Raw genomic sequence first — 288,358 nt, forward strand, 5'->3', positions numbered from 1 at the left:
TGAGGGTCCCTAAGGACCAACCAGAACCCAGCCTTTCTTCCTCTGCCTGGTCAGCACAGTTATACAGACAAAAGTTCCTATGGCAACAGTACACAGTTCCTCTCCTCCCCCTTCTGCTCAGATAAGCTATTATTTTGTGGGCCTCCATGCTGCACTGCTGCCTAAGCGCTACTTTTTTATGAGATAGATCCAGCGAATAGGCTAGAAAAAGCATGTTAGTGGTATGTTCTACTGACGTCAAACACAGCCTAAGCACTATTATTTCAGCCTTGATCAAATGCATCCAGCCAACAGGTATGTTAGAGTTAATGGTACAAGATATGGGATGAGTATTAGATAAGAATGGCTTTTCTGCAAGTATGCTTATTTTGATTGTCATAACCAGGGGTTCAGTTGGGGTTTGCTTGTGTAAAGGACAAAAAGAGCTTTACTCCTGTACTATTATTTGATGTAAGTTGTAGCAGGGCATCATGGTCAAACTGGGAACAAGCCATAATCTGAACTGTAGGTGCACAGTTCCCTGCTGTCGGTTCTTTATAGGGAACAGAATAAAATAAAAGTTCTCTGCTGTGTCTGTTTTCCCAAAACATTATAGAAGTGGAGTGTTTGTCTTTGATTCTTCATAAAAGAATACATTTTCTTTATTTCAGTGGATGTAAGTATAATAGAGGGCAACATGGGGCGGCTCTGTCCCATCAGAGAGATGCACATAACCAACTGGCAGTGCAGAAAATGTGCAAAGATACATTATGTGGCCAAACATTTGTGGATATCTGACCACCACACCCATATATGAGTGTTGCCACACAAGTTGGAAGCCCACAACTGTAAGAAATCTTTGAATGCTTTATTATAATTTCCCTTCCCTGGAATTAAGCAGCATAGCCCAAACCTGTTCCAGGGTGACAGTGTCCCTGTGTACAAAGGCAGTTCCATGAAGACATGCTCCAAAATTTAGTGGAAAGCCTTTGCAGAGGAATAGCAGTTATTAGAACAGTAAAGGGACTAAATCTGGAATGGGCTGTTCAAAAAGCACATATGGGTGTGATGGTCAGGTTTTCACAAACATTTGTCCATATAGTGTATAGCCTATGTATCCTATTTATCTTTTTATAGCCTGTATATCTAACTCAGGAATGTGTAAGTTATACAAAGGAAAACAAACCAATTTGAAGTACTGACATCACTGTTGCTAGGCAGGAGTCTGTCTGTAGGAATGATTATTAAAGAGTTATTTTCTCCACCATTTTACTCATTTGTTACTCATGCTTTGTTATAGATCCACTACCAAACTGCCACTCCCATTCAGTTCCCTTTTCATTATTCTTTTTACACTTTACATCTCAGATATTACATTATGAAGCTCTAATGTATCTCACACAATGTTTACACCAGTGAATAAAGACAGTGAATGGAGACGGGAAAATGCAACTCGGCTCCCGGTTAAGACCCACCCGGCGGTGACGTCACCGCACACATCTCTTTCCGGTGGATGCTCGCTGGTGGTCCTGCATCGCCCGGTGGTGTGCATCTTTCCACCACACCGTTCATCAGTAATGGACAAAACGGGATGCTGAAACGGTAAGGGATATCTTCTGAAGCTATGAGTAAGGATGGAGGATGCAGCTCTATTTACAAAATTTGCAACAGTTAAAGTTGATCATATCTATTATTCTTGTTTTAGACAGTCACCTTGTAAAGGTTATAAATAATTTGGCTCACTTTACACTGGCCTAATTGGCTTAAAGGTTAGCATAAAACCATTTGAATGCAAACACCACTTGCTTGTTTACCAAAACTACTTGACAATAGGTTGTTTTACTTTAGAAAGAGTATTAATATCGCCTATATTATCATCAGTGAAGCCTGCGTCGCTGCGCTCTTAGTATTTCGAAAGAAAAATAGACATAACCAGTGTGTGTTAGGTCAGGCTATTTTTAAAACCATTATTTAATCTGAGTCTTGGTTACTAGATGGGAGGGACGATTCGAAGCCGATCGAGAGGCTACACATGACTGCTGAATAGACCATTGTTTACGAAACCGAATAAAGCTTATTATTAAGTTTATAACCGAATAAGACACTAAATTATTTCATGTATTTAGGGATATGCCATGCGTAAAAACCTGGCCCGTGATTCAGTAATAACCAGCTGTCAAATTAAACGACAAGGTCTGGCATGCGTGCTATTCTCAGCATTTTTTTCTCTCTCCGATGTCCCATTAAATATGATTGTAATTTGCAAAATGTTCAATGAAAGTCTCATTGAGAGGGCTTATGCCTAGTTAGTTGGCTTCATATAGGCTAGTAGGCGAGACAAGGTGATATTAGCGGTCAGTGCACATAGCAGCTTTTCAGTCGCGGCGGATGAAAGCTAAAGATGATTTTCTATTCGTTCTTCACTCTTTGGGCAGCTGAGGGTAATGGGCGATGGGCGACGTCTGATCACTAGCACACGACGCCATGAATTCCGCCACTGGCGGCGCTGCCGATCCGCGCCAGGGAGACAATAGTATCGTGAAGCAGCAGCAACGGGCGCCCTCACCGGCCAGATTTAAAGACGCGACATCGAAAACGCCCTCGAAAAGCGCCTCAGCTAAACCTGCTTCAGCAAAACAAGGTGGTAAAAACAGTCGAAGCAGTTCTCCAGTGGCCGCCAGCGCGGGGAAAGACAAACAGACGGCGAAAGGCTCGGGCGCTGTCCACCCAAGCGGTGCTGAAAGTCCCACCACCAGGCGCGCGGAGAAGGCCAAGAAGATAGAGGAGCGCCATAGCTCTACGGAAGACGCAGACGATCCTCCTTTAAAGGGCGATCGTGTGGTGTCCGATCAGCCGAGCTCTTCGAAATCCTCCCAGAGCAAAGCGAAGAATCAGAGAACAAAAGACGGGGCCGCGAGCTGCGCTAAACAAACGGCTAACAACACCGTGGGATGCGGGCCTGGCTTCTGGAGGGAAGGGTGCTTACAGTCTGAGTTAATACAGTTCCACATGAATAAGAGTTTGAAGAAAGAAGGGGCCATGCACGCAAAGGCGGCCAGTTCGCCCGGAAACGGTATGGAGCTCTCACCCGAGGCGCCCCTCAGGCCTATCGAGTCTCATGTCGAGCGAGATTTACGAGAGGAAATCGAGAGACTGAATGATGAAAACGATAATCTTAAGGTGGGTTTGGATTATCGCACATAACAAACAATGATGTCACACAAATAATCATTTCGAAACGCAGCATTGCTTTTGATGCGAAGGTTGTGATTGATTGATGTGATTGTTGTGCTAGCATGAAATCGAAGAAATGCGGGCGGAGATGGAGGAGATGAGAGACACGTTTTACGAGGAAGACGCGTGCCAGCTGCAGGACATGCGGCGCGAGCTCGTTAGAGCCAATAAGAACTGCAGAATCCTCCAGTACCGCGTGCGGAAGGCGGAACGGAAGCGACTGCGGTACGCAGAGACTGGGGAGATCGACGGGGAGTTAGTGCGGAGTCTGGAACAAGATTTAAAGGTACAGTGGTAATGGTACGAGAGAATTATGCATGCGCTGGAATGGTTATGAAAATAATGTATACAACAAATTAGATTTTTTCCTTGTGGGTTGTTGATAACAATCAAGGCTATAGGCTATCTTCGTACCTTTAGAATCTGTCTTTCACCTTTAATGTGCATGATTTGACCAGGGATGCACCGTTAAAGCTTTAGTCTAGCCTACAAATTAATTATAGGTATCTTTAAAGTAAAACTCAATTACCTTCACAGGTAAAATATACATGCTAAAGGTACTAAATGGACATAGAATGGTACCGTTGAGTATGTTTATTTCTGAGAGTGTAAGAAATATAAAGATGTATGATGATAGACCTCTTGGTCATGTCTTATAATAAACAGATAACAGGTTGCACCTTTTCCGGTGTTCGAGTATTACAATTAAAAGTCAATTGACCTGGTGAGTAAATCTCACTATTGGAAGTAAAGTATTGGCAATGAGCACCTTAAGTGACATAAATTAATAGATATATAAAAAATAAATGAAAAGGGGGACGTCAGTTTTGCAAGAGGGATGATGTTTGTTTGATATTTCAAAATTTGGGGTATGGCATTCCTTTGTATCCATAATGAACTCTATTTCAGAAATTATGCTTGGAATTATCACATGCCATCTTTTTTTTTTAGGTCTTGAACTAAATCTAATGTCACATATTTTGAATTAAGTGTTAATGTGTTACTTAGGACTTATATAATGTATTATTTCAACTGATGGATTAGCTATAGCTATATGAATTTTAGCTGTAAAGTGGAACAGTCATAACAACAACAAAAAAACAACAACCTTGAACTACATATCTAAATATCTGACAGGACAGTTAAATGTGTCATCCAAATAACCTCATCCATTAAGACACTTAACCCCAAACCCCTCTTTTTTATATCCAGGTGGCAAAAGATGTGTCTGTGAGATTGCATAATGAACTGGAAAATGTGGAAGAGAAAAGAGCAAAAACAGAGGAGGAGAATGAAAGACTGAGGCAGCAGTTGATTGAAGTGGAGGTGACTAAGCAAGCTTTACAGAACGAGCTGGAGAAATCGGTGAGGACATTAGCAAACTAAACTCAAAATAATAATGATAATAACTTAATGCTAAGGCACAGCATTCAAAGTTCTTAAGAGTTACAGGAACTGTCTGTTTACCGCCATGTGATTTTGATTTATCTATAAAATACTTTAAGTCAATATTTTCATCAGGCATCTCTGAAACGAAGAGGTAAGGATGCACAGAAATCAGAAAAGAGGACTCCACAGACCCCAACAGAGGTAAAAACAAAAAAAAAATACTATTACTTTTGTGATTACATTGGTGTTTATAAGGATGCAGATTCCTGCTTTTGAGTGATGCTATAATTTGAAAATTTACAAAGAACATTAATTATATGATAAATATTATTCACACTCTAAAAATGCTGGGTTATTTTTTTCTATCCAAACGCTGGGTTGAGCCATTTGGGTCATTTAATTGGGTTATTTTCTCAGTCTTGGGTAGTTTTTGGGTAGTTTTGTGTAACCCAATCGCTGGGTTAGTGTCTGGTTCATTTTCACTGACAGTTGAATCAATGCACCCCTCCCCCATCCTGACGCCTCAGCCCAGCTCCTTGGGTCAAATCAACTCAGCGCGGACTATTAGAATTTGCCTCAGGTGGAGGTAGCGGTTTTCACACGGACAGACTAGATTAGATTTATTTGGAGAAACAAGGTTCATATCAATATATTTATCCATAAAACTATTACTGTACACTAGAAAAAGCAAAAATGTGTGATAACAGTCCAATTTACATGACATTAAATGCACCGCTATCTTCCTTAGCTTTGGCTTACTTGTTTGTTGTGCCCACTGGATCGTAAGTTGGTTACTCAGTTTTTTTTGGATGTTTTAAATGTCTCCTTTGATCAAAATCTGACGTTTTCATCTTAAATATATGACTTATTTGAGTAATTTACTTCAAAGTCTATATATAAACACCACTTTAGCAGCTCTAGCAATACATTTCTGAACACCTTCTTGTGTATAAATTAAGGAGATACCATGTTGACATATTTGTTTATAATGTGGTATATTTGACATTTTGAAAGGGTAAAAATAACCCTGAAAATAATAACCCATTTATGAAATAAAATTAACCCAGCGTTTTTATAAAAATTAAACCATCCTTTGGGTTGAAAAACAACCCAATTGCCCGGTTAAAATTAACCCAACTTGATTGGTTATTTTAGTCCAAAGTGTGTTCTGTCCTATATTTACCCAGCCATTGGGCTAAAAATAACCCAATTTGGGCTGTTTTTAACCCAGTGTTTTTAGAGTGCATGTGGCATTTTGGTTTAGGCATCATTTGCTCCTCACCATGGTCTTGAGCTCTACGATTATTTGGCAACTTCAGTTGCTATTTAACACTTCATTAAGAAGTTAATACTGAATATACACTATATGGCCAAAAGTCTGTGGACATGTGACTATCACATCCATATGAGCTTTTTGAACATCCCATTCCAGATTTCATCCCTTTGCTGTTATAATAACCTCCACTCTTTTCAGAAGGCTTTCCACTAAATTTTGAGCATGGCTACTAGGATTTGTGCTCATTCATCCACAAGAGAATTGGTGGCATCAGGCACTGATGTTGGGTGAGGAGGTCTGGTGCCCAATCGGCATTCTAATTCATTTCAAACGTGTTCAGTGGAGTTGAGGTCAGGGCTCTGTGCAGGTCACAAACCATGTCAACCTCGTTTTGTGTACAGGGGCATTGTCATGTTAGAAAATGTTTGGGCCTCTTAGTTCTATTGAAAGGAAATTGTCATATTACTGCATACTAAGACACCCTATACAATCATGAGCTTCCAACTTTGTGGCAACAGTTTGGGGAATGGCCGAATATGGGTGTGATGGTCAGGTGTCCACAAATGTTTGGCTATATAGTGTATATTACTGGGATAATATAAAGAAAATGTAAATGTAGCTGTTGAAGGTAATAACTAGATGTTAAATATAACCTTATCCAGGAGGAGGTGAGCTCCAAGCAGTGTGCAATGTGGATTTTTGAAGTTGCTCAGATCATTCTGCCTCTGGTTGTATTTAACTCGCCAACCAGTTAATAATTTACATTATTCCGGAAATATAGTGAAATGAACGGAATTTGTTCGTTTCAAAATCTTTATAGGAGGAAAATGATGACCTAAAATGCCAGTTGGCCCTCATTAAAGAAGAAGCTGTGCTGATGAGGAAGAAGATGGCAAAGATTGACAAAGAGAAGGACCGGCTGGAGCAGGAACTACAAAAGTACCGTTCCTTCTATGGTGATGTCGACAGTCCCCTCCCTAAGGGTGAGGCTGGTGGTCCCCCTACCACGCGTGAGTCTGAGCTGAAGCTGCGTCTCCGCCTGGTAGAGGAGGAGGCCAACATCTTGGGTCGCAAGATTGTGGAGTTGGAGGTGGAGAACCGTGGTCTGAAGGCAGAGCTTGATGACCTGCGAGGAGAGGAACTGGCAGGAGGCACAGCAGACCCCTCAACACGGGAACAAAGCAAGGTGTTTTCTGAGATGCGGCAGCAACTGCAGCTGGTGGAGGATGAGGCTGAGCTGCTGCGCCGCAACCTGGCCGACATGGAAGAACAGAACAAAAGGGTAACAGCAGAGCTTAACAAGCTGAAGTATAAGGCTGGCTCACATGAGGGTTCCCGTCATGGTAGTGCAGGGGGGGATGGGTCCAAGGCTGAGGCTCTGCAGGAAGAGCTAAAAGCTGCTAGGCTACAGATCAATGAGCTGAGCGGGAAAGTAATGCAGCTGCAGTACGAAAATCGCATACTGCTGTCCAACATGCAGCGCTACGACCTGGCCTCACACCTAGGCATCCGGCCCAGCCCTCGAGACAGCGATGCCGAAAGTGATGGAGGCCGCAGAGAAAGTGATGATGACTCTTCACGACTCCCACCACATCGCAAGCGCGAGGGCCCCATCGGCGGTGAGAGCGACCCTGAAGAAGTACGCAATATCCGATGCCTTACTCCCACTCGCTCTCTATACTCTCCCGAGAGCCGTTTTTTATCCCGAAGTCTCAAGGACCGGCAGCAGATGATTGATATTCGAATGGAGGCCGAACGTCTGAGCCGGACCATTGACAGACTGATCGCTGATACAAGCACCATAATTGCCGAAGCACGAGTCTATGTGACGAATGGTGAGCTGTTCGGCCGCTTGGATGAGGATGATGACGGAAGCCGAATACGTGAGCATGAGCTTCTGTACCGCATTAATGCGCAGATGAAATCCTTCAGGAAGGATCTCCAGAGTTTTATTGACCGTTTAGATGTTCCCAAACCAGAAGATCGTGAAACAGAAGAGCCTCTATCTGTAAGTCTACACAAACATTTTGTTTCAGAATAGCTCATGTCTCACAATTACTATTACTCTATATTTTAATTTAGTTTTCTCACAGTTTCAACCTTCATGCATCAAATATGAGTAGATACCAAAATATATTATTATTATTATTATTATTATTATTATGCAGAAATCACACATGCTGTTCTCTCATATCTTATGAGCTGATGCACAGAAGTACATTAGACTGATAAATATGTGTATTTGTGTCTGAATTTCTCACATTTACTCTGTGCCTTATTTCATTTACCTCTTTGCTTTTCATTTGTTTTCCTTTTCCATACCCACTCATCCAGATGTTTCAGCCTATCATTTTGCTTATCCTCATTCTTGTTTTATTCTCATCTCTGTCATATGCCACTATATTCAAATTGGTCTTTCTTTTCACCCTTTTCTTTGTTCTATAAACCCCTCTTCTTTTTCTTTGCAGCCATATTGTATTTTTATTTTATTTTTATTTTATTTTTATTTTCATTTTTGCTTGTTTTGTTGCCGTTTTCAATTGATTTTGGCCATGTCATTAAGTTTATACAAGGTACAGGAGGTTTTTCACCATTTTATGCATGGACTACAGTTACTCAGCCAAATACAACACAGTTTCAACCTACAGTGATACCACCTTTGCATCTTTACTTCACTCTATTCATGTGGTAAGTGAAAATATGTTTTATGAATTAATATAAAGACAGTGAGTAATAATAATATTTATATTTTTACTGTTATTTACATGTTGAAGACATTTATATAGGGAATTCATTTAGAAATATCAAATGGTTATTATTATATTTATATGAAAAATTTATTAATTTTTGCTTGCTGGTGTCACTGGTTGCCCAGCTCATGTTTTGAGTTCTGGGAGCAATCCATATGATCTGAAGATCAATTTTATAGGCCTACTACCTATGAAATAAATCACTTACTGACTGCAAGTCATGTTTGTGGGCATTAAGATGCACAGAATTACAGTGTTGACTACTAACACCCAGGTGAATTAAAAGTTTTTCATTTTGGTTCAGAAACTTTTAACACCCCAGTCCAGTTAGAATGAAATATAATTTTATATATAACTTAATTCTATGTTGTTTTTTTTTTGTTGTTTTTTTTTTAAAACAAAACAACAATATATCATCACTAGTTCTGGCAGGCAGTATATTGTGGTCAACTCCAGAAATATTGGCATCCTGTAAAAGCATGGGCAGAAATGATTATATAAAATGAAGGTTACAAACAAAAGTTAGAACTTTCTACACAAACAATTGGAGATTTAAAAAAACAGAAACCAACAAAAACACTGCATTTTCACTACTAAAGAATATGTATAAAATAATTTATCCTTTAAAAATGACATTTGTTAAATGCTGTATATTATGCTTCACATTTGTTTAAGTCTCCAGGAACTACTGTTGCCCATGAACTATTTCACGGGGGGAATAATGCAAAGCTGTAGGCCCTACATGTGAAATTTCATGTCATCCATTGCCATGTGATAAACAGACCTGCCAACACAAATGCTTTTTGACCTACACACATCAGATTAAAATGCATAACTACTTGCACAGTAGTACATTATGGGCCATAAGAAAAACTTTTCAAAGTTTATAACAGATGAAACTTAAAAACTAAAAAAAGATCCATGACCACAGTAAGGAGGATGGTGGAGAGACAAAGAAAATTGCACAATTTAAAAATTGATGCTTGAGGTTGTCTAGCTTCAAAATCAAAATCAACCACCTTCACAACAACAAACTACTTGGAATGGTCGCACAAAAAAAGCACAAACATGGTTCCTGAGAGAAACCCACAAACTGCAGCAGTCAAAACTACAATTACAAATGTGAGTTCTGGTCAGATAAGATGAAAATCTGACAGTTTGGCCTTGCACACCATCTTCAGGTTTGGCAAAGAAAAGGGAATTGCATATAGGGAAAGGCATCCAAACCCACGGTAAAATATGGTGGTAGATTATTGATGCTGAGTGTCTGTTTTGTGGTTGGTGGTCCAGGAAATTTTAATGGAGATTGATGGCATCAGGAGCTGTTAGGTTCTAGACCATTTTAACTCAAGGTCTGGCAGGAAATTAACACTATTCTGTAGAAGGATATTTAATCAAAATGAAGACTCTAAACATACACCAAAATCACATCCTATTGAGAACTTGTGAGCTGAAATGAAAAGGACAGTCCACATGTGCAAAACTAAGAATATAAAGGAACTTTAAAGTGTTCTGCATGTACGGCAGGGTTGTATTCTCTCACCTCTTTTATTCCTGATCACCATTGACTAGGTAATGCTTCTAACAACATCCAACCACACCTGTGGCATTCAATGGACTCTGTTCTCTCATTTGGAAGGCCTTGACTATGCTGATGATCTGAAAGTTATATTAGCCACACACATCCACATTCAGGAAAAGTTAGATAGACTGAGCAGATATGCTAAACAAACCGGCTTACATAAACAAGCAGAAAACACAGGCCATGACAGGCTCCTGTCTCTGACCCAATTACCATTGAGGGAGAGCCAAATGAGGATGTAAATGGTTTCAGGTATCTTGGCAGTGTCATTAGCATTGATAACGGAGCCCAGAAAGATATCAAGGCCCGAATAAATAAAGCAAGAGGAGCTTTTAGCAGACCATTTGGAAGAGGCTTTGCATTGGACACCACCTGGCAAGCACAAGCGAGGCAGGCCAAGAACAACATGGCGACAGACAGTGCTGACCGAGCTGGAAGAAATGGGGCTCTCAGGGAAAGTTATTCACAGCTCAGGACAGACCTAGATGGAGAGAGATAGTAGCGGCCGTACGTCTCACACGGGAAGAAGAGGATTAATTAAGTTAAGTGTTCTGCACTTATATGTTATTGTCATCAGGAGCAACTTGGGGTTCAGTGTCTTCGGCATGTGGAGTCATGTGGGTCAACAATCGAACCGCCAACCCTACGATTAGTGGACAACCTGCTCTACCACCTGAGCCACAGCTGCCCATAAAGTGAAGCTTCACCAAGTATGAATTGTGTGGGTTCTTTGCAGTTTTTTTCCAGAAAAAATAGCATTATTTAAGAATAAAATATGTTTGGGGGAAAAGATACTTTAAATAAAATGGTGCCATATATTAAGGCTATAATATCAACCTTTTCCACTGTTGCTCATTTTCATGAAGGGTGAAAATAATTCTGGAAGTGACTGCATATATTATATAAACGTTTGGGGGGGGGGGGGGGGGGGGGGGGGCGCGTAGACTTTGTAGTAAGTGAGAATGGCCATGTGTTGTATGAAGGAGGAGTGTGTGCTTCGAGACTCCCTCTGGAAACTGGCGTCACATGGGCCGTTATTACCCGCTATGTGGGAAAGAGATGCGCACAAACTCGCCAACTATTCACAGCGGAAAATAGGCTTTCCACAGATGCAGCTGTTATAATCATTCAACAGCGATTTCAAACTTTTAAACGAGTGCAGAACGCGTCAAGGTAAGACATCTTTACGCTTTGTTTTCGATGTGATTATGAGGACTAGACTTAAAGCTGCTACGCCACTAAGATACGGAGCCGTGAATAGAGTGTGTTTGTTGTGAAAAAGTCTGCAAGCTAGGGAAAAAAAAGGCATGCATGGAATTCTGATATTCCAATATTTCATGCTTTATTGGTATTTAACATTAGATCTAATACATTTTACTCGGTCCGGTCAGGGAGGTGAGCTGGATAGCTACAAGGAGTAAATATAAACACCAGACTCTTACATCAGCGTATGCTGTGCTTCTTCTAATCGGTATGTTAGAAGGAGCCGGTTGAAAACTAACACCAGAATGCGGGCTAAGTAAAGGCAGCGGGAAATGCGCGCTGGCTGAGCACTGGAGTAGTAAAAGGCTGTATGTGGGTGTGTCAGTGCAGTATGACAGGCTGACCTGTCGCTCCTACGCTGACATGGAACGAGCAAATGCGCCCGGCGCGCGCACAGAGAAACATGGCCGGGTTCGGCTCGTCTCTCAGAATCCAATGAGGACTGCATCCCCTTCAAAACACTCTTGTAGTCTCGTGTGCAAGCTGGAAGTGATCGAAAGACATGTGGAATGCGCTTGGAAACGGCTCAGGGTTTTACAGTGGAGGAGGCGGTGGCTACATGTGTAAAGCGCATGGCTGGGAATTTGTGCCTTGCCCCATGCTGGAGAGAGAAGGGGACAGGAAACTCAGTCGGAGTCCACTCCGAGGAGTGACCTCTGTAGGGAATTTTGCCGAGCACTCTGGCCTCGGACGTGAAGCGTCGCCATCCGCAGATCATTTACGACTCAGAAAGAGGTTCGAGGAGCTCAGGAAGCGTCACTGTCAGGAAAAAGACGCCTGGATGAAAGAGAAGGAAATGCTTTTGAGAGAAGTGGCAGACGTGCAAGTAATGCACCGCACGCTGAATCATTGATCGCGGCGCAAATTTAACATATTTAACGTAGTTGTCACTTTTTTTGCTTTTTTTTTTTGCAGGGCGGGGAGAACAGACGGATATTGTTGGATCTGAAGACGTTATTGGAGGAGGTGCAGTCTGAAGTGAAAAGGGAAGAGAATAAACGCGGCGAACTCCAGCTGCAGTACACCAAGGACCAGTGCACATGGGAGCTAGAAAAGGCAGAGCTGAAATGCAGAATTGCACAGGTACGTGCAGCTCGAGGAGTTTGTGGTTTAATGGAGGCCTGTAATGAGTTTCCTTCATGGCAGAGAAGTCAGAATGTCTGATTACAGGTGGCTGTGGTAGCCTGCACATTAAAAGCCTCACACAGGCATTTGGCCTGGACTAAACTCAGCCAAGAACCACCAGTATGTCAACAGTAGATTTCAGTATATCCCAGCATGATTTATTTTTTATCCTGGGATTTATGCACAATTACATTTAATATCCTGGTAGAGTGCACACTGGGAAGTCTTAGGGGATCGCACAGCCTGGGGTCATTATATGGCAGACACTTGAGGAACAATTTCCTTTTCTTTTTTTTTTTTAATTGACAATTCATCACGGACTCAAAAAAACATCTAAATTGCTTAGGTGAGTGCTTAGCTTATTGTCTACTGGGCCAAATGCACTCATAAGAAGCAAACAAAATTACTTTTTGAATGCAAGAAATGGAGATGTGTGCGCCCACATTTGGAAAAGCCATTTGTTACTTAGCCTGGGTTTTTACAAAATGAGTGATGAAGGCAGTGGTGCTTTTTAAAATGATTACATTGTCTCTTTGTCTATTATATTTTATGTAAAATATCATCCCTTAGTGACTGGTCCCTTTTTCACTGAACGCTCCCTTTTGTTTCTGACACCCTTATAAAGACACAGTCCAGACTGTCTAGTGTATTTATCATCTGGAGTCAGAGCAGTTATAATCCCCTCTGGTGGTTTATGCATTATCCCTACAGTGAGTCATTGCTATGCTCTCCTAATACAGTAGTGCACTGTACTCTTCAGGGCAGAGGAGATGGAGAGGAGTAGTGCTGTGGAATTCTGGAGGGGTGGATGCATCTCAGCTAGGATGTCTTGGGATACTGTATTAGATACATATTAGTCTGGGTTGTCATATGGAGCTTGGATCTTGATTTGAAACAGTTTCCCAAACTTGCAGCCAATATTCTTTAAAAGCTTATCTAAAAGCTTAGCTTTATCATTTGTGGGAATAATGTATACTAAATGTTGGTGTGATACCAAACTTGAGTCATAAATGCATCATCCAGCAAAGTGCGAATGAAGGGAAAGAAGGAAACATGATTAAACACTTTTCAAAAACCACCTTAATTAGCTGAGACCTCACAACTAAGAACTGTTCAAGTATGGTCTGAAATTCCATAACTCTGTCCAAAACTCTAAAAAATTTAGGTAAGTTGGTTTTCCTATCTATGGACCCAAAAGGTATCACAAGAATGCTATATTTATTAGTTGATGCAAACATTTACATAAAAAATGGAAGAATGTCAAAGTGCATGCAGTCCTTCAAATGTCACAGTTTATTCATAATTTGTCCATGCAGTTTCCCACCAGATGGACATTAACCTAATTAAATCCGTTCACAGTGTAAGGTTCCTGGGGCTTTTAAATAACGCTAAGTAAAAGAAATTAAGCTGTACCTTATTTACCAGTGTTTAACATTTCACTCACAATACCACTGCTGCCCGTGCCTTCCCTAAAAAATGTGAAAAACAGCAATTTGGTTGCACATACCAAACTAAAATATTAGCTGGCATTGAGGATAGATTTCAGGGAGGAGTCAAATGAAATGAAAGTATAAACACTGTTTTCACCATTTCCCACATCCTACCACAGCATAGACTGCGGCCACTGAGGAGCCCCAGGTTTACCAGGCATTCATGGTTATGTTTTTGCCAGTATATTTCCTTGCATATTTTTAAAATGGAGGTGGTGAACTCTCTGTGTCCCTGCAGCCCAACCCTTAGGAATGTGAGATGCTAAAGCATTGGTCTAGCTGCCTATTTATAGAGGACTGCCTCTGTGACACTCTTACCCAAAGACAGAGCTTCAGTCACACAGCCACAGCAATAATCATATTTTCAACTGAACTTTAAAGCAGCCGACTGTTTCCTTTGAGGCTGATTACATGGTAGAAAATGACCAGTGCACCGTTTCACATGCCCTTGGTTTGTAAATACTTAGAACAAAACCACCTAATGGAATGTACGCAGCTAACATCTATGTCCATATTTTAAACTGATCCAGTGGTTTGTTGTTTATACAGGCCATGTTTGAATCTAGTTTTATTGTTATGAAACACTGTCCTATTTTAGGCATTGTTTGTGTTTTTGGGCACATGGTGGATCGCTGAACTCGTGTTTACCGGGCAACTGCAAGACATAAAGAGGTCCATATGAAAAATTTGTTTAAAAAAATATTTATCTGATGAACTGCAGTGTTATTTTTGTCAGGAAGAATGAACTATTAAAAGGCTGTAAAGTCAAATGACAGTTTATTAAAAGCCGTTTGTTTAATGATGCTTAGGAAATTCCTTACACCAATATGTTAAAAAAAAACCCCAAAAACGAACTTTGACAATCACCACCTTTTCAAGACACAAGTATTGTGTAACTTTCAGGAGTTCTGGGTGAAAGAAGTGTTGGGGAAAGACAGAAGGGTTTCCATTTTAAGAACAGGTCAAACAGATATATAAACCACATCAAAGTACCATGCCCTCTAAACATCTGCCATGGCTACAGTCACATGCTTAGACATATAATACTACAGAGGTACAGCCCTATATCACCGTGACATTGCGAATATTTGAAAGAATTCAATTAGTTTTAGTTCAATATCTTATACCTTAAATGTGACATGCTCTATTGTTTTGACTCCGAAGTCAAAATGCCAATTTGTGAAAAGAACATTTTAGGTGTTGGAATTTTATTGGTTTTTACAATATATTGTTTCAGGCATTATGCTGTGTCAATATTATTGTAGAATACAATAAATATTTATTTGTAAGAGTTTAGCTAAGCTGGGTGTAGTTGTAAAATCCACTGATGCATGCGTTATGTGGCTTCAACCCCCCACCAAATTTATAATGAGAAGCTGTAGAAAAAAACTTTGTGTGTACAGAACGATTGACCAAAAAGTATATTCTAATCTCTGAAAATTATTATCTCTCTCTTAACAGTTAGCTTATGGCTGTTTAATTTAAATTGATCGCACGTTATGGCCCTTTTTCTCAAGAACCACGTATGACTACAATGAGCATTTTTCACTGAATGGTGTACATATTATACTTATGACAGGAAAAGTGAAACTGTTAATACAACCTAATACAGTTCCTTATACAAGTCTTTTTGACTTAATTGATGCTTTCTAATAAATCACAGAAATGTTTATGAGGGATCTGAAGTACATTCAAGGACAGAGCACAATTCTTCCATGTCACCCTGGTGCTGTGCCACCATTTATTTCCGTTGCCAGCTCAAGGACAGAGAATTGGGTGTAAATTTAAGCCTGTCCTTCTTCATAGCATGTGGAATGTTTCCTGGTATTAACAGCAGTGTTGTACTGAAAAGGAAAAGACTGTTTGGTATTTTGATACGTTGATTACTTACTTTCCCCTGGTCTTGAAAGTAAAAAAAAAACACATATGGATTGTGTCCATTTATGAGAAATGATAAAGCTAAAAGAAAACCACACTAAGGTAGTAAAGTCATAATCCAGATCTTTCTTCTAAAGTAAATTAAACTGCCTAAGATCCAGTCTAGATCATGTGTTAAGATACCTAACAGATCCTGGGAAATGAAAAGTAAGACATCAATAACAGTACTTTTCTTTAAATGCTGCATTCAGTGGGAAAAATGCCACAAATTTTAAACCTAATCTTTGCAAGTACATGTGTCTCAATTGTACACATCACTTTTAACAGGTTATGAGGTGGAAGTACATGCTGTGTCAGTACTAAAGTGTCATGGATGCCATCATGGCCTGGTGGCCTTGTCATGGCATATGGAATGTTTCAGCACCTACACCCTTGTGTATTGAAAAGGTTAAGGATAGATATACTATGGGATGAGAGTGAGGACAGATTTTACAGTATCATATCCAATGGGAATGCCAGCCACCCACCCATTAACTTCCTGTCCTTCTAACCCCTCTACTTCCACTTTCCCTCCAAACTGTGCTTGTAAATATCCTCTGCACGCCATCTTTTTCCTGTGGCACTCATCAAATGTGTTGACCCTCTTTCTCTCTCTCCAGTTGGAGGCCAAAGGAACAGTGAATAGTAAGACTGGAGACACAATAAGGAGGGAAAGAGAGGAAGAGCGGAGGCTGCTGGCAGACACCCATACTGCAGCAATGGACCTGCGTTGCCGGCTGGAACACAGCGAGAGGGACTGGGTGAGGGAGAAATCCGAGCTTTTGGAGCGCTTTGACTTGGAGAGGAAGGAGTGGGAGAGTCAGCTCAGGGACATGCAACACAAGATTGAGGAGGTGAGTCTGCAGACGGAAACCAAGCCCAGGAATCAAGCTGCCACAGCCCAAAGGTCTTCAAAATAGAACAAACTGTGCTGTGCTCCTATTGATTTTGAACACATTCCTAGATTGCTTATTACAGATCTTATTACAGATCTTAAAACAGGATGCTTAAAGTGAAAGTGGTTACATATTTTAAAGAATTTTGTGCATCAGTGCTTTTGTCAAATGACTTTGAGCTCTATAAACTTAATCACATGTTCCATTAAATACCACAGTGCAAAAGTGTTAGAGAGAACATGCCATTGTAGGCTGAATTTTATGTTAGCAAACAACCTTTAGATACATAAAACATGAGAAACTTTAGATATTACCAGTCTGCTGTTGTGTAATTAGCAACTTATTTTTATCCTGTTATTTCTCATACTTATCATACTTAGTAAACAACTCTGCTGCAGTCAGGAGCTTTTAGTGGTTGGTAATAATAATGAGGGGAAACAACAGGGGGATCCAGAATAATTCATTTAAATTTAATACACTTTGAAGAAGAGATCATTCATTTTAATGAAACAAAAGAACTGGGTTGGGAGCTAAACCAGCAGAACAGTCTGCTTTGAATAAAAACATGTGAGCCTTTTGGCCTCCCAAATGCAAAAGTAAAGCCAACTAAGGAACAAATGAATAGTAAAACAGTAATTCAATATTGTTTATGGAAGTGGCAATCCTGAGGTATTGCTAAACCTTCATTGAATTTATTGCATGTCATTTCAGTTGTACAATGAAGTGAAGTCTCATCGACAGAAAGGTGCTTTTGGACCAAACAGCGGTGTACAAACGACTGCCATAAGGCTCAGTACACATTCTGGCAGCACTGTATCCAGCGCTCTGACTGACTCCTCAGAGGCCCACAGCAGCAGTTACTCTGAGCCTCTCACCCAGCACAGGCATAGCAGCACTGACTCCAGTCGTAACAGTAATGAACCCAATGGCCAGCACTATAGTATTCAGAATGAGCAATCAAAGCAAAGCAGCTCCGGGAAGTATGAGCATAATGAACTTGAGGCCATTAACACTGCAGAGCTTGAAGATATTCTTCATGGGTGCCTTGTGAGCAAGCCCATCTCCGGTGGGCAAAAGGATCTGTTCAACCCCTACCGAGGGTTTCAGAACATGAACATCAACTGTGTGAGTGATAAAAAGAACACAGTGGCTCTTAATGCTGTGAGTTTTCTTGAATTTAAAAAATGAGGAATAATTAGATTATTTGGCAGAAATTATATAAAAAAATTTGCTGATTTGTTGTTGTGCCTTCTCACCCAGTTAAATATATTTTATTTTATAGGCTCTTAAAGAAATAGCTAGAGTTAGTGAAGAGCTGTGCAGCTACCAGGATGAGATCCGAAGCAAGTCTGATGTCAAGAGGTAATTGCTAATCATCCTAATCATTATCACCAGTAATTATACACACTTTATAAATATTCGAGACACATGCTTAATGGGTTAATGGTCTGTGTTTTCTTTGTTTATTATCACAGAAGCCAGACTGAGTCAATGTTCTTTCCAGGAGATGTTGTGATGGGTGAGAAAGATATGTCGGAACCAGGTGACACCGATTTTAACATGAATTTGTGGTGCAAAGATCTTCTTGCCCTGGACAAGCAGAAAGAGATTATCTGGGACGATGTTAAAAAGAATTCAACCAAGACGGAAAGTGACACTGAACTACCTGTGAAGAGAAGAGATGTCCCTCCTATTCCATTCAGGAGCACATCTTGGTACATTAACAGCCCTTCGGCTACAGATATACCATCCAGTGCCCCAGAGCCACTGACGCGCAAAACATGTAGAAGTCCTTGTCTTCACAGAAAGTGCAACAGCCCCTCTATTGTGCGAAGATTTGAGGCAATGCTGCAAGAGAACGAGGGAAAGATTCTGACAGACTCTGGGATTGTGCCTGGCCCAGTGCCTCGTGATTCAAAGTGCAATATAAGCTGCTGCCAGAGCCGGTGGTCCTGTGATGGAAGCAGGTTTGGCAGCAGCAAGTCATCCACATATGTGCCTATCCAAAAATGTCTCTCAGAAGTTAATATAATAGCTGCAGAGGCTAAGTGCAGTCAGAGCCAGATAGATGCAGACAGTAAAGAAAACTTGAAGGAAGAGCTTCATCTCATGGACTCGACACACAAGGGTGTGGCTGCTGACATCCTAACGCCTCCAGACCTAACCTCACCTTCCATTAACACCACCGTCCCACGGAGAAATGAGATGCTAGAAAGGAAAACAGCTGAGTTCAACCGCATCCTCTTTCAGGCAGGCATGGGTTTTCAGTTTGATGGGGACAGTAGCTCCACAGATGTGCACTATACATTTGATAATACCACTGAGGACAATCTGACAAACGTGGCACCAGATCTTACAACACAGTATCCCATAAGCAAGTATGAACAGACTGCTCCTCAGGTATCACCACAGTTAAAGAACCAAACAAAGGATTCCACTTCTGGCCCTTCAACTCTACAACAGGATATAACAGTGAAGACGGTAACTTCTGGTCTATCACAGTATCTAGCAGTGAAACATGAGGACTCAGAATGTACATGCCTGTTGTCGCATACAGAAGACAGGGAGCCTTCCATCACTCAGTTTGATAAAAGCTTGAGAACAATTAAATCAGATTTAGATTTGAGTCCCTCAGAGCTAAAACATCAGACTGAGAAGTTCAGTGAAATAAAGACTGTCACTTCAGGTCGGCATCCTGCTGAAACGAAACCTAAAAAGCCTAAACGTACAAAACAGGACATGCCTAACACAAGGTCCAGAGTTTTATATGAAAATCCTTGGAAACCTTCGACTCTGGCTGCCTACCCTCGACCACTGGAGTCTCGGTCCAACTATGGGGCAATAGAAAGGATTTTGAAGAGTTATGAAAATCTAGGACATTCCCAGCAAGACAAGCAATTGCAATCTAATCCAGGGAGGGAGGAGGACCTTACAGAGCTCTTGAATTTGCTGGAAATCCAGCATCAGTCTAGATCCAGTGAAAGAGTTACAAACACACCTCACTACCAAGCTGTAGCTCACAAAGAAGCACATGTAACAGTGAAGGTCAGTACACAAACTTAAATATAATAAACACTGTCAAACACTGTTAAAAGACACACTGGAATCATTGCTTATAAAAATGAACATCCATTTGCAAGTAGATAATTTGATGAAAGGGGTACACATGAGTGACATATTATAGGAAAATACAACAGAAATGTCTTAGGCCATCAGTATCCATCAGAACACGTTTAATGTACCTTGGTGTAGATTCAACAAGCCTTTGGAACTGTACTGGAGGAATGAACACTATTCATCCAAAAGAGATTTTCCCAGTTGGTGTTTTGATGATGGTGCTGGAGATTGTTATCTAACACATTAGTCCAAAATCTCCCATAGGCGTATAATTGGGTTGAGATCTGGTGAATCTTTAGGCCAGGGGTGTCCAATCTTATCCAGAAAGGGCTGGTGTGGGTGCAGGTTTTCATTCCAACCAAGCAGGAGCCACACCTGATTTCACCTGTTTAATCAGTTGATCTTGGCTTTCAATAGGACTCAGGTATGGCTTCTGCTTGGTTGGAATGAAAACCTGCACCCACACCGGCCCATTCTGGATTAGATTGGACACCCCTGGTTTAGGTTATAGCATATGCAGTGAGCCCTTATGCCTTGCGGACAGGGACATTGTCATGTTGGATAGAAATGCCCTAATTCTATCCTGATTGTCATCCAGTAGGATAAAGGTGATCAGTCAGAATAACTTTATATTGGTTGGTAGTGACTCTTCTCTCAGTGGAAACAAGTGGCTTCACACCACACCAGCAAAATGACCGAAAGCATAAAATGGCCTAAGGTTTTTCCTTTAAATTGTCACTCGTCTGTATCTGGCACAGTTGCTGTGGAAATCCATTGCTGCTTAGTCAAACTTGTTATTTGGTCACCAAGACTTTGTATTTTTCTGGAAACAAAGTAAAGAGAATGTATCTTCTGGTCTTTTGGTATTATTGTTTATTTTTAATGCTGCTAAAAGGGTTGTTTTATACATCTGGAAAAATTTAGAAGGTACCAGAAAAAAGAATACTCTGTCTCCCCAAAACCTTTAAAAGAGCACAATTAAAATTCCTGATGCTAAGTTCCATTAGAAAATATTTCCAGATTGCACAATGCTAAGCACACCACAGTTCATTTCTGATCTGTGCAGAAAATGAGTACACATCACTTTGTGACAAAGATGAGGCATTTTTAAGCCTCTAAAATTTAAAGACTAGTAGCACAACATTTGGCTCTACTGCCAAGTTTTAAATCCAAACCTTTCATCTTTGGCCCAGTTGGAAACTGCCTTTAGACAGAAGGAAAGACTTGTGGTGCAATTACTAAACTATCTACATATGGCCAGCAGAGCTCCCTGCACAGATGTCTGTTAAAGATTACTTTACAAACTATTGGAAAATTAACCATTATAAAGAGCACATCAGACAATAGGACTAGGATTAAATTTGTTTGTCTTATCTTGGCACCAAATGGAAAGCATTCACAACAAACATGGTTATATCTTCGTAATCGGCTCATTTTCTGTGAAAGTCAGGAATGCTTGAACATCAGTCTACTGGAGGTTGATAAAAACAAAAGACTTGAGATTGCTTACCATTTTAAACTTTATATACTTTGTGAAAACAAAGCGACCTTTTAAAATGTTTGTCTCTACAACAGAACAAAGAATCAACAGTAACCGTCAAGAAGAGTTTCTCTCGACCAGCTTGTCCTGCTAAAAGACGTCTACCCTCACGCTGGGCTAATCGCTCTTCTTCCACCTCATCTATATCCTCCCCATCTCCCTCACCAACAATACAGCCCACCGTCTCCAGCTCACAGAAAACGTTCACCTACTCTGCATTTCACACAGAGACAATCATCATGTAAACAAAATGTGACTAATCAGAGTCACGCACATACTGAGAACAATGTCTTCAAAGCTGAATGCTTCCTCATCTCTTCCTGATTACCTTTGTATATATCAATAATGACTGTTAATCCAACAAGGTTTTCAAAATACTGCTTCACTTACTGTTGCATTGTATTAATCATGTTCTGTATTATCAACATATGAAGCCTATACTATATGGTCAGAAGTATGTGTACACCTGACCATCACACCCATATGTGGTTGTTCCCCAAACTGTTGCCACAAAGTTGGAAAAACACAATTGTATAGAATGTCTTTGTATTCTGTAGCATTACAATTTCCCTTCACTGGAATTAAGCGGCCCAATCATGTCCCAGCATGACAATACCCCTGTGCACAAAGTTAGGTCCATGAAGACATGGTTTGGCATGGTTGGTGTGAAAGAGCTTAAGCGGTTTACACAGAGCCCTGAACTCAACCCCACTGAACACCTTTTGAAGAATTTGGAAGGCCTCCTCACCCTACATCAGTGCCTGACATAATGCTGTTGTGACTAAATGGGTAAATCCCCAGCCACAGTCCAAAATCTAGTGGAAAGGTTTCATAGAAGAGTGGAGATTATTATAAGAGCAAAGGGGGACTTAATCTGGAATGGGACCTTCAACAAACACATATGGGAGTGATGGTCAGGTGTCCACAAACCTTTGGATATATAGTGTATCTATGTATATTTTTCTCTCCATGCAGCCATGTTCTTGATCCATACCAAAGGCTGTGTTAAGAATCCAACAGAAGGATTTCTGTGTAACTGCCATGATATTTCTCTCTATGCGTTTAGGTGCCTCCAATTTCTGACCATATTTAAAAGCTCTAGTGCTGATTATTTCAAAGAAATCATTTGTTATACTTTAATTGACTCTCATCAAAATGATTGACTTGTATGAATAAGACATGTATTATAAACTCACTCTGTCTACTTACCTGATGTGAAACATATCATTAAAGTATAACCTTTATAACCTCTATGTCCTAGTAATTATTTAAAATGAAATGACCCTTTTTAAGTCAACACAAATCCAATACAACATCTCAACTTTGTTTTCCTGATTGGTGGTTGTATATCACATTTATGTATATGGAGCCTGAAGAAGACAGCTCTCACTGGATGGATGAAATATTTAATTCCACAAAATCCTGTTTTGTTGGCATTATAGTCTGAGTGTGATGGCTGATAGACCCAGGTTGTCACCTATTACTCCAAATGGGACCTGTATTTAGCATCCAGGCGACAACTTTAGTATATCGTCAGTATGTCTGGAGATTAATGGTGAAGTGTGCATGAGTTCCAAGCACAAGCAAAGAGACACCTGACCCTGGACAGTAATGTGGTCCCCGCTAACAAAAATAGCAGGTGTGACACTGTTTTGGTGCCAGAAATCCTATCCCAATGGAGATATAAATACTTTGTTCCTTTCCTGTAGTGGAGACAAACAATTTCCTCTTTTCCTCTTTACATGTCTGGAGATATGGAGGATCTCATGCCAACTCAGAATATATACTGAGAGACAAGAGAGGTTCATGAATAGTTTGTTAACTTATTGTACATAACATATGATATAGTGGATAAATATGGATATTCTATAACAAGTGTCCTTAGAGTGGAGACCGTAAAGCATTTTACATTGATGTAAATCACGATTTTGTAAAGTTTTGTACATATTTACACGCTACATGATTGCCATTTCTTTGTAAACACACACGTCGTCTCTCGTCTCTCCCACTTATGATGAACTCGTGTTAACACATCTGGTGTTATGCATGTAATTGAATGTCCATTGCAATATTGTGACAGCTTCCCGATCCAACCATGAGAATGATTTCAATACGTTCTACTTTTGTGAAAGGCATTCTTAAAGGCTATCTGAAAAGAAAAAAAACACACACAGAGAGACACACACACATGCACAAACACACAGCTCTGGAAATATTTAAGAGACCACTGCAAATTTTTCTTAAATCAGCATCTCTACATGTATGGGAGCCAGTCCATTCCAATGTCTGTTGAATTCCAACACAGGCACACCTCATTCTACTGAAAGAGTTACTGATTAGGTAACCATCTGAACCAAATCTTATTTAATGAGGAAAAGTATAAAAACGAATGCTGTGGTTATCACTACCCTCTTGCAATAGGACCAGCTGGATGGCAAAGACAGTGCTAGTAGTAGCTCAAAAGTAATTGGAATAAAAACATAACTATTGACCATGTGAAAAGAGTTGAATAGGAAAATTTTGAGTGAGGAAAAGAAGGGTTCAATTCTGGCTTTACTGGCCGAGGGATACAGTGAGCGTCGAGTCACTTCCATCCTTAAAATTTCAAAGACGGCGGTTCATAAGAACAAGGTCAAGTAGCAAACAATGGAGACAACAAAGCTACAGACTGACAGAGGGCAAAAATGAATCTCCACTGACTGGGATGACCGCCAAGTCATTCGAATGTCACTCAACAACCGTAGGATGACATCAAGTGACCTACAAAAAAGAATGTCAAACAGCAGCTGGGGTGAAGTGCATGGTGAGGACGGTTCGAAACAGGCTCCCAGGGGCAGGGCTGAAGTTGTGCAAAGCTAGAAAAAAGCCCTTCATCAATGAGAAGCAAATAAGAGCCAGGCTGAGGTTTGCAAAAGACCATAAGGATTGGACCGTAGAGGACTGGATCAAGGTCCTCTTCTCTGATGAGTCCAATTTTCAGCTTTGCCCAACACCTGGTCTTCTAATGGTTAGACAGAGAGCTGGAGAGGCCTACAAGTCACAGTGTCTTGCACCCACATTTGGTGCATTTGGTGCAAATGCATTTGCATTTGGTGGAGGATTGGTGATGATCTGGGGGGTGCTTCAGCAAGGCTGGAATTGGGCAGATTTGTCTTTGTGAAGGATGCATGAATCAAGCCACATACAAGGTTGTCCTGGCAGAAAACTTGCTTTCTTCTGCTCTGACAATGTTCCCCAACTCTGAGGATTGGTTTTTTGCAGCAGGGCAATGCTCCATGCCATACAGCCAGGCTTAATCAAGGTATGGATGGAGGACCACCAGCTCAAGACCCTGTCATGGCCAGCCCAATCTCCAGACCTTCCAAGAATCTTTCAAGAACCCCATTGAAAATCTCTGGAATGTGATCAAGAGGAAGATGGATGGTCACAAGCCATCAAACAAAGCTGAGTTGTTGAATTTTTGTGCCAGGAGTGGCATAAAGTCACCCAACAATAATGTGAAAGACTGGTGGAGAGCATGCAAAAACTCATGAAAGCTGTGATTGAAAATCAGGGTTATTCCACCAAATACTGATTTCTGAACTCTTTCTAAGTTAAAACATTAGTATTGTGTTGTTTATAAATGAATATGAACGTATTTTCTTTGCATTATTTGAGGTCTGACAACACTACATCTTTTTTGTTATTTTGACCAGTTTTCGGCAAATAAATGCTCTAAATTACATCATTTTTATTTGGAATTTGGGAGCAATGTTGTCAGTACTTTATAGAATATAACTAAAATGTTCATTTTACCAAAACACATACCTATAAATAGTAAAACCAGAGAAATTGATTTTTCAGTGGTCTCTATTTTTTCCAGAGCTATATATTTATATATAAACTAAGTATGAAAAATTATGATGACATTTTGCAAAAAAAAAAAGTGTTAATTTCCACTATGTATGGAGACTTTTGGGACACCCGCTATTTATTATTGACGTCTTAGTTGTTAGCTGCTTTGACTGGTCAAGTGAATTTAGTTGGTTTAATTCTACCTCAATAACTCAAAAACAAGCAGGCCTATAAATAATGTTAACTTGGACCTAATATGTGCCGATGGAGGAAAGTTCTGGAATAAAAATCTCCAGGGCTCCAATAAATAGACAGAGTAAACATGGCCTTTGCTGATGTACCCTTTACATTGTGAATATATTTCACAAATATGGTTATTTCAGCATACCAGTAAAATACAACTAGAAATTCACCAAAACTTCTTGACTTCTGTGGCCTGCTGTAAGTGAGCTTTAGGTAGCAGGCTGGAACAAAAGTTCTCCCCACATGTTCCTTCCCATCTCCTCTCACTCCTGATCCTGAACTATAGTCATTTCCTATGCAGAATAATACAAAATAAAGGCAACATTAAATAGTTACTGTACTGCCACCTAAAGTGACCTGGTTGATCTGTGTGTTCTGGACCATGAGGTCAGAGCGGTAACCTCAGAAAGTCAGACCAGAACTGGTGGGGGAAATGCAACCAGGAACTACCTGCATTTGGTGAGGTTCTTCTATGCGGAGTGAAAGAATCTTCTAGAAAACTGTTTACTTTAAAGTATTCTGTTACAACGTAGCTAATGAAATATACCCCAAAACTGGAGAATCCATCTTCTCCAACAGCACATCAGAGCGAGTAGTGTTAGTGCTTTGTTCATTTAGTCTAGATAATATTTAATGCCACGCATTAAAAAAAACCCACATTACAAATTATATAATATGAAAGCAGAAGTTACTGTAAAAATACAATGACCAAGAACGTAATTTAAGTCTGAGTTTAAGGAACTACAATTCGGCACTCAAGTTCCCGGCGAACTGCTTTAGAAGTGACACCTTAACTGGAGTCCAGCTGCAGGTTTGTGAACCAACAACAATGTATCAAACTCTTTTAGCGAACAGTTGTTAAAATAATTTTAGGTACCATTTTTCTAATATTGACAGTTTAATTGACATTTTATAACGCGCAATGATCAAATGATCAGAGAGGTTACTAAGTGTATTCCTTTTGTTCTTATCATTAAGTGTAACCTGCCACACAACTCGACCTTGCACCTTACCTGGACTGTAAATTTGGCAAATGTCTTTATATCAGAGTTTATCTTACTATATAAAGATTTTAAAAAAGTGTATATATGTGTGTGTATGTATATATATATATATATACACACCCGGTTTTGTGCTAGGGTTTCACTGTAAAGGATGTACAACAGTTTATTTTCTCAGGTAAAGCAAAAGTTCTCTAGGTCAGAAATTCTCAACTGCAGTCCAGGCCACTCACTGGTTTAGGGTTTCTTTATTCCCAACACACTGTCCTGTTTTATCAGCTCATTATTAAGCATTTCATGAATTGTGTACTTTTGTAAATTGGGATCAGGGAAAGCTTGAAAATGTCAAAGATCTTTGGGTGCCCAGGACTTGAGTAGAGAAACCCAAGTCCTATGTGTTCTTTATGGAAGTCCTTAGGAACAATTCATGCCCGCAAAGTGCCTGTTATTATAGTTAATTTCTTGTTAATTAAAGATGGTGCCTGTGGATTTAAAGTCAGAACACTTTCAGTAATGTGTGGCTGTCAGTGAAACATCACTACAGAGGAAAAACTACAGTCCCTGTGACAGATCAGGCTCTGTAAGCAAGATAATAAACAAATGATGTGAATCACCGCCAACCAGGTATTTAGAACAAGGAGACATCTCTATTCACTTATAAATCAATTTGCATGTCAATTTATAAAGCTCCTCCTCTTGCACTAGCAGGCACGCATTGTAGCTTGAATATAAGCTATGAAACATTAGTAGACTGTTATATTCTTCAGTGAAATTGTGTAAGTGACTTCATTTTCTGTCTCTTCTGCAGAGAAAGTAAAATGGCTTTGTGCAGTGTTGGCCGTCCTTTACTCCAGAACACACAACGTGCTTTGGGATGTTTTTTTAAGCACAAGCAGACATTTTGCTGTAAAGCCAATGTCGCCCAAGAGGAGGAGATTCGGTTGAAGCTGCGGTTGTTTCCGGGAGGATCCATAGATCTTCAGAAACAAGAGTCAGGCATTGCATTGATGACGGTCAATAATCCATCACGAATGAATGCCTTCTCAGGTGAATAATGTGGTATGATTTCAGTTTCCTACTCTGTGAGATTATTTAATGTTTTGAGACATGCTGTCTGTTTACCAGGCAGCATGATGATTGAACTGGAAGAACGGGTGTGTGAGCTAGAGAGCTGGACAGAAGGAAAAGGTCTCATTGTGCAAGGGGCTGCTGGAACATTCTGCTCTGGATCCGATCTGAATGCAGTCAGAGCAATATCAAACCCACAGGTCCTTACTATTCAATATCATTGTTTTCAGTATATCATGGTACATAGGATTAGTCATTCAGTGGTATTAAATTGTTTGATTTGAAAAATAGAATATTTGTTAAATCTGACTTGTTAAGGGGGCTGATTTTTATTTTTTATTTTTGCAGGATGGCATGAAGATGTGTATGTTCATGCAGAACACACTTACACGACTCCTCAGGTTGGCTTGTGACTTTTCTTTTACTATACATTGTAATATATCTAAGCTTACATGTAATATATCTAAGCTTACATATATCTCTTAGTATAGGTTGCCCCTTATCTCTGTGGCTCTGGTTGAAGGAAAAGCACTGGGTGGAGGTGCAGAACTTGCTACTGCCTGTGACTTCAGGTAAAATGATTTCAGTGTGAATTTCAGATGCAGTACCTTACCATATATGTTATTTGTTTGCAAACCTATGCTTCTGCCATCAGGCTGATGACATCTGATGCCGTGATCCAGTTTGTCCATAAACACATGGGCTTGGTGCCTGGATGGGGTGGAGCTGCGAGGCTGGTCAGAATCGTTGGCAGCCAGAATGCCTTAAAATTGCTCGCTGGTGCGAAGAAAGTTGATCCAGACTTTGGACAGCAGATTGGATTAGTTGATGGTGTGTTGACTGTCGGTGAAGGAAACTCTCTGGTGGAAACAGAGCGATGGCTGAGCCAGTTTACAAAGGGCTCAGCTCCTGTAATCGGGGCTGTGAAGAAGGTGGTGTTATCTGGCAGAGAGCTCTCTCTGGATGAAGCTCTCACAACTGAAAGACATGTTTTTGGGACCGTTTGGGGAGGACCAGCCAATCTCGAGGCTCTGGCACTTAAAACAAAACACAAGTGAGAGAAATGTGGTTAGGAAAATCGACATCTTGAACATAAACACTAAAGTCTGCACCTTTGGGAAAGAAAAGAACCAGTGACTTTGAGAAAACAAAAATCTAGCACCATAATTATAGAGATATGAACCATTAACAGTAACGTGTAAAGGATATCTATACATCAGCAGGTCTGAAATTGGCTCAGACATGTACTAATTGTCTGCCATGTTATCTGATTTCAACTATGATTATTCCAATCAATGTAGTTATGATTTTACCAGGTGACACAACTGTTTAGGAAATTTAGGAATGTTTACAGTGGTTATAACATTACACGTCTGAAATGTTTTTAAAATAAAGCTGTGTAAGAAACAGTGTTTCCTAATGCATCAAAAAACAAAACGATACCAAACTCCTTTTGTGCAAATGTATGGTTGTAATAATTGGATGGAGTAAACCTCTTAATGTGTTACAATAATGCAAATAAAGTTTGGAGATGTAAATGTTGAGCTCAAGCCCATTTTACTAAACCCTTCATAGGTCATTATTGTGAAAATGATGAACGAGTGCCTCCTACAGGCGAGACAGTGGCTCTACAGGATAAATTAAGGTAGAACCGCCATTTCCGGTAAATTAAGCTTTATGTCTACAAAAATACCAAATACAAATGGCTGTAAGAGAACAAGAAATCTGTGATGAATTTTAATTGAAACATATGGGCTAAAGAAAGACTTTAGAATATAAACGTTTTAAGAAAGAAGTACAAGGATATAGTATCCTTTATATAGGATAAAGTATCATGCCGTACCGTTACGGTGATTTCTGAGCTAACACAAATTACGTTGTGCGTTTCTTTAATTTAATAATAATTTTAAAAAAATTCGTAATGTTTCCAACAGCCTTAATTGGTTTGAAGGTCATTTAGTGTAGTACTGGCTACATTCTGTACGCGGGCCAGTGGCGCAATGGATAACGCGTCTGACTACGGATCAGAAGATTCTAGGTTCGACTCCTGGCTGGCTCGATTACTGTTTTTTTCCTTCTGGGTAACAATATATATTATTATGTTTGAAAATAAACAGTTTTCCCCAGTGTCTGTGAAGCAAAATATAATGAAAGTTAAAATTTATAGTATGTGACTGCAACGTAAAACAGTGTAATGTACTATATATGTACACACTATATGACACTATATGACCATCACACTTACTGTATATATATATATATATGTGTGCTTGTTGAACATCCCATTCAAGATTTAGCCCTCATCTGCTGTTATAATAATCCCCACTCTTCTGGGAAGGCTTTCAACTAGATTTTGGAGCATGTCCATGGGGATATGTCCATGCCCATTCAGCTACAAGAGCATTAGTGAGGTCAGACACTGATGTCATGTTAGAAGGTCTGGGGCACAGTCGCTGTTCCAGTTCATCTGAAAGATATTCAGTGGGGTTAGGGCTCTGTGCAGCCACTCGAGTTCCTCAACTTTAGCAAACTGTATCTTCTTGAAAGTTGCTTTGTGCACAGGGGCATTGTCATGTTGGAACAGGATTAGGCCCCTTAGTTCCAGTGAAGGGAAATTGTAATTCAACAGCAAACAAAGACATTCTATACAATTGTGTGGTTCCAACATTGCGGAAACAGTTCAGGGAAGAACTACATATGGGTGTGAGGGCCAGGTGTCCACAAACCTTTGGCCACATAGTATATATGTAGCTATGGAAATCTTAGAAGTAAGACCAGGGGTGCCAGACTACGTCACTGAAGGGCCACATTAATAATTTTCCATTTTGCTGTGGGCCAAGATGTCAAATAATAAGTTAACAAAAACCCTCAAATAAAACAGTATCAGTTATAAATTGCTTTAATACTCAACAATTGTTTCCAATCAAATTCACTTGCACTGATTAATGAAAATCACTTTTACACCTGCACAACTATGAGCAGATCAAGCACATGGGTTTATAAAAGGATTTGCTTATTTCAGTGATATATTATTAATTTGCCAAAATACATAGCTCCATTTCTCTTTACACAAAACCTGACACTTTTATAGTCTTTTCGTTTCTTACATGAATACACCATAAGATGAACATGAAGGTTAAATGACTGAGTTCGGTGCAGAGTGAAGTCCTTGTGTAGAGATGAAACCCAATAAAGAAACCTAGCAAGAACATGAGGTACTACATGTTGAATTCTCTACAGAAAATTACACTGGACTCCAGTATGCACACATTTATATACAACTGATATATACTGCTTTGATTCACTAGAATAAACTAATAATAAGGAAATATGTAGGATATTTTATTTATTATAAAATGGCACAACAAAACTCAAATAGCATGACAGAGCCACATTTTTTGAAATTATGTATTTGAATAAGAGGTAACACACATTTTGCATTCTCTTAAACATAAACATATATGACATTACTGTCATAGGATAATTTTGTGTTACAAGATTGTAAAGATAAATAACAGACATGTAGATGAATAAATCAATACACAATAATACATGGTCACTCTGTCATACTTTCATACCATAAGTTATTTTTCTCCTTTTTTATCTACTTAAAGGAGATTAAAAAATCCCTAACAATTGTCATTATTTTTTTATTATTCTTTTTTTTTGGTTTTTACAATTTGAGTTTGTAATTTGAAAGTAGTAAATGCAACCTTGAAGTTAATTACTATGGGGAATTGAATCTATGACACAGAGTGGTCAAATTTTAAGTTCTAAGACAATAAAATTTTTATCACGGTCATCATGACTAACCAGCCTGCATCACTCTGGGCTGAATTAAAATGAAAATATAAATAATTATACTGAGACGAATCTGACAATTTAGGTACAGCTCTTAAAAATAGTAAAATAAAAATAATTAGGTTATAACAATACTGACGCAGACAAACAGAGAGCTGTGACCTGGAAGTAACATGAGGTTTATTCTTTAATCCTACAACTGCAACTGATTTGAAGTGAAGCATGAGAGTTTGGCATCACTGTCTCCTTACAGCCACAGGGGGCAGCAGATATCCACAACTGATTCTTCTTCTCCTCAGACAGACGGGCAGCTTGACTCGATGTGTTTGAGGTGGCATGTGTGGCACAGCAAGTGGCCATCTAGTGGGTAACAGCGATGCCCTTCTTCATCATTCAGCTCCATCTTACAGTCCTGCAGAGAAAGGTTCAGCTGTTTTACTTACAACATTAAACACAATCCTGTAGATATTTTCCTAAACGTGTAGTGGCCTGGGAAAACCTTCACACTCTCAAATGAACATTTCTAATATATATAGTTCTAAAAACTACAGAACTGAAATATGTTCATCTCTTTTGCATGTATTTTAACCAGAAGTAAAGTAGTAGGATTTTAAATTCCGGTTACCTCCAAAAGCAAAAAGGGAGAAAATCGCATTTAAAGATTTCCTTCCAATTCCAATGAAAGACAGTTAATTCTGGTCAACTAATTTGATTGGTTGAGCAGCGTTCCAAGAGTGCTTATATTTAGTATAACCGCACTGGGAGGTTTCGCCGTGTCAATCACTCCGCTAGTCTGTGTTCACCACAAAAAATTCCACTTTCTAGTTCGAAACACTTACTACTGTAGTGTTAGCGACATCATCATCAGCAGACATGGCAGATGATACTTTCAGGAATATAACTTTTGACTTAAAATAGCATAGCGCTTCAGATGAAGATGAAAAGGAAGAAGGGAAGCCAATTTTAACACAAGCACCTTTAACAGGAAGATACTAATCAATGTGAGCTAGCCAGCCAGCTATAAAGTGAGTGTGGCTTCTTAGGGCTCTATTCTTAGGGATCTAACATTTGGCCACATCATATCTGAAATATCGCTTACTTGATATTAATTAATTGTTGATAGAAGTGTTGTATAATAGCAATACTCTACACTCATAACTCTTATAACGTTTTACATGGAAATCATGTGATTATTATTGAATTAGTAGGTTTGATTTTACAAATGAAAGAAAGGTTTATAGTCATTCTAGTTAACAAAACTGCTTTGATTAGTAGAACCTAAAAACAAATCCCCTCAGCAGCCTGGATTTAGCTGGTTTTCGTGTTATTACTACACTGTTTCTGGCAACTACAGATGTATAATTAGAGATTCCTAAAAGAGGGCCACTTTGTGTTAAATCCACAAATCAACAGGAAAAAAGGACTGATTGAGGAATAACTGAGGACTCTTAGAACACGTTTAATCCTGCCACTGCAGTGAAGGTGCTTGATGAGTACACGCCACTGCAAGCTCACTTTGATTGCGAGAGCTCCTTTGCTCATTAGCCATCTATCAGAATTTAGCACAGCTAGAGAGCGCTTCAGCTGAGCCGATCATGGCTGAATGTGACAGATCAAATGCTTCTCAAATGCACTGCCTGCATCAATGCTATAATGAGCTAAGCACTCAATTTAGTATGAGAGTTATGCATAAATATTTATTATATATTTATTATCTGACCTAAAATATCCTTGTAAATAAATTAATAACGTTACAAATATGTAGATGTTAATGAACAGGTGTCGCACTGGTGCTATTTCCTGGAGGTAATGCAATGTGCTACGATTTTCAGTGACGTTTAACTCACCTCACAGTGATAGCATTCTACATGATAGTCTTTATCCATAGATACCACTCGAATGGTTTCATCAGACCCCTGAAAGTACACACAGGTGGTGAAATGGATGTGATGAAACTCCGATTGGACAAACAGTTGTCTGGCCTTTAACAGAATGAGCTAATTAACATGACGTACACATGTACACAAATGAAAATGTAGATTCGTATCACGTATATAATACTTGTGAATAAGCACATACGTCATAGTTTCTTCTGTCTAGAGTACGTACCCTCTTACAACCATGATTTATAAGAAACATGATCTCCGCCTCTTTTTGTTCGCGTGTCAAAGAGTTTTCTATAGAGATCACTTTCATTTATAACCCTGCATCTGTCATTACACATGCACAGGCAGACAGTTTCTTATTTGCCTAGACAAACTCAAACTACAGGGTGTCCCAAAAGTCTCCATACATTAACACTTTTTTAGCAAAATGTCTTTCAAAAAAATTTTTTTTTCCAGACAGCCTTTAAGAATGCCTTAAAAGAAGAAAGTATTGAAATCGTTCTCATGGCTGGATCGGGAAACTGTCTCAAGGTTGCGATGACTTTAAGAGGAAACATGGCGAGCACATCACACAACACTGTTGCCAAACTGGGAGCCAAAGCTGGGAAAGACAACTCTGTGTGTGTTTACAAAGAAATGGCAATAATGTGAAGGATATTTTGTAAATAAAGTTACATTTTGCTAAAAAGTGTTAATTTCCCCTATGTATGGAGACTTTTGGGACACCCTGTATAATGGCTCTCAGCACTGGGGAGGTTAGAGTAAAATTCCATTCAAGTTGGCTCAACGCAGACAAACTGCCTCCTGCCCTCAGTTCTTAACCCTGGGCAACATTCCTCAGAGGCTATCACTAAATATGTCCCAAGTGGAGATCGGTGAGGGAGGCAGTAGACGGAAATGGCATCAAGCCTCTAAGCGTGAAGAACATAATTAAAAGACCTAATGTGTACCAAAACAACCTAATCTCAATCCAAATTAAGCTAGTTATGGATATTTTGGGAAACTGTACTAACGGTACATTTGATTTGAACTGATAAATATTATGGCACATAGCTGCAAGTATACTGCTTTTGGTTGGTTCCCTGCCAGCATTCCAGTGAGTTAAGTGTGAATGGCAGAGATGTTAACAGTCACTTTTTTGCAAGTTCAAGTCAAGTCTCAAGTCTTTAGTTAACGCTCGAATCATTAGTTGTAGATGTTTTATTGCACACAAGTAGAATGCTGCAGTATTATTTCTAAGGAAAAAACTGCAGTGTACATTGTACAAAGTACAGCTTTACACTGGTTAATTTAATGTTTAATTTTCCAGCATTAGAAACCATCACAACCTCAGAACCAATTTGTTTGGCACAAACCATGTGTTTCTAACCAAAATATTTTGATCAAACAGGTCCCCAGTAACAGCAGGGCTGCATTAACCATCAAAACAGTCATGTAAATAATGCATATTTTGGATAATGGTTCACTTTAAATATGTTCATTAGATTCAACCAGGATACAAAATGACTGTTCCTGTCAATAATTTCATGCTTTCAAGCAACATTACTAAACATTAGCTCCAGCAAAACTTTCCAGACACACCACAGTACATCAAAATCTGCTAGAGTCATACATGTACTGTATGTAGTGGAGGTTCTTCTATTGGCCCTGTTTAAAATAATAATAATAATAATAATAATAATAATAATAATAATAATAATTATCATGGTTCGAGATAATCCTACATCAATCTCAAGTTTGTGTCTAGTTGCAACTGGTGAATAGCAAAATGTGTAGGATTAATGTGCTGTAAAGACAGTTATACATTGGTCCTTGTGAAAGTATGGATCAAAAAGTGAACTGGCCACATCTCTTTAGCTTTTGACATTCTGGAGTATGACTTTGGAAAGGTTAAATGAGCAACTGTTAAGGTCAGGTTTATACTTGACATAGGTTTATATCTGACTATACAGTACGTGTGCATGCAGATGCATTGTTTACATATTATCCTGCATATTTTTTGTACATCTGTAGGATTAAAAGGAACATCCACTAGATGGCATGTCAGAGCCTAAACATCCCTGTCTGACTGGTTTCCATGTCGACCTGTAAAATGTTTAGCTATTTCATGCCAGCTATTGTGGGACACATATCTGTCACTGTGCAGTGGCATGAAGATGTTAAACACATGAATGAGCTCTCTTAGTTTCTCTTTAAAATTTTCCACTGTTGTCAATATTGTTGTCATGAAATTGAAAACTATCACCTTTGACCAATTTTAATGTATTTACTAGTCTAGATGATCCAGAGGATTGGTACAGAAAGCAGACTTGTAAGATTTGAAGGCTACACAAGTAAGTATTTTTAAAAGTATTTTTAAATTCAAACACGGCGCCTAACAGTGAAATCATTCTGTGTCAATACTCAAAAAACATTTTGCGAATCGCTACATAGATCTAGTTTATTCTGTTGTGGACATCACACCAAATACTGTCCCCATTGTTTACACTGGTAATGTGCTGCATGTCATTCATAACTGATGTGCAGAATGAACTCGGGATTTATGCATCAGCTATCTTGCATATGTGTATGCATTACAAGCATAAACCCAGCCTAAGGAACAACAAAATTTCTCACGTTTTAGCTCAGTTTGACTCCAGAACATCTATAGACATGAAGTGAACTTATGCCACTCCAATCTGGCACTAGTTTTTATCAGTAAGGTATAAAATCACACAGGCACTTAAATCACTCTAATGCTCTGGTGCTATAATATAGCACACCTGCAGGTCTTGTGAAATTAAATTTTTCTAAAGCAGCAGTAATATGTGGGTTGTGGAGGAAGGGCAGTGCAACACAGATCAATGATTAAACACACCAAAGTCCATTTTCTCTGAAGACAAACATTTACACCGTCTCAGAGCAGTGACAGCCCACTTTAGAACCACACTGTGCTGTGGAAAATTTTGTTTTTACAGCTAAGGGTAACTAGTCCACTATAGCTGTGCAAAAAAGGAAAATATTGACTGTTACACTGTTGTAAAGTCAGGAGGCTTACCTCAGAGGGCAGGATTGGCTGACTGCATGCGGCACATTTAGGAGCAAGGACCCTAAAAATCAGAGTGAAGTATTTCAGTAACAAAGGCAGACGAACAAAATGACTTTTTTTTAAAAAATGACACCAACTCTTTAATGTTCATCAAAATTCTTTTATGAAACTATTCAGAGGGAAGAAAGGATATGGTGGTCCAGGTCTGAGGACAGAGATGGAAAGTAAGATGGAGAGGGGGAGGAAAGAAAGGTGTTGGGCCAAGCTGCACACGTGTTCCTGTCTCTGCTGCCTTATAAATTACTTATAAAAAAAAGAAAGAGTTGAGAACAAATCCAGGTTTGTTCCATTTCTAGATTTTTCCTGTACGTGGCCACAATCTGACTGTCTGCAGTTTTAACATGACAAAAAGACATTGAAATCACACCATTCCAGTCATTTCTATGGAAATGCACACATGGAAACTGTCTTTTAGGCATAATAACTGACAGTTCACTTCTTTCCTCAGATCACAGACAGCTTTTTCTTTCTTCCGTCCTTGCTCAGATCTTACCCTACCAAACACTTTTCTTTTATTAGCTCACTATCCCAGCACCTGCATATATGACGGTGTATTTCATGCAAATGAAATGTTTATGAGGATAAATTGGGGCCTATCATATGCATACGACATGTAAACATGGGACTAGTGGATGGTTGATTCATGATGATTCATGATAATGATGATTCTTCATTTGCTGTCGTATTTTCATGTCCTTTCATGAAACAGCTGTTGGTTTGTTTGTACTTCATATGCGCACTCAAAACTCTCGTGTACTCGTTTCTACTCAATTTTGATAAATAGGGACCAGTGTGTCTTTTGTTCCTACACAAAACTCACTCCTTCACACTCATAAACACTGTAATATAATACCACTCTAATCACATTTAAGCAAATGTTCAGCTGATAGAAAGACATTGTTAAACATAGATAAGAATGTGAGACAGTTGAATAGACCCGATCTCAATCCTCACGCTGTACACTAATAAGCCCTGCTCGAATAAATGAATATTTGGACTGGCACTCAACAGAAAAGAGTTGTTCACACACCTCCTGCTGATAGGAACTTGTAGTCATAAAAGAGAATTCATGAGCTGCTGTTTTTATGTGGACAGCAAAGAAGCTAGTCAGAACAACTGAGAACACTGTGGCTGTTAAGCACAAAATGTGTCATTGTTGTCACAACTGAAATATACAATGCCTTCTTACACTTCATGCAGCTTTGATCTTTAACCATCTGCGTGCACACACACACACACACACACACACACACACACACACACACACACCTGTGGTAGTCTTTGACACAGTAGATCTTGTTCTCTGTGTCCACAGTAAAAGGCACGCCGTCCAGGCTCTCGTTACAGATGACACAGCGGAAGCAGCCTGGATGGTAGGACTTGCCCAGTGCCTGCAGGATCTGTGGACGAACTCTGTGTTACTCATCTATAAACATACGCATTAAGCAGGACTCGGGCATCCACAAAGTAGATATATCAAGGGAGTTTATCCTCAGTTACAGTATCTCACAAAAGTGAGTACACCCCTCACATTTTTGTAAATATTTGATTATATCTTTTAATGTGACAACACTGAAGAAATGACACTTTGCTACAATGTAAAGTAGTGAGTGTACAGCTTGTGTAACAGTGTAAATTTGCTGTCCCCTCAAAATAACTCAACACACAGCCATTAATGTCTAAACCGCTGGCAACAAAAGTGAGTACACCCCTAAGTGAGAATGCCCAAATTGGGCCAAAACTGTCAATATTTTTTGTGGCCACCATTATTTTCCAACACTGCCTTAACCCTCTTGGGCATGGAGTTCACCAGAGCTTCACAGGTTGCCACTGGAGTCCCTTTCCACCCCTCCACGATGACATCACGGAGCTGGTGGATGTTAGAGACCTTGTGCTCCTCCACCTTCCATTTGAGGATGCCCCACAGATGCTCAATAGGGTTTAGGTCTGGAGACATGCTTGGCCAGTCCATCACCTTCACCCTCAGCTTCTTTAGCAAGGCAGTGGTCATCCTGGAGGTGTGTTTGGGGTCGTTATCATGCTGGAATACTGCATACTGATCATGCTCTGCTTCAGTATGTCACACTACATGTTGGCATTCATGGTTCCCTCAATGAACTGTAGGGAATTAGGGAACTTTAGGGAACTGTAGGGAACTTCTTCTGGGACGACAGCCATACAGAGCAATTTGATGCAGTGTATGGCGTATGGTCTGAGCACTGACAGGCTGACCCCCCACCCCTTCAACCTCTGCAACAATGCTGGCAGCACTCATATGTCTATTTCCCAAAGACAACCTCTGGATATGACACTGAGCATGTGCACTCAACTTCTTTGGTCGACCATGGCGAGGCCTGTTCTGAGTGGAACCTGTCCTGTTAAACCGCTGTATGGTCTTGGCCACCATGCTGCAGCTCAGTGTCAGGGTCTTGGCAATCTTCTTATAGCCTAGGCCATCTTTATGTAGAGCAACAATTCTTTTTTTCAGATCCTCAGAGAGTTCTTTGCCATGAGGTGCCATGTTGAACTTCCAGTGACCAGTATGAGGGAGTGTGAGAGCGATGACACCAAATTTAACACACCTGCTCCCCATTCACAACTGAGATCTTGTAACACTAACAAGTCACATGACACCAGGGAGGGAAAATGGCTAATTGGGCCCAATTTGGACATTTTCACTTAGGGGTGTACTCACTTTTGTTGCCAGAGGTTTACACATTAATAGCTGTGTGTTGAGTTATTTTGAGGGGACAGCAAATTTACACTGTTATACAAGCTGTACACTCACGACTTTACATTGTAGCAAAGTGTCATTTCTTCAGTGTTGTCACATTAAAAGATATAATCAAATATTTACAAAAATGTGAGGGGTATACTCACTTTTGTGAGATACTGTAAATTGACTGCTATAGTACTGTTTTTTTTTGTGTTTTTTTTTTTTAACTACCAGAAAAGCAGATCCCTCCCTCCCATTTGAACTTATGTGCTGTTTTTATACACTAAAATACTAAACCACTGACCAGCAGTGCTGCACTCACCATGTCCATGATCAGGTGGCCACATACACTGCATTTGTCAGCTGACTGCTGAAAGCCAGAGTACTGTGTGTTCAGAGAAGAGAGAGCAGGGTTCAGAGAAATATATCTTTATACCAGAAAATATTCGATGAGGCATTGATAAAGAACACCACAATGTTAACAGTTTCAGCCATCTTGCTTAAACCATGAACACTAAACACCGTTTCAAATACAGAGGCTTTGCATATGTTTTGCTTGCTCATAAATTTTTTAAAAATGCAAACGTATTATTTTGCATAACTAAATTTCAAATTTCCTCAGCTCCTCACAATTTTCACACAAATTTCCTCACGTGGCCCGTTTCGCATAGCTGCCATATTTAAGTTCATAACTCATATCCGTCCACTGGAAAGCAAAGAGAATTCACATAACGAGAAGCAATATCTAAAAACATTTTAATAAAAAAAAAACATGCCGATCTGATCATTGGCATTGATCCGTACCAAGTCCCAGGAAAAATATGGCAAAAAATATTATATTGGCACATCTAACACTTGCAGACATTTACATATGCTTTATGGCCAAAAGTTTGTGGACACCTAGCAATTACACCCATATGCGCTTTTTGATTTGATTTCTTTATTGTCATTGTCCAAACATACAACAAAATTATGGACTTGCCAACATATACAGTTACAGAATAATTAAGTGCATATTACAAACAAAAGCCATATTCCACATAAAAGAAATTAAATTCTCATAATGTTATTGCACAAGAATGGTAAGTGGAATAATGTGCTCATAATGTTATTGCACAATAATGGTTCTTGCACATCAATGATGTGTTGTAGTTCGAGGATGTGTTTTCAGTTTCAGCTTTAGGATAAAAACAGTTCATGAATCTTGTGGTGTGTGTTTTGATAGACCTGTAGCGTTTTCCAGACGGCAACAATTCAAAGAAATGATGGGCAGGGTGATATAAGTCCTTCAGAACGTTATGTGTTTTCTGTAGGCAACGGGAGGTAAATATATTGTCTAGGGCAGATAACTGTTGGTTTGTGATGATGTTCTGTGCAGTCTTTATGAATCTCTGCAAAGCCTTTTTATCAACTGCAGAGCTGCCTCCATACCACATCAGCATACCAAGTGTGAGGACACTCTCAATGGAGCAGCAGTAGAATGACACCAAGAGCAATCTTAGGAAGTACAGCTGCTTTTGTGCCTTCTTGACTAGTGCCGTGATGTTTATCATCCATGAGAGGTCCTCTGAGATGTGTGTGCCCAGAAATTTAAAGCTGGACACTCTCCGCCATCTCCCCGTTGACATGCAGTGGTGTGTGAACACCCCACTTCTTCCCGTTCTTTTGTTTTCTTGACATTTAAAGTCAGATTATTCTCTGTGCACCACACCACCAGCCTCTGTACCTCCTCTCTGTAGGCAGACTCATCGCCTCTGTTGATCAACCCCACCACAGTCATGTCTTCCGCGAATTTGATAATGTTGTTAGTGTTATAAGATAGTATACAGTCATGGGTATATAGAAAATAGAGAAACGGGCTCAGCACACAGCCTTGTGGAACTCCTGTACTTAGTGTCAGAGTTGAAGAATGATGCAGTCGCGTCCTCACTGACCGTGGCCGCTTTGTTAAGAAGTCCTTAATCCACGGGCAGATGTTGTGCTGTATGCCTAGGTCAGACATCTTGGAGAACAATCTGCTGTGTAAGATAGTATTAAATGCAGAACTGTAGTCCATGAACAGCAGCCGTGCATACGTTCCTTGGTGTTCCAGGTTGCACAGTACAGTGTGGAGCACAGTGAAGATGGCATCATCTGTCAACCTGTTGGCCCTGTATGCATACTGGTGGGGGTCCAATGTGAGTGGCAGAGCAGCCTCGATGTGACGCAGAACCAGTCTCTCCAGACATTTCATGATTACAGTTGTCAGTGCAATGGGCCTATAATCATTAAGAGATATTATGGCAGCCTGCTTTACATTTACATTTATTCATTTAGTAGACACTTTTAGCCAAAGCGACCTACAAATGAGGAAATACAAGCAAAACGATACATCAAATGGAGAACAATACAAGTAGTGCTACCATACAAGATCTTTTAATTGAGTTCTAGAGAAGCAACGTGTGCAGAGTAGAGATGTAAGAGCCAGAGTAAGTTTGTTTTTTAAATAATGTGGGGTTGGCATTTTAGGGGTTAGTTAAGTGCTCACAGAAGAGGTGGGTCTTTAGCTGTTTTTTGAAAATAGTGACAGATTCTGTGGTCTGGATTGAGGTTGAAAGTTCATTCCACCACTGAGGGACAGTTAGTTTGAAGGTTCTAGAAAGGGCACTGGCACTATCGTGGACGTCACTGCTTTCCATATGTTGATTTTACGGAGAGTGCACATCACCTCAGCAGGCTGGATGATGAGTGTCTGGCTATCGGTTGTGGGAACTGGATTGATGGTAGTCCCAGTTCTTTCCACCTCAAAGCGGCAGAAGAACTGGTTGAGCTGCTCTGCCTCTGAAGCAATGCTGTTGGTCAGGCTGCTGGTGTTATTCTGCCCAGTGATGTGATGAATCCCCTGCCATGCCCGGTGGCGGTCTGAGTTGCTGAAGTGGTTCTCGATCCTCTGCCTATAGGCTACCTTAGTATCCCTGATGCCCTTCTTCAGGTTCATCCTGGCTGCACACTACTGCTGCACGTCACCGGACCGGAAAGCAGAATTGCTGGCCTTCAGTGGGAATTTTTACATTATTGGTCATCCACGGCTTCCTGTTAGGAAACATGTGAATCCATTTCGTGGTGGGGACAATATCAATGCAGCATTTTACATAAAATAGTACAGAGGATGTATAGATGTCGATATTGTCGTCCACAAATACAGTTCAGTCAGTGCAACTGAAACAGTCCCGCAGCTGCTCAGGTGCCCCCTCTGGCCATACTTGTACTGCTCTACCCTTTTGATAAGTGGTCTGTATGCCGGAGTCAGAAACAGTGAAATGTGGTCAGACAGTCCTAGATAGGAGAGGTGATGCTTTATATCCATGCTTGATGTTGCTATATACATGGTCAAGTGTGTTTTTTCCTCTAGTTGGACACTGGACATGCTGGTGAAATTTCGGGAGGACAGTCTTTAGACTGGGTCTGGTGAAATCGGCTGCTATTACAAAGACTTCATCTGGATGGGCCTGCTGTTGTTTACTAATGGCAGTTAGCAAGTAGCCCAAAGCTGTTGTGGTGTTAGCATCCAGGGGTATGTAAACAGCAGTGATTACAACAACTGCGAATTCTCGCTTCAGATAGAAGGGGTGACATCTTACTGATGAATAATCCAGGTCCGGCGAGCAGTGTCAGTTATTACAGAGTTTGTGCACCAGACGTTGTTAGTGTAAACACAAAGCCCTCCTCCTCTGTCATTTAATACATTTTCGTGTACTGATGCCTATAAATCATTTCTTTCTACATAAACCCACGTTATTCATCTGCTTTACTTCCAATTAGTACCATCTCATCAAAGGCAGTAGCGGATCTTAAATGTAGACTGTGCCTAAACCATTTATGTTTGCTATCATGGTTACATTACAACACTGGTACAAGGCATCAGGAATGTAGATTTAATACTGTAATTAAATATTTTGCTTGGAGCTCCAATATAAAAAAAAAAACCTGCAGGCTAATCAGAAAAGAACTGTAAACTTAAAGATCATACTGGAGATAATCATCATTTGGTTTATTGGACAGAACACCAAAGCATATATCTCACTATTTAAACACAGAAAAAGGAACAGATATCCTTGAAGAAACATAAAGAAAGGAATTTTTTTTCATAGTGTCTTCAACACCCACAAGCACCCATTTAATTGAGATTTAGTATGAAGACATAAACATAACAGCACTAAGTTTATTCTAGTCTAAATAAGCCACTAAGTCTATTTAGAACAGACAACCACATGACTTTTTCAAATCACTTAATCATTTTCCCACTCTGACTTCTAACAGTACTCAGAGCTCCCTGTTCCAGAACCAGCAAAATGCTTAATTATGCTAATAAGTGCTTGGTGGGTAAAGTTTTTAAAAATGTTTGAATGCTAACAGATGGGAATTAAAACATGCCACTAGGTTATTGTATATCTTTACACAACTAAAGAGATGTTTTATGCAGATAACTTACCAGAAAATCCTCTTCACAAAACACCTTCCCAGAAACATAGTAAAATGCTTTCCCCCTGAGCTTCCGACCTGCAGGCAGCACACAGAATTACAGGTCACACATTACATCACATACATGTCTCGCATTACAACTATGCCTGTCCTTGAGAAAAGAGCTTTGGCAAGCAGTCCCTTTAGGATTTCAGGATTCCCTTCAGCATAAAATCAAGCAAACTCCGCAATGTTCAGAGTAGCTTGCAATTTTTTTTAAATTAGAGCAGATTTTCAGCAGATTTAGGTTAAGATGCATCATGTGATGTAATCACACAAATCACACAAAGCCCTCTTCATGTAAAGCCGATTCATGTAAGTCGAACTTGAATACAGCTTAAAGGTCTCATTTACTTACAAACATCACTGTGAAAGGCTTTGGCAATTTAATTTTACACAAAAAAAAGCACAAAAAACTGCAAGTTGTATCACAATTTTTGAAAAAAACTGCAGCAAAACCAAGCATTTTTAGCTGCAACAACCACAAAAAAAACCCTCTACATAATCCTGTACAGACTGGACAAGAGAGTTGGTAAATGGTCTGCACTTATATAGTGCTTTTTTAACCTTAGCAGTTCCAAAGCGCTTTACACTGTGTCTCATTCACCCATTCACACACACACTCATGGTAGCAGAGCTACCATGCAAGGCGCTAGCTTGCCATTGGGAGCAACTTGGGGTTCAGTGTCTTTCCCAAGGACACTTCGGTATGTGGAGTCACATGGACCGGGAATGGAACCGCCAACCCTACGATTAGGGGACAACCCGCACTACCACCTGAGCCACAGAGTTGACAGGTAAAACTGATTGTTAATGTCAATACACAGCCTTTATTTAATTTAATTAACAAAAAAGCTTAATCAGTTTAATAATTTATTGTTATATATGAGTTATGAGCCTTGTTTTGAATTCTCTATCATTTCATATTGTGTAGTTCCTCCTATGAAAACACCAAAGTCTCTTAAAAAACTGCATCATACATTTACATAACCCACATATACAGAAATGCATATTTTAGCTTAAGATATGAATATATTCACGTGGAAACAGTGACACAGCATGAATGTGTGGGACAGTACAAGGCAGAAAGTAAGGACCACATGGAGCTCATGCAATCGTCATTCTTATTCATCAGTCCATAGGCGCGACCTGACTGGGTGAACTCCCAGTCTGAATTGTTTCTTTTTTGGTTCTCCTTCGTCCACAATCATGAGTACACATCCATGCACGCATGCACTCGAGCACACAAGTGTGCACGCACACACACACACACACCCCGCCCACTCACAAACCCCCTGTCCCACAGGAAAGGGGAACATTCCACACATTTTGTAAGGAGGGGTACCGGGTAATGTAGTTAACCCTTACAGGCCTGCAACACATCATCAATAGAAGCCTTTATCCATTTGCCTCGAACATACAGACAGTACATACTGGCGGTGTATATACGAAGCAGTTTTTCTGGGGTCTAGAGTTTGACTCACACCCTATAGAATGCCAACAAATACAGAAGAGTGCCAGTCAACTGCAACCACATCTTGAAAAAACGTAATGTAAAAAACTTCTCTACACAGTTACAACACTATTAAACAACACACTACAGCAGACTAGTCTGATCTCTAAAATCTACAGGAAATGTTTTAACTGTCTAACAGTTAGGTTCAGAGGTTAAAATATGCAGCATTATACATTGTGGGAAAAAAAAGAGGAAATGAAGCTGAGTTTGTCAGTAAAGTCGGGGTGTGGTGACTAAATCATATGGTCTCCTGGGAGATGACGGTTAAACGTCAAACTCAGCAGTCTTATGGGGTTTGTTCAACCTTACAGAGGTCATCCTCTCTTCTTTAACCATTCTTCTTCTCCCACCCGACCAATAAATTCACTTTAACATCATGAATCTGGATGGCAATTGCTAAGCAGTTAGAATGCAAGTGAATTGTGGTGAATACCGTCTTCACTGTTTTGATAATATACTTAGAAAGTATACTGTCAAAATATTTAATAACTGTCCTAAAGAATCATATTACTGAGAAGTTAAAAGCCCATAGGATTACAACCTTTTCATCCTCTACCAAAATCCTTTCATTTTCTGGCCTTAACAGTAATTTGGTCCCTATAATACAATGTTTGACACCTCTGTGTCATAGCACTCTTTAAAATGGTGCTGAAATGATAACAAAACCAGTCGATAATTTTACAGTGGCTCTTGGTCCTCTATGATTTCTTATCTACCTGTTTCATTATCTTTGTCCTTAAACACATCAACGGTGAATCAACAGCAGTTAATTACAGTCTTTCTCAGCCATTATTATCTCTTTCTTTTCTAAATCTCTAATCTTCTCTGGATTTCTTTAAGTCAAACATCCTAAAAGAAGAAATTCTACTCTGAACAGACTGTTCTCTCCCTTCACATTCTTTTCAGTCTGTCTTTATCCTGGCAAAAAGTGCCAGAGTTTCCAGGCAGACGAAGAGCATTCAAGACCGAGTTTTAATATAATATAAATTAAAGGTCAGTTTGTACTGGTACAGAATTCAGAGCAAATGAATAATTAATTCCTATGCATAAATACCGTGTATGATATTCTTATTATGTTGTATTAAGGGTTGCCATAGCTTAAATAATCATAATAGTCTGACACTATAAGGAAAATATCTCTTATAAAACTTATTGGGCTTGACATATCAGAGCTTAATGCACTGATTCATACAACACAACATTTTTTCATTGCTGATGAGTCCTGGAGACTGGGGCTGCTTTCTCAAAACACAAATTCCATACAACCCCGTTCCATATCCACCCCACCCCCGATTCATTTTCCCTCAAAAGCTGAAAAACAAAAACCTTCTGTGGAAATGTTAATACAAAAATAAAGACTGCTAAACCAAACCTTCCCAGTCCATATATACTAAGGGTGATAGATACAGATACTAAGATACTTTCTGTTTTTTTGCTTGCTTGTATTTTTCTTTTCTTTTTTTTCCATTTGTCACCTGCCTATAATGTTACATATTTTTTATTCATTTCTGTTTGGTGTGCTACGTATAAATACACAACAGCTATATCAATATAATCATTTACTATATATGAGAAGGAGTTCAAAGTGAAACTGCAGGCCATGTGTTACTTGGTGTTCAGGCCTGAATAACAAATATCTCACACTGAAGGGTTGAGCTTTAACTAGGATCAAGACAGCCCTCCTCTGAGTGTCCAAACAATCGCCACCCTGTTCTCTCCAACAAACTGCTGGTGAAACAGCTGCCACACTGAAAGTCTAACAGTCAAATCCATAAAAATAGCCAATAAAGCAAAGGAACATCAAATAAAGGAAATGGAAAATTGAGATGTGATAAGGCACCACAGGTGCGAGAACAGAAGCCCTTGACTTACTATCTCTCTCAGTGCCTGCTTTTTTACAAAGCTTCTCTGTGGAGGGGATGATCCAGAGCTCGAGGTAAAAACAGACATTAAAAGCATGCCTTGCTAACCCATGGCTAGTATCTAGCACACTTCCTGTGCCAGTCCCTTGTGTTTGGTATGTTTAGAAAAGGGAGGCCATAATCTGTCAGAAGGCCATCTCTGTTCACTGGTATTTATGGCTTTGTGAGAGATTTTCTATTGATTCTCTTTCTGCTTTCCTCTTTTAAGAGCCATTGTGTTGCCAATATACTATTTCTAGATCCTACATAAGGCCATAAAGCTAATCTTCATGTTACAGAAGAGTCACTGATGCAGTCTTTGCTGTAGCACTAATTGTGAGTTTATGGTGCTGTAGAAAATTGCTGAAAGGAGTATCAAGGCACTAGACATTTCATAAAGTAAGACATAACACGACTAACATAATCCATCTAGCATCACCAGCCCACTTTACATAAGACTTGACAGGATAAATAGTTGACAAATTTTCTCCTGTTCACAAAACACTGAAGTTGTTAATACTGTATACCACAAGACACACAAGTATTACAGCTTTGGTTCACAGTAATTTGTATCTTTGGCAACTTAACAATGTGACTCCATGTGTTACTCATCTCCAGAATTTTAATACACTCACCATTAAACCATATATTACTGATGTAGTGTAAACTACTAATCTGTGATATCTATAAATGTGGACACTTGAAACTCGATCTGAAATCAAAGTTTTTCCAGGTTTTTTTTTGTACTAGTAACAATGTGGATTGGCAAAAAAACAAACAAAAAAAATCCCAATAGATAGGTCTAATGGTTATTTTCTTATACCTGCTGACAGGTCTACGGTGTGTTCATTTATGGTGCATTCAGATATTATTCAGACCTCTGCACCTTTTCCTAATTTTATATCTTATAATACATTTTTTCATCAATCTGCAAAAATGCTCTGTAGTAAAAGGTATAAGGCAGGGTTCACACTGATTAAAATATAACACAGAAATATCACATTTACACAAGTATTGAGACTTCACTTTATAAGGCTGCAGGAAAAATAAAGTGGTCTGAATACTTTCTGAATGCACTGTCCAATGACTCCTAGGATAGGCATACACAACACTCCTAGGAGATTGTACACCCTTCTTTCCTCTGCCATCATTGTCCAGGCTTCACTCTTACAGCCTCCAGCTGACACAACACTGATATCCATCTGCTCATCCCACCCAAGGATCAGAGACCCTGCTTTCAGGCTGCACTCTTATCCAGCAAGGCCCCTTTGTTAATGGGATATCCACACAGCAACTAAACACAACCTCATAAACATTGGTAGACGTCAGGTTGATTCAAACACAGGTAGACCTCCAGAAGCACAAAGAGCTGATTCTCAGTTACACTGTGTGACAGATGAGGTAGAACAGGCTATCCAAGAAAGAATCCTAACTAAAAGGAGCCTGCAAGGGGTTAGGACAAAAATGTTTGCATTTTTAAAAACATGCAAAGTGGTTCAACAGAGGCTGCGTTTGCACAGGGCCCAGAAATGTGTGGAATGTTTTTGCTTATGGCATATGGTAATAGCTACCAGCACCCATTAACAGGCCCTTCCCCTTTGACTGCCCGAGTAATTAGGGAAGAAATTGTAAGTGGAGGATTCAGCCGTACCAGAGCACCAGTCATGCAGATGAGAAGCTTAGGAATGCCTCAGCAAGTTTTCCTTTCAGGAGTTGGGCACTGATGTGTATGTGTGAGTGCCAAGCCTAAATAGGAGGTGGGGGTTGATGAAACTGGTTTAATGGCACGTATGCTGCCTGAACACAAACATATGGCTCCTGTTTGGAATCATCAGCTCCAGCAGTACCTGGCCACATGCCACCTCACAGCATGAACTCTGAGCCCACACACAATGCAGCCAACACAGAGTTTAAGCCTGACACCCCTTCAATGCCTGCCAGTGATGTAGCCATTAGCAACAGCAGTAAATTTTAGGGAGTTTGGAGGGGGGAGGGGGTAAGAAATATAGTGAATAAGATCACAGCATGATCTATAACAAGTTATTGCCTTTTGGATGGATGCTGGAAAGTAGTAGGAGCAGTGATAGCATGAATATGCAATTTTGATTAAAGTACTGCCTATTCAATACAATTTTGTTTACATAGTGCTTTTAACAATGGACATTGGCAGTTTCTCAACTCTAAGAGTGTGAAGAATGGACTTGCGTCCTTGTTTAGACCGGTCTTGCCAGGCTACCTTTGAAGAACAAATTCGGAAGGATAGGAGGACATAAAACACATCTTGGCGAGAATTGAGATGTGCTGCGATCTACCTGTTGTAGTATGGACCGTCCCAGCACATTTCATGCATCCCTGGTACTTGCGTTCTTGAGTAACGGAATTGAACTCGACGGTGGATGATGACATAGAACGAGGACATAAGGACGCAAGCTTGCATAAGCACGCATATTGAGAAACAGCTAAAGTCACAAAGCAGCTTTATAGAAATCCATATTTAAATTTAAATTCATTCTACTGCCAACCAATCTTTCCATATTAATAGCATTACTCTAAAATACCTTTATAATGTTTCGTGTCAAAATGATTCAAATAACATGCTAGTAATTGAAGGGAAATTACATTTAACTGTATAAAACCACTAAACTACACTTCCTTTTCTCCTCCTGCAGTAAAAATTTCAAAATGATGCATTCAGCACACCCCCACAGGATATACGATGTGATCTTTCCGTTGCACAGTGTAACTCCATTCAGACTTTTCTTTACATCTTCTTGGCGTTACTTAAAAGGAGACACACCCTGAAACCAAATAAGCTAGCACAACCAGTTCACCACATTCACACAAGGCCAAGATAGGTAGCACCTGGTGAAAAAAATAGATGGGTGTTTTTTTTTTTTTTACAGAATACGACGAATAACATTACCTGGTTGAGTAATTAACCAATGGAAATGCATCAAAATACAAATACTGTTAACTCACTAAATGCAAAATGCACTTAACACGTATGCAGATTCAGAAAAATATACAAACCCAGGCACCTATTTTGCCAACTTGGCTGTCTTTCAGCCAGTGCCATGTGTTTGATGATCATTTTCACAGACAGCTGACTCTTCTTCTCTGCTCAGGTGTGTGAAAAATGGTGACTGATGAAATAATGTTTTGAATGTGTTTCGTATCCAAGTTACAGCTCTAGCAGCTACATGCACTAGTGTTGTTCCTTTGCTTCAATTTTAAATTGCTTCTCATAAATAAAGTGTCTCGAAAACAGTGCATTAGTGCACTTCACTTAGTATCTATCAATAGCACTTCACTACGCTTTCTATCGGTTGTACTATAGTGCTGGGGCTCAATAAATCTCTGTGCCTGTATGCCTACTCGTCCTATGATTGAGGACAAATGGATTTCAATACGCAGCAATAAATAAACATTTCCAAAATTAGACACTATGCTACTCCTCTAGATTGGACTATTTCAGTGTCTTGCTGGCTGATGTTCCTACCAGGAAAAGAACATCAGAGTACATTACACAAGTCATATTTAAAATACTTTGGCTGCATAGGCTATGATATTGCTTGTATTGCCTATAAATTCTAGAACAACCCTATTTGGTGGCTGTGGCTCAGGTGGTTGAGCAGGTTGTCCACTAATCATAGGGTTGGTGGTTCGATTCCTGGCCCACATGACTCCACATCCTTGGGTAAAACACTGAACCCCAAGTTGCTCCCAATGGCAAGCTAGTGCCTTGCATGGCAGCTCTGCTACCATTGGTGTGTGTGTGAATGGGTGGAAGAGACACAGTGTAGATGCTTTGTGGAACCACCAAGGTTAAAAAAGCACTATATAAGTGCAGACCATTTACCATTTATAACTCTATAAGGGTTTTTAAGTCCACATAATATTCTTTTCAGGATGTGTAGTAATTCTTTAGATCTAAAGTTAAGCATTAATGCATTCTATTAGGTAAACCATATTGATATTCTTGAATTTAAATGAACAATAGATGAGGAAGAGACCATAGGTAATATAAATATGAGAAAGCAAGAGAGAGTTTGAGAGATGTGAATGAGATGAGATACTTACTGCAGGCACTGCAGGTGAAGCAGCTGTCGTGGTAGAGGCTACCCATGGCCTGGCAAGCCTGACTGGCTCCATACACAGGCTTACTGCATTTCACACAACTGCCTGCAAAAAAAAAAGACCCACAACGCAACCATATCAATGCCACCATTATAATTACATGCAGTAACCAACACAGTGGTAAGTGTGTCAGAGTGGCACCACTGAGGGTTATGGGTTCGATCCCACATTGGCACCACAGCAAACAAACCTCGCTCGGCTGGTGCTGGATCTCTGTATGCTGATGATGTGTCATCGGGCGTTTTCACTTAACTCCAGGCTAATTCGGAGGTGCAGCCACATTCCCCTCCCCACCAGTGCAAAAAGTACTTTTCCCACTAATATTTGCAGTATATTTGCACAAAGAAATCGATTCATTTCATGACATGATGTATGACATTGGGCATGAAACTGCCTGTTGAATAAACAAATAAGATGAAAAACAACAATGAGAAGCACAGTCAGCTTTACTTGTTTGAGTTGGCACACACGCTGAGAATTCTACCACATGATCAGCGTAATCAGATGCTGAAGGGTACCCACAGAACACTGCCGAACATGATACACACACATACCCACACATGCTCTCTATATGAATGTGAGAAGAATTATTACAAAGGGTATAACAAAAAGAAAAGGATAGAATCACTGAGGAAGGGTAAAGGGAGAGAGGTGAAATCGCAGAGTCACTTTGAACCATAATAAATGAAATGAGGACAGTGTTAAAGACTTGTGTCATGTTTCCTATTATGTTGATTATTGCAAGAGCTGGCATACTGAGACATGGCCCTGATTACAGTTATTTCCCTGCCATCTCATTATTGCCCCTCTTTTACCAGTTCGGTCTTCAGTGTGGAGCAACAATACAATTATGGCCCTGTCACAATAATCGCTCTCATTTAGTGTGCGTGCCAAACCATGCTAAAGAGCAAAGAACCCTTGATAATGCGCTACTGTTAACCTCCTTTCATTTCACAGCCAACTGTTGACAGAAGAAGTGCATGATGCAGACAGCTTAAATACGACAATAATCTTGGTTACAAACCATCAGACAAAGAGAAAACTGCTGATGAATATGCTATTCCATACAATTTGGCTCCACCTTGGATACTTGATGATGCAAAAAAAAATAAAATAAAAATCTAGGTTGCCATAACATATTCATCTACCTCCCAGCTAAATTTCCCAACATTAAACAGTATTACCAAAATGTGTTTTTGAACACAAAGAAAGTTCAACTAAATGACAAGATCACAAGATCTACAGCACCGCTGATGAAATGCCGAAAAAAGAAAACCCCTACACAACAGTGGTCTTTGTTAAACATTCAGACATGGGCTAGGCCTCACAGTGTTTGAGAGCAGATGAGGAATGACATGATGGTCAGCATCACGCTGAGCTAACAGCATTACCCGGAGTGATTTCTCCTCCAAGGTAGGGAGGAACGTCAGGGACAGGCTGGTCGAAACACCCACAAAGAAGCCTCTGTTCTCTCGGGGTTCAAACATCACGCATTTAAGCTCTGCCTACACCCTCTCAGCCCACTCCAAACAAACCATCCCTGAAGTGTTAAGCTCTACAAGAGGACACTACCACACTCATATTACTCGCCTTAAACACAACATTTTCCATACAGAAATACCAGAGGCAAAAATAACTACGATGCTTTCTAATATTACACAGAAATACAGAACTGATACTGAAACATAGTGTAGTTCTGAATCTTTTAGCAATTGTGAGAATTTTTATCGTGTATGTTTTTTTTATACACTTTGTACCGAAGCATATTTCAATTAAATTTACTGACAAATAACTTAAGTTTCACCTTAAAATTAATTTTCTGGCTAATGGGGGAAAATATAAAGCATTTATAAATTCATCATGTGGGGTTAAAATCTTTTTATACATTTTATATGTTTTTAATCCAACAAGGATGATTTATATGGTGTTTAAATCAGATTCTTCAGAACTTGAATTTATGACGCTTGAAAACAAAATGTATTTTTCTCTGAACTTCCATAAAGTGAATAACAGTGTTAAAATACATACAAAACCTTGCTTTAATATTTTAATCCAACTTTTCAGTAGCTGAATTCCAAAGAAGTGAACTCAAGGCCAATATATTTAATTCTTTAGGATTCCCAGTGAAATTTCTCAATAATAATAATTTTTTTCAAGCATTAAGGACTGAGGTTCAGGTTAATTCAACATGGATTTTCATGCCACACCAAGTTATGTCAAAATACTCATTTTCGAGACTCAGAATGTGTAATACGGCATCAAATCCTGCACCAAGGGGAAGCGCTCAGTCCATGTCCTGCTCTACAGACGGGGACGTGATTAGACTCCATGCACATTCTCACTTTCCTGGGGCCTTCTGAAAACAGCTGTAGTAAGTGCACACACCATTTCCCATGTATGTACCATCAAGCATATCCTTGAGCATGCATGCGATTTGTGACTCCATTGTTAAGGAGTGCTTCAAACAAACAGGTAAAATTCCTTACCCGTATTTACACACAGAGGTCTTTGTGATAAAGTTGCAATAAATAAGGGTGCTTTGGTCTATAAATATTGCTGCAGAACAACTGAATGGACTCAATGATACTTTTAGGAAATGACAAGCTAAAGAAGGGGCACGTGTTTAAGGACTCAGAGGAATTTTTGACTCATGATGACTCAGTTATATGCCACCCTGTTCGAATTTCATTGAGAGCCATCCTCTTCAAATTTCTATTTTTGAGAGCCACCCTCTTCGAATTTCTTTTTCTGAGAGCCACCCTGAGAGAGTTGTGAAATGGAACCAGCACTGAAGAGATCACAGCAAAGAAATCGCATCGGCTGACTTAACACAGTCAATCTTCAATAAATATAATGTTAAGAACCATTTACAATTATTTATTGGAGGAGACAGGGTGGGATCTAAAGCTCATGTCTGTGTACATACATGATCCTGTAGCTACTGGCAACTGTTAAAGGAATTCTGCGTAATACACTGTTTTTTCCCTGCTTTTTGTGCCTAGGAAAAGTTTAGGATGTATCCTATGGAAAGTTTTCTAAACAGGGAACCCGGACGATGTGTCAATGTGTAAAACGACCAGTTATTGCACCTCTCTAGGTATCTGTAGGGGAATGGTGTTGTTTATGGAATCTAGTAATAATATATTAGTGTAAGAGTGAAGATATCAAGTAATATAGAAAATTAAGATAAAGTCTACTGGCATGTTTGCTCCTTTCTCTTCCTGCTCTGTCTCACATCATGTCTGATCATCTGTTTCTCCTGAAGCAAAAAAAAAAGTCTGATACACACAAGTTGTGCTTAAACGTCTAGACAGAGAAGGTCTAATCCATTTGGATCTCAACTATTGAGCCACTGACACTTGGACTACATTGTAGCGCTTCCCTATTTATCATCATCATCTCCTGGCTCCGGCCCAAACTCTCTTTTAAAAAATACTACAACTGCTTTTCCAGACATTCCTCAACATCCCCCCGGTGCAGTAGTTTGGCTGCAAGATCATTTTCCCAGAACCTTTACTCAATGCCTTGACTGTGAGCTCAATACTGCATGTATGGCAAAAAAATAATCTACAAGTAAGCTCTCATAGCCGAGAAAAGATGCAAAGATGATGTTTTTGGAGGCACCTCTAACGTTACACTAAACATTTTTTTTTGTGTGAAACTGGCATCCAATCTAGGCTGACTTCTCCCACCTTGAGCCCAGTGTTACTTGGACTGGCTTGGGATCCACTGTGACCCTGACCAGGATACACTGGTTATCGACAATGAACGAACGGATGAATGAATTTTTCTTACATCTGGATTTCTTGCTAGTTTGTAGAGCTGTACATTTTGTATTGTGTACATTGTTAAGACAATGTCAGACTTTATAATACTGAGGCTTTCAAAAGATTTATTGTGCACTAGTATTATTCTTAATATCTCTGAGTGTTCATATCATTTTCCTGTGAATGCAAATGAATCTTTAACTATGACACAGCACAGCCTCTAAATTAGTTTTCATTTTGTATTAATATTGTATGGGAATATGCTATTTTTGTCCATGTTCTTCCTGTAGTAGAGAGGAAATGAGATGGTTTCATGTGTTTCAAGACTGAAATACAAAGCAAATGACCTGTTGTCACTGACCACAGGAACAAAGACTGAAAATAGACACAGTGATGTCAACTCTCACCCACTCTTCACAGGAAAAAGACAGAGCCATGAAAAGCAGGACCGAGTTTTTAAATATGCTTAGGCATCAATAAGGCCAAGCTCTCCATTCATCACTCAGACCATTTTGTGGCCTGACAGAGTGAGTCAGAGAATGAGCCACAGTTTGGAGTGTAAGGATGAGACCTGAATGAGGACAAGCAGTCAGTCCCACGCAACACATCATCCTGAATGTACTGTTCTTTCACTTAGTCACACCAAAATCTGCTATCACTTAGTGGTTGCATGTATATGCGTAAACAATAGGCCATGCTGGTTGACAGTGTTGGCTGTTTTGCTGTGATACTGATTCAACCTGAAAACCACTCACAGAATTTAAGTTGGCGTATATGCTACTCTTGTACTTGATGAATTCTGACATTCAGGATTATGGACTAAAATCACATATCAGCCTTCAGATTTGCATATCCTCTTAAATAACCTCTAAATAATTATCCTGTAAGCTCTCATAGTCAAGAAAGCTTTATAAAAAGATTCAAAGATGATGTTTTGGCGGCACCTCTAACATTACACTAAACGTTTTTTCTGAAACTGGCATTCTATCTAGGCTGAACTCTCCCAACTTGTGCCCAGGATTGGCTCTGGATCCACTGCGACCCTGACCAGGATAAATTGGTTACTGATGAAGAACAAATGAATACATTTTTCTTACATCTGGATTTCTTGCTAGTTTGTAGGGCTGCCTCACCCTGAGAACTACTCAGAGAATTTAAAGTGCACCTATTATGGTTTTGAAACGTGCCTAATTTTGTTTTAAAGGTCTCATACAACAGATTTACATGCATCCAAGGTCAAAAAACAATTCAATGTGCTCATAATTTAAATTGCAGCATTATCTTTTCCTCCCAGTGTCACAAACGACTTGTTAAATGATCCGTTCTAAAGGATTAATTCTAAACTCCTCTTTTCAGAGAGCATACTCTGCTCTGATTGGTCAGATGTCCCAGTCTGTTGTAATTGGTCTACCGCTGTCAGTGCGTTTCAAAAAGGAAACGCCCACTACCATAACGAGTTTCAGCTCCGTCTGTCAGTGAGCAGTCGATGAAAACCAGAGGCGGGGTCTTTTGTTACAAACCTATGTAAGTTAGTACAGGAAGTAAGTCTAGAATTATTAACGATTCATTTAGCTGTTCAAAATTGGTTTCTTCTTAGGGAGTCAATAACTCATTTTGTCATGCACTTTGATTTTTGAAACTTTGCAGCAACCATAATAGGTGCACTTCAAGTCTTTAAGTCTGTTACTCTTGTACTTGATGACTCCTGATAATGAATTATGGACTAAATACACTTCAGCCTTCAAAGCTGTATATCCTCTTAAATTATCTCTAAATAATTCTCCTGTAAACTTCACATCATCGCTTTATGATGGTTCAAATAAAATCTTTATAAATAATACAAGGCCAAGGACAAAAAAAAAAAAAATGCTGTGCTAAGCAGCTAAATGCAGAAATGGGCAAAGTCTGAATTCCTGAAATACAGGAAAGATTTCATAACAGGAAGCACAGACATCAGGAGTGCATACTAAAAGGAAACAGTGATATTCACAAACCAGATTTTACTAACACTGATGTGCAGTTTCATGTAACTAAATTTGTCATCTAGTAGTCAGATCTGTGAAGTCATTTTGCCTTTAACTGCTTCACCACATTTCTGACCACTTCTGTGTACTTTGTAATAGCTCTGTAATGGTAGGTTTACTGGTGAAAATTGTGTTAACATCTTTATTAATGTCTATAATTCATGTTATGAAAAGGCAACATATATTGCCCAACATATATAAAGGCAACATATATTTCAGGTGCAACATATATGAAATGCAGACAAATGACCTAACTTGTTATGAAAATGTGTAGTTTTGAACTAGAATTATTCAAGTTGAGGCATTTTTCCCCAGTCTAAAGGTTTAGTCCAGAGACTTTAGGACAAGCAGAGGAGGTTAAGGGCTGATGAAATGGAAAAAAGCAAAGAAAGAAAGAAACCCAAATAATTAACAATAGAATGTAACTGAAATCCCTTGGGCTGGAGACATACAAGCAACAGGGAGCAACAATGCATCATTTAGACACATGCTTGACTATATCACACAACTTGGCCTCACTCCACCCTGCTTCACTCACACTCACTCTCTCTCATACACACTGTGAAGGTCAAGTGGAACAGACAGCTTGTTTTTCAATCAGTGGCCTGTTAAATACTGTTCAGCAAAATTACAGATGAGAAAAAGATTAGTAGGGGGGAAAAAAACACGACACTGGGAGTGATCACGTCTGCCTTACCGAAGTAGTCAGCCTTAGGCTGGGCATCCATCTCCTTTTCCAGTCGCTCAGTTAGAGCTTCTAATTTTATTTCAGCTGCAGACGGCCCAGGCTCGGGCTGTATATGGAGAGTGTGGCATGGCAGTTTGAGCGCCTGAGGGGGGCTGTGGGCATCACTCCGGGCTGGCTCTGCAGTAGAGTTCGCCAAGTTGTCTGAAACAGTAGGACCGCTATGTCCTCGAGTGTGGCACTGGACTTGACCTTTAGGCTGAGGTGTTTCTGGTTGGCTTTGTGCTATTAGGGACAGCTGGACAGCAGAGCACGTCCCAGTGCTTTGAGGAACCCCATTATGGCGTGGGTCTCCATAGGTTTTCCGAGACATGATGGGTTCAGAGTGATGAGTAGGGCTAACATAAGGAGAAGACTTGTGGTGAGAGTCTGGTTCTCCATGAGCATCTGTGTCTGATGGTGGGAAACAATCAGGCTTCCCAGTGGATGTTAAAGTTTGGCATGGTGAGCTCTGACGAAGAGGAGGAGTTGCTCCACGGTTCATGTTAGACCCAGGTGCGCTTGAACTCAGGCTAAACGTGGGTGATGACGCCTGGCATTGAGGATTGTTCTTAGATGCCCAAGTGCCAGATGGACTGGTAGGAAAAGGCATAGTTTGATGATAAGAGTTTCCAAGTTCCACTGATGGATTATGGCATGAGCGCAAGAGGTCATGATTGCTTCCATAGCTAAAAACCCTGGCATCATGTGGGCTGAGTGGATGATGCTTATGTCCTTCATAACATGTGCTCGGTCCTGAGAGAATGGGTGGCTTAGATGCAGCTTCATGTCTGGAGCTACTGATAGGTGGTCTGTCTTTGGTGTAAAACGTGCCATCTGCTACTTTGACGTGTCCACCGTTTAACCTTTCTGGAAGGGTGTTTCTCGCCATCTCTTCTTGATGCTTCTGCATGTGGATTTTGGTCATTTTGGAGGCGAACACCTTCCTGGTTTCCTCAAAGTCCGGGTTATTTCCTGCGTCCCTCTTCATGCGGAACAGTCCGTCCTTGGACGCCTCGTACATATTCAGGTCCTCGATGAATTTGCTCGCTTCGAGCCCCAAATCCTCGTATTTATCCATGTCCACTGCTTTCAAACGCTACAGCGAAAGTAAATAGAAAGTAAACTCAAAGTTTCCTTAAGTGTTGTGAGTGAAGAAGTCACTTCAAAATTCTCCTTTTGTCCATGGTGAAAAGTGAAAAAGGCACAAACGCGAACTCACCAAAGTCTGAGTACAAACTGTACTGTTTATATCTACTCACTGTATGAAAAGAGAGAGAAAAAGTCATCCGCGTGGGGGGAAAAAAGGCGAAAAGGTTCAAAGATAATCCTCGTGACAGACGTTTATATTAAGGAAAAGACGAACCCGAGCAGAGAGAGAGAGAGAGAAAGAGTTCAGTGTGAAAGGTGTGGAGCCGGAGTGAGTGTGTTCAGTCCTCCTCTTCATCTGAACTGAAGCACTCAGGCAGGATGCTGTCCGCTTTTAACCACAGTCAAGTGAGTGTGTGAGATCAGCTCGGACCTCTTTCGCACTCCGAGAGTCTGACTTGACTCCCGTGAGGTTTAAACCCGATTATATATCTCATTTAATTGTAATAGAGTACATTCAGTTTCTCACAAACGACAGTACGCAAGCAAATGCGAGCACTAAGCGCGAGCACGCGCTTTAGAACTTTTTATATTGAATGTAACCGAAAACTCTCGCGCGCTTTGTTTTTTTTATTATTTATTTTTTATTTATTTAAAGGCACAGTACATTAAAAACGTCAAGCGGCAGGCAGTTAACACTTGCGCGCTCACACACACAGACACACACACACACACACCTTACTGTTCTTGTGAGGACCTTCTGACATAATTATTAATGCAGCTAATTTCTGCTCTACTCCATTTAAACCTAATGCTACAGTTTTATAAAAACAAACAAACACACAATGTCAAAAGTGTTAGATGCACTACATGACCAAAAGTTTGTAGACACCAGACCATCCTCCCCAAACTGTTGCCACAAATTGCCACAAATGCTGTAACATTACAATTTCCCCTCACTGGAACGAAGAGGCCCATGCTTTTCCCTGTATGTCAATACACCTATGTGCACAAAGCAAGGTCCATAAAGACATGGTTTACCAAGGTTGGAGAGAAGAAGTACATGAGTCACCTGCACAGAACCCTGACCTCAACCCCACTGAACATCTTTGGGATGAATAGGATAGGACTACGCCCCAGGTCTCCTCACCCAACATCAGTGCCTTTTGGCCATATAGTATAATCTTATCATTGATAGAATATGTGATATGATATCTGGATATAATTCCTATTCTTCCTATTACTATCCAGGATATCATTTAGATCCTTGTGTAATGCATATATGCGTGTTGAGCATTTTTCTATGAGTATAGTGATGATTTGGTTCTAAACACACTACTGACATTATAAAACTAATTCCTTTTAAAGGAAAAAGGTGCTGTGAAGAACTTCATGAACCCACATACTTAAACTAAAACAACCAAATCAAACCAATCCACTGAAGTTGGGAATATGTTGTAATGCAATACTTAGATGTATACTTAAGACACAGTAAAGCATTTCACTTATTCAGTACCTGTTAGTGAGCCAGCAGACTGTTTTTTTTACTATGCTTTCTCAATGAGTAATAAAGTATCAGTGTAGGCGGCCTGCGACAGCCAAATTACCCAACATAGATGTGTCTCCACCATAATAATCCTTGTGTTTTCCCCCCACCCAGCTGTGGGAAAAGCTGTAAACTAGCCATGACATAGTCTTTTAATGTCTTTTATTGCAGTCGCCTGAAAAATTATAACTCTATTATAAAGACTTGAAGGTACTATAAAAAAAACAGCAACAACAACAACAAAAAAAAAACAGAGGCCTACACAGCTATGCTCATATTGTGCTTGAAATGTTTCAAAACTTCTGAGTCGACATAATGATATATTATAGCTATTGGTTGTATAACTCAGCAACTTTAAGCTTTTATAGAATTTGCTGCATGATCAGGCTAAATGAGGTAAATTATAAGAAAGGTTACATATCTCATTTCAAAGCCACCATACATGAGAAAAAGTCCAGGAAAAGGCAACATTTATGCTCTGTAAATGCAAAGAGTGGATAGAAATACAAACAAAACAGTGGAGGACTGCGTGAGTAGGAGAGGCAGGTGGCAAATAACAGATTCGGTCCATGTGTCCCTGGTTTCACCCCAGCCCTGTGTGCTGTGTGTGAGAAAACACACACCACTCCAGCTGCGAGCCACACATTCCACCACAGCTACACTATCTGCTGAGTGAAGGAGTGGAATGCTCATCCATGATAAAAACACTCTTGAGTGGCCCAACACACTAGTGGATACAGCAGACCAAAAGATCATAAACTCAGTGATCCCTTTCAGACTGAGCATATATGAGAGCATATATAATATAAGGCTATAATGCAGCCATTATTCGGTTAATTCATTTAGGTTTATCTATAAAATGTATTCACAATTACACACTCCAAGCTGTATACATGTTTTCTGTAGCTATTTTATGGCTATGTTCTTTATGGTTACATACAGTATATATACCTATAAATGTATATTTTCAGTATGTAAACATCTTAAATTGTATTAACTAATCGAGTGAAAATCCTTTACTTCGTGTATACACCTTTGTGTATGGGTAGATGATAGTTTGATGGAAATGTAAATTATAGCATAGCACGACAGTGATTATAATAATGATGTAATAGTTTTAAAGAGAAATATTTTTAGTTTAAAACCATGAAATGCATTTCTTCAAGGCAATTATTAACTGATAATTAAAGCAAAATGCTCAGAGTCTTTTCAGTATCATGTATATTTGACAGAAAAGCATCAGAAGATATTTTGTTACCGTTATCATGACATAACTGACAAACAAGCGACTGAAAAGGTCTGGTCACCCAACTGTTATCTAAATTAAATCCTTAACATGGAAACAGATACTGAAAATTGATTCATGCTTTATCCTGGTTAGGGTCATGGTGGAGCCAGGATTTGAACTCGCGACCTTCTGATCAGTAGTTTTAACCACATATACACCGATCAGCAATAACAATAAAACCACTGACAGGTGAAGTGAATAACATTGATTATCTTGTTACAATGGCACCTGTCACGGGGTGGGATATATTAGGCAGAAAGTGAACAATCAGTTCTTGAAGTTGATGTGTTAGAAGCCAGAAAAATGGGCAAGCGTGAGGATCTGAGCGAATTTGACCAGGGCCAAATTGTGATGGCAAGATGATGGGTCAGAGCATCTCCAAAACAGTAGGTCTTGGGGGTGTTCCTGGGATGCAGTGGCTAGTACCTACTAAAAGTGGTCCAAGGAAGGACAACCCGTGAACCGACAACCAAGTCATGGGTGCCCAAGGCTCACAATTTGCGTGGAGAGCAAAGGCTAGCTGTCTGGTCCGATCCACAGAGGAGCTACTGTAGCACAAATAGCTGAAAAAGGCTGGCTATGATAGAAAGGTGTCAGAACAGACAGTGCATCACAACTTGTTTTATGTATGGGGTTGCATCGCCACAGAGTGCTCAGAGTGTCCATGCTAACCGCTGTCCACTACCGTAAGTGCCTACAATGGGCACATGAGAATCATGTGGACGTCCAGGTGCATGTGCATTGCTTACCTGTGGAAGAGATGGCACCAGGATGCACTATGTGAAGCAGGCAAGCCAGATGAGGTGGTGTGGTGCTCTGGGCAATGTTCTGCTGGGAAACCTTGGGTCCTGGAATTCATGTGGATGATACTTTGACGCATACCACCTACCTAAACATTGTTGCAGACCCAATACACCCCTTCATGGCAGTGGACTCTTTCAGCAGGATATTGTGCCCTGTCACACTGCAAAAATTGTTCAGGAATGGTTTGAAGAACATGACAGAGTTCAAGTGTTGACTTGGCCTTTAAATTCCCCAGATCTCAATCCAATTTAGCATTTGTGAGATGTACTGGAAAAACAAGTCCGATCCACGGAGGCTCCACCTTGCTACTACAGGAGTCTGCTACTAACGTCTTGGTGTTAAATACCACAGCACACTTCGGTCTTGTGGAGTCCATACCTCGACAGGCCAGAGCTATTTTGGCAGCACAAGGGGGACCTACACAATATTAGGCAGGTGGTTTTAATGTTATGGCTGATACACACACACACACCCTATTTAGGTGTAACCAACTAATAAATGACAAATAAAAGTGTACTGTTACCACTTTGTGGGTTTCCATGAATGAAGCAGAGCTCCCTCAACTCCTAAATCCCAATTTGAAACAGATTTTTAAAGTTTTAGAGTTGCCCGATTAAAGTACTGAAATCAACTGCATGTAACATTAAGCAGTTAGTACATAACTGGAACTTGGAAAGAAATTGGAATCCTGCATCTAGTCTCAGAAAATATTGATAATTCTCTCAGTGTCAAAAGGCAAAACTGATCTAGAAACAGCAGTCACTAAGTTGAACACAGGATAAACAGAAACTAAAATAGGACCTTGAGATTCGGGGAACACCTGCCAAAGGTGAAAAGGGGAATGAAAATGCATCCTTTTCAAAAATGAATGTGATAACATTCATCATAGGGGAGCATAAATATACTAATATCTTAGAAGAGGATATAATAAGTAATTCTGGAAGAAGTGTTGGTTATTGTCTTGTTAGAGTATTCAAAGGCAAGAGTCAGCAGATATGAGGAATGGAAAAGTACCTGTTTTTTAAATTTAGTTTATTTATGTTATTCAGTAGTATTAAATCAGAGAGTCACTGTGATGTTCCCATGTGTCCATGGTAGACTTTACAGAGCATGTAGATCTCATTGTCAGACTAAATAATGTGCGGTTTGAGAATGACATCTGGCTGTGTTAAGGAATAAAAACCAAACAATAGACCTACTGTCTGATTCTGAAACACCTCCTGGACTCCAATACCCAGGAGGCCTAGCTCCTCTTGCAAGAAGGTGAAAGAGGTTCTTTATGGCTTTACTCAGATTTTGTTCTTCTTTTGTTGCTCAAAGGCCAAGTAAATCACTCTCTGATTCTGTGGATGAAGTTAGGAAACTCAAGAAAGACGGCTGTCCCCCATTCGACATGGTGGTAATGGCCACTGGAGCCAACAGGAAGGGGAAGACAGGGACACAGAGTTACATTGCCGTTGCAATGTGATGACTGTGCGCTCTCCAAAAAGAACTGCTGATGGAATTTCACAAAGTACACAAACAGGAACCTAGCTGACCTGCAAGCCAATGTCAGCGGTCTATTCAAATATCTGTTGTGCAAATGCAGCTCATGTATCGTGCTCAGTGCATGATATTAGAATAAAAAAAGAGTAATTTGACCCAGAAATTCAGACACAAATTGTCTAGCAAAGATGACAAGGGGGGATTTTTACACCATGGGTATAAAAAGTCTATACACCCCTGTCAAAATGGCAGGTTTTTGTGATATAAAAAATGAAACCAAGATAAATCATTAAATCATACCAGAACTTTTTACACCCTCAATGTGAAATTACAAAGTGTGACAATTAAGTGAAAAACAATCAAAAACATTTAAGGAAAAAATAGGAAAAATAAAACAATTACGATAGCCTTTTTGCATAAGTGTGCACACCCCTAAAGTAATACTTACTAAAACTAAACTAAACTAATATTGTTGAAGCACCTTTTGATTTTATTACACCACTCAGCCTTTTGGGTAAGTGTCTATCAATGTGGCACACCTTGACTTGGCAAAATTTTCCTCACTCTTTCTTGCAAAAACATTCTAGATCCATCAGTTTGTAAGGACATCCCAAGTGCACAGCCCACTTCAGGTCACCCCACAGATTTATACTTGGATTCAGGTCTGGGCTCTGGCTAGATCATTCAAAAGCATTGATCTTCTTTTGGTTAAGTCATTCCTTTGTTGATTTGGATGCATGCTTTTGGTCACTGTCATGTTGAAAGGTGAAATTATTTTTCATCTTCGGCTTACTAGCAGACACATGAAGGTTTTGCACAAAAATCGACTGGTATTTGTAATTATTCATGACTGCCTCCATCTTGATAAAAGCTCAAGTTCTGGCTGAAGAAAAGCAGCCCTAAAGCATGATGCTGCCGCCACCATGCTTCACAATGGATATGGTGTTCTTTTGTTGGTGTGCCTTTTTTTTTTGTACCAAAAATACCTTTTGGAATTATAGCATTATACCTTTTAGAATTGCTCACATCAGACCATAACACATTTTGCCACATGTATTTTTTGTAATTTAATTGAGCTTGGATTTTTTTTTGTGAGAAAGGGCTTCCGTCTAGCCCAGGGGTGGGCAATCTTATCCGGAAAGGGCTGGTGTGGGTGCAGCTTTTCATTCCAACCAAGCAGAAGCCACACCTGAATCTATTGAAAGCCAAGATCAACTGATTAAACAGGTGGAATCAGGTGTGCCTCCTGCTTGGTTAGAATTAAAACCTGCACCCACACCGGCCCTTTCCGGATAAGATTGCCCACCCCTGGTCTAGCCACTCTACCCCATAGCCCAGACATGTGAAGAATGCGAGAGATTGTTGTCACATGCAGAGAGCAAGCAGTACTTGTCAGAGATTCCTGAAGCTCCTTTTATGTTGCCGTAGGTCTTTTGGCAGCCTCCCTGGTAAGTTTTGGAGGGACATCCTGTTCTGGGTAATGTCACTGTGGTGCTCCATTTTCTTTATTCGTTGATGATGAACTGTGCAGTGTTCCATGGTAATGTTTTGGAAATTCTTTTATGCCCCTCTCCTGATCAACACCTTTCAACAAGTGAGATACCATGCCTGCTTTCTAAGCTCTTTGTGGACCATGGCTTCAGCAGTCACATGTCAAAAAGAAGAAATCAAGAAAATCCTACAGAAACAACTGATCTTTTTTTGGGGTTAATCTGAATCATTTAATTGATGACAGGTGTATGATAATTGCTTTTAAACATGAGCTTGAATGTGACTAGTTCATTATCAACACAGCCACACCCCCACTTATAAAAGGAGGTGCACACTTATGCAACCAGGTCATTGAAACTTTTTTTATTTTGTCTATTTTTCCATAAAATTGAAAAGGTTAAACAAAATTACAGACTGTGATGATTTCAAAAGTGACTCCATAACACAGGTTTCTAGGCCACAGTATAAGAACAACTGAATCAGCAGTTATTCCTTTCTGTCTGGTGAGTTTTCTCAAACAGATCAGTATCCATCTATCTGAAAGTGCATAAGGGAAAAGAACAAGTCTAGACATACCAAATATAACTCACTGATCCAAAGAGGACAGAATGAGTCACTTAGCCTAACCTCACTAGTTGTCACTTCCTCTAGTCACAAGTGTTTGCAGGATTCTAAGAGCACATAACTCCTTCATCTCTTCATCTCTCCATTATCGGGAAAGGATGGGATGATGGGAAGGTTGGGTATCTGAAGTTCTATTAGACATCCTTCATCATCAAATGGCGTGTGTAACTATATCCAGGAAAATGGCCACCAAAAACCTCTGGGTTACAGTTAAAAATAGAGGAGAACAAAGGTGGGAACAATGGGTGGAAATTTAATATCCATCATCAACCTTTTTTAATTCAACAGAAGATTATCAGGCTAAGAGGATATACTATTAAAAATTGTCTTTATTCATTGCTTTTATTTTAAAAACAGATAGCTGCATCATTCTTCTGTCAAAGTGCAAAGGCCTCATCTCCTCACTGTGTCTGGAGATCTTGAATGACAGCTCATTTGTTCATTTAGACACCAAAAAACCAAAATGGTCTCTCTCTTACAGTTCATTCTTCTACCAGGAAGTTGATGAGAGCAGTCCTGGGAGAGAGGATGGCTTTCTTAACAACACGGTCAGCTAGGAGCTTCATGCCCAATGGGCTGCCTAGTACTAGCTCTCGCACCTTCTCAGCATCCTGAGCCACCTGGCGAGGCACAGTAACACTCCCACAAGCCTTATTGTTAATCTGAAGAGGGAAGAAAAGAGAGCCCTGAGATTAGGAATAAAAACAAAACAAAAACAACATCAGAGACATAAGTGCTTATGAAGGACGGTACAATGTTATTAATGAGAATAAATAAATCCCAGCAAGCCAGAAACTATAAAAATAATTTGTAATGACAAATACAGCAGTAATATTGTGTCTAGTAGCAGTAAATAAATTTGGCTTGCATTATAATCTAAATGATGATTTGCTAATTATCCAAAAATCTTGACCCTACTTACAGTCGGTTCCTTATGTATTTGGACAGTGACACAATTTTTGTAATTTTGCCTCTGTACATCACCACAATGGATATTTTAGAACGTAAAAAATTTTTAATATCTCAAAATGCCAATTCTTATAATGTCAATTTATATTTCTTTAGATTAAGTCCTTAAAAAAAAGAAATTTCAGTAAAGTCCTGTGAAGTTGCACAGAAATGCAGAAACAATCAGCCTCTGTTCCTCATATGGTCCTGCATCTGCCAAGATCAAGTGAGCCTGCTTGAGTTTTGATAAAATCTTCCCGCGCGTGTGTGGGTATGATTCAGCCACAGAAGCTGCCCCGCTCTGTGGGGATAACCTAGGCCTGTCATTACAGGGCAAACAGTTAAACTTTAACTTCTTCAACTAGGCAGGGGATTCCCAAAATACTGCAGTATGCACACCCATAAGCCCACAAAGCCAGCTCACCTCACCAGTAAGTTTCAACAGGGCAGATCCAGGGGGTGGAGGACACCTCCGCATGCACACGCACACACAAGATTAGAAAATGCAGTGTGAGAAACTACAGTAGGCTTTTAATAAACTAGAGTCCAGGAAAGGTTTATATAAATGTGGGCCTGCTTATATAAATATGGAGCTAGAGAGAGAGAGAAAGCGAGAGAGAGAGAGCAAGAGAGTGACAGAAAGGGTGACAGGGAAAGAGATAGAAACTCAGTCTTTGTGCATATGAGAAAGAGAGTGAGAGTGTGTGTCTGTGTGCATGTGAGAGAGAATGAGAGAGAGCCAGAAGGGGCACTGATCTGCTTAATAGTGTGTGAAGATTAAAGACTAAAGATTAAAATTCTCTTTCAATATTTGTTATCCTTGCTGTCAAACATTTTTCAATCATTTAGAGCAGTTTGTTATAGAAGAGGTACATATTGAAATTTTTCTAGATTATCAAGTATTTGCTAGTTTCTGTGTGCATAAGTGCAGCTATGATGTCTAAATCGAACAGCTGACACAGGTTCACTGTATAAAGTCTGCGCCAAATCCCACACATCTGTTACTGTCCATTCATCATATTGAAAGCTACATGTGGGTGGTTATATGTACGTGTGTGTGTGTGTGTGTGTGTGTGTGTATACATACATACATACATATATACATACATATATATATATATATACACACACACACACACACACACACACACACACACATATATATATTATATATATACATATATATACATACATATATACATATACATACATATATACACATATACATACATACATACATACATACACACACACTCACTTTATTAGGAACACATACTCATTCATGCAATTATCTAAATCAGTCAATCATGTGGCAGCAGTGCAATGCATAAAATGAGGGCCAGCATGAGGGCCAGCAGCTTTGGGTAATGTTCCCAGCAACAATTAGAATGGGGGAAAATATGACCTCAGTGATTTTGACAATCGCATGACTGTTGCTGCCAGATGGGCTGGTTTGAGTACTGCTGATCTGGGATTTTCACACACAGTAGTCTCTAGAGTTTACTCAGAATGGTGCAGTAAAGAAAAAACATCCAGTGCGCGACAGTTCTGCGGACAGAAATGCCTTGTTGATGAGAGAGTTCAACAAAGAATGGCCAGACTGGCTTGAGCTGACAGAAAGGATACAGTACCCAAGTCTCCAGATCTGAATCCAACAGAACACATGTGGGATGTGGTAGAAAGGGAGATTCACAGCAAGAAAGTGCACCGGAAAAATCTGAAGGAATTGTGTGATGCAATCACGTCAACATGGACCAGAATCTCAAAGTTTTTAAACATCTTGTGGACTCCATGCCATGAAGAATTGAGGCTGTTTTGAGAGCAAAGGGAGACCCTACCCAGTATTAGTACAGTGTTCCTAATAAAGTGCTCAGTGTATATATAGTGAAGTTCTTTTCACATTCTGACAATTTTAATAGAATAAATTTTCAAACGGAAAAGTCCAGTCTCTGTGGAAAATGTGGAGCACCAACATTCAACCAATTAGGTCAATGAGGCATCTTTACTCACCTGTCAATCACCGACAGTCGAATAAAATCACTTGAAAATGTGAGCTGGTCAATTATGTCAAATCAATATTTGGCTGAGAAGGTTAAATATAACCACTGGCTGATACCATTGCTGAGAATTTATAGAGGAATTCTATATATCTAATATATACATCTATATCTATAATATATCTCTGACTCACAGCCTCCACAGTCCAATTTCATGTATGCACACAGCCATGTGACTTATAGGTTTAAATTGCAGCAGAGGAGTTTATATATCTGTCTCTGGAGTATTCAAAACAAGCTCTTGCTACTGTTCAACCATCAAAGTGAATCAAAGGCCAGGCCCTTCTAACCACGCTCCCACCCAGATTAATTACAGACATGCTATAAGAAGACACACTGGTCTCATTAGGGGGAGACAGTTTCACTTCCTGCATTCCAGCAGACTCTCTAGAGGATCACACACACTCATGTTCCTAAGATAACATGGAGAGATTCAGTAGGCTTTTGAAGATAGCAGATCATTCGCACTGAGCAACCTGGCAGTTGCGCCTGTCAGTTCTGCTTAACATATATTACAGAACAGTAGAGGAAACTTGATAAGAAGTAGCTCACTTTATTACAAGGTCTGTTACCGTAAACTAACATACTTCTAGTTAATAAGTATAGTAATGAACTTATAGTTAATAAGTATTCTGCAGTGTGGAAACGTTACAGACACTGGGAGTGTGATGCAAACTGATTAGTGTGTCTTACCCGTATAGACACCTCGACTGTGGCAGGGGTCTGCAGGTACTCCGGGTCCACAGTTGGCCAGCGCTGCTGCAGCACATCTCCACTACCAAAGAGTGCGGGGTTGAGAGGGTTTCTCACCCGAGACAATCCTGAGAGCAAGAGAAAGAGAAAGAGAGAGAGAGCGAGATTAGTCTATTATAAAGAGGCAGCAATAACAATAATAATAATAATAATAATAATAATAATAATAAGTTTATTCATATTTTCTTTATTTAGCTTTTACGAAGTATTTACATTGCATTTATATTATACTGTCATACTCACTAACTCAAAAAATACAAATGTACTATGGATTATTAAAGGTTACTATTGCTGCTTATTTTGGTCAATTCTAGGCTGTTGAGAAAGGCACTGTAAGGAAAAAGAATTCCATTGCTATTGAATTGGTTTGAAAGACAGTATTGATAGAATGTGAGTGAGAGCACTCAGTTCTCATGTATGTAGCCTGTGATTGAATTTACACTGAGAAACACAGGTGTCAGTTGGCAAGGCCCTCTCTCCTGGGACATGGTAAAATTAGCAGTCTCTCTATGACTTACACCATTCCTCCAGGAAGGATGTGTGTTTCCGCTAAACTTTGCCCTAGTGTGTTTGTGTGGGACTACATGTTAGGAGGAAAATGGTGCTCGCATCACATAATACTTCATTTTAAATGGAATAACAAGAAATGATGCTCTCACTACACAACTTGTCTTTCTGACTTTTCATACAAAACCCCATAACATTCTTAAACCTTGAGACACATGCACATCATCTTCCCCCACATACTTCCTGTCTCTTCCTTACAAGCATTCCTTGCAGTTATCAGCTAGAGAATGGGGATGTGTGCACACAGAGGCCGAGAAGCTCAGGCCTTCTGTCCAATATACATGTGTGACAATAGCTGGATGTGCTAGACAGTTGTTTCCCCTGTTTCTTCCGGTGTTTTCCACAGCTTATAACTCTTGAGCAGGTTGTCTCTTTGCCAAACATTCTACACATTTCTGCTTTTTGTGTAATGGTTTATTTGGGCCATTTGCTTAATTTGGGCTGACTCCAGAAATACTCCTTGAGATCTACATAATACTAATGTTGGGTAGACACACGCACATGCACGCATGCACGTGCACACACACACCCTTGCATAAGTATCACACCACTGAAGTTTTTCCACAGTTTTTGTTCCAACCTGTAAATGAAGTGGGAGGAAATCAATATAATTTGCAAAACTATTGTGAAATAAAAACGTACAAGTTGTAATTGCAAAAGTATTCAACCTGTTGCTGTGAAACCCCTAAAGTGATTCTCATGCAAGCAGTTGCTATAATAAATTGTTCAATGGAGTTCACCTGTGTGCAGTTAAAGCGTCAAATGTTCTCAAAATAAACACACCTGTTCCTTGAAAGGAGTTTGTTAGAGAACATACCTAAACAAATAGCAACATGAAGACCAAAGAGCTATCCATCAATGTTCTGGAAAAGTATCAGTCAGGGTTTGGTTATAACAAAACTCCCAAACTTTGAACATTAAGTACATTACTAAAAATGGAAAGAAAATGACATCCCTGAGGACATTTACCAAAAGTCCCTTACCAGGTAAGGAGGACATTAGTCAGAGAAGCAACCAATGGATACTTATGCAATCACAACTTTTACGTTTTTATTTGTAAATAATTTGGCAAACTATATTAAATCCTTCCACTTCTGTAGTGTGGGCTGTTAGCTTATGCATATAGTCTGTATACAATATAACATGCATATAGTCTGTATACAGTAGATATAAGCAATTAACAATTAGCCTGTAAGGAGTCACTCCTCCCTATTTTCATATTTATTTTGTTTTAAATTTGTTTTTAATTAGCTATTTATTAATTGTAATGCTCTAATGTTTCATTTAACTGATTTTTGTATACAAGGTGCTATATAAATAAAGAATCTTCTTTTTTCTTCTTCTTATTATTATAACATGCTACCATGTAGCATGTATAATAATGTTCAGCAGGTCCATTTGACCTCAATTCTGAATAATGATATCAAAACGAAAAGGTCTAACTGACTTTGAAACAGGGTTCATTATCATTGCAAGGGCGGCAATCTCACAGCCTACTTGACTGATTGATTTAGACCTATTGGTAAGGCATCAGGAAATTCAAATTCATCAAACATGCACATTCAATGACTGTGATGCTTGTGCAATATGTAATGAAAAACAACTGTTCTTCAGGTGACTGAGAATGTCAATACAGGGTGTGATGGACATTCAGCAAGAACAATCATAACCAGATAAATAGGGACATTATAGTAGGATTTAAAGGTTATGCCACCTTTAAAAGAACCACAGGCACTTCTCTACAGAAATGTAATTTAAAAAAAGTAATATAGTTAGATGAGTCATCCTTCACCATACTGTTGAAAAGTGGATGAATGCCTGTGCGGTGTATGACAAGAGAAGCGTACAGGGCTGAATGCTTGACCCATACAGTGATGGAATCTAGTGGCTCCGTTAGTTTGCTTGCATGGTTTAGGTCCACTTGTCCCCTTAGAAGGATCAGTCACTCCAAACCAACAAAATTATTCTGACTGATCACCTTTATTCTACGGTAAAACATTTCTGTTCTGATAGGAATGTCTTCCAGGACCACAATGTTCCCATAAAAATGCATAAAGGCTCACTGAATTGTTTGATGATTGTGAAAATGGTATAAATCACATGCTATGGCCTTCGTAGTTACCAGATCTCAACTGATGAACACCTATTGGAGGTTTTGGACTGATGTGTTTGACAGTGCTCTCTCCCAGTACTATCAAAACTTCAAAATGTGAAACAATACTGTTTATCCTCCCAGTACAGTTCCAGAGATCTGTAGAATTGATGCCGAGGCACATTGAAGCTTTACTAATGTACATGCTTGTTCAATAATTTGTCATATTAAACACACACACACACACACACACACACGTATTACCAACATAGCTGAGGTGTTAGAATGTTTTGGGATTAGATCTGCTGTCACATCTGCACACACCCAGGAGGATTAATTCTACCCACTTAATTTACCTGTTTAATCCTCTGCAAATCTGGTATTAAAATGAGCCACTGACCCATGTGGTATTCAGAATAACAAGGGCCGCATGCAAGTTCCATGTAAATTATACCTGAGATTAAAATGCATGCATATTTCTTAGATAAGCATAATAAATAAAATCTTTTTATAAAATGGAGATAAGTACTTTTTAAAATACTTTTTTTTTTAAAAATCAGCTCCCACGTACCTGCCCAAAGCTCAGAGGTCAGGTGAGGGGCCATGGGTGCAGCCATCACACACAGCGAGACAAGGGCCTGCTCAAATTCCACACTATGCAGAACCACACGAGGAGACATTTGCTATAGGACAGAATAAAGATTAAATGAAAAAAAGATCATTAAATCCTTTTGTGGCTGTGGATTATCAACATGCACCACATTCCTGTGCATTGTAAAGCCATCTAAGACACACAAAGGCATAAACATATAGATTCAAAAGACCATATGTGCAAACATAATATAATGTCCATCACATACATCAACACATGTGCACAGCCTATTCCTTATATAACCACAACCAGTCCTCTTCAGGACAGGTCTTTGTTAAGATGGAACAGCCATGCTTGATTAAAGGGGAGATGTGCAACTCACCATATACTTAGAAATGTCATCAGGGTATCTTTATATGCATATCATTCATCTACATAATGAGTTTTTGTCACGTATACATTTCAGCACAGTGAAATTCTTTTCTTCGCATTAGAAAGCTGGGGTCAGAGTGCAGGGTCAGCCATGATACAGTGCCCCTGGAGCAGAGAGGGTTAAGGGCCTTGCTCAAGGGCCCAACAGTGGCAGCTTGGCAGTGCTGGGGTGCTTGAACCGCCGACCTTCCGATCAGTAACCCAGAGCCTTAACTGCCAAGCCACCACTGCCCAATGATATATATACACAACTGACTGATTATATATATTACACACACACACACACACATATACACACACCACTGAGACACATAGATTATCTCACATAGATAAGTGACTCAGTTACCCTGACTTACTACCACCAAACAAGTAATATTATATTTATTATAATCATGTATCATATCATATTATAATTATAATGCGGCCAGTGATATCAGTTAATATATCATGTGCAATTTATGCTAGTGGAAACCCCTCAAGTCACTTAAAATCAGTTACACCTCCACCACCTGTCTACACTGAATAGCCGAATGTAATCTAAATGAAAATAACATTAGACATCTGTGAACCCTCAGTGGTAAACTAATATAATAACAGAAGATTTATTGCCTGCTTTTGCATTTTGAAACATGCTGGCTCTCATATTTTATATAAGGAATAAAACAAGGCAGGAAAAAAAATAATAATAAAAGAAACCACATGGTGGCATGATGTCCAAAGTTGATTCTTTTCCTACTGTACAACAGCACGGCACAAAGTGCTTTAATCCTCTTGAACCACAGTTACAGATATGTCTTTGATAATGAAAAAAAGTCATAGTTTGAACAGTTTACATACATTTAATCATGTGCAACATCCACGAGACAAATTAGTTGACACTTATGTCATAACTTCAAGAGAGTGGAAAAGACTCTCCCTTTTTTCCATTCTCTTGAAATTAATCAACCAAAAAAAACCCCCCTAAAAACACTCATTTTATAGAGAAACCATAAAGTACAAAGTGTTGTTGTAGAAAATTCTATAACAGCACAGTGGACTTTATATTCTGTAAACATATAACCATAAAACCCCTCATATTTTCAGGTTGTTTTTTTTTTTTTTTTAAACTTAGGCATGTCTTTGACAAAATTGACAAAACAGTGATTTATACATTGACTGATCTTGTCACTCAAAATAATTCCCCGGCAAGGATTTAATCATACAGAGCACAACCAGATGTGGTTATGCTTGTCTGTTGGTGTGCACAAACATCTGTCATAATTTATAAACCTATCATTTCCCTTATTATTCTGCTTGTGACAATTGCTATATCGCACTTCACCAACGCAGATTTAATAAAATTATTCTGTTTGATGACTTTAGTAAATGAGTTTAGTATGTGTGCAAAACTCTACAGAAATGATGAGTGTGCATGGAAGACTCACAGAGAGTGTGTTGGTCAGGCCCATCAACCGTGAGATCGCTGCATTCAACAGGAAGTCTTCTGTCAAGTGAGTGGTGACCTGACAACCAAACACTACACATAAGTATTCAACAAAATCTATTTTATTATCACTTCAACCCCATATATTTTGTCCTCATTCTTTTGTCTCATTTTTGTAGGAGTTATGACTTACAAGACAGATAATTTATACCTTCGTCAGCACATTTGTTAAAGTGCGGTTTTAAGCCAACAAAGCTCAGCAGGTTTAACCATCAAAATGACTTTTGGTTAAAAATTTATGCAAATGTGAATGTACCAAGAGTGAAACCCAGACTAGAAGAATAACATAATTCCTTTGTCCCAGTGATATTCCTTTGCTTGAGATATTTCAGCTAAGGAAAGGGCACAGAGAATGTGAACATTATTCCTCTAATCCAGCTGCAAATAATGGGGCCCTGAGGGTGAAAAATTTTTTTTCCACCAGAAGTTAGAAATTTTATGATGATCTTAGAGCAGTGTGGTGTCTTCTCTTATGCTGATTAAGGTTAAGGTTTGGGTTAGGGAAACTGGTCCTACATCAGCTGTAGAGAGCTGCAGGTGCTGACAGACGTCTTTCATGCTAAAAAGCACATGATTGATGGCAGAGGATTTTCAACAACAAGAATCAAAGGGAGAGCATGTGGGTTAGAAGCTCTGGGTGGATTGAGCACAGGCCAGACCTCTTAACCAACTGGGTCTCTGGAGGAATCAATAATGGCCTGGGCTATCAGAAGCTATTTATACTGCACTAAAGTACCATCTGCTCAATTTAATATCTTTTCTGTACACCCTTTCTGCTAATTTCTAAGGAATTAAAATGGGGATCAGGTTGCATTTTATAGATGAACAATAAACGTGTGGGTAATGGTGACAGCCTGCCTCTTCTGCTAAATTATTCTATTGTCTCTTTTTAATCATTCAACACACATATACACACATCAGCCCCACACTGGTGACATCAAGTGGTCAAAGAGTGCAAGCCAAATAAGAGTTGAATTATTATGTTACACATTAGGATATAGTAGAACTTACAATATTCATTGTAGTTATATAATCATAATCAGTGCAAGTACTTCCTCTGACCTGCACAATGGCTTGATTTTTATTCTCCCAGATCTTCCGAGCCTCTAAGCGCTCTTTCTTGTTGAGGATAGAAGGGTTGGGGGTGTCGCTGCCCTCACGAGCCTCTCTCAGCTTAGTGACGAGCCCCCAGAGACGAGACTGCCAACGCAGCACACCCGGGAGAGCGTCAGCTACACACACACACACACACACACACACACACACACACACACACACACACACACACACACACACATACACACACACACACACACTCAGTGCAACATGCCTCTCTTTGGATCAAAATCACATTACTACACCATGTGTTGTTATCTTTGTACTATAAGCTCTTTTGCCTGTATCTGTAGATGCACTGGGATTTATTTACAAGTGTAATGATATTCTTGTGTTTTGCTACAGTGCTATGAATGTAAGAAATGAAAGTCATAAATATGGTGTTCTTTCACCTTTTTCTTAAAAAAGTATTACAAAGTTACTAATTAACAAAATGAAAAAGCACTGAAGATTAATGAATGAATTCAAAACTGATGCTGAAAAGCAACTTTCAATTTGTACACCTGTAAAGAGCTTGGAAGCTAATGCACAAATAAAAAAAGTATATGAATAATTTCATACATTTGAATTATATATACCCATTGTATTACATAAAATTCATTTTGTTATGTAGTGCATTTAATACAGATTCAGAACAATATTTTGAATTTTAAAAATTCAGAACCGTAAATACAAATCCCAAAAATTTCAATGTCAAAAATACAGATAAAAAATGTTACCATTTAAACAAACGTTTATTAATATGCTGATATATTAACGTAACGTATGATTTATTTAAGTTATGTGTTAATGCAGGAAATAATGTTAGTTAAGGCAACCTTAATGTATTGTGGTGGTGGTGTTATTATTATTATTACTGAAGAAAACAAAACACTTGTGAATTTTCAAAAATATGCAATACATCTGAATGTCTGTAAAAGTGTTTCTGGACCCATAAGTATCAATTAATTTCAAAGATATCTTTAAAAAAAAAAAAAAACCAACAATATTGTCATGGATCTGGCTAATTTCTTGTTTTTGTTTATATTTTATATTGTATTTTTTCTGGACTAAAGCCTACTGGCAAAGAAATGGCATTATCTGCCCCTTTTCCTTAAAAGGCAACCGAAAGGTACTGTAAGCTTACAGTAGCTGTTCCAATAAATGGGACTGCTTTGCAGGAGGGAGAAAGCTTGTAAACATTTTGATTACAAATGCAATTCACCTGGCAGCCAGCAGAGAACTCTAAAAATAGAAACTACCTCTTTAAAGCATGATACTCAATCTAGAATTAGGGAAGCTTTTACACATGGATAACACAAAGAGTGAGGACCTGAAAGTATTTCAGCTGGAAATTCAGGACTGGCTGCTTCTGTATATCGCATTTTCACCCTATAATAAACAAAACAACTAAACTAATCTGGGAGAAGCTGGGTCTACCCATATCAAAACAGAGCCTTAGGATTTAGAGACATCTCACTCTTCACGTCCCACAGGATGTCCTGCTCGGGTGGAGCGGCGTAGAGGATGTAGAGGCGCACGGTGTCGATGCCATACTGTTGCACCACTTCCTCAGGGTCTATACCGTTGTGCTTGGATTTACTCATCTTCTCCCAGCTCACCTGCAGCTGCTTCCCGCTTTCTCGCTGGACAGGCTCGGAGGCTAGAAAATGGCAAAAACACATGTAAACCAGTCTGAACTGGACTAAGACACTGAGATGAGGCAAACTCTATTCGGTGTAGGATTTTAAAATCCCATCTCTAAAAACATGGGTGCAACCCAAAGGACCAAAAATGTGTAAACTATTACCTCTATTAAACAAAAGAACAAACCAGTCATCATCTCTGTCCTTAATGACACAGGAAGCCATTTAACAAAATCCCTTTGATACCAATAATACACACAGTCCAGACAGAAATTCCCTGTTTACCTGGTTGCCTGGCAACAGTTCAGCCATGTACGGTCCAATACTCACCAGAGACAGAGACAGGGAGAGAAATACAGAGAGACAGACAGGTGGAAAGATGGAGATTTATATAGCATTTGTCTCGAGTGGTTTCTATGACTAAACTGACTGCTGTTGAGTTGCAATGAGGCATAATCTATTTTTGTCCACAGCAACAAGCAACCATAACTGGCTCAGATAACAGCAGTTTGAGATACAATGATCACTGAGCCCCAGAGTAAAAGCTCTAAACACACACACCTGTGAAATCAATATGCTCCTTCTTCAGATACTGCCCGCTCTCAGCTACTCGAAAGGTCTGACCCTTAATCAGGCCCTGCACCAGCAGCTTCTTAAATGGTTCCCTTTAGAAGAAAATAATTGATTTTACGTGGCTCCAGTCCACCTCAACTTGTATTATACTACGTTCTATTGAGATATTGAGACTCTTACTCACTCAACAGTTTGGGCCTCATTTATCAATCTTTTCGTAAAGTTGTGTGTAAACATTTCATGTCAGATTTACAAAGTGCAAAAATGACCAAGCGCATTTACAGCAGAACTGATTCGCATTTAGTGACACCCAGCCACTAGCAGTAGCTCAGTCATTACAGTGTGTCGGCCACCACAGGCACAAATGAATTCTTACTCGTCATATGGTGGCATTTCATTTGTCCAAATGACTAGTCATATTTGTCTTCATTAATGAATTTCTTTTAGATTGCTTAGTTTCAGGTTATTAACATGAATCAATGAAAGTTTCACAAAACCTGTATTTGAATTTGTGTGTGCAATTCAAATAATTAAGCTATTTAAATTTGACAGCATAATCCATATATAAAATTGCAGTAACCCAAGGCAAATGAATGATTTGAAGCCTATCGATTGAGTTTCACATTACTGAGACTCTTATATGGAAATTTATACAAACTCAGAAGCTCTTGAAGGATAAGAATGTTCCTTTGAAAGAACTAGAGTGTTCTTTTGAACGAATATATTTTTTTGGTATAAATGCTTCTGTAAATGATTCATAAATAAATCCATTCCTATTGGGTTGGACAAATAAGGCCCAATTCTGTCATATCTAAAATGTAATCATTACCATCCATCAATTCTTTGTATGTATGACCAGTATTACCACAGTAAAATTCTTCATCAAAATTAATGTCAGAGTCCCACCTACTAGGCATTAACCAGAGGACATTTCTGACCCTTCTCTTATGTCATCTTCAGTGAGTTTTGTCCCCAGCCACTGTCTAGATTGACTAGATTAAGTTGTTTGTTGTCAAAAGTGCTATACATGATGTTAATTGGTGAAGCGCTATAATTCTGCCATCCCAGTGATGTGAAATCGCATCTCTAATTCGTATTATGTACTTGTGTGAGACCAAGCCCTGGTCCTTGCAGAAGTGACTGAGGAAACGGGCGTAGTACAGGTGCATGACTGCATGCTCTTTTCCTCCTATATACACATCCACAGGCATCCACTGGTCAGCCAGAGAGCGATCGAAAGGCCTGCAGCAGACAGGACATAGTTACACTGTGTGATCAGGATACGAACAAATTGTCTACAAATACTTTTTACACATTACACTGTAAAATCGTTTGTAAGAATGAATGCATATATGGGCCACCACCAGAGGACATCCTTGCATTGCCATCCAGCCACAGAATTCAGAAAGAAGAGAAGGTTATTACTGGATGAGCAGTTGTGTTTTGCGTGCGCGTGTGCGGCCTAGGCGTGCATCTAAACACTAGAGAAAGCTCAACTTTAGATGGATGATAATGTCAAACTGACACTGGTTTTCTGTGGATCTGTGTAAAGCAATACTTATCAAATCCATATATTTTGCAGTGAGACATTTTAAAATTGACAGAGCAGGAAATTATGTTCCACTACTAGCAAATTCTCCTCTTTTGTGAAGATATCACCAATGGGTAATGGTCAACAATTTATGATCACCAGAAAAAAAAAGAAAAAAAAAGAAGGAAAAAAACCTATATATATAATTTTTTATTTTTTTTATTTTCTGGTGATCATAAATTGTTGACCATTAATATTTATGTGTATGTGTGTGCATGTGTGGAAGAAACAGAAAAGACAGAGAGACAGACAGATTTAAAGAGGATTGTGTGCCTGAGTGGAGGATATTATATATTTATATAATATCTATTTTTCAGTCAAGCTGCCATATTGTTGATTCCACAGTTGGGGTGCCCTGATGCATCCCACTGATCTTACATGTAATGGCAAAAAATTGTAAAGTGTACTTCATATCCACCTATGTGCATATTAAACATTGAAACAGCATTTTTGCCCATAATGTGTGAATCCATTTAACATTTTATGCTTTAAACATCCTTTTGCATGAGTCATCCATTAAAGGTAATGAAATATTTCTATTTTATTTGTACCCTAGAACATTAACTCAGCTGTGTTACCTGAACACATTCAGCCCTATGAAATATTTGGAATGTTCAATAAGTCACATGTTCAGTATGAAGTTTCCTGAAGATCATGGGAAGAAGAAAAGTAAATTATTATAATGTCCTTAACGTCCTCGTGCCATTAGCACTGAGGTTAGATAACCACATACTATGTATTTGTTAGTTCTATGCTAAACTCAGCCCTGTTACTTAAATGTTATGAAATGTCATAACAGGTCGAAAGATAGTGAGAGACAGATGTGGATGAAAAGAAACCTCATGAACTTTTGTAATTACCTCTCCGAGTTGTGTGGGTCTGTGTATCTGAAATAGTACCAGGCAGAATCCACGAAAGTGTCCATAGTGTCCGTCTCTCTCTGAGCAGGACCTTTACACCTGACATGATAAAGAACTGAGTGTGAAAAGGCAGGGTTGCAATACAGAGAAACACAAAAGCATGACTTAACTAACACATCAGTACCTATCAGATATATCCATTTGTTTTACATGCAGATATTTTATTCCAAGTTAGAATTATTCAGGCCATTGGACAGGCTAGCAAATAGAGTTTCCAGCCTGAAGTTACTGTTAAAAATTAATAAATAGCAATAAGCCAGACATAAAAACAATCTGTCATCAGGAACCATAGAAATAAAAAACCATTATTAGCAGTCTCTTAGCATTTCAACCATCTTTTCTAGCGTTTCACTCGTCTTTTCCCGACAGTGTTGCAGACATAATAGAGCAGCAAAAAAAAAGTAAAAAATCAATGTATGTTCAGAGTATAATACTTAGAAACAAAACAAAAAAAAGTGGCACATTACTCTTATATTCAGTTTTATAAAATGTCTTCACAATAAAGATATGCTGCTCATTTGAGCCATGCTACATAAATCTGAAATTAAAAATAAATAATACATATAAAATAATATAGCAATTTTTTTTTCAAACAATAATTATACATTATACTTAATAATAATGAAACTACTGTAACTGCACTCTTACTTCATGGAAACTACACATCACAACAGGTATCAAATAACCATATTTAACCAGGCTTCATAGTCCTTGAACAACTTCCCCCAGTAGATTAAATTAAATTCCAGGCTTCCTCTAAGCAAGTCTCTCTGTTGGTTTGTACTGCCCAGCATGACACTATAACCAAAAACATAGCAAATGCAAAATACCATTAATTTATAATAATGCTTCTAATGAGCAGCAGTCCATGCATGATCACTAGAGTGGAAATGTCAGCTATTGGGCCACTCCATCTCTGTCATTATGCTCTGTGTGTTATTGAGGGACTGAGCGCTACTGGACACAGCACTGGGAATTTCAAGCCAAGCCCAGAGCAGCGCAGTGCTTATGTGGCTGTATGTTTGTGTTGCAGTACCACCATCCATCTCTTTTCTCCAAAGCAAACAAAATGTCACCCAAAGCTCTTTCACCACAAAAATCAGAAGTACAACTTGTCCACCAGGGGAGACACAACAAACAAGTACAGGACAAAAAGTGCCCACACGCACACAAACCTCCATTGGTCCACTGGACTATCAGTACCAATCATTACCATGCTCACCCTTAGACAATAAGTTGATATTGATATAATGATAAATTCCACTAATGTTTAGCTGGTGATCTGTTAGTAAACATAAATGTGGTGATATACACTCGCTGGCCACTTTAATAGGAACACCAGCACCCATGCTCATTCATGCAATTAGCCAATCAGCCAATCATGTGGCAGCAGCACAATGCATAATATCATACAGGTAAAGGTCAAGAAATTCAGTTAATGTTCACATTAAACATCAGAATTGGGGGGGGGAAATGTGGCATGGCTGTTGTTGCCAAATGGGCTGGTTTTAGTATTTCAGAAACTGCTGAATTCTTGGAATTTTCACACACACAACAGTCTCTAGAGTTTACACAGAAATGCCTTGTTGATGTGAGAGGGCAGAGGAGATAACCACTCTTTACATACATTGTGAGAAGTAATGCATCCCACAATGCACAATATTAAACCTTGAGAAACCTTGGAAAAATGTCACCCTGGTCTCTGTCTAATCATCTATGAACAATATGTCATTGTCAACTTTTTTGTTTTTTTAAACACACCACGTCATCACTTCAGTAATCACAACAGAGAGGGTAAATAAAATGAGAAATCTGTGAAAACGCTCTCCTTTCTGAGCTAATGTGTCTAGCCCTGTGACTAATCTAATCTGTGGTGTGATGCTGAACTATACTGAGTTTTTGACTCTGCTACAGTATTTTTTCCTCAGTTCAGTCTGCTGAAATACTTTGCTGGGTCTGCATCAGGACCATGCTCTGCCAGTTGACAACCGCTGCTCAACAATAACAAGTAGCTGACTTGCTGTTTGCCCATTTGCACATTTTTTTTCTTGCACATTTTTTCCCCAACATATTCTCTGAAGCTTTTGTAAAATAGTTTGTTTTATAATATTTTAAAATACAAAGATAATAGAAACGATACTTTACACAACATGTATAGTATACGTTCCAATATTTAGAATATTGTGATACATATTGTAAAAACTGTCAAGTATGATATATGATATGATATTTTTGCAACATTGACCTCCCCTATGTCTAATCTGATGCTTACAGTTTGAGCCTGAGTCCACCACATTGCTAAGCAACTACCTCAAGGTGTAGCAGGTTAATTCTTTAAAAGCCAGGTGCCATTTTAAAGAATGAAAATGTTCATGCAACCCATAATGAAGTGTCCTTTGGAGATTGAAGCTTGTGTGAGACAGAGGATCCATATGGGCAAAAGAGGCGATGTAATTTTCTGCATAATAAAAAATGTGGATTTTTGGAATCCCTAAGTCATTTTATCTCTGGCTAAGTGAGTCTGAATGTGTAAATGTGTAATTCAGGTCTGTCTCACATAGATTCATGGCTCAAAAGGGTCTATGGTGAAGTATTATATCTCTGTACCTGACTGAGATAATGGCAGCTATTTTTCCACTGAGGAGATGAGAGACCCCATTAGACAGACAGTAACAGCTGAGGCTTGTTGAAGAGGAGACTAACTGTGGGTGTATGTATTTTGTGTCTGCCCACACTACTGGCTCTTGGATAGAGTGGTGCTTAGCTGAAGTGAGCCAGACTCAGCTGCTTCGGGTTTGCTTGAATCATTTTCAAACTCATTATGCCAATCTGCTGTAATAAGATGCTCTTAGAGTGCTTTAACCGTGAACATCAAAGATGACTTCAAATTGGCTCGACATTCATTTGGAAGGAAGAAAGTTTACTTAACTGGAATTGTTGAAATGTTGGTGGCTACGACTCCACAGGAGTGGGTAGAAATTTCTGGCGTTGGGTTGTGTATTCATCACTCGAAAATGTAATAATTGTCATGAGCATCCTCAGCACCAGTTTGGCTGCAGGCAGACAACAGTTGGGTTTTTGTGAATGCTGGCCGGCAGCAGGCTTTCAATTAGTCCTCTGGCTGCTAACAGCAAGACCGCACAGAGACAATATCACTGCTCAGGAAATGACTTGCAGCTTTTTTTAGCTCTTTGCAGAGACTAGGCCGATAAGCCTTATCTCGCACTCCATCTTCACTTCGTAGCCTGTCTGATTGGATGTGGGAGGATCAGTTAAAAACTGAAGTCATTTTCCTCAAACTGTCACAACGACATTCTCAACAGATAAGAGGTCTTCTAGCCTCTCTATAATTATAAGAATCAATCAACCTCAATGGCTAAAGTTTTCACTGTGACAAAATCGTCTTACTTCAAAGATTGTAGTGTCTTATTCCAAAAACTAACAGGCAAGGCAGCAGTCATGTAAATTAAAACAGAAAAGGAACTTAGAAATGGTATAGGAATATTCTAATGAAAAAATATACAATGTAATTGATTAGTTAAATAACTTCAGAATATTTCATTTAAATAATTTTGGGCTGTTAAGTAATATCAAACAGACTCATGTAGTTACTGCCACTTTATGACATGTTTACCTATATAAATGGACAAAAGTACACATAGGTAAAAATAGAAGTAGGGGCCCTCTTAAGTACATTTCTTACTCAGCCTATAGGTTTCTAACAACAGTGTGGCATGCAGATTTTCAGAGCTCAGAAAGTCATCATTCATCTTCAGTAACCCTTTTATCTTGGTCAGGGTCATGGTAGATCCAGAGCTTATACCAAGACCACTGAGCACAAATCAGGAATGGATGGGATGAGATGCCAATCCATTGCAGGTCACCATGCACACATTCATTCACACTTCTGGGGGCAATTTAGTGTAGCCAATTCACCTACTGGCATGTTTTTGGGAGGTGGAAAGAAACCAAAGAACCAGGAGGAAACCCACATGGACACAGGGAGAACTTCACATAGACAGTAAATCGTGCACAGGATCAAGCTTGGAAACTTTGATGCTGTGAGGCATCAACACCACCCACTACCCTACACTTAAACAGACTTATTTTTACGTTGTATGGCATTATTTACGTAAGAATGATTATACTATTAAGCCAAACTATGTGTTTTAAAGAGATGTGGATAATTTGACAGTGCTAAGTTGGAGGCTACAAGCATCCCTTGCTTGTCAGCTAGACCAAATGAGGCAAACATCAGATACCGAGCATGGCTTGGCTTATCTGCATTTGTGTTGAGAGGACAATTGTGCTACATCCTTTTTTTCCTTTAACCTGTCAAACCATTGCGGAGGCGTGGAATGTGTCTCAGGTGAGTCAGAAAACATGCTCTGCACAGACTGCACATTTTGCTATGATTTCTTCCTTAGTGTGACTGGCATTTAGCCCAAAGAAGTCATTTCAGTGATTCTAGTACTTATTGCATAACCATGCTTTACGGTCTGAGACTCAACTCCAACTTAACCTCAAAACCATCTTAAACTCAGGAAGAATCATATCTCCAGTCATCCTTATAGACTTTGTGACTCAGTTCTGACAGCACAGATAGTCTCAAAGAGGAGGTCAGTGATGGTAAAGGAATACAACAACTTTTCATTTTCTCAGTCCAATGTTTTAATTTTGCTGAATGGCCAGACACTTTCTGCAATCGCCATATCTACAAGACCCTTCAGCAAACAGAAAGACCATGCAGTGTAATTTCTTGGCACTCATGGAGCTGGGTGTTAAAGTAGAGCTATAGTGAGAGTCAGAGGAATGGAGTTTTACCTAGGACATGAGCAGTTGACCCATTCCTGAGCAGACTGCAGGGGTGTTGCCCCTTTCCCAGTAAGGGAAGTCACTTTAGGCAGCATGACTGGCAGCTCCTCCACAGCAACTGACACCGGACCGCAGGAGCTGCAGTGCACTATGGGAATGGGCGTACCCCAGTACCTCTGCCGTGAGATCAACCAGTCCCTCAGCTTTGAACTTGTGAGGTAACCACCCACATTTCTTTCCCGGGCTTTCTGGGTAATTGAATTGAAGGCCTCCTCTCGGGACTGACCTGTGAACTACAATAATACTGGCAATGATTATGAATGATAAAATGATATAATTACAATTGTTTGCTCAATGTTGAAATCATGATTATTCACCATAAAATTATATCATTTGAAACCATCTGAAAACACTTTTCTTTTACACTGTATTTTTATTAGTTTATTATGGTATGTTCTTCAAAATCTTTGAATTAAATAGATTGTGAATTAGTCAGATTAACTGAGTGGTTCTCTTAAATGCAAAATAATACACAATCTATGAAACAAATGAACAACTCCATCAACCTATACAGTTAAAACACAAGAATGTGAAGCATGTGAATGCTCATAAATATCACAGTCATTTTTTTTTTTTAATTAATCAGGGACTCCAAAAATAGGATTAATTGTGCAGCTCTAATTAATAGACTCAATAACATATTTGACTTGAGGCTGTTAGACATAAATCTGGTGTTACAGCAGTGTTAAAAAGAAATTTAAGGCTTTGTCAAACACTTTATTTCTTCTCCATTGCAAGTGGAATCTGCCTCCAAATCTTTTATGTAAGTAACCAGAAAACATGACACTAACTTTGACAAGCATTTCACCACATGCCCATTGTAACTGACTAGCATGTGATTGTAGTAGTACATTATGAAGAATTAAATAGTCCATTTCTAACCACCCCACTTTCGTATCTCTCAAGAACCACATCTGCATTCATGACATGTAGTTACCAACTGTGTCATTTTCAAGAATATTTCAGGCTGGGAAGTAAAGGGAACCTGAAATGAATGTATGTCTGTAGTTGGTTTGTTTGAGACATGGTGCACTTGAGGAGTGTGTACCTCAGAAGAGTTGATTAGAGTGTAACTTCCATCTTCTTCACTCTTCACTACTGATTCCCAGCTCACACCCAGCTCCTGGGCCACACATGCATCCTCCTCACTGCTGTCGGGGATGCCTGTCCCCAACCCCCACATACACATGCACACACACAGATTTTAATGGGGTTATTTGAATGAGCATTACACCAAAGAACTATGATCCATATTATAATCCCTCACATTCACTCACTCACACACACACTCTCAGTCCCTCATTTATTCTCACTCACTCACTCACTCACTCACAGGCTCACTTCACTCCTTGAGCTGCTTACCCCCTCAATCCCCCACTCGCACTCCCAGCATCACACCCCCACTCGCACTCCCAGGCTCACTTCCCCCACTCGCACTCCCAGACTCACTCCCCCACTCACACTCACAGCCTCACTCCACCACTCACAGCCTCACTCCCCCACTGGCAAACAGATTCACTCAGTTACTCCTTCACACACAGACTCACTCATTTATGTTCACTCACCCACCCACTTATTCACTCTTTCACTTTCACACCCTGGAGATTTGACACAGAGGAGATTTCGCAAGAAGCGTCTGAGTAAGACCAGCAGGTTTAGGTGATGAAAATTACACAGAGCATGCTGGGAAAGGGTGGCATGTTTACCAGTGTATAGTGAATCACAAACAGCCAAAGCCGGTAACACTACAGACACTCTGTCAAAGAGGAAAATTCTAACACATATGAACACCAATGAACACATATGCTCACCTATCACAGTGTCGAGATGTCCAAGAAACTCAGTCTTAGCAGAGATGACAATTGGAACCTCACGCCCAGTGAACACGTTAAGTGCAGTGACCTCACTGAGTGAGTCTATGGGCCAGAAGTCAGCATATGAGAACTAATAGTGACTCGTTAACTGCGTGTGTGGGTGTGCTCGAGTGACTGCATATTAGCTATGAGCTCTCCACAGAGGGAGCAGTTCCACATAGATACAGTGAAGAAACATGTTTTAACAAACACCAAATCCAAATTCATTCATTTTCATTCCCAGGTGTGAGCTTTAGCTAGAGTGCTAATACTATCCAGTTTGTGCAGAGCACATTTAAAAGCAGGAGAACAAAATACCCAGATAAACAAATGGTAATAACCAGAAATTAATTTTGCTCTCCACCCTACATTTTAGCTAGCTAAATGCAACAGCTCAGGAGGTGCACAGGGCTTTGGAAAAAACTTTGATATTTAGTGCATGCTGTCCACTGTGAGATTACAGTCGAGGAACACTTTTTCCCTTCAAACTACATACTACTGTTCTAAATAGTATGCTACTAAACCATTGGTGAAAATTAATATTCAGGCGTACTAATTAGCATGCATTGCGTGGCTCAGGACAGAGCCTTGAAATTTGTCTAAATGTGCTTACTTGCAGCAGTGAGATTAATCTACACAGTAAAGGAAGATCTCAGTAAAACCCATGTTACAGCCCAAGACCCTCTAGAAGCCCTGCCTTTCTTAGTTAATCAAAATAATGTACATCAGAAAATATCTTCAAGTTTAATAACTACCATTAAAATACACTGGAATGTTGGTGATAATATGTATTTTATAGCAAAGGAAGTTATTTTACGCCTGCTTTTATTGTTTCAATACATTCGTACAAGAAACTGTTATCTTGTGTAAATAGTGTGTTTCTGACATTAAACAGGAAGAAAGCTGTACCCTTTATTATATGCTTACAGTTGAGGTCATAAGTTTCCATACACCATGCAAAATCTGCCAAATGTTAATAATAATAATAATAATAATAAAAAAAGAGGGATCATAAAAATTTCATTCCGTTTTTTATTTAGTTCTGCCCTGAATAAGCTACTTCACATAACAGATGTTTACATATAGTCCACAAGATACAATAATTGGGGAACTTACACAAATGAACCAGTTCAAAAGTTTACATATGCTTGATTATTAATACTGTGTGTCGTTACCTGGATGATCAACGACAAGATTGATCAGTGTAAATTGTTCTTATGTAGCTTCTGAAGGGCAGTACTAAATGAAAAAATATGATCTTTAACCAAAAATAATAATTTACACAGATCATCCTGTTTAAAAGTTTACACCCCCCGGTTCTTAATGTATTGTGTTGCGTTCTTGAGCATCAGTGAATGTTTGCACCTTTTGTAATAGCTGTGTACGAGTCCCTCAGTTGTCCTCAGAGGGAAAGATGGATCTCAACATCACATAGTCACTGATGGAAAGGGGTCAAATATGTAGAAAACGATGTAAAACCAAAGAATGTACAGGAGCTGGAGGATTTTTCTGAAGAACAGTGGGCAGTTTAACTGCTCATGACAAACAAGGGACTCATGAACAACTATCACAAAACATAAACACAGTCGTTGATCATCCAGGTAGCAGCACACAGTATTAATAATCAAGCATATGTGAACTTTTGGAACTATTTCATTTGTGTAAATTCAGTTATTATTATGTCTTGTGGACTATATGTAGACATCTGTTATGTGAAATAGCTTATTCAGGGCAGGAATAAATAAAAAACAACATGCAGTTTTTGATCCCTCTAATTTTTTTTGCAATGATTAACATTTTGCAGATTCTGCAAGGCGTATGTAAACTTATGACCTCAACTGTATATTACTTCAAATCTATAAATATCTGACTCCAATTATGCCTGCTTGTTAGGCATGAATGTTGAATGAATCATAATTGTGTGGTGGGATATTCTCAGCACAGCAGTAGCATGCTACACACACGGTAGAGTAGTGTGTGTAGTGCGGCACAACTGCACAATACAAGTACAGAACACAGTAATTCTATATGAACAAAATGCACCTTTATGGAAGGAAAATCTGATAAAATGTCCCTAGCACAGCAAAAAAGTAGACATAAACTAGCAGCTAAATTTATTTTGGTGTGTGTAAGTATGTTGTGTGTGTGTGTGTGTGTGTGTGTGTGTGTCTCACTTCTTCCAGGCTGAAGCGCTTTGTGCAGAGCAGGTCCTACAGGACTGGAGCCGTGCAAAAGCCGATGAGAAGGCAGGATCGAGACGAACGCAGCTCCAAACACAGCTTCAGGGGAAGATGTGTAAGCAGCCAGGACCTCACCTGTCTCTTTGTCATCCAACTAACAGAGAAAGAAGCACGAGAGAGAGAGAGAGAGAGAGACAGCAAGAAATATTATGGTCAGATGAGAATAAATTGTTTGCCTGGATTATGAGACAAAAAACTTAATTTAGAGTAACGTCAGTACAGTTTTCAAGAATTTAATTTCTCTTGTAAAGTACATAACTTGCACATAAAAGCTATTTGAGAGACGCAATGACAATCATGGCCATCTCATCTGTCTTTACCCACCTACACACTCCACTTGCTCAACCCTTTGGAAATGAAATTAATGATTTAATAAGCAAGGCCATTGCTAACTGAACATATTTCCTCTCATAACGAGATAGAGGAAGAGCAGCTCACATAGCCTTGAGCTCAAGCTGACACAAAGTGTAATAAAATGCACAAAATGCAATAAAATGTTCAGACGTCATGATGCAAATTCATGGGCACAAAGACTCTGGACAGTTAAATATGGTGAGGAAAAATAATGAAAATGAGAAGGGGTGCTAAGTTCTCTGTCCAATATCAGTCAGAACCAAAATTTGAACCCTGCTCTGGCTGATTTCCTCTCGTCTGGGCCCAGGAAGAAGTCACACCGACACCATCGTTCAGTGAAAGCTTCTTAGCTGAATGATACAGAAAGCATACTGTATACACACAGAAATATTGATAAAAAATGATAAATGCCAATTGGAACAAGTCACAGATAAAATCAAAACATCTCTTACGTATGTTCGAGTGACATAAGAACTACAAGACGTCTAGTCTACCACATAATAAGAGAAGAGGAAGAACCGAGAGAGAAAGAGAGAGAGAGAGAGAGAGAGAGAGAGAGAGAGAGAGAGAGAGAGAGGGCGAGAGAGAGAGTGAGGACGAAAGGCGGGGTGATTAGGAATGCTCAAAACAACACATACCGAGAACACAAAACAATTTGGTTTCGGTACATTGTGAAACAAACTAGAGACCTTCAGAATTGACACACAGAGATCATGCCTGAAACTCATCAAGGGGGAAAAAGTAAACGCTTTTCAAATCAGGAGAGAAAGAAGTGGCTCACCCTCAGCACATGGTCGAAATAGCAGCCTGAGCATTCCCCAATCCAGTTGGCCTGCATCGCTTTTACACCATACCACTCTGGGAGATCCGCCAAGGCGTCCAGGAGAGGCTGCAAGATAAGCCATGACAATATACATGCAGCTTTAGAGGGAAAATAAAAGGGCAGTGCTTAAATGGAATTTGCGGAGCTCAGTTAACCTCGGTAAACGTTCGTGGCTCTGGGTCAGAATGCATGATGAGCTCATGCTACCGTTCAAAGATAATAATCTTTAAATAACCATCTCAATATCATCACTCACCCTTATTAAAATGTGGTTATAATAACACTGACATTACTGAAATAATAACGTAGGAGAGGAAAAAGTTCTTCAAACCTCATGTTCCAGTCCACAGACATAAATGAATGTGCAAACACACAGTTTTAAAATAAGCACACACAGTCTTAAGACAAGCACACACACAATTTTAAAGTAAGACAAAGAGGCATGCACCCCAACCCACCCACCCACACACACCACACACCTCTGACCCAGCCGAGAGAAAAGACTCCCAGAAGAAGCAGAGGGAACGGTGAAGAACGGTTGAGAGGAAGTGAACGCTGGCACAGGTGAATAACAAAAAGGAAGCTATGCATAATAACGATCATGGGGGCCAAGTGGCTCAGCTGGGCTGAAAGGCAGTGAAGAGAGAGGATATGAGCAGTCGCTGCTGCCTGTTGTGATATCTCTCTCCTCTCTGTCACTCTCCATTAGCACAACGGGCCGTGAGGGGCTCGGCTCCCCAGAGGAAAGGCAAATACAAAATAATTGTTTGGACCCTACGGCTGCTTGCGGCTTCGCCTTTCTTTCATTAATGGAGACAGCGTACACTCTCACAGGAGGGAAAAGAGGGTCAGGTGTCTGGTCGCAGTGGGAAAGTGACTGTAGATTTGCTTATAATTTTTGCCATTTGGTACTTCAAAACACTTGTAGGGCACTAGAGACACACTTGTTGTGAACATTTTATACTGTTGATGCGCAAGTCTTAACTTTTCAGTATAATTAGTGATAGTGATTAGGGGTGGGTGATAAGGCAAAAATATCAATACTTGAAAATATCTGCACTATACACTAAATAGATCATATATTCATCTTCACTACGTAACTGCCTGGTCAGGGTCATGATGGATCTGAAGCCTTCCATGAGAATAATGAGCATGAGGCAGGGATACACAGGAACACACATTCATTAGCGAACAATATGGTCAGAGACTTTTGTCCAAAACAGATCAAAATGAAAGTACAGAGGGGAAATAAGTATTGAATGTGTCAACATTTTTTTCACTAAATATATTTCCAATGAGGCTATTCACATGAAATTTTCAACAGACATCAGTATTAACTCAAGAAATATGGAAATATAAAGAATTCACAACATTAAAGTCCAATAAATAAAGTGTGTAATAAAGTGGAATGACACAGGAAAAACTTATTGAACCTGCTAAGAAAAAGCAGTTCTCCAAGGCAAGGTAAGGCAAGGAACCAGCTGAAATCCGTAAGTAATTATTCCCATTATTCTTCCTATCTGTGCAAATGAATATCAGCTGGGTTAGTAAATTGGTGGCCTATATAAAGGCTTTTCGTTACCAAGGTGTCACACAAGAAACATTTCATGATGTAAAAAGCAAAGAGCTCTCCCAAGACCTTCACAACCTTATTGTTGCAAAACATATTGATGGAATCAGGTACAGACGTATTTCAAAACTTCTGAATCTTCCAGTAAGCACCATTGGGGCCATTATCCGCAAGTGGAAGTAGCATCACTCTGTCATCAACCGGCCATGCACAGGAGCGCCTCGCAAGATTTCTGACCAGGGAGTCAGAAGAATAGTCAGAAGAGTAGCCCAACATCCAAGGACCACTCAGAAAGAGCTCCAGAAACACTTGGAGGCAGCAGGTACCATCGTCACAGAGAAAACAATAGGCAATGCACTACACTGCTCACGCTCACCCCACAAGACTCCATTACTAAAGAAAAGGCATGCCAAAGCTAGTTTAAAGTTTGCTACAACTCATTTGGACAAGCCTATGAAATACTGGGAGAGTGCAGTCTGGTCAGACGCGAGCAAAATTGAACTTTTTGGCTGTCATACTACACACCATGTTTGGAGAAGAAATGGCACTGCACATCACCCTAAAAACACAATACCAACAGTGAAGTTTGGAGGTGGAACCATCATGGTGTGGGGCTGTTTTTCATCACATGGTACTGGCAGACTTCATATAATTGAAGGAACAATGAATGGAGCCCTTTACCAAAAGATTCTTGAGAAGAATCTGCTGCCATCCACTAGGATGATGAAGATGAGACGTGGGTGGATATTCCAGCAGTACAACGATCCAAAGCATACAACAAAAAAAATCTCAATTGGTGTCAGAGAAAAAAATCAAGGCATTAGAATGACCCAGTCTGACCCAGAATGACCCACCCTGACTTAAATCCAATTAAACAAGATTTAAAGACAATATGTTTAGAAGAATGGGCCAAAATCACACCTGAATACTGTGGCCAATTTTTTTCATACAGGAAGCATCTTGAAGCTGTCATTACAAACAAAGGCTTCTCCACTAAGTATTAAATCAATTTCAGCTAGTGTGTTCAATACGTTTTTCCTGTGTCATTCCGCTTTATTACACATAACTTCATTTATGGACTTTGATGTGTGGATTTCTTGAGTTAATACCAAAGTCTGGTGAAAATTTCATGTGAATAGCCTCATTGGAAATATATTTACTGAAAAAAAAATGTTGCTGCATTCAATACTTATCTCCCCCACTGAATTTCACAAAGCAAAGTTTGTCAAACGCATTTCACAAGAAACATTAAACGATGTCTAGTCAGGGGCACTGACACCTGACAATAAGCGGACTACTTCAAAGTGTATCATGATGGGTATTTTATTTTTTTTTTTTACCATTTTATAATATCGATATATCATTGTATTTCTCTTCACATTGCCAATAACCAAGAAAATCTAACGAAATATAACAAAACCTCAGTCCTCAAGTGAATAGTTTGGTCTCTTCATTTCCAACAATTTTAACAAAACACCCAGCTGTGCTTATCCATAAGTATAAATTATATACAGTGGATATAAACAGTCTACACACCCCTGTTGTAGAACAATGAAACAAAGTCAAACCATGTCAAATCATTTTGCTCCTTTAAAGTGATATAGCAACCAACAAAATTGAAGTGGCAAACAGATAAGCTTAAGAGGGGAAAAGAAAAACAATTACAATAACCTGGTTGCACAAGTGTGCAAACCCCTTACCTAATACATTGTTTGGGTAAAAGTCTACCAACCTAGCACATTTTGATTTGGCAATTTTATTCTACTCTTCCTTGCAAAAATGCTCCAAATCTCCCGTGCAGAGCCCTCTCGAAGTCATTCTACAGGTTTTCCTTTGTTGACTTGAATTTGTGCTTTGAGATATCATGCTGGAAGGTGAAATTTTTCTTCATCTTCAGCTATGTCACACTGGCCTGCAGGTTTTTTGTGTCAGAATAGATTTGTGTTTGGAGCTATCCATGATTCTGTCTACCTTGACTAGAGCCCCAGTCGCAGCTGACGAAAAGCATAGCATGATGCTGCCATCATCAAGCTTCACCATGGTTATGGTGTTCTTTGGGTGATATAATGTATTGTTTTCATGCCAAACATATCTTTTAGAATTATACCAAAAATGTTCTACCTTAGTCTCATCAGAACATAACACATTTTGCCACATAGTTTGGGATAATTTAGGATTGAGGGCTCCATTCAAAGCTGAAGAGAGGCATAGCATGAAGCTGCTACCATCATGCTTCACTGTGGTTATGGTGTTCTTTGGGTGATAAGCGGTCTTGTTTTCGTGCCAAACATTCTTTTAGAATTATGCCCAAAATGTTCTACATTAGTCTTATCAGACCTTAACACATTATGCCATACGGTTTGGGATGATTTAGTCTGGAGATGACTTCTGTCTAGCCACCCTACCCAATACCCCAGGCATGCAAACAATACTACAGATTGTTGTCACATACAAGAACCAGAACAGTTACTTGTCAGATGTTCCTCTAGCTTCTAACATGTTGCCTTGGATATTTTGGCAACCTCTCTGATAATTTTTTGTCTTGTTTTTTTGTTCAATTTTTGAGGGAAGTCCTGTTCTTGGTAATGACATTTTGGGGCCCCATTTTCTGCACTTGTTAATCATGACCCTCACGGCATTCCATTGTATTGTAATGTTTTGGAAATTCTTTTGTAACCCTCTCCTGATTAATACCTATTGATAATAAGATCCCTTACATGCTTTGTAAGTTCTTCGCAGCCCATGGATTCAGCGCTCGGATGAAACAGAGATGTCAAGAAAATCCTACAGAAACATCTGATCTTTATTTAGGGCTAATCAGAATCACTTCATAGATGGCAGCTGTATGATAATTACTTTTGAACACGAGTTTGAATGTGATTGATTAATTCTGAGCACATTCACATGCCCCATTATTAAAGGGTGTACACACTTGTGCAACCAGGTTATTCTTTTTTCTTTTCCCTAAAATGTTTCTATTTGTTGTTCACTTCAATTTTGTTGGCTGCTATATGACATGATGGAAAGGTACAGAAAGATCTGACTTGATTTATCTAGGCTTCATTTGCAATATTAACTGGGGTGTGTAGGCTTTTTATATTCACTGTATATAGAGTTTGACTAGCTGGATAAATACCGTATAATTGACTACTTGACTCACCAAAGGTAATGGTAAAATTGGTAACTCAGTAGACCTCTCACATCTTATTCAGTCAGAGCTGAATCTGGCCATGTGGCCACACAGGCACCTGAGCTGCACATCAGGTGTCAAAAACAAATTAAGCCAGCCTCAGAGGCCTTGAACCCGAAGCACAATGTATGATCTATGTCCTTTTCTAAATGAAAGACATCCACACTTTCTTATAAAGCGGTTTCAGTTGGGATTTTCAACAAACATCCGATAGCACAAACTGTCTGGAAACACAAAGCCATTAAGCACTATAGAAATATACTGAACGGAACCACAAAGTAGTGGGGCAAAAGAGTTCATCTAGGGATGTCAGATGGAGGAGAAGTGTACGTCTCCTAGTGGATTAGTGCACAATGGCTGGGGAAAATGTGCTCTATCGTACATGTGTGATTACCACAGACAATAATTTCTATACATTTTCCTGTACTGAGAAAACAACAGAAACGTCTCAAAATTCACTTACAGTGGATGTTTAATGGTAGGTCTTCGGTAATCAATTAATGTTTATGTGAAATGTATTTTTTTATAGAGCACTTTCAAAAATTCTTCAGTTAAAGTCATTTTTGAATCAAGATCTGTATAACTGTAGAACTTCTTTGAGAGATGGTACCACTCTTTCAGAAGAATGAATATGTAGTTATGTACTGCTGACATAGACATTCATGTGACTTTTATTCTACATGGATTCCACAAAACATTATTCAGACAGACATTTTTGCATGTCTGGCTCATTCTAAAACTTTAATTGTTACACTGTAATAATTCTGGCCTTGAAGTATTTTGCATATTTCTTTATCAACATAATTTAACAACTGCTCTTCTGTTATTGAGTACTGTCCACAAGCATAAGTCACTTTAGAAGTTCTTACTGATGCTTACACAGTTTACATCTCTGCGAATATTTACTGTACACAGAGCTTGTTGTATAGTGTTTATTGTACAGTTTATTGTCTGTATTTTTTTTTAAATGCACTGTCTGTTACTGCTAGAGTACCAATCCTCCTGTCTGTTACAGTTTTCTGTTAAATGTAGCCTACAGGGAGACATATTTCATTCCTAATCTGTCTGTGATGATGACAAACAATCATGACAAAGCAGACTTGACTTGATATGGGTCAACACGTTTTCTGTTCTCTCCACTCTGCTAGAGTATACTTTTAAATAAAACATATTTAAGGAGAAAACCATTTATAGTGTACTGTTGGGCTTGTGGGTCATGGAGAGCTGGTTTAATACATTGATTGATCAATCCATTCTGTGGAGTATAAAACTGACAAAATAGTATGTTTTCAGCCTCAGTTATCAACATACATGCCAGCAGTGTCTTCTACTACATCAAGGGCCAGTATTATTTTTTTAATCCATACTTTAAGATTGTACGCATGTGTCTACGTCTCTTTAATAGCACCCGCACACTCACACACAAATTAATGTGGTTGAATAGTGAGTGCTCAGACCATTAAGTGAGTAATGATACTTCCCTTATTTCTCCCTCACCCTGCAAACTATACTTACTGTGACACACACACACACACAGCACACACACACACAGCACACACACACACGCACACACTGTGCAAATGAGAAGATCTGTGAAATCACAGGAACAAACTGGCCCACCTTGACATGCCAAACATCTGACAAAGAGACAACAGAGAAAAACATCCACATAACACAGATATATAGTTCTAGTGTTTGGAAAATAAAAGCAGACACAGAAAACACCATATGTCTGACAAAAAAACAACATCAGTCTACTCTAATAAAACTGACTCTACCTGTCAGCATCATAATAAAGGCAGAGTTGTATTCTAATACCATTCCTACACAATGAGAAGGTTAACATTTGAGCACATGGAAGAGAATTCCAAAGAAAGCCTCAGTACAACGCTGAAAGAAAAGGACCTCCACGAGGTCAATTTACAGTTGCACTGATCCCATTTCCGCATTTTTAATAAGATAATAAATAATTAACAATACCCAACATTACTCAAATTCAGACTATTAAATTGATTGCAGAAGCTGTTTAAAGGGTAGATGTATGCAGATAACTTCTTTGTTGTTATTCTCTTTGATATAATAATTAGCATATGATTGAAATAATAAAAAATTGATCTAAATCTAAAAATCACATCCATTCACAGCACAAAAACATCAGTGGATCAGACTGGAAAATAAATCAAATCCAGTCAAAAAGTGATTCAGTTTTTCAGGCCCAAAATGATACTCAGTGTCAGGATGGGACATTAACGTAATTCAGACCCTGTTATTTGAAAGAACTGGCGCCACTCATTGACAAAGTATCCTAGCTGAGATTTATGGAATCCCAGCCTCATATCTATACGTTGAGGACATCCTGTTACACTCGCAATCAGCAAGACCCAGTCAAATCAGCAGGCTGCTGTGCGGGTTCTTTCAGACGGAAAGATCTGGAGCTGAGGAGGACAGGGTCGTTTTAACACAAAGCAACAAAAGGAGGCAAATGTATAGAACTCATAAGCAGAACAACTCGAACAGTGCTGCTTGAAAGAGAGATGACCTGTATGACTCACCGTTCTGTATGTGATTGCAGGAACAAGTACTGATTGGCAGTATAAAATCCACACTAATCCACTTATCCATTATTCAGCCAGAGCACGGTTATTTCAGTTCAGTGAAGAAGCCTAGCCTGTGCGAGTACTTCTGGGGAAATGCTGCTATTGATGAAACAGGAATGGATTTTACACATCCAACACACCAGAAAGCAACACGTCCCAAGGTAACATAGGTTATGGAAGGCTTTATCTTTCTAAGTCCTGGGACAGATTTAGATGGATGCCCAACAACAAATTCCCATCAACAAACATCACATGCAGAAGCAAGAAACATAAATAAGTAAATAAAACATCATTAAAACAAATATCTCAGCTGTAATGATTATGTTTTTAAAAAATGATGTGGATTTCATTCAAGCTGATTTTATTTACAATAAATGTAATTAATATTAATTAGAGATACACCGATGTATAGGCTGATAAAGGCTATATTTCATGCTATCGGCCGATAGTTTAAAAACATCCGATGATCAGGGCAGATTATATCCTGTCAATCACAAGAGGTCGGGAAAACACATCAATTTCGTGGTGTGTGTAAAGAAAATGACAACAAAACTGCAGTCTGTAAGCTCTGCACTGCTAAAATTTTACACTGGAAGTGAGCAGCAGTGAAGCGCAAGTTTCAGTGTCGAGTTAAATTTTTTTTGCCACGCTGCTTGCGCTGAATTAAAGCACCAGTACACTGATAAAAGATTTAAATGAAGATGAGTTAACAAAAAAAGTATATATTGCACAAAAAATACATTTGTAGAGTACTATATTTCATATCCAGCTAATGTTAATATAAAACAAAGTTTATGTTATATATTACCAATTGGATGTTCAATGATAAAGTAGAAATGCTTTTGTTTGTGGTGAGTGAATGTGAAGCCTAACAGGAGATTTTTTTTAGAATTCAGTCAATTATTTCTGTTAATATGAATGAATAACATTCAATAAGTTAAGAAATCTTACTTTAATCTTCAGAATTTAGTTCATGTGTTAGAGTAATGTGTTTTCTGTTTATGAGACCAGTTACTGTGAAACAACTTGTTGAAATAGAGAAAATAAAGTTTTGAAACCTTCTGTAGGTGTTCTATCTGTCAGTAGGTTGAAAAACCTTTTAGAATTTTAAAAAAGGCAGGATTTTGCCTGCTTGTGAAATCACCACACCTGATGCTTGAACAGCAACTCAAAACAGGATAGACAGGAACAGAACAGGCCTTTCAAGGTTTTAGAGTTACAATAGAGTTCTCAAACATTGCAACTAGGCCAAAAGAGGAATATGTCATATACCAAGTTTATATTTTTCTCTTCTAGCAAACCACACAGAGCTTATCTAGCTGTCTGCCCATCTTTTTTTCTAATATAACAGACAAAATGAAATCTAGTTTCTGTTTTTATGCCACAGAGAAAAATTACATCCAACAGCTCCAGCTTTAATGTTCATCAGAGGAACCACTTCATAAAAAGGTGACATTAGTAGCATGAAGCATAAGTCCACTTCCCAATTTAAAATTGGCAAAGGATAAATATGGTCAATTAAGATGTGTGAAACTGGCTGCTTGACCACTGAGAGACAAAATCACACCAATGCTGTGTTCCAATTTGGAACTACAACGGTTCAAAACGCATAGCAGGAACAGAGCGCTATAACACGACAGGTCTCTGTAACAGCCAGGTTGATCTCAGGCCAATAGAATGCTTCACAATCTTTCAGCAGTTTTGTGAAACCCTAACTGCACGGTCCTCAATTTTTTTTTTTTAAATCAAAGCACAGAACACTGCATCAGTATAATCTGTCCTAAACTACAGTCCTTAGGAGCTGAAATTGCAGTAAAACCAGAACAAATTCCAGACAAGAATCAAACATGTCCTTGCTATACGATTGAGAGTAGTTTTGAATATAGTCGGGTAGTAAAAGTTAAAGGAATACTTTTGTTCGCCAACCAAATCACCATCCATTGTATCTGTAATAACAGTATATGTGGAATTACCACAGACAAGAATTTCAACATTTTTCCTGCCCTGAGAAAAGTTTACTTGAAACATACAATAGAAGTCTAAGGAGACTTGGGGGCAACCCTGAATGTTTATGTGAAATAAGTGCAGAACACCACCATGAATTCTTCAGACAAATGTATTTGTAAATTAATCTCTAAATCTGTATCTTTCCTACTTTCAGAGATGGAATTACTTTTTTTTTTTTAAATACACTTCTAAATAAAGTGTGAATAACTAGATTTTTTTATTGTGTCTGAAAGTTGGATAAAACTACATAAGGACAGATTTAGCAAACATTGTGCCACATTTATCAAGCTGGACACGGACAGATTTATTCGTTAGTCATTCAAACGAACATTTGCACAAGAAATTTGGTGTTCAAAAATGGTAAAAAAAAACAAAACTTTTGTATCCTTCTCATGCTCATGAAGTGTATGTAAATTTACTGATTAATGTAAACCTTAATTTGACTTTTAAAGTCCCCGTGAAGTTCCTTGAAATTTGTAGCATTATTTGATGTATTGTAGGGCTGCAACTAACAATTATTTTCATAATCGATTAGTTGGCCGATTATTTTTTCGATTAAACGGATGGGGCGGGGGGGGGGGGGGCTTTCAGTAGTTTCAGTATATTATATCTGTCCTCGCATTATTTTATATATATATATATATATATATATATATATATATATATATATATATATATATATATATTATATCTGTCCTCGCACTTGCAGGACGGTACTGGCGACATAAAACAGAAAGTCGCTAAGGTTTGTCCAAAAAGTCGCTAGGCAATTGTTTTTTTAAAGAAAAAAAAAAGGCGCTAAAGGGGTCTGAAATGTCACTAAGTTGGCAACACTGGTCTGCACTGACAGCTAGATAAAAGGCAGGCTAAACTCCGCCTCTTCCCAGCAAAAAGAAAATACAGAGGGAGAGAAAACGTGGAGTTTTCCATTTATGCACATTCTATTTGAAAAGCAATAAAATACACCGAGTACCCAAATGATGTCCTGTCTGTTTTTTTCTTGAAAAAATTTGTGCCCCTCCCTTCTGATCTCTCCGCGCCCCCTGGTTGAGAACCACTGCCCTAGAGAAAATAGGGTCAATCATGACGATATTTATTTATTTGGCAGAAAGTATGGTTAGATTTTTAAGGAGATGAGAGCAATGCAACTGCCTGTTCTTTTACGATTGCTAGAATATGAAGTGGCTTTCTACCTGTAACTGCCATTACAATAGCCCCTTTAATCAGCCTACGAGATCACACAGTCTTCTGCTTTCTCTATTTAGGAAGTGTTTCATACAGATATATGCCTTAGATAACTAAATACAGCAAGTAGCAGCAGTCAAAAAAAAATTTCAATGCAAAATGTAGCATTTGCTAAAAAAGGTGCAGTATAAATGTGTCTAAAATATTTGACTACTACAGAGCTGGAAAAATGCAAGTAATCTGGTCTGTAATTCTTTCAGGGGAGGAGGGAGAGAGAAAATACTGACATGGCCAAGGTGGATGGAAATAAAATCACAGAGGAGCACTCTATTCCTCATACTCTTTTAGGCAACACCAGATAGTAAGATTAGAAATCGTCATCATACTCTCTTCTACAAATGTATTCTATATTGTTCATCATATAGTGACATTTTAAATGTTTAATGATGATCTATGTCCAAGATATGTCTATAGTAAATATGGTTTTCTCTCAGCATAGGGAAAAATTAATGTCTGTGATCATCATGCACAATATAGACATACAAGTCTTAAATATTGTTAAATGCAGGCTCCCTAAAACACTACAAATGTTCTGTCCCCAGGAAGTGCTTTGAGTTGAGGTTTCTTTTAGGCCTGAAAGTGGCTGGGATGTGCATTAACTCACCTTGGCATAGTTGGTGGTTTTGATGAACCACTGCCTGAGGAGCTTCTGCTCCACATGGGCACCAGAGCGCCATGAGCAGCCGTTTTCATCCACCTGCTCATCAGCCAAGACTGTCTGATCCACCGGGTCCCAGTTCACCAGCGCCTAAAGAAACACACACACTGGTATTAATTATATTTCAGCGCTCTGTAAGCAAAGATCTGTGAGCTAACTAAAGACATTCTAGATGTGTGTCTATGCAATGATGTCTTGGGGGAGTTAAAGTCACAGCACTCAAGGGAAAGCTGCAAGAAACACAGCATGCAGGAAGGATGTAAATGCTGCCTGGCAGGAGAGAACAGCTTCCCACTCTTTCTTTGAGGCGGAAGAAACTAGAAGAGATCATGTTTTACTGGCTCTGATTTCAAGTGTCTGTCATATTTCACATATACATTTAATATACATAATGTATACCGTTACTGTATGTGATGAGAGGAATGACAATAAAGCCTACTTCACTTGACTAATGCAGGCACACTCCATACCACACAAGCACACTTTCACACAGCTCTGTCTGAACCTCAAACCAGGGACAAACAGAATCACAGGAAAGCTTGCTGGATATTATACAAAAAACTCAATGTTTATTTTTCAGACAATAGTCCCTTATGTTCTAGTAGGTAGGTTCTGTCCAATGTTCCCACCACATTCTCTTAATTTGTAAACAACACACTATGTCTCGGAGGACAGAAACTCACACTTTCACCATGTGTCCCTCGCTCTCTCTCTTGCTCCCAGCAATGTAATTTTTTCTTCATTTTTTAAATATTAAATTAAATATATAATTCTCTTTGTCAAAGATATATTTTTAAAAAAGTTTAGGGTTAAAATTGTTTATTAAAACAAATGTAAATAGTGATGTTAATACCCATATATAAATATATTTCAGAATCAAAATGCATTATGTACAGTAGCTTTACTTACAACAAGCTTTGTTTTGGCTAAAAATTAAATTGGATCCATAAACAAGTATTTTAAAAAGCCTCTTGGGTGAAGCTCCCTCATGACGTTGGTTAAGAAGATGCCAATGCTGCTAAGAATCTAAAATATTTATTTATTTATTCTAAAATAGCAGAAAATAGTAAAATCCCCCTATGAGCCATGTGACCAAATTCTGACTGCTAGTGTTTATGCCAACTCCCCTCTGTGGCATCTCTCTATTACTCCTACATATGTGTTTGGAGTACAGTTTGTTTTTCAAAACTATAATTATGCTTTAAAAGTTAAAAGATTTCATCTGAATAGAAAAAAAAAAAGAATACATCTGTGTTGGTAACACCTCACGTTCAGACAGACTGCTATCATAACTTACCTCCTTCTGATAGGCCAGTCCTGCTTCATAAAGCTTCACAAACAAGTACTGTGTCCACTTGTAATAGTCAGGCAAGCAAGTAGTCACTTCCTGCCAGTAGATTGGAATTAAAAATTGATTTCTGAGCAACTTCAATCATGTTTTCATTTAAATAATGAGTGCTTGTGCAACCCATGTAACAGGAGTTAGCAGGTTAGTAGATTATTCATATGGTCATGTAACCAGCTTACCTTAATATATTATACCAGATTAAAGCTGTTATCAGATTTCAAGAAATCTGGTTTTTAAAAAGCACGGTGTTATGTTACATTTTTCTACATCTGTGCATATGGACAAACATAACCAGACAAGGAAAAAAAGATAACCACATAAATTTCCAAATAAATATGACTTCACAGCTGATTTGTTGGCAGCCAATTTCACAAAAATGCTTCTTTTTCATGATCAATATAATAATTGAACTACACACAAGCGACCACCTCACTAGTGGGAAATGTAGTTAAAGTAGCAGCTTTGCTACTTGTAGTGAAAATACGGAATCTGATTATCGAATGACTCACACAGACCAAGAGTTTTTACATTAACAGTTTATGAGATTATTTAAGTGCATGTAAAAGTGTTGATCAAATTAATAACAAAGTTTGATCTTTTTTTGTAGTTATTTCACACATGGAAACAATAACGTAAATCAGTACAGTCAGGACACAGTGCTGGCATGAATATCACTAAAATAAACATATTCTCCCTCCGTGTGCCAAGTAAAGCGAGGTGTCAGCTCTGGAAGAATGGGACATTATTTCTGTTAGTACTGGGAATACCAGCTGTCTGTTCACATGGTAACCAGTCACTTTCACAAACATGTGCCTCAGGAAGCATCATGGCAACATTAACTTAGAGCTTCAGAGTCAATAGATGGGGTGATGAAATCTATGCAAGGTTAGCAGACTGTACTGAAAGCATTGTGGCTCCTCACCTATGGAGGAACACACACGTGTCAGATTTCTCCCTACTCACCCTGTCCCAATTAAAGCACAGCCCCAGGCTGTTCAGCTGCTCCCGCATGGACTGGATGTTACTGTAGGGAGAGTGAGAATGTAAAGTAAAGGTCAGGGACTGGCAAAGACCCAATGGCTTGATGTGTGTAGGTGGATGATTCCTCATGCTACCTGCGTGTTTGTATACATTATTATCAGCATTTGCTTATACATAGATCCTTCCTAAGACTGTGGCACTCATTACACTAGCCTAAATGACATCCCTGGGCATGCATTACACACAACAGTCTAAGAGAATGACAAAGAGTGTGTGTGTGAGAGAGAGAGTATGGAGATTTGGAGAAAAGGTCAGAGAAGAGTGAACACTTCTATTATTATAGATTTGCAATCAGGAGTAACGCTGTCTCATATTCAACCTCTTTCTATGTACATGAGCATACAAATACATTCGCGCACACACACTACAAATATTATCAAAGCCAACAATGCTGCACAAGCATCCATGGTATGACAAACAGGGTATTAAAAATACAAACAAAGCCACTGAGAAGAGAGAGCATATACAGATACCTCTTAGTCCAGTGTTCAGGGTTGAGGCCATGCTCGATGGCAGCATTCTCAGCAGGAAGGCCGAAAGCATCCCAGCCCATCGGGTTCAGAACCTTTCGTAAAAAACAAGCACATATAAGACAAAATCAGGCAAATTCAGATTCATCCAAATTCTTTTGCCCTCTATGACTCTGATCTAAGGCTGTGTCTGTATTGGTGCTAGAGGAGAGGATTTGTCCACAGGCAGAAAGTTCATAATGGCTACAGTATATCCTGCTGATAAATCTGCAGCTTCACACCTCATTATTGTGTTATGGGGTTTCAGAGGAGTAACCTTCTGCATAAGGGCTTAAAGCCCTTACGAAAGGCGTTTGTCACTCACATGCAAAGTAATAGTGTAAAATAAAATCTATCTATTAGGAGCCAAGTGACACATAGTACTACGTCTTACACAGTGTACAGTACTGTTCCCATGTAGAATCCCAACCTGAGGTAAAATAGAATAGAAATAGACAAATAAAATCAGATATTTTACATTAATATGACACTGTCATTAGTCTCATCTCTGCAATGATCAAATCCTATCCCCCCCTCCCCCATCTCTCTGTCTCACTCTGCCCATTGGATAAAATGTCCTCTTTGTGTATTGTTATAATCAAACGTGGACAATGAGAGTAAAGAGCTCTATTTTTAATTGTGTTGATCCAGAGAGACTGAGACAAGGTGAAAGAGAGGGAAAGAGGAAAGTAAAAAAAAAGCTTGCAAAAGGTAAGGAGAGAATCAAAGAGAGATATAAAGAGAGGGAGGGAGTGAGAGAAGACTTCGCCTCTGAAAGGTTCGCCACTCGTGCTGAAGCGGAGGAGAATCAGTATCCTTGGTAACTGCCTGCACCTCATTTGTTAAGCAAAGCTGTTCGCTATGAAGCCATGAGAGTGCTAAAACTCCACTGTACCGAGAAGTATGAACGACGGGCAAACATGAAAAAATATAACACGATTTGAGCCTGCTAATTAGATTAGGGTGGAGATGGCAGCACCACCACAAGACAAAGTCATTAGCACAAGCAAATTAACAACCTGTGGCAAACATGCAGTCACGTGCTTGCCACTTGTCTCACTTACTATTATTACAAGCATCTTGCCAATGAACAAATGAAATTATGAAGTACAAAAAAAAGAATAAAAATAAATAGTGGAAGTTAAAGAGTGGAACATTAAAAATCAAGATGTTGCCTTTATTGCTGGAACTCATCCCTAAATTCAGTTACACACACACACACACACACACACACACACACACACACACACACACACACACATACTCTCCTCAGTATGTGATGCGGTGATGTGACAGAACCATCTGTATTCTTCCCTTCGCTTTGCTGCAGCTACTTTCATCTTCTTTTTTGTCTGCTGACTGACTTTAGTCTCCTTTACGAGCGCAAGCAAACTACGAGCTGAGGGAAATCAAGCAGCTGATTTTGTTCAGTCGAAGACTCTTCCCTCTTTATCTGTACTGAACTGGACTTCACTGTCTCAGTGGTGTGGTACAGGTTATAGCACATCAACTGCTATTGATATGAATGCGATTTCCAATTGCATCATTCAGATAAACAAGCTCTAGATGCTGTTTATCCATCCAAACACGTGACAGTAGCTCCAAAACAGTTCATTACTGAGATGGTACGCTTCAGTCATGGCCACTTTTCCTGCTGGCTCTGTTAGTTGACTCACCCTCACATCAGGACTCCACATAAAGCATCAGGTCCACTGTCATGGGCCATGTGCCAAATTTCTTTATCAGACAGCAAAAAAAAACAAAAACACACCACCACCACCACCATGTTAAGAAAAAGCAGCAGGAGAGGATCTACCAGAAATGGAATCAGTGAAGTAGCCACCTCATTATATTCTTCTGTCTGTATCCAAACCACATTTTATATAAAGTTGCAATCACAATTATTCAACCCCCACTGCAAATCAGGTTTATTGTCAAAATTTACAGACTTTCAGCTGTTTGCAATGCACAAATCAAACAAAAGCAATTGAAATAGTTCAACACAACGAATGCTTCAAGTGGTTTCCCCAAATTCAACTGAAATTGAATTGAATTGAACTTATAATGTTTTCTTTAGTTTCAAAATTATTCAACCCCCTGAATAGAATCCCTCACAAGAGCACAAATATTCTAAACAAATGTTGTCTCAAGCACACCTGATGCAACTAATCAAAGGCTTCATTAGTTGCATTAGGTTTGCTTGAGCTGGAACACATGAATACCTGAACTGCCTAGGGGCAGAAAATGAATGAAACACGTGAACTGGCTAGGGGCGAAAAATGTATGAAATACCTGGATGGGGCAGAAAAAGGAAACTATCAATGGCTGCAACCAATTTTCTGAGAAGTCAGGTTGTGAAAAACCCTCGAGTGACTGCAAAAGACCTGCAGCAAGACCTGCTGGCAACAGGCACTGTGGTTTCAGTGAGCACAGTAAGGCGCGTACTAAGCGCAGAAGGTTTCCATGCCAGAACTCCAAGACGTACAACACTACTGACCCAAAAGCACAAGAAAAATCGGCTCAAAATCATATAAATAAGACACAGAAGTTTTGGTATTCTGATCTGTGGAGCAATAAAACAAAACTGGAACTTTTTGGCATGATGGATCAAGCGGTATGTCTGGAGGAAGAAGAATGAACAAAAAACACTCAGTCCTGCAGCATGTGGAAGGCAAGATGGATTCATTGAAGTAACAGGAAATACTAGTTTTAGATGAATTCTGTGTGTTACTGAACAGTAGGCCCAATTGTTTTTCTGTGTCAGCCTGTACCTTTCTGCACAGCACAAGGAGAAAATGTCATGCCGTCTGTGAGGAAGCTGAAACTTGGGCGTCACTGGACCTTCCAACAGGACAATGATCCCAATCACACCTCAAATTCCACCAAGGCTTGGTTGCAGAAGTCGTCCCGGAAGATTCTACAGGGCCATCACAGTCACCTGACTTGTACCCCATAGAAAATCTCTGGTGGGATTTGAAGAAGACGGTTACAGCACGCAAACCCAAGAATATTACTGAACTGGAGGCAGTTGTTCATGAGGAATGTGATAAGATTTCTCAGGAAGCTGGTGTCTGGATATGCATCTCGTTTGCAGCAGGTCATAACAGCAAATGGGTGCTCTACTAAGTACTAAAGATGCTTGCCATGAAGGGCTTGAATAATTTTGAAACTGGAGAGATCATTATAAGTTGCATTTTCAGTTGAATTTGGGGAAACCACTTGAAGCATTCATTGTGTTGAGCTATTTGAATTGCTTTTGTTTTGCTCATTGCAAATAGCTGAAAGTCTGCAAATTTTGACAATAAACCTGATCTGCAATGGGGTTGAATACTTTTGATTGCAACTATAACACTCAGTAAAAAAAAAATGCCACACCATCTGTTGCATAAGAAAAGACAGCGGGGCAGAAAATTAAATTAAAGATAAAAATGACTGAACTAGAATCAGTGTGAAAGGCTTTCATGTCTCAACAAGTATAATTTCCTTATTGTACTACTACTGGAACTTTTAATACATGTGAATAAATGTGTGAGATGCAAATTAATTCTCCGAGACAAGGTACCAAAACAACTGTGAATCACATGACCAGCAGTGGGTGACATGAACAGATTTAATATCTACTAGCTTCAGTCTACACTTAAAAGAAATCTTCACCCTCAAATGCATTAAATATTTGTGATGTGCTTAGTGATTTTGGTGCTCATTTCTTGGTTGTTGCTGTATTTTCATTATTCCTGTGAGAAGCTAGTGGTTGTGTGCTGTACTGTTGTCAGAGGAGGACATTGATAACACAGTTACAATGGCATTTAACAGGGAAAACTGATAATGGTCAGGTTTTGGTGTTAGCTCCTAAAAATAAGAAGCAAGGGCTTCTTTCCTCACTCTCAATATTTCCCAGACATTCAATGTCTTGTTAATGAGAAGTCCAATGTACAACCCCATTCCAAAATAGTTGGGACACGGTGTAAAATGTAAATAAAAACAGAATGCAATGATTTGCAAATCTCAGAAACCCATATGTTATTTACAATATAACATTTTTTTAAACATATAAATGTTTAAACTGAGTAAATGTACCATTTTAAGGAAAAAATAAGGTAATTTTGAATTTCATGGTTACTTTTCCAGAAATGAAATAATGAGTCCCTGAACAAAGAGGGGAGTCAATATCAAAAGTAACTGTAATCAGTAACCAGCACATGCTTTGCATTATTCCTGTTTTTCAAATGGAGTCATGGGACATTACAGCAGGGCACAAACATGCATCTCAAAACAACCCTGCTTGTGTTCAATCATAATCACACGATTAAGTTCATAAAGCCCTTCAGCAGTTCTCTCGCTCCCTTGCTAACCTTCCGTAATAAGGAAATCTGACTGAGCAATGTCAGGGTCCAATTCAATCAGTGGCTTTGGGCTGCTGCTGCCACTGTGACCGTGCTGACACTCAGCCCAGGTCCATTAAGTCATCACGTATACAAAGCTCTGCATTTACAAAACCCAGCAGCTGCTGCATGTCCCTGACACAAGCATGGAGAGGACAGTAGTGGATAATGGGATCATTTAAAGGCCACACAGAGGCTGTGATAGTAAAACAGACTGAGTCACAGAAAAGGGGAGGGAGGAAAAGGGTTTAGAACATGGGTGGAGGAACAAAGATTTAGAAAGCAAGTCACTAGATTATGTAAAAAAATACAGCCCCATCTGGAAGTATTGGAATAGCAAGGCCAATTCTCTCTCTCTCTTTTTTTTTTGCTATACACTGAAGACATTTATGTTTGAGATCAAAAGATGTGTTAAACAACTTGGAATATGGCACCTTTGGTGGTAGACGACCCAATTTTTTTAAGTGACCAAACTATTGCAACAGATAGTCTTGAAGTAAATAACGCTTAATATGTGGTTGCATATCCCTTGCTTGCAATAACTGCATCAAGCAAGCAACCCACTGACATCACCAAACTGTTGCATTCTTCTTTTGTGAAGATTTTAAAGGCTTTTACGGCAGCTTTATTCAGCTGTTGTTTGTTTTAGGGGTTTCTCCCTTCAGTCTCCTCTTAAGGGAGAAATGCATGCTCAACTGCATTAACATCTGCTGATTAACTTGGCCAGTCTAAAACTTTCCATGTTGTTCTTATGATGAAGTACTTTGTTTTTTGGGCCAGTTTGTCTTGTTGCATGACGAAGTTCCTCCCAATTACATAGGATGCATTTGTCTATAAATTGGCAGACATAATGTTTCTGTAAACCTCTGAATTCTTTCTGCTGCTACCATCATGAGTTACAGCATCATCAATAAAAATTAGTAAGTCAATTCCAGAAGCAACCATGCAAGCCCAAGTCATAACACTACCTCCACCATGTTTCACAAATGAGCTTGTATGTTTTTGACCATGAGCAGATCCTTTCTTTTTCCACACTTTGGCTTTTCCATCACGTTGGTAGAGATTAATCTTGGTTCCAGAACTTTTGTGGCTCATCTCTGAATTTCTTTGCAAATACCAATTTGGATTTCTGATTCTTACTGCTGATGAGTGGTTCGCATCTTGTGTTATGGTCTCGCCTGTGAAACCTTCACCCCTTTTTCAGCACATTCCAAATTGTTGTATTGGCTATGTAAAATGTCTGTGCTTGGTTTTTCAGTCTTAATAAGGGCTTGTTTTTCTCCTATAGACAGCTCTCTGGTCTTCATGTTGGTTTATCCTTTTGAACAGCAAATACAGTCTTCACAGGAAAAACCCAGGGTTCAAACCAAAAGTAGACATTCAGAGCTATTAATTGTTTAAACAATCAATCTCACAGGGCACACCTGGGCAACAAGAAATAAATGTCAGTCACATGTTCCAATATTTCTAATCACTTGAAAAATGGATGTGCTCAAACAAAGGTGCCATGTTCCAAGTTGTTTTACATCTAGATGTAAATATCAGGAAATGAAAGCTGAAATCCTGTTCCAATACTTTTTACAGGGACTGTATATTAACCGAATGACAAACTGAAATAGATTTTATATAAATTTTATATAAATATAAATTTCAACAATTTCATCAGGTAAAGCTGACTAGGAATTAGACATGTGAGTTCACATGCGAGTTTTTTTCCCTCTATTCATATGCCTCTAACTTGAAATCACAATGAAAATAAAGAGGAGGCCTTTAGCAAGGACATTTGCACAAAAAAATAGACTCTCTCTCCCCCCCATTTTTATTTATATTTATATATATATATATATGTATATATGTATATATGAACAGGGAGAGAGTACATTATGAATTAAATTATGGAAAAATAAAAATGAACTTTTCCACAATGATGCATGCACAGACACACACGCGCGTGCACACACACACACACACGTATCTCAAAAAATTTGTGGAAAAGTTATTTTTTTCCTGTAATTTAATTTAAAAAGTGGCACTTTCTTATATTCTAGATTCGATACCCATAAAGTGAAATATTTCAAGCCTTTTTTTTTTTCTTTTAATCTTACAGCTCATGGAAATAAAAAAAAATCCAGTATCTCAAAATATTAGAATAAAGAATTTATAATATTCAAATTTTTTGAGATGCACCAGTGTGTGTGTGTGTGTGTGTGTGTGTGTATATATATATACATATATATATATATATATATATATATATATACACATATACACATATACATACACACACACACACACACACACACTTTGACTTGCATGTAATCAAAAAACATAAAAACAAGGCATTTGATCAACTTCATATATAGATTCTTGATTATATTACAATATTGATTTGTAATTTTAGTGTGAGGTCAAATTTTTAGAATTATTCCTTTGTTTTACTTATTCCACACTTAACGCTGTACTTTATTCTGATTGGTCAGAATGTGTTAACTATTTTTCTGTAACAGCGTGGCTCAGACATTGGTGCCACTTACAAGGGAAAAAAATCCCAGGGCTTTTATTATAGCACTCGTTGTAATATGTTAGTATTTCTATAGTAATGGCCCAATCATAAGCACTTGTATGGAGGATCATGTATAATTCTAATTGTATAATATACATTATTTGCCTTAGAAAAATCTTCAGGATGGAGGGGTTTCTGGTTTCTATGTAACATGACAAGCTGTGTGTTTTTCTCTTATTAACTTCAAGAAAGAGAAAAAGAGAGACTGGAGCTGCTATAATGTAAATGATCACAGGAACTGCCTTGTTTCACAGACATTCCTGGGCGGCTGTGGCTCAGTTGGTAGAGCGGGTTGTCCACTAATCGTAGGGTTGGCATTTTAATTCCCGGCCCACATGACTCCACATGCCGAAGTGTCCTTGGGCAAGACACTGAAGCCCAAGTTGCTCCCGATGGCAAGTTAGCGCCTTGCATGGCAGTTCTGCTACCATTGGTGTGTGAGTGTGTGTGTGAATGGGTGAATGAGACACAGTGTAAAGCACTTTGGATAAAAGCACTATATAAGTGCACCATTTACCATTTACATTTCACAACATTAAATGTAGCTAACTAATACAAAGTACAATCTGTGGCGCTGGCAAACTGCTGTGGTATGAGAAGAACAAAACACTTCAAGATCTATTATTATTCACATTGGGCCACATCACACCACCCTGTCATGAACTATTTTCAATAATTCGATAAAATTTAATTTTATTACAAAGAAGCAAAACCTATTGACATGATGTACATAATTATAATGGGTAATATTCTATTTGGCTGATTCACTTTAGACACTCTACAAGCCATCTATAAATGGTCCTTGACCAGCATATCAAGTGATGTTATTTATGTAAGAAAATGTACCAATAGAGTCAACATGAACTGTGAAACTGAAATTGCAATAGGACTAGGGATGAGCCGATGGTCCACTAATCATCTACTAAACATCAGCAGCCATTACCAAAACTATCCAAATAAAGTAAAAGAAAAAATGGACAAGTTGATAGTTTAGAGGGTGCATAGACTATCTACTAAAAATAAACAACCATAAACTGCTGAAATATTGATTAGAGCTAGTCGATAAGCTGTTCGTTGACTGGTTGTCTATAAATGTTTTTTTGATTGCTTATAATAAAATATCTTCAGATGCAAAGAAGAGAAAAGACATCTTTTACCAGCATTAAAAAGGTGAGTCATGATGTGTGCGTGAGTGTGTGTGTGTGTGTGTGTGTGTGTGTGTGAGTGTGAGAGAGAGAGAGAGAGAGAGCGAGAGACAGAGAGCGAGAGAGAGAGAGAATAAAAGATAAGGATTTGTAGAAATTCTCCATATAGCAGCTACCTTATGACCTCTCATGCGCTGGAACTGGGCAATGGTGTCACTGATGGTGTAGACCCTCACATGGCCCAGGTGCAGACGTCCAGATGGATAGGGAAACATGGAGAGGACATAAAACTTCTTCTTCTGGGTGCACTGAATAACAAAAAGAGAAGAAATATTAAAGCCTAACAGTCTTTTCATTATCCAGGCAAGCAAATTTAAACCCCCTGTATATTGAAGGTTGCAGCCATATGATGCTTTGGCAATCATGTTATATTAAACTCCAACAATAAAGCATAAAGAGGAAAACTGACTACCTGACTACATTAGGAACAGTGAATAAAATAAGCCAAAATATTTTTATTAGAAATCGTTAAAGTGTAACTAAGATACAATGAAGGCAGAATTCATGCAAACAAATGAAGATTTAACAAGCTTCTTTCACCATCATGAAACCTGTCAACGTGTCTTGCATTTTACTTTCAGTTTATTTATGGCTTGCTCATTTAAAACTTTCATGTGATAACTTGTCATCTAAAAAATGCACATGTTTATATAATGCAAATTTGCAAAATGGTGTTATCATGCTCATAGATGTTATCCTACACAAGATACAGCCATCACTGTGCATGTACACACACACACACACACACACACACACATACACTTTAAGAACATTTAATGATTCATAAAGGCTTGAAGAAGGCTGCTGGTTCAGGAAGCATTAATCAGCTCAGGTCATGAGATGCCTGAATTATTCAGAGATTGCTAAAACGACAGTAAAACTGCTCCAGCACAACTCTTCTAAAAGATTTGCACTAAATTCCCAGCAAAATGCTACATGTGATAGGGGAAAACACTTCAATTTAGGATTAAATGTGGACTGAAAGTGTGACTAAACCATTTGACAGTGATTCATTCAGAATTTAAGAGATAATGGCTCAGTATTTTGTAGTATAGTAGATTAGTAGATTTTAGATTAATCCTTTCTGCTCTCTTCACTATCCATAATAAATAAATCAAATAACAACAAATAAATGAAACAACACATAAAACTTCAGGTAGACCAGAGAACCATTTATATATGTCAGAGGCCTTTAATGATCTGGACATGGCTTTAAGGGACAAAGTATTTTTAGAAAAAAGGAGTGTCCATCAACATGAAATGACAGAAAATCTATTCATCTTTTTTTGGAAATATATTAAAAAATGAATGATGAATTAAATGAATACAAGGAAAGAAACATAATCAAGGCAGAATTTTAAGGTATATTTATTGTCCATTGCTCTAATTCTTTTCTGCTGTCTTTATAAAGGTGTGGCTTATGAGAGCTGATCTGACGAACCCATTTACTTTCTACATACACATCTGTCAAGGCCATCTACATCCACATCTCACACCAAAAGGATTTCACGTAACATATATGCTTTTATTTTAACCAACATGCGTCTGTGAGATGCATGAGTTGCATGGAAAAGCAAGCCCTCATCTATACAAAAATCCATTCAAATCATACTCTACAACAGTGTTCTGATTACGCAGCCTTTAATTGCAGAGCAAAGGGTGTTTACAGTAATGATGCTCATTACACCAGCATGGAGAAGCAGAATAAACACAAATATACTGTTTGTCTTGTGATATTTTTAAATCAAATGTGTTATACTTACCACTAGACGTTCTCTACCAGTACTGACACTTACTATAGACTGTTCTATGTATGCCCTTTTTCTATCAGAAGGAAGATGCTTTCTAATCATATAAATCAGGCTCTCCTGCACTATAGGGTTATTATGATAATCATCATAATATTTAGCATTTTTCTATGCTTTTAGAGACAATGTTTTAGCCATAGTTTTGTCTATTAATACGTGTTTCCTAAAAGCTTCGCCTGATGTCAAAAAAGGGTCCTGAATAAATGCCTGTCATTTATAGTATACTTTCTTTTCTAGTATGTATGAATAAATGACGTATATATTTTCACATAAGCAGTAATTCCCAATAGGGAGTGAAGACTTTTCTGTGATGGAGTCTCAAATTGTTGTTGTTGTTGTTTTTTTTGAGGGTACAGTGCAGGCACTACATAATTTTGGTCTTATACCACCATTACGGTGTACCTGATGTAGTGAGAATATATAATGAGAGACTCATCCTATGTGATGAAAAAGAGGATTTTTAGCACAAGAAATGCAATGCCCGGCGAATCAATGATCATCACTGTGGGAAATTAAATACATATCTTTAAATACATATTGTATTAAATACAATACATAAATAAAAACAAACATTAAATAAACAAAAACATAATAAATCTGAAACAATAAAAAGTTTTGATAAAATCACACTTCCTCCTTGTGAGTTTGATCTCGAGACATGTTTCAAAGACATAGTGTAGCAATTGTTTAAAATTATGGGTTGTGTAATATTTGAATATTAAATATTTCAAGTGATTGAAATCTTAGTTGACAGGCACCACAGTGAGTGGTGCAGTTGGTAATATTGAGCGTCTGTGAATTGATATCTTCAGGTCTCTCCACAGATAGTCTTTGACTTTAACTGGGCCATATTCAGAGAATTGAGACTCCAGCCTTGTCTTGGGTCTTGTGCAAGTTTTCTTCACAAACCTTTCTATTTGGCTGCATTCATCCTTTCCTCAACTCTGACCAGTCTTCCCATACCTGCCACTGATGCTGGCACCACTATGCTTCACCATATGGACAGTATAAGTTAGTTGATAAGCAGTACCTGGTTTTGCCAGACATAGTCCTTTGAGTTCATCTAAAAAAGTAAAATTTTTGTCTCATCAAACCAGAGAATCTTATATGTCTATCATATAAATAAATGTTACTCAAATATTGCTTCCATCTAGCCATGCTATCAAAAAAAGGCTGAGAGCTGAAATATTTCTGAGATGGTTATTCTTCCGGCAGGTTCTCCCATCTCTGCTAAGGATTTCTGAAGCCCTGTTAGAGTAACCATTGGGTTTCTGCCCAACTCCCTTATATGTTAAAAACATGTTTTCACTTTGTTATTGCGGATTATTATGTATAGATCTACAGTAAAAAAAGTCTAATTTAGTCATTTTCAAATTAAATCTATAACACAATAAAATGTGCAAAAGTGAAGGGGTCTGAATACTTTCTAAATACATTGTAAATCTGTGCTGAGGAGGTCTGTAGTATTTATTTTTCAGTTAAACAGGTTCCTGGCTACAACAGAGTTTGAGAACCCCTGTTTTAGTGTATGCTTAAACCCATTTCACAAACCAAAAGACTAGCAGTAGATTCCAGTATGAGCCAAACGACTTTTGTCAGTGTGGTTGCACTGAAAATACAAGAGTAAGGAGAAAGTAATCAGGCTGTGGGAGTGTAATAGAGTGCACACTATTCCAACACATGAAGTGCAAATTCACACTACAGTACTGTAACTTTGAGTGTGTGTGTGTACAGTGTTGTGCATGCACAAATTCGTGAGCAAGCAGGACAAATTGTGGAAGTAATACTTTCAAGAATTAAGCTGCTTTCACCTGATTATATATGGGCTTCATTTTGAATTCCCTTCCATTATAACCATCACACCTGATGACATAATGTAATTCAGTGACTTACCTGCTCCTTCATGTCCTTGTGCCATTGCTCCTGGATGCGTGGATGCCACCATGTCTCCACCCTACGTCTGGTGTCTGCCCTGTAGTCTCTTTCCCATACTCCGCTTTCACTGAACACACTCCGAATGCCAGACCTGATGGCAGGCGTGGCCTGGACGAACCAAGGATGTAGGCATCCCACCTGCTTCAGCAGTCCCACAGAATACACAGCAAATTGACAAGTTTTATGCATCATGCACCTGAAAAGAGAAAACAAAAGCCATTAGGACATACAAAGGACATTCCCACACATACTATTCAAATGTATCTAATGTAAGAGCATGTCCATGTTAGTAGTTAGTTAAGACTGTTGTGTTATTTAGACCCATGGAGGATCCCAGACTGGTACAAAAGTGTATGACTGACTAGCTTGTATTTTCTAGAACATAAAAGTTGCTCTTATTATATATAAAAGGTAGCAGATTTTTAAACACATGCAGAGTGTATGGACACTCAATTATTGTTAATTAGCATACCACAGAACTAACAAACATGCTCATCAATTCCAAATTAAAGAGTCATTTTCATAAATGAATCCCATTTAAGTCTCATTGCTTTTACCAGTTTACCAGTAACTGAGTCGATGTTGTCAGATTGCATTGCAGTTTATTGCAGAGTGTTTGTATTCATTTAACTGAAGCACTTTGAGAACTTGCCTAAGAGTGAACCGGGGCTCAAACCTTCTGTTCCTTCCAGTTATAAACATGAATCAAATCAGCCAATATTTTGGCCTGATCTGTGCATTCCAATTGAGGAATGAAAACATTATCTGGTATATTAAACAGCCGCGAACAATCTCATCGCCTGCCATTCTGTCACCCAAACTGTTTTATAAATATTAAATGATAGTCAGTCTCTACAAATCAGAAGAGCAACAGGAAACACACGGAGACAGACCTACTGTACCGTAAATCCTCCGCCATCACAAAAAATGTCAACACACCAAACCAACAGGCACCAAACCCAGCCTCATCACTGTGTGTCACTATGGCAACATGGGATACTGTAAGGGGATTATTAAGCAATCACCTTGGAAACTAGAAATTAAATAATAAAGCAGAAACAATAGCTTTTCTAAGGTGGTAATGAAAGGCAATTGACTAATTTTCCTGTCTATTGGTCATTACATGTAGTTTTAGCACTTTGTTTCAGTTTGTGCAATAAGGTTCAAAGGAGGTCAAACTGCCCAAGACATGGTGTAGTTTCTTACAGTATAACTCCCAGATCCTCCGCAATTGCTTCAGTTTAGAGACGGAAACATTCTCTGCTGCCTTTACATATGCTACTGATCTTGACTAGTATTACTTTTGAAAGCACTGAATTACTGAGGATAAAGGTGTTTTGCTGCAATGATTCTTAATAAAACGCCCACAACGCTCTGCATCATAGCTGAGTGATCTGGCCGGTTTTTGTAACATGAAAAGAGGGAGGGAGGGAGGGAGGGAGGGAGGAAGAGAATGAAATAGGAAAAAATAAAGAAAATGTGTGTCTCTGAGTGTGTATAAAAGAGAGCGAAAGAGAGAAACACACACACACACACACACACACACACACACACAGAGAGAGAGAGAGAGAGAGAGAGAGGGGGGGGGGGTTGCTATGGTTACAGATTTTTAAAAAGATAATAAATTTAACTGATGATGTGCCACAACAGCTTAGCAGCATCGGGGCATGATTCTATTCCTCAATAACAATAACAAAAGGACTAGAATTGACACAGTACCTTGTACCTTCAATAAGCACAACTCTATCATTGGCTGTAATCTCACGGTTAGTCATCATTTCAATACGAAGTGCCTTCCTGTCTTCTTGTTTTCATTTATGGATTGACATTTATATTTATTACACAGATGGCAGGGACCACACAGATAACTAAGCGTGCACAACTGTATATTTGAAAGTGATATTTTAAAATAAAGCATCAAGACCCAAGGTCTTCAAAAACATATGGCTAAGTCAATGTTTTCTTATTCTGATATTATACTACAAATACTGCACATGTTGGTGTTTCCCTGCTTCTCAAAACATCCTCTTTTTTTGGACAGGTTTGTCATTTACTTGCAAAACAACCTCAAATGCAGTGCACGAAGACGCCAGGATCAGGTGTAGGAAACACTGGAGCTAGCTAGGTGAGCACAAAACAGTCCTGACATAAACAAGACAAGCTAACAGACCACGGTACTCACAATAACGGCAGTACCGAAGAATATCCTGAGTCATGTAGACAATATTAATTCATGTCCAGTCCATGTCACACTCGGTTCATCTTTCTCAGTGGCTGACCAGACAGTACACACACCGATAACAGGACGCCGCCATGTTGTTCAAATGAAACTTTATTTGTGTCGTTACAAACACAACCTCAATGTGGCGCCTTCCTTCTTCTTCTTCTCCATAGAACCTTGTTTCTCACGTCTCAAATACTGTGAATCGCACTAAACTATTAAGTAACACCTTATGTTTAATTAAAAAGTGTTTTTAAGACATTTGTCTAACGACAGCAAATAAATGTGTAAATAAACTAACAAGTCTATTTTTACTTTTAAATGTTTCCTCTGGCTAAATCATGTAGTTAATTTTTGTCGAATACATATTTAAATTTTTGTTTTGTTTAGTTTCACCCCATGAACAGGAAATAAACATACTCTCATACTCTTGTCTTATTTGGACCAAAATGTCTTACTCTGCTGAAGTACTTTGGATGGTGCCAAGAGAACATCATCCGCGAACAATAGTGATGTTACCTCTATACTGGACACCACTCCAACCTTGGTACTGAAAATAGGAGTGGAAACAAGGCACACCATTGATGGATCTGCATAAATCTTAGTAGTTGATATTTTACCATGTAATAACATGATTATATATAAAAGCAAAATTATACAAACTCTTCTGAAGTGCTGATAAATCATGTTACTTGGTGCCTCAGGACAGAGAAACCACACACAAGCTAGGGGAGGAGTGTTGACCTCTACTGGGGATGTTGAGAGATGGAAGGAACACTTTGAGGAACTCATTAACCCAGTAGACATGCTCTCACTTCAGGGGGCACAGCCCGAAATCTCGAGTCAATCTCTGAGGTTAGTTCATAGTGGAAAGGATGCAGAAGTAGAGATGATTTGGCTTGCGTTGCTGGATGCACTGGAAAAGGTTGGGGGTTGTATGGTTAAATGCCTTTAGACTGGCCAAGCTGGATGGTGGGCCCTATTTTTTTAAAAGCAGACATGAGAGTGTGTTCCAATTATAGCAAAATCACACTCCTCAGCTTCCCAGGAAAGCCTATATAAGGATTCCAGAGAGGACAATCCATCTGTTAGTTGAACCTAGGAGGAACCTTCAGGAGGAACAATGAGAGTTGCACTCAGGCTATTTACTCCTGCACAGCGTTATCAGGGGTGGTGGAATTATCCTAATCCTAATTTATGGATTTGGAGAAGGCCTATAATTGTGTGCCTTGACATTTGTGTCTCTATCTTAAACTTTGGTCTCAAGCTATGGGTAATGACCAAAGGAATCAAATTGCAAGTTCAGGTGGCAAGCAATTAGGTTCCTTCACAGGGTTGCTGGGCTTAATTTTTTGTGATAGGATGGAGGAGCTCAACAATCCGTGAGAGCTTTAAAGTAAAGCCACTGCTCCTCTAAATTGAGAAAAGCCAGTTGAGGTGCTTTGGGAAACTTACAAGGATGCCCCCTGATTGGCTCCCACTTGAGATGTATTAGTCATCTCCCACTGAACGGAGACCCACAGCTAGATCCAGGACCTGCTGGAGAGATTATATGTCACAGTTGGCTGGGGAACAACTGCAGATCGCCCAGGAGGAGCTGAAATCTGTTGCTGGGCATTGAGAATTATAGCAGAAGGAAAATTAATTTAAGCTATGACAAAAATAATATAGATAGAACTGAAACATTTATTTTTCAGCTGTCAAATTTTTTTTTTATCAAGTCCTATCTTCCACGTTCCCCAAAAACATTAAAATTACTACCTCCTATGTCACCTGGTAAGTACAAATGCTGTATGTTTAAAATGATAAAAAAAAAAAAAAAAAAAAAGTTTAAAAGTAATTACAGCAGCTTTTTTCCATAATATTTTAATGGCTTTATTTGTGTGTTTAGAACTGAAGCATTTATTTGTGTGCCCCCCAAAAAAGCCAAGATTGTCTACTGCAGAAAAGCAGAACCTTGAATGTGGTATCTCTGTTTAACTGTTTTTATGTGAATCAAAGCACAGTCTGATATTTTCATGTACATACAGTAACTAGAAGCACAAACAGAATCAGAGCTTTCTGACATTACAGTAGCTTACTGAACCTGAGGCACAGCTCAAACATCATATATCAGATTAAAACACACACACACACACACACACACACACACACACACACACACACACACACAAATGCACAATTATCCTATCTCTACATTATATTTCTAGGAAAAGCAAAAATTTTCTTGTAGAGATGTTGAAACTATAAAAATTTCAGCCACTTTTGTTAAAAGGCCAGCTGTGTTGAGAGATAATGGGGAAGTACAGACTCTAAGTAAAGGGAGAAAAAAGAGCAGTATCACTGAAGGCTTTTATTTCCTCACCTGGGTCTCATCTGTGGCCAGCTCCACAAACAGAATTAGATGGGTTAGAAAGCTCAGATTAATTATGTATTAATGTGACATATGAATAGGCCTATGTGTGTGTAATATGGTCATAAATGCTAATGCAAGTTTTAAAATTAGTTTTTAACACGGACAAATATGGATTCAAATGCAAATATTTTCATCTGCTTAATGTCAATTACAGAAGATAAAAAAGTCTACACGCCCCTGTTGAAATTGCAAGGTTTTGTGATGTAAAAATGAAACCAAGGTCAATCACGTCAGATCTTTTTTTTCCACCTTTAAGATGCAATAACAACCAATAAAATATAAATGAAAAACAAATAGAGAGTTTTAGGGAAAAAAAATAAATCATGTGGTTGCACATGATTTTAGGGGGAAAAAAAAGAAATCAGGTGGTTGCACAAATATGCACACCCTTTTATAATTAGGAATGTGACTGTGCCCAGAATTAATAAATCACATTCAGACTCATGTTTAAATGTAATGATCTAATACCTGTCAACATTGAAGTGAATTTAACCCCAAATCAAAATCTGCTGTATTATCTTCTTGACATCTTCTTGGTTTCATCTGACTGCTAAATCCATGGTCTGCCAAGAACTTATGTGTGTTGACTTTTTAAATCCACCATATTAATATTATTACAAATACTAACTAATACAATTAATTGTATAACTGATATCAAATGGTTGTAAAAGCATATGAACATATTTTACTTAAAATGTTACATATGATAAAACTAAACATTTGGTCTATGGGAAAAGTGTCCTGTGCTCAAATATACCATTCTGCTTCTTTTTGTCCAGGTCAGTTTGTTACTCACATCAACTATGTTTTTATATTGGCAACTATGTTATTGTTGGGTTTCTTAAGGAGATATATATATATATATATATATATATATATATATATATATATATATATATATATATATATATATATATATATATATATATATATATAATCAGTTGTACACTATTAAGAGGTTTTCAATAGAGTAGTAGGCTACCCTAGATAATTTCCTTAAAATAGATAATTTTAGATAATATATAATACTAAATAATACATAAAATTGTATTTTTAAATGAGCTTTATTTGAGAAGTTGTAATAAGCACTGAATCTGAGAAACTAGAGATGTATAACACTCTATATATTTCTGCTGTTAAAAAAAAACACAATGGTTTTGTTTTTAATATAATGACAAATTAAGCATAAGTCGTTATTTTTTGGTGCATAAATTGATTTTTGTCACACTTTTTTCCTTAGCAAATGTACCCCTAAGTATAAAATGACCCAGAACTTCAAAATGTCCCAGGCAAATAGTATGTGCAGGCTGTACAGTAGTGTACTATTATATGCAGAGCAGAAAATAATGGCATAGATGGCACTGATAATCACTGGATCCCATGCAACAGCTGAATCCAAATATAATCATGCTTATTGTAGTGAGTCATTTATGATTGACAGCACACAAAATACTTCAACATGAAGTTTGACAGTTTTATTTCATGTTCATTTCAGTGTTATATCTGCCAGACATGAAAATCTGACACTGGACAATTTGGCCTGTTACCTTAGCAACCCTTTTATCTGTACAACAACAGACTGTTTTCAGTTGAAGGGTTTAGATTTGTGAAGCTTAAGAGAAGCAAACACAAGAGAGCAAAAGCTAGGGACATTCAGCGTGCTCATAGCAATGAGGCCACCATTCTCACACAAATCTAAATCTACGCTTTTGAGAAAAATGTTTTTATTAGAGCTAAGCCAGTATTCTGTGTGATATGTATTTCGTATAACTAAGTCTACTGAAAACGTAAGATCTTGAGTGGCCATGAACAGAATTCTTTTTTTTTCTATTTGTGCTTTTCCTTGCAGTTATGATTATGTGTCTGCAACCCTGTTGCTTGCTCAGCCTATTCAATGGGAAATCTCTGTTTGCCTGTTTTCATGTGACATAAAGCCCAGCCTTGTCATCTCCATCTAACTGCAACACATGGTACAGTTAAACAGGAAAAATGAACAGAGGAAAAACGATGGAGATGAAGGCACAAACACAGTCACAGCTTTCCTATCAACCTACTGAGCCTGAGGCACAGCTCACACATTATAGAGTGCATCAGAGTAAAAAGCACACGGATACTCACAGCTCAATATGAAATGACACTAACGAGAGTTGGAGGGAGGAATTAGATCTCTACCATAATTATGTTACAGAATTTACCATTTTAACAGTCACAACCACTGGGTAAAATGTAAATTTATGATACTATAACAGCATGAATGGCATCTGATATAGTGTTTTTAATTTATGCATGCAAATAATGTAATGTCAAAGACATTGATATATGAAAATTGCATGTATATATCAGCACAAACCTCCTTCCAATACACCTCAGAATCCCTATGCATCTGATTCCATATTAATTTATTCTATTTCATAAAATAATAACAATAATAATAATAATTAAGCGTCAGCCTTTCCAGGACATTTTTCTACCTACAATTGAAATTGTAAGGTTGTAAAATTGCTCTTCAGCATTATTGACATCAAGCATTCAAATGGATTCAAGCTAGGCCACTAACAAAAGTCTAATTCTGGTATCAATCTTCATTACTGACTGTTCACCTTTGGGTTATAAATAGAAAAATGTTCGATGATGTCGGACAGGGGTCAATCAATATTAAATGTGAGGTCGATATGTGCCAGAATCCAGTGTAAGGAAACTGCATCCAGCTGTGCTGTATTCCAGCTTTATCAGGTTGTGGCAGAACAAAATGAAAAATAGAATCTGTTATGAACCCTTGCGTCTCACATAGTCAACATGATAACTGACTTTTTCCAGATCACACATAAAACTCATCACATGATCAGAGGCACGTACACACAATGAGTCTACACAATACTGATGTGTCCAGATAATACCAATCAGTAAAAAAAGAGGGGGACAAAACTGATTCCTGATGCCTAATCAGAAAATAAAAATATGATCATAAATCCTGTGCTGTGATGGATCCATATTATCAGCTTAGACTAGTGCAGTGACAGGCTCTTTTATTGTAACCTAGTTAAGCTTCTTCAAAATTGTATTTACAATAATAACATTTTACAACACTCATCTTAATAATTACACTCCCTCTGATGAGCTTGTATCCTCTGCAAATAATAATTTCTTCTTCTTTGTTATGATGACTTCTAAATGAGCTGCAGCCATGCCATCTCTTCATCTGATCAAACACTATTCTGCCAATATATGTTTTCTGAAAGGCTTTTATTTGCAGCATCTCATAGATCTTAAATCTGTTTGGACACGTCTTCCAAACTCTTCTAGGCTCTATTTCCAACTTCAAATCTGAACACATACATGGTTTGTTGTGTTTTTAAACGCTCGGACAGACCTGATGTGGATCGTCACATGGGACACAAAAGTGTTGGAGAAAGAGATGGGATTGTTTTTGTGGAACTGAACATGATCTGACCTGACATGTCCAGCATTGTACATTTTCCTCTCTTGTACAGACAGAACCAAAGATAATGGCATGCACGCATGAGCCTGTTTTTTCATGTTGATTAAAGCCCGACAGGTATCAATGCATTTTGAAACCATGTTATTTATTTATTAATTCAGCTTCACTGATATCCATTTGTCCAGGTTGCAGGAGATCTAGATCCCATTCAAGGAGCACTGGGCATATGGAATAAAAACACCATGGATGACACAGCAATCATTCAGATAGCATCATATGCACACTCACACATGGGGAAGTGGGAGAAAAGCTAAAGATTGATTTAGTTAATCATTGTGTACTGCTATGAGAAAAAAACTTTGACTTGGTGAATATGGTTAAACAAGTGAGGAGTTAACAATTGGTTAGATCACCTTTTACATGAAGCTCATAAACGCTTGTGTTTTGGGTTTGAGCTTTGATATTCATTTTAAAAAGTTGCTTCCACCAATATGCTATTTAAACACCCAAATTAATGCTTATCTTCATCTAATAAAATGATTGTTTTTAATGTTATTGCTCTCTATTAAATACTGATGCACATTTGCTGTAAGTCTTAAACGTTTTTCTTATCTAAGTGATGCCTACATGACTAAAGCATACCATTTGTCAGTGCAGTTTGTTTGTAATCAGTGTTTTTGATGCCACTTGTCACTTGTGTGTTCTGTGATGAGTCATCCGGCTGACAGCTCTGCAGGACTCCTGAGAGAGATAAACACTTCCCCAGTGCTCAGAATTCTTCCTGTTCTCTTCCTGCCCCATCCTTTCAGATAGTCTGCATCAACAGGGCCCCTATGCTAATTAATGTAACTAATGAGTGTTCTGATCATTTGACTACTTACAAGACAGTGTTGGAAGAGTGGATGTACAGAGACTGTGCTCCAAAGAGGCCGTGCCCCAGCTGAGCTTGTCTGACTTATGCCTTCTCTCTCTAGTGTAGCACTGAATAGGTATTTTAACAGCATTTCATAGAGAAGTATGCCACAACAATTCTTATAAATGTACATTGAATTCCCATGCAGCTGTAATAATTGACAATTTTTTTTTAAAAAAAAGCTTAAACTACATACACTCATGTCCAGTTTAATAGGAACACCTGTACAACTGCTCATTTATGCAGTTATCCAATCAGCCAATCATGTGGCAGCAGCATGCATAAAATCATGCAGATATAGGCCTAGAGCTTCAGTTCATCAGAATGTGATCTCTGTAACTTTAACTGTGCCATGGTTTTTGGTGGAAGATGAACTGGACTGAGTATTACAGAAACTGCTAATCTCCTGGAATTTTCACACACAATTCTCCACAGTTCACACAGAATGGTGTGAAAAAACAAAAAACATGCTGTGAGCAATATAGTAACTTGTATAATCACGCTTTACAACTGTGGTGAACAGAAACGTATCTCAGAATGCACAACACATCAAACCTTGAGGTGGATGGGCTACAACAGCAGAAGACTGCATCAGGTTCCACTCCTGTCAGCCAAGAACAGGAATCCGAGACTATCATGGGCACAGACTCACCCAAACTGGACAGAAGATTAGAAGAAGAAAAAAATCACCTGGCCTTTTGGTGGATAGTGAGTGTATGTATACATTTATCAACTTACATATATAATCAACTGTGACAGAGTGGTCAGTCTGAAAAGAGTATTGGAAACAAAGTTGTCTTCCTGGGCATTGGGCTACAACATGATTAGTCATTGGCACTACAAAATAAATTCAAGAAGAAAATCAATAAACTTCTAAAGCCTCATGTACACTGGAGCAAAAGCTTTTAGTCATTCAGTTTCCTGAATCTAATAAAGACAGGCATCTGTGTGTGCTATGCTGAGAGTGAGGTGGCCTTGCTCTAAAAGTCACTGGACATCACAGAAGCCATGAGGTTTTTTTTTTTTTTTTTTTTGATAGCAGAACTACATTTAGGAAAATGAATCTTTTATATTCTCTTGGCACAAGAGACTTTTTATCTCTGTTCCATTAGCATTTTTGGCACTGAACCAATTTACATTTTTATAGCATAATTAATGAACAAGAAAATCATTTACATTTTTCTTCTGCTGGCTGCCTGAGTGTCTGGACCTATCAGAAACTGAAAATTTGAACAATGTGTGTGAGTTTTTAGGCGAGAGGTTAAGATGACAGGGAGTAAAGCTAAGATAAGGAATAATGAATAGTAGTTTGATAAACAACAGAGATAATCAGAGAAGAGTTTATTTTAGGTGTAAATGGAAGGCTAATGTGACCCATGTCTTTCACATCAGTTGGCCTAAACATCAAACGATGGGAGGCAGGACTCTAGCACAAATTAAGCCATTTAAGCTGCACTGAGGAAAACCATTCATTCAGGTGTCATACATATTCCTCAGGCAACATGAAAGCTAGGGCTTACTGTTTTCACTTTTGCATAAAGTGATTCTCTCAGTGTATTTATTGTATATTGCACCATTCACATGTATCTGCACTTTATGTAGTCCTGTGTACTATTATGTATTGCACCATCACCATAAAGAAGCAATAATTATTTCCAATATATACACGTTATACACAGAAATGACAATTAAAAGCTCACTTGACTTTTGACTTGACTCTTGACATATTTCTGTTAAAATCTGAAATATGTCCAATTATCTTAAAAGCTGTGATTTTATATTTTTTATGTGTGGATCTTTCATGAGATTCTGTCTTTCTGTTCATAATAAAGTTCTCCACAGATGGTGGCTAGATGTTGTTAAGAGATGAGTTTCAGATATTGTGCCAGACATTGGGATCCCAGGAGGCATTTCACCTTGAGACAAAAAGAACATTGAAGAACTGATGTGATCTGTCCAGACAAAGATAATTCCTCTCTGGTTCAACAACCTCCACCTCAAAAATAAGGTCTTTCTTCCAGGTGCTGCTATTTAAATTATGTTTTAAATCTAGTCTCATTTTGCCTTAAGATGGAGGATATTGACAGACACAGACGGACCTGATCTTGAGTTTTGAAATGCAGTCGATGTGAAAGTGTTTCAAAGTGGCCACCTGCTCCAAACTCATTGAGTTTTGGCATAGAGAGCCTGCTTATGGCTATGTAGAGAACACTTAGAACAAATTCACTTACAAATTGAAGTCATCTGACCTGACATCTGCACAAACAAATTCAGTTTTAGCACCTGCTTGACACTAGCTTGTTAGGAGTGACTTCATAAACCTTTGGTGCTGTAATTGCAGCAAATTGGTCTGCACATGTATTTACAATGTGGTGATTATGAGGATATGTTCTGTGAGGTAATACCAGATGTTACTCTGATGCTTCTCTTCTGTAATATTAGTACATGAAAATATTTCTTTATAATGAAACAAATGAAATACATTTTATGCAATAAATGGGCATCAAGATTGGAAACAAGTGAGTGCATTTATGAGGTCCTCTCCAAGTATCAGCATTATAGCATGCACCAGATTATCTGAGATCAATCCATTATTACAAAAAAAAAAGACTATCAATGATAAATAAAAAGTAGCATGTTACACAAGAAACATCTTGAACCTCAGAGCCAGTGAACTTACTATTAATGTAAAACTTACTATGTAATGTAAAGTACTATTAATGCAAAGAACAAAACAAACGACAAGGCCAATTTGTGCTATACACCAAAGATGTTTGGGTTTGAGATCAAAAGATGGATATGAGACGAGAGTTTAGGATTTCAGCTTTTATTTCCTGGTATTTACATCTAGATGAAACATAGAACCTTTTGCATCAGACCACCCAATGTTTAGACAAGCATGAGTATAGGAACAGGTAAGTCTTGAAGTAAATTAAAGTAAATAACACTTAATATTTGGTTGGATATCCCTTGCTTGCAATAACTACATCAAGCCTGCAACTCAGTGGCATCACCAAATTGTTGGTTTTGTGAAGCTTTTCCAGGCTTGTACCGCAGCCTCTTTCAGTTGTTGTTTGTTTCAGGGGGGTTTCTACCATCAGTCTCCTCTTCAGGCAGTGAAATGCATGCTCAATTTTGTTAAGGTCTGATGATTGACTGGGCCAGACTAAAACCTTTTACTTTTTCCTCCTGATGAAGTCCTTTGTTGAGTTGGCAGTGTGTTCTGGATCAATGGCTTACTGCGTTATAAAGTTCTTTCTTCATAAATTTGCATGCATTTCTCTGTAAATTGCCAGATAAAATGTTCCTGTAAACTTCTGAATTTATTCTGCTGCTACCATGAGTTACATCATCAGAAAGATTAGTGAGCCTGTTCCAGAAGCAGCCATTTTAGCCCAAACCATGACACTACCTCCACCATGTTTCATAGATGAACTTATATGTTTTGGCACATGCTTTGTTTCTCCATACTTTGGCTTTTCCTTCACTTTCGTAGAGGTTAATCTTGGTTTCAGAACTTTTGAAGTTCATCTCTGTGTTGCTTTGCAAATTCCAATCTGGCTTTCTGATTCTTACTGCTGATGGGTGGTTTGTATACAGCTCTCACAATGTTTCGGTCATCAGCTCTTGTTGTTTTCCTTGACCAACCAATTCAGTGTCTGTTGCTCAAATGGCTTGCTTTTCTCCCATAGACAGCTCTCTGATCTTCATGTTGACTTATTTTATTTTAACAACAAATGCAGTCTTCACAGGTGAAACTGAAGGCTAAAACCAAAAGCAGATGTTCATAGCTATTTATTGTTTAAACAATTAATCTAACAGGACACACCTGGGTATTAAGTAACACCTATCAGTTACATGTTCCAATATTTTTGCTCACCTATAAACTGGGTGGTCTGATACGAAATATGCTATGCTCTATTTCATTTAACACATCTACATATAAATACCAGGAATTAAAAGCTGAAATTCTAAACTCTTCTCATATTCATCTTTTAATCTCAAACCCAAATGTTTTCAGTACAGCAAAAACAAGTTAAATTACCTTGCTGTTCCAATAGTTTCAGAGGGGACTGTATATTACATAGTTTTCATGCCTCTGTACACTCTAAAGACTTAAACTATGATGTACTCAATTTTTTTGGTGAAACATTTTTACACTTAAAAATATTGAGTACATTTTATAGCTGTGAAATCATTAAAATATACCTTATGAATTGAGTAAATGTAAGTAAAAAAATTAAGTAGATCTGAATAACTTTATTACACATGAAAGTGAATAGATATAATTAAAATCAACGCAATGCACTGTCAATGCAATAGTAACCCTAAGTGAAAACAACAAATAAAAATGAGTAGATATATTACATAGATGTAACAGAAAATGAGACTATTGTTTAATAAAACAAATGTGCTACATTTACTAAATGTTTTTAACTCAATTTAATTCATATTGGACTTTTAATTATCAAAATTAATGTTACATTTACTTCTTCTTTTTTTTCTTTTTTTTCTTTTTTTTAACTGTATTTACCCTTTACTCCAGGAGTACTTTACTTGAGGTCAATATATCTAATGAAACCAAATGATAAACATAAAGCAACTGTATAGACATTAACGTTTTATTTAAACATTTATATGTGAAATTTCACCAGTATAACATGAGATTAAAACTAAATCCAACCTGGTTTACTTTGCAAATGACATTTGTAACAATGTCCACAATACAAAAACACTAAGCTGAATTGTTCCAAACCTGTATGACTTTTATCTTCAGTGGAACACAAAAGGAGATGCAAGTCAGAATGACAGAAGAGACTGATACCCTCAGTCACCATTCACTATCACTGCATCTTTTTTCTATAAAATAAATAAATAGTGAGTGAGAGTTAATACTTGGTTTCCCTTTATGTTCCATAAAAGAAAGAGATACAGGTGTGGACAACATTAGTGTTAGTAGATGACAGGATTTTTAAAACTATAACTCACACAGTAGGCACTTCATAAAGAAATGTTACCCTTGAAAATAGAGCACAGAGAAATATAGTGGATAAAAAGTTTTCCTTTGCAATTATTTATTTCTGAAGTAAGGCAAGTTCTTTGCTCTTGCAATATTCAGTTGGTTATGTCCCTTTTATATATGTTTCCATACATATAATTCTGAAGAGAACTTGGTGCTAGTCAGCCATCCAGACAAGGCATTGAGAAGTCTAGTGTGGTGTAGGTAGGACTGGAATAGACGTCTGTGCAGGCTGACAGGTTAAGACCAACATCTATAAGTCCTTGGTGTCTTCAACTGGGGCTTCCCAATAACCTGCAATAAAAATAATACAATTCAAAAACAGTTATACCCATTACACAGTATCACATCTTGTCACAGGAGTATTCCCCATCACTGTAACTCTTATGGTACATACTGTATAAACTACAACAAAGGTTCTGAATATTCCTTTAACATGGCATTTTGTGACAAGTCCACTGACCTTGTCATGTAATTTACATGTAATTTTCATAAAAAATAAAACATATTGTCTTATTTCTACTGACACTTGTTTTGGTGGTGTTTTTCTGCACCATGTATGTTTCATCCATGCATTTACAAATCCCGTCTGGTTAGATACAAAAGCTTACAAAGTTGGAAAATTTGAATCAGTGTTATACATGTGAAAGCCTTTACCATTCATTGAGGTGCTGTGATGTGACTGTTGAGGAGTTCTTCCCTAAAATAAAAAACATCAATTACACGGTGAAACTGTATTTCAAAAGACTAACAATAATGAGGGTTGAGATTAAAAACACACTAAAAGTTACTACAATGTTAAATATTTTCATCTACACTCACCGCCCACTTTATTAGGAACACCTGTACACCGGCACATTAAAGTAGTTATCTAATCAGTCAATCATGTGGCAGCAGCGTAATGCATAACAATCATGCAGCTACAGATCAAGAGTTTCAGTTAATGTTCACATCAAACATCAGAATGAGGAAAAAATGTGATCTCTGTGACTTTAACCATGACATGGATGTTGGTATCAGATGGGCTGGTTTGAGTATTTCAGAAACTGCTAATCTCCTGGGATTTTCACACACAACAGTCTCTAGAGTTTACACAGAATGGTATGAAAAACAAAAAACATCCTGTGAGCAGAGGGTCTGCAGGCTGAAACACCTTGTTGATGAGAGAGATCAGAGGAGAATGACCAGACTGGTCTGAGCTGCCAGGAAGTCTATAGTAACTCAAATAACTACAACAGCAGAATACCACATCAGCTTCCACTCCTGTCATCCAAGAACAAGAATCTGAGGCGATTATGGGCACAGACACACCAACACATTTTTTTCCCCTAACCTTTAGCTGTCCAGGTTCGATGAGTCTGTGCCCGTGATAGCCTGTTCTTGGCTGACGGGGGTGGAACCCAATGTGAACTTCTACTATTGTAGCTCATCCACCTCAACGTTTGATGTTTTGTGCATGCTGAGATCCTTTTCTGCTCACCACGGTTGTAAAGAGTGATTTATATGAGTTACTATATCCTTCCTGCCAGCTCAAACCAATCTGGCCATTTTACTCTGACCTCTATCAACAAGGCGTTTCCACCCTCAGAACTTTTGCACACTCAGTGTTTTTTTGTTTTTCACACAATTCTGTGTAAACTCTAGAAACTGTTGTGTATGAAAAATCCAGGCCATTAGCATTTTCTAAAATACTCAAACCAGCCCATCTGGTACCAAGAACCATGCCACAGTCAAAGTCACACTTTTTCCCCATTCTGATGATCGATGTGAACATTAACTGAAGCTCTTGACCTGTACCGGCATGATTTTATGCACTGTGCTGCCATATGATTGGCTGATTACATAACTGCATGAATGTGCAGGTTTACAGGTGTCCCTTATAAAGCGGACGGTGAGTGTATTTATCAACATTAACTTGCAATTATCAAAGAAGACTTCTCTTTTTAATCATGTCTCCCCTCAGGTAGATTACATATTGTCAGCAGGCCAGTGTCTGTCATGCTAATACCTGGTAGGGTGTTGGGCTCATAAATATTAATCACGTGGTAAGCGTTCGCACGAACTGATTTGCTGAAGTCAAAATCCAGACAGTGAGTGCTAGCCAATGGGATTGCCGCTTGTGCCTTAGTTCTGTTCACTGCCGAAGCAACCAGCTGGCAGAGGCTTCTGCTTGTTGAAGTTGCCAATTTAAATCATTAAAACGGTTCCAAAATTTACCTCAGACTTACCTGTTGCTTTAGCTCACAGCGATAAATTAGAAAATTATGAAGCAGGAACGTTATAAAAGCTTCAAAATATAAAACATTATAACTCTAAAATGATATTTAACATTAAACATGGGAAATACTATATTATAGTGGCGAACAAAACATACATTTTTGTTTACCTTTACCTCTGTGTGAAGTAGCAGTTGGTCGGGTGTCTCTTTTCTATCGGGGATATAACAGCATGGCTGCGACAGTATTCAGAAAATCACACCATATAGTTGTGTATACACAAAGACACAGTCAATATACCATGAACTTTTGCTAATTGGCTACTTACTGTACCAGGATTTGTAAGGAGTCTTCTAGGTGGTTCTCCCCATGGTGTTTCCTTGCTTGTTGCCATGTTACAGAGAGAGAAAAGCAGATTTCCCTCTCTTTGTGCGTGATTGTTCATTGTGTCCACTTACTCAATTTCTTAAGTTGTTGTTAAAGATGAAGAATATTGATATGGAATGACTAATAATTGTAGTTCTTGAAACTGATCAGTATAATTACCACATTCTCAGATATTTTGATTGAAATTTACCAAAAAATATTAAGGATATCTTAAAAATATCATTTGTTAGTCAAATGCTAATTTCTTTTCATGACATAAACATAAATAATAGATGTCAATTTTATACAAAATTAACTGTTGGATTTTTAGGCATTGATTTTGGTATATCCAACTCAAAGAATCACAACTGATATTAAGAGATTTTTATTAAGGTAGTATAAATTTTTATTATTGTGATATTTACAAAGCCACTGAATTGTTTTTTAGAGTGTAGAACATTTAACAAATTACACTTTTGGGGACATATTAACACATATTATAGAACAACCCTATAACCCCGGATCTGTAAACAACATATAAATATTTAATTACTTTTAATAATTCAACAAAAGGAATCATTAGTAGCTCTTTTGATAAATAAAGTCCTTCTCAAGAAAATTCACAATGTTGAATTAACACTTTGAATCCACTTCATGTCCACTCTATCTGGAAACCACTGAACACTGTAAGAGGTAATCCAACTCTGTATGTGTTTATTCAAAACCTTTCTGCTGTGCTTATTTGATTGCTGTCGGGTATAAAATTTGGTTTGAGCGTAGAGTTTGTGATGTCCATGTGGATATAAGAGGAGTGGCTTTGATGCCATCCTGAAATAAGAGGGAACTCGTATAGAGTAAGCGAGAACTCGTATAGAATAAGGTGGAACTCGTATAGAATAAGAGAGAACTTGTGTAGTCCAAGAGAACTCGTCAGGAGTGAATTGTGGTGTGTGTAGCTGAGCACTTCTTTATATTCCTCCGCCTCCCTCCACCCTTCATAGGCTGTGTTCTCTGATTCGCGCTCCACACACACTCTCTGTGTCCACCGCGCTGGAGTTGCCATTGGAGGCTGGAGGAAACCGGAGGCGCGTTCAAATGGGGCTGATACAAATGATCTTACTGGTTTTGCACACACGACACCCGAAAAATCAACCGCAAAACTAACTCGCTTGAGATGTGGCTCAGATTTGACGTCTCTGCGCTCGTGCGCACCTGACGTCTTCAAAACTGTACAAGTTAAATATTGTGCCTTGGCACCCGGTCCGGAGCGCCATGCCCTCGGATTCACGGCGCGCTCCATCATGCTGAGCAACTCGGCCGCTCTCGTGCTCACTCTGAGCGCTGTGGCGGGTCTCGCACCGCGCTCGGGTGCCTGGAGCGATGACAAGCTCGTGGCAGCGCCCATCAACTCCACCAGCGGCTTTCTGGCCAGCTTGGAGGTGGGCTATTCGAAGAGATCGGTGGCAGCAAGCGAGGATGACGATGCGTCGTCCAGGTGCAACGTTAGCGTGGAGAGGCTGCCGGCCAAGCTGGTAGCGCGCTGGGACGGAGACTTGGGCTTGCGCTGCGATGTGCTCGTCTACACCACTAACAGCCACGGAAAGGCGTTTTTCTCAGCCGCCTTTAACCGCGCCGCGTCACCCGTTTTCATCGAGCACGTGGGCGTCGCGGGCGCGCAGCAGGAGTTCAGGCTGTGTATCGGATGCGGTCTCTCCCGATTCAGGCGCTTCGGCCGATCCAGACCGGACACGGCGGACAGCGTGCACTTCTGCTGCCTTGACTTCGCCTTGGACGAACTCAAAGGGGACCGGAGCTGGAGGCTGAATCGTAAGCCCATTGAGTCCACGCTCGTCGCCTGCTTCATGACTCTGGTCATAATCATATGGAGCGTGGCTGCCCTCATATGGCCGGTGCCCATCATCGCGGGCTTCCTGCCCAACGGAATGGAGCAACGGAGACCCAGATAAACCATTTTATAACCAAACTGGCTTACTTACTTCACCGTGCGCCAATTTAGTTAATTGGCATATAGGATTGTCAGATAGTAATATTAAAAATGTTTAAAAGTAAAAACGTCTTTATATAAAATCTGTAAAATGTGTATATTAGACTGAATGTGGTTTTATAAATCTATGAATAGAGAGTAGGCCTGAGTATTAGCCTATGTTTTATTCAGCTGTCTCTTAAACTGTTTGTATTGTTTTTATCGTAAACGTTCTTCATAATATTAAAAACAAAACTGTAGAAACGTTTCCTGCATTAGTTATGGAGATTTTTTTTAACAGCAACAACACAATATTGTCCTCATTGGCTTAACTGTATTTATATTTGTAAGAGCTAATAAAATGTGGAAGCCCATTTGTGGAAAATGCATATACCCTACTAATAACGTTTATTATATAAAAGTTTGTGCAACAGGTAATAAGAGGTTTGATTATTAATATATACGCCGATCATCCATAACATTAAAACCACCTGCCTAATGTTGTATAGGTCTCCCTTGTGCCGCCAAAACAGTTCTGATCCGGCCAAACTCCCCAGGCTTGAACTCTTTATCATGTTCTTCAAACCATACCTGAACAATTTTTGCAGTGTAGCAGGGTGCATTATCCTGCTGAAAGAGGCCACTGCCATTAGGAAATACCATTGCCTTGAAGGGGTGTACTTGGTCTGCAACAATGTTTAGGTAGGTGGTACGTGTCAAAGTAACATCAACATGAATGCCAGAACCCAAAGTTTCCCAGAAGAACATTGCCAAGACAAGCCCAGGTGCAATCTCTTCCCCGCACACGCACCCAGCTGTCCACATGATGTAAAAGAAAACGTGATTCATCAGACCAGGCCACCTTCTTCCATTGCTCCATGGTCTAGTTCTTATGCTCACGTGCCCAATGTAGGCGCTTTAGTTGATGAACAGGGGTCACTCTGACTGCTATGCAGCTACGCAACCCCATATACAGCAAGCAGCTAGGCACTGTGTTCTGACATCTTTCTATCATATATACCTATCCATTGCTCACCACTCATCTAAGTGTATCTGCTTCTCAGAGGCTGCGTCCAAAACACCTTACTGAAATATTTGACATGAGCTATAGCAACGTACACAGTAAAATCCCTAGTGTTGAATTAACACCCAGAGTGTTTATATGAGTCCATTGGACTCATATAAACACTGTAGGGTGTGAATTCAACACTGTGGGTGTTAAATCAACACTGGTGATTTTGCTGTGTACTATTTGGCATGCTAGCCTATATAGTAATGTAGTACAGTATGTGGTTTCAGACGTTACCATAATCCTAATGCAAATGAGCCCTATGAAAGGGCGGATCCCTCCTCCTACCTGAGGTAACTACACTAAACTAACGGCTGTATTCCAGGAAGTCAACCGCATTTTCAAGGGGAAAAGGATTTTGCGACAATGGCGAGACTTTAAGGTTTTTCTCAATTAACCAACCCCACACGGAAGAGAAAAGTCATGGGGCTGTTGGGCGACATGGTGTTTCTTTTTGGACTGTTTCATTCGTCGGTGTGGATAATCTCAGTCTCAGGTAAATTAGCCTACATTCGTGCTGTAGCCCACGTACTGTAGTCGACGTCACCATTGATCCTCGTGCCTGAATATGCTGTATAAAACCTGACAGGAGCCGTTTAAATGATATATCTATATTTTATAAAAGTTATTTTAATAATAAAGCAACTTATAAAGTATTGAGACCGTGTTGTTAACGAGGATTTATTAAACCAGAGGGGCTGGATTTATTAGGTTACAGCAACATTAGGGTAGTGTCTAACCTGCTGATGTTTTAGTATACTTTATATGATTAATTTCTACTAGTTTATTTTGTAATAATACAAAATACAAAAAATACTTTAGAAATGTGATTTTATAACTTATCACCCCAAAAGTTGACTGTTACAATTTTTAATTTGGCCAGTAGAAGCAATTTGCTCTCTCATTTTAGCAGAATTTGCTTTAAGGCAGAGCCTGTAGGTATCTGTTTGAGCTTTCCAAATTTGTAAACTTGTTTAACTATTTTTTCTATAATATTAAATTGAGTATAATATAAAAGTGTAATTTTGATAATATCTTCTTTTTTTTTTAATTAGTTATATATTATTTGAGCTTTGGTGTAAAATGTGCTTGCTATTTCAAGGATATAAAATAAGCCTTTCAGTAAATGAAAGACCAGTTGCTTTCAAAAGCATTTGTATCTTTAAACAAATCCTGATGGCCAATAATTTATACATTGTGTAGAACTACAAAGGAGGGAAAATGAAATGTTTAGTACAAAAAAAATTATGCACAATCAGCTGCTTGTTACTGTGAATAGAAATTGTGCCTTTGTTAGAAAAAAGTACTGATTATATCACACAATATTCAAATTAAAATTTTATTGGGCACATACCCAACCATAGACAGTACGACATGCAGTGAAATTTTTTTTCAACTTCATGTGAAAAAAGCATTTTATGGTGTAATTTACTGCAATTTTAAAATTATATAGTAATTCATTTATATATGTTGCATTTGGTGTGGGCTATTTTCTTGCTTGACATATGTCATTGTTATCACACACATACTGTTATTACTGTAGTGTAAACACTTCATATAGAGATTTGTAATTTTGATCTGACTGTTCATTCATCCTTTAAATTTGTTTAGACAAACCATAGTATTACAGAAATTGATAAAAAATCAGGTCACCCTAAATTGCTGTCTGGGATCATTGTAAAAATAAATAGATTTGAACTCTATTCCTTTCACAGCCATGAAACATGTCACATAGAAACATAGTTAAATACATATTAAAAAGATGTATTAAATAAATGTTATGGAAGCTAAGATTAAAAGCATATAGAGAACTTAAAAGTATTTTGACTTGGAGTTCTGGGTGGTGTCTTAACGCAACCTGATTGCTGAGACACCTGTTGTAAATTTAAGAAAACATGGAAGACCTATGGACATGACAGCTATGACTAAATGATTTGAAAACACAGACTTATTTGTTTTGGATATTAGTGGAGAATGACTTTACTTTCCACCCAAGTCCATATAAAACATATAAATGGGTATTCTTGATAATATCTATATAGTGGTTTAGAGGTGCACATAGACTGGTATTCTGGTTCTGATCAACATTTACACCATTAATTTGTTTCAGGAAGTCCAGCACTTACCATAAATCTTTCCAGTGATTCTACCATACATATAAGTAGGAGTATGGCTTCGCAATTAAAATGTAACGTTTGTATTGGACCTTCATGCCACTCGTCTCTGACACTCAGTAAAAGCATGGAGGTGGTCTTCACCTGTCCACAACCGGAAGATGTCTTCATAGTGAAGATTGTTAGACACATTGGTAAGCCATGTTTTCCTTCTTTTACTACATGGTTTGATACTCACAAATTTTACATACATTACTATTACACTTTTTAAAGATACAGGTTTATATTTTGGTCCTAGAAAGTGCTGCTTACTCTCATTAAATATTATACCTTGTGATAAAATATTTAACCCAAGAGTTGGTTAACACTGACCTTATCTCTGCTTGCAGTATGCACCACTATGTGTAATGGTACAATCAACCCAGAGGACTACAGTTCTCTTCAAAACTTTAATCGCACCTTTACCTGGAACGTGAAAGTCCAGGGCCACAAGGCTTTCTGCTTGGACTTTACCAGTGCTGGTTTAAGGCAGATCCAAACTACAGAGCAATGTCCAGACAAACTCATCTACACAGTGTCTACAGGCACAGCCACAGTTGGGAAGTTTTGCCGTCAGGGTACAATCAAAAGCATTCAGGTGCTACGGGAAGGCAACGTGTCTTTGCAGGTGCCTGCAAAACAACAGCTGAATGCAAAAAGCTTTGGGGTATCAATAGGACCGGAAATAACATGTAAATAATATTTGATGAATCATATTGAACTTTGCTGAAGAAGTATTATAAATGAACAGCCAGTAGAACCTTTCATATGAGGGTTATATTTGAATGTTTAGTTAATTTTTCACCTGGCCTGTAGTGATGCAGAATAATAATTATGGTTACTATTCAACAGCACCTGCAATTATCAAAGTCACCCTGCCGGAGAAGCCATCGTCCCAGGAATTCTTTTCACCAAACTACCCAGAGAGCTTTCCAAATGATGACCTAATCACATGGGCCTTCCAAGTTCCATACAAGTACTATTCAACAGTGCATATACTGAACTACACTATGCCCAGGTGTGATACGAAAGATACACGAATGGAGTACCAGCTAAATGGCAAGACCTTGGTGAAAAAGCTGAGTGATGCACAACTGTCTGAACACCAGGGCTCCTTCAATCTTTCATTGCAGAACTGTCATGTAGACACACAATCCTCCTCCACCAATCTCACCCTGCATTTCAAAATCTCTGCCGTCCAGAGAGGCAGTGAAGGTTAGTGTGGTTCAATGCTCCTTTTTTATTTTTAAAAAGTATTCATAACGTGTATGTGTTTATGAAATGACATTCTAATGTACAAGGCAATAACATGGAACAGTGCAACTGTTTAACTGCCGTTAGAGCTTTTCAGAATTTTAGGGATAGGCTCAAGATCCACCATAACATGATCTATTAAAAAATCATGGAGTTAAAGATGTAATGAATCAGTGAAGGTTATAGTATATTATTAAAGGTTCTTAAGGTTAAAAAAAGTTTTGTAGAGTGCTAGCAGTCAGAATAAACAGTGGTGGTCCCAGGAATATTTTATAGCAGTTGCTTTGGGGAAGCTCAATTGTCTAGAGAGAGGGTTGAAAGAGATTCAGATAATGATCATTCAGACTGAACCAACTGACCATATTTTGGGGAATGTCCAGTGGATTCTGAAATGTCAGTGAAATGTGTTGTTACAGGTTTCTGTTTTTGCTTCCACCAGATGGTTGCTGTTTATTTATCTTAAGGCTTTTTATTGTTTGCCATGCTTGCCTGCTCGTTTATGCCCCCAGACTTGTTTTGATTGGCTGCTGCCGAGACAAAGAGAGAAAATATATCCACACTCAAAGAGAGTAGAAAGTTAAGAGTTGATTTTTTAAAATAACTGATCAAACTTCAGCAAAAGGTGATCCCCCCCCACCATCATAACCATAACTATCCTTTTATATAGTGTACAGTATATATTTACCTCCACATAAGAAAGAAATTTCATGCTGACGCTCAGTTGTGTAACTAATGATCATGTTCAAAAAAGTGTTTCTGATAAATAAAGTTACATGAAGACCTGATGAGCTATTACAATTACATGGTTGTTGTATTATTGATGTGTAATAATGAGTCATTTGGATGACTCCAGTTCCTGTCTGCTCTACGCTTGGGAAGTCAGTTCTTTACAGAGGAGCCATAAACCCCACCCATCCCTTCAAGGACTTTAATCTCAATTTAATTTATTGCCTGAAACCTTTATGTACATTTTATGCAATTTATGTATGCATATAATAGCTTCTGTGCTTTTCAAACTATAAAAAATGCGGCTTCAGTGCTTGTCACTGTTTCAGTGCGCTGTACTGTGGATCTGAAGAGGGAAAACAGGTTACAGATACACATAGAGAAAAAGAAACCCAAATCAGATTGTATTTTGAAGCTGAATTCACTGGCCCAAGAGACAGCCACCATCCCTTCACAAATGGTCTCCTATGTATCTTTCATTGACTGCCAAGAGAAAGACCTACTCATCTCTATAAAAAAAACTATAGGTAAGACCTCCGGATGATATTTTTTAAACAGGTGTCAATCAAGACCATTTTCTGGTAATGCATTTTACACAAGATATTAATTTTCTACCATCTTTTTTTTTTTTATCAGCATGTAAGCAGTTGAGAGACTGCCCAGTCCCTGAATCTCTAGAGGTGCCTGCACTAGACAAATGCATCATGGGAGTTGTGCAAGAGGTCCGATGGCACCTATATGGCCCAAAGAATGGCACAGTGGAGCTGGTGTCTTCAGGGGGCAGACTGCAGCAGTTTCTGCCTGGCCACACATGCAACAACACTGTCCTTCTCAATGTGTCAAATGAGCCCCAAGGCGTCAGTGTCGGGCAGTTTTGTCCTCAGGGAGCTATTCACAAAATGCAAATCAATGTTCCAAACATTACAGTGAGTGCTTCTCCTGCACGTGGCAAGAATTTAAGGCAGATCACCAACTCCCTCTTACACGTTTCATTTGCTAAATCTATAAGAGGTAAACAATCACACAGTAATAATCATGGTGTTTAAAGTGCATTTGGCTAAGAGACAGTTTTAGATTTTAATAACCACATTCTCAATAGACATCTTCATATGAATAAATCTTATAAGATTAAAGAAAAGTTTTTAATGTCAACAGATAACTTTGCAGATTTAAACTAACCTGTTTTGTGTCTTCAGTACAAGGTTGACAGACATAGCTGAAAGAACAGTGCTATAAATGAATATTTGAGATATCATAAATTTACATTTATATATTTTGCTATGATATAGCTTTTTGGGTGACAGAGACTTCCATTAATACAATAGATTTGTAATTCCAGTGTATAACTAAAGAAGCAAACCAGGCTTATTACTTTTGGGATAAATTGAGTATTTTGTTTTTGGCTGAACTCTCTCCTAAAAAACAGTCTTGTTTTTAAACACAGATATTCTTGTAAAAGTGGTCATGTATTTCTTATTTCTTTCTTAAGCTTCAGAACACTACATTTTCACTGTCTTGCCAAAGAAGGATATACCAGTGCTCTTAGCAACTCCAGCATGGCCGTTGGGAATGAATGAATATGCCACTGTCTCCTGGTTCGTCTCATTTCCCGCACAGCTTGAGGCTCACGTGAGCTTTACCAATGTTAGCCAGCTCACATGTAAGAATCGACCAGCATACATTAAATTGCACAGGCAGCATTCGCAAGACAAGATGTACATCTGGCAAGAGCAAAATCCAAAGGATGTGGTGGTATCAGAAAGTTTCTACCTCAACATGTCAAACTGCAAGCCAGTGAAAGGAGCCTTCAGTGTGGTCAGCCAGGTCACCTTGCACATGAGCAAAAGTACAAAAGTCTTCACTTTTACATTTACATAAGTGTAGTCTGTAGTATTGCAGTGATGCCATGATAAAAACATAAAGGTTTATGGCATGTTTTCAGGCGTGCGTTTGAGCATCATCCTGAGCGTTGTGGGTGTTGCTTTGCTGCTGACTGCAATTATTTCAGCTGTGGTCTGTATTATGAGGTGAGTCTTTGTTCAAAATTGCATTGTCACTTTAAGTGTGCATGATACACACTGGTCATAAATGAATTGACTCTTTAACACAAAACAGGAAAAAGAAAAAGAAGAGGAGTGCTCCTGAGGTCTCAGTCTACAATCCCAATAGCCATCCCTTCCTGCCAGGCCTTCACAGGATTCCCCAGGAAACAGAGGATGAAGATGTTCATATTTATCATTGTATAGATGATCATCTGGTATATGGGCATCTTCTTAAAGACTTAGAAATGAATGGGGATGGAAAGCCAGCTGTGGGTGTGTACCGGGATTTTACTGGACCCATAGAACGGCAGCCATTACCAGAGGATGGAGGAGGTGAGGCGCCAGAAGTAGGGGTCTACAGGTCTTTCACACTGCCTCAGAGTGCGCCAGATGTGCCTGATACACTTGTAAGGCCAGGAGAAAATCTGGCATGTAAAGACACGCAGAAAGCTGATGAGGAAATCAGTGGCGGTGACTCTGTTCAGGAAACAGAGCCAGAGTAGGATTAATAAGAATTTAAAGATTAAAACTTGTAATGCACTGGAAGCTAACATAAAGAGGACCATGGCTGATCCTGTTGCTGGAATAGTTTTTGTTTGTTTGTTTTGAATGTCTTTTAGTCTGTTTATGTACTAAGTAGCCTGTTTGACTGAATTTGTACATTTTGAAATTGTGCCTTGATATGTATAATCTCTTCCTGTTAGTACCACAGAATGTTTAATTATTTTGGAATACATGTAAAGACATGAATGAATGAAATTTATCACACCTTAATTGTCAGCTACCACACTTAGGCTGTTTTTATTTAAAAATTATAACATTATTTTATTAACATTTTTGTACTGCATATTAAAAGCCTTGTATAGCCTGTGGTAGTGCCTCAGTCACCAACTTTGTTGGTTTAAAAAAAAAAAGATTTTTTAAAAATGTCTGTCACATAAGAGGCAAAACCAGTGCTAAATTAGCTTGTGTGTGATGGATTGTTTTTAGAGACCAAAAATGCTCCACAAGTTACATAAATAAGAATATTTCTTTGGAAGTTCAGATGTTGTCAGTATTATGCCAGATCACTCACACATCTGGCTGCGTGTGTTGTAAAAAGTCCTTGGGAAGCAGCAAGAGCCATATTATGTAACACTTGATTAAACATCTGTTTTATTGAACACGACTGTGAAGTAATCTTTTTAACTGGAATACATTACTTATTATAATATAAATTTTTCTGCATCTGAAGTACACCAAGAGTGCAGTTCCAAAATAATCATTCTAATTCTTAACAAAAGAAATTTTGTTTTATTTATCAGGTAGCATGCAAAAATGTGACATAAAGAGCAAAAATCAGAGGATATATAATAGAGCTGCCGTATTTGGTATAAACATTATAAATCCTGCATGTGTCTCCTGATATGAGTGCCTCTTATTGTAAGTAAATTATTTCTGACAAGTTTTAATATGAACATTGTATCCATAAATGACTTGTTTTTATACCTATCCATTGTAGGACTGGAAAATACACAAATCACATAAAAATTCTTTTTATTTGCTTGTTTTTAAATAGATAAAACATAACTCTGTTCTTCTCCACTTTATTTATGCCTCCTCTACCAAGTGGTGGAGGCATTATGTTTTTGGGTTGTCCGTCCGCCCATGTCTGTGCGTCTGTTGAAGATTCTCATTAATGTGATATCTCAAGAATGATTGGCTGAATGTTTATAGGATTTATGTGTCATTATCATTGTAACCAGCAGATGAACTGATTCCATCTGATGAACTCCAAGCAAGGTCAAATGTCTGAAATTGTCTCTCGTCAATAGCTTCTTTCCTGTTTGAAGTATATTTTAAAGGCATTTCTGGCATACAAAAAAGACTTGACTTGTTGGTGGAGGCATCCCCATCGTCGCTGTTGGCATCAAGTTCTTCTTGTTTCTTACTTGTTAGAAGCCATGTTTAGTCTTAAGAGCTTTGAATACAAATGCAGTATACAAAGTTGTCTGAATTTATGATGCACCATTTCTGACAAGCTTTTACTTACATGTGTAAAGGACATTGTTTAGGATAATAAGGACCAACAGGAACTCAGACAATATTGAACTCACATACAAAGGCCTTCACAGCACGGCAGTTCTCATCGAACCACTTCCCACTGTCTATGACAGACATAAAGGCACAATTCTGGCTGCGACCACCGACAGGCTGACGGGTGACCTCTGTCTCCCAGTTTTGGAAACGTATCCTGGACCCTGATTTATCAACCCACTCTCCCTCTTTCAACATGTCATTGATGCCCAGCCAGATTTGTTCCTTGGGTCCAATCGTCTCATGAACATAGACATAGAGTTGGTAATTCTCATTGCCGGTCACAGGAGTGCCCAGGCTGCCACCCTGTAAGATGCAATCATCTGTAGCATCATAGAAGTTCTTCTTTAATGGGCTGGCCAGGAAGCACTTGCCTGGAACCTTGATGCCTTTCAGGCAAACTGCAATAGGAGGTATTACAAAGAACCATGTTAAGGTTTCAAAAGACAACAAGCAGATGTTAAAATGGATGCCAAAGAAGAAAATCAATTCCAGTTCATCACCTTGTGCAAAGCAGATAGCCATGTGATCTAAACCAGCCAATGACTAATGCATAGCATACATGAGTGAATTCCACACATCCTGAATGAATCCACTTGTCCCAAGTGTTATAAAGAACAAACATGGTTTAGCCTTTCTATTAAACTGCTTGGGGAGTTAAAACACAAATGTGATGTCTATTTATGTGTAGACATAATAGTAGTGTGGGTTAACAGTACTACATATCAACAGCAAGTGATATTGGAGACAAAAATAAAATAAAAATGAAATACCACAAAATAAGATTAGTATCTGTAAAAATTAAACATCCATAAATGAGAATTTATTGAAGATGTCTTAAGTAGGGTTAATGTATTTTATTATTATTATTATTTTAAATATCATTTATTGTTATAATAGAGTTTCAATTAAGAAAGTGGCAGCTACCACCTGAAAGGATGTGCATATACTGACAAAAAAGGGACAAAATACAATTTTATATTAATAAAACTATAATGAATGAATGAATTAATTAAACAAACTTGTATATCTACAACACGACGCTAGTGACAGAGTGTGACATACAATGCACAATTTCGGTCAGTGAGCTGGGAAATTATGGTGCTGCCACAGCGCCCCTTCCATTCACTACATCTACATAGTGTAGATCTGCTTTGCATAAGTATTCATCCCCTTGAACTTTTCCATATTTTATAGTTTTACAACCTGGAAGTGAAACAAACTTGATACAAAATATGTTTTTATAAATAATAGCTCATGGAGATTAATATTATATACTACATGCGGATATATATATATATATATATATACACCAAAAAAAGAAATGTCCTCTCACATTCAACTGCTTTTATTTATCCAGCAAATTTCTTAACAGGTGTAAATATTTGTATTAACATAGACACATTCAACAACTGAGACATAAACTGAACAAGTTTCACAGACATTTGATGAACAGAGATGGAATAATGAGTCCCTGATCAAAGGGGGTGGGGTTGGTGTCAATATCAATAGTAACAGTCAGTATCTGGTGTCCTCCAGCTGCTTTAAGTACTACAGTGTATCTCATCCTCATGGACTGCACCAGATTTGCCAGTTCTGGCTGTGAGATGTTACTCCACTCTTCCAACAAGGCATTTACAAGTTCTCGATCACGTCTGGAGGGATACATGGTTACATGTAATTTTCCACTGCAAGGACGATCAACTGTCCTTCCTGTCTCCCTGTAGCACTGTCTTAGTCTTACATTACAGACATTGCAGTTTATTGCTCTGGCCACATCTGCAGTCCTCATGCCTCCCTGCAGCAGGCCTATGGCATGTTCACGCAGGTGAGCAGGAACCCTAGGCATCTTTCTTCTGGTGTTTTTCAGAGTCAGTAGAAATGTCTCTTTAGTGTCCTAAGTTATTGTAACTTTGACCTTAATTGCCTACCGCCTGTAAACTGTTAGTGTCTTAAGGACTGTTCCACAGGTGCATGTGCAATAATTATTTATAGTGTTTGAACAAGTATGAAAAACATTGTTTCAACCCTTTCCAATAAAGATCTGTAAAGTTTGTTTGGATTTTACTAAATGTGCTTTAAAATACAGTCTGCTGAAAAAGGGACATTTCTTTTTTTGCTGAGTATATATATATATATATATATACACACACACACACACTATATAACACCTTCTCGGACTTCATGATGCTGTTTGGTTAGACATGTTCTCTTACAAACTCTGGGGTCTTCCAGGAACAAGAAAATTTATATTGAGATCATGTGACCCTTTTATTGTACACAAGCGCTCTCCATTCAACTAATTATGTGACTTCTGATGGCAACTGGCTGCACTAAAGATACTTTAGGGGTTTCAGAGCACCGGGGTGAATGCAGTAATCCATTGCACTCAGAAACTGGAAAAAACTGACCTCCAACAAGGAAAAGTGCAATGGAATGGTCACTCAACTTGGAATTCCAGGTTGGAAACTCTGTCAACATCCACATTGTCTAAGTTGTCTGACAAACAGACCTGACCTGTCCCTTTGCATCATTTACTACTTGGTAAAACTTGATTTTACTTAATAAGTAGCTTTTGTCTTGTGAAAAGGTGTTTTAATGGTTTTATAAGTTTAGGTTTATAACCTAGTTGTAACCGTTGGTTTCAGCTTGATATTATTAACATGATTAGACCATTGTGTATGATAGTTTTTAATACTTGGGTTGTAATTTGTAAATACTTTCACAAAGTAAACTGATTTACCCCTACCCACCTTTAATTCTAAGGATGTTTTGTTTTGAAGTACGAAATATAATACCAATAAATTCAAACAAAGGGGAAAAGTTTTGTAATGTTTTCAGATTTTTATAAGAGGCCAGCTGTTCTAACAATGCTACAGTCTATATGACATAGGCTAAAAGTATTATTTTTTAAATAAATTGCACCCTTTGTGCAGTGATTGCTGGTATTTCTACAGGCTGCCTCTCTTTCTTTTGAAGTATGTGGATGTGTACATACAGTGGTGATTGAAAGTTAGAATTTTTTATATTTCTGCATAAACATCTTCAGATTTTCACACAAGTCCTACAAGTAGGCAAAGAGAAACCATTTAAACAAATGATATAAAAAATATTATACTTGGTCATTAATTTATTGAGGAAAATGATCCAATATTACAGATCTGTGAGTAGCAAAAGTATGTGAACCTCTAGCTTAGCAGTTCATTTGAAGGTGAAATTAGAGTCAGGTGTTTTCAATATAGAAAATTCTAAAGGGTTCACAAACTTTCAAGCACCACTGTAGGGCTAGCTCATTCTAATAACAGGTCCAATGTGTGAATCTTTAGTGGTCACTAAATTTAGTGCTGTATTTAGTTTATTGGAAAAATTGTCCATGCAGTATATATATTTCAGCATCCCCAGCTCAAAATGCTTTCTTAAAAAAAAAAAAAAGTTCTGCAGAATGACAAGTGCAATAGAATACAGTAAATGCACAGCATCAGGAAGAAGTGGCTACAATAATTGTACAAGTATTATTATTATTATTATTATTATTATTATTATTATTGACCACTATAGGGAGATAAATTGTGCGTATTGTAAGAGTTTTATTCAGTACCTAATTGCAGAGCATGGACTTCCTTCAGGGCATTCAGCTCCTTCACAATCTCATCAATCTTTTTCCTCAGATCTTCAATGGCAGCGCTGTGAGTAGCTCCTGATTCCAGCAGCACATCTATTACACATTTATGAAACAAACAACTCAGCAACACTTGCATGCAAATATACAGTTAACCATACCCTCTTAAACTATTTAGAACAATTATAAGCATGTTAGACACCCGTTTATCTAACCTTTCATGACTAGACTACATGGTTAGGAAAACAAGAATAAAGTTCAGATAGTATACTTGCCTTTTGTTTCATTCTTTGTCTGTGTGTTCTGCTCAAGCAGGCAGTGTGCAGGACACATGATACACAGTAGCAGTGCGACACCTCTAAAAATCATATTTACTTTCATCTGGACTCCTAAAGCTTATCCTGAACAGAGAGATCCAAGAGCTTGAGTAACTCTACTGTGTGCGTCTGCGTCTGAGGCGTGAAACATACCAACTATGTCAGAGCTGTGTGAAACCCAAATGAAACGCCTGCAGGAGGGGAAACTACTGCTGTACCATCCCTCCTGTTCACAGTACACAGTAAACTGTAGAGCTCAAACTTGCTAACCACACCACCACACCCATATCCAAGCAGCTGCATGTGTTTCACCCAAGACTCGTGCTTTTCTCGACTTTATTGTATTACTTCAAATACAAAATAACAAAAAACAGCTGTACTCACAATTACATTATGTTGCAGACAAGCAGACTGAAAAACAGATAGATAGATAGACAGACAGATATATATATATATATGAGATAGAGAGAGAGAGAGAGAGAGAGAGATAGGTAGATAGATAGATAGGCAGACAGACAGACAGATAGATAGACAGATAGATAGATAGTCAATCAAACATGTGTGAGCCTTAGATTTTGTAGTGTTGGGTAGTGTAACTGGAGTTACATGGAATTCGTAAAACTGTTATCTGCAGTCAAACTTTAAGACAGTACTTAGATCATTTTCACACCCATCACTTCATCTTCTCAACTCTCTTATACACAACACCCATCTTAACTTAAAAATGTAGTCTTACACAGAGTTAGACAGACAGACAGAGATAGATAGATAGATAGATAGACAGATAGACAGATAGATATATAGTCAGTCAGACAGACTGACATAATGCAAGTGAACTATTGCTACTTAACACTGAGTCTTTTACTTGTTTTCCCCCAGGATACACCTAAAGCATTATACTTTTTAAAAGCAGTGTCTAATCACAGGCATGTCTAACTTGTTGCAACAGAGCTCTAACACACCACATTCCGGCCCTGGAGGGTAATTAGCTGAGTGTTGAATCACGTATATTACGTAATGTAAACTGCAGTACTGTGGCTTTTCATCAGTTAGAGAGCAGAGGCTGCATCAGAGATACCGCGTCCCTTCCCACCATAGGAAGTGTCGCGGGCGAATGGGGACTCTTATTTAGTTGGGGACGGATTATTTACTTCCTCAATTTTGGCGTTGCTTACTTTGACCACATCTTGAACCACCACCAGTGTTTTAGGGCGTCAACATGCTGCAAAGTTTGCGCATATTTTTAAATAGAAAAATACGTATATATTTTCACAATGAATATAATGTTCAATAATAGTTGTGTTTATAACGTACTTTTTAAATTGTGATCCAGTTTAATATGTTTTGTCTTTATGGGAAATAATATAAATGGGGTTAGATTGGGTTTAGGTTTTGCGCAGGGTCGTAACGACTCTTTTTGTATTATGACTGGTTTCACTAACTAACCTGTTATTATATTTGAGGTTGGTTAGGTTGATGTGGTTGCTGAGGTTAACATGGTGCTGTGGTCGAGGTTAACTTGCTCATATAAATCTCTACGGACATGCATCACCGGCATAGATTACATAAAAAAAATACATTGGAAAGAAAATTCAGTTTTGTTATATCTGCAGTGTCATTATATAATTTCCCTCTGCTTATTTATCTATCCATCCATGCCACTGTAGTGCACAGTGTGAACGACATCCATTGTGATAAACCTTGTTGTTGATAATAATGGGAACTATTAAAATAAATTTTAGCTAACATAACACAAGACTATTGTCCGCTAAATTTTTTATGGTGACAGTTATGGCTAAATTGCAATGAATTAGCTAGCTGTGGAGTGTCGTCAGTTAGATTACACCATATTATCCAACCTCCTTCTGAGTACATCTTCTATTATTATGTCCTTTTCTGACCAGTAATGCAAATACTCTGCTGGGCTTCTCATCATCCTCAAAGCTACAGAAAAACGGCACTGATCAAGCCATACCAACTGGTGCAACAGAGAGGGAATTTAGTATTTATATCTAAATTATTATGACAAAATCTTAACCTTTTAACCTCAATTTTCATCATTAATTTGACATATTTATGCTTCATTAAGCATAAATTAAACAATCAGTATATATAAATAGATAATCAGTGCACAATCCATGTTTTTTTTGATCCATTGTTTAATTGTTTACATAAAATAACATAGGCTACATAACCCATTTTTTTTTTTTTTTTACATTTTCATTTTGGAGTACATGGTTCGCCTCACAATGCCAGGTTTGGGGGCTCGATTCCCGCCGCTGCCCTGTGTGTGCGCAGAGTTTGCATGTTCTCTGCGTGCTCCGGGGTTTCCTCTGGGTATTCCGGTTTCCTCCCCCAGTCCAAAGACATGCATGGTAGGCTGATTGGCATGTCCAAAGAGTTAGTAGTGTATGAATGGGTGTGTGAATGTGTGTGATTGTACCCTGCAATGGATTGGCACCCCATCCAGGGTGTACCCTGCCTTGTGCCCGATGCTCCCCGCGATAGGCTCCAGGATCCCCGTGACCCTGAAGGATAAGTGGTATAGAAAATGGATAGCTGGATGGATATTTATATTTTTGCTTAGCTTTAGCTCAGCGTGAAGTGGCAGTTGGTTGTTACGATCCAAATAATGCATATGTGCAGAGCTCCGATTTCTCCAAACAAGTTTCTACATAACAAGCGTTATGATTTGGACCAAATAAGTCCAAGGTGTGTGTTGTAGAGTCAACCTCGTTTTGACATCGAATATATGTTTTATTTTCAACCTGCCCTCTCTGATGAGCTGACCAAATGGGGAATGTTGATTCAACATTGAAAACTGATGACTGATACTGACTTATAGAACTAAAAATAGACGTTGAATCAACATCTCTTTTCTATCTGGGAACTGAGGTCGTTTGGTCCGTCTGTCAAGGTCATCTATCTATCTATCTATCTATCTATCTATCTATCTATCTATCTATATCTAGATCAGTGGTCTCAACACTCTAAACAAACCCCACTTCAGTGGGTCACTCATGTTTTCTTTCTTTCAGGCTCTTCTTGTACAAAAGGTTTCTAACTAGCCCACCTCCCATACAGTCCTCAATTATGCGTAGCTCTTGAAATAGTTGTTTTGTACGCCTTCAATCCACTCTCAGCCACTGTATTCTATAACTACTTCAGAGTGAACGTTAGCCTCACTGTGGCTTCCCTCACAAGTATCGGTCTTGGTTTTTTTTTGCAGGACCTTCCATTTGCTCACACTTGATCCAACAGTGCTTACTCGAATGTCTTACTCAGAAGTCTCATCAATGACAGATCAATAGAGGTGGTTTTTGTTCAGAAAATCTGAGTTGTTTTAATATTTTACTGGTGAAGGCCAATTATATGTCAATTGTGTCCTTGTTAAGACAATAATTTCCATCTGGATCTTCCAGTGTGGTAGAAATATTACCTTCTAAAGACAAATATCAAGTTAAACTCACAGAGACACAGCTGAATCTAGAGTAATATGTTTATTCTCATCATGGCAGAAATTAATTTTGAGGAAATATACAAAATAAAATCATGATTGATTTCCTGATCCATACAATTAAATTGTAAGTGTGACACGCTCATTTCAGGTGGATGTCAGAGAGCAGTAATGACTGATACTAATTTGTTATTTTAATAATTTAAGCCACAATATACTGTCAAACAATATTTCCATATTAATAATGTTGCCATAAAATATCTTTGACAGTTTCACAGAAAATTATTAAAATAACATTAATAATTGGGTGTAATTACACCTTATATTATAAATCTGTTTCTGTGTTTTTAGTGTAGCTATCTGGCTAGGCTTTTAAACTGAAACAGTAAAAGTGCATCAACACTGAAATGTCCAATGTAAAGTTAGGGCCCTGAAGCAGAGAACCACTGCTCTAGACAAAGCATTTCTGTCCTTGACTCAGCACCATCTAAGTTACTTTTGGAATTATGAAATGGATTATGAATTATGGATGAAAAGAATTATGAATTATAGAAATGGAAGAGTAATGATTGCCTTTACCGCCTTCAGTATAGTTCATGACCTACCCACTTCTACAGCCCCTGTGTCTGCAGGCATTTTTTGACTCTGTATCTAAAGGAGATATGATTCGCAGGTGGCATTATGCCCAGACCTGCTCGACTTTTCTCCATTGTTGCATGTTGCTGACCGTCAGTGAGCTGCATGTCACACATCAGCAGTGTGATACAGAAAAATTGCTTTAGCTCGTTAAGTGCAAAGAATCGTCCAGGACACATGGTAGCCCCTGATCCAAATGGCATGTGGTAGTAACGAACCTTCTGATTTCCTTTGTAAAATTCTGTTTTCATCTTCCCATTCTCCACAAATCGGTCAAACTGGTACTGCTGCAGGATCACACACAGATCACCATGTAAAAATTTATAATCACATTCATTAAACTTCAGTTTTAGTATTTTACAAGCTTATTTTTATAGCTAGTTAGAGTCAGAACAATATTCTCATAACTGTTCTCCTTTGCTGTTAGAACTGTCTAGACAGTTAAAGAGGCTTGCCTATATACTTACCTCTGGATCTGGGTAGATCTCAGGGTCCAAGTGTGTGCTCTGGGGGTAAAGAGTGACAATATCTCCTTTACGCACACAAACCGAGCAGTGGGGGTTCAGACGCAGACAGAAGTCCTCCTGAACTACCCGGATATTCATCGAGACAGACGAAAGACGGAGACTCTCATTTATAGCACTTTCTACAGCGGAGAAAGGAACCAAGAGGAAAAAAAAGAAACAGGTTCAGAGGGGGAGAGACAGAATGCAAAAAAAAAAGTAAATGAGTTTGCGGTTTTGTGCAAAACCCTTCTGCATCATTTAGGTTTACTGTTTTAACAATTGTGTGTGTGGGCAAATGTGTGCGTTAGTTACCAAGGTAAATCAGTTTCTCAAGTTGCTCTCTAGTCATAGTCTCGGGCTCCTTTTCTCCAAACATGCCCATTATCTCCTCTTGCACAACCGAAAATGCCTTTGGGCTGGAGAGGAGGTAGTACAGACACCAGAAGCATGCTGGAACAGTGTTCCCCACTGATGCCCACAGGATTCCAAAGTGGTGAGCTGGAGAGGGAGAAAGTTTTGCAATTTTCTGAAACAATTGTTAAACCCAATTGTAAAACTAATGAGACCTAAATGCTGTCTTGGCTACTCATGTTTCTTTTAAACTTAACTACTTGATTTATTAGATTTTTTTGGTCACTTGAACAGTTTTTCCCTTATTATTCCACTTGAAGCATGTCTATATGTTACCTGCTTTGTCCAGGTCTTTGAGTGTGTCGTATTGATTGAAAAGTTCCGTACGTGCCTGTATGAACTCTGATGGATTGGTCCATTCTGCCATTCTATGAGGATGGAAAAACCTAATTAATTGCTCTCGAATAGATTTAATTCTTCCCAACAGAACAATGGGTATTCGGGCGATCAGCAGAGGAAACATTGCATCAAACTTCCTGAAGTTAACCAGCAGCGCATCTATCCAACTTTCCCTGTGAAACTGTGTGTGAACATCCATGTTTGTCTGTGGAGGTCGTCCATACAGTGTCAGAAACGTTGCCTCAAACATCACATGTTCACAAAACTCATATAGGTCCTTCTGCCGCCAATCGCACTCTCTTCCTACCACACTGCTGGACAGGAAGTCTTGTTTTAAGACCAGCTGTAAGTTTCCCATCATTTTGAGAGTGAGAGAGTTGAGAGCAGAGCCCTGAAGGAGCAGGAATGATCTCTGGATTTTTTCACTTAAGCCAGGGAACTTTCCAGTGTTTACAGCAGGGAAGCCAAAAGTTGTGGAAGCTGCTGCATCTGAAAACTTATGGAAATCCAGCTGCTTTCCCTGCTTAACGACAGCTGGATACAGGAGCGGGTTCATCACAAATGTCATGTATTTACCTACAACAGGGACACATACAAACAACTTTTTAAATGTCATTTTCTTATATATTGACCAGCATTGTGATTCATAGAATATATTGTTGTATGCGAAAAAAAAAAAGAAAGTACAGGGTGTACACAACAATATATTTCACCAATTTCTATATACAAACAAATAATCTCAGGTGAAAACAAAAAAGCACAAGCAATTTCAATGTATTATATATATTCAATATAATAATAATAATAATAATTAAAAATTTTTTTTTTTTTTTTTTTTTACATTTTTTACAAAAAAGTAAACCAACATTCAAAAGCCAGGTGGGAAAAAATAAGTACACCCTTCAGCTAGGTGTTACTACTGAAATGCACAAGATTAGTTAATCATCAAGAAGCTGTGCATAAACGAATACCCTCAAACATCAATGAACTCAAGTAATATATAGAACCATCTTTACCAACAATAACATGAATGAAATGGACTCTGTAGAAGTTTATCAGTCTCTCACATCATTTTGGAGAACTTTTTGCCCACTCTTCTTTACAATATTGTTTCAGTTCATTAATGTTTGAGAGTATTAGTTTATGCACAGTTTTCTTAAGAGCCTGCCACAGCATCTCAATGGGGTTGAGGTCTGGACGTTGCCTTGGCCATTTCAACGCTTTATTTTTTTTTCCTTCTTAGCCATTCAGCTGTCAATTTGCTGGTGTGCTTGGGATCATTGTCCTATTGCATGACCCAATTTCAGCCCAGCTTAAGCTGCTTGCCTGACATTTTTCCTCAGGGAAAACTCTGGTATAAAGTGGGGTTCATCATTGTGTCAATGACTACACGTTTCTCAGATCCTGTGGCTGCAAAGCAAGCACAAATCATCACCCCTCCATCACCACTTACAGTTGCTATGAGGTGTTTTGTGATACCCTGTGTTTGGTTTTTACCAAACATGGCATTATGCATGATGACCAAAAAGCTTCACCTTAGTCTCATCAGTCCAAAGGATATTATTTTTCCTTTTCCTAGCCACCCTTCCACGAAAGCTATACTTGTTCAGTCTTTTTCTGATTGTGCCGTCATGAACATAAACATTTAACGTGCTTACAGAGGCCTGTAGGTCACATGATGTACAGTATGTACAGTGGATCTGGATTTGTTGTGCCCAGTGCATCTGCTAAAGCAGGAGTGGAAGTGCTGTTCAAGTAGGTAAACCAGCTAATGTAAAGGTTATGTCTGTTCACAATACTTTCATGAACAACCAAATAATATATTGACAACATAAGAAATTAAATATATACAGTGAGGGAAAAAAGTATTTGATCCCCTGCTGATTTTGCACGTTTGCCCACTGACAAAGAAATTATCATTCTATAATTTTAATGGTAGATTTATTTGAACAGTGAGAGACAGAATAACAACACAAAAAATCCAGAAAAACACATGTCAAAAATGTTATAAATTGATTTGCATTTTAATGAGGGAATTAAGTATTTGACCCCTCTGCAAAACATGACTTCGTGCTTGGTGGCAAAACCCTTGTTGGCAATCGCAGAGATCAGACGTTTCTTGTAGTTGGCCACCAGGTTTGCACACATCTCAGGAGGAATTTTGTCCCACTCCTCTTTGCAGATCTTCTCCAAGTCATTAAGGTTTCGAGGCTGACGTTTGGCAACTCGAACCTCCAGCTTCCTCCACAGATTTTCTATGGGATTAAGATCTGGAGACTGGCTAGGCCACTCCAGGACCTTAATGTGCTTCTTCTTTAGCCACTCCTTTGTTGCCTTGGCCGTGTGTTTTGGGTCATTGTCATGCTGGAATACCCATCCACGACCCATTTTCAATGCCCTGGGTGAGGGAAGGAGGTTCTCACCCAAGATTTGACGGTACATGGCCCCGTCCATCGTCCCTTTGATGCGGTGAAGTTGTCCTGTCCCCTTAGCAGAAAAACACCCCCAAAGCATAATGTTTCCACCTCCATGTTTGACGGTGGGGATGGTGTTCTTGGGGTCATAGGTAGCATTCCTCCTCCTCCAAACACGGCGAGTTGAGTTGATGCCAAAGAGCTCCATTTTGGTCTCATCTGACTACAACACTTTCACCCAGTTGTCCTCTGAATCATTCAGATGTTCATTGACAAACTTCAGACGGGCATGTATATGTGCTTTCTTGAGCAGGGGAACCTTGCGCGCGCTGCAGGATTTCAGTCCTTCACGGTGTAGTGTGTTACCAATTGTTTTCTTGGTGACTATGGTCCCAGCTGCCTTGAGATCATTGACTAGATCCTCCCGTGTAGTTCTGGGCTGATTCCTCACTGTTCTCATGATCATTGCAACTCCACGAGGTGAGATCTTGCATGGAGCCCCAGGCCGAGGGAGATTGACAGTTCTTTTGTGTTTCTTCCATTTGCGAATAATCGCACCAACTGTTGTCACCTTCTCACCAAGCTGCTTGGCAATGGTCTTGTAGCCCATTCCAGACTTGTGTAGGTCTACAATCTTGTCCTTGACATCCTTGGAGAGCTCTTTGGTCTTGGCCATGGTGGAGAGTTTGGAATCTGATTGATTGATTGCTTCTGTGGACAGGTGTCTTTTATACAGGTAACAAACTGAGATTAGGAGCACTCCCTTTAAGAGTGTGCTCCTAATCTCAGCTCGTTACCTGTATAAAAGACACCTGGGAGCCAGAAATCTTTCTGATTGAGAGGGGGTCAAATACTTATTTCCCTCATTAAAGTGCAAATCAATTTAGAACATTTTTGACATGCGTTTTTCTGGATTTTCTTGTTGTTATTCTGTCTCTCACTGTTCAAATAAATCTACCATTAAAATTATAAACTGATCATTTCTTTGTCAGTGGGCAAATCTACAAAATCAGCAGGGGATCAAATACTTTTTTCCCCCTCACTGTACACAGATTTTATATATATATATATATATATATATATATATATATATATATATATATATATATATATAGAGAGAGAGAGAGAGAGAGAGAGAGAGAGAGAGAGAGAGAGATATAGATTATATCTATATCTATATATATATATTATATATATATAATATATATATACATATATATACACACATATACATATATATATATATAGAGAGAGAGAGAGAGAGAGAGAGATACACATATATACACATTACATTTATATATATATATATATATATATATATATATATATATATATATATATATATATATATATATATATATAGAGAGAGAGAGAGAGAGAGAGAGAGATGTGTATATATAGAGATATATATATATATATATATAGAGATAAAGTGGGCCAGCGAAGAGCTGCAATACTACCTGGCTGGTCGGCACTTCGTCCTAGTGACAGACCACACGCCAAAGACACTAATGCCAGGGTAACCCGATGGTTCCTCTCATTGCAGGATTTCTCTTTTCAGGTCCAGCACCGGGCAGGGACCCTCCATGGGAATGCAGATGGCCTCTCGCGACGGGATGCACTGTGGGCCCGACACACAACGGCAGTGGGCTCGGAGCTGTGGGGGGGGGGGGGCATGGGGTACTGTGGCAACAGGCCGGCGCACAGGAAACAAAGATCGCTCCTCCCGCGACTGCCATGGTGGCGTGGAAGAGACAGCTCCGCTTCAGCGCCACCAAATGTTTTGGATGGCCAGAGAGCACGTGGTGGCGGGGCCGCCGACACACCCACAGCTCGTGACTGGTGCACCGTGCAAAAGAATTCCACCATCCAGCAAGCGAGGGGAGAGTATAAAAGAGCGATATTCCACTCGCAGGAGAGAGAGAAGTATCTCCAAGCATCTGCGCAAACCTCTGCCGTGTTTTATGTGATTTTGCCGACGCGTGAATGTCTCCTAATCGCGGTTGTGTGTTTTTCTGGTTTCAGGTGACTCCGATGAGAGTGACGGTTCCGCCCCCCCTTGGCTGTAACCGCCGATGGCTGAGACCCTCACCGCCCGATCGCACTTCAACCCACACACACACACCCCACTCACCGATAGTCTTAAATAAAGATCACTCTACACAACACTGAAACGGCCTCCTGTGTGTCTGTGCTCCACCCACCGCTGGCTAAATTCCCTACAATATTTATTTATTTATATTATATATATATATATATATATATATATATATATATATATATATATATATATATATATATATATATATATATATATATATATAAAAAAGATACAGTATCTCACAAAAGTAAGTACACCCCTCACATTTTTGTAAATATTTGATTATATCTTTTCATGTGACAACACTGAAGAAATTACACTTTGCTACAATGTAAAGTAGTGAGTGTACGGCTTGTGTAACAGTGTAAATTTGCTGTCCCCTCAAAATAACTCAACACACAGCCATTAATGTCTAAACCACTGGCAACAAAAGTGAGTATACCCCTAAGTAAAAATGTCCAAATTGGGCCCAATTAGCCATTTTCCCTCCCCGGTTTCATGTGACTTGTTAGTGTTACAAGGTCTCAAGTGTGAATGGGGAGCAGTTGTGTTAAATTTGGTGTCATCGCTCTCACACTCCCTCATACTGGTCACTGGAAGTTCAACATGGCACCTCATTGCAAAGAACTCTGAGGATCTGAAAAAAAAAAGAATTGTTGCTCTACATAAAGATGGCCTAGGCTATAAGAAGATTGCCAAGACCCTCTCACTGAGCTGCAGCATGGTGGCAAAGACCATATAGCGGTTTAACAGGACAGGTTCCACTCAGAACAGGCCTTGCCATAGTCGACAAAAGAAGTTGAGTGCACGTGCTCAGCATCATATCCAGAGGTTGTCTTTGGGAAATAGACGTATGAGTGCGGCCAGCGTTGCTGCAGAGATTGAAGGGGTGGGGGGGTCAGTCTGTCAGTGCTCAGACCATACGCCGCACACTGCATCAAATTGGTCGGCATGGCTGTCGTCCCAGAAGGAAGCCTCTTCTAAAGATGATGCACAAGAAACCCGCAAACAGTTTGCTGAAGACAAGCAGACTAAAGGACATGGATTACTGGAACCATGTCCTATGGTCTGATGAGACCAAGATAAACTTATTTGGTTCAGATGGTGTCAAGCATGTGTGGCGGCAACCAGGTGAGGAGTACAAAGAAAAGTGCGTCTTGCCTACAGTCAAGCATGGTGGTGGGAGTGTCATAGTGTCATGCCAGACCTAAACCCTATCGAGCATTTGTGGGGCATCCTCAAATGGAAGGTGGAAGAGCACAAGGTCTCTAACATCCACCAGCTCCGTGATGTCATCATGGAGGAGTGGAAGAGGTTCCAGTGGCAACCTGTGAAGCTCTGTTGAACTCCATGCCCAAGAGGGTTAAGACAGTGATGGAAAATAATGGTGGCCACACAAAATATTGACACTTTGGGCCCAATTTGGAAATTTTCACTTAGGGGTGTACTCACTTTTGTTGCCAGCAGTTTAGACATTAATGGCTGTGTGTTGAGTTATTTTGAGGGGACAGCAAATTTACACTGTTACACAAGCTGTACACTCACTACTTTACATTATAGCAGAGTGTCATTTCTTCAGTGTTGTCACATGAAAAGATATAATCAAATATTTACAAAAATGTGAGGGGTGTACTCAATTTTGTGAGATACTGTAGCTCTTTGTTTTTTCTTTACGTCTCTGAGTATTAAATGGTCTAACCTTGGACTGAATTTGCTGGGACACCCACTCTTGGGAAGATTGGCAAGTGACTTGAAGACTCTCCATTTGTAAACATTTTGTTTCACTGAAGAATGGTGAATTTCAAATTGTTTGGAGAGGGCCTTATAATCGTTCTCAGATTGATGTGCAGCAACAATTGCTTCTCTGACATTATGACTGGTGTCCTTTCTTCTTGGCATGATGTAGACACACACCTAAGAGCTCTAGAACACCAAACTGCCAGGTCTGCTTTTATAATCACACTTCTTGATGAACATTTTGTGCATTTCATTAATAACACCTGTCTGCTAATTTCTCTCATAATAATTGTGGAAGTAGGAAGGGTGTACTTATTTTTCCCCACCTGGTTTCTGAATGAATACTTTTGGTATGAAATGACTACATATTGAAAGGTGCCATGTTTTTTGTTATCAAGTGATGTTATTTGTTTGTTTATAGAAGTTGCTGAGGACCACACAATTGTTTTCTCACCCCTAATAAATAAAAACATAGAATTGAACAAGGGTGTACTCTCTTTTTGCCATGACTGTACTTTTGGCCATATAGTGTAGCTATGCCAAGTAATTTAATGTACATGATGCAGAAAAACTAGTTCATGCTTTCATGTTCTCTAGGCTGATTGATTGATTGAAAATGATTTTAATAAAGTTCACCTGAATTTCATGCAATTATTCATTTATTTTGTGAGCATTTTAGTAGAATTTTAGCATTTTAGGATTTCTTTTTTCTGAAAAAAAATAGTTTTTTTTTTTGTTTTTTTTAACACATCTTTGTGTGGAAATATTTAACACACTGTGTTGAAAGCAACACAAAATGTGTTGTCCTTAACTAGACATGCTGGTGTGTTAAAAATGAACACAAGCTCTGTAATTTAACACATCTGTTTTGAGAGTGCAGGTACACTACTGGTCAAAGTCCAGTCCTTTTTACACATGACTATAGAAACTTTGTAGGACAATGAACTTTTTTTTGGTACTTTAGAAATGAAAAGTTCTTTTTTTATGCTGAAAAACTTGTTTAGAAGGCAACACAATACATTTGAATGGATTTAAATTGATGGTTGGTGTAAATTGTTATTTTTGTTTAAAGCTCTTTTTCACCCCCATTTAGTACTGCCCTTCAGAAGCTACATAAGATATTTACAAAAAGATCAAATAATAAAAATTTACACCGACAATCCTGTTCAAAAAAAGTTTACACCCCCTGGCTGTATCATGTTGCCTTCTTGAGCATCAGTGAATGTTTGCACCTTTTGTAATACAGTAGCTGTGTACGAGTCCCTCACTTGTCCTAAGTGTGAAATGATCAATCTCAATATCATATAGCCACTGCTGGAAAGGGGGTCAAATATGCAGAAAATGCTGGAAAGCCAAAGAATGTGCAGGACCTGAACGATTTTTCTGAAGAACAGTGGGCAGCAGTGGGCCAGATGGACAGGTGATGTGAATAACATTGTTTACAACATTATACATTAATATATATATTTCCTGACTTTGCTGGACTGGCCTTGTCTGGCATTTGTGTGCACATTTTTTTTTTTTTTTTTTTTTTTTTTTTTTTTTTTTTTTTTTTTTACGTGTGCACCGTTATCATTGTTCTCTATGAACACGAAGGTGGAAATTGGAAAAACAACTTTTTTTCCCCACGAGGAGAAAGCTAAATGATAACTATATAATAATGAATCTTTCTACTCAAAATATGATGAAATCGAATGACAGTAATCACTCAAAAAATTAAACAATTGCAAAAACATCATAACCAGTAGACTGGACTAAAGTAAAATTATTTTTTAACTTAAGTATACCCTATCTATGTATTCATGTATGAATGTTTGTATTTATTTATTTTTTAAATTGTACTATTTTGGTTGTTGTACCTGCAATCAATACAGTGAAGACATCTCCATGACACTTCTGTAGTTGTTGTAGGAACTGATAGGAATCGTTCCTGAATTCCAGAGCTTTCCCCAGAAATGGAATCCATCCTTTTATCAGCGGAGGCTCTCCCTCCCTCCTTTAAAACACACATGCACCAGGGATCTTTAAGATGCACTTGAGAAAATTTGTGAAGTGCATTTTAAGGTATTTATATGTTGCATTCATGAATGTTTAACTATTTAGAATAACACTGACTTAATTTATTGTTTTGCAATATTTTCATAAAAATTTTGTGATTGTACTGAGGACACTAAAGGCACCTTATATTGATAATGACCCATACACACACACACACACACACACACACACACACACACACACACACAGAAAGGATGTGTCAATCTCCTACACACTTTTTATTACTACTTCAACACGTGTTAAATTACCCAATAAATGAGTTAAAAAAAGATTTCACACGAGTGACCAACACAACATGTGCTAAATTATTGTCCAATCAACCGACATCATCGAGTGTGTCCTCACTGCATCCTGGATTACATCCACTATGTACTGGATGTTGTAACCCTAAACCTAACCATAACCAAAACCTTAGCTGAATTACTTAGCGACATACTTAACTGTGTCTGCTGTCTGTTCATGCGTGTTACAAAATCCAGAACACAATGGATCTAATCCAATATGTAATAGTGCTACAGGCTGCAGTAAGCACCTCTTGACGTCATCATCCAAATCTAAACTTGCCCCAAAGTGAATGATTTTCCAGTGTGACAGTGGAGTAGTTGCCCTGAGGCAAGGAAACAAAATGACGACAGGTAAGATAGCATTCATTGCTATTTAGCGTTAATGCTGCTGAAAATGCCTGGCTGAGTTTGTAATATTTATGTAAATGTAATATTTAGGCAGGGAGCTGTAAATGTAATATTTAGGCAGGGAGCTCTCAGAGTTACTGTTTTCATTGGAAAACAGTAACTCAGCAAGTGGTAATTAACTTTACCTATTGCGACAGCTTCAAAAGTGAGTATCATGTACTGCTTCCTCAAGTGTTTTAGTGTCATGTGTTTATGTTGGCTGTGAAATATGGACTGAGGTCATTCTATAATTTTCTGGGCCTCCATCTTATCTGAGGCTCTGAGTGAGGGTTAGCTTAGCTGTATGCTGTCACCAATGACAGTAGGAATGAGTGACACTAACCTAGTTGATAACATTACTGATAGCATACAGCTTGCGGTAACATTCCCATTAACTTTTTGAGAGTTAACAGTAACCTAGCATTACAGCTATACACCATGATGTAATACAGAGGAGTGGGTTAGCTTTACCTACATTTAGCAAGTGTTTTGGACAAGGCAAGCTTTAATTTAATTAGCATTAGGAGGATGGGTTAGGACCATGTTTCTTCACGCATTCAGCGAATGTTAATGCTAATTAGCAGGTGCAGACAGACAGTGGCTAACATAACGTAGCTAGTTCAATAATGTTGAGGCCAAATGTTCTTCACAAGGTTGATGTGACAAAAAGAGAGGTTGTGGGTTATGTTGTAATGCTTTCCACTATCCCTACTTGTAATGTAGGTCAACTAAATTAGGTTGTGCAAAAGTTTGGCAGTGAAGTGCTAAAGGTGGGAAAATAACATCTGCAAGCTTGCCATTTTTTCCTGGTGAGTTTACATCGCCATTTTGTTCATTGGGAGAGTGAACGTCACGTTTGCAAAATTACCCATTATTAACCACTAGAGCTGCAACAACTAATCCATAAAATCAATGACAATCAATTATAAAAAATAGTTGTCAACAAATCTCATTAACGGTTAGTTGGTCTGAACACGGGGTACATTTAGTCCTTGTGTTACATCTGTTATGTAAAACATGCATCCTCAAGTACAGACCAAAGTTGTGTTCCAAATGACGTACTATACACTTACACAATGCACTATATATTCTACCATCTACTGTATGAATTCTAACTGGAAGTATAAGCAGTTTCCCAGTTAATGGCACATGACGTCAACGGACATAATGCGACGCCGCAAGATTTAGCAGAATACCCAGAGTCAACGACAATAAATATCTTCAGTTTACTGTTTGGCAGTTGTTACCTTTTATGCCCAATATCAAGTAATAGCAGAAAAAAGTTTGCGACCTCCAAGTCCAGTAAGGCAGGGTAGCATTTTATATTAAATGCAGTGAAGATCAAACTTTACAAAACAGAGCTTTTTTGTGTTGATTTTGATGTACATTTGATGGCCGATTTTAAGCTTTATGGCAGAAGCAGTCAGGTTTTCATTTAATATCTCTTGATATTTGATAGAGCCCATGATGCCATGTATCCTAACAAAATGTTCAGGTCCTCTGGCAGTAAATCAGCCGCAAAAAATTAAAGTGCCACCACCATATTTAACCGTGAACATGTGGTACTTTTCCATATGGCTACCTCTCAGTGTTCACCAAAAACCAACTCTGATGTTTATTGACAAAAAGCTCTATTTTGACTTAATCTGACCATAGAACCTGATCCTATTTGAAGTTCCAGTAGTGTCTGGCAAACTGAAGACTCTCGAGTTTGTTTTTGGATGAGAGTAAACACTTTTTTTTATATATAAACTCTTCCAAACAACTTGTGGTGATGTAGCTGACTTTGGATTGTAGTTTTGAAGACTTTCTGATCCCAAGGCCCAACTAACTTCTGCAATTCACCAGCTGTGATCCTTAGAGATTTTTTGGCGACTCGAACCATCCTCTTCACAGTGCATTGAGAGAATTTAGACACATGTCCAATTCCAGGTTGATTCATAACATTTCCAGTTGACTGGAACTTCTTATTTATTGCCCTGATGGTGGAAATGGCCATTTTTAATGCTTTTGTTATATTCTTATAGCCACTTCCCATTTTGCAAAGTTCAACAACTTTTTGCCACACATCACAGCTATATTCCTTGGTCTTACCACTTGTGATGGGAATTTGGCCTATGTGTTACTCATATTTATACCCCTGAGAAAGGAAGTCATAGTTGAACAATTTCCTGTTCCCAGTCACCTAAGTGTACTTGTCATGTATATCAGAGAAGGAACTTTGAACTACAGTTCCCAGCAGCCACTGCACCTCACTACATCACAGTTACATGACCACCTGCACCTTAATCATGTCATGTTAATGAGCACCTGTGTGTATATAGCCACAGTTTGCACTGCACTCTTTATCTTATGTTTGTCTTTCGTTGCCATTGTCTCGGTTGCTGTGTTTATGGTCTTTGTGTTTTGCCACAAGTTCTATAGCTACTGTTTTGTTTGTATTTATATTAAAGCTAATCTGCACTTGCATCCATCTCCGCCTCCAGCCAGGACAGTATTAATTTTTTAATCATCAATTTGAATATATTCCAAATATATCCATGAGCGCAGAGTATTTGTGATTTTTTATAATAATATCATTAACAATAATAATGGTCTATTTTTGGGGGATAAAATTATTAAATGTTGATTCATGTTAGTGCTAAAATATAAAGTTTCAGTCCTGATTCAGGAGTTGTACACCACTCGTGCAGCTCTCCTACACTGCACCCAGATGATGCCCCCTGACTAGCTAACATGCTGTCTTGATTGTTTTATATTCTGTCACACTGTCCTTCTGTTGGCCTATTTTACAAATATGACTTGATATCTGTTCAGCACTACTTAAAATAAATGTTTAAATAGCATTTATGTTTCTGTATTGTGTTTTATTTTTATGCTAATAACTTGTGTTAAAAATTGGTTCAACCATCAACAAGCTGGTGTGTTATGATGTTATGATGTGTTGTGGGCCGGTTGTGGCGGTTCGCTCTGGGCCAGAAAGAGCAGGGCTACTTTTTGGTCCCAGTTCACCCCTGATTATTGCTATTAATGCTAAATAACGTATGCTGAAAATTAATAATGGATGTTAAAAACACTGAAATGAGGGCCCCATTCATATATTTCGCCTAGGGCCTCCAAATCACTAAATCCACCTCTGGTTGCAGCCCTAACAACTAACCAACACTATTTTTTACTAAGACAGAGTGAAGTATGTTCAATGAACTTTTTGATCAGATAAAAAACAAACAAACAAACAAAAAAAACACAACAACAACAATAATAATAACCTGCATAAACACCCGTGTATGTGGGGAGGAAATAATGTTCAGTTCAAACATTACACAAGGAGGAATTCTCACCGTCTCCTGCTGAACAGCAAAAGGAGCAAGAGAAGGGAAATTATGCCCAAAGGTACCGTCAGTAAAATCTCCAGCATAGCCACAGTTTTCCAGTAACTTTAACAAAAAGACACGAGACCTGAAGTCAGACTAAAATGAATTTGGTCAGTTATCCCCTCCCTGGCGGATTTAACGACGAACAATATCCAAATATCGACTTATCTGATTCCAGCTCTCTTCTCTCGTCATGTAGTGATGGGTCGTTCACGAACGATTCACTCATTTGAACGAATCTTTTATATACCTCGGGAAGCAGAACGTGTCCAACTTTCAACTCCTCCCCGACTGCAAGCGGCAACTCTCACCGATCGGTTACATTCATAGACATATAAATAGATAGACGCCGCATTGGCTACTTGTCCCGTTGCAGCGATACGTCAACGCGTCCGCCATATTGGTCCGGGCAGGACTGCTCTACAAACACATACAAGTAAACGGGGGAGCTGCGGTTTTTCTGGATAAAAAGCACCGTTTACATTTCTCAGCTGATTTACGTGGAGTACAAATAAAGTATTGTGAAAACTCACGCTTGTCAAGCATATATTTGGCTTATTTTTCTTAGACGTCTCTAATGTTATATAATTTATTATACATGAAATGTGCATCAAGTTTTTCTTCCATTGTGGAAACGACTTTTCGGACACTTTCTGCTTCCCGTAGTGACACGCGCGGTGTTTGCTTTCTTTATGCAATCGCAGCCGAAGTGGATTAGATTTTGACCTGTCTGATTTTGACCTGTAGAAACCAGAAACACTTTTCACTGGATAGGTGAAGTTAATACAGTGCCTGTATGTACAAGAAGAAAGTTCAACATACGCCTGTATTATTTAAATACCAATAAAGTGGGGTGGGGTATATATATATATATATATATATATATATATATATATATATATATATATATATATATATATATAATGTTTTATCAGTGTTATTTTGATAAACATGACACATATTGTCAGGTATTGTATTTGGAGCTCAGTCACACCTGATTGTCATCCCATTGATTGAAAACACCTGACTCTAATTTCACTTTCAAAGTAACTGCTAGTCCTAGCAGTTCACATACTATTGGATCATTTTCCTCAATAAATAAATGACCAAGTATAATATTTCTGTCTCATTTGTTTAATTGGGTTCTCTTTATCTACTTTTAGGACTTGTGTGAACATCTGATGAAGTTTTAGGTCATATTTATGCAGATAAATAGACAATTCTAAAGGGTTCACAAACTTTCAAGCACCACTGTAACATTAAGATGACATGAAAAGGGTTTTTACTGTTATAAAAATACGGATTTGTGAGCGGAACTGAATGTGTCAGAATAAACATGACAGCACGTCATCGTTGTCGTCGGTGAGTCTGGCCAATCGTGAAACAGCTGTGTCGTCATCAGTGCTCGTGCAGACGCTCTGGAGAAGCTGCGCTGGCTGAGGGAGCCGGCTGCTCTTGTATCGATATCGCGTTACTTTGATGCCACACGTCACAGTGGCGTGGCGCCGTCTCAAGGCGGACACCGATTGGTCTGCACAGAAATTAGTTAATAATTCCCAACCTTCCTTACAACCTTCCTTAGTTAGATTTTATTTTTACTATTACAGTTACACTACGCATTTATGGTCTAAAAAGAAAATAGCAAAACAAACAAACAAAAAACTCCCCTCAAGATCCTCAAGAAACATTTAACAATGAACCAATGAGACTGACACTAAAGAAAAAGGATGCAATTTATTTTCAGAAAATATTAATTGAACATGTATTTTACATGTATTAGAGTTATTGATTGTAGATAAGGAGCAAAGTACCAGTCATGTGACAAATGAACAAACTACTTGGACCGATCTTCACATTGCTAATATCAGGGCAGTGCATGCGCACAGAATGCCACTAGAAGATACGGCACAGATCACACGGTCTATGAAACAGATGGATATTTCCATCCATCCATTTTCTATACTTCTTATCCTACTGGGTCACAGTGGAACCTGGAGCCTATACCAGGGGGCTCCTATCCCACAAGGCACCATTCATAAACTACAGACACTTTGGACATGTCAGTCAGCCATGTATATCTTTGGACTGCTGGAGGAAACCGGAAACTCTGCACACAGAGGGCCATGGCAGGAATTGAACCCCCAACCCTGGAGGTGTGAGGCAAACGTGATAAACACTAAGCTACCGTGCGCCCAGATGGATATTTACATTTACATTTACATTTATTCACTTAGCGGACGCTTTTATCCAAAGCGACTTACAAATGAGAAAAATACAAGCAAAGCGATATATCAAGCAGAGAACAATACAAGCAGTGCTACCATACAAGATCCATTAATTGAGTTCCAGAAGAAGCAAAGTGCATAGAGTAGAGGTGTAAGTGCAATTTTTAAATTTTTATTATTATTATTATTATTATTATTATTATATTTCTATAACTGAATACTATATGTCTAGTTCACCCCACCGATTTGTTAATAAACGACAAAAAAAAAAAAAAAGAATTCTAAGAAGAAAACTAATTATTAAGGGATAATCCATGGCTAGGTGTGCATTACATGATTTTAATTCACGATGTGGAGGCAAAGAACCACCCAGGATGAAGTGGTATTAAAATGGTGTAACGCACACCTAGCCATGAATTATCCCATTTATACCATTTCCACTTGCCACATTGACAAGTTAAAGCTGTCATTGACCAAATTTGACTGAAAGTGTTAAAATAATGGTACATTTTTCTGTTAGTTATTTTATATAGGATTCATATTTATATTTAGATTTTACATTTAAGGTAATTGTTCACCCAAAAATGTCAATTCTGTAACCAATTACTCATATGTCATTTGTTCATCTTGAACGAAATGAAGCCATTTTTAATGAAACCTGGGAGACTTCTGTCTCTCCATTTACAGTGCAAGTAACTAAAACTTTCAAGCTCCAAAAAGTTCATACAAGCATCGTAATAGTAATCCAGAAGCTAGTATTGTTCCGTTTAGCAGAAATAACTTCTAGATATTTTGCATAATTGCCCACCAGGCTTGCCGGAATTTTTGATCACTCTTCCATGCAAGATTCTTTCAGTTGCAAGATATTTGAGGGTTTTCTTGCATATACTGCCTGATTCAAATCCCCCTACAACATTTCAATTGGATTCAAATCCGGGCTTTGACAGATGACCTCAAATTATCTTCAAGCACTCTTTGATATGATGCAGAATTCAATCATAATTCTGATTGAATCAATGAATGCAAGCTGTCCAGTCCCTGAGGCAGCGAAGCAACCCCAAACCATAATACTTCCACCACAGTGCTTCACAGTTGGTATGAGGTGCTTCTCCTAAAAAGCTGTCTTTCTTCTGCACCAAACATGTCTGCTGTTACTGTGGCCAAACAACTCTATTTTTGATTCATCTGTCCAGAGCACATTATTCCAAAAGGCCTGATCTTTGACTATATGCTCATTGGCAAGCTGTAGTCTTGCAAAGGCTTTTTCCTGGCATGCCTTCCACACAGGTCAAATTTGTGCAATCTCTTTCTGATTGTAGAAGCATGCACTTTGACACCAACAGTTGCAGGACTTACTAGCAGATCCTGTGATGAAATTTTGGGGTTCTTGGAGACTTCTTTTTGCATCAGAAGGTCTGCTCTTGGGCTGAATTTGCTAGAACGGCCAGTCCTGGACAAATCTGCAGTCATTTGAAATCTGTGCCATTTGTAGATGATTTTGCTTACAGTGGAATGATGTATTTAAAAGAATTTGGATATCTTTTAAAATCCCTTGCCAAACTCATAGGCATCCAAAACCTTTTTCCTGAAAGTGGCATGATGACACCACACACCTCAATAACAAAGGGAACCCCAGACACTAGATATGAGAGGGGTATAAATAAGACAGGTTCCACCTGCACTCCCTAAGCAGGTTCTAATCACTGGCACCCAATCTTGGACACGTGATTCTAATTTTATGGATTTGAAGGTGTGATTAATGCAGGGGTGTACTTACTTTTTCCATATGACTGATCTGTTTTTTGTTAATTTAAATTGTGAAATTTATGACAAAATGGCAATTTTATGTGTCATTTGATAGAGTACATCAACTTTATTAATATGCACGATTTCAAAGAGGATCAAATGTTTGCTTGTCCAAATATGTAAAATAAATAAATAAATGAAATTAAGCCAACAATTACCATGGGGTGTACTTATTTTTCACACAACTGTAGATAGATAGATAGGTAGATAGATAGATAGATATACAGAAAGTCAGACAGACAGACATTTTTCATTATGCAAGTGTCGAATGGGGACTCTTATTTAGTTGGGGGGACGGATTATTTACTTCCTTAATTTTAGCGTTGCTTACTTTGACCACTTCACGAACCACCACCAGTGTTTTATTGCGTCAACATGCTGCAAAGTTTGCGCATATATTTAAATAAACTATATATACATATTCCACAATGAATATTATGTTCAATAATAGTTGTGCTTATAATGTATTTTTAAAATTGTGATCCACTTCAAAGTTTTTATCACCCGGTCTTTATGGGAAATAATATAAATGGGGTTAGATTGGGTTTAGGTTTTGCGCAGGGTCGTAAAGACTCTTTTTTGTATTATGTCTGGTTTCACTAGCTAACCTGTTATTATATTTGAAGTTGGTTAGGTTGGACAACATGGTGCTGTGGTCGAGGTTAACCTGCTCATATACATCTCTACGGACATGCTCATTTAATGCACGGGTAAGAAGAGTGTTCTTAGAGCTTGTTTGTTTATTTATTTGAAACTTCGTAAGTATATAAGCTTGATATTGATAATGTTAGAATTTCATTTACCATGGAATCATGATACTGAATAGTTAAGAAAACACATTTAATGTCTAGATTTTATATTAAAATTAGTATAAACATTTATAACAACAAACTGTCACGGCCAGTAAAGTAGGTGAAAGGTCATGTTTCTTTTGCTTGACTTGGCTGTGGCATTTACATTGTTCCTAACAGTTTTTTGGAACTGGGACAAAGGCTTTATGGCAGAAGAGCCCCTCTTTATCCCAGGCAGGATTCTTCCCTCTATCTGAAGGAGTGATGCTTCCAGCTGGGACATTTAAAAACAAAGTGGCCTTCATCACAGGAGGAGGTACAGGTCTGGGTAAAGGCATGACCGCTGCTCTATCTGCCCTTGGGGCAGAGTGTGTCATAGCTAGCAGGTCAGTTGTACACTTATTCACACTTTTATTCACACTTTTATTCACACTTTTATTCACATTCTCTGTAAAGATACACTATGTTTTAGTCTCTCAGGAAGTCTAATGGGCTGACTTGGGTCCTCTTTAGTGCTGATTATCTGAAAATGCAGCTGTCAAGGTGCTCTGCAGAAGTGTTGTCCCTCAGTGATGATGAAGAAGAAGCAATATTTGTCACACAAACATTTCAGCACAGTGAAATTATTTTCTCCTGTTGTTAGGAAGCTTGTTAGGAAGTTGGGGTCAGAGCACAGGGTCAGCCATGATACAGCGTCCCTGGAGCAGAGAAGGTCTTGAGAGAAACACCTTGCTCAAAGGCAGCTTGGCAATGTTGGGGCTTGAACCCTGACCTTCTGATCAGTAACCCAGAGCTTTAACTGTTGTGCCACCCCTGCCCTGCAAAATATAAATAAATAAATAAATAAATAAATAACCTTGAATTACATCTACAATTACATCTACAGGGCATGCCTCTGGACATTTGCTTTCTAGTAATTTAGTATATTAATTTTTTTAATGAGTTTATGAAGTATATTTTTCTTGTAGGGGGTGGTGGGTAATATGACACAAACATATCTTTAAAACCCTTCAAAAACATTTATACAATACATAACATAAATCACAATATATAGGTTTGATAACAAACTGCCAGGAAAACAGCAATGTTGCTTTAAAATAAACGTGGGAAAACTGAGTCTAACGATATTTTTATTAAACATTTACAAAAATAAATGTACCATAAAGGAGAGGGGAGAATCTGTACAACAGGTTTTTAAGATTCAGTAAAGAATTTTAACATCATTTGCCTCTATTCAATGTGTGATTCTACTGATTGTATTATACAATACTGGCATCTCATGGAAGTATTGTAAATTTGCTGCCAAGCCCTATTAATTTTCCATTGTCTTTTGATCAAATTAAAGTAATCTTGACAAGCATTCTGGATGAATTATTGATGTAATGAAACTTTTTCTTGATGCAGAAAACTGGATGTTCTGAAACAAACTGCTGAGGAAATCTCACAGCAGACTGGTAATAAGGTAATGACTGGAGCTTAATGCAGTACATTCACAAATTGGCCTCTGTGTTATATACATTTGTTGCTAATGTTTGTTTATTTATTTATTTATTTATTTATTTCAATAATTGTTCTTGTATAATAACTTGCTCAGAGGTTTTCAGAGCTGATTAGGAGTGGGTACTTTCCCTTCCAGGATTCATATCTCATCTCACCAATCCTATATGAGATGCATTAAAAAGCAGGCATTGATTCAGTGCAATAAAATCTGATTTGTTTAAAACACTTTGCCTTGTTGCTGCTGTACTGTAAATACTAAGATCAGTGCTTCAGTTTGAATCACTGAATCTTTACACCCGTAATGCTGAGCAATGTAGTGCATGTTGCAGGTTCATGCTGTGCAGTGTGATGTGAGGGATCCGGCCTCTGTAAAGGCTGCTGTAGACCATCTGGTCACCGACGTTGGGCTTCCTGATGTACGTAGGTACAGTTCGCAGCTGCCTGGAAATCAATATTGTGCTACAGATCCTTGAGCTGAAATTGTTTTGAGGCAAAAATGTGAATAATGTGTTGCACTGACCATGCTGAGTCTTGAAATCGCATGAACCAATGTGTGCTCTTTCATACTCAGGTGGTGATCAACAACGCTGCAGGAAATTTCATTTCTCCTTCTGAAAAGCTCTCGGCCAATGCATGGAGAACCATAACAGACATAGTTCTGAATGGCACAGCTTACATCACGTTGGACATTGGGAAACTTCTCATCAAAGCTGAGAAAGGTTAGAATTATCAAATGAAGATAATTTAGCTGTTTATTTATTTAAACTTTATAGTGTATGCAGTTTAGTATGCTTACTCACAGTTTATAATTTGCTCTTAACATTATTAGTAATCAGAACTTAGTCCATAACTTTCTGAAATATTATGGCATTTTGATAAATGCTAAAGCTTTGATCACAATATCCAACCACAAGATGGCAGTAAATAATCAGGTTGCAGTGTTGCACTCTCACAAACTTGTGTTGTTAAATGCAGTTCAAGATATCCAAGAATTATATAAATTTATGGAATTTAACAAATAATGTTGTGAGATTTAAAGTATCTCATACAAGGTTTTCAACTTTTTAAAGCCAGAGACCTTTCACAGTGGCAAGACAATTTATGGACCCCTTTATGATCACAGCAAAGATGCATTTTATGGTTATAATTGAGCTATATAAATACTAGATGCCTTAGCTAAATATTTACCAAAAGTAAGAAATAAAATAATTCATTAAATTAAATAGTTACATTTAATGTTTTGGAATGTTTGTGAGACAAATTAGTTCATTTACTTTATAGCAGCAATAAACAGTTGTTCCCTCAACAGCCTCCTGAAATGTATAATACAAAAAAAAATGCAGCTTGGCATGTTACTGAAAAATTGCAGAAAGCAGCTTAAATAAGTCCTTTTCCCTTGGTGGAAAAGTTAAAGGGACAGCTTTATCTCTGTTACAAGGCACTGACACTAGAGACTCAATTTAAACAATTATTAAATGGTAAATTAATGGGAAAAAACAGAAATGGCAGAAAACAAATGGTATGGAAGGCAGTAAGGGGAGCAGTCAAGAAGGATTGTTTTAATTACCTAGAAATTGCAGTGAAAGACATGACGTGTGTGTAAAATCAACAGCTTTCTGGCCAATGCACACCAGTTTCTACTCAGTCCTGCTCCATAAGTGATTCTTCTCTTCCACATTAGGGCTATGTGTTATCAAGAATACTAATGTGTATATGTACAGCATGGAATTTGGGGAATGCAGACAGTCAAAATTGGGCCAGCTATAAGTATATTCACTTAAATTTGAATAAACAGCATGTTTGTGTTTATTCACATGTTGGTTAGTGAGAATCACTGTCATAACTACAGGCCAGCACAATCATATAATTTCTGATATTTGATTAGATTTCTCTTGTGTTGATTGAAGTGCTGGTTAAAATGGAAGTGTATCAGTTCGGTCACACCCTTTTGTGATTGTTTTGACCTTTTCTTTTCCTTGAATTACAGAATATGCAATTTCTTTATTATAAATAATTGCTAGTCGCTGTTGTGATGTGCCACTCATATTTTGTTTGTTGGTTAGCTTTTGAATACTGGAAATTTTTAGGAAAAAGAAAACCTTCCCGTGACTCATACTGTAGATTTGATTTGTTGGTTTTGATCCAATCCATTAAAAAAAAAAATTGTAGTATTCCTTGTCTGTATCAGCACAACTTGCTTGCTTGGTTTTGGAGCCAGAGTTAATTTGTAAATGGTGTTTTCAGGTGCCGCTTTTTTGGCCATCACCACCATCTATGCTGAGAGTGGATCTGGATTTGTTGTGCCCAGTGCATCTGCTAAAGCAGGAGTGGAAGCACTGTTCAAGTAGGTAAACCAGCTAAAGTAAAGGTTATGTCTGTTTACAATACTTTCATGAACAACCAAATAATATATTGACAATATAAGAAATATATTATTTCTTATATTGTCAATATATTATTTGGTGTGTGTATATATATATATATAAAAAAATATACAAAAAATATATATATAAAATAATATTAGAATCTCACAAAAGTGAGTACACCCCTCACATTTTTGTAAATATTTGATTATATCTTTTCATGTGACAACACTGAAGAAATGACACTTTGCTACAATGTAAAGTAGTGAGTGTACAGCTTGTGTAACAGTGTAAATTTGCTGTCCACTCAAAATAACTCAACACACAGCCATTAATGTCTAAACCGCTGGCAACAAAAGTGAGTATACCCCTAAGTGAAAATGTCCAAATTGGGCCCAAAGTGTCAATATTTTGTGTGGCCACCATTATTTTCCAGCACTGCCTTAACCTTCTTGGGCATGGATTTCACCAGAGCTTCACATTTGTACTCCTCACCTGATTGCTGCCACACACGCTTGACACCATCTGAACCAAATAAGTTTATCTTGGTCTCCTCAGACCACAGGACATGGTTCCAGTAATCCATGTCCTTTGTCTGCTTGTCTTCAGCAAACTGTTTGCAGGCTTTCTTGTGCATCATCTTTAGAAGAGGCTTCCTTCTGGGACGACAGCCATGCAGAGCAATTTGATGCAGTGTACGGCGTATGGTCTGAGCACTGACAGGCTGACCCCCCACCCCTTCAACCTCTGCAGCAATGCTGGCAGCACTCGTACGTCTATTTCCCAAAGACACCCTCTGGATATGACGCTGAGCACGTGCAATCAACTTCTTTGGTTGACCATGGCGAGGCCTGTTCTGAGTGGAACCTGTCCTGTTAAACCGCTGTATGGTCTTGGCCACCGTGCTGCAGCTCAGTGTCAGGGTCTTGGTAATCTTCTTATAGCCTAGGCCATCTTTATGTAGAGCAACAATTCTTTTTTTCAGATCCTCAGAGAGTTCTTTGCCATGAGGTGCCATGTTGAACTTCCAGTGACCAGTATGAGGGAGTGTGAGAGCAATGACACCAAATTTATCACACCTGATCCCCATTCACACCTGAGACCTTGTCACACTAACAAGTCACATGACACCGGGAAGAGAAAATGGCTAATTGGGCCCAATTTGGACATTTTCACTTAGGGGTGTACTCACTTTTGTTGCCAGCGGTTTAGACATTAATGGCTGTGTGTTGAGTTATTTTGAGTGGACAGCAAATTTACACTGTTACACAAGCTGTACACTCACTACTTTACATTGTAGCAAAGTGTCATTTCTTCAGTGTTGTCACATGAAAAGATATAATCAAATATTTACAAAAATGAGAGGGGTGTACCTACTTTTGTGAGATACTGTGTGTTTTTATATATATATATATATATATATATATATAACGTATATATACTGACAATATAACATTTAGCTGTATGACATAAATGTTGAAATGTTATACAGTTGCACAGTGATGGAAGACAAAAGGATGGCTGTACATGAACAGAAATGAAATATAAAAACAGTGTGTTGATGTGTGGAGGTTTCCACAGAAATTTGTTGGTTTAAAAAAAAAAAAAAAAGTGTTTCTGAACCCCCTTCCCCATCACAGAGCATATATGGCCAGATTGAGACTTTATAATAGCATAGTCTATGTCACTGAAATTATCCTTACTGGCTCTGTCATTCAATACAATTTTTGTCTATACCAAGCCCACTTTGTGATGGAAATAGGTCTAACTGTGCTAAATGCCTGTCCTATTTCCTATGTTTTGACACTAAATATGCAGCAATGAAAGTTTACTAATCTCGATTCTGTCCTCTGTTACCTAAACCATAAGGACTCTTGCTGTTTACGTAGCTTATTTATTGTTCCCACATGTTATCACTGTACGGAAAGTCGTTAGTAATCAGTCCTTTTATTGTGGTGCTGTGTAGGTGCTGATAGTGAGAACTGCTATTTTTAGCTGTGTAACTCAGTATGTGTGAAAAGAGAGCACTGTCTCAGGATAAAAGTCAAAGACTAAAAGTTCTTTTGACAATCTTTATTGCAGAATCGATGGTCCAGCAAAATTAGGCTTGCCTAGTTTCCTTGTTACCTGTGCGCTGCCCATTCAGTTATGAATGAAAATACGAAACACAGTTTGAGTGCTAGTATAGTATTGAATGCTGTCAAAAAAAAGTACATCTTTACATGGGTGCCCTTATTGGTAGTATTGTAGAGTGTGAAGTCCTGTGGAAGATTTTCCAAGCTGTTAGTCCAGAAGACAAATTGCAGCATGTTCAGAGAGTGTGAGTAGTTGTTTTGATAGGTGTCACTAGTGTTGTATTGGCCAGACTGTGGTCAATATATACCTTTGAACTGTTGAGAATGTAAACACCTGTGAGCACAGGAACTAGATTATTTATGATACTTTATGACTTTATGACATACATCACTGAACTTGGATGTTTCATGTCATGTCAGGAGAAAAGCTGTGTCAAGCTTAATTTTTTAACCTGATCAGTCAAGATTAGGATTCAATTTACAGAATGCGTTTACTTGGGAATAGTCTAACCAATGTCCATTTCCTGATTTGGTATATTTTTAAGTGAAGTGCCACATTGTCACACTAAATATATGTTTATTAGCATAATCAGGCATGGTAAATTTGTAGTTTTTAAATGGGAAATTCAAATTGGATTGAGGAAGAAGGTGATTGAAATACATCAGTCTGGGAAGGGTTACAAAGCTATTTCAAAGGCTCTGGTTCTCCAAAGAACCACAGTGAGAGCCATTATCTCCAAATGGAAAAACTCGGCACAGTAGTGAACTTTCCCAGAAGTGGCTGACCTTCAAAAAATTCCACCAGGAGCACAGCAATTACTCATCCCGGAAGGACCTACAGGCCTCTCTTATGTCAATAAAGGTCACTGTTCATGACTCCACTATCAGAAAGATACTGAGCAAAAATGGTATTCATGGAAGAGTGGTGAGTTGTAAACCACTGCTAACCCAGAAGAACAATAAGGTTCATCTGAATTTTGCCGAAACACACCTTGATGATCCTCTAACCTTTTGGGAAAATGTTCTGTGGATTGATGAGTTGAAACTGGAACTGTTTGGAAGATAGGGGTCCCGTTACATCTGGAGTAAACCAAACACAGAATTCCACAAAAAGATCATCATACCTAAGCATGGTGGTGGAGGTGTGATGGTGTGGGGATGCTTTGCTGCTTCAGGGCCTGGGCAATTTGCAGTAATTGAGGGAAACATGATTTCTGCTCTCTACCTGAAAATCCTAAAGGATAATATCCGGTCTTCAGTCCGTAAGTTGAACCTCATGCACAATTGGATTATACAGCAAGACAGTGATCCTAAGCTTAGGAGTAAGTCCACCACCTTGAAAACCCTCCAGTGTGGCTGAACCAAAGCAGTTCTGCAAAGAAGAGTGGGCCAAAATTTCACCACAGATCTGTGAATGTCTGATCTCCAGCTAACAGAAGTGTTTGGTTGCAGTTATTGCTGCTAAAGGTGGCACAGCCAGATTTTAGGTTTAAAGGGGCAATTAGTTTTTCACATGAGTGATGGGTATTGAATTACTTTTTTTTGCTTCAATAAGAAATAAATATCTAAAAACTATATTGTGTGTTAACTCGGGTTGCCTTTGTTTGCTTGCCTATGTTGTATTTCGTTTGAAGATCTAAAACTATTTAGTATAAGATATACACATAAACAGAAGAAATCAGGGTGGGGGAAGATACTTTCTTACAGCACTGTATTTGGAATATACACACTGAGGATAATTCAGGGTTTTTTCCCCCAGGGATAGTATCATGGTCTGACCCCACACAGCCCTCCGTTGACTACCTTATCATAATTAAATGGTCCTCTTCACTCTTATTCTGAATTCTGTGCATGTGTTGATGTGTTGATGGCTGTGGCACTTCAACCTGTGTGTACTGGGGGTGGAGCATACATCACAGTGATTAATGGGGATCTTAATGATTGCATCTGTTCTTTCTGCCTGGCATTCCTTATAGATTTAGGCTAGATTTAGTATTGCAATTGAAAGATTTGGAATCATGTGTGCAGTGTCCAAAATGTACAGAAAACATCAGTAGTAACACAATTCAATGCCATCTTTCTGCTTATAGCATCAAATGAGAACGTATTGCACATGTGGTATGCTTATGTGTTACTTTAAATTATCATTTGATAGATAGATGGCACACTTCATTGATCAGTGAGGGAAATTGTTTTGTTGCAGCAGTACAATAAACAACAGCAGTTACAAGGACAGAGACAATGCACAAAGCACACAAATTACAGTACCCATACTTAGTAAACTAATTAATTAAGAATAAAATGAGATGCTAGGTAGTGACAAAAGTAAGTAAAGTGGTTGTAGTGCAGGAGATGATCATAAGGTGACTGTTATTAGAATGAGTCCATAAGAAAAATAATTAATAATAATGAATACAGTGCGGTGGAATGTTGGGGGAAAAGGTGCTATTGCACAGCTAACACAGAGTGGTTGAGTTGAACAGTTTGATAGTGGTGGGTTTGAAGGACCTCCTGTATTGCTCTGTGCTGCACCGTGGCTGGACCAGTCTGGAGCTGAAGGTGCTCTGCTGTATGTTTAGTTGTTCATGGAGGGTGGGAGTGAGAGACTTTGTTCATGGTGAGCATCAGTTTAGCCAGCATCCTGATTTCAGTGGGTCCAGATTGGTCCCAATGACCTGTCCATCTTTCCCTGTCAGTTTGTTTAGTCTGCTGTCATCTCCTGCTTTGATGCCACTGCCCCAGCATATGGTTGCATACAAGATGATGCCCGCTACAACCGACTGGTAGAGCATGCATAGCATCCTGTTGAACAAGCAGGATATTTTCCAGAGTGTGGATACTTCAGCCTTTTTTCAGGCTCATGATGAAGAGTCACTCTAGTACTTCACAGGGCTGACAGCTGGAGTCCCAGTGTTGAAACGGTTGAAGAACTGGTTCAGCTCATTGGCCCAATCTGTACTTCCCTCAGTTTGCTCATTGCTATTCTTGAAGCTATTGATCAGTGTAATACCATTCTACTCATCCCTGTTATTATTCTGCTACAGCTTAATTTCTAGTTTCTTTTTGTAGGAGTCCTTGCATTCCCTTATCTTCACTTTCAATTCTCTCTGGACCTGTCTCATGTCATCCTTATCCCTTGCTCTAAAAGCTCTCTTCTTTTTTAGAAGTTCCTTTAGCTGACTGGTTATCCAGGGTTTATTGTTTGGAAACCAGTGAACTTCTCTAGTGGGAATGATGTTTTCAAAACAGAAATGGATGTAGTCTGTGACACAGTTAGGCATTCCGTTAATGTCCTTCTCATGTAGATCACAGAGTACATCCCATTCTGTGGTCTCAAACAGCTATGCAGAGTCTCTACTGCTTCAGGAGTTTATTTCCTAACTGTTTGTTTGAGTGGTGGATGTTGATGGACAGTTGGTGTGTAGCTGCTGGGCATGAGCAGGACCAGAATGTGGTCTGATCTGCTGAGTGGGGGAATAGCAGTAGGAGATAGAAATGCATACCAATCATTTGCATACAGTAAGACAAGTGTCTCGTTCTCTCTGGTTGAACATTTGACCAACTGGTGAAAAGTAGGAAGAGTTGAGGATAGAGAGACATGTTTGAAACCACCACAGACGGACAGAAAAGCATTAGGCTGTTGTGTCTACTGTCTAGCAGTGACACCGTGGATTATGTATTGTTGATATGCTTGCACTGCATAGGACCATTGCATATCAGTCCTGATATCACCTAACAGAATGACACCTAGGAGAAATTGTCAGATGTAAAACTGGACACTTTAGTGATCTTTATAAAAATCTTTCCCCTGGTATATTTCTAAGGCATTACCCTGCCATTTCTTTAGAACCTATCAAGCATGCTGTGGATTGGATTCTAAGAAAACAGCTTAAACAAATGGATCAGTTTACCTTGGCCTGACCCCCCAAAGCAGCCTACAATTTGTTTTCCCCACCAACCTGTCTCTATTGCCTTTATGGTCTATTGGAAAAGCGAATGGTATCCTGGAGATAATGGCTGTCTGTCTCTCTGTGTGTGTGTATGCGCGTGTGTGCATGTTTGTTTGAATCAGAGCCACTGAAGATTATTCAAGCCGATTCCCTTTGCATCCACAGGTCTCTGGCAGCAGAGTGGGGAAGATATGGCATGAGGTTCAACGTTATTCAGCCAGGGCCAATCAAAACCAAGGTACTGTGTGGGAGTATGATTATATGAAATTGTGTATTTGCAAGATGAGGCATTATTCACACCCTGATGGAAACTGTGTGATGCAGATTCACAGATTCTTGATGGTCTTGCTGACCATTTGTTCCCCTTAGGTTCTGTATTGCTCTTTTATAAAGCAGAGTTGTATATCTCTTGCCATCAGCCAGCTTGATGGCAAGTCTTGATGGCCATCAGTGTGGCATTTTATATTAACATTTTCTTCTATGAATTCTGAAGGGTGCTTTCAGCCGCTTGGACCCCACAGGCATGTTTGAGAAGTCAATGATTGAGAGGATACCAGTGGGTCGGCTTGGTACTCCAGGGGAGATTGCCAATCTGGCTGCCTACCTCTGCAGCGACTATGCCAGCTGGGTGTCGGGTGCGGTGAGTGTGCTCTGACCTTGTGGGAAAGTACTGCTGTCTCTTCAGACTGCAGCCCACCTAATAGCTTCCCTCAGGACTTCTCCCCTTTCAGTTATAGTGTGAGTGAGCCAAATACATAGTAATACCTTCTCTTGTGCCCTCTGACAGGAAGCGCACAAAGGTTGTGGGAGGCAGAAAAAGGAGTTCTCTTTAAGTAGACTACATTGTAGTTGCCAACTGCATAGTCCTGAAGGTCATTCTTGACCCTGTATCTTTTTTATGGATTTCTTGTAGATCATCAGAATGGATGGTGGTGAATATGTGTCTATGGCTGGGGAATTCAATTCACTGAGCAAGGTAAGGTTTTTAGGAGATTTTTAAAAAAAAATTTCCAGTGTTGCCATCATGTTTTAGATTTTTGTTTATTTATTTATTTTTACATGACAGGTCACACAAGAGCAGTGGGCTATGATGGAGGCCATGATCAGAAGCACAAAGGGCTCTTAATGACTGAGGGCTGTTGGCGGATGACCCACTTAACAGCTAACACCACTGGGATTCATAAAATCCATCAAGATGGTCAGCAACTTCTTAAACTTAGAATTCTCACATGATGCTAAAGCTATAATAGGACCAAGCAGCAACATAGAACGACCATTTATGAACAAAATAAGGTGGAAATAAAGAAATGATGTGTGCAGAAAAGTAGTCATGTGAAGGAAACATCCTGAATGTTTTTTCAAACCGTAGAGCCTTTTTCCAAGACTGGCATTTCATCATAGATTAATGTAATTCATATTCTTTTATATTTAATTCTGTATTACGTGTTCTAGCATTTAAGTGATGGTTAAAACAAATGTACTCCCTTGAAGTTGTACATAAATGTACTATTCCCATAATAAGTAAATACATGTATTAAAAAACCTAATGCAGTTTTTACTAGTTGTTGTATTTTACAAAAGAAATAAATGAGAAAAAACCCCTGATTCTTTTATTCTTAAATTGAGTTCCAGTCACTGGAAAACAGCTGTTCCATTCACAATATTCAGTTGAATATTGCAGCCTATGAATACTAGGACTTCGTAGTGCTACAGTATATGGTACTACAAATGACATGCACTGTTGCCCACATAGCTCGTCAGTACCAGTTCATTATCTGTAGAAAGGCAGTGAAAGTCATGTTCCTGAAAGAGATTCCTTTTTGTATCATTATGTTGTGGTTCATTTTATAGATGCACAGAGAAACTATAAGCTATTGCTTCTTTCTTTTGAATCCCTTGGATCTGTTTCTTGTTTAGAGAAAACTTAAAAATAAAACTAGCACAAGGAATCTTTTAAAGCATGGTAATATGTTTTTTTCCCCTCTGTGCATTCACAAACTCAATTTTCTTGTAGCTTCACGATAATAAAGAATTGTTGACACTGTCTGATTACTTGAAACACACAAGAAACAGGGTTAGTGGATGACCATTAAATGCAACGAAACACATGCCTTTCTTAGGTAATTAATCTCTGACTGGATCTGTTAAATAAATGCATTACTGAGAGGGGTCTTGTTAATGCTGTGTTAAGTATCTTTCACAATGTATTTCAACTGGTTTTCAGAATACCTTAGAATGCATGCTCATAATCACCTCATGTTAATACCCCAAGGTTGAATTGAACTTTTAGTATCTGTGCATTGTCATAGATGTGGTGTTTCTTTTGATAGGAAGGAGCACAATTCTTCCAGCAAGTATTCAATATAAGATATGGCTGTACCTTTCACAACTTTAAGAGGCAGCAGCTCAATTATCAGATAAGATCATCCATCCACTTTCTATACCGCTTATCTTACAGAGTCGCAGAGAACCTGGAGCCTATCCCAGGGAGCATCGGGCAGAAGATGGGGTACATGTTGGCGGGGTGCCAATCCATTGCAGGGCACAATCACATCCACATTCACACACCTATTCATACTCTATGGACACTTTGGACATGCCAATCAGCCTACCATGCAGGTCTTTGGACTGGGGGAGGAAACCAGAGTACCCACAGGAAACCGCCGCAGCATGGGGAGAACATGCAAACACTGCGCACACACACAGGGCAGCAGTGTGAGGTGTCGTGTGAACGTGCTAAACCACTAAGCCACCATGCGCCCTAGATAAGATCATGAGTTGTTTTTTCTTTAGATTGCATTCCCACTGTGGATCTTACAGTACCATTTATCTGAATTCTTTTAGTGCTATGGTTCTCAAAGTGGGGTCTGAGGACCCTCAGGGACCTGTGAAGCAGGGCTAAGTTTGTTACAACTCATTATTATCAAAGTGATTATATTTATTAAGTTCCTATGGTTATTGGTCTGTTTGACTAGTTGCCTGATTTGAATAGCTTTAATCTAAAACTCAATAACTCAAAAACAAGTATACCTGTAATAATACCAGTATTGACTTAATGTGGTTATTTGGTGGAATGTTCAGGAATAAAAAACACACTATGGCTCCAATAAGTAGACACAATATTATTGTAAACATTTAAATAATGTAATATTTAAATAATTCAAATGACATGTACATAAACCTGTGCTGTGGGGGTCCATGGAACCTATTTTACACTTGAAGGGGTCCCTGGCTATGAAAAGTTTGAGAACCTCTCCTCTATACTATACTGTGATGATATTAAATAAAAATTTCCCATGTTTAGAATTAGAAAATGGCTGTGAATATGTACTTATAAAAACAGGTTTTTAGTTGAATATACTAGTTTGCCAAATATTTAAAAAGAAAGTATGTACGTTATGTCCATGGGAACAAACCACACCACCAATGAGTAGTTCAGATAGTGCTTTATTAAGTACAATATCCTCATACACAGTGTCACTGGGGGTCAGCACGGCATTCATTACAGTGCAAATACGGAAATATGAGACTGGATAGTGAGCTGGGGCAATGCAGTTCATATAGATGTGGTATGTGCTTATAGATTCTTGCTGGAATTGTTAAAGCCTCACAGCAAGATGTGCCTTCATTCGCAAACATGCACTGTGAACAGAAATTTAGCCTGCTGCATTTTACATACAAGTACTTTCCTATTTTACAGCTTCATCCTATCCACATTCCTCTACCACTTTATTGCTTTGGCTGTATTATAAGGTAGATCAATTTTATTATGAAATGATTTGCTGATTCTGTGTTGAATTATGGTTTGAATATAGTTAATACACATGGAGTGTCAGTATTTTCAGGAAATGTCTCATATCTTCTGGGTGTGATGACATATTTCATGAGTGTAGTGACCACGATTCTGGTCCTTTTAAGTACTGTATTAATCTTGTGATTACAAAAATCTGTACATTTAGAAACGGTATAGAAACAATAGATTGAAAAGTATGTGGCATCGGTCTCTGGTCTGTGTACCTACATACACTCAGCCTGTACATTACACGTTCCCCAAATGAACAGAAATACATCCAGTGTTTAGCTATGTTCACATGATGAGTGAGCAGACAGCTTTGCTGGCAGTGGGATGTGGATGGAGAGGATGTAGGAGGTTGAGAGACGTTAACTGATGGACGAATCTCACATATCTTCAGCACACAACACCAGCGCCAACTCCGTTCTGTAGAGTTTCCCTCCATCAGACAGAGCCATGATGGCATTCTTATATATAGGGATTTTGCTGACTTCTAGAACCTGTCAAATATAAGAAGGTGTGCATTAATAAGCAGTTTATGTCTCACCAGTATAACGATGATATTTTAATACCCTCCCAGCCTGAAACCTTTATTTACAATTTGTAAAGCACAATAAGTGTCCCCATCCATCTGTCATGTGTCAACCTTCCTCCATGTGGTCTATTAGTGAAACAGAATCACAACTGAGCAGATATTATATGGATGAAATGACACTGACATGACAGTGGCATATTAGTGGGTGTTGTGCTGGGATTTTTAAACACCTCAATGTCACTGCATGGTTGAAAAAAAATTCAACCAAAATATTCACCTTGTTGAAAAGCTAGAGGAGGATTAATGCTCGCTGTGCATGCTGAAAATGAGAGGAAAATGAGCTATATTCTTTAACTGTACCCCCAAAAGATGCACCGCCAACATACAAATATCTACTAAAGTGACCATTAAGAATACACAATGCTTAAAATATATATCTGCCACTACCATGTCTGTGCTAAGAATGATTCACAAATCAAAATAAAATCTGGTCAGCGGTAATCCTATGGTGGTCTGTTAACATTGGTGGTTGCAGTAAAGTGGGCCTGACAAACTATACAGCAACAGATGCTCTACAGTTAGTAATTGTATACATACTTATATGGTAGGTATCCCTGAAAAAAGGGCCAATTATTGTAGGTAGAAGCAAAATGTACCTTATAAATTGACAGCTGAGAGTATCTACCATATGTATACTGCATGTATATTTTGTAATCTTCAGTTGAATGTTTGTCATAAAAAGTGAAAAGAAAAACTGTATAAACATACACTCACCAAATACCTTATTAGAAACACTATACTAATACTGGGTAGGGTCTCCCTTTGCTCTTAAAACAGCCTCAATTCTTCATGGCATGGATTCCATAAAATGTGGCAAACATTCCTTTGAGATTCTGGTCCATGTTAACATGATTGCGTCCCACAATTCCTGCAGGTTTTTCAGGTGCACTTTCATGCAGTGAATCTCTCATTCTACCACATCCCAAAGCTGTTCTACTGGATTTAGATCTGGTGACTGGGAAGGCCACTAAAGAATACTCAACTCATTGTATGTTCATGAAAACAGTTTGAGATGACTTTTTCTTTGTTACATGGTGCTGGAACTAGCCTTTAGAAGATAAATAGTGGCACATGGTCAGCAACAATACTCAAATAGGCTGTAGCAATCAAGCAATGACTAATTGGTATTCACAGGCCAAAAGTGTGCCAAGAAAACTTTCCCCACACCATCTCCACCAGCCTGGACTGATGACACAAGGCAGGTTGGCTCCATGGATTCATGCTGTTGATGCCAAATTCTGACCATCTTTGTGTCTCAGCAGAAATTGAGATTCATCAGACCAGGCTACGTTTTTATAGTCTTCAACTGTCCAGTTTTGGTAATCCTGTGCCCACTGCAGCCTCAGCTTTCTGTTCTTGGCTGACAGAAGTGGAACCCGACATGGTCTTATGCTGTTGTAACCCATCCACCTCAAGGTTTTGTGCATTCTGCGATGCTTTTCTGCTCACCACAATTATACAAAGTGGTTATATGAGTTACTGAAGCCTTTCTGTCAGGTTAAACCAGTCTGGAAATTCTCAGTTGAACATCAACAAGGCATTTCTGTCCACAAAACTGCTGCTCACTGCATGTTTTTTCTTTATTGGACCATTCTGAGTAAGCTCTAGAGACTGTTGTGTGTGAAAATCCCAGGAGATCACTGTTATAGAAACACTCAAACCAGCCCATCTGGCACCAACAATCATGCCAAAGTCAAAATCACTGAGAACACATTTCTGATGGCAGATGGGAACATTACCTGAAGATGCTGATTTTATGCATTGCACTGCTGCCACCTGATTGGCTGATTAGATAATTGTATAAATGAGTAGGTGTACAGGTGTTCCTAATTAAGTGATAATTAAGTAAGTGCATATAATGAATATATATATATATATATATATATATATATATATATATATATATATATATATATATATATATATATATACTTATGAACAGTCCATATAAATAAAATAAAGAAAACAACCCACGAATGTATACATATGTAAGTTGGCAGATGTTATGGACTAAAATAAGCCAGGTTTAAGTACTGCTGTAGTCACACATCTGTATGCAGGGCACGCACAAAGCAGGAGATTGGATTTTGACTGATGTTAGCATGCTTTCATGAGTCTGCTTCAAGAAACTGTGTTGGTACAAGCCCACCCCAGCACTGGCAAAAATGTGAGTCAATGTAATTTGCTAAAACAAAATCTTTCAGACAGCTTGTGGAAGAAAGTCTCACCTTTTTGTTTTTCTCACATAGGTCTTTGAGCAAGGCATCCAGCTCGTTCTCATCCATATAGCCATTCCTGTCCTGGAGGAAACAAAGGAAAATGTGAATGCAGGTAAACACAGATGTTTTGTCAGATACACATTTTACTGCCATGCCATTTTAATCTCTATTCAGACATTAGAAATGCTTTATGTGGTGCTCTCCGAGATAAAAGAATGAGAGAAAGCAGGCAGTGATGATTGGTTTTGCACAGAGTCAGTCCAATGCCACGCTAGCTGTTATGCTGCTCATTTCATGCTACAAACAAACAAGGCTAAAATGGGAATTCTGCAGTCTTGAAAAAATATGCTATTGCCCACCGTTCTGAAAAGCCAGCACAATAAGTTGGTCTTGATAATGTTAATGATGTGGAACTGCTTGCGGTAGGCACCACAGAGGGGGTATCATTCATCACCCACTGTCACTATCAAACTAAATGCAGTCTTGTGACCCTTTTCCACTTCTGTCAGAGTGACGGGTGGAGCTTAATGGGGGCAAAATTAATCAGCAAACAATATATGACCAAACCAGATGTGTGCCGAATATGTCAACAGCATGCCAGCCTGCTCTGAGACACATCATAGTTCTGCTAATGAGTATGTGCTGTCTTCTTTTATGTCAAATCTCTTCTCTAGGTATTCAGATATCCCAGCATCCTACACTCTGTGTGTGTGTGTGTGTGTGTGTGTGAGGAGGGAGGTGAGTGTGCAACCTGAAGCTGCCAGTCAATAAGGATCAGAGGTGCTGTCATCAGCAGCACAGAATTCGCCCTATTCAGGGACACACTAATACATTGTGGTGAAGCCAGTGCCAAGAACTCCAATAGTGCTGGAGGTGATATCCAGACAGGACACACTCTATGCATACTAATAGGTGCTACCTTAAGGATCCAATAATAGACTCACATCTTGAGAATGCCTCACTGATCTGAGTACTTTTGTTTATGCTTAAACCGTATGCTGCTAAATACGCTGTAGAAAATTTTATGAAAACTGTATGACATTATTTTCTATAATCATGCTAAAAAAATGCTCATGGTCACACACCAAGATAAATATTGTGCAAGTAGTTACCTTATCATATAACTCAAAAATCTTGTTGAACTCTTTTCTGGCCATTTTTACTCCCTGTAGGAAGAATTAATAGAATATTAGTGCTGTTAAATCTAATCAGAGTAATTGCAATATATCTAAACTTACTCAACCTTCATAACATCTAACCTGAAATTTCATTAGAAAGTTCTCTTCGTCTGGCAGTAACCTGTTGTTATAAAGTTGATGTTATTAGACTTGCTGAAATAGAATTTGATCAGATAAGCAGACAAATACATTTTTTTAGTCATCATAAGACAAACCTTGCCATTTCCGCCAGACATAATTTTCCATCATTATTCAAATCGAAAATTTTTAGCTGCAAGAAAAAAAAAAGAACATTTCAATAGCATATTCGGGAAACTTGAATGAAATAAAAATAAATCACTGATGTGACTTTTTGTGGTTCTTCTACCGTGGTTGATGTGTATTCCTCTAACTTCTTCTCATCGAAAGGTTTCTTTGCTCTCTGAAGCAGGTCTCTCAAAAAATTCTGAAATGGCAGTGACATTGAATTCTTATTAGCGCTCAAACAAAACCAGCATTAACTCAACTGCATTATGATCTAATAGTGAACTCCTAATTGAGTAGCCATTCAACAGCATTAGCTTTGTGTTATTCTCACACTAAGTGTGACTATCATGCTGTCTCCAAATGGATAGCCTCCACTCTACAGGTTTCCTTCCGACCTTTTCTTCTGGAGAAATGAACCTTTAAAGACACAATTTACTAACTCATAAATTGGAACTACATCTAATTTGCTGACTTAGTTATTCAATTCTTGCTCTTTTTGCTCTGATCTGTAACCATATTGAGTTAGATTTGTAGGTGAGTGGAAGTGTTACAGTCTCTCACAAGCTTTTCATGTACTTCTCTACAAATAGTGTTGAGACACAATGACACAAAGTATTATTGTCCACGGAAAAGGCTAGCACTTGACAGAATGTAATGGTTTACTTGGCTATAAGTTATAGCCTGGAACTGACCAAGTCATAAATCAAAGGTTTACATCTAAAACTCCTTGTCATATGTAATCGAAAAAGGTCAGCAGTGCTTCTGAATGACAAATCAATACAGAATCCGTGGAGTGAAAAGTAGGCAGGTCATTTTTGGAGTGTCGGCCTGAAGGGTTGTATTTCAGTTACACTGGCAGCTGGAATATAAGGCTAAGAAAGTACTGCAGTATGAAAAGCCCTGAGGTGCACTCTTGGGTAGAGGTGGTTGATTATTAAACTTGTACCTCTCAGATCAGGACACCTTTTCTTATTACCTTAAGCTCATCAGCTTCGATGTAGCCACTGTGATCAGCATCATAATTTCTCCAGGCCTATTAAAGAGAGACAAGCTTTTGGTCAGCATAAATGTCTGCATTATCGAAACTGAAAAGCAAAACAATATAGAAGAAAACTACTTCTAGTGCTTCCGCATATTGTTTTGGTTTACATTTACATTCTATCATAATATAGTAGTGCATAGCTATTAACAGTGCTATATGGAACTACTAGGCAAGCCATATTCATTTGTATCTTCGAGTCTGGCCTTAAAACCTACTTCACATTTGAACAGATGCTATATTGGATAGTATTTGTTATTTTGTTTCCATTTTACAGTATGTTGTACTTTATTTGGTCTGCTGTGTTGTCATTATCCAAAGGACGTTTCAAATGTTATTTAAAACTCTAAACAATTTTATTCTATGTACAAGACTTTAGTAAAGTTCTTTTAATGTGCTTTATAAATAAAGCTTACTTACTATGAGATTTTCATAAGCAATGCATTCTGAACATGAAATATTTATGTCCAGGATTACCTCCATAAATTCTGTACAGGACCTCAGTTGTTGACGGAAAAATAGCAAGAAATTTTCCTCTGTGGGTAGTATTTGTACCAACTGCAACAAAAAAATAAAACTAACAAACATCATGAAAAAATGCCCTGCAATGAATTTATGTCAATGGTTGTTTCAATTCCATGATTAAATCATTGTGAAAGAAAAAGTTAATCAAATTTGGTCTATCACAGTACATCATCTCAGGTATAAAACACCTGAAAAAAAATGTAGCTCTTAAGAGAGAGTCACTGTCCACTGCAGGAGGTTTTACTCCAAAAGCTTTCACAGCTCTCTGTGGCCTTTGGCTGAAATTGGCAATTTAACCAGACAATGTCTAAACTGGGACTTATAATTTATTGGTCAAGTATAGGCTTGTGCACTCCAGCTGTCCACTTTCAAGTGTATTTATGTGTCAAAAGGTTTGGAGAAATAAACTCTCACACAATTTAATTACAGGAAACCTGAAAAAGTTGTCTCAGTCTACATGTTATCTGATTTAGGTGTTCAAATGTCCTTAGCTTGAGCTAAACACAAGGCACAAGCCATTTATTATGAGCCAAAGCTTTACTGGGTCAAAAAGATGTACAATTTATGACATAAAAGAAGAACAAACAGAATGAAATAATTCTGCTTTTATACTACAATTAAGACCCATTATAGTTTACCTCAATAATATCTATTTTTCCGTCAACATTTTTCTCATATTCTTCCACAAAAGCCCTCATTTGGTCTGTTAGTTCCTGTAAAATACACATAATAAGAAAGAAAAAAGATATTAGTCGCTGTAATAAAGCATTATAAAACAAAAGTCTGAGAAGGGTAAACTTTAAACCATTCTATTATAAAGGAATCTGGATCCTGTTATTCAGTTTGAATGTGAGGTATACAGTTCTTCATGTCTCCCAGAACAGAAATGTATGGGTTTATACATACTGCTGCACACACAGATGCCAAACACTGACTATACTACAGTATTTGTGTAATAAGTTTGCCAGAGAAAGAGAAGGTTGGTGAGGGGATTACTGTTTATAGCTGTTGTAATGTAAGTGATAACAAGAACTAACTAACAGATGTGTACACAAAATGTAATTGAACTATAAACAGATAAAATGTATGATGTGTAAGCAAATTACTGTGGCACAAAAGTAGTTAAAACAATACTTTGGACTGCGCTGACAAAGCAGATATGAATTAGATGAGATGAGATTAGATCTTTGTGTGAATTTCTGTTTTTCCAGACTCATCTTAGTGTCATCAAGTGAAGTGCTTGTCTTATCATAAATTAAAACACTGCAGTGATTGCACAGGAAATTTATCTTTAATCTTCACCTGAAGGTCAGTGAATACAGAGAGCACGTCATGAGATATTTGTGAGAGATAGAGGACTGTCACTGTCACAGCATCCCACAGTAAAGTTGGAGAAACTGTACAGCATTTATTTATCAGCAGGTGTTTACATATAAGCCAACATTGTTTGCATGAATCAAAGCTGTGCCAGATTTTTAGGATGTGTCTTCTTCCACAAACTCGATATCAGCAGATACAGTTTGATTCAGAAGCTCCAATGTAAACCTTTCACCACTATTACTGTACTTCTGAGCATTACACAGTGAACTGTGAACGATTCTGTCTCTATCTTGTTTGTACTGTGGTATTGTAAATTGTAAATCATCAGCTAATCACCAGTTAAATAGTCACATAATGTGTTAAGCTATTTCCATGAAAATATTGAAAGCAGTAAGCCCTCAAAATTCAAATGCAAACATGCACAATGGCAAACAGAAGTTCTTACTCATGTATACAATTTTGGGCTTTACATGAATATTTAAATTCAATAATGACATTTGTATTTGCTACTTGGCATATTAGTATAAATATTTCAATTACAGAATGACTTTGTGCTTTACATATTGTTAAATAATCATGCAAACTGGGAAAGGAATATGTATTCCCACTGCATGAATATATATCATGCTAACATGCTTTGAATTAACAGTGTCAAAATCATTAAAATGGTGTTTTGTTTTGTTTTTTATCTTATATGCATCTACACTCTATTAAGCCCAGTAAAATTAAACATGGCAACATCTAAAAGAGGGAAACAATACCTCCCGTATTTGCCTTTATATATTTTCACTACTGCTCTGATTCTGTTGCACAATTTAGTTGCATATTTATTTTGACAGCCTTCCACCTGTCAGTCAGCCCACCAGGACAGTACCACAGCACACAAAAGGAAAAAGGTGGCTCTAGCCTGAACATCACGACTAAGATCTTTTGGATTTTGGACTTCAAACCTTATTTTAAATGACAATTAAGTTAATTACATAATAATACACATTGTGACCAGCATTAAAAAATTGCTATTATTGTCACTGGTATGCTCACAGAGGTCAAGAGAAAAGAAAATGTAAATGGTCAGCTTTTGTTTTCCCAAAATGTAAAAGAAATCAAGGAGACAATGTGGTCTATTTTAACTACTATTTGCATAGTAGTTCTGCACTTCATCATATGTGTTGCCACAAATAACTTATATTAGCTAAATTACAGTTACTACCAATAATCCAGCTGTGTTAATGAGTGAGTTAGCTAACATTCATTACTCATAGTTGTCTTAACTAAAAATTAAACTGACAGGACATTTGTAAATATACATCGTATGCCATCTCAGATATTTCAGACATAATCATATAATACCTTATGCATAAACGAAGATCAACAACATGACAAGAACAGGCAGGAGGTCAGGGGAGAGCCAAAGATTATGTGAGTGAGAAGGCTATATATTATACTCTAAGTGGGGAAATGATTCAGGACTAATGCTGAACAGATAATTGAACATTATTGAACATATTACTGAACACTGATTGTTTTTTAATTTTCCTAATTTAGTGTGAAGGTAATCACTGATAGTCTACCGACTCATTCCTAAAAATTTCTGACAGGCTGGAGAACAAAATACACAGATTATATAATAAAATACACAGAAAACACAAACTATGTAATCAAATATACAAACTGAAAGCAACCAGACATGATAGTTTTGTTGTCTACACTGTATTTTAACTAGCCAGCAGTGGTGGCTTGTCCACAGGGGTAGATGTCAGCCGTTCAACAACATGAATCTTCATAGTCCTCTTTCTCAACTGCATACATTTTAAATTCACTTGAAATACTGAAAGATTGAAAAAACACCTCTTTGGGGTGATCCTATTTATTTATTATTTTTAAATATTTGACAGATATATGCTGGTTGTCCTTTAATTTGCTTACTTTTCTAGGTCTTGGAGTAGAGTGCTCACTGTCACTCAACTTCCATAGAGTTATTATTGCACCTACTGGTCAGAAATGGGAACTGCAATAAGCGGTAATAGATGTCCATTGTGGCAGAAATCACGCCGCCCTATGCTTGGGGGAGGAGGAGAGAACACTCAGGACCGGGTTGCCAGATTGGGCTAGTTTAAAAATTCTCCACGGCTGCAAAAATCTTGTTTTATAGCAAATTGGTGTAAACAAATCTAATACATTTTCACAAAAAGTGTAAAGTGTAAGCACAGACAGTGTGTCTATGATGTGCAGAACCATTTATACTGTAAGATGTATTACACCGATTGGAAGAATGAAAGGGGAATTATAGAATGGGTAATGTCCTTTCATCAGAAATGAAATGCTTGTTGTGAGAAAGAAAATTAATTCCCTTTTCCAGTGCCCCATTTTTGGGGGTAGTTTCAGGACATTTGTGTGGTTTTTGAGATGTAGTTGGGTTGGAAATGTAGCTGAAACATGGTTAATGGTAATACCTTGAATACAGTTGAACAAAAATGTGTCTAAATCCGCTCAAAATGAGCTGCTTGACTGTATGCTGTACTGTATGATGTCGCGTCTCAACTGCCCATTGAGGGGTTTTTCAAAAAAATTCACTAGATAGTAGACTATAGCATTAGTCAATTGTGATAGCCATTCTAAGTAATTTTATTTGAGGCTATGCTGTACTTAATGTCATTCGACCCCCAAAATCTACGGTCATGAGCCACTGCTGCTTGCTAGATAGAGTTAGTGGGCTAGTTTCTATTGGATGCAGCACAACCCATGTTACAACCCATGTTCTTTGATGAGTAACTTGCAATAGGGCAAAAGTCACTAAATCTTACATTCAGCAGCTTTATAGTGCTGGACAAGGGTATGGACAAAACACGCTCACCCATTTGTTGTTGTTTATAGCCTAATATTAATAGAACTATCAGGGTCAAATGGTGGCTTAGTGGTTAAAGGCTCTGGGTTACTGATCAGAAGGTCAGGAGTTCAAGCCCCAGCACTGCCAAGCTACCACTGTTGGGCCCTTGAGTAAGGCTCTTAACCCTCACTTGCTCAGTTGTATAAATGTAAGTTGCTCTGGATAAGGGTGTCTGCCAAATACTGTAAATGTCAAATGTTGGTCCTGTAATTGAAAATGTCCAGTTTTGAGTAAAAAGACCCATCCCTTCTAGAAGACTGACTATACACCTCTATCTATTACTTCTAAATTGACTGACTATATGCCTCTACCAATCATTTCTTTTAGACTGACCGTGTGTCTCTACCCTTTTGTTCATGCATTAATTCAGCGAATTTGCTTTAAGTTATGAAAAGCAGAAATGTGAGAAATGTTATGTATGCTATATAAATAAACTTGCCTTGCCTTCTAGTAGACTTGTCCCTACCCTTACACCCTACTCAGAGATAAACTAGGTATCTGTATATAATAAAGCCTGGGTGTGAGAAATAAAATAAAGCCAGTTAATTATTCCATTATATGACACAATCAAAATAAAGCTTCCCGAATATCACCGCTGTCATTGGAAGATGGAAGGAACAAAAAAATTATCCGTGCTCAACAAACATCACATCAAATGACAATTACAAACAGGTTATATGTGAAATCTAACTAACTAAATAACTAACTAATAAGATCTCTCTGACTGAAACATATGCTCCAGGCTGTTCTCATTTCAAAATATAGAATTTGGTGCAAAGTCAAGCCTGGATGCATGTCAATGTGCACAAATTCTCAGTGAACTAAAATAAAAATAAAATAGATCACAATTATTGCAATTAAATATTTACATTTAATTGCATTGTATATATTGATGTAAGTAGTTAATTTCTAATCGACACTATTAATGTTTAAATGGATTATATTCATAACCTCACCCTGAAGTTCTAAAAACAGAATAAATGCTTACAGCTCAGTCTGACCTCACGTCAAATTTGTGTTCTCCAGTCTACTGTAAGAACAGCTATGACAGGTACTGTAAACACGACTCTCATGATCATTTTAACCATTTATAGCCTAACTTTTTATACAAGTTATGCTTTATGAGTAATAGAAGACTTACCAGGCCTGCTTGTTTCCGAGCTTGCTGAAGTTCCTTAATAAAGTTCTGTAACTCCTTCCCCTCGATATACCCATTACCTGGCAGAATTCACATGGCAGTGATATCAGTGACAATTTAGAAAGAGTGTGAATTCAGATAGCTATGTAGTACAGTAAAAATATCTCATTGTATATTTTAACAAAATTCACCAGACCATTTTCTGGACAAATGAATGCAAATTAAATATAAACACGTGCCTAGATTTAGTTTGAAACCACAGTAAGGTTAAGGTAAAATTCATGTAGAAAAAAAATTATTGCAGGAAAAAATAATAATAATAAAGTTGCAAACTTGCTGAAGAAAATCAAGCAAATAATCCCGAGAAAATTTTAAACAGTCTTCGTTCCATGAAATGGAGACCACATTACCGTCATTGTCATAATGATGAAAGATATCCAGGAACTGAGAGGCAGAAATCTCCACTCCCTGAAGGTAAGAGTTGGCCATTTTTTCCCGCGCTGATGCTGATGCGATGCTCTAACACTGAGACAGCGCCGCTCTGATCGCTGCACTCTCTCTATATAAACCACACTAACAGCCTTATGCTGGGTCAACCGGGACAAAAATTTCACCCTCACCTTCCTCCCACCCCCCACCTGCAGCTCAGCGTCGAAATCAACACGTGACAAACACTGGTCTTCCATAGGTCATTCCCCAATGCGCTCCTTATGCCTGATTATATAAAATTAATGAAACGCTTTGTGTTAAAGTTATTGGAGAGAGGGATGGCATATGTCTAGGCTACCTTTTTAAACTAATTTTTGCATTATGAAGAGTAATCTATCTTTATTCCTTCTTTGTCTTGCTTTTAAACTGATATCATGAGCAGGGGTGGCACCACTACTCCAAAAGATGCTTTTAATGATATTTAATAAAAATTTGAGCTACTAATGATGTTTAAAATAGATATCATGTGCCGCAGCAAATACTGCAAGTAGAACATGCGTACATCAAGAAAATATTCTTTACATTTATTTTATTAAGCAGTAAAGAACCCACAACATCTCAGTGTTTGCTTCCTTATACAATACTAGGGCTAACTCGGTTACATTCCACTTATATATAAAATTATAGAACATATTAAATTACAGTAATTTAATTACTGCATGCTTAACCCTTTAGTGCTCATAGGAGATCACCTTTAGGAGAAATGTCCCAACCCCCAGCTCACATGAATGTTTTGATTGGTTTTTCAACCGAGACAGACCTGTGTGTTATTGCCTGAAGTGTTGGGTCACCGATCCAGTAGTTTGAAAAGTGCCGGGTCAAATGCAAGCCCACCCCTGTTGCTCTGGGGGCCCTGAGAAACAATATTTTATGTAAGCTATATGCAATATATTCTCTTAACCATTAAATGCATGCATGTTTCGCCAATCATTATCACATATTCGGGTTGTTCGCGACCTGGAGTTGATATCTAACGGGGATGGATCTCCAAACTGGCCCAATACTATAAAACTGTCCTAATCTTTTATTATCAATTAGAAAATAATAAAATGCAGCATATTTCGTTATATTTTGACGTTTTATTTGTCAATAAACAGATAAAAATATATACAACGTTAAAATTATGCACATAATTCACGCACTAAAATAGTGAAAGTATTGTAGTATTATCATTCAGTCATTTCAGTCACCATAACAAAATTAAAATCATTACAATATTTAATATTTTCGTAATTAAAGTAATTTTATAAATAATAATTATCATGGCTAAAAATTGGGACTGTTCCCAGATTTTTCTCCACGAGTTTTTCCCAGCTCAGCTAGTAGCCTTCCATAAAGTTTTATTTTATGGAAGCTGTGGTAACTTAGCTGTCAATGTATGACATTATCATAACACTTGCCTCGGGTGTTGTCACTGTTTGTAGGACTACCAGACCGATAAAATATAAAACATTTCTAACTAGGCTAGTTTGGTGTTGTTAGCCAAGGGGAGGTACAACTAAGCTATCATTGTCTGCGTTTAGCTGCTACAGTGCCATGCAAAGTATATTATCTTTCCTTATGCTCTGCTCATATCATGTTCACATAAACTGTAAGTCATAGATATTTACACACTGTTTTCCTGCTCAGCATCAGAGGATGTTATGGTTTCAGTTTCAACCCCTTTACTGATTTAAAAAAGAAAACATATCAGCATATGTCCATTTTTCCTCACAGTGACTGTGTGAGCTAGTGGTTGGCAGAATTTAGAGCTGTTAGCCACGAGTATTTCCACGTATTTCCTGTAAAACCTGTCTGATTGGTCTCGCCTCCATTCACTGAAGATATAAAATTACAACACCGCCTTCTTCTTTTACTGACATTCAGTTTTGTAGTGACAAACCGCTCCAGGTGGAGAATTATTCAGGACTAAAGAAAAAGTCTTCGGGGCCACAGCCCCCAATGCCCAGACCAGGTTACGTCCCTGCCTAAAAACAATATTATCAAGTAATATTATGATAAGCAAATGTGGCACCTTCTTTGCTTCCCTGGAAAGTCACCATTTAGCTCATATTCAGGATTTAGATCATTCAAAGCTACTATCATGTTCATAATCATCAAGATCAATATTTTGTTTGCTGACAGCTTCATGATCAGATCCACCATCAAACGATGCTAGTATTGATTAGAAACTTGTTCTGCAGTAAATCGCTAAACCATGTCAAGTTTTGTAATGTTTCTTTAACATCTTGGGTAATTATGAATGACACATTACATCATCATTGTTTACCAAACATTCCCACCTTGAGGAATAAAAGTGAATTACACTTATTGAACCAAGAGAGATTCAATATTGTTGCACAGAAAAATATACTTACTCTATTACGTACCTCGGGTCAGTAGTGACCCTATAGATTTTTTACAATAAATTCATTATTGAAAAGATATTATTTGACAATGAAAGTTTTTCTTGTTATATTGTTGATAATAAATAGATTGAGGAATATTAAGAAGGTGGAGGTCTAATGTGAAAAAATTAATGAGGGGGAGGGTACTGAATGACGTCCCGGGTCGCTATCGACCCGAGGTATACGTTTAAGGGTTAAATCTGACCGTCCATATAATCCCTTTTTTCAGCATATATGCATGGAGATTAAAAACTGTCAATCACACTATTCCCATTAGTTCGTTGTAGACTACACTGGGAAAAACAATCAAATTCTCACTTAGTTGTAGGTGAGGGAACAGGAATTAGGCACAAAAAATTTTGTCCCAGAAGACCCATCATTCCAGGCTGCTGTGCCGTCCCGTCCTCCTCCCCCCTGTATGCTGAGAGGATCCTAAACGCCTTTGCGCTTCTGCAGTCTTGTGGTCACAGGTAGCGACGAGGCATACACGCTGGTGTACACAGATGTGAGTGGAATTTAAATTAGGATTTGCTCTTCATGCTCTGGTTTGAGATGAAGGCACAGGACAATCCCATTTACCAGCGAAATTCGAAAATCTTTATGAGCAACATCTGGCATCCGAAAATGACGTGCAACAATTTGACATGCATCACATGCGTCCTAAGGCACAGCTGTTACGGCTGTGAGGGAAGTGCCTAGTCATTCTGCATAGGCCCCTCAGGCTTTGCAGTCATAAAACACTTGCTTTGTTATCCTTTTGGATGAGTCTGAACACCCTATCTCTAAACTCAGCAAAATATATTATGTAGGGCTTTAAGTCTGTCTCTCGGCATTGATAACTGTTATTCTTCTTATTATTACTATTATTAAAAAATGTCTCATTTTTTAAATACTAGGCTATATTAATATCCCCAAAGACTGATAGTACACTTATTCCCTGACCCAGTGAACCAGTTTGAGGATGTATTTATTGATATAGAGACTTCAAAGCACTTCTGTAAGTCACTCTGGATATGGACATCTATCAAATACCATAATGTAAATGTAAATTTTACATCCTCAAGTTTGTCCTAATTCATTCTTTAATTAATAAAACCCAAACCCCACCATGAGGCTCTGAAGTAGTGTGGATTACCTTAATACATTTATAGACAAAACATATATTCATAATAGTCCATTAGATGCAGGACATCTTATTTATTTTCAGTACTAATGAGTCTTTACTTCCTTTAGGCCCAAAACAATACCCAAACCTGTTACTCTGCCAGTGGTCATCTATTCAGTCAGCTCAAGGACAGAGATTTGTAGGGTTGTTTAATCCAATGGTTCTTTATAACATATGGAAATTATTCAGCACTGTTGTAATAAAAGTGTTTTATTTAGATACTTACTTCCGTTTGCCAAACTCCTGCTCCTCCAGCCATTCTACCTTAAGCGGAATAAATAATATCCAATGTAGATCTCGTTTTAAGGTCACTAGCAACTACTGGGCAACGGAAGGTAATCAGACATCAGGAATAATTAAAAACAAAACAAAACATGGGATTGCCTCCTAGAAATCAGATAAGCCAGCCAAACGTGAGTGAGTCAGTTATCCGAAGTATTCATGAAGTGTTTCACACACAAAAAAAAGTTATAATGGTATGAAACAAGAGAAAGACAGGGCTTGATTTGAGAATGGATTGAAGTGGATGCTATTTTGCAATTAAAAAATAAAAGATCAAACTGATCACCCTTCAGCTGTCACATCAGGAGTTGACAATCAATATTTAAATTCCACTCATAAGACATACACACCAGGTTGTATTGGCTTTATTGTAGTTTCAATCATATGAAATAGCAAAAAAGAACACCATCTGTGAATGCTCTGTAAAAGGAGAATTAGGCACAATAACCAGCATTAAACAGAGAAAGATGTGTAGAGTAAATAAAGCAGTTTTGTGTTTTAATCTTGAAGATTTGTCTTATCCTATTAGACAATTAGCCATTGTCATTATTGGGTTGGCAAATAAACTGGGTCATATGACTGTTTCCTAGCTCGATTTTGATATTTGCAAGGATCCTTCATCAATTTAAAAAAAAAATATTAAAATTTTTACAAGCCAACCCTAAAAAAATTAATACAATTTCAAATAATGATTAGTAACACACAGTAGAACTTTCTTCTAGAACTTTCTTCTAGTGAAGACATGACAGGCATGTGGGGGTTTCTGTGGATCTACTGACTTCTTTTTGAGAATGGGCCACAAGGCAGGGTACACCCTGGATGGGGTGCCAATCCATCACAGGGCATAATTTCCTAAAATGTTCTTGGAAAGTTATGATGTTATTTGGGATATTAATCCAGCTCATTTATCAGTGACTTCTCATATTGTTTTCATTATTCTTTTTATGTGAACAACAGATTAGCTCAACTTGAATTGTGTGACCAGAGTGTTAATTGCACTCCATGTGTTCCTAGCAGCATTCTATGCCAGACAAAACAGATGCTGGCTTACTCAGTGCCTGAAGGTAGTACAGATTTGGACAGGCTTATGAGCTAAATGTACACTCCTGGCAGAGTAGAACTTCACTGGAATACATCCCTAAAAATTTCCAAAAGATCAAGGCTAGAATATATTTTATTTTTGCCTAGATTTCTGCAAATAGTGCCTTCTTCCTTCAACACCATTGTCAGTAGCTAAGTTACAGGATGCAGTCTGTATCCATGGGTCAAGTTCAGTAAATGATGCCTGTGGTAGTCATTTAGACCTATCCATAGGTGACAGACAGTTAAAAGTGACACACCAGATGTGGTGTGAGCAATATGAAACACACCTGCAGAGTGTGACGTGAGAAACTCATATCAGAGGGTAACAAGTACATGGTCACACCAACATTTGGCAACATATGTAGAGACTTTACCTTGATGGAATTATAGGCAAATAAATTCCTTTCATATTAGCAATAGGAAAATCAGAACCTATATTTTATGATTCAGCACACAAAACATCAAAAGTTAATTTTTTAAAGTCTACATGAATGGTTTCGTGACTTCCAGTTACTCAGTACTGAATTCTTATTGTACCCTTAAAGCACCAATAAGACTATCCTAAGTCACAAGAGCCAATGTATGAACTGGCAACTAATCAGCTCAAACAGTAATTCTGAAAACCAGTTATTTTTCACTTTGTCTATAGAAATACCACAAATAATTTCCTCAGATTAATGATTTGTTTTAACACATGATGAAACCTAGCTAAAGTCATTACCAAAACATTTACACTAAATATATTGAATTGAATATTTCACTTAGCAATTTGTATTCTATAATACCTATTTAATTTGGTACCTTTTCAGCCTGCAGACTAAGAGTCCAGAACATAAGAGGATTTGTAGAATATATATTCTTTTCAGCACAGTTTATTCTGCAAATGCCCATATATGACAGTCTTGGTATATCACCCGAAAAACTGTCTCTCATTTGTATTCTATAGTCCCACTTAATCATATGTTATCTTCAACTAGCTGCAGACTTAGAGGGCACTGTGGAGAATATATATTCTCTTCTGAATAGTTTATCTTGTTGGAGCAGTAAAGTTATGACAGCCCTGGGGATCTACCATCAAACTGTTTCACATTTTGTTCAGCCAATTTTGGACCACTTCCCTTTTGGAACAGTGGGCAACGTGGAGACATAATATTGCTGCTTCTGAAACTGAAGTTTGCTATCTCATTTCCCCACCAGGCTAAACCTCTCATCTGTCCCATAAAAGTCATTTTGGTTTGAGTGGATATGAGCATGGAGTTCAGATCGATGTTCTGTCAAGAATTGAAGCCAGCCTTTAAATGAAGTGGGCCTCTGTTCTGCATAGCTGCCAAAAGGTCACAAAACTATAGGAAATGACTGCAATCTCCTGCTGACTCAGAACATTAGCATGTGGTGCTTTGCATAAAAGTAGAACTGGATTGACTTTCTAAGAAAATCAAATAAGGTCACTGGCAGTATTAAAACAGAACTAAACGTGGAAATCCACATTACTGAGTGGTATTACTACTACTACTACTACTATTACTACTACTATTACTACAGGGTGTCCCAAAAGTCTCCATATATAGGGGACTATGTATGCCAGCACCATTTTGGTTGTGCCTTTTCAGTGGATGTTTGTGGACGTTCACGTCTTGTTTGGTCCACAACACTTCCAGTCTTTTAAAATTTTTTAATAAGTTTGGCAGCAGTCTCGTGTGTGATGTGCTTGTCGTGTTTCCTGTTAAAGTCCATTGCAACCTTGCGACAGCTTCTCGATCCAGCCATGAGAATGATTTTAATACGTTCTTCTTTTGTCAAAGGCTTTCTTAAAGGCTATCTGATTTTTTTTTTTTTTTTTTTTAAAGAAGCACCTTTCGACACTCTAGGTTGCTTTACAAAAAATTCTAAAGCAAGAAGAGATGATATTTGGGAAAAATATATTTCAGCTAATACCTAAAATTGACAGAAAAAGGAACAAGAACATCGAATATCATAATAATACTAATTGGAAAAAAAAAGTTTTGACTCTTGGGACTGTTGCAAAACTGAAGAAAAAAAAAGTTTGTTTCAGGGTAAAGTCTTTTGTCTTGGGCAAATGTTGTAATGCCAGATAAGGGAAAGCTACATGTGTACATGATTACACAGATCAGCTCAGTCAAATAAAGAGCCTTCAAGCATAGAGGATATGAAATGATGTCTGACAAATCTTTGTGTAAAATATAGCTTGTAAAATTGAAAGGTGAAAAAAGGAAAAGAGTTGTATAAAATAAATGTTTAGCTTCAGTAAAACAACACATCATAAATATTTGTAATATTAGCATGCAACTGGCATTTTAAAGGGCAAATCCAGTGATAACTGCCACCTCCATTTGTATTGGATCATTTATTTTCCCAATAATGCAACACTGAGTAAAAAAGGGTTTATTAGGGTAATTAGGGTTTATTTAAGATTTAATCATTTCTTTTTAATGCATGGCCAAGCAACAGTCAAATGGAAACATTTGATTTATTTTGAATAATTGATCAATTTTAAGATGCCAGCTACAGCACATGGCTTTATTACAAATTACAATACTCATGTGTTGATGAGCCCTGTATAAATGTAGTAACTATTATGTATTCTGAGGTTCTTTCTTACAAGAGCTCTCTTACAAGCATGGATTTAGGATCATATACACTCCATACCGTACGTGCAGTAAATCTAAATTCCCATAAACCCCAACCATCACATATCAACTATCACCTTTCCTTAATCTGAGAGATGACATTTGGCCATTACAGAACTCACAGTGCACATCCACAGGTGATTTCATAGGGGATGGAATCGGTGCATTTGCAGTCCTACTGTGGGTATTAAAACAGATATTTTTCAAATGTCAAAAGTCTCTGCTGGATCTTCATCATTTGCATCATTTGCATGTGTATGACTAATTAATTAAAAATAGTCAATAAAACAGAAAATAATGTATCAAATGTTGTATATGTGTAGAATAAATAGGTATGCATATGACACTGAAGATACATTTTAATTTTTGTACTCCTTTGTTATCAAGTTCCACTTGGCTTATGATTGCACTACTGTATATTAAAATTATTTTACATAGCTATAGCTATCACAAAGCTTCTTATAAACAGTCAAATAATGTAAATAACATTCACACCCTATTTGCACCGCATTTCTTTGTGTTGCACTGTGGGAAATCTGAAATCCAAGCTATTAGCCTCTCACTGTTAGCCTTCTTCATTTTCATTCACAAGGTGCTCAACTCAACTTAATGTTTGAGGCATGCAAAACCCTTTTCCATGCTAATCTGAATCGAAGCTGAATCAAAGTTGGTTAAAAACTCAATAAATATTCATATTGACCATAATTTGCTATAAATTCATATTGTAGCTATGCATCTTCACTCTCTAAATGCTTGCTCTTACATACACACAACTAATGTATATTTTTAGTAAACTTTTAGCCAACATCCTGTCGCAACTTCAACAGCTGATGCTACTCTCACTTTGCAGAGCCAAAGCCACACTTGATTATTGAAGCAGTAGCCTCCCCCTAGGCCTTGTGCATGGCCAACTGGGTTTATGGGAGATGCCATGACATGGTTGAATTATGATCAGTTAATATGAAAAAATGATTGATGATTAAAATTGTAGTTAATAATGTTTTTATTTGATACACCGCAAGCATATGCTAGAGCAATTACAGTGACCGTTTAGTGCATCGGATTTTGGTACTCTGCTGAACTCTCGCAGATGGGAATTATTGATATATTTAGATATTGTTAGAGAAACAGTTAGAGTAATAATACACTAGGCTAGTTTGTTCACTGGTTTGGTTCTATAGTTTATTTATATGCTACATTCCCTCAGCCCTAGCCCTGAAAAAACACTGTCCTGTGCTCCACACACCACTTGAGATGGCCCTGTCAAGTAGTACATAGACTTAATCAGGCTGCATTGTTTTCACCCATAGGTCTTCAGTCTTCACTTGGTCTTCAGTCTTAAGGCAACACTAATCAATCCACATGTATTTAAACTCTAAAAGCTGACTGAATACAACTGTGTGGCTGTAAGGTTTTGAAGCAATCTTCACGCAATGTGCCTTCTTTATTTCTCAGGCAATGAAGTGCACAATTCATTGTAGCCACTGTGAGACTTGTGTCCTTGTTTTCTATTAAGGGCAGTTTCCTCTTTCAGCTGAGGTGTCTTTGCACATGCAGTCAGGGAGATCTGGCAGCACAATACAACACAACTTGACAACAGTGATTCATTTCAGTGTTTAATGCAGGTCCCTGCATCATAGCAGTATATTCAGGGGTTTCATCTATCTTTCTCTTTGCACTATACTAAATATCATAGTGACTTGTTTCATGCAAATGAGGTTTGGACAATAGTCTGAAAATAAATGGTGTTTAATATAGATCATTTGAGGCTGTTTGAATGAACTGATTAGTAGTTTTAGAGCATTTTTATTTACAATGACAATACTGACTCTAAACATGTCAGCTTATACGGGATGAATGAAAAATACATTGTGTGGGTAAGAAATTGTAACAAGCTCTGGAAAGTTGTGATAGAAAAAAAATATTCCTTGGCGTCTGCATATATTCAGTCTGCCTGAGTCAAAATAAAGGAAGTCTAGCAGCTGTTGATGGTCTCCACATGATGGGAGCGAGCAATAAAGGTGTTGAGCACATTCTGGAGCATCTCAGCCCTCATCTTGCTGATCTGCAGCACCTCGTCATGATTGACCTTCTCCTCATTGCTGTAGTCCAAGGACACCTTGTTGGTAATGAGAGACAGGCCTAAGACTTGCAGGCCACAGTGCTTGGCCACCGTCACCTCAGGGATTGTACTCATACCTGCAGGGACAACAGGAGACAGACACTCTTCATTAAATTGCTATTTAATTATTATTTCTGAAAACCAGCGAAGAGTAGAATGCACTGCATCGTTAATAAGAGTGTGCAGTTCTGTTTTGTATTTCTTAATGAGAAGACTGTAATAAAACATTCAAAGTTGACAATAAGATGCCTGGAGAGACCTGTGATGCTTAGTAAAAGCATAGTTAAATTATAATGCGTAGAATTGTTAGAAATAATCATTTTAAAAAACTTAGCTGGATGGGGGGGGGGGGGTTTCTTCCAAAACTGCTCACTATGCCTTTAATCACTGTACATTTTGATGAAGTGTTAATTACAGTGTAGGCAGTTCACAATGGAAACAAACACAGCAACAGTTTCCTCTTAAAATATGTATGAAGGCTCAGATAACCTCCCAACTGAATGTGTGCACAATTGTATTGTGCGGGTGTAGTTTTCTTTACCTACAGAGTCACTTCCAAGGATATGCAGCATCCGTGCTTCAGCGACAGTCTCAAAATTGGGTCCACTGACCATGCAGTAGACTCCTTCCCGCACAAAGTCAGAATAACCCAGCTCAGTGCTGATGTCCAGAGCCAACTTTCTTAGCTCTTTGCTGTATGCATCAGACATGCATGGGAACCTGATCCCAAATCTAAAGAACATGAAGAATAATACAAGGTACATAGTCATATTTAAAAAATTGTACATAGTCATATTTAAAAAAATTTATGTGATATGTTAAGCTCCTAAATGCAGTTATATAATAATTATCAACAAGACACCTGAAACACTTCAATTCAAGCGAGTAAATTCTAGTTTTATTCACTACCATCTCTGTAATGCATTTTATTTCTCTGTCCTCTAGTCTCTACTCTTGAGCCTTCATCAAGAGGAATTTTTTTTTAGTGCCAAAAATAGTAACCACCCAAATTTCCAGCACAAACTCACATACTGTGGTTTTTCTTTTCCAATCTCATTGGACTAATTACATTTGTAGTCTGCACTCACAAAGAGAAACATATAATTTTTAATGGTAAATGTATGTTAATTTAGCCACATTTGAGCAACCTTTGTTTTTGCAATAAGGACCAAGCTTTTTGTATCTCTCAGTCCCTACCGTTCATCATTGGGCCCACATAGTGGATGTTGTCCAGCAAACCCTGGCAAGTTAATGTGGTCCTTGATTATCATAATATCACCCACTTTGAAGTCCTGACAGAGGCCTCCTGATGCATTTGTTACGATAATCATCTCCACTCCCAACAGCTTGAAAATCCGCACAGGCAATGTAACCTGGAGAGAGGCACCGAATATTTAATTGTAGTTTCACCAGAACCAGAACACAGTTTTTATGCAAGAGTTCAAGGTCTCTCCTAGAGTGTTTTCCAACACAAAAATGTGTACTCTCTTTGGGGTCATACAAAGCTGAGAATTATGTATCAAATTAATGGGATTCTATCCAAATCTATTTTACTGTAAAAGCCTATAGCACATGTAGACAATTCTCATCCTACTACCACAATCTAAATTCATTCATTCATCTTCAAGAACTGTTTTATCCTGGTCAGGGATCTGGAGCCAGTCCCAGTAACACTGGGCGCAGGGCGGGAGAATTTGCTCCAGATGGGAAGTGAGTCTCAATCACTGGGCACCAAGCACACACACACATTCACACACTTATTCACACAAGGTGGCAATTTAGTCAATACACCTATCTGCATGTTCATAAACAATGGGAGGAAACAGGAAAACAGAGAGGAAACCCACATAAACACCTTGTGAACATGTGAAACTCCACACGCCGGCAATAACCTAAACTGGAGGTATGGAGTTATGCGATCAAACATCACCCACTGTACCACTGTGCAGACCACCACACTCTAAAGACAACCTGAAATCAAAACTGACCTTTTTACCTTGTTTAGGCCATGTTCCTGGTGCATGATTCATGTATTAATCACTTAAAAGACAAAATTCTTATTTTCTTCCAAAATCAAAATCCAATCAAATTTGCCCATTGCTAAATGTCTTTTGATTATTACTACCATCTTATCACCATGCAGAATCATAACAGTTTTACATATCCCTTTCCCCACTTCCAGTTCTTATCAAGTCAAAATGTGAACAGAAACAAAAACGATGAAAACATCTTAGAAATATGTTATCATTGTGGAGGAAAAAGCATTATAATTTCTGTTTCCCATTGTCCTTAAATCATAATTAATCCTACCCCACTATTTAATTTCTAAATCTTTATCGTGTGTGTGTGTGTGTGTGTGTGTGTGTGTGTGTGTGAGAGAGAGAGAGAGAGAGAGAGAGAGAGCAGCTGCAGCTGTGAGCAGGGGGTACAGAGAAGCTTTAGTGATGTTAAAAAAGATAAATGCAGAATGTGGATACAAGGCTATTAGGGTCTTTGCCACGCAGAGAGTGTGACAGTAAGAAACAGAGAGAATGAGCAAGAAAGAGAGATGAATAATGATCTTGATGAACTGATGAAACTTGGTGAAGGCAGGAGGCTGCAACTGACAGCAGTGACTCTGTATTAGCAGTTTATGCTCAACCAACACTTTCTAAAACTCTAATTCCAAATCAATACTCTACAAATTAAATTGGACACCATTACAGCGTATAAACATTTTTCATGGACAGGCAATTATTTCAGTACAAATAAGCAAAGACGAGGCTACAACAGCCAATAACCTGTGCCTGTGTATACGAAATCTCCTTCAAGCATGTCCATCTGTCTTACACTCTTAGGAAAAAGGTTCTTCAAAGGTTCTTTGGATAGCTAATGTTCTTAGATTACTAAAGTGATCTAAACCTCTGAACCCTTTCTGACAGGAAAAGACTGTTATAGGGTTATACCTAGCACCATATGGATTCCCCAGTTGGACAAATTAAATAAATGTTAGGAATTGTAGAGTCAACCTTTGGTTTTGTGTAAGAGTGTGTGACATTATATTAGCAGTGGTTTATTTCTAAATCTGTCTCAGAGAAAGCAGTTACAGGAGTCTGTTAGCTCATTTATGCAAAATAGTGTGATTAGCACTCTCCTCTGAGCATGTGCAGCTGCCCTTTCACATCACATTAGCAATATATTAAATTGTGGTGTCTGTATTTTGGAGGAAGCACCTTTCAGCCTTTACCTTTCCAGTTTGGTAGTGGTCAGTAATTAACAATGACTAATTGCAAAAGCAAAAAAAAAAAAAAGATATGGGGAAGGAAGCTAAATTCTGAATCCATATAATAATAAAAGAAAACATGAGGTTTGCATATGTGTATGCACGTAAATTCAAAAGGTTTCCACTCCAAGTTCCTTTTTTTGTCTGTATTTTGTATAATTTATCCTATACTTACTGTCAAAAAATAAATAACACAAATAAATAACACAAAGAGGGGATGTGTATAATCCTTAAAATATCAAAATTGTGTTGTATCAATCTCATTTACAAAGCTAACAACTTCCTTTATGTACTCTGTACTGTTTCTCTCTCTCCACTTTCTCTTCAGAGCAGTGATGGTGTAATCAGACTTAAGCTGTAGAAATAAGGAAAGTATATTCAAACACTAACTGCATCAGCTCCGTGAAAGTGCCTTACTAATTGACATAACCAGGGGGTCAGTGAAGGGCTAGGAACATTGTTATCTAATTACCCTCAACAGCACATCTGTCAGTAAAGAAGAGCTAACTTAATGAAGTTGTGTACATGTTTGCATGCGTGTTATTGCATGCACTCAAAATGATAACCTGTAAATAAGGCAAGTTTCATGGTAACATATCCTTCTCATTCTACAACTCTAAAATGAGGGATAGGTTAGCAAATCAGTATGGTAAATGAACTGATTGAGTGAGTAGTCTGCTTATTCACTCAGTGAGCAGAACACAATCATGTCTGTCAAATGCTTCATGATTTTAGCTTCTTCCAGTGCATTCAGCTTCAATTGTAGATTGACAGGTCCTCATGAAATCTCTTTATTAGAGAGTGAAAAAAGCAGAGTGATGGTGCAAGGTTTAGGAGAATTAGCATCCAACCAGAAGAAAAAGAATTTGCTTTCCAGTCATCTTGTACCTCAGATTAGTTATTTCAAATCTCTCTGGCTGCAGATAATCAAGGTGCACTGTCTGTCAAAATTAGAATTGCTTGTGTTACAGGTTTTGGAGAAAGACAGTCTGCAGATGACTATTTTTTAAAGTAAAATTTCTCCATTTTAGTCATTGCCAATACCAACACAGTAGTTAATTCCAGTGTATAGCACATCTGCCACCAGTCTGTGAGGAAGACCATTCCTTTCATCCAGAGAGCAGAACCAATAGTTCTCTTTTGGACTCAAGCTACAAATGGCTATCGCATCATCAGACTTGCAATCTCCTCACAATAGGATGATACAATGCTACATTGATAAACTGTTCTGCTACTTTTAAATCATACTGTTGTGCTGAAAACATGGACCATTTTCGAAAAATGGTAATTCTTTATAGGTAGGGTTAACCTCCTAATGAGAGCTTGACGTGTAATTACACAAAAATCCCACACTAATTTGAGTAATCTTAATCTTGAATTTAAACATTGATGAAACTTTGATTCGGGTCAGCAGCATACCAGGTAGAAGGCTTCAAGTAGAACATTTTCATAGAGATGACCCCTTGAAATGCTGGTACTGAATAAGACGGGCAATGGATTGATTTAATGCCTAAGCCTGCATTAAGAGTGAAGTGCTCTTGTCCAGCTTTAGAGACACATTCTGGCAGTGATGTCTGACTGTAATGCGTTGTGTCATATTGTCAGAGGTGCAATTACTTTGGCAGTTCTTCTGCACTTTAGGAGGATGTCGATCCCTCTGCGATTTAATGAAAAGATGGTCCTTGGCACCTTGTGCCACACTTAAATGATCCCCCTGGATAGACATGTGTAAATTTCAGAGCTCCTCTCTCACATGACCCAGGCTAAGCAAGCCTAGAACTCAATTTGTTCTGGCTTCTGTAAAGCTAACAAGTCAGTAGGCAGAAGGACATGAAGTTCATTGCCAAAAAAAATATTTTTACAAATAGGCTGTGACTTAGTAGTCTAATACACCAAACTAGTTCTTCAGTGGATATGTATAATTGCATAATCACACCATACTGTATATACTCAAGGGGTCTGATTTAAGATACTAGTATTTTAAACTATTTCTATTTCTAATGGATATTGGACAGTATGTGTCCAGCATTCTGTGAATGAAAACATGTATGCCACTTACTGTATATGACAACATTGTTTAGATTTCTGTTGTTAAATCTTGCTTTTATAATTCTAGACTCATACTCACCTATCCTCTTCATGCTTGTGTATGATAGTAACATTGGGAGAGAACAATATTTCTTTCCACTATCAGCACCCCAGTTGTACTGTCTATATTTATGCAGCACGGGTTCTGATTGTGACAGCTAAAGTTAATGAGCCATACCCGAGGTGCCAACTCCATTCTGTTTTGCAGATAGGAGTAGCTTTCTCTGGGTTCAATTGTCCTTGTGGAGTCAGAAAGAGTGCCAGGGTCAATAGCTTACAGAGATAAATGCCACATTTACCTGCATTCATTAGGAGTTGGAACAGCTTACATGGGCGAACCCATGACACATACAGTATGATGAAATAAAACAATAAAAAAGAAACATACTCAACCTTGTTTAAGATTATGAACAGGGATTTTACACACAATGCATTACAGTTAAAGACACTGAAGAATAATGTGAATATTTCCTATAATCTGATCAGCACATTTGGGGTGGATGTCTTCAGTAATTTCAGTGATGTGATTGGATATGATCTAATGTTAATGCACATGATTTACAATGCTAAAATGCCCTGGTGTCAAATGATTGCTATGGCATTAGATTTAAGGGCATGAAGAGTTCAGACTCACCTTGCACAATGAATAACCCTCATATAGATGGAACCTGCCCTGCATGAAGACACAGGACTTGTCTTTTATATGACCAAACACAAGCTGCCCATCATGGCCAGGCACTATGTACATGGGAAAGAGATACATCATTGACATTTTACAATGACTGTTCTCACATTTGCATAAATGTGATATAAATATATCCAATTTTCAATAACATATATTGGTAGGTAAATCAGCAAGATGTTAAAACCTTTGAAAATCTATTGTGTATACTGTGTATTACTCATTTATAATGAAAACATTTATGTGTGTTCAGGATGACCAGTGCCTCTTTCAGAACAATGCATTACATCATATGTGACATATCTTGTTTCATGTGTTGTTCTCAGACTAATACGGCATGATGTATGATGTAATATAACAATAAGTTGGTATGCTTTGCCTTGAAGCCATAAGTGTCACACACTAAATAAAATGACAAGTATTTGGCGGACATCTTTCGGTGATGCATTAATAAATTAAATAACGCTGATAGATTGGCATCCTTATTTTATTCAATCATTACATTTGCACTCCAGGTAATATGTCCAGCCTTAAATATGACTGGTGGGTTTGATGCCATGTAGATGACACAAGGTGCCTGTTTACTATCATTAGCCTTCATATTTGGGAAAAAGTTGCTTAATGGGCAGAATGTATTTCATCACCTGACCAGTCCCAGCCTGTTCAAATGCAACCTTGAATACTGAGATTTGCTTAGCCCTAAAATCTGCACTGTTATAAGACAGCAGCTGGATCATTACCTCTGCTGCTCTATAAGCTTCTTTTTGTTGTTGTTGAAGATTGACAGATGGATCTAGGAAGGGGGTTTATTTCTTTATTGTAACCATGAAAATGGTGGGTTTTTTATTTGTTTTTTTTAATATTGCAGAGTTAATGAACATGATAACCGCTTAATCTGCATATGTTTGTTATTTTCTGGGTGATAAAACAATTGTTATAATGAGAAAAAATAAATACTGTTTTGTTAATTATGTTGTTTAAAACTTTTTGTTTAAGTTTTTTCAAGGTCATTTTGAGGTAATTTAAAATGCACGTTGCATAAAATCAACATTAAGCATTTTAAGCTAATGTAAGATGACTTGATTTTACTGCAATTATTTGAGATCAAATGATCTAATACTAAGTATCATGCTGAATATTTGTATCAACACTGAAACACCAGATAGGTGTCAGATCAGATTTTAAGCATTCTGATCCAATGTACTAACATCTTGTATACTCAATGCATGTGACACAGACACAACACAAATCTTTCATATTACCTTACCTTAAAGCTTGCTGTTATTAGTGTTGTATCAAAAATGGGAAAACGGATTGGTGTGGTAACCTTAAATGTTTCACTAAAACAAAATTTGAGTAAAACATTAAAGAAAAAAAACAACAGTTCTTATAATTAAAAGCCGTTATCACAATGTAGTCAATAGGCATCAGTTAACAATGATAAGCCTCAGCCAACTACAGAATCGGAAGTAACATAAGAAAACTATTTCAGTCTTATTGCTTTTTGTTTGGCACAGTCATTAAACACAGTGAAAGTTTTATACTCATCATTTATTTCATCAATTCAAAATGGAGCACAAACAGACATGCACACACACACACACACACACACACACACACACACAAATATCATTATGTGCATTCTAACACTTATCAAGATTATTCACTTCACCACATAAATATTTAAATATGTCCAAGATATCATAATAAGAACCCCCTCTGGCAGAGATTACGGACTATTTTTACCCAAGTCGTCATATTTTATTCATGGCCAGTAGTTATTAATTCTCATGTATTCATGGCTCATTTTACCAAGACTTGGGCATGATTTGTTAACCACAACAAAATGAGAGGCATAGCCAAACCCCTGTGTACGGTACTGCAGGCTCTGAGCTTTCCCAACAGCCCCATACCCTGACTGCATCCTTTTCATAAGATGAATAAATTTACTATAGTTTCTGGGTAATAACACAAGCTGATTTCTTCCATATTCTATGTGCACATCTGAATAAACCCATTCTTTGAGTTTATTTCCATATCAGTATTTTTAGACCCCTGTTAGCTCAGATTGACAGGAAAAAATCTTGACCTAACCAAAATGATGTCTTTTCCATCTATAGGTGTCAAGGTCAATAATGAGATCGAATTTAAAGGTTAATATACAATAAGCAGTTTTCAGGTACTGACTAGTTTAAATCTGTACATCATTTATGATTGTACTAGTCAATTTTAAACATGTACAGAACATGCTTCAACAAAGGTCAAATACAGGTCAAATACCTGTGCTCACAGGGAAATTGGGGATGTCCTCATAGCGAAAGGCCTGTTTGTTGGAGACGCTCTCTGCAAGGAAGCTGAGTCCAGAGCCACATATTACAGCTATCTTTGGGCGGTGTCTAGTCCTGCTCAGAAGCCACTCTGTAGCTAGCTTACACTCATCAAATGAGCAGCAACTGAAACAGAAAGGACACAGTAAGCAAAGTCTGGATATGATATCACTAAACTGATGATGAAGAGCTTCATTTAATTATCAGATAGAGATGTGAGACATGATACAGGATTAAATTCACTTTGATGTATAGGGGAAAATATCGACGTAATGTCAGAATGAGCACAAAATCAAAGCCATTCATTCCTTCATTCTTCTTCACTCATTCTTGCTTTATCCTGGTCAGGGTCTCGGTGGATCCAGCACCTATGCCAGGAACACTGGGCACAAGTTGGAGGCACACATTGACTGGGACAACAGTCCATTACAGGGCACCATGCACACTCATATTCACACCTAGGGGCAATTTAGCATAGGCAATCCAGCTACCGGTATGATTTTGGAAGGAACACCATGCAGAAGCAGGGAAAACGTCCACATAGACAGCAATCCAGGTTTTGGGTTAGGAAGGGAGTTAGGGAACCATTTTTTAGTTTCTTCCTTTTTGTTTATGCTTGTGAAAGTAGTTTTGTTTGGAGAGTTAGTGTTTAGTGTTAGTGTGACCACATGAGCTCAGGATCGAACCATGGACCCTGGAACTGTGAGGCAGCAACACTACCCACTGTGCAACTACTCTGACATCAAAACTACCCAAATTAAAATCTTTAGCTTTAAAAAAGAAAATAATTAAAAATGTGAAAAATTTTAAATAATGTAAAAATTGGAGAACAATTAGTGTGATGCAAAGCAATTAGATGTCCAAAAGGGATGCAGGATTAGATATTTTTGGGTTTTGTTTTCATGCTGATGCAAGTGTAATTTGTTGGTTAATGCTGGAATGTTGCTATTTTGGTGCTTATTTTGCTATAAGTGCTGTGATGAAGTTGGTGTAGTGGCTCAAAAGCAGGAGTGACATTCAAAATCCTGACACAGTGTGATTTTCATACTTATTTTGGGGCTACCGCCTTTCAAGACAACCTCTTGTCACAGACACAAAGATAAAATGATATTTTCCTGATCTCAAGCACAGCTTTAAATGTCTTTATTTCTACAGACATTTCTAAAACAGTGTCATGGACATTCACTGTGTATTTCACCACTTTCCAAGGTAAAAAGGCAGGTGACATAAACACAAAATAATAGAAACTCATCTTTCAGCTCTTTAAACAGATGTTTGCTTATAATGTGACTAGACATAATTAGTTCATGTATATAGTGATCCATGACCATTCATTTCTTGTGATAAAATCAACATACGAGAACTTGGCTTTTATCTTTATACTGAAGCTTATATAGACTGCCCAGTATAGCATGAATCTTGTATTTCATGGCGTTTATAGTGGGAAACCATGTTGAGGGAGAACTGACTGTTCAGCTGGTGAACTCTACAGCATCTCTCTCTATTTTCATTATTGACCTTCTATATGGTTTCTCTTTAATGCCTTTCAATCTTTCTCTTAGCCTGTTATTTGTATATTTAACCACATGCATGACTTTTAAATGATTTTGGATTTTTTGCTGTTGCCATTTTTTAAATGTGTTTTTGTGATACCATTACTACATGACTATACAAGAGCAGCACAATAATTTTCAACAGCTACTACTTTTCAGTCCATCTTCAATAGCTTTGGTTGTAGCCATGAGCTTCAAGAATATCAATAGATCAGTTGAGTTTGTATGAACTCTATGTTTGAAATTATATACAAACAACATAAATAAAACCAATTAAATCATTGCTTACTAAACTAAATTAAAACAACTGCTTAAAATAACAACCAACCCAGGCTAGATGGTCCACATCACCTTCATGGTCTAGATAAAATATAGCTGTTTTACATCTTTAAAGCATTATTTATTTTGTGCATGACAATAATATTATTTTCCACTGTGTTGTCATGCCTAAGGGTGCTGTGAATAGCAGTGCTGTTAAACTGAAAGATAGTCAAAGTATAGGCTTACTATCGGCTAAAAAAAAACCTGTATAAATTAAGTATGTTAAGTATACATTAAATATACACTATATGTTTAATACAGAATCTAAATATGAATCCTTCAATAAATACAATTAGAAAATAATACTCAGATATGAGTGGATTAAAACAGATTTACCATGAATTTCCCTTGTCCCTGTGCATGATTCCAGGCTGTAAAGTGAACAAGAAGAGGACCTTGTATTGTGGGAAGTTAAACCTTGTAAAAAGTGATAAAAGAGAGAGAGAGAGAGAGAGAGAGAGAGAGAGAGAGAGAGAGAGAGAGAATGTGGTTAAGTCATTCTAGTGATCTTCTGGTGTCTTCTCATTGGCTGAGCCTGTGGTGGGAGAGAAATATTTACATAGTTTCCCAGTGAACTGTATGGCTTTGTCCTTTTACTTGTGAAGTGCACACATGTTGTGTGAGTGCCATGTTTTTGAGGGCCAAGTTACTTACAAACAGTAATTTATGTGCCACATGTGCCATATTTATTTATTTATTTATTTATTATTTTTTAAATCAGATGAATAAGGAATCTTTTTCATATTTAACCTGTTGTACAGAGTGATGGCTCATATGTACTGACATACTGTCCTTTGTACACAAAAACATGCCTTGTTTTTGTGATCCAAGTAAAAAAAAAATTACTTGGAAGTGAAGTAAATTATGTTTGCTCAACAAGAAGAATCAATTTTCACTGTCATCTATGGAGGAGAAATATACTAATCCACAGGTTTGTTTTTGGCAAAGGTTGAAAAATGAGCCTGATTGATCAATAGAATGTAAACATGTGCCTATTTACAAATCTTATGGAGTAATCTGTGGACCATGAGGCATGTTAGATATTGTTTAAAAACTAACATAGAAAATTGTGAATATACCAATACGCTGAAAAACTATGTAGTAGTAGAGTTTCTTTCATACGAATCTAGTAATTCTAATTTGTTTGTTATATCCACTGACTGTGAATTTTCATAATCTGTACTTTCTGCGTCAGTGCTAAAAACATCAGTTATTATTCAGCATTTATAATCTTTTGACTAAATAAATATACCATAGCTTTGAATGTCCAGATACAAGCTGAACAATCAATCACAGCTAGGCATTTATATACGTTCACCTACGACTTTCAAATCATCCTACAGTCTTGTTTGTTATTATTTCTTAAGTATCTTTCCTTTATGAGCTGTTGCATTTGGCATCTTTTTAATATTTTCAGGTTACTTTTGTTAAGTCAAGTGCTGAAAAACAAGCAATGCCAAATGAATCAGACAGTGCCATAGGATAAACAGACACTTTTGCATCTGCTCCAGCTCAGGCATTGAATTCTGTAATAAGGGATCACAGAGTGTAGCTGAGCACCTTGTGGTGCTCTTATCACTTCTCTCACATGACTACTTTTCTGCAGCCCTGAGAGAAATCAACAGGCCATGTATTAGAAAGGTATGAATCTTTTTGAATATGCCTGATTGCACCTGCCTCACCTGTACCTGAGCTACTTACTGACAGACACTAGCATTCCTACAATAAGCTCATTTACATGGGATAGACATAAAAGCTTTCCACAGCTGAACATGTGGTAGTCATGTAAGAAAGACACATAAAATCTAAATTAATCATCAGATAAATCTTATTTTTTTATTCACTTATTTTTTTTTTTTGCCATTTCACTGTCAAATCCTAGAGGAGAATTTCTTGGTTCAGATGAGTCAGCACTATGCCTGGAGTCCAAGGTAATAACAGTTAATGAGTAACACAACTAAACCCACAGTTATGCATATTTATGTTTCATCTAGGAGGTCACAGGAAAGGTTGTAAGGGATTAGATAAATGAAAATGTATCAGTTGCCTCTCATGTGTGAAAGAGTGTGTACCTGTTCAATCTGAAGGACTGATCTGGTTTCAAATAAGAATTTGAAAAGCTCACTTAAACACCCATTTTGTCTCTGATTTCTCAAGGCAGTGGCTACTTTATATGAACAGCAGGTCATAGTGTTCATAGCTTCAGTTTGCCCATTTCTAATGCCAAAAAGCTGTTAAATTATAATATTTGACCACAGAGGGATGCCAACATACATGCCTGGCAAAGTCCAGGAAAATGTGTATGTTATATTAGTAATGATTGTACTGTAGATAATCAAATCGATAGTTATTACTTAATAATCAAGATTAGAAATTATATTTATTTAGGGTAGAAGAGCTCTAGTCCTGTTTAGTCCTGCTTCTTTGCATTTTAACTTTGTACAGACGCCTTTACCATTTATCTTTGAGTGCCTAATAATCTCACATGCTAATTGAAGTTACTTTAAAAAAGAAAAAGAAAAAGAAGATTTCAAAGAATTGAGGGTAATATGGAATTAATTTAATGGATTACACTGTTACACCAAACCCTTACAGATATGAAGGTGTGAGAACATGTTGAACAAATACATTCCAATTTCAGCACACATTTGCTCATCTCAAATGATAATGTTACCTAGCTATTTCCAATTTTGATGGAGTAAGATTTTGAGTGTGTTCATGCTTTCACTAAGTAAAAACTTGTCTGCTCTTTTTTCACTCATAAAGTTTAGTCAGTGTCATGTTATGAAAAAAGCTTATCTGTGCATAGAATGTACTGTCTGTTTATCCAGACAGTATACCGAGTCTCTCTCTCTCTCTCTCTCTCTCTCTCTCTCTCTCTCTCTCTCACACACACACACACACACTATCTATCACAGCCAGAGGGTCATTGACTTATTTAGCAAACGGCACTGGTTTAAAGACAGACGTTTATATATGTATGTGTGATAAGACAACAGAAAGAAATCATGCCCTCCTCACAAAGGTGTGTGTGTGTGTGTGTGTGTGTTTGTGTGTGTGTGTGTGTTTGTGTGTGTGTGTGTGTGTGTGTGTTTGTTTGTTTGTTTAGGGGTGAGGGTGGCACTAATATTCCGTCTTTTCTTTACTATGTACTAAGGACTTCCTGATAATTTCGGCCTGCAATAGACTCAGTGCTAGAAGTGGAATAAGTACTGGAACTCCCCTGGTGTTACCTGTTTTAGCAAACAGGTTACCTGTTTAAGTTGTTTTGAGGCCCTGCAGTGAATAAAACTCTAAATTGCCAATGTTTAAAACATATTGTATATTACTCTAATTAAGAAGACAGAATTAAGAAGATACAGATTTATCTGAACATTCAAAAAATGTAAACTATGCATATTCAAAAAAAATATTAAATTATTAATTATTTTTGGTTTACAGTGCCATCAGTGCAGCTGATCATTCCCCAATTTTGTGATATGTTTGAATATTTACCTCCATTCAGGCCAAATCACACTGGACACATTTCTAATATGATTCTTTGATGCATGTGCCTCGTGACAGTAATGCTTCCCTATTCAATCCACAATCTTCAGCTAGTGATTCATTCTGAGGGGCCAGACCCACAGGCTCAGGTGACCTGGCTGAAGATGCCAAATCTCTGTGTATATTTAGGACAGCAGATTTGCTTTGAGAGGAGGCCACAAGGCTTTTCCAACCAGCAGCAAAAGTAGTAGAGGAAACATTGGCCATCTTGAGGCCATGAGCTATGCAATATGCAGCATATTCAGGATTTTCCTCTGCAGTATCATACATCATCCATTCTAGGGTTTACAAGTATGGTTAGCTGTAATAATGAAACACAATCTGATTAACATAACCAGCTAGCTATTGAACACTAGCTATCAAGTTACACACTCTAGAAAATTCATCAGGAAAGCACATGTGGGTGTGATGGTCTGGTGTCTGCAAACGTTTGACCACAAAGTGTTCATTTAATCACTTGCTTTTGTAAATATATTCTATTCCTCAGTTGGAACAGTTGAAGCAAAAGCAGTAATTGCACTGTTTGATAGACTTTCATGGAAGGCATTTGCTGTGAGCATAATTATTCATTGAGAATAATGAGGAAAGATGCACGTGATGTTGCCTTCAAATTTTAGCCACAATTAGACACTGTAGAAGACAGCTGGTATATACACTATTCTGAATAAGGATGGACTTGATGGATATGAATGGATGTAAATGTTGGCTAAAATGCTGTTTTCTTAGAAAACTTCTAATTTTAACCCTGAGGTACATTATTTTAAAGTGTTCACAATGACACAATAATGCATACTGAATATCACAGTATCTTGTGCTGATTATGACTACAATCCTAAGAGAACAACTCCCATGCACACACAAACACAAACATAAAATACCAAAGAGAATTTGAATAAATTATATTTCCCAATAATGACACTTGGTGCGAAGTCTTATAGTGCTCACCATGCTGAATAAACCAAATAAAAAACATTTTCTATTATAAAGACATGAGGTGTATATGCAGGCAGCTGTGACACAGATTATTGAATGTTCACTAAAATGGAATACCTGCAATATCTAAATATAATTCCCAATAACTGTCATGTTTTTTAAATGCCAATCATTTTTAATTTTACATAATTGGTTTTGGGGTTGTTGAGGTTTTGATTCTCACTTGAGGCTTGCCAAAAAAGAAATACACAACAAAATAATACTGAAGTACTGGCACAGCATTTTCAGATTCGCTCCAGTGTTTACTGGCCTGTTCTAAGATCAGTTCTGTATGCTGTGTTTTAAAGCAAACAAGCCTTTTCTGTGTATGAGATGAGAGTAGCATTTCTATGTTGATATGTCTGAGGGCCCTTTTACAGAATTTAACATACTTTATGTCCAGTTAGGGTCATTACATCTCAAGTGGTCCAATGCAGGTTGCTTGACTGTTTTTAATTTTCCTAAAAAAATTTTTTTTGCGTGATTACCTCTGTGTATCTGAGCTATGTATCTTACCTCTATGTAGCTGAGCTTCTGAGCTATAGTCACTTACTGCTTTTAACACAGAATAAACAAACCCATGGCTCTTTTTATGACACTATTCATTTGTAAAACACCCAACTGAACACTGTACATCCATATGTATACATGTATACATCCATATCCATAATGGATAAAATCTATTCACGCATACCAGTTGTACACCTGTATCAACATGATACATCAGGTTGGTTCTTCACATCTGGTCTTCGAGGTCAACTGTCCAGCAGAGTTTACCTCCAATCTCAAACTCACAATTTTTACAGCAGAATGCTACTACAGAGAACTTATTTCTGTCAAAATTTCAGGTTCGTACCTGGTCCACCACCATAAATATTCAACCTGAAAGTGTGGGAAATTTTTAAAAATTGCATTTTCTCGCTCCCATAAAAAAGTCTCAAACATGAAATGTTCTGCATGTACACTATACTTACCTAGGTATCCCCTAAACAAATTAAGACTGAGACTCGAACCCTTCCCATTATAAATTGACCCTAAAAGTGGAACTGTGAGCAATTTTGAGCATTGCATTTGGATTTAAGTTCTAAGTCTAAGGAACAAGAAAGTGTATCCGTGCATCTAGTGATCTATTTTTCCCCCCAAAGAACTAGGACCATCCTGAGCTGAGATATTCATGTTTCTGTAAACACCTGTATAACCAAGATTTGTGTACCATGACACAAAGATCACAGTTAAATTAATTAAACCAAGTAAAATTTTAAAAAAAGAAAGAAAAAATGGTGATTTTGCAATGTAAAAACATAGAGGTAATCACTCAAATTTTTTTTAAATAAAAACAGTCAATCAACCAACTTTGCAATTATTGGACCATTTGGGATGGAATGACCCATTACTGTTCCCTTTCACAAATTAGTAGGAATGGTGTAACATCACAACAACGTGCTCTACTTCACTGCACCTCCAGGGTTTTGGGTTCGAATCCTACCTCCACTCAGTGTGCATGGAGTTTGCATGTTCACCCCGTGTTTTGGGGTTTCCTCCAGGTACTCTGGTTTCCTCCCCCTGTCCAAATACATGGCTGACCATAGTGTGTGAATGTGTGTGCAGTTGTGCTCTGCGATGGGTTGGCACTCCATCCAGGGTGCCCTCTGTCTTGTGCCCCGAGCTCCCACGGATAGACTCCAGGCTCCCCCACGACCCTGTGTAGGATAAGCGGTATGGAAAAGAAATGGTTGGATAATAACGATAATAATAATAATAATAATAATTTTGTTTTTTGTTGTCATTGCTGTTAGTATTATGGCAAGTTCCATGATTAATTACATGCCCAGTGTTATTCAGCAAAGAGGTTGTGCTTACATCCAAAGTATTATCAAGGTCAGAACTTTTCCATTATAGTAAATTCACTGCCATCATTTTCAGTAGTCATGGTGTTGAATAGGTCATGCCAAACCTGTCATTGTGATATGGCTACAGATTTTTCAGCATTTATTTTGAAGCCGAATGTGTTTTGTGAAGTGTGACTAGAATGGAATATATTGCCCAGTCTATTGCTAAGGTTTAAAAGTCAAGAAAAAAAATATTAGAGTACTATTCTCAAAGGTAATTTTACAGAATGCAATCTTATATCAGTAAAGCAGATGGGCCAATTCAATGGTGTTTTTTCATTCTTCCCCACAGTGGTCTCTCTTGCACCCTCCATCTGTCTCTCTCTCTCTCTCTCTCTCTCTCACACACACACACACACACACACACACACACACACACACTCACACACACACACACACAGCTAGACAAATGTGACAGCAGCTCCAAACTTCAATCAGTAACGCAAGAGCAGTACAGGAGACAGCTCCTCACTCTGCTGATATCTATTTTCAGAATATCATGTTTAATGTTACAGAACGGGTATTACATTTTCTCAAAAATACCTAATGATCCTTGAATAGAATTTTTGCTGGTATATCGCTTTTCAGAAAAATGTGAGTAGATTCATGTGCCTTTCTGACATGTACAATATGTGAAATTCTCTAATTAATCCATGATTGAAATGAATTAGGCTATTCATCATTTATAAGCATTTCTAAACATTGTGATGTTTATACACCATTCCTTGTTTGGGCAGCATATAATAATGCAACATATTCTCTTTTTGCCATCTGTAAATAGGACTATTTAAGGGCTGTTTTTCTATTTTTATTACATGAAGCACATTTATAATATAATGTTATTCCAGACTTGATGTCTAGCTTGATGTCTAGGAAATGTCTAGACAAGCACAGTGGACATATGGCTAGAATAGTGATTCCCAGGAAGGACATTAGCTTAACACCTCCCCAAACCCCTGTTCCATTAGTATGATATGACCCAAAATAAGTGTGTTCTGCATGGCAGGCACATAGGTACACAACAATCTGGCAGTCAAGCACTTTTTTTTAACCTACACCCAGATTGTGCCAAATCATGAGCTTTCTTGGAGTAAATGTTGTTCTGTTTTGCAGAAAACTGCGATTAGCCTGTCTGTTAAATACATTTACATTACATTTACATTTATTAATTTAGCAGATGATTTTATCCAAAGTGACTTACAAATGAGAAAATACAAGCAAAATACATAATACAGCAAGTGAGACATTCATCTTATGAATATGACTAGTCTAAAATGATGTGACAAGTCAAATCAGATTGGCATTTAATAACACCTTAAGCCTTAAGTAGCCATAAATTGCTGGATAAATCATCATTTTAAACCATGAAATAGTTTGCATGTGTGTTAAGTACAGTGTAGTTGGTTAAAATTGGTTGAAAAGTTATTGCAAAATGTTCCTCTGAATACAATGGATCAGTGGCGTGCACGGGGATTGGGAGGCTCAAACATCTCAGAAGGTAAATGTGCACCTCTGGTCATACTAAGAACAATTATTATTATTATTATTATTGTTGTTGTTGTTGTTGTTGTTGTTGTTGTTATTAACAATAATATCATAATTATTAACTATTATTATTAATATTAATATTATTATTATTATTATTATTATTATTATTATAACAAATAACAATTCGTTTCTACCATCACCAATAACAATAATAATAAATACAAAATAAAATATTATTGTCAAATACATTTGACAATACATTACATTAAAGTAATAAACCTTTATTTATTTATTTATTTATTTATTTTAATAATTGGTCCTTCCACCCCTGCCACAGTGGAGATCTGTGCACACCATTACAATGGATAGTATATAGATAGAAGGTTATAAAGAGGTTTTAGACACTCTATTGAACATTTTAAAGTTACACATATCATAGGAACTGTTACCTGTTACTTGTGTCCGTACAAATCTTATCAGTTCTGTGCTGATTTTGTAGGCTAAGTGCATTATTATTTGTAGCATGTACTTCCCTTCAATATCTACAGCCAAAAGCATGTCATTCTCTCAGATTAGATCTGAAGAAACATCTAATCAGCACGGAGTGATTGGGTAACAGAAGGCAATTAATTTGGGCCACATTCTCATATGTTGGAAACGTGCTCAGAAATCACTTATGAGACCGGTGCTTATCATAAAGAAGGTCATTCTTCTATTAAGTCAATGTCATTTAATGTGTCCTAGGTAGATTGCTATGAATTTGCGAGAAAAGATTTTCATTTCATGTGCCTTTTTATTCTATATGGCCTAGAATATTATGCAGGAAAGACTTATTTACCTTGCCTGGTTATATTGTGTGAGCAGAGAGAATGAGAGAGCAGCTGGCCTTGCTATTGCCTGAAAGCAGAATGAGACAACACTGCAATGTATCAGCATCCCAATAACACTGAGCTGGAATAGCACTATTTCTTTGCGCATTGTGATTTTAAGCAGAAATTGAGAAAAAAACGATTGTCATGCACTGCATTTTTAGTGGCATATTGCTCAGAGAGAATTACAGAATAACAATGTGAGCAATGTTTGAATGAGAGAATAAATTGCAACGATCACAGTTATACATATATACAGTGGTGGAATGTCCTGTCTTTATTCAAGTAGGGCTGATTTGATTCATATTACTACATCACTGTGGGGGAAAGAAGTGCTGAATTACTGTGGAAACCAAACCCAGCTCACCTGCTGGTGTGTGTGTGAGGCATATAGCACCTACACTTGATCACCCTACAGAGAGCAGCACTCTCAGCTTCAGGGGGTTAATTAGATCAGTGAGTGGTGTCCAACAACAACCTGCTGATTATTTACTCACAGTTAAGGGACATGGGGCGTTTCCAAGGAGAAAGGTCAAGAACAATCAGATGCCTAATGTGTGAGGTAACTTCTTTAGGATGCACAGATTTCTGTTTTAAGAGCAACACAAAGCCATCTTGAACTAGAGGGTTTACCATAATGTATTTCTCTCTAATACAATACAGAGCAAAGATCACCCAGTTAAGCTATGCTGCAGGGTCAATAATCCCAAATAGGTCACCTATACTCCAGAAGTTACCTGTTTAACAGTGCATCACATATAAATTCCTACTTCTCACATTTAAATCATCACATGGACTTGCTATACATGATCTCTCTGACCTCCTATAGTCCTACATCCTAGCTTGTTTTCTCAGGTTCATTCATACTAGACTACTCATGGTGCCTAAGACTGGACTGACATCATGGGGGTAGACCTTTTAGTGCCATAGCCCCACACTTTGGAATGCCATCCATGAGGGCCTCTGTGACTTCTGTCATAAGACTTGTTTTAAGAAAATGTTTTCTTAAAGTTTTCTCCAAACACTTTCACCTTTCTGACTCCTAGTCTCTTCCCTCTGTGTCTTTTATATCTTAGCACTTATAAATTGACTTTGCATGTTACAAAGCCACTATAGAAATGGAACGTGTTATTAATAGTAATCACATATTATCCCAGGTCAAGCATCTAAATTCTACTTCTTTTGCAAAGAAAGAAAATGAGAATATATATGGTAACCAAATAATTATTATAATATTACTATTATGTGTCTTATTTGAAGAATGTGTTTGATCAGAAATTAAATTTCTGATTACGTGAGTGGAGAAACAGTCACAAAGGATAAATAGCAACTATGCATTTGGGGGCACTGATGAATGGTTTGTTGAGTATGAAAATGATGTAATCATATGTTTCAATTCAGTTTTATTTGTATAGTGCATTTAACAATGAACATTGTCCCAAAGCAGCTTTACAGAATTATATAAATTCAGGATATAGATTTTTAAATGTATAAATTTATCCCTAATGAGCAAGCCAGAGGTGATGGTGGCAAGGAAAAACTCCCTGATATGATATGAGGAAGAAACCTTGAGAGGAACCAGACTCAAAAGGGAATCCACCCTCATCTGGGAAACAATGGATAGTGCGATTATAAATAAGTAAATCTCTTCTAATAAATGTGCTAATACTGCATGGTCAAATAGTGCAATTGTGTAACCAGAAAAATTCATTTCAGCTTTTACATGAACTCTGTTATGTTGAACATATGTTATGGCCTTCATAGTCACCAGATCTCAATCCAATTGTAAACCTCTGTGAGATTTTGGAGTTATGCATTAGAAAGCACTCTCTGCCATTATCTTCATTCCCATTTGAGGGAATATCTTTTAGAAGAATGATGGCACCTTACTAAAATGCTTGTTATTTTCCTTCGGTTTGTACATGGTATTTGTACATAGCATCTGGACAGTCACAGAATTAGTATATATTGGTAACTTTGAAGTTAGATATTGAAATGACTACTTTAAATTGTATTATGTAGATGTTTGTTTAAATCTGAAATATTATAGTAAAAATATTGGCTTTTGTATTGACTATACTGTAACAACACTGAATCTAATATTACTAGGCCTTATAATGGAAAAGGCTTTAGGTCCTTCATGTTACAGGCTAGCACTAGCACTCCCATTTCAGGAAGGAAATCAGTTTGATATCATGTTGAATTGACAGAGATTAGTCATGCTAGCTCTCACTCTGAGGATATCAGTGATAAGGATGACAGGCCATTGATGAAAGAGGAGATTACACTACCTCCCCTTTCTGTTATCTCCCCATGTCCCCCCAAGATGTACAACAACTCTTTTGGCCTGAGATGGAAACGAATGGGCAAGCTGTGTTCAGGGGGTGACAGCAGATTGTGGCTGTGTGCTAAAATCTTACTTCTCACACAAATCAACATTCCACTGAAACACATCTGAATAACATGAGACATTGCCTCCTCTAATTGTATCTAATTGCATGGCAGTTATAGTTACAGAAGCATGATATATATAAGTCAAGTCGTGACAAGAAAAATGACTGATGGTCATGCTTCATTTGACTTACCTCAGACGTGGGATGTCCGAGATCAGAATTTTTATTTTATTTTAACCTAAGTGCACTTTTCAAACAAAGTGGGAAAAACAGGAACACCTCCATGTTTGTGTTTTGTTAGTAACAATCTAGCCAGCTAACTGTGATGAGTAAAGTATGTTTACCTACTCAACATTGTACTGTACAATCTCTGTAGTCAATGCATTGAGATTTAACAAGCACATACTGTATGTCTGTATGTTGATTGACCTACAGCAAATATTAATATACACAGCATAACTACTTTAAAAATAAAGTAAAGTGTAAAGTGCTACTTTGTTTACTGTTGATGTCGTTAGCAGCTATGTTGATTTGACACAACTTGCTGAACTTGGGGATTCAGGAGAACTTTCTGAGTTTCCGAAGAGGAATTCCGAGTTGAGGGGTGTTGTCTTTAGTTTGAGTTACAAGTTTGAGTCAAATGCAACATAACATTTTAGGATTTATTTAATATTTAATATAATATTTGGTGAGAAAAATAATAAACCCTTTGAGACATTTTGGGAGAACCTATTATTAATCCAAATAGCAAAATTATCAGTGGTAGAATAAATACAAGTAGAGTATGTGTAATGTCTGATATTTGGAATAAAGGAATGTATGATATTTGAAATCAGAATTGGTTTATTTTCTTTCTGTACAGCACTTTCAGAATTCAGCCTGCAAATTATATCAGATTTACATCAAACACAAAACTAACACTGTGTTTCACTCTTTACACACACAGTACTGTGCAAAAGTCTTAGGCACATGCAAAGAAATGCTTTTAAATAAATACTATAAAGAGCAGTAAACAATAAATGAAACAAAGGCAATATTTGGTGTGACAACCCTTTGGTCTTTTTTTTAAGTTGTCCCAGGCAGAATTAGCAATTAGTGCAGTTTTTATAAGGAAATGAACTGTAAGTTTTATTGAGCATCTTGCAGAACCAGCCACGGTTCTCCTGGAGACTTTGACTGTCGCACTTGCTTCTTATTCTTGCAGCAAAATCCAGCAGCCTTCATTATGTTCTTTTGTCTGAAAAATGTCTCTTACCACTTAATATGCTGGTTTCTTTACTGACATACAAGCATTTTTCTGTAACATTTAATTTAGTTTTTTGTATATATACAGTATATAATATATAGTCATGGTTGAACAATTTCCTGTTCCTAGTCATGCAGGGGTGCTAAAATTTTTTAATATCATTGGGAATATACGTCAAATATATTTTTCTCTTATGAATTCATAGCAGTGCCAATAATTCTTGCACACCTATATTTAACAAAGATGTTTTCTGGATAAACCTGTGTTGTATTTGCAATTGTTTGATATCCACAAGAGCAGAGTATTTTTGTGATTTTTTTAAAACAAGAGATCGAACGGTTAAACAATAAAAATTGTTCACAGCCTTCTTTGCTCATATTTGCCAAGGGTGCATATATATATATTGCTACACTCAACACATATTCTTGATCTTTTACAAGAAATTCATTCATTCATGTACAGTAACCGTTTTATCCTGGAGCAATTCAGATTTTATCCACTAATTCATTTGAGTTATATTTCCATAGCAGGTCACAGTTATGTTGTTCTAAAAAACATGGTTGATGTTCTATAATCTGCTCTGCCAACTGGCTAAATGTGAACATGCATTCCATAGCTCCATGGTTAGTTTTTACAGTGTTAGTCACTTCTTCTTTTTCATGATTTACAGAAACGTTAGGATGTACAGTATACTAATTTTACGCACTTAGGAAAGCACGAATTTGTTTTACAAATGGAATATAGTTTTTGCCAGTTCTCTATAGCTATGTCTGTCCCATAGGTTTACCATCATGTTTAGATTTTTTGTGTGCTCACACTATCCTTGAGCCTCAAAAACAAAAGAGATGCACCTCTCATTCCACTACTGACAAGCCAGAAAAGGATAATGGTTGTGTATTTCAGGAACGTAATTCATTCTGTTCATGCTTATCTGACTGTGCGCTCCGCATAGTTCTGCATATCTTTGAATTCATTACAGCCCTTTAGTGGCAGAGCTTGTTGGAGCCTGAACCATTGCTCCATTGAGTACGTGTGAGCCTTTTGTCGTTCAAATGCCAAACACAACACAGTGGCACCATATTATGGCTCTGTCAGATAGAGTCCAGAACATGAGTGACAACAAGGTGAGAAAGTTAGACAAGATCAAAAGGAGAATCTAGATGTTAAATATTATTCAGTAAATACAGAAATAATTGGAACAGAAATAATTGGCTGCATTTCTTTTCATTCTGACTGCTGGTAAAATTCAGACAGGTTCTGATGGAGAAAATTAATAATGTTGGCCAGATGTACCTTCCAAATGAAATAAACAATGAGAGCACCAAATGTGCTTATAATGAGCTGTTTCATTGCAGGAGAATCAGGCATACTCTGTGTAAATTCACAATGTCCAACAGTGGAAGAAGCTGTCTACTTCTGAGTTTTTACGCATGGCTGGACTGAGCTGCTCTTCTATCAGTGCACCACCGTGTGACACAAAGCTGGGCTTATGTTAACATGGCATATGGTGCGCATACTGCTGACATAACATGAATTTGCTTATTGTAAAATAGTTTGGTGCCAACATATGAGTCAGATGTCATAGGTTATGTTCTTTGCCTTATGTTACTTCTGTGACTGAGTTGAACAAGAGCCATAAAGATGTCCTTAAAACTCAGTATAGTATGTGCCATGCTTGTATGCGTCTGTTAACGTTACAAACCAACTTGTATGGAAACTATGATGGTGATAAGGTTTTATTTTCATTGCATGCTTTATACAGACATTCCTTGTGCAACTGATTAAGATTTTCTTTAACTCTTCAGACATTTTGGATGATGAGGAAGGCAGAATCTGTAGAAATTGGCACTTTTATGAACATATAAGAGGATGAGGTCATGATCATGATGGAAGCCTAAGTGCAGTTGTTATACTCTTTGTATAACAGTGTTTAACGATATAAAGAGATTATATGGGTAGAAACTGTGCAAAATATTACTCCCTGCAAGACTTTTTTTTCATGCATAAATGAGCAACTGAAACATATTTGAAAACATCAAGGTTCATATTTATAGACACGATTTAAACATTTTAAACAATTAACTGATAAATTAAGCTTTAAAAATGGGAGAGTTGTATCTCCTTGAAATCACATTCTTTTAAAATATGTTTTCCTATTATGCTTTTTAAATTACAACAGAAATTAATTTCAAATGTGCTTCTGCAGTCTTTTAAAAATCAGTAAAAAAAAAAAAAAGAAAAGAAAAAAAAAAAAAGAAAAACTTATCAAGGTTTGTGGTATCATTGTGGATCTGGAGCCTATTCCACAAATCCCCTGGTTGTGAGGTGGGAATCCTGGATGGGACAAAATTACAAATTTTGTAAAAGATAAAGATCAGGTTTAAAGAAATATGAGTATTTCACTGACTCAAAAAAGTGCTTAAAAATGCTTCTATTTACACTTTGCTGTCTGGCCTTAAAACTGCCCTCATAGAAGAGAACTCGGTGTTATAATTTCATGGATGACCACACACAGCGCCTGGTCAACTACCTGAACCTCTTTATGGACAGGTGTTGGTGCCGCTACAGAAATAGGAACAAATGCCACCATCCCCCCATTTCACTCTTTTTGAGATAAAATGCATTTATGCTTTTAGTATCTCAAACCCTTACCTCTATAAAACTGTTACAAAACTTAAGTCATGAACTTTTTTAAAACCTAACATAATTAGTACAACAGCAAGTACCAAGCTACTTTGTCACCAATATTGTTTAAGAAAAAAGTCAAAAATAATTTATAGCACCTATTTATTTATTAAATTAGAATGAAAAATTACACCAGACATGCTGTATACTAATCGTGCTAGCATATGTATGCTGTATGCCATACTGAATTTAGCATATGCCGAATGAATAAATAAAATCAGCATGAAATAACACAGTGATTAAGAGCAGAATGGAAATGAAATATGCTGCGTGATCTGCTGCATATGCTGGATGTTTACAGAGCTGCTCTTTTTAATCTGGACATGCATGTTAGGATCTCTGTTGTTTAGCTATTTCCCTGTTAACCTATTCTCTCAGACAGACTGGCCTTCCCATGAGAGGCTAAACCATTTTAAAAGGAAATAGACCTTCAGTTAGACATCACAACACTTTTCCCATTTCAGTATAGCCCATTGCTCACATTATAATGCTGGTCATAAATCTTGGGAGATTTAAAGGTGATAATCTCTGGTTCACTCTGTATGGGATTTATAATTTACAGGCTCTGAGAGGCAAATGAAAACAGTGAACACAATGGGAAGGCGATGGAGGGTGAAAACGAGTCTGTAATTACTTCTCTTTCCTCCCGCAGCATTTGCTCCCCCAGACATCAATTATGCCAGCTAAGCATCAACTTTCATTTAGTGCTTGTTGTGCAAGAAGTGGAATGGTAGACAGAACTGGACACTATTTTGCAGCAAATCCTTGTCAGGATAAAACAAGGGTAGCACTGAAGGACTGGAAAGGCATGCAGCAAGCCTAAAAGAAAAATGTGTATTTAATGGTTTGGATAATTTCACAAATTTTGAAAAAAAAAAAACCCTAAGTCCCCTTCTTGAATAATCTACAAACCTGTCTGATCTTTAGACTTATAATAGTGTGCCCAGTGAGGCCTATGTAAAATGGCTATATCTGCTTGTAAAAATAAATGTTATATTAAGAAAAAGACTCATTTGAAATGTACAAATTCAAAGTAGCAGAGAGAAGTTTCTCCAGTACCACAATACCAAACGAGGACCACCATAGATGAAGGCTAGCACATGCTTCATCAAAACACATTTAGGCAGCCACTACATTTTATTTTTCAAACTGTTGCTCATGCTGTGTCACAGGGCAGCAAACATGTGCTTCTTAGAACATAATCAAACTATGTATTGTCCTCTAAATTGTATATCAAATAGAATTGTAACAATAAGGCCAATTCATTTGTTTTTGTTATACGTTGTTATCAGAATTTCAGATTTTTTTCCCCTGATATTACATGACAATGTTTCTGTAGACTTCTGAATTCATTCTGCTGCTACCATCATGAGTTGTATCATTAGTAAAGATTAGTAAACCCATTCCAGAAGCAGCTATGCAAGCCCAAGCCATGACACTACGTCCACCATGCTTTACCCATGAGCATGTATATTTTGGCTCATGAGCAGATCCTTTCTTTCTGCACACTTTGGCCTTTCCATCACTTTGGTAGAGGTTAATCTTGGTTCCAGAACTTTTGTGGCTCCTCTCTTTCTTTTGTATTTATTTGCAAATTCTAATCTGGCCTTCTGATTCTTACTGCTTATGAGTGGTTTGTACCTTGTGGTATGACCTCTATATTTCAGCTCTCGAAATCTTCCTCGAATGTTGGATTGTGATACCATCACCCATGCCCTGTGGAGTCACAGACTGTTGTTTTTGGATTTTTCTTCACAGCTCTCACAATGTTTCGGTCATTAGCTCCTCTTGTTTTCCTTATCCAACCTGTTCAATGTCAAGTTGTTAGTACACCAGTGGTTTCTTTCTTTTTCAGGACATTCCAAATTGTTGTATTGTTTATGCCCTATGCAGGGGCGGCCTTTACCATTAGTCAAAGGTCAGCAATTGCCTTCGGCCCCGAGCTAACAAGGGCCCTGAAAACGGTGCATAAACTTATGGTTAAAAAAGTTAGATTTTTACTTTTCACTAATTAATTTTTTTTTCTAAAAATGCATAGGTTAAAATACCATCAGAATGCTTAATTTATGAGTGTCTCAGCACCGCCCACCCCCAACCCCCTCCCCTCAGTACCCATTCCAATGGACTATTCTACAATTTTATTGTGCATCTGTGGAAATCATTCAGGAAGAAAGTAGCCAACTCGTGCAAACGTCAGCGACATCACATGTAGTGTATAGTAGTGATGGGAAGTTCGGATCATTTTACTGACTCGGATTTTTGAATCTCGTTCAGCAAAATGAACGAATCTTTTTTCAAGTCATTTCGTTCATTCCAGCAGAATATAATTAAAATGTTACATTGTTAAATTCCCCAACACATCTAGTACTTATGCAAACGGTGATCACATTTGGAATAAAAAAATAACTTTAAGCTAATGCAGCCAAGGCCGTATTATGAGAAACAGAAATGATTAATTAATTGCTTAGCTGGGTCTTCAGGCTATGCAGTCTGTTAGTTCACCTCACCTCCTGATCCGAGTCATGGGGCGGTCACCGGATGAATGAATGACTCAAAACCGAAGACTCAAGAGGTGAACTAATCATTTCTGTTTCCTGTACAGAACCTATGGGGATGTTGCAGCGCATGTGCAGTCAAAAATGAACAAATCACTCTCTGAGACAACTCGTTGTTCCTGAGTCATATTAAAGATTCATTCAAAGTGAATGAATCTTTCACATATCACTAGTGTACAGACAGAGCAAAATTGAAGTAAACAGCAGTGCTGGAAAAAGGAAAAAGCAGGATGAAAGCACAAAGTTTTTATCAAAGCCTGTGAAGTGTTTTAATTAACAGTTTTTGCCTTTGGCATGAAGGCAAGTTGCAGTTCTGAAGGCGCTGATGGCTCTAGCATTACAGATTATTCTAGCATTACAGACAAAGAACAGAGAGGCTGGGACAGGCAGCAGGGTTTACTCTCTCTCTCTCTCTCTCTCTCTCTCTCTCTCTCTCTCTCTCTCTCTCTCCCCAAATGAAACCCTGAACTCTGCAGACATAATCATAAGAGTTTAATGTCACATGATGATAGTGTGCCATTCAGATGTGGATTCATGTTCAGTGCTACTTCAAATAAATATTTTTAAATATTACCACAATTTAGAAAAAAGAAGAATATTTTAATAAGCTGCTGTCATACTGTACCATACAGCGACTTGCCCTTGGTTAGTGGTTGTAGTGAAATAGACTTATTTATTAATTTAGGCCTAATATCAAAATTAATTTAATCATATTAATATTAGAAAAGAAAATGTATTATTATTATTGTTGTTGTTGTTGTTGTTGTAGTAGTAGTAGTAGTAGTAGTAAAAGTAGCAGTAGTCATAGTAGTAGTAGTAGTAGCAGTCTATTTTTGGGAGGTAAAATTATTAAATGTTGATTCATGTTAGTGCTAAAATATAAAGTTTCAGTCCTGATTCAGGAGCAGCTCAGAGCTGCAGCTCTCCTACACTGCACCCAGATCATGCCCCCTGTCTAGCTAACATACGGTCTTGATTGTTTTATATTCTTTGTCACACTGTTCTTCTGTTTCTGTTGGCCTATTTTACAAATATGACTTGATATCTGTTCAGTGCTACTTCAAATAAATATGTTTAAATATCATTTATGTTTCTATATTGTGTTATATTTTTATGCTAGTAAATGCTAGTAAAAATTGGTCTAACCATCAATGAGCCAGTGTGTTATGATGTTATGATGTGTTGTGAGCTGAGTGTGGTGGTTCGCTCTGGGCCAGAAAGACCAGGGCCACTTTTTGCTCCCAGTTCACCCCTGATTATTGCTATTAATGTTAAATAACGTATGCTGAAAATTTAAATATCAATGTTAAAACACTGAAATGAGGGCCCCATTCCTATATCTGGCCTAGGGCCCCCAAATCACTAAATCTGCCCTTGGCCCTATGCTTGTGCAATGGCTCTGATCTATTTTCCCTCTTTTCTCAGCTTCAAAATGGCTTGCTTTCTCCCATAGACAGTTCTCTGGTCTACTTGTTGGTTTATCCTTTCTTTTTGGTCTATCCTTTATTTATTTTTTCTTTTTTGCAATTATTATTGTGTTTAATAATCTGTGTTTAAATATCTTGATCTGTTATTTAAAGTGCCTTTCTTTCCAAAGCAGGGCATTGCCTATTTTCAGACTTCAGATATAGAGTTGAGAGAGAGAAAGAGAGAGAGAGAGAAAGAGAGAGAGAGAGAGAGAGAGAGAGAGAGAAAGAGAGAGAGAGAGAGAGAGAGAGAGAGAGAGAGAGAGAGAGAGAGAGAGCAAGAAAATGAGACTCGTCTACACTTATGAAGTGCCTGAAAGCTGCAGATTACACACACTACATTATGACCATTATAAAGAGCTTCAGTAGCTTTTAAATGACACCAGCCCTGCTCATTATGTTTCAATCGATTATGTTTATAGTCCCCAGGAGAGAGACTGTTTTTTTTAAATCGGTCATATTTGAAAGTCTGTGTCTTTAGATCAGAAACTGTAGACCAGATTCATGTGCATACTGAGGTGGTAATAAGTCCTCTTATGCCATCTTATGGAAATGTTTTTTTTTTCCTTTTTACTGATAGCATTGCTTTTCTAGCTTGTACAGTAGGTAAATGTAAAGTAGATAGTGATCTCTAAGATTTGGAAAATTCAAAAATGTATCAAAAGCTTACATTTATTGTAATTGTATGATTAGTAATGCCATGATTGTGCACAATATATTGAAATTATTGTATTGAAATAATAGGAACAGTAAATTTAATGCAGCATTTTATATGTAAGTTAGGGATAGAAGGCATGAAAAACATCCACCTTTATGTATCTAATTGGAAACATTAGTAGTTGCTTATTCCAGCATCGTGCTTTTCAGGTGTAAAAGTACAATTCCAGAACATTGCTTTATTAATTTGAATGTATCTTGTCTTAATGTGCCCCCAATAATATTTCAAAATATTAGCACAATCCATCTATGAAATTTAATATTAACTTGTAAAATAATTGAATGAAACAACAGAGAATATTGTGACTTTCTCTCATGACTCCATTCATAAATCAAGTGACCACATGTGGGGTCACAATATATACAGTTTGGGAACCCCTGCCTAAAAAATGTAAGCAACGTTTAGGCAAAATAAAAATTAAATATGCACAATACTAAATTAAATGAAGTTATCCATGCCATATAAACAAATAAAAATGTCCTTACTTTGTACACATGTATTTATATAAATCTTTGTATTTCCTTGATGTGAATTTTAGACAGGTCAAGCAGTAGGTTTACGTTAGTCAGACAAGACAGCAGCTTTCCACAGGCAGTCCACATAAAAAAAGACATTGTTGATAATTATGTTTGTTATATGGCCTGTGGAAGAAAGAATAAGAATTTTTCTGATAATATATGGACAATTGTACTGTTTCAGCTTTATAATAGAAAATACATTGATTAATGAACCTTTACTGTCATAACATCATAACATCTGACAAAAGCCAGCATGGGAGTGGAGAAACCCAATGAAATCACTGTTGTTCTTACACATCAGGGAATCCTGATTCTCACTCATAAGATAAGCTATGATTAAACGAAAAACAGACCAATCTGAAAACATTTTAGGGCACATTAGACAGCTTGGAAAGAAAAAATCAAGAGAAGTCTCTGGTAGCTGAGCCCAGAGCTTCATTACCTTAACGCTCTAGAAACGCCACTGAACCTGATCAGAAAAATCAATAATAAATCAGAGCTCCTGGGGGCACTTGGGTCATTTCAGCCTTGAGGTTTTTCATTTGGTCTTTATTTCAGTAGAATAGACAGAGATCTTTCTCTACAAGAGTATATTGGTATGATTTGGGAGAAAGTCTCTCTTCTTTTATTTTTCCTTTTAGCTGTCCCGACATGGAGGTCTTTATTTAGAAAGTAAATTGCTTTGAGAAGGCAAGGCCAAAGGGCAATTGGAATTTGGGTGTTGACATTAACACAGGAAAATAGAAAGTCACATGCATTAGAGGAGACTCTGTGTGTGTGTGTGGTTGTGTGTGTGTGTGTGTGTGTGTGTGTGTGTGTGTGTGTGTGTGTGTGTGCGTGTGAGAGAGAGAGAGAGAGAGAGAGAGAGAGAGAGAGAGAGAGAGATCATAAACACATCTTGACTAAATGACTAACATATGAAGCATTATCAACACATTTTGAATAGACGGTGAATGTGCTTGGCTGTTTCATCAATTCATTTTATTCTTATTTGTTATTTACTAAAAAGTGCATATTCACTTGTCAACTTATCCTTCCCTACAAATGGAGCAGTAAGCATTTCACACCAACAGCTTGTATAAAGTCTGATACCTCATATGCTAGTGTATATCTTGTGCTTTTCACTATTTTACATATTATTAAACTCAACTGCATACCACACAGTGTTACTTTTTATACCATTGCAAATGTATACTTTTACATTTAGTAATTTGGTAGATACTCATATTTGGAGCAACTTAGAAAGTGCAAACAGTTGAAGACACAACAAATATAAGCAAATAAAAAATCTGCAAAGATTCAAACCTAAAAGACAAGAGACTAATGAAAAAGACAAGAGACTAACGATGGTTTATACAAATGTTAGGCTGGTCTAGACTAGGTGGTAACAAAGGACACATTCAAATCTGAGGATATAAACAATAGTATAAATGCAAGTTTTGGAATCTAAGAAATAATACAAAAGTTTAGCTCAGAAAAAAATTAAGCATTGTTCTAGAAGAGGAAGAGGAAGGCATTTAGTCTTTTGTGGAAGTAATAAAGCCACAAGGCTCATTATAGCACTGAAGGGCCAGGACACTGTAGCAGTGCATTACGAGCATGTGTTTAGATCTCAGTGAAGGACTTGTCAGTCTTCCTGAGTTGACATGTGAGTGTCCTCCATTCTGTATACATTGATTCTTAGCAACAAATAACAGGGAGCAGAGCTTAAGTGCACCTGGATCATCACAGCAGTGTGTAACCTTGAAGGCAAATGAGGCATAACCCATATGTGGGGGCTGTAGTGGTCCAGATCAGTGTAGAGTTAAATATAATCACTCAACCTTCTCCAGCTTGATGACTCAAGTGTTTACAAGAACATCAGTGGAGACACATAATTAAGTGCCACAAATGCAATCATGACAAAGGTGGACACACACAAACAACATTTAATTATAGTCCATATGCTCAAATGGAATCACTCTCTTCAAGGGCTCTTATAGATTTGATTAGTGACTAAAACAGCTGAAATAGGTTTTTGCTTTTTCAAATATTGACTTCATCTTTAGCCTCAGATGTTGACCATTCTGATGTTGTCCATACTGATCAATTTCTGTAAACATTATGCAACATATAACCTGGGACAAGCAAATTATTTTATTGCACATCTCCAATAAAAAAAAACTCTGGACATAAAGATATTTCATTTGCTGTCATGTTCACCATAATTTAGTTCCAAACACTTGATTTTCCTAGAAACTGTGAACAATAGGAAGTTGTTTTTAATAGGCTAATAATCAAACTACTGTAGTGTCTCCCTGTGGCTTGAAATCATAGTCTGCAAGACTGCGAAGCTAATTTTGTGCAGATTTACGGGGAAAAAGATTACAGCCTCTGTGGGGAGATTGTGATAATGATGATTATAATAACTGGATGCATTGTGCAGCAGGATCTCAGAAAAGGATGCACTGTGTCAATTTTTTCAATCCAGTCCTAGCTGATGAGGTCAAATTTTTCCCAGTGCTGAACAACAATCTATGCTAAAAAGAATAATATAGTGGTTTATGTGGATAGTAAGGATATGTCAGAGGAAACTCATGTAGACAGACAGAACATGGGGAACCCCATATAGACAGTAATTGGAGCTCAAGATTCAACAACCCCCCCTACTTCACCACCCCTCCTGCCCCACACTGTATATGTGCACTCACTGTCCATTTTATTAGAAACACCTATCAATCATTCATGTCACAGCCAATCATGTTGCTGTGGCACAATGCATAAAATCATGCAGATAGACATCAGAAGCTTCAGTTAATGTTCACATGACATGTCAGAATGGGGGTGATCTCAGTGACTTTCACAATGGCATGGTTTGTTGATGACAGATGGATTCAGAAACTGCTGCTCTCCTGGGACAGAATGGTGCAAAAAACAAACAACATCCATTGAGTGGCAGTTCTTTAGGTGGAAATGCTTTGTTGATATCTGCCCCCCCGCAATCTTCATATGCCCAGTTTCAGTGAGCCTGTGGCTGCTGCAACCTCAGACTTCTGTTCTTGGCTGACAGGAGTGGAACCCATTGTAGTCATCTGCTGTTGGAGCCCATTCGCCTCAAGGATCTATGTGTTATGCGTTCTAAGATGCTTTTCTGCTCAACATGATTGTAAAGCGTGTTTTTTTGAGTTACTATAGACTTCCTGTCAGCTCATACCAGTCTGACTATTCTTTTTTTGCCTGCCCTTTTTTTTTAAAACATCATTCTGTGCTCTAGAAATAGTTGTGCATGAAAATCCTAGAAGATCAGCACTTTCAGAAATACTCAAACCAACCAAAAAAATCCATGGTCAAAGTCTCTGAGATCACATTTTCCCCATTCTGATGTTTGGTGGGAACATTAACTGAAGCTCTTGACCTGTATCTGCATGGTTTTATAAATTGCACTGCTGGATACAAATCAACAAATTTCATCTGGATGTTGGGGGCTCACCCATTTTACCATTAATAAGCTTTTCAGAAATGAATGTATAATATAATAACCAATATAACAAACTTTCTTAAGTAATATAATAACTGTTTGAAAGAAACCATAGTTATCATGTAAATGAAGTTGACCAGAATGTTAAATTGAAACTAAATGAAATTGAACCTGAGGCTTTTTGCATGAGACTAATCACCAGGAGGCACATCACAACACAGCCTGAGCAGCTGGTGGTTGTTTTGAGAAGTTAAGTCTGGCAGCTGTTAAACGCCTTAAGACGTCATTTGCTAACCTTTCTCCAGCGGTAAACACCGCACCAGATGACACACAGCAGTGTTCATGGCAACTGAACCATGGAGAAGACACTCAGTGGGCTGCAGGTTAAAGAAAAAATAGCTAGTGTATGCCACTTGTTGCTCTGTGTGTGCTTTACCCAAATCTCACCACACAGAGACAGTTAACATGTTTTGAAATGAAAGACAAATGAGAGATGGATCATTTGCTCAGCCATAACTAAAAACAATCAAACAGCTAGAAAAGATAAAAAGAAATAAATGAAGCAGTCTAAACTGATACATCAAGGCCTTATTTGAAGAGTAGAGGTAGTATGTGTGTTTTACTATGTCCAATGCAGTACATGATTGAACTGCCACACTTCATCAAGAGCCTTCTCAATTACCACCCTGTTATCAGTGAGACATTATATGTCCTTTTCTATTTGGCCTGATCCCTTCAGGAAAGAATCTGGAAATTAATGTGATCACTGTTGTGGAAATGCCAGCTTTGTGCCTCATTTTCTGGCATTCTCTGCTGCTCACACTGGGTGCTTGAAGAGTATATTTCATAATACTACTGTGTGCCGGTGCTGATCATGAGGCAAATGTTCTCAGCTTTTTAACATACTTTAAAAGATAAGTTGGCACAGCTACTGTCATGGAATGGATACGAATGCATATGCAAGTGCAGACCTTTATTGTGAATGGTAAACCAACAATACAGACAGCACAAACATGTATATAAAAAAAAAACCATGAACCATGGTTACGAAGCAAAGTATACACATAGAAAAAAGGACAACGTGATAATGAAAGAAAAATGCTAGACAATGAGCACTGTGCCAGACGTAACTCTTATAGTGCTCATTAAAGCTAAAAAGTGAAACAGATGCGAGCAGTCATGTGACATGATTTGTTAGGTGCAGTGGCTGATGGGAACTGTAGTCATGCCCTGGCTTTTGCGTAACCATGACAGCTACAGTGTGATACATATTACTGTGCTATAGAAAAGTCAACTCAAATACACAACAATGCACAACAACACACAAACCTTCTATCTTCATTCATCTATATCTAAAATTAACATCAATATAATTAATAGGAAGTTAGGAAGTTAGGAAATTCTTCTCTTTGATTAACCCCTTAAACTTCACATTTCCATTCCTCACTCTTGTAACTACATACCTTCACCATTAGTTTCACTGTAGTTAGTGATTAATTCATATAGCAGTTATTTTATAATATGCTTTAAGATGAACTACTGAAAAGTAAGACTCTTTAAGAGGCTAGCAGATTATTTATGTGCAGTCCAGTTCAATAATTGGTTACATAATTGCTAATGTTAATATGAACATACAAATTCAAATCCACATCTGCAAAACAACGGCATGATAAATGATCTGGTGTGGATATGCAACAAAGCAGTATGGAAATTCCTGCAGTTGCTGAATAGGCATGTTGCACTGAAGCTTCTAAAGAACAGTTCGAATATGATGTAGTACGAAGCATTGACAGATAGCCATAACTGAAAACAAACAGCAAATTCATAACCATCTTCAAAGTGGTACACATGCAGTTGTGCTTAGAAGTTTGTGAACCCTTTAGAATTTTCTTTATTTCTGCATAAATATGACCTGAAACATCATCAGAAGTCCTGAAAGTAAATAAAGAGAACCCAATTAAACAAATGAGACAAAAATATTACACTTTGTCATTTACTTACTGAGAAATTTTCCAGTATTACCTATTTGTGAGTAGCAAAAGTATGTGAACCTTTGCTTTTAGTATTTGGTGTGACCCCCTTGTGCAGCAATAATTGCAATTAAACCATCCCAGCCCAGATGCAGCAAAACAGGCCCAAACCATGATACTACCACCAACATGTTTCACAGATGGGATAAGGTTCTTATGATGAAATGCAGAGTTTACCTTTCTCCAAACATAACTCTTCTCATTTAAGCCAAAAATTCTATATTGGTCTCATCATCCACAAAACATTTTTCAATAGCCTTCTGGCTTGTCCATGTGATCCTGCAGAAGGGCAGCAATGTTCTTTTTGGAGAGCAGTAGCATTCTCCTTGTGACACTGCCATGCACACCTCTGTTGTTCAGTGTTTTCCTGATGGTGGACTCATGAACATTAACATTTGCCAATGTGAGAGACGCCTTTAGTTGCTTAGAAGTTACCCTGGGGTCCTTTGTGACCTCTATTACATGTCTTGCTATTGGAGTGATCTTTGTTGGTGGACCACTCCTGGGAAGGGTATCAACGGTCTTGAATTTCCTCCATTTGTATACAATCTGTCTGACTGTGGATTGGTGGAATCCAAACTCTTGAGAGATGTTTTTGAACCTTTTCCAACCTGATTAGCATCAACAACTCTTTTTCTGAGGTTCTCAGAATTCTCCTTTTTTCATGCCATGATACATTTCCACAAACATCTGTTGTGAAGATCAGACTCTGATAGATCCCTGTTCTTTGAATAAAACGGGGTGCTCACTCACACCTGATTGTCATCCGATTGATTGAAAACACCTGACTCTAATTTCACCTTCAAATTAACTGCTAATCCTAGAGGTTCACATACTTTTGCCACTTACAGATATGCAATATTGGATCATTTTCCTCAATAAATAAATGACCAAGTATATATATATTTTTTTCATTTGTTTAATTGGGCTCTCTTTGTCTACTTTTAGGACTTGTTTGAAAATCTGATGATGTTTAGGCCATATTTATGCAGAAATATATACAATTCTAAAGGGTTCACAAACTTTCAAGTACCACTCTCTGTCATTAAGTGCAAAAAATGTTCTGCCTCACAACCAGTGTGCTTTTCTTATCTGCTTTTCTTCACTGTGTTATCTAATTAGGCTTATTGACAGCTCCAGCTGATCAGATTTGAAATATGGCCAGTGGACAAGACTGGAAGTGTCCTGATGAATCGGCCCCTGCTAATCTGAACAGCCACAGGTGGCCAGGAGGTGTTGTGACATCTGGTAATCCCCATGACAACACACATCTGAAAACAGTTTGTCTGTATTGCATTCTGTGGTAGACAATTTCTGTATCCGAATTCGAATACTTATACAATGCACTAAAATTATGTACTCTTTTTGTGAAGAAAAAGTACATACAATATATTTTTTAATTTACCATTCACTTGATTTATTTTTCCAGATTTCATGTACACATTTCTTAATTGCGTCAAAAAGCAAACAGTCACAAAACTCCTCTTCCCTTGCGCAAAGAGTTGTGGACAATATTAGCAGTAAATGTGTCTACATATCCACACTTCGAAAATCTACTGGAAATTATAGACCATCCAGGTATCTTTGGGATACTCGTTTCAACATACTACCATTTGGGACACACTAATTCTAATTTCGGATAATATTTAGGAGGGATAGTATTTTCAGTAGTCTTTAAGTTTAAATTTCTTTGCAGGGTTCTGAATGCTGAAAAGTCTCAGCAAGTCCCAGGCAAAGTGATTTCAAGGTTCAGCACACTTTCACTGTAATGTTAAGGAGAGTCAAATACAGATTGGTTGTATGTACAAAATTAGATGTGTCTGCGGAAGCAAGCAATAAGCTATACTTCATCATGACTCTGGTTATTAGATTTGCTAGAATTGAGTGATTGACTTATATTCAAGACATGCTCCTTTTCCCATAATAGAAATGCTAATTCCATAGCAATACTCCTTTTTCCAGGTGATATTATAGACTTTGTTTCCCTGAGCCTGCATAAATGTTTTGATGATAGACTTTATGCCATATTTTGGAATTGTTGGTATGGGGCAGAGTTATAACAGGGGCTTAAGTAAGAATATAAACAGGAAATTAAACAGGAAAGCTGCAGTGGCTAAAGACAGGTGTTGTGCATGATCTTTCATGACTGATTTTTGTACATTGCCCAGTAAAACAATTAGGTTTTACTAAATGTCACTACATTACTCCCATAATTACCATTTTCATATTTTCATGAGTGTCAGACCTTTATTTCTATGTAAAATCAGTGCCTGAATGATGCAGTGCCTGAATGATGCAGTAATTATCAGTAAAAAAAATCAGTAAAAATCTTGTATGGTAGCACTACTTGTATTGTTCTTTGCTTGCTTGATATATCGCTTTGCTTGTATCTTTCTCATTTGTAAGTCGCTTTGGATAAAAGCGTCTGCTAAGTGAATAAATGTAAATGTAAATGTAATTAGCATGTAACTTTACATTGTGTACATTCTATATGCATGTACTCATTATTTAGTTATGCTCATGCTTAACAGGAAAGAGGTTGGGTGTTAGGATTTTATACAAAAATGCTTTTGGCTAAATGATTGATCAACATTCTACATACTAATCTGATTTGCTAACAAATTAGTGGAGTAACACACCAAGATCCTGCATAATAATGTATACGGTATAAGCTTTTGTCTTTTTTCTCTATACGTGTATCGTGACCAAGACTCAATAGTTTCTCATGATCCCACTAAATACATGTCTCAAACTGCCAAATGAATACAAAAGTCAGATGTTTTTGTAAACTGCAATTCCAGTGCCAAATCAATTATGTAAAAAATTAAGGAGAAATGAATGTAGCAGATAAAGAACCTTGAACAAGAACCTTGTTTGACCCTGTAATAGACATCTAATGACATATGCAGCCAGGGATTTAAATAAATCAACAATGCATTACAAGGAGAAGTATAATAAAGTGCCCCTATCAGAATGCAGGTCAGAAGCAGCAGAGAAAAAAAACATACTTTACATTTTCATTTAAATAATGCTTTAATATCCCGTTTCATCCAACAATACATTAAATATATTAAATTCCACAGATTACACATGAAAAATCTGTTTAATTTGAAAGCCCCTGTCATATTTTTGTTCATTTATTACTCTTAAACATGAAGGTTCAACCTTAACATTGGATTTTCACTGAGTGTAATCATATATCTAATTTAATATGAAAGATGAACAGAGAAAGGTAGCTACTCGCATGTGAGCTCTGCTGTCCACTGGAGATGGACATAGACCATCCACTTTACTCTGATACAGAATTTACAAGCACATTTCTCTTTTTTAACCCATTTCCCCAAAACTCCAATGACAATTAATTATTTTTGCTGACAGCCTGCCATCATTCCTGATTTCCAGTGGATTTTACCGGCATATTTCAATTCTGTTTGGATTAAGCAGCAGAGAAGATGAGCTCCAAATCAATTTTCCAAATGAAAACACAAGGCCCTGTTTTCTAGCTCCCCACCAAAGAATTATTCCCATCCATCTGTTTAGACAAGGTTGTCCAGTGTTGCCTGCAAAGGTGACTGAAAGAAAACAAAAACCCTTGCTGGAAAGCGTGGCAATAAAAACGTAATGCTGATTCTGGCCAAGGATAACGCAATTTCTTAAAATTAAATCGAGTAAATGAATCAAATGTGCCAGTGCTGTGTACACATCACTGCAGTCTAAGTGTAGCTCAACATTTTGAGTATAGCACCAGTATAATATTGCTGCTTATCAGATCTGTTATTTTGCCTTATAATGGCTCTTATCTATTCCCTTTTGTGGGCTTGTGTGGACTACTAAAAACAGAAATGGTAATGCTGGTAAATACAACAGCTTATAGATGAGAAGCAGGAGTGCTCCAAGAGGAACTGCTATAGAGTGCCCTCCAGTGGAAAAAAAAAATCATGAACTCCAGCAATAATTAAAACATGTAATAATAATAATAATAATAATAATAATAATAATAATAGTTTAGCATGATTATTATAATAGAGTCAATTTCCACATCATCATAATTTCTGTGATGTCAAATCCTTGGATTGTGACGAATTATACCTAATGAGTTCCAAAGAGAAAAGGCTGCTTAATTAAATACTGAATTTACACACCAAAAAGGCCTCAAAAGAGGTTCCAGCTTTTATGCTGTTAAATAAAGTCAAATTGTAAGAAGAACTTCATAAGTACTACTCCGCTGAAGACACAAAAGAGAATGTGCAAAGAATGCCCCAGTGATCACTGGTGAAACGACCACATGTCACAAGTCTCTTCAGACCCACCAGTGTCATGGTGTCTGGCCGTAGCTGAGTGCCCTCTCTAGCCGCTCTCATGTAAATGCGGTCGAAACGCAGTCGTGCAGAGAAAGGGAGTCCTTTGTTATTATTATTGACAGTGTCCCAGGTGTACTTGCAATCCTCTGGCTCTCCAAGCATCTCCCATACATCTGTAATGCCATCAGGGAGACCTCCTAACTTCTTCACCTAATACACAATACAAGCAAGTCAACACATGCAACATACCAGGTTCAGAGATACCAGTTTACAAACATAATAAGCATGAGGTTAGACATCATGCTATCATGGTGCAGTCTAAAAACTGCACACACACACACACACACACACCTCCCAGTCTCTCATGTTGGTGTCTCCTCCAAATATGACTGTCTGGCTGTCTGGTGCCTCCCTCATCCTCTTCCAGACCCTGCGCAACTGGTTCAGGCGCTCCTGTGAGCTGGCCTTTAAGCTCTCCAAGTGAGAGGTCATAATACAAAGCTGATGGCCTAAGAAGTTTACCTGGGTACACACACACACACACACACACACACACACACAGATAAGGGCCACTTTGGGAACACAGCAAAGGTAAATAACTATTCCATTTGTTCCACCTGTACAGCTTTCTATAAATATAATTGTTTGCTTTTGACAGGGAGTGTTCTGTTGCAAACTAAATTACAGCTTTTATTACTGTGAGATCAGTAATAGTGCTACAGACAAAGCAATAAAGTACAGAATGACATTGGCCAAATGTCAATGTCCTACATTTTGTTTGTACAAACAGAGTAATAACACCCCAAAACATTTGTCATTAAAAACTGAAATGAATTGCTTTGTACGAATAAATCATGTCGGTCTTGCTGAAAAGTATAATGCATCTGTCTAAACTGGTAATATGACCGGAATAATCTCGTACAACTATGGTATCAGGATGTGCCATGGCACCCAATTACTGAAATGCAAATCAATCAAGCAGGTTTCTGCCTTTCAACAGAGGTTTTCTGTTGTACACAAGTACGGCATGTTTGTACAACAACCACACACACACACACCCCTGTGTGGTAAGAGTTCATTAGCAGATAAATAACAATACATACAGCTATAGTGCTATTGACATTAGCTTGATAACTAAATATTCATGCCCCAACATATCCCAAAATATTATTGCCCATGGTTGTTGTACAAACCTGTTGCCAAGGGAAAATGTCTTATTGCAGAGAAATCTCCAAACTTTGCCAGAACTGTCATATGTACACAATAGATAATGTTATTCTTCTGTCAGTAAGATTCCATGGTATGAAAATGGATAAAGAATATTCTTTAACTATCTGTTCATAAAATCATAATCAGTCATCATCCAAAAACACCCTCCAAATGCCTCAACTGTTCAACACTTTAATAGCTTATATAGTGCAGCATGAGGAGGGTCACCAGCAGACCGTAACATTCCTTTACTGATTCAAATAATGTGACGTCTCCGTATTTGTGTGCCATTACACGTTGTCCGTAATTATAGAAGAGTTGATCAGAGGGGCACTACAGAGGCGGAACTACAAATGATTTTAAAATTCCTTATTCTAACAGTTTGGAAGGGTGTGTTACAATTTTCAGCAATACTAATGTGATTTATTCTTACAAAGCCTTTCATTTCTTTTTCTTTTTTTAAACTAAAAATGTAATTGCGCTTTAATGACTTATTAATTACAGAGATCTTGGCTCACGTGCCTAACATCATCCTTTTTCTATTAGTTTCACTGAATAATTCATAGAATTACTGAATAATATGCTTTAAAACAGATAACTATATAGTAAGCAGAGACTGTAAAGGGTTACACCTATAGTTAAAAAACTAAAAGACAAACACTGTTCAAGACCTAGAGGGTTTTTTCCCTGTTAATTCTAGACACAGTTCTCACATACCTATGTTGCACTGATGTATTGAAACACCATTTTAAGAAATGTTTCATTACGACATTGTGTTTCAAACCCTCTAATGAGTACAACCTTTTCAAATGGCTTAAGACAATACAGGTGAAACTGATATGCAGCATGTAAAAGTAAACATATTGTATAGGTTGGCCAGTAGAAATAGCGCAATTGGAAGCTCACCTCAGCCATTAACAGATTCCTCCCCATTTCTGTAGTGGGATAATTCACAATGTTCCTCTGAACTAATTCAATTCTGCACCTTCTAAGCAATATTCCAGTAAAATAGCCATCATCACTGCCTAGAAAGAAATTTACATCAAAGTCATTATTTACATTACAGCATTTGGCAGACGCCCTTATCCAGAGCAACTTACAATTATCTCATTTATACAACTGAGCAGTTGAGGGTTAAGGGCCTTGCTCAAGGGCCTAGTAGTGGCAGCTTGGCAGTGTTGGGATTTGAACGCACAACCTTCCAACCAGAAGCCCAACATCTTAACCACTGAGCTACCACTTCCCTAATTCAATTCTGATAAGCAGTATTCCAGTAAAATAGCCATCATCACTGCCTAGAAAGAAATGTTCATCAAAGTCATCAAAATGACTTGTATATCACATAGACATTTCATAAATGCAAAAAAGAAAATAGTCTCACCTGGCAAAAACTCATAATCTGTCATAATCTCTTTTAAAATCTTTAGGTAAGGTGGGATAAGCTCTTGCAGTAGGACCACATCTGCACGGTACCTTACAAAGATGAAAAAAGGCTAACATTTGTAAGACAGCTTTCTGAAGAAAATCAGTGGTTGATACTGATGTGAGTGCATTTATCTGAATTCACATGAGAATGAATACAGCAGTCATTTAAGTACGTGAGTCAAATATACTGAGAAAACAGCACTCACTTTCCTAAATGAAACAACAGACTCGGGATCCGTTCTCTGATATCTTCAGGATCCAGGCCGTCTATGTTCCAGGTGAGCACAGTGAGCTTCTCCGGGTTTCTGCTCTGATCAGGAGCACAGTCTTGGCCTTCATCTACAGATGTCTGGCCTTCATACAACTGTTTATATGAGAGCTTGGCAGGTTTAGTCTGGGTTGATTTTGACTCGGTAGGCTGTGTGTGAATGCGCTCTAGTGAAGGAGTTTGAGTAGCCTGGTTCTGGGACATGTTTTTAAGAGTCTCTGTCTGGGTCGAACGGTCACAGGTTAGAGTCGGCATGTGCTGGGGCTTTAAGCACTGTTTTTCTTTGTCAGATGGATGATGAGAAGTGTTATGCGGTGTAATGATTTGGTCAGAAGATGCCCTTTCTGCCCTTTGCTTATTTCTCACACGTTTTTTCTTCTTGGCAACTTTTCCTTGAATCTTTGCTTCAGGAGTTTTATTGCTTTCTTTGTCGCCCCCTGCAGGAATTTCTGTGGATGCAAGACTGTAAAAGAAATACAGGCAATACGAACGTGTGCATGGACAGCAGTAATCTAATTATTGACCTTACTCTGAGTAAGGTCCTTTCATGTACCCGTTTTACATGTTTTAGAACGATTAACAGCACACTTCATTACGTCACCGCGCCACGCCGAACGACGTTCCCTCCAGAATTTCACGTATCAACATACAGTTCGTCTTCGTTATGGTACCATATACAGTTTTGGGTGTTTTTATTTTTAAAAAAATTACGAATGCTTCAAGCGCGGTTAATTATGTGTCATGCTGTACGTGCTAATAGACAACTGCTTGAAACTGTGGGCTGCGTCCCAAACCGCATACTTACATCGAGGTGTATTACAAAATCATTAAGGTGTGTACATGTCTGTAATACACGTCGGTAATGCGACTAAAACAGGAATACTCCACATGTCTTAATTCGATTTGTGTTTACTTCGAGTATGACCTGAATCAGATTAAGGTCATTAAAAATTGCTGTTTACATGGTAGTTTCTTAATCAGAGTATTGTCTCAAACTGGTTAATATTGGATTATTGTTGTCCATATAAACGTACTGAATATAAATTCTAGGATTCTCTTAAAATAAATAAACTCAAACCGAAATCCTCACTTATAATTGTGCATTATTGAGGGTTTTTAAAAAATATATTATTATTTTTTATTATTATCAAATCTCTCAATACAACCATCCAGTGACATAAGTAACCATATTTCAAAAACTAATAACTACAGTATAGGACTTAAAACAGTGCGGCCAAATCCATATTGTACAGAGAGGACTAAAAAAATATTTTCAAAACTGATTGGGTCCTTACCTTTGTTCATGGTTTTGCTTGTCCTCCATTCTCAGATATATATATATATATACTTTACTGTGACTTTACTGTTCGTGTCCTAGCTTTCGATTTCTTGGAGCCACTGTATGACCGTGTACGTCAGGGTTTCTTGGTTTCGTTTACAGTTTTCATCACCAAGCTCTACACCCGCGCCAGCAGAGGGCGCCACAGTGGACACGGTCACGGCATAATACAACCGAAAACAATCTTGTGTTGGTTAGAGCAGTGATTCACAAACCTTTTGCCACCAGGGACCCTTTTAACCCCCTTTGAAATTCACCGACAGTCCAGATACTCATTAGGTCCAAGAAAAAATTCCCTGTTGAAAAAAAACAAAACAATAGAAAACCTCATATAATTTGTAATGATCGTAATGGTTATAATGGGAATAGTAGTAGTTTTAATGGAAGCTGTAATAGTCCCTCTGGGTCTCTAATGGTAATTTGTTGGCTTCTATTGGTGGCATGTTATGCCTATAGTGGATACCAATAAAGACCAATAATGGTAATGGTTTTAATGTTTACCTGATGGTTTGTAATGGTATTTGCAGTTAAAACCATTAGAATATATGTGATGGTTATAATCTTGCCTTTTCATTTTTTTTTTTTTTTAAGTTAAGGAGGCTTGGGTGAAACCCATTCAAGTCAAACCGTCAAGTCAATAAGTGTGATAATGTTGGGTTATATATATATATATATATATATATATATATATATATATATATATATATAATATTTCTTGTTATTACTGTTTTAAGCTGTTCGTTGGTATTTTTGTGTGTATTTAAACTGTGGAAGTCATTTTGACCAATAACATAATGGATGTAACTTTTAAGGAGGGTTAAAAGACCTACACTATAAACCAGTATTTCTCATATTTCAGTGTATATATATATATACATATATATATTATAAACCAGTATTTCTCATGTTTCAGTATATATATATATATATATATATATATATATATATATATATATATATATATATATATATATACTAAAACATGAGAAATACTGGTTTATAGTGTAGGTCTTTAACCCTCCTTAAAAGTTAAACCAGTATTTCTCATATTTCAGTGTATATATATATACATATATATATTATAAACCAGTATTTCTCATGTTTCAGTATATATATATATATATATATATATATATATATATATATATATATATAGATATATATATATATATAGATATATATATATATATATATATATACTAAAACATGAGAAATACTGGTTTATAGTGTAGGTCTTTTAACCCTCCTTAAAAGTTACATCCATTATGTTATTGGTCAAAATTACTTCCACAGTTTAAATACACACAAAAATACCAACGAACAGCTTAAAACAGTAATAACAAGAAATATTTGCCTATAAGTTCATGAACCTAAATGAGGAAAGTAAAAGAGAAAAGAGAGTCAAAGAGAAAAAGAGGGATTAACCGGTATTTCAGACATCACAAATGTGGAAATAGGTCAAATTGATCCATAACATAATAAAAGGCTTAATATAATATAATATAACATAATATAATACACATTTGTAATAATACATTTGTAATTCTAATACAATGTATTAGAATATATTAATAAGTGTATTGTTTCTGTTCTTGTTGTTTATATAATATATTTAATATATAATATATTCAAGTCTACTTTAATATTATATAATTAACTATATATAAAATTACTACACAATAAATCCTGCTGACATTCAAAATCAGCTGATGTTTATGTCAGAGTATGAATTATTTTTTCTCAATTTCCTCACTTGCTGTATAGTAACTAGCTGATTGTTAACAGTACTGAAATTATTTTTTTTGGAAAGATCACTTATTTCACTGTCGATAAGCATAATTGTTTTGTACAGTAGGAGATTACTGAAGAGAAGGAGTCTTGTATCAATTTAATTGATAAAGGATTTCATGTTTTATTCATTTAGCTCAGTATAATAATAGTAATAATAATAATAATAATAATAATAATAATAATAATCAGGGGCGGACTTAGCACTAGGCAGAGGTTGGGCCCCTAGAACCCAAGGCTCCCTAAAAATGCAAATCTTTATATATATATATATATATATATATATATATATATATATATATATATACAGTATCTCACAAAAGTGAGTACACCCCTCACATTTTTGTAAATATTTCATTGTATCTTTTCATGTGACAACACTGAAGAAATGACACTTTGCTACAATGTAAAGTAGTGAGTGTACAGCTTGTTTAACAGTATAAATTTGCTGTCCCCTCAAAATAACTCAACACACAGCCATTAATGTCTAAACTGCTGGCAACAAAAGTGAGTACACCCTTAAGTGAAAATGTCCAAATTGGGCTCAAAGTGTCAATATTTTGTGTGGCCACCATTATTTTCCAGCACTGCCTTAACCCTCTTGGGCATGGAGTTCACCAGAGTTTCACAGATTGCCACTGGAGTCCTCTTCCACTCCTCCATGACGACATCACAGAGCTGGTGGATGTTAGAGACCTTGTGCTCCTCCACCTTCCGTTTGAGGATGCCCTACAGATGCTCAATAGGGTTTAGGTCTGGAGACATGCTTGGCCAGTCCACCTTCACCCTCAGCTTCTTTAGCAAGGCAGTGGTCATCTTGGATGTGTGTTTGGGGTCGTTATCGTGCTGGAATACTGCCCTGCGGACCAGTCTCCGAAGGGAGGGGATCATGCTCTGCTTCAGTATGTCACAGTACATGTTGGCATTCATGGTTCCCTCAATGAACTGTAGCTCCCCAGTGCTGGCAGCACTCATGCAGCCCCAGACCATGACACTCCCACCACCATTCTTGACTGTAGGCAAGACACGCTTGTCTTTGAACTCCTCACCTGGTTACCACCACACACGCTTGACACCATCTGAACCAAATAAGTTTATCTTGGTCTCATCAGACCACAGGACATGGTTCCAGTAATCCATGTCCTTAGTCTACTTGTCTTCAGCAAACTGTTTGCGGGCTTTCTTGTGCATCATCTTTAGAAGAGGCTTCCTTCTGGGACAACAGCCATGCAGACCAATTTGATGCAGCCTAGGCCATCTTTATGTAGAGCAACAATTCTTTTTTTCAGATCCTCAGAGAGTTTTTTGCCATGAGGTGCCATATTGAACTTCCAGTGACCAGTATGAGGGAATGTGAGAGCAATGACGCCAAATTTAACACACCTGCTCCCCATTCACACCTGAGACCTTGCTGTGTGTTGAGTTATTTTGAGGGGACAGCAAATTTACACTGTTATACAAGCTGTACACTCACGACTTTACAATGTAGCAAAGTATCATTTCTTCAATGTTGTCACATGAAAAGATATAATCAAATATTTACAAAAATGTGAGGGGTGTACTCACTTTTGTGAGATACTGTGTGTGTGTGTGTGTGTGTATATATATATATATATATATATATATATATATATATATATATATATATATATAATTATTAATGCTAAATAACGTATGCTGAAAATGTAAATATTGATGTTAAAACAACTGAATTCCTAGTTCCAATATTTTACATGACAAAAATCACTAAATTCGCCCCTGGTAATAATAATAATAATAATAATAATAATAATAATAATAACAACAACAACAACAACAACAGGAAACGGTGTAACGACACATTTCAAGCAGTTGTCTCTTTAACTCACTCTCTCTCTCTCTCTCTCTCTCTCTCTCATGTTTCCATGATGTTTCCCTCCGCCCTCCATCACCACTCCCTCCATCCGCACTCTCTCTCCTCCCTACCTCCATATCATACACGCACACACACAAACACGCGCGCGCGCGCTTTCGTCTCGGCGCATCTTCATCCTCGCAGTTTTGCCATGTCGTATACTGTCGCCCTGTATACACTGGACATCATGGTAAGCCACTAAGGGATGTTGGGTAATGATATTGTGTTGTATCAGTATAATAGCTGTGAACTCTCAGATCCTGATCTCGGTTTATATCTTGTTTATTATATTTCCTCTGTGTATTTATAATCTCAGTTTAGTTAGCAGTCTCTTGATTCGGTGTAGGAGCTCCTGTAAAGGATGCCAGCAAGGACAGATGGTCGCTTCTGTTATAAAACATTTATTATAAGCAAGCATAATTATGCTGGTATTCTCGTTCATTTTTTCCATAATAAAATGGTGCGGCTGTGTTGGTTGCTAATAACAGCAGCAAAGCTAATCTGGCTGGTTGCTATAGCATACATGGACATGAAGGGAGAAAATGATAGTTTTCATTGAGATAGTTGAAAGATTTTTGAAAGGTGGGGCTTTGTTTATATAACCCTTAACAGCTCCTTATTTACTAGTTAGTTTTATGAGTTGTGTATTTAGTGAGACCTCATATCAGTCAAAAACTCACAATACAACAATTGTCCTGTGAGTTCACATTTTAGGATGACAGAAAGATGGCAGGTGGCCAGTTATTAAGCCTGGTGTGTAATGTTTTTTTAATCTGTCTATCATGCCCTCAGTATATCTGAGATGTTTCTGTTGTTCAGTGAGCTGTTTTAAATCAGTCTGCCTCTTTTTGACCTTTTTAAGAGATCAGCACATTGAACTGATGATCAACAGGGCCAAACCCTCTGCGGAAACTGTGTCGGCATAATGAACTTTGCGCCCCTCCTTTCACTCTACCTGATCCTGCACAACATCAGAGGTAAGAATATTGTATTTCACATTTACACTGTAGCTCCAGCAACTGTGAAGAACTAGAGCACTAATCAGAAATTGCTTGTTGTAATTACTTTAGTTTTTTAAAAATACAGGGGAAGGTGTTACAGTTATATTGAGAACACACCCATTAATTTCAGTGCTTATAACTTTAGATGGGCTTATTAGTGTTTCACTTCTCATTACTCTTTTTATGGTTTACACCATATAACTAATTGGGTGGCTGTGGCTCAGGTGGTAGAGCAGGTTGTCCACTAATCATAGCGTTGGGGGTTCAATTCCCAGCCCACATGACTCCATATGCTAAGGTGTTCTTGGGCAAGACACTGAACAAGTTGCTCCCAATGACAAGCTAGTGCCTTGCATGGCAGCTCTGCTACCACTGGTGTGTGAAAGTGTGTGAATGGTTACATGAGAACTGCTAAGGTTAAAAAAGCACTATATATGTTCAGACCATTTACTGTTTACTATTTAACTGTTCTTAGAAAATGAAATGGAGTAGCATTTATGGATTCTTTTGTTAGGAAATTCTATGTTAAATGTGTATTACATCGCAGTTTTTTAAATTGATGCAGCCATCTGGTAAGAGTTATGAGTCACCTGGGTAAATGTTACATAATCACCACTCACCATCAGTTAGCATTGCCTTTACATTTAGAATTTTGTGTGATGGATGGTGATTCTCATTTTCCTCTGTTTTCAACTGTTTTTTGTTTTTTTTACTTACTATCCAATTTGCTGGTAGTGTGTTTATGAAATATGATAAATAAAATTTTGTCACTGAAGACCAAACAGTGCTTAAATGTTGCTTAATGCAGGACTAAGGCTATACAGCAACCGGTAAAGTGACTCTTATAAATGCCTATTTCTTGTGCTGTACAGTAGATGTGTTAGCAGGGAAGTGCTGGCAGGGGCCAACGTATTCTGAGATGGTAGTGTCTCCCGAGCTGAGGAGCAGCAGCATCCTGAGGGTTCCTGAGGTGTTGACTCTGGCCCAGTGTGTAGGTGCCTGCTGTGATCTTCCAGGCTGCGACCTGGCCTGGTTCTTTAAGAGACACTGCTACATCCTCAGCTGCCAGCAAAAAGAAAACTGCCAGCCAAAAAAGATGCCTGGGACAGACTCACGGTTGTCCTTCCTACAGCGCCGACGCCCACAGACCCTGGTCCTGCAGTCCCTGGTACGGGGCGAGCCTTATGCCAGTCATTGGCATCCATTGCCCAGACGTAGGGGCCCAGAGAACCCTCTGAAGGACCTGGCTTTGCTGGAGGACATTCAAAATTTCGACAGCAACAATGCAATGGAGTATGATGAGAATTACAGGATTGTGGAGGATGACATCAGTGAAGAGAGGACTGCCTCAAAGATGGAACAGGAGAATGGTCAAAGACTACATGACTGGCCTATTGATGAAAGAGATGGATTTAACTTCTCAGAGACAGAGGGAGGCAAAAAAAATCTCTCTGTAATGGAGAGCACTGAGGATAGCCAGGTCACTCCCAGTTCCTCTCTAGTAGTGACAGATGGAAGCAGAACACCTCCCATTCCAGAAGAACCTTCATGGAGTCCTTCAGCATTGAGTTTGCCTAATGTAAAAGTATGTTTTACTGAGCAATTTATACATTAACACTAACAAACTGTTATTGGCTACTGAATGTGAATTGCGCAGTTGTTTATCATTACAAACAGAACATCATATTCTGTAATCAGTAGAATATCTGACCAAACTATTATACCATACACACCAAATGCATTGCCATTATATCCATTATAATCTCTTTATCCTAGGTTGCTCATGTTGCTGGTTATTTCTTCTGCTAAAATATCAACATAAAAACTAATTGTATGTCATTTGGAAAGTGACTCTGTGCTGATAAGAAGAATGAGATGAGATGAGATTATTTGATTAGACATAATCTAATTACATATCTTGATAATTATATCCCAGCTTGTTAGATATCTGGGGTCAGAGCCATGATACAGCACCACTGAAGCAGTTGAGGGTTAAGGATGTTGCTCAAGGGCCCAACAGTGGCAGCTTTTCAGCACTCAAACTGATAAACATGAAATCTAACATTTCATGTCAGTCAGAGAACTGTATAGCTTTGATCCAAATAGAGGTATACTACTTAAATTTGGGTTGTACAAAAATGGGAATGTAGAACTTCAAGAAAGAGAGTTGGATATGGACTTGGAGAATTGGAGCTGGACTTCCTAAACAGTCATGATAGGTCTTTGTTAATGTGCTGACTCAGTCACGCTGTCTTTTTATTGTTTTTTGTGATGCCGGTAAGAAAGAAGATTACTGCAGTTAGGGTTGATGAATTAAATAACCACACTCTGTTTAATATCACTTATTGGAAGTTGTTTGGTCTTGTGTGGCTGAAACCGAAGGTTTAATTACATCTTTTCCAGAATGAGGAGGATCAGTTTAACATCTCTTTCACGGGTTTGGACCCAACAGCCATGCCACAGGTGATAAGTGCAGATCTGTCCAAACTGAACCCAGTTAACACCTCTCTCCCATCTATACTTAACCTGGGATCCACAACCCCCAGAACCTCTTCACTTTCAGGTACACTAGTACAGCAAGATATCACGTGTTATTTTTCCACAATAAAAAAATGAATAGTTTTCTTTTTCACACATATATTCAGCTCCTCATGAACATGTCTAACCATGCATCAGACAAAACTTATATTTATCTTTGCTTCTATAGCTAGTGTTGAGCTTTAGTTCAGACATAGAAACTAAAAAAGTGTTAGTAATAGAAAGTAATAACAATACTAAATTAAAATATTCTTTTGCAAATAAAAAAAAAACAAACATATTGGACCTGAGTACTTTATTTTGTTCATCCTTGTTTTTCCCTATTTACGTTAGTATTAGTTAGTTAGTAATATTATTCATAACATTTGTTACAACCTTGGTACAGGCAATAGTTTGTTTTGGACATATGGCATCAAACAAATATCTTTTTAGGGTGTGGGATTTTTTTCTTCCAGTTTGGTACTTTGTCAATTCCCACCTTCTGGCTAGCTCTTTCCCTGTGACACGACAGTTATAAATGCTAGAACGTGTGTCCTCCAAGACGCATAAATCCATCCACCACATCTATTTGAACTGCTGCTCATGTTACATCACAGGGCAGCTGAACACACTCAGAGGAACTGCCATGTTCCTCGTGAATGAGCTCAAATACCTCCACAGGCTATTGTCATTTTGATGGAGGAGAAAGGAGAGAGAGTAATGCCATCCCTTCCACCCAGAGAGCACATTCTCTCCTGGCCTCCTGGCCATGGATAGCTGCAGGTTTGTCAGGATTCCTATGAATGAGATGTTGAGCTACCTGGGTCATTTCCTTCCATAATCAAACTGTCATGTAAATTTGTAGAAAAAAATGTATACTTTGACTTGATGTCTGGTGCATTGCTCTTACTATTGTTTTGGATATAAAACAGTATTGGTCTGCCATCTATGTTATGTTAGGCTTAAATGTAAATAAAAATGTTCATAAAAACTTTAAATAATAACCATAGCCATCATATGTGGTTATATATGTTTTATCAATAACATCAATACTTTATCTTTTAGTAGAAGCCCTGGTTGTGTCTATTGGAGATGTTGGTGATATAACACTACCTGAGAATGCTGTAGAACTCACTGCCTCAATCGATTCACAGACTGAAACTGGTATACTGATATTTGTATATTGTGCAAGCAGGAATTAGAGATAAACTGCTATGCTTGATGACACATAATGTTTTATTGGAAACATGAAACGTGTTCTTGTGTTTACTCTTAGAGAACCCTTTTACATATGAATGGAGTTTTGTTAGTGCACCAATTGGACATCCAGGAGTGATGGAGGGAAAACGCAAGAGGACTGTAAAAATCTCTGAGGTAAGACTTCATACTAGAAATCCAGGATTTTGCTACTATATGCTTATGCTTGCACTTTAACACATTAAATGGCATGTTGTAGCTGTCTGCAGGTGTGTATGTTGTCAAAATAAGTGTGACAGGAAAACAGGCCTATGGGGAAAGTGCTGTAAACTTCACAGTGCATCCTGGTAAACACCTCTCTGTCTTGACTGTATTTTGTCATTTTGTCATGTAATATCATTTGAGCACCTACCAGCTGTGGTTCCAGACTGCTGAATTCCTTTTGTTCTACAGGGGTTTGCCTGAATATGCCGCCTAAATCAGTTGCTCTGCCCAAACACCAGGATGTATCTCCAACTGTTGATACCATTGTCTTCATTAATGGCAGCCGTATGTTCTTCTCTCTTGATTTAATCCACTGATATATACTTAGAAACAAAGGTGTTTAGTCTTAAATCAATTTAAAGTATCTCAGTAAAATGTTTCATATAGGTTCAGTAACCGGTGCTTTGATAAGGTTTTATTCTTTCTGTCCCTTGTCAGAGAGCTCCGATGATTCAGGTATAGTCAGTTACCTGTGGGAACAGGTGGATGGACCATTGTGGAACAGTGATGGTCCTATGAACACATCTGTACTCAAGCTGCAGAACATCCCTCCTGGAGACTACACATTTAGGTGCAAGGTTCACATTCTTATAAGCACAAAATCCATCCATACCACAAGTGTATTTGTAAACTCTCTCTCTTTTAGATGACTCTGAGCGCTCTACAGAACAATATGCTGCATTAAAAAAATGCTTTGAGCATGCTGTGATTCCCCAAGTCTGAATTTATATATTTACTTCACATTCTGTATTGCAACACAAACAGGAAATGATCTCAAGATGTTTGCTACTTTTTAGTCTCTCTGTTTTGTCCCTGAAAGCTATAAACTGTGACTCACTCGCTGGTAAATGATTCTTAATTTGTACTGCCCTGATTAGCTTACTGGCCCCTGGTGCCCTGTCCTGATGTTTATGTCATCCTGGTTCAGGCTGATGGTGGTGGATTCTAAGGGACTAAATGACTCAACCACTGCTACAGTGAGAGTCAGCAGTCCTAAAGATGAGCCTCCAGTGGCTATAGCGGGCACTGACCAGGTCATCAGGCTTCCTATGAACCACCTGACTTTGTGGGCCAACCAGAGCACAGATGATCATGCCATCAGCAGCTTTCTGTGGAGCCTTCAGCCCAGCAGCCCGGCCAAATCAGCAACGATACAGGTGAAAAATTATAAGCTTAACATGTGTATAGCACTCTCCCTGTTAAAAACATACCTATTCATTTAGGTGGCTTTCATACTGGGCACGTTTGCGGTGGTCCAAATCCGAGTGCCATTGTTCTATTGAACCTCGGTGCATTTGCATGTCATCACAACATGCATGGAGACCACAACACGACTCACCATATTTTTTGTTTTTTAAAAAATCATTTTGGTGCTATCATGCGCAGCAGTGGACCACTTCTGTGTCCCACAAAATCCCCTGCCACTCGGGGTACACGTGTGTCGTGGAAACGAATGATATCGCCATCGGCTAAAACACATGTGCAGGTTACTTTACTTCCTGAACAAGTGCAGACCTGAGTACAAGTTACATTCTCCTTCACAGGAATCACGGCTCAGTTCCAATGCAACCTAACTCAGACCACCTCCTACAGCTAGTCTCGGGTTTGGTACCACGGTGCGCTTCCACATTACCAATATTTCATGCAAAGTGTACTCTGTTTTTTAACTGCCAGTCTGAAAGCCCCCTTACTTAAGTTTAACAATAATGGTTTATGCAAGGAAAAGTGGATTAAGATCTGTGGTCTTACTTTTTATATAATAAAAAGCAACAAAGAAACTGATTAAAATACTGTAGTAAAAAGCATTGCTGTTGAAGAGATTGTGGCAGGTGGAAATCGTAAATGCACATGTTTAACTCTTTCTGGGGTTTGTCTCAGGGTGCCAGATCTCCAGTTCTGCAGCTCTCTGATCTCCAGGAGGGTCAGTACACTCTCCGGCTCACGGTCACTGACTCCAGTGGTCAGCAGGATTCAGACACAGTCTCAGTCACTGTGCTTGCTTGTAAATACTGCAAACTTTTAAAGTTTCCTTTATGACCTATCAAAAAGATATTAATAATTTGACATTAGAACAGCACATGGTCCAGATATGTATTGCTTCTCAGACAACAGAGCTCCTGTAGCTGTGACAGGCCCTGACAGAGAACTGATTCTTCCAGTAAGCAGCATGACACTGAATGGCAGTGATAGCACTGATGACCAAGCTATCACCAGCTACCAGTGGGAAATCCTTAGGTACAGCCAGCCTGGGTTTCATTTTACTAATGCATACAGACATATTTTGCAAGTATTTTTGCAGTCCTGTGCACCGTACATGTTTATATATACAGTCTCCATATGAGTAATGCTAAAAAGTGCTAAAATAAAGGATTATAACAATGAAGTTAATGACAAGTTTAATTCATTACAAGGTAATAGAAATTAGTGCCTTGTATTAGGGGCATCCATGTGCTTCTATCTGAATGAAATATATACCTCCATGAGCAATTCACATATCAATCAGCTTTATATCTATTTTATGTATAAAAAATCATTTGTCTTGAATAATAATAATACAATTATTTATTTGAAGTGGTCCTCCTGGATCAGAGATAAAGGATGCGAGCACCGCAGTTGCACTGGTGTCAGGCCTGCAAGCTGGGAGTTACAGGTTTAAGCTGACGGTGCAGGATGAGGAGGGAGCATCTGACAGCGCTGTTCTCACAGTTACAGTCAAAGAAGGTGAAAGGAGTTCTTCAGCTGTGCATAATTATACTCATACAGCATCCTCTATAATATCACTAGGGTTTTATAGGAGTGGTTTATTCTAAGGGCAAGTGTTGAGTCCTGCTTATGTAAAGTGTGTGTTTCCGACAATTGTAGTTTGATTGAAATCAGCTCTATAACACTAACTGGACTTGGTCAGACATTTTTTAATGAAATTTTAAATTTGATTTTAGTACTCTTTGTCAATCTATTCTTATTTCTCTTAGTACTGTTCATCACATACATACAAATAATTAATAGGTAATTTCATTCTTTACTTGTTTACTGTGCATATATACATAATAGTATGTGTTCCCCACAGCCGAAAACCTCCCTCTCACCGCCCATGCAAGTGGTAGCCACACACTTACCTTACCCAATAACTCTCTGGTGCTGAGAGGCTCTGTGTCTAACTGTGGCTCCACAAATGTGTCCTTCCTGTGGGTCAGAGATGAGCAGAGTCCAGCTGCAGGGGTTAGTGGAATTCTGATTATCTACTCCATTTAGCACTACCTCCATTCTCTGATGCACACTCTTTCTGTCTGTCTCTATCATTTTCTGTCTCTTTCTCTCTGCAGGACATTCTGTTTGGTTCAGATCATGAGGCCTTTTTGTACCTGGCCAACCTTGTAGAGGGCACTTACCTGTTCCAGCTACGAGTCACTGATGGTCAGGGTCACTCCAGCACTGCAATGGCCACAGTGGAAGTCCGTCCTGGTAGGGTCATTTTTTATCTGCCATGTCTGTAAATAAACCATTGTTAAGCAGCTCAGCTTAATAGCTGTAAGCTATTCTTTCATTGCTATGAAATCTTAGTATGCATTTTTCATGAAAGAATATACACTCCTTGGTCACTTCTCTAGAAACACCTATACACTTGTTTATTCATGCAATTATCAAACCAGCCAATTGTCACCTTGTCTTATTCCACTCTAACTGTCCAGTTCTGGTGAACTTGTGTCCACTGTAGCCTCGGATTCCTATTCTTGTCTGCCAGAAGTGTGGTCTTCTGCTGTTGTAGCACATCTACGTATTGTGTGTTCTGTGATGCTGTTCTGCTCACAATTATTGTAAAGAGTGGTTATTTGTGTTACTGTAGACTTCCTGTCAGATTGAACCAGTCTGGCCATTCTCCTCTGACCTCTCTCATCAAGACCTGCCACTCATTAGATGTTTTTTGTATCATTCTAAGTAAACTTTAGAGCTGTTGTGCATTAGAATCCCCAAGGACAATCATGCCAAGGTCCCTGAGATCACATTTTTCCCCATTCTGATGTTTGCTGTGAAGATTAACTGAAACTCTAGACCTGTATCTGCATGATTTTATGCATTTCATTGCTGCCTCGTAATCGGCTGATTGGATAATTGCATGAATAAGCAGTGATAGAGGTGTTCGCATTAAAGTGGCAGGAAAGTGTATATTTTAACTGCATTAAATAAATAAAAAATACACAAAAATGATGACAGCTAACAGTTTGTATAAATTGTATATTTCTATTTGTGTGTAGATGGGCGTGAGCGGGAGGAGGTGGAGTTGGAGCTGCAGGTCCCCTTAGCTCAGGTCAGTCAGCAGCAGAAGGAGTCAGTGGTGAGGCAGCTGGCCGCTCTGCTACATGTGCTGGATGCAGACATCACTATGAAGGGCCTGCATGGCCAGTCTGATATCAGGTACAATAAACGAACCCTGTTTTATGTGCTCTAAATTTTATGTTGTTTTGGACATATTTATCTCCTGTGTCAGACACTTGTCTTCCATCTTCAGTCTGATATGTACATTATAGTGGTATGTTTAGTGGAACTTGTATTTTCAACATGACAGGGTGAACATTTGCGCTTGCCATTTCAGTGGTAAGTGTTAGAATACTGTTGCTTGGCAACTGGAAAATATGGAAATGAGACAAACCTGTCAGAAATTTCAGCATTTCCCTCAAAAATGACTAAAGATTTACTATAATAACACTTGTCATCAACTACAAAGTAATCTCTCACAGAAAAAACAAAAAGTAAACATTGCATCATAGCTCATGAACCCAAAGTAGTGGGCATTCAGGTCAAAAATAAAGTGGACATGACCATAAAGTAGCATCGCTTTGGGTTGGAAAGTACATTGAACGATTACAGCAATAAGTGCTTACTAAATTCGATTACACAGCATGCAAACATAAGAGTTTTTAACTTGGCATCTGAATATGTGTCTCTGTGTGTGTGTGTGTGTGTGTGTGTGTGTGTGTGTGTGTGAGAACAGCACCGTTTTTAGATTCTCAGTGCAGAGTTCTGATGGGACAATTCCTGGCCCAAAACTGGCCCATCTCCTGAGGTATCAGCTTATGAAGGAGAAAACAGATTATCTGCTCTTCAAAGTCCTCAGAGTAGACACAGTCAGTGAGTGGCACAGAGCAACACATTTCCTCCTGTAAACTCTTTTTCAAACTGATCTACAGATACTTTTACCCCCACTGTCATTCACTGTGGCATATCTGTGCAGTGTGTTTGCTGCTCTGTTCTGGTCATGGTCAATGTGACCCTGTCACCCGAAGTTGTTCTTGTGATCCTCTGTGGATGGAGAACCCCTTTAGACACTTCCTCGATGATGAGAGCAACTGTGGTGAGGAATCACTGTGATGTTCAGATCAAATTCAAAGACACTTCATTAATGACAAGGAAGCAAAAAAGACTGAATAATCAGTAGCAGTTTGACAATAAAATAAAAAAGTTCTGTTGAGTAATATAAATGATTCACTGTAGTGAGATACAGATTCAAATGTTTTGATCTGAATCTTCTCCAGATTGGAGTGTACTGTATGTCTCAGTCTGCTGCGTGGTAGTGATCATTTTTCTGGTGTCTTCAAGCTGGGCCTGGTGTAAAAGGTAATCTCGATCTCATTCCTCCCTTTGGTCAGCTTTGACGCATCAGTAAATATTATGCACAGAAAATGTAGGTTAATGAATGAGATTCTTTGTTCAATTACAGATGTCCTTCTGTTTAAGTACGTCATATCTGTTGTTGTTTTGGCATGCCCAGGAGAAGATGTACAAAAGTAAGAAAGAAAACCAAGTACACAATACTGGACAATATGGATGAACAGGAGAGAATGGAATTACAGCCAAAATACAGTATGTCACTAAGTTTGGAGTTAGTTATTTAGATTGAAATACCAAAATTTTTTTTTTTTTTAATGCATTGGTCTTTTTCAGACATCAAGCACAGGAGCACAGAGCACAACTCCAGCCTGATGATGTCAGAGTCTGAAATTGATAGTGAGCAGGACACTATCTTCAGTTACGAGAGGTCGGACAGGGCCAGAAACCGAGCTAACGGTGCCGTGATGAATGGAGACGCGTACAGCCTGCGGCCCGTGGAAGGATAAGACTTCTCTTCTCTCTGAAGGAAACTGCATTGCACAGGGCTGCTTTAGATTCAGACCGGGAAATCTTTACAGAATACAGAGACTGGGTGAAGGTTTTCACGATTTCTAAAGAGCACAGACGTTTGAATGTAAATAGTCTTTGTCATTATGCAAAGCCTATTCTTTGCTGGTTGGAGGTTTATCCTTATTTTCCTGTTGCCTAATTTAATAACAGCTAGTGGGAAAACACCATAAACAGCTAATTTTTTTTTTTAGGTATTCAATTGCATGGTTTGGCCTAAAAAAAGCATCCCTCTGCTGTCATGATTGAATTACTCCTTATGAAATTAACTTATCTGAATATTAAATGAACTTTACAGTTGACTGTTTTAAATAAAAACAAGAACTCAAGTGGCTCATACCAGACACACTGAATTCTGTTTGTGAGGAAATTTCACTTTAAAATTGAATGTAATGCTAACTGGTTGGTGAGTGATGCCTCCTATCAGTAGTCTGATGCAGTTCTTAATGATGTTGGATACGAATTCAGATTCAGATTTGATCAGTCAATAGAGAGATATATAGCTCTTTTGTTGAAGACTGATGATTTTGAAATAAAGTGTACTTGTACTTACCAACAGGCTGTGAAATTTTTCTGTATCAGGTCAATGTGTTGTAACCAACTAGTTCTGGACCCAGGAGCCAAACACAGAGATCCCTGTTTAAATCAGCACCTTGTATTTTCTTTTAATTTCCACTCTGTATATCAGTAGTTCTTAAGGAAGAAGTTGCTAAAGTCTCTCATGAAAGAATGCTGATTTGACAGCAGTGCTTATATGTTTCAGCTGATGTCATTATTTTTATTTGAAATATAACAAAAAATAATCAGATTTGAACTATGGTGAATTCTGTAGCTGATCTAAACATATAAACCCAATACTTCAGAGTTAACCAACTTCATTACACATGACAAACGTCATAACAGCAAGGACAAGAAAATTCACAGTACTCCATTGGAATTGTTAAAATCTGGTTTATTTGCACGTGTTGCTTTTGTTTGCAGTCTGATTGGCTTTTTTTATTTTTTTTTATTTTTTTTTTTAACCTAAAACATTACTTTTGTGACAAATGATTTTGACTCATTAGAATCAAATAACATTTGTTAGTTTATAGAAAACATACATATATTGATACAGCAAATTACATTTAATCAGGGACAAGAAATTATTCAGATATTAAAAACAAAAATAGCTAAACGATTCACAGATCCATGGCACTTTAAGTATATTTGACTGAATACAATATTTCCCAGAGCTTGAATATTATATTAGTTCATCGCTTTTTAGACTTTTTTTTTTTTAATCAAAAAGGTATAAACATTTTCACAAAAATAAAATCCTTAATACAACAATTATTCACAATACTATTAGCCATTGAACTGCAGAAACACCATTTACTCATACATTTATCATGGATTCAAGATCAACAAGACAGTTCAAAACAGGCAGGTGCAAGTTATGCATTTAGGTTCAGAACAAGTTTCTACATCCCGATGCAGTTTACTTGCTGAATATTAGGTGGACGAAGTGAGACAAGTACCACTGATGATACAATGTATACTTGTGCTACAAAGTATCTGTCTTCCTATTTGCTGGATATCAACAGTTAATATTAAAAGAATGATCATAAACATACGTGTAAGAAAATTTGTAATATCTACTTACTGGTTTAATCTTTTTTCCCTCTTTCAAAAAGGTGCTTTTCACTTGACAAATGCATCAGTCCCTGTAATCCCCATTCATTTCGTTCTGAGCAAAATGAATGGTTTGATTCACAGTGCTCCAATTAATGTTTTCATTATTGCCTTTTATTCAGCAAGAACCACACTTAGATTTTAAGTCCACCAACACACATATACTTCACTTCCAGATATTCATCAATGCCATATTTAGAGCCCTCTCTGCCAAGGCCTGATTGTTTAACCCCACCGAAGGAGGCTTCTGTTGTGGAGATAAGAGCCTCGTTCACCCCAACCATTCCCACCTCCAACTGCTCAGCCACTCGCCAGATCTGACTCAGGTCCTGAGAGTAAAAGTAGCCTGAGAAAGAGAGAAAGAACTTGCTGATTGGTAAATGGCTGTGACACTCATTAAAACACCCAAGGAAATACATGGTAAAAATATATGATGTGGTGGCAGCACCACTGTTTATACTTTAAGTAGAAGTCAAGATGGATTTTACTTATTAAGACAGACAAACCTGCTAATCCAACATTTGATGCATTCGAAATGGCAAGAGCCTCCTCTTCTGTGTTGAATCTAAACAAGCATAACATCAACATCAAGATGATGAGCTTGACCATGATTTATTTGCCAATCCTGAATTCACTGACTAATCAAACTGGGTCTATGATGCTGTATTTAAAGCCAAACTCATTAATAACATAGTACTGTGCAAAGTCTTAATCCCTGTTATCAAAGGTTATAACAACTATAAACAGTCTTTCCTTCACCAGTCTTTTTTCTCCTCTCTTGAAGTTAAGATAAAAGAAATGCAGTGTGTCATGTCACATGAGAAACAAAAAAGCCCTTTCATGTTGGAAAACATAGTTACAGATTTACTTCTGACTGTTACAAAGCGCTAACACTGGAGACTCCATCCATAAAAAAAGCTTCAGCGTATCAACGATTACACTGTTTAACCCCATTTATGTGCCACATCTGTGTATTATGCGTATGTATTATTTATACAAGTGCATTAATATAAACCTTGGACTTGCCTTGCAACTGAGACTAATCAGAGCTGCTGATATAGAAACTTAATCAGTGTCTATTGACTAATCATAATCAAGCACTCTGGTTTAAATATATTTATACCAAAGTGCTGTATAACACTGTATAATACAATTAAAAAAATAAATAAATAAAAGATGTTAACTCACTTGAGAACTGGTATCAGGGGACCAAAAGTCTCCTCTCGCATACAGAGCATGTCAGCTGTGACGTTGGAGAGCAGTGTGGGCTGCATGAAAGATCCCTCAAGTCTCTTCCCACCTTTCAGTACTACAGCCCCAAGTGAGACAGCATCCGTGATCTGATGCGCCACCTGAGAGAGAAGGGGGGGGGGGGGGGCGCTTCCCTGTTAACTTCAGCAAGCGTGGGCACAATATAACTGCACACATTGCTAACAAAATTGTACAATCAATCATTTATTTGAAGAGATGAAAATATGGGTTTTTCCTTGCCACTGTTGCCTCTGGCTTGCTCATTAGGGATCTAAATCTGTGTCCAGATTTCTGTATAGCTGCTTTTTAACGGAGTCTATCATTAAAATTCAAATGAAGAATAAAATGAATTGCAGTGATGATTCACCTGAAACGGGACTTTTCCCCACATATCTAATAACAACGAAAGAACAATGTGCAGTTTAAGACATGGAAAGTACCTTCTCAGCAGCACGGACATTGATAAGGGGTCCCTGTGTGGTTGCAGGATCAAACCCATGGCCTGTTCGCAGCTCTGCGTCCATGGTCTTCCCCAGCTTCTCCACAAACACATCATGGATCCCACTCTGCACCAGGAAGCGGTTGGAGCATACGCAGGTCTATAGCACAGATCAGGAGTATCACATCGCTTAAAGGGACAGGAAAGTTAAAGTAGTACTCAAATCATTATTTTTTCCATTAGTGCCTTACTTGGCCCGAGTTTCGAAATTTGGAGGCCATTGCCCCGGCTACAGCTTTGTCCACATCTGCACTGTCAAAGACGATGAAGGGAGCGTGTCCACCCAACTCCATCGACACCCTCTTGACAGTTTCTGCAGCATGCTTCAGCAGTATCTGCATTCAATTTAACACACACACACACACACACACACACAAGATAACAGGACGTTTTTGAAAATTGTTTATTTTTATGCGACTTGTTTCAACTAATATGCGCTGTTTTGGATCATATTTGATTTAGGATGTTGGGATAGTACAAAAGTATAAAAATGAGACCCTCGCGTCGCTTACAGTATCATTTGTGGGTGAGCACTATCTAGCGTCTTTTTTGTACATTTTTATTTTGATGAGAATCGTTAGTAGCAATATATAGCTTCCAAAGTAACATACAGCTTCTAACAGTTGCAGATTAGCAGAGAAAGCTAACTGTCCAAGCTACCAACCTGGACAACTACCTCTGCTACTTCCTTTCAAACTTTATGTTTCTTTATAACGTCCCTACACATTTGATGAGCCATCATATATGACAGAAAATCAAACCAACAGGTGTTCTTCCATTCTTGTGCATGAAGCAGAAAACTAATTGCAGGTAGGGACTAAAGTTCTAAGGGCGTAAATAAAGAAATGTCTGACCACGAGTGCCATAGCATTGGTCCAAGAAATCATTCAAGCCAATCGTTTGTATTTACTGTGTAATACCTAATTTGCAAAAAATTGAGAAAATCTCAAGTCAAATTTCATTTGGCGCACTGTTGCTTAAATCTTGGCTCCATGTCACGCATGTACATACAAAATGAATGGATGTCTGTTGCTTTGTAGCTTGCTAGTGTGAATGTGGGGTTACTCTGCATTAGCTCATACTCATTAAACAGGTGTCATTTCATATACAGTACACTTTACTGTATCCACAGCTGTGCAAGTGAGTGTGAATACCTTGCCGGTGGCAGTGGAGCCGGTGAATGAGATTTTAGCCACCAGAGGGTCAGTGCAGAGGATTTCACCCACACCAGGGGCCTTCTCCCTGGAGCAGGGTACCACGTTAAACACACCAGGAGGGATTCCAGCCTGCACTGCTAGCTGCACAAGTATAGCCAATATAATTTATGTTTACACTGTAGCCTCACACAAAAACTGCTACAGGTTTGAACACTATAAAAAGACAACTACTTAAAAAGACAGTAGAACTAACCTCAGCAAGTGCTAGAGCAGAAAGGGGTGTGTCTTCAGCTGGCTTCACCACTACAGTACAGCCGACTGCCATGGCTGCTCCCACCTTTCTGGTGATCATGGCACTGGGGAAGTTCCACTGCGAGTGAAGAAAAGGGGGTGTCAGATTGTCAGAGTTGTAAATTGATATAGGCAATAATTCACACCTTCTACAGTTAATGCTAAAGCTGTGAGATGAGTTACTCACTGGGGTGATTATCGAGGCCACGCCCACTGGCTGTTTGAGCAGCAGTATTTTGCGGTCATTGGCTGTTGGTGCCACGATGTCCCCGTAGACGCGGCGGGCTTCCTCAGAGAACCACTCAAGAAAAGATGCAGAGTACGCAATCTCAGCTAGGGACTCCTTCATGGGCTTGCCCTAGAAACGCAAAAAAAAAAAGGTCGGCACTTATTTGATCAGCACACGTCTGCGTTAGATACATATGCATCAACAGGTTTCCATGGTTTGGAAGTTTGAACATCCTGATGTACACTAGCAGACTGTATATGGTACATATATATGTTTTTTGAAGTGAAAGGTAAAACCAATGTTATGCATTCTCCCCAACAAAAGCACAGTAGTATAGCCAACTATATAATATATTAACATTAAATCAATGGCAGGGATATAGCTGGGGAGTGATTTCAGGTTTGCATCCTCCTGAAATATTTTATGACCATGTCAGCTGTGTCAGTTGCCAGCTCCAAATGCTTATTCATAGTTGGTTACCATAACACACATACAGCACAGCTGATTATACACTGTACATGTACAGTAATTGTGCTAATGATCATCATCATAAAAAGGTCAGCAAAATAATCACCATGGTTCCATTTTTAACTACTTCAGATGTCAAAAGACGTGTTCATTAGTTTGTTTAATCATTTTACTGGCCACCAGACACTACGGTGAGAGAGGTTTCCACCGCTATATACAGTCAGGTCCATAAATATTTAGACATTGACAAATTTCTGGTTATTTTACCGGTCTCCCACAACATATTGGAGGACATCACCAAACCCTACGTTACTTCACTGGTGATGCTCTACCAGGCCGTGGTCTTCAGTTCCTACTTGTTCTTGGGCATTATGACTTCAGCAACTGAAATGCATGCTCAGTTGATTCAGGTTTGTTGATTGACTTGGCCATTACAGAACATTCTACTTCTTTGCGTTAAAATAAGTCTTAAAGTATGCTTCAGGCCACTGTCCATCTGCAATGTGAAGCACGAGTTTTGAAGCATTTGTCTATGGTTCATGGACTCAACTTTGAGAATAATGGTTTTAGAGTAATTCATGGCCTTTTATACTATATAAGCTTTCTGAACACAAAAACTGCCACATCCATGTTTCACACATGGACAGATGAAATTAGTATACAAGGTGAATGTCCGCTTTTTCTGTTGTGTGCTATATCTAAGCAGAGCACAATATCACTGTACAGTTCACAAGGCCAAATCTGTGTGACTTGTTCAACTAGCATGATGAAATACACGGACCCTGACTGGCGTGTGAAATCACTGGACCACAGTCCTATAGAAAAGGACTGTTTAGAATGGCAGGTAAATATCAAAATAGGCACCATGAACCCTAGCTGAATTGTGTACCCAGTCTGTGCAAAAGTCGGTTAAAATTGACAGAAACTATGTCAAGACATGACTGCTATTATGTCGGAGGAGTCATAAAACGAGTATTAGGAAAGAAAGGACAGATTTTCTAGGGAGCTTTTTAACATAAGATGCTGGCAGGGAGGCCATACACTTGTTTAGCACTAATTTCTAATAACAAAAAATGAATGTACTCCAGTACTTCATGTACTCCAGTGCTACTCACACACTCTGCTGTAATAAGCTTGGCCAGATCCTCCTTGTGCTGATTGACCAGATCAAACCATTTCCGTAGCAGAAGGCTCCTTTCCTGAAATGTGCATGAAAGAAGTCAGATGCGAATTCAAACTTTAATTTAAATAGTCATTAAAAGTACAGCAGTGAGAACCAGGACAAAAATGTTCAAATGAATATAAAGTGAGCCAATAGGCAAATAATTTATTAAAATGGGATACATTTTGTCGTATCAATACATTGCACAAACCCAAGTAGAACACCTATCAATTTTACACACATCGTTTTACATTCTGTACATTTTTTCTGGCACACCAAGTTATTAAATCCTTTAATAAAAATGTTCTCGTCTTGTCTAATAAGTCACATATATTTGTTTGCCACAAACCAAAACCTTACCAACCTGTTTCTATTCAAATATACACTGCCTTGATTTGCATATAAATAATTGGCTGAGGAATGTATGTAAAAGTGTGCACTGCTCTGGGGATTTTCACTGAAACAACCCTGCTTTTTGAGACTGCTACTAATATTTGGACTGTATCATTTACATGAAATAAGCATGAGAAAAGAATTTAAAGTAGTCACCAAAAACTTTTCCCCCACTTCATGGATGATTGACATTAATTCAGCCAATAAATTGCAAAGACTTGTTTTGTGCAACTAGTCTTTGATTTAGTTTTGCAGTTTAGGGATCTCATACTAACAGTCAGAGACACTCATATAAACTAGTTTACATGTACACGATTTTAAAAATGCAAACAATATCTGAATGTGTACAGTAATATTTGGCCAATTATTGGAGATTCCAACTGATAATGGTAGGTTGTGATTTCCACCACTTTACTACCACCAACACCACCAACAATAATAAAAAGAACCCCACTTTGAGAACCATGGATTTAAATAATTTCTTTACTTTAGAATGGTGGCTACACATGATAGGAGAGGGAAAATAATTTTAGTTTAACCCTTTACTGCATGCTGTTGCCATATGGCAACGTTTAATTGATCTCCAATTTTTTGACAGGTAATGATACAAATTGACTATCTTTTTATGTAATTTGGAAAAAGGGGCTTTAACTTGGACATAAAAGCATGCCATGACACATGACCAGGAAGTGCACTTCCTTTTCTGCAATCACATGGCATGTTGAAAGTGATCATTGGAGGACCCATCATTGGAGACGGAGAGTAACAGAGACAGACTGCTAAGTTAGCAGCTGGACGGCTCTCAGCTACTCTCTCTGGGCACAAACGAATCCAATGCCCCACAGCTCCACACCCAAAACATTATCATTTATGATGTCACATGCACGGTATAATCAAAATCATAGATTTTAAACTTAAATACCAAGTTCAATTCTACGTCGCTCTTTTTAAGAATCATTTGAACGGGTCTCTTAAAAGACACATGTTTAAGGTTTACAGCTGATGGGAATCATCTTTATTGGAGACAAATTTTTCATAATCACTCCGGCTCTTTCTCCAAAAGCTAATTTTTTTTTAGAAACGGGGTATATTCGAAATAATGACTTTTTGGCGGGATTTACTAGGGACAAAACTGATATGTAGGTACCTTGAATCACTATTCCATCCTGGTGAACTTTCCAAAGTGGACCAGCTCCTTCATGATCAGCTTGTCTTTTATGATGGGGGCACGTTGGAAATGACGACCCGCGTCAGGGGCAGATAGAGAGGTAACGTGTAGCATGACACCTTTCAGACATATTCCTCTTTTAATCAGCGTATTGGCAAATCTTTCCTTTTTTTTTAAGGAAGACCACCACCGCTTTGGTCATTCGGGAGGCAGAGTAAATGTTCTCACACCCAACATGCTCTCCCACCACTAGCAGAACCTCCTCCACCTGTTCTCCATTGTCTGGCACCCACCTGACGCCATGGTGGAGAGACAGCGTCTCCCCTCCGGCCTCAGAGGCCATGGCGTCCAGCTCACTCTCAACTTTCACCGATAGGTTACATAACTTAAATGTTCCATAATTAAAAGAAAGAAAAACAAAAAACAAACTGGGGAAAACTTTGGCAAGACATCAAACTGCTCTCTCACGCTCTACACCCTACACTCACTCCTTCACTGCACATGCGCAGAGAGAGATAGAGACAGAGAGAGACCGATTTTAATTATATTCTGCTGAAATGAACGAAATGACTTGAAAAAAAAAAGATTCATTTATTTTGCTGAACGCGATTCAAAAGATTCGAGTCAGTAAAATGATCCGAACTTCCCAACACTAGTTCCCGATTTTGCAGCTGTTTCTGAGCTGCAGTGTGCGTGTTTCTCAACTCTTAAATTAGTTTATAGCAGTATTGGCTTTAGATCACTTAATATAAAGACAAGTACTTGGTTGAATCTAAACACAGGCGATACTAATCGCATGTTTTGAGAAGGTAATTAACATTAGAGTTATAACGTTGGCTGGGTATTCGCTGCTCCACTGCAATTTCAGTCCAAAATGTTGCAGGAATATTAAAAGTTCACTATATTAGAACAATACCAACAGCCACTTAGGACTGTAATTGTAATATCGCGGTTAAAGTAAACAAAACCGACTCTTTCGTTCCCATTTCACACGTCGAACCTCCCGCGTGGGAAATGACGTTATTGCAACTGGATGATTACCCCACGTGAACGCAGCATATACTTTCATAGACATAAATACCTCACATATCCCCTCCAGTACAGGGTCAGCACTGTACAGCTCTCCCAGGTGTTTAACTGCAGGAAAACTGATGTCTGAAATAGCACCCGCTGTTTATTTACCTTTGCAGTCCGAGTCTTCCATGAGTGAAAAGCTTTGTAGGCGGCGCTAACAGCTTCCTGAGCCTGCTGAGGTCCACAGTCTGAGACCTGAGCCAGCGCTTGTCCAGTGGCTGGATCCAGCACGGGGAAGGTGGAGGATGCAGACACCCAGCGGCCATTGATGAAGCCCTGGGTCCGCAGCAGCTCGCCGGAAATATTCATGCTGTATTGGCGGCTCAGCATGCTCGGTAGGCCCGGAAAGATGTAGCGAACAAAACATCGACTATTTGCGAGATGAAAACTACCCATTGCACGAATCAGAGTATATAACGATGAGCAAGCCGCTGATTTACAACGGACACACTGTTAGAGTCCAGCCCTATTAAACTGATTCCACACGCGCCCACACGCGCACACACACGCACACGAGCTGACGCATGCCAACGTCATGATGTCACGTGTTACTGGTAAATTCGATGTATTCCACTTGGGCTGCGGCTGGATGATCGGCGAGAGTTGTTGCTTGCAGTCGGGGGAGGAGCTGATAACAGAGCCGTCAAGTCGGACACTTTCTGCTTCCTGTAGTGACGCGCGCGCCGTGTTTGCTTTCTTTATCGCAGACGAAGGATTAATGTTGCAATATTTCTCATATAAACAGAGGTCTGAATTTTACATGTAGCAACTGAAGTCGAACACACTCTGTTCCCTCTTTCTCTCCCTCCCTCTCTCTGATAGCCTGTACATCTTATCTGAGTACACACTAGTGATGTTTCGTTCATGAACGATTCATTCAATTTGAACGAATCTTTAATATGACTCGGGAACAATGAGTTGTCTCAGCGAGTGATTCGTTCATTTTTGACCGCGCATGCGCTGCAACATCCCCATAGGTTCTGTACAGGAAACAGAAATGATTAGTTCACGAGTCTTCGGGTTCGAGTGGTTCGTTCTTCCGGTGACCGCCCCATAGGCAATGCTCCATGCAATACCGGAAAAAGAAATGATTAGTTCACCGCTCGAGTCTCCAGGTTCGAGCCGCTCGTTCATCACATCACAGCCCCACTGCATTCAGGGGCAGTGGTTAAGGCTCTGGGTTACTGATCGGAAGGTCGGGGGTTCAAGCCCCAACCACTGCCAAGATGCCACTGTTGGGCCCTTGAGCAAGGCCCTTAACCCTCTCTGCTCCAGGGGCACTGTATCATGGCTGTGCTCTGACCCCAGCTTCCTGACAGGCTGGGGTATGCAAAGAAAACAATTTCATTGTGCTCTACTGTATATGTGACCTATAAAGACTCATTATCATTATTCAGCCTATGGGCTGATCATGAGATGAACGAATGACTCAAACCCAAAGTGAACTAATAATTTCTGTTTTCGAGGAATAGACGTGACAAATGTGACGTGACAAAAGAAAGAACGACTTGGATTGGGAGGTGAGGTGAACTAACAGACTGCATAGCCTGAAGACCCAGCTAAGCAATTAATTAATCGTTCTGTTTCTCATAAATTGGCCATGGCTGCATTAGCCTTTTTGTTCCAAATGTGATCACCGTTTGCGTAACATTTAATTATATTCTGCTGAAATGACATGAAAAATTATTCGTTCATTTTGCTGAACGAGATTCAAAGATCTGAGTAAATAAAATGATCCGAACTTCCCATCACTAGTACACAGAAGTCCCTGTCCGTAGATGATAAGTTTAATGTGAAGCGCCACCCCTCTCTTTGTTTCTCTGTTGACTCAGGTACAGACAGATATAGCCCCTCACTACTTGCTCATTCCTTTGTCTCCCCAAATACCATTTGCGTGCATTTACATACCTTCCTGAATAGAGAGTATGCACGTGATGTCACAGTAGCCGGAACTCGGCGCGGTCACGCCCACTGAGAAGGCAAAAAGACTGAGCGGCAGCATTAGTGTACAGAGTGAATTCCATGAAACAAAAAAATCATCTAACATGGGGAAAAGCTGTTGTGCGATCGACTGTGCTAACAGATTCAACAAGAATGCGGAGCTATCTTTTTATAGAGTGCTAAAAAACCATTCAGTCCTTTTTTATTAAGTCGAGCAGTGTAAGTGTAAGTTCTTTTGGCATGTGGTACTCACTGGGCCAAATTACCCAATGGCCATTATGGGCACGGGCCCAGGGGCCAGGGGCCCACGCGCACTTGGGGCCCGAGCGAGGGGAAGGATTTTTTTTCCTTTTCTTTATATAATATATATATATATATATATATATATATATATATATATATATATATATATATATATATATATATATATATTGGTGAAATGGAGGGCAATGTCTGGTTGGGCCACACAAGATGAAAAAAGACACGCACCACTTAACGTCTTACAGTGGTGTAGGCCATAGGGAGTGCAGTGCCCGAAAGTAGCTTTTGACGCATTCGGACCGGGTTCGCCTATTCCCATCACATTTATTTTCAATAAAAATGAAGAAAATATTTGAAAAGTGGAAATAAATAACGACTGTTTAATAATAAAGTGGTTAGGGGTAGGTGTAAGGAGGGTTTTACTGTCCCAATAATGTGGCATCCATTTGATAATTTTAATAAATATAGTTATATACATATTTACACTGGAAATAAAAGCAGTTGAATGTGAGAGGACATTTCTTTTTTTTTTTTGCTGAGTGTATATACTTTATCTATATCAGCATTAAACAAAGCAGCTTTCACTGAACTCTGTCTGTGTGATTTCTTCCCGAGCTCGGTACTGAAAGGGTAACAGCACCGTGGGTCCAAGAATTTATTTCTGAGCCTGGTATCAGTGAAATCTTATTAGTTAAACATCAGCTAATTTGCATATTAATTGATAATCCTCTCTGTGTTTGAGCCGCTCTTTTACATGAGTGCTCACCTAATGGGCTAGTAAGGTTTTGTACCTGCAATTACATCAGGGGTGTCCAAACTTTTCTGTTTGATAATAGGCAAGTTATGTTTAAGACCTTCGACACAAATTGAATTCCATAACTTTACCGCTAAAAATGCACCTAAATAAATGACTGAGCAAGGAAAGTATGTCAGTATGCTGTTTTCTGAAGTGAACAATTTATTTTTCTCATGGTGTCAAAAAGATTAGGAATACATGATGTACATCATGGATAAGCGCATCAGTTTTTACTTTAATCAGGGACTAACACACGAGAAAGTGCTAGACAATTTCCAAGTTGGTGTTGGTCTCTTGAGAAGGCAACTCAGAAATCTGCAACTATACTTTCATGGACACTACATCAGTGGTTTTCAAAGCCTGGGGGGCCTCAACAATTTGGTGTGAAAAATAAATAAATACATGATTCTCACTCTGAGACAACCACACACACACAATCAATTCCTAATGTAATATAATGTAAAGATGAAAGAGGTAATTATTAATAATAAAAAAAAAATTAAAAAAGGGGGATATATTCAGAAGTCTGTATTTTTAATGTGTTTTAAAGACATCTTGCAAAAGGGGGCCTCAGTCAAATGTTAATGCCATTTGGGGGGCCTTGCCCTGGAAAAGTTTGGGAACCCCTGCACTACATAATGTAAGCATTTTTAGGTGCTTACAGCCAGTGGATTCGTGTAGTCAGATCACATCACACCCATATATGTTCCTTCCCCAAACTGTTGCCACAAAATTGGAAGCACACAATTGTATAGAATGTATTTGTATGCTGTAGCATTACAATTTCCTTCACTGGAATGAAGAGGACCAAACCTGCTCAGGGTTCCCACTCTTTTTCAGAGATAATTTCTTTTTCAAGGCATTTTCAATAACATACAACGAAAATAAAATAAAAGGATCATGCCCTAAAGTAATGCATTCCTCTGTACAGAAGTCTTTAAAATACGTACAGTTAATGGCTATGATGTACCTATGAAATCAGCTCTTTAATATGAGCTCTTGAAAATCTCTCTTTCTCTCCCTCATACACACACAGCTTCTGATGTTAAACTCATCGCTTTATTAGCATCACGACTACAATGACTGCCTAGCCCCTTCTCTTTTACGCCTTCCCTTCCCTCTTCCTCCAACTGTAGTCTTAAATAAAAAAAAGGCAGAGTAAAAGCATGAGTCTACAAAAAGCATCTGCTTCTATTTTACCTACTAATTGCATAGACTAACTTATGAAGTCCTATATAACTAAATAACATCCAAAATTCGGTGCCAAAACTATTATGTATTAATAATCAATCGGTCAGTGTCATATTAAACTTCAGGGATTTTAATGTAGTTTCTTCAGGCTCCTTAGGTTTTCAAGACTTTGTTGTAGAGCTTCAAGCTCCTTGCTTTTCTCTATAGCATTATTCTGATAGGCATTTGATTTAGACAGTAATGTGAAGTCCTGTTTTTTATTGCCATTTATCTCCCACTTTTTTCATCATTTCAGTACTATGCATTAATTTCTGTTGTTTTGCTTTGATGTTTGCAGTTTCTTGTTGGAGGGCTTTTCTTTTTCCTTTCATCCTGCACATATCTCATCCTTGCTAAACTTTGCAGTGTAATATAAGGCCTCATGGCAGGACTTCACCCACTGGGTGCCCAGCTACTGCATCCTGGACCAAGTGCAGTGCTACTAGAGTTAAGGTTTTCAACAAGCATATCTTTGTTAATAGAGTACCCTTGTTCCACTGCCCCTTGTCCATGAGACATGTGAGCAGATATTTAATCAGTTACCACAAGGCTGTATATTCTGCTCTGGCCCTGAAAACATTTCCAAGAAATTGGTCACTTTTTGGCTCCTTCAGAGGCAATTTATCATAGAGATGGAAGGTGTTTTAATGTTTCTAAAATAAAAAACAAAATAAAATGAGTACATATAATATCATCTCTTTCACATTCCATTACTCCTTCACATATCAATACTGTCAAGAATGGCATAGGTTACCGACTGCCGACACCTGGCTTATAATTTTAGTTAGCAAGTTACTGAATTAATGTTAACAAGGATAGGCAGCCGCTTACCAGTTAACATTCTCTCCAAACACCCGAGCACTGAATAACCTTAGCTGCTGAAAGCGCCACTACGAGAATAAACATGACTTGAGCATTGCATTTCATAAGGTAACAAAGCTGCAAATACAACATATGTACTCTCGTGTCAAAGCTCTGCGTCCCTGAACATAGCACGTTCCACTACTAACATTAATTGTTTCAGCCCAGTGACAAACTTTGTTCTCAGCTAAAGGTAAAAATATTTGTGGAAATAATTTTACAGGACAACACAAGATGTTTCCAAGATATTTCACATTTTCCATGTGTTTTCCAAAGTCTAGTGGAAAGCCTTTCTAGAACAGTGGAGGTAATTGTAACAGCAAAAGGGGACTAAATCTGGAATGGGATGTTAAAAAAAAGTAAATAAATAAAGATCACATTTGAGTGTGACGATCAGGTGTTTGCAATTGTTTGATATCCATGAGAGCAGAGTATTTTTGTCAATTTTTCTTAATAAGAGATCAACCGGTTAAACAATAAATTTTTTACAACTTTCTTTGCTCATATTTACCAAGGGGGCCAATATTAGTGGAGGGCACTATACATATTTAAGGGACAGAATATGTAACTTTGAGGCTAACACCCCTGTGACAATGTATGATATTGATTAGTACCCTTGTTTCTCAGAGTGTAGTTGGTTCCACTGGACCCATGGATGAATTTAAAGGTATTGGCTTGACTACATCAAATATCAGCACCTGATTGCATTAAATAACACTTTCATCATGCCAGAACTTCCAAAAATACATATAGACCCACTACTGTGACAATATGCGGACATAATTCTATTCGAATCAGTTACTGTAGCTCTTACTGAAGAATATAGGGATAAATAAAAATAAAAAACCTTTTTATTTCCTTGTTTCATTTATGACAATTCTTTACACATACCTAGTAAAGAAGTGCATACCTTAATTAAGAATGTAATTTTGAATTACATATGGCAGTAGGTTGTTAATTTGTTTGCTACTGAAAATGTGTCCTGTTAAATATAAAACCAGTTTATTTTTTTTTATTTTTTTAAAAAAAGAGAGGGGAAAAAAAAAAAAAAAAAAAGATATTTACATGCTAGCATTCCATCTCTGATGTGCCGTGTTAGTTGAGCAGTTATTTGCCTGTTCATACCAGAAAGTCAAACAAGAATTGTAAACATAATCTGCAGAGGAAAATACTTAATATCATTGAACTATATCCAAAACATATATATAAAATAAGAGACACATAAATCAAACAAAAACATATGCAATTCATTCACATAATAAAACAGAGTTTCAAAGGACGACTCTGGGAATCAAATTTACACTTAAATGCAAATGATCAGCCAAGCCAATCATACCCTGAAATCATCATAAACTTCCCTCCAACCAACTGCATATCAACCAGATGACCTACTGTTGTCCAAATAATAGACAAAAGTACATCACATAGCTGAAAGCTGTAATGGCAGCCATTTTGAATCACAAATCAATCACTTGTGGTGTTTTCTCCCCTTCAAATGTGAAATTATTTATAAATGACATCACATAGCTCAAAATGTTATTGTTGAATGTGTGATGATTTCAGCATGTAGTTTGCTTGATTCTAAATTAATGGTCATAAGCTTCTAATTAGCTATAGCGAAAAATTTTAAATTTGCACACCAACTTTTATAGTCGGGGGAAATTTGTGTAAATTTGATTTCTCTACCTGCACCATTTCTAGAATAAGAAAAGCAATAAATAACAAAAATGTAAACTAAAAAAAACAACAACAAAAAAAACACAACAGACCACATGTTGAACAAAAATGGGGAAAACAGAATACCTGTACATCGATCAACTACAAAATTAGCAATCAAACTTTTTAAGATCAAAGTCAGATGCTTCGTTAACAGTAAAAATAAATGTACATCAAAATCTATTGGGGGTAAAATGTGATGTACAATATAAATGTACATGTACTATACAAAATTAGCGGTGTATTCTCAAATATAAAGCTATACAAAACGGATGCACAAACATTAGATAATTCTGCAAAAAAAATATAATAAAAAGACAAAATAATGAACAAATGTATTTATGAAAATAGGATGACTATACACACTCTTCTGTAACTCTGCACACTGTTCTTCAGATAAAAAATGGCCTCCTCCTGTTAGGATATTAACTGAAGAAAAAGAGAAAAGTGAACACTTTGAAACATGAAAATATGTTCAAATAATCAGAAACATTAGAAGGCATCTTTAACATAAGATGAATCTGGTTAATCTGTTCTGGTTATACATTGTTATAAATATCGATTTTTATTTAAAACCAAAAAAACAAAACTGTAAAAATTTTACTTTCTTTTTACTCACACTCTTCACTGTCTCCTTGATAAAGTCTTTCCTGGCTGTCAGATCAAAGTCTGGATAAAGGTCATAAACCTACAAGGAAACGTAAAAGTTACATATAAACTTACAGTAAGATAAGTTAGCCATCACCATTCTCAGAAGTCAGTGCTAAAGGGAAAAAAAATTATCACCCTGAATGATTTGCACATTAATCTTCATAACAAACATGTTTATTATGAATTTATTTTCATGAATTTACTTTATGATAAAATTCTGTGTTCATTTGTTTCTTACATTGACTAATGGTACCAGTGGGGAATCATGGGAATCACAAAGCTACAGCACAAACCAAAAAAAACCCCAAAGCACCAGAATTGCTAAGCACATCAAATATTTCAATATAAACATATTTAATGTGTTTCTGGGTGGAGTTTTAAGAAGTCACCTGTTGGCAAATCTGCTTCATTGTCACTTCCTCCAGGTTTGCATTTTTCAGGAGGTCGTTGACAGCGGACTTCAACTGTTCATTGCTCGGTGGCTTTTTAATCATCTTGATTAGTGGTTCATCATCTTCGTCATCATCTGAGCTTTCAATCTTCACTGAAATAAGAGGAAATAGAAGACAATCCTTAAAGACAATCCAGTAACTCAGAGCTTCTCAAGCTTTTAAATCTTGTGGCCCAAACAACTAACCACAAAGATCCTGTCTACCATCCTAATTTTGCATTTTTTTGTGAAATTAAAACAAATTTTGCAGATTAAATCCGACAACAGGGCTATATAAGACACAAAGTTTACAAAGACCTTACACTGAATATGGTAACATTGACAACATTAATACAGCTACAGAAGTGGTGCTTATTAGGGCTGGGTAAAAAAATATTGATTCTCCGATTTTAATCGATCTTCAATTTAACGAAAGGATATCGATTCTGGAAATCCCCAAATCAATTCTTAATGCGCATGCTTTACTTGAGACGATGTTAATATTATCTGTAGTTCGCCTCTCAACCTGAAGATGTCCCCACGTTTTGAATTTTGAAAACGGGCTTATTTTTTTCTAGCCGTTAATGAATTTCACTGTTGCACATTTACAATGTTTTTTTTTTTTTTTTTTTACAGCAATGCGCAATGTGCAGTTTGTGCTTACCTTGTGTGTATTGTATGCACATTTATGATTTCTTGTTACAATGTTTATTACTCAAAGTAAAAGTAATTAAACATAATTGTGTGGGCTTTATTGTTAAAGTAATTGTGTATTTCAGTAATATAGCTAAGAAGGAGGGTTTCAGGTACCAGCATTTATACTAAAACATGGATTCCATGTCTACAAAACTAACATTTTAAATGAAATATTGATAAATAATTGATACTGAATTGAATCCATATAAATAAGAATCAAATCGAATCACCAAATTGGTCGCAATATCCAGCCCGAGTGCTTATTGCCACTCATTTGCATTCTGATAAGCCATTTATTTACTATTTCTTTCACAGGCTACAGAGACTAACGTCATTTCAATCATGCTACACAATACATCAGCTATAATGCATTGTGTTCATACATATACATCCATTTCTGGGTTTAAGTACAACCCCAATTCCAAAAAGTTGGGACACTGTTAATCCAGGTTCACACTGTACAATTTTGGCCATGATTTGGTCATCTGAGACATATTTTTTGGACATATTTCGAAAGCAAACATTTGATCATCTTTGAAACAGTGCCTATTAATAAAGTTTATATACTTGAACAAAGCCACAAGGAAAATTTACTTTTTCAATCATTTATTCAACAGAAATAACAACAGATTTGATATTCTGTGGAAAATGTAAGTATACCCTTGGCCTCAGAAGCTAATATCGCCCCCTTTAGCAGAAATAACTTCTTGTAGACGTTTTGCATAATTGTCCACAAGGCTTGCTGGAATTTTTGACCACTCTTCCATGCAATATTCTTTCGGGTACAAGATGTTTATGGGTTTTCTTACATGTACTGCCCATTTCAAATCCCCCTACAGCATTTCAATAGGATTCATATCTGGGCTTTGACTAGGCCATTCCATAACCCTCTATTTGTTCTTTTTGAGCCATTCCTTGGTGAATTTGCTAGTGTGCTTAGGATCATTATCCTGTTAAAAGGTCCACTTTCAGTTCAACTTCAACTTTCTACAGATGGCCTCGCATTATCTTCAAGCACTTTTTGATACGATGCAGAATTCTTAGTTGAATCAATGAATAGAGCTGTCCAGTTCCTTTGGAAGTGAAGCAACCCCAAACCACCACCGTGCTTCACAGTTGGTATGAGGTGCTTCTCCTGAAAAGCTGTCTTTGCCAAACATGTTTGCTGTTACTGTGGCCAAACAACTATCTTTGAGTCATCTGTCCAGAGCAAATTCCAAAAGGCCTGGTCTTTGCCTACATGTTCACTGGTAAAATGTAGTCTTGCAAAGGCTATTTACCTGGCATGACTCCCATGCAAGTCAAATTTGTGCAATCTCTTTCTGAATGTAGAAGCATGTGCTGTGACACCAACAGCTGCAAGACTTATAGCAGCACAGCAAATCCTGTGCTGAAATTTTGGGGCTCTTGGAGACTTATTTTTGCATCAGACAGTCTGCTCTTGGGCTGAATTTGTTGGGACAGCCAGTCCTGGACAAATTTGCAGTCATTCGAAATCTGCACCATTTGTAGATGATTTTGCTTACAGTGGAATGATGCATTTCAAATAATTTGGAGGTTTTCAAATCTCTTGCCAGACTCATAGGTATCCACAAACTTATTTCTGAAGGCCTTACAGAACTCTTTAGATCTTGGCATGATGACACCACACAGCTCAATAGCAAAGGGAACACCAGACACTAGATATGAGAGGGGTATAAATAACACAGGTTCCACCTGTACTCACTAAGCAGGTTTTAATCACTTGTACCCAATCTTGAACACCTGATTCTAATTTTGCATAATAAATGTACAGGTGTACTTACTTTTTTCCATGTGAATGATCTGGGTTTTTTTTGTTCATTTACGTTGTGAAAATGACTACAAAATGTCAATTTTATGGGTCATTTGATAGAGTGTTTCACTTTCAACTTTATTAACAGGCACTGTTCCAAAGAGGATCAAATGTTTGCTTATCTAAATATGTCACAAAAGCCAACAATTTCCATGGGGTGTACTTATTTTTTCACATGACTGTGTGTATATTATTTATATATATACATATACACACACACACACACACACATATATATATATATATATATATATAAAATTTTGTTGCCTGTAGTTTAGGGAAGGAACACATATGGGTTTGATGGTTAGGTGTACACAAACCTTTGGCTATACAGTGTAGCTATGGCTACGTTCAACTCTGCTGTCTCAGAGGATGTTGTCTTTTATTTTATTTCTTAAAATAAAGTTTTATGCACCAAGTGTCCAGAGTTTTGACTCTTAGTGTATGTAGACTGAAAATGTAAAAGTAAATGCATCAAAAAAGCAGAAAGATATCCTATAGGATTAAAAAAAACCTTGCCAACTTACATTTGGTCTTGCTTGCAGCATTTCTTTTCCTGTTGCTACTGCTGTCTGCTTTCTTTGTTTTCGGAGCAGGCTTGGCCTTCACTTTTTTCTGGGTAACTGGTTTCTTTTTAACCTTAGAATATGTGAAATAAAGTCATCCATGAACATGAACAACGCTTAGCAAAACTGATTTATTTGCACTGTACATAAATTCACTGCATCTAACCTTTTTTGGAGGTGTGTCTTCAGCAGACTCATCATCGTCATCATCTTCATCTGATACAGCCTGGTCAGAGTCATTGGCCTTCTTGGTGGTGGGTTTCTTTTTACTACTGGGTTTATTTGACTTTGAGGTCTGAGTCAAGGTGTATAAATTAAAAGGGCAGAAAATAAAAAATTATACAAAACACCACAATGGCAAAATGAAACACACGTACATGTTTGATTTATTAATTGGCCATCATTCTCATATATATTCTGAGAATGTACGAGTTGATGTAGTAAGGATCAACCAGCATGAACGGTAAAGTTCTGTCAAATGCAATTCATGCTCCTAATGTGAGATATGGATGCATAGCTTATGGAGTAACAGGAAGCAGACAGAAAGTCTTTACAGTCTCTGTACACATAGGTTAGGTGAGAAAGAGGAGTTTTTGGGGTAGTTATTCAACTGAACTTCATTCATTGCATAAGTTTATCTCATTATGCATTATAGGTCACAGATTAAATCACTTTCTATAGCAGTTACACTTTCTATATTCCTTCATTATATACACAGGGCAGTAAGAATTACATGTCCTATTTAGCGATGTTTTCTTGTAGGACGGAATTTTAGTCACAATCGACAAATCAGCACTTAGCTCACAGAACGGGAGCAAACTGAGCAATTACTTGTTACCAGAAATCATGCTGTTATGTTGGATGCAACTCTAAATTAGTTTGTTTCCTTTCATTATCATTCTCAATCGTGAATGCTTTTTTTCTTTAAAAAGTGTTCTGATTTCAAGTCAAAAGATTCAAAAACTTTAACCTTTCCCTTTTTACCCACCTCTTCATCCTTATCTTCTGAACCTTCGTCTGAATCAATGTTCTCCTCTTCTTCAGAAATACTTTCATCACTGTCGTGTTTTTGACTGTCTGACTTTTCACCGTCCTCGTTTTTACTTTTATTTTCTTCTTCATCAGCTTCATCGCTGCTGGAATCAGTAACGATAGCTTTCGACTTTCCACTTTCTAACTGCTGCTGCTTGCTCTTAGATGAAATTTTCTTCTCTCGTTTGGCATCTTTCATAATTTTCTTCTTTTTTTTCTTTTTCAGGATTACTGGCTGAACAGAGAAATCACAAAAGCTCACAAGTCAGGTTTGTTTATACTACTCCAAAAAAATAGAAAAGCCTTAATGCCTATATGAATGTTCATTATATTATATACACATGCACACTAATCTAAAAAGAAATTCAACATGCATGTCTTACCTTGCCTGAATTTGTGGGGTTTATAAGAAAATGCATGATCCGATCAACCAAAACACTTTGATTCCCACTTCTCTCAAGGTCAAGAATTTGACAAATAGTCCTGAGTTGTATTTTAGGGAGCCTGCAACACAGACAAATGATGGCCTTCAAATCATATTATAAACTTGTCCACGTGTTATTACACAATACATATTGTCATGTGTTGATACAGAACAAAGAGGTGATTCACTACTTCAGCACTTTTTCCTTCTTCTTGTTGTAAGGGTCACTGTCGATTTCGAACGGAAATCCATTGAACAATCTCAAGTGTTTCCTTAGGGAAGATACCTGTTGAAAAATTTACAAACAACTTTCAGTAAATTTTTTTTTTAAACCTATGAAATTACTCTTGGGCTAGTGATGTGCTGACTTAATGCGCAATTGTAATTCACAGAGTAAAACGCTTACTGCTCCCGGTCGATCATACAGAATCTTGTGAAGCGGTTTCAGCTGTGGGGCTTTGAGCTTTCCGATGGCGTGATTGACACGAGCAATGTCTCCCAATTTGTCCCCATGGCCTATACTCTCAACTTTCAGCTTTTCTTTTGGTTTACCCATCTGCATATTAAGTCTCTGGACTGTCTTCTTCTCTCGTTTTCCTTCAATGATTTCCCCAGGAACTGAAAGCAGGAAAGTGAAAAAGTGTTTAAAGAAGCAATACAGATTACCTTCAGATGGGAAAACTGTAAAACATGGCTATTCAACTGGTGACT

At 38.0% G+C, this 288,358-nt stretch overlaps 16 protein-coding genes and 1 non-coding gene across 27 annotated transcripts in view; 8 read left to right on the plus strand and 9 right to left on the minus strand.

Moving 5' to 3' along the window:
• The first annotated feature begins 2,347 nt into the window (after window positions 1-2,347).
• On the plus strand, window positions 2,348-8,323 carry LOC128613200 (protein SOGA3). Its single transcript, XM_053633843.1, has 6 exons — window positions 2,348-3,159; window positions 3,275-3,499; window positions 4,426-4,578; window positions 4,735-4,803; window positions 6,699-7,886; window positions 8,213-8,323. Exons 1-6 carry the CDS (start codon window positions 2,464-2,466, stop codon window positions 8,321-8,323), a joined length of 2,442 nt encoding a protein of 813 aa, XP_053489818.1. The 5' UTR covers window positions 2,348-2,463.
• A 135-nt stretch (window positions 8,324-8,458) lies between these two features.
• soga3a (SOGA family member 3a) lies at window positions 8,459-22,827 on the plus strand. Of its 3 annotated transcripts, none has more exons than XM_053633832.1 (7): window positions 8,459-8,566; window positions 12,389-12,556; window positions 16,626-16,859; window positions 17,613-18,062; window positions 18,184-18,263; window positions 18,377-19,946; window positions 21,594-22,827. In XM_053633832.1, exons 1-7 carry the CDS (start codon window positions 8,480-8,482, stop codon window positions 21,801-21,803), a joined length of 2,799 nt encoding a protein of 932 aa, XP_053489807.1. In that variant the 5' UTR covers window positions 8,459-8,479; the 3' UTR covers window positions 21,804-22,827. The 3 variants fall into 3 exon arrangements, with proteins under 3 accessions (XP_053489807.1, XP_053489799.1, XP_053489790.1); XM_053633824.1 differs by lacking the exon at window positions 8,459-8,566 and adding an exon at window positions 11,395-12,299 and having other exon boundaries at window positions 17,613-18,026; XM_053633815.1 differs by lacking the exon at window positions 8,459-8,566 and adding an exon at window positions 11,396-12,299.
• Window positions 22,828-26,413: 3,586 nt separating this feature from the next.
• Window positions 26,414-29,261, plus strand: echdc1 (enoyl CoA hydratase domain containing 1). 4 transcript variants are annotated; one of them, XM_053635702.1, is made up of 6 exons: window positions 26,414-26,446; window positions 27,445-27,683; window positions 27,762-27,904; window positions 28,053-28,105; window positions 28,196-28,276; window positions 28,360-29,261. In XM_053635702.1, the coding sequence occupies exons 2-6, from the start codon at window positions 27,455-27,457 to the stop codon at window positions 28,760-28,762; spliced, it is 909 nt and encodes a 302-aa protein (XP_053491677.1). In that variant the 5' UTR covers window positions 26,414-26,446; window positions 27,445-27,454; the 3' UTR covers window positions 28,763-29,261. The 4 variants fall into 4 exon arrangements, with proteins under 4 accessions (XP_053491677.1, XP_053491840.1, XP_053491756.1 ...); XM_053635865.1 differs by lacking the exon at window positions 26,414-26,446 and adding an exon at window positions 26,459-26,508; XM_053635781.1 differs by lacking the exon at window positions 26,414-26,446 and adding an exon at window positions 26,864-27,260.
• A 429-nt stretch (window positions 29,262-29,690) lies between these two features.
• Window positions 29,691-29,763, plus strand: trnar-acg (transfer RNA arginine (anticodon ACG)). Its single transcript has one exon. It is a non-coding gene; the product is annotated as a tRNA-Arg (tRNA).
• An 824-nt stretch (window positions 29,764-30,587) lies between these two features.
• On the minus strand, window positions 30,588-59,472 carry limd1a (LIM domains containing 1a). The gene is made up of 8 exons (XM_053633855.1): window positions 57,738-59,472; window positions 51,193-51,294; window positions 43,667-43,734; window positions 39,518-39,580; window positions 37,749-37,879; window positions 36,429-36,480; window positions 33,353-33,421; window positions 30,588-31,917 (listed from the first exon to the last, which is right to left on the minus strand). Exons 1-8 carry the CDS (start codon window positions 58,843-58,845, stop codon window positions 31,801-31,803), a joined length of 1,710 nt encoding a protein of 569 aa, XP_053489830.1. The 5' UTR covers window positions 58,846-59,472; the 3' UTR covers window positions 30,588-31,800.
• Window positions 59,473-63,461: 3,989 nt separating this feature from the next.
• lars2 (leucyl-tRNA synthetase 2, mitochondrial) lies at window positions 63,462-119,334 on the minus strand. Its single transcript, XM_053633867.1, has 21 exons — window positions 119,226-119,334; window positions 117,002-117,239; window positions 113,417-113,548; window positions 105,115-105,206; window positions 104,564-104,624; window positions 103,550-103,639; window positions 102,199-102,342; window positions 90,944-91,051; window positions 89,743-89,902; window positions 87,527-87,631; window positions 86,764-86,879; window positions 85,665-85,948; window positions 80,781-80,879; window positions 79,434-79,571; window positions 78,318-78,421; window positions 77,591-77,773; window positions 76,078-76,247; window positions 74,957-75,034; window positions 73,080-73,191; window positions 69,790-69,917; window positions 63,462-66,753 (listed from the first exon to the last, which is right to left on the minus strand). Exons 2-21 carry the CDS (start codon window positions 117,233-117,235, stop codon window positions 66,574-66,576), a joined length of 2,718 nt encoding a protein of 905 aa, XP_053489842.1. The 5' UTR covers window positions 117,236-117,239; window positions 119,226-119,334; the 3' UTR covers window positions 63,462-66,573.
• A 14,684-nt stretch (window positions 119,335-134,018) lies between these two features.
• LOC128614596 (transmembrane protein 158) lies at window positions 134,019-136,251 on the plus strand. The gene has a single exon (XM_053636079.1). The coding sequence runs from the start codon at window positions 134,936-134,938 to the stop codon at window positions 135,599-135,601; it is 666 nt and encodes a 221-aa protein (XP_053492054.1). The 5' UTR covers window positions 134,019-134,935; the 3' UTR covers window positions 135,602-136,251.
• Window positions 136,252-136,819: 568 nt separating this feature from the next.
• On the plus strand, window positions 136,820-143,437 carry cdcp1a (CUB domain containing protein 1a). The gene is made up of 9 exons (XM_053633883.1): window positions 136,820-137,183; window positions 138,798-138,995; window positions 139,191-139,532; window positions 139,693-140,055; window positions 141,150-141,347; window positions 141,457-141,831; window positions 142,310-142,666; window positions 142,763-142,847; window positions 142,936-143,437. The coding sequence occupies exons 1-9, from the start codon at window positions 137,111-137,113 to the stop codon at window positions 143,363-143,365; spliced, it is 2,421 nt and encodes an 806-aa protein (XP_053489858.1). The 5' UTR covers window positions 136,820-137,110; the 3' UTR covers window positions 143,366-143,437.
• A 586-nt stretch (window positions 143,438-144,023) lies between these two features.
• clec3ba (C-type lectin domain family 3, member Ba) lies at window positions 144,024-150,136 on the minus strand. Of its 2 annotated transcripts, XM_053633913.1 has the most exons (4): window positions 149,837-150,136; window positions 148,833-148,958; window positions 148,537-148,653; window positions 144,024-145,339 (listed from the first exon to the last, which is right to left on the minus strand). In XM_053633913.1, the coding sequence occupies exons 2-4, from the start codon at window positions 148,936-148,938 to the stop codon at window positions 144,939-144,941; spliced, it is 624 nt and encodes a 207-aa protein (XP_053489888.1). In that variant the 5' UTR covers window positions 148,939-148,958; window positions 149,837-150,136; the 3' UTR covers window positions 144,024-144,938. The 2 variants fall into 2 exon arrangements, with proteins under 2 accessions (XP_053489888.1, XP_053489887.1); XM_053633912.1 differs by lacking the exon at window positions 149,837-150,136 and having other exon boundaries at window positions 144,026-145,339; window positions 148,833-149,321.
• A 2,223-nt stretch (window positions 150,137-152,359) lies between these two features.
• On the minus strand, window positions 152,360-166,999 carry LOC128613226 (cytochrome P450 7B1). 2 transcript variants are annotated; one of them, XM_053633894.1, is made up of 6 exons: window positions 166,546-166,999; window positions 162,335-162,471; window positions 154,161-154,799; window positions 153,786-153,971; window positions 153,435-153,613; window positions 152,360-153,254 (listed from the first exon to the last, which is right to left on the minus strand). In XM_053633894.1, exons 1-6 carry the CDS (start codon window positions 166,620-166,622, stop codon window positions 152,943-152,945), a joined length of 1,530 nt encoding a protein of 509 aa, XP_053489869.1. In that variant the 5' UTR covers window positions 166,623-166,999; the 3' UTR covers window positions 152,360-152,942. The 2 variants fall into 2 exon arrangements, with proteins under 2 accessions (XP_053489869.1, XP_053489878.1); XM_053633903.1 differs by having other exon boundaries at window positions 166,829-166,998.
• Window positions 167,000-171,015: 4,016 nt separating this feature from the next.
• On the plus strand, window positions 171,016-182,893 carry decr1 (2,4-dienoyl CoA reductase 1, mitochondrial). Its single transcript, XM_053633914.1, has 10 exons — window positions 171,016-171,319; window positions 171,581-171,786; window positions 172,805-172,862; window positions 173,230-173,316; window positions 173,472-173,619; window positions 175,145-175,244; window positions 181,454-181,526; window positions 181,782-181,928; window positions 182,202-182,264; window positions 182,355-182,893. Exons 1-10 carry the CDS (start codon window positions 171,254-171,256, stop codon window positions 182,412-182,414), a joined length of 1,008 nt encoding a protein of 335 aa, XP_053489889.1. The 5' UTR covers window positions 171,016-171,253; the 3' UTR covers window positions 182,415-182,893.
• A 2,353-nt stretch (window positions 182,894-185,246) lies between these two features.
• calb1 (calbindin 1) lies at window positions 185,247-198,769 on the minus strand. 3 transcript variants are annotated; one of them, XM_053633937.1, is made up of 11 exons: window positions 196,639-197,690; window positions 196,232-196,308; window positions 191,522-191,596; window positions 190,836-190,916; window positions 190,296-190,352; window positions 189,441-189,518; window positions 189,289-189,344; window positions 189,155-189,194; window positions 189,008-189,061; window positions 187,905-187,976; window positions 185,247-185,581 (listed from the first exon to the last, which is right to left on the minus strand). In XM_053633937.1, the coding sequence occupies exons 1-11, from the start codon at window positions 196,715-196,717 to the stop codon at window positions 185,468-185,470; spliced, it is 783 nt and encodes a 260-aa protein (XP_053489912.1). In that variant the 5' UTR covers window positions 196,718-197,690; the 3' UTR covers window positions 185,247-185,467. The 3 variants fall into 3 exon arrangements, with proteins under 3 accessions (XP_053489912.1, XP_053489902.1, XP_053489894.1); XM_053633927.1 differs by lacking the exon at window positions 185,247-185,581 and adding an exon at window positions 198,328-198,769 and having other exon boundaries at window positions 187,658-187,976; window positions 196,639-197,570; XM_053633919.1 differs by lacking the exon at window positions 185,247-185,581 and having other exon boundaries at window positions 187,658-187,976.
• A 7,246-nt stretch (window positions 198,770-206,015) lies between these two features.
• pnp4b (purine nucleoside phosphorylase 4b) lies at window positions 206,016-217,110 on the minus strand. The gene is made up of 6 exons (XM_053633948.1): window positions 216,974-217,110; window positions 214,717-214,889; window positions 212,389-212,492; window positions 207,602-207,777; window positions 206,946-207,136; window positions 206,016-206,481 (listed from the first exon to the last, which is right to left on the minus strand). The coding sequence occupies exons 1-6, from the start codon at window positions 216,997-216,999 to the stop codon at window positions 206,258-206,260; spliced, it is 894 nt and encodes a 297-aa protein (XP_053489923.1). The 5' UTR covers window positions 217,000-217,110; the 3' UTR covers window positions 206,016-206,257.
• Window positions 217,111-244,845: 27,735 nt separating this feature from the next.
• Window positions 244,846-251,325, minus strand: LOC128613297 (tyrosyl-DNA phosphodiesterase 2). 2 transcript variants are annotated; one of them, XM_053633969.1, is made up of 6 exons: window positions 250,968-251,325; window positions 249,611-250,121; window positions 249,361-249,452; window positions 248,886-249,004; window positions 247,122-247,292; window positions 244,846-246,980 (listed from the first exon to the last, which is right to left on the minus strand). In XM_053633969.1, the coding sequence occupies exons 1-6, from the start codon at window positions 250,975-250,977 to the stop codon at window positions 246,687-246,689; spliced, it is 1,197 nt and encodes a 398-aa protein (XP_053489944.1). In that variant the 5' UTR covers window positions 250,978-251,325; the 3' UTR covers window positions 244,846-246,686. The 2 variants fall into 2 exon arrangements, with proteins under 2 accessions (XP_053489944.1, XP_053489935.1); XM_053633960.1 differs by having other exon boundaries at window positions 249,611-250,135.
• Window positions 251,326-255,618: 4,293 nt separating this feature from the next.
• Window positions 255,619-267,518, plus strand: kiaa0319 (KIAA0319 ortholog). The gene is made up of 20 exons (XM_053627937.1): window positions 255,619-255,670; window positions 256,519-257,279; window positions 258,098-258,257; window positions 259,280-259,375; window positions 259,488-259,585; window positions 259,668-259,755; window positions 259,862-259,957; window positions 260,111-260,243; window positions 260,601-260,829; window positions 261,551-261,674; window positions 261,778-261,907; window positions 262,245-262,393; window positions 262,740-262,891; window positions 262,996-263,134; window positions 263,926-264,085; window positions 264,663-264,799; window positions 264,903-265,022; window positions 265,204-265,276; window positions 265,413-265,531; window positions 265,613-267,518. The coding sequence occupies exons 1-20, from the start codon at window positions 255,619-255,621 to the stop codon at window positions 265,783-265,785; spliced, it is 3,189 nt and encodes a 1,062-aa protein (XP_053483912.1). The 3' UTR covers window positions 265,786-267,518.
• Window positions 266,781-276,052, minus strand: aldh5a1 (aldehyde dehydrogenase 5 family, member A1 (succinate-semialdehyde dehydrogenase)). Its single transcript, XM_053633978.1, has 10 exons — window positions 275,318-276,052; window positions 272,528-272,611; window positions 270,903-271,073; window positions 270,678-270,794; window positions 270,422-270,565; window positions 269,459-269,602; window positions 269,209-269,367; window positions 268,706-268,869; window positions 268,024-268,082; window positions 266,781-267,863 (listed from the first exon to the last, which is right to left on the minus strand). Exons 1-10 carry the CDS (start codon window positions 275,603-275,605, stop codon window positions 267,652-267,654), a joined length of 1,542 nt encoding a protein of 513 aa, XP_053489953.1. The 5' UTR covers window positions 275,606-276,052; the 3' UTR covers window positions 266,781-267,651.
• Window positions 276,053-278,113: 2,061 nt separating this feature from the next.
• dek (DEK proto-oncogene) overlaps window positions 278,114-288,358 on the minus strand; it is a 12,780-nt gene continuing 2,535 nt past the window's right edge. Inside the window, exons 3-11 of the mRNA XM_053633987.1 lie at window positions 288,054-288,265; window positions 287,839-287,933; window positions 287,607-287,727; window positions 287,180-287,458; window positions 286,358-286,486; window positions 286,153-286,264; window positions 283,055-283,209; window positions 282,634-282,702; window positions 278,114-282,443 (exon numbers count right to left, since the gene is read on the minus strand). Coding sequence (XP_053489962.1) covers window positions 282,432-282,443; window positions 282,634-282,702; window positions 283,055-283,209; window positions 286,153-286,264; window positions 286,358-286,486; window positions 287,180-287,458; window positions 287,607-287,727; window positions 287,839-287,933; window positions 288,054-288,265 — 1,184 coding nt within the window. The 3' untranslated portion in view covers window positions 278,114-282,431. The remainder of the gene's footprint in view (window positions 282,444-282,633; window positions 282,703-283,054; window positions 283,210-286,152; window positions 286,265-286,357; window positions 286,487-287,179; window positions 287,459-287,606; window positions 287,728-287,838; window positions 287,934-288,053; window positions 288,266-288,358) is intronic.

This window comes from Ictalurus furcatus, chromosome 1 (assembly GCF_023375685.1).
Source record: "Ictalurus furcatus strain D&B chromosome 1, Billie_1.0, whole genome shotgun sequence".
In the NCBI taxonomy this organism is placed as follows: domain Eukaryota; kingdom Metazoa; phylum Chordata; class Actinopteri; order Siluriformes; family Ictaluridae; genus Ictalurus; species Ictalurus furcatus.

Coding starts and splice junctions, on each gene's coding strand:
- LOC128613200 (XM_053633843.1), top strand. CDS start 2,464: ATGAATTCCGCCACTGGCGGCGCTGCCGATCCGCGCCAGGGAGACAAT. Junction 4,804..6,698: donor CTCCACAGACCCCAACAGAG/GTAAAAACAAAA, acceptor AAATCTTTATAG/GAGGAAAATGATGACCTAAA. Junction 7,887..8,212: donor AAACAGAAGAGCCTCTATCT/GTAAGTCTACAC, acceptor CCACTCATCCAG/ATGTTTCAGCCTATCATTTT.
- soga3a (XM_053633815.1), top strand. CDS start 11,976: ATGTGGAATGCGCTTGGAAACGGCTCAGGGTTTTACAGTGGAGGAGGC. Junction 18,063..18,183: donor ACACAGTGGCTCTTAATGCT/GTGAGTTTTCTT, acceptor TTTATTTTATAG/GCTCTTAAAGAAATAGCTAG. Junction 18,264..18,376: donor AGCAAGTCTGATGTCAAGAG/GTAATTGCTAAT, acceptor TTATTATCACAG/AAGCCAGACTGAGTCAATGT.
- echdc1 (XM_053635702.1), top strand. CDS start 27,455: ATGGCTTTGTGCAGTGTTGGCCGTCCTTTACTCCAGAACACACAACGT. Junction 27,684..27,761: donor ACGAATGAATGCCTTCTCAG/GTGAATAATGTG, acceptor TCTGTTTACCAG/GCAGCATGATGATTGAACTG. Junction 27,905..28,052: donor GAGCAATATCAAACCCACAG/GTCCTTACTATT, acceptor TTATTTTTGCAG/GATGGCATGAAGATGTGTAT.
- limd1a (XM_053633855.1), bottom strand. CDS start 58,845: ATGGATAAATACGAGGATTTGGGGCTCGAAGCGAGCAAATTCATCGAG. Junction 51,295..57,737: donor GCCTAAGGCTGACTACTTCG/GTAAGGCAGACG, acceptor TTTTTTTTGCAG/GCAGTTGTGTGAAATGCAGT. Junction 33,422..36,428: donor AGCCAATCCTGCCCTCTGAG/GTAAGCCTCCTG, acceptor GTGTACTTTCAG/GGGTCTGATGAAACCATTCG.
- lars2 (XM_053633867.1), bottom strand. CDS start 117,235: ATGATGCATAAAACTTGTCAATTTGCTGTGTATTCTGTGGGACTGCTG. Junction 102,343..103,549: donor GACTGGCCTATCAGAAGGAG/GTAAGTTATGAT, acceptor GTGTTTCTTTAG/GCGCTGGTGAACTGGGACCC. Junction 91,052..102,198: donor AAACCACCAACTATGCCAAG/GTGAGTTAATGC, acceptor CTTATCTTGCAG/CCTCTCCTGGACGCCTTGGC.
- LOC128614596 (XM_053636079.1), top strand. CDS start 134,936: ATGCTGAGCAACTCGGCCGCTCTCGTGCTCACTCTGAGCGCTGTGGCG.
- cdcp1a (XM_053633883.1), top strand. CDS start 137,111: ATGGGGCTGTTGGGCGACATGGTGTTTCTTTTTGGACTGTTTCATTCG. Junction 139,533..139,692: donor AATAGGACCGGAAATAACAT/GTAAATAATATT, acceptor ACTATTCAACAG/CACCTGCAATTATCAAAGTC. Junction 141,348..141,456: donor CTCTATAAAAAAAACTATAG/GTAAGACCTCCG, acceptor TTTTTTTATCAG/CATGTAAGCAGTTGAGAGAC.
- clec3ba (XM_053633913.1), bottom strand. CDS start 148,938: ATGAAAGTAAATATGATTTTTAGAGGTGTCGCACTGCTACTGTGTATC. Junction 148,654..148,832: donor GACAAAGAATGAAACAAAAG/GCAAGTATACTA, acceptor AATGTGTAATAG/ATGTGCTGCTGGAATCAGGA. Junction 145,340..148,536: donor AGTCCATGCTCTGCAATTAG/GTACTGAATAAA, acceptor CTCCTATTGCAG/TTTGCCTGAAAGGCATCAAG.
- LOC128613226 (XM_053633894.1), bottom strand. CDS start 166,622: ATGCTGGAGATTTTACTGACGGTACCTTTGGGCATAATTTCCCTTCTC. Junction 162,472..166,545: donor TTGCTGTTCAGCAGGAGACG/GTGAGAATTCCT, acceptor TGTGTTTTAAAG/GAGGGAGGGAGAGCCTCCGC. Junction 153,972..154,160: donor CAAAGACCTGGACAAAGCAG/GTAACATATAGA, acceptor CTCCCTCTCCAG/CTCACCACTTTGGAATCCTG.
- decr1 (XM_053633914.1), top strand. CDS start 171,254: ATGGTGCTGTGGTCGAGGTTAACCTGCTCATATACATCTCTACGGACA. Junction 171,320..171,580: donor CATGCTCATTTAATGCACGG/GTAAGAAGAGTG, acceptor TGTTCCTAACAG/TTTTTTGGAACTGGGACAAA. Junction 181,929..182,201: donor CCAGCTGGGTGTCGGGTGCG/GTGAGTGTGCTC, acceptor GATTTCTTGTAG/ATCATCAGAATGGATGGTGG.
- calb1 (XM_053633927.1), bottom strand. CDS start 196,717: ATGGCCAACTCTTACCTTCAGGGAGTGGAGATTTCTGCCTCTCAGTTC. Junction 190,917..191,521: donor GAAAAATAGATATTATTGAG/GTAAACTATAAT, acceptor TTTTTGTTGCAG/TTGGTACAAATACTACCCAC. Junction 189,519..190,295: donor TCGAAGCTGATGAGCTTAAG/GTAATAAGAAAA, acceptor CTGCCATTTCAG/AATTTTTTGAGAGACCTGCT.
- pnp4b (XM_053633948.1), bottom strand. CDS start 216,999: ATGCACAGGGACAAGGGAAATTCATG. Junction 212,493..214,716: donor CAATTTCCCTGTGAGCACAG/GTATTTGACCTG, acceptor CCATGTACATAG/TGCCTGGCCATGATGGGCAG. Junction 207,137..207,601: donor TGTGGGCCCAATGATGAACG/GTAGGGACTGAG, acceptor CATGTTCTTTAG/ATTTGGGATCAGGTTCCCAT.
- LOC128613297 (XM_053633960.1), bottom strand. CDS start 250,996: ATGGAGGACAAGCAAAACCATGAACAAAG. Junction 249,453..249,610: donor CTGTTGTTTCATTTAGGAAA/GTGAGTGCTGTT, acceptor CATCTTTGTAAG/GTACCGTGCAGATGTGGTCC. Junction 246,981..247,121: donor CCAACATGAGAGACTGGGAG/GTGTGTGTGTGT, acceptor ATTGTGTATTAG/GTGAAGAAGTTAGGAGGTCT.
- kiaa0319 (XM_053627937.1), top strand. CDS start 255,619: ATGAACTTTGCGCCCCTCCTTTCACTCTACCTGATCCTGCACAACATC. Junction 259,376..259,487: donor CGATTCACAGACTGAAACTG/GTATACTGATAT, acceptor GTTTACTCTTAG/AGAACCCTTTTACATATGAA. Junction 259,756..259,861: donor AAACTTCACAGTGCATCCTG/GTAAACACCTCT, acceptor TTTGTTCTACAG/GGGTTTGCCTGAATATGCCG.
- aldh5a1 (XM_053633978.1), bottom strand. CDS start 275,605: ATGGGTAGTTTTCATCTCGCAAATAGTCGATGTTTTGTTCGCTACATC. Junction 269,603..270,421: donor GCTCCACTGCCACCGGCAAG/GTATTCACACTC, acceptor AATTGAATGCAG/ATACTGCTGAAGCATGCTGC. Junction 268,083..268,705: donor CCCCTGATACCAGTTCTCAA/GTGAGTTAACAT, acceptor ATGCTTGTTTAG/ATTCAACACAGAAGAGGAGG.